Source organism: Hetaerina americana, unplaced genomic scaffold (genome assembly GCF_022747635.1).
Source record: "Hetaerina americana unplaced genomic scaffold, ioHetAmer1.1.p SCAF_2, whole genome shotgun sequence".
Taxonomy (NCBI): Eukaryota; Metazoa; Arthropoda; class Insecta; order Odonata; family Calopterygidae; genus Hetaerina; species Hetaerina americana.
Window position 1 is genome coordinate 33,693,712 of NW_027286763.1, and position 288,358 is coordinate 33,982,069.

At 39.4% G+C, this 288,358-nt stretch overlaps 3 protein-coding genes and 2 non-coding genes across 5 annotated transcripts; 3 read left to right on the top strand and 2 right to left on the bottom strand.

The window, feature by feature from the left end:
- Positions 1-53,851: 53,851 nt before the first annotated feature.
- LOC139688066 (homeobox protein EMX1-like) lies at positions 53,852-198,350 on the bottom strand. The gene is made up of 4 exons (XM_071585487.1): positions 198,230-198,350; positions 197,546-198,154; positions 113,802-113,974; positions 53,852-54,576 (listed from the first exon to the last, which is right to left on the bottom strand). The coding sequence occupies exons 1-4, from the start codon at positions 198,348-198,350 to the stop codon at positions 54,265-54,267; spliced, it is 1,215 nt and encodes a 404-aa protein (XP_071441588.1). The 3' UTR covers positions 53,852-54,264.
- Positions 115,903-116,014, bottom strand: LOC139688455 (U5 spliceosomal RNA). The gene has a single exon (XR_011700758.1). It is a non-coding gene; the product is annotated as a U5 spliceosomal RNA (small nuclear RNA).
- Positions 198,351-222,847: 24,497 nt separating the features above from the next.
- LOC139687962 (endoplasmic reticulum metallopeptidase 1-like) lies at positions 222,848-255,982 on the top strand. The gene is made up of 16 exons (XM_071585337.1): positions 222,848-223,070; positions 226,600-226,815; positions 228,967-229,140; positions 229,706-229,886; positions 231,709-231,839; positions 233,349-233,480; positions 234,422-234,542; positions 238,617-238,943; positions 240,288-240,523; positions 243,927-244,107; positions 245,579-245,763; positions 246,188-246,343; positions 250,365-250,564; positions 250,647-250,765; positions 253,827-254,002; positions 255,260-255,982. Exons 1-16 carry the CDS (start codon positions 223,047-223,049, stop codon positions 255,431-255,433), a joined length of 2,733 nt encoding a protein of 910 aa, XP_071441438.1. The 5' UTR covers positions 222,848-223,046; the 3' UTR covers positions 255,434-255,982.
- A 2,760-nt stretch (positions 255,983-258,742) lies between these two features.
- Positions 258,743-276,226, top strand: LOC139687823 (G-patch domain and KOW motifs-containing protein-like). Its single transcript, XM_071585136.1, has 8 exons — positions 258,743-259,035; positions 260,219-260,409; positions 262,750-262,832; positions 265,237-265,340; positions 267,028-267,214; positions 271,785-271,917; positions 272,316-272,510; positions 275,936-276,226. The coding sequence occupies exons 1-7, from the start codon at positions 258,905-258,907 to the stop codon at positions 272,456-272,458; spliced, it is 972 nt and encodes a 323-aa protein (XP_071441237.1). The 5' UTR covers positions 258,743-258,904; the 3' UTR covers positions 272,459-272,510; positions 275,936-276,226.
- Positions 276,227-288,119: 11,893 nt separating this feature from the next.
- On the top strand, positions 288,120-288,201 carry TRNAL-AAG (transfer RNA leucine (anticodon AAG)). Its single transcript has one exon. It is a non-coding gene; the product is annotated as a tRNA-Leu (tRNA).
- The last annotated feature ends 157 nt before the right edge of the window (positions 288,202-288,358 follow it).

Sequence of the window (288,358 nt, forward strand, 5' to 3'; positions counted from 1 at the left end):
GAGGAGATCCAAGCAGCCGTGACGAAGACTTTGCGGAGTTCCCCGAAGACTCCTGCCAGAGCATGTACCGGCCATGGCAGAATCGATGGAAGAAATTTTTAGAGGCTCAAGGAGAGTACTTTGAAGAATGTTAAGTGTTTGTGCAAATCAATTCAATAAATTCCTGAAAAAATAATTGTGTTACTTTCGGAGCGCACCGTTTTTACTGGTATGTAAGCAAATGAGTGTTGCATATAATGAAATATTTATAAAAGTGTATTATGAACTATTATTTCTGTATGTATGGCACGTGATCTAACAACCCCTGTCACACGCCCTTTCCCACTTCTGTTTCTAAGGACAACTTGGTTGGATTTCAACGGCTTCTAAATGCGTGATCACGACAAATTATTTTATGCGCTTAGTTCAATATTTTCTGTTAATGTAGTTACTGGACACGATTGATTTTTTTATTTATCGCAACAGAGGGTGTAAACCAGGCTTTATAGGACACAAACACATTCGTGTGAGCCAATCAAGTAGTATAAATTAGGGTTTAAGTATGATTTTTCGTCGGCGATTTGAGTGACGTATGGATTTAGGCTTATAAATATTTTAATGGCTGCAAACTAGTCTACTTGGTTCAAAAACTATTTCCTTGGCAACTTCAATGGAAAAAATTTAGCTTCCTTATTATTCGATGGAAAATGCATATCTAAAACCAGTATGCTCTACAATGCATTCTTCTAATCATATTTTCACGATATCTAATGAAGAACTTGGTACGCCGGGGGCAATAATGCATATTAAATCATCCTCATTAAAGGGGCTTATTCCTAATTTTTGTAAAAAATTTAAAACCAAATTTAAAATACTGCCTGTGCTTTCAAACTAATGAGCAATTTTCAATATTGTCATTTTAATAATCTACATACGCTAATAAGCTTATCATGGCATCCTTTCAAAAATCTAACTCCTCTTCACTGCACACGATCTAATTCTGAAATGTACCCGATAATGTGAGAGTTCCATGCACCAACAGCATATTTTTAGCATGAGGCCCAACAACTAACATGGCCTAATGAAAGATAACATCGCTTTGATATTCATCGCTTCACATTTTTAACGTGACCATATATTCTCATTTATGCCTCCTTTAAAGAAGGTTCGACTAAGACGAACACCGAAGTATTGTTAGACCCTAATTTACTCTTTTAATCTCTTTGTTTTAGTGCGTGATTCGAGCGGTCTCTTAATCCAAAAATCTAGGCGTGCACTTTTACAATTTTAATTCCAAGTTCCAACACCAGCTTTGCGTTTTATTATAGGCATATGGTTGTACTCTTATCTTCGGGACTAAACCAGTTTTTTGTCAGGAAATAATCGTAATGTATTCAAACCACTCTATTCATGCCAGAATTATCAAATAGTAAAAGAAAGGGCAAAAAGCACTTCATAGGGGAATACCTAAATTGGTTTGATTTGCATCATCGCTTGGCTGACTGACAAACTAAAGCTTGATCATCAGCAAACCTAACTGATTTTACGAATTTCTTGCCCACTTTCATTCCTACCTCCAGTTCTTTCCATGCGTCTTTAATAATTTCGTCTGCATACAGGTTGAACAGCAACGGTGATAATAGGCAACTCTGCCTTACACCTCTTCCTAACACTACCCAACCGGACTCCCCGTTTCCCACTCGTACCTGAACAGTCTGAGACATATACAGGTTGCCGATTAGCCTCCTTTCCCTCCAATCTATTCCTTTTTCCTGCAATATACTCATTAGTTTTTCCCAATTCACTCTATCAAACGCTTTTTCGAAATCTACGAAACAGTCAAATACCTCCTGGCTGTGCTCTATATTGCTCTCGATTAATAATCTCATTACTGCAATGGCATCACGCGTACCTCCACCCTTCCTAAACACAAACTGATCATCCCCTAAGTAAATATTTGCCCCACTCTCTATCCTTCTGTTTATGATCCTGAGAACAACTTTAGCATATCAAACTTATCGTCCTGTAGTCCCCACATGATGTAGCCTTTACCTTTTTCGGAATAGGGGCTATAACTGATCTCACAAAGTCTTCCGGCCAGATTCCCTCCTCATAAATACTACGGATCAGCCCATATAGCCTCTTCCTCCCACATTTTCCCAAGCATTTAAAAAGTTCCACGGGAATGTTATCTACCCCCACGGCCTTATTTAGTTTCATCTCCCTTAATGCCCTTTGTATCTCATTGTCTAGTATGCCTGGACCTAAGCTGTCCTCCTCTACGTCATTTTCTTTTTCAATGTCTAACTTTGTTGGTCTGAGTTCTTTACTATACAGTTCTTCTATATACTCCTTCCATCTCTCTTGGATCTTTCCTGCGTCAACTATTACCTTACCCGCCATATCTCTAACTGTCAGCATAGCTCTTCCTTTCTTACTTCCAGATAACGATTTAACTTTGCCGTACAGCGCACTGATTTCACCCTTCCTCTGCAGACTTTCCATATCCTCGCACTGCGTCTTCCACCATGCTTCTTTTGCTTTATTTGTTGCCCGCCTCAATTTATTGTTCAATTCTTTGTACTTCATTTTGCCTAATTCTGTATTTATATTCTTCCATATTCGCCGCTCATCCATCTTTGCAGTCATCTCATCCGTGATCCATGGTTTCCCTGTCCTTTTTGCATTAACGGTTCCATTAGTGTCTTTTGCGGCTTTCGATAACCCTTTCTTGATCATTTCCCATTTTTCTTCGATAGTACTTAGCTCTTTACCATGCTCCATAATTTCCTCTACCGCCTGTTGGTCCTCCTTCTTTTTAAAACCATTCAATGCCTCTACATTCCATTTTCTAACTCGCCGCCCCTGCCTTATCTTTTTGAAACGTACGCTACTTCATAACAACTAAATTGTGGTCTGAGTCCGCATCCGCTCCCGGGAAGCTGTGGGAATTTTTCACACTGTTCCGAAACCTGTGTCTTACCAGGATATATTCTAGCTGATACCTTTCTGAGTCACCTGGCATTTTCCATGTGTACCTGCGTCTTTTGTGGTGTCTAAACCAAGTGTTGGTGATGACTAGCCCCTGTCTCCTGCAGAACTCAACTGCTTTCTCTCCGCGGTCATTCCTCGTGCCTAAACCGTAGTCCCCGACCTCGTCACCATCTCTTCCTTCGCCTACCGCCGCATCCCAATCCCCCATCACTATCAAATGTTTCCCTCCGGGAACACACGCGATTATGTCCACTAATTGATCATATAGCATATCGACCTCTTCCTCTGTATGGTTGCTCGGTGGCATGTATACCTGAACAATAACTAAGTTTGTCGGTTCTGCTTTTATCCCCAGTAGTAGTATTCTATCCGTTACCTACTCTATGTTGACTACACTTATTCCTACCTCTTCATTTAATACTATGGCAACCCCTCGTTGGCTCTCGTCCCCACCGCTGTATATTATTCTATACTTATCACTCCAGTAATCCCCGCTATCTTTCCATCTCACCTCGCATAGACCTAAAATATCTATATTTCCCCTTTCCATCTCTCGCTTAACATTCTCCAATTTCCCTGTCCTCATCATTGTCCTAACATTCCACGTTCCTATTTTAACTAATTTGGTCTACTTCTCCTTCGTCTTCTGTCCTGCTGCTGCTGGTTTTCCCTTGCAAGGGTTTCGTTGGATGACGACCGCGGAATCCTTGCCTCCTCCGTTGCCGGGCACGACACACGGCCGATTGGGCCGAGCCTCCTAGTTTGCAGAATTTAGACCTCTTTATTGACCATCATATTTATCTTGGGAATGATATATGAGGTGGTTTCTCATTGCCTTCCTCAACACTGTTTTTAACGTGACACCATGACTTATTGGCTGTCTCTCTGGGGGCAGACACCATTGCAGGCGCCTCACTGAGGAACAGACACTTCGAGGACTACCTTTCGTCTGGCTCCTAACCTTTGACCTATCTGACATGGGTGACCCTACCAGGAGCAATTTTTATTACTCCCGCCGGCACAGCTCTAGGGGTCATCGGAACGCACAAGCCCTTCCACCACGTCAAGGTTGTAGTCCGGGGAGTGGCATCAAATATATGAAACAAAATATACCAAAGGCATTTCTTGCCATGTTATCCCAAGAAAACATCCAAATTATTTTTACTGCTTTACAGATGGCACCAAATCTTTCTCCTAGATTACGAAATTATGCATACAGGCGTGTAAGTGGATAGAAGTTTTAATAATATAATAGAGTGTATTTGTATATATATATATATATATATATATATATATATATATATATATATATATATATATAAATATATAAAAAACACAGATGTAGATTTTTAGAATATAGAGACACAAAGAAAGGACACTCACAATTTGTTATTTTACGTTTCGACAGCACGGCTGTCGTCTTCAGAATCAAGCTTCTGAAGACGACAGCCGTGCTGTCGAAACGTAAAATAACAAATTGTGAGTGTCCTTTCTTTGTGTCTCTATATTCTAAAAATCTACATCTGTGTTTTTTATATATTTGTGTGTCGCCGAAGAGCGTTCCATTTCGAAGATATTTTATATATATATATATATATATATATATATATATATATATATATATATATATATATATATATATATATATATATATTTCTGTATATATGAGTATTTATTCACCGTTTGGCGGGATTTCGTGTTTGAATGTATATATATATATATATATATATATATATATATATATATATATATATATATATATATATATATATATATATATATATTTATTTATTTATTTATATATATATCATCTACCATATATATATATATATATATATATATACATCTACCATCACCTACTAAACCGACCTTCGGGTTGATGTGGGATACTGTGTTTATGGTTAGAACTAGTGCATATATGGCCATGGCGGGTGCTGGTGTCCATACCAGCCCCCGTCACCCGGCATGCGGGGTATTGTGCATCCTTTATGAACACCTTTACGAACCTTTATATTCGTAGTGTATTATTTCAAGCTGTATCAAAGATAACACACTTCGTAGGTGAGTCGTTAAAGAGGTACTATATTGGCACCTTTTGAGAGAGAAGAAAAATCTTTCAGATGGTAATTTTCTCGAGAAAAATAAAATAAAGAAATAACTGCGAACCAACTCAGCAAGGAATAAAATGGTCATTAGGTAGTTATCATCACCCCTGGCCACCCTCTCTGATTTCGAACTCTGCGTGTGCACCTCTCACGCGGACGAGAAAGGGGCGCACAGCCCAGCACGCCCTCCGAAACACAACGAACGACGATGGGCAGTTTTCCCTCCCGCGCCCTGAACGCGGGCAGACCGAATCCCAGGGGTCGTTTTTCAAGACCGCGCGCGCCTCAGCCGCGGCGCGACTCACGGGGATTCATCGTTCGGGCCGATTATAATGAGGCGTTTAATACAAGCGAGTCTCGCTCTCTCTTAGACCTTTCGGAAGGGCGTCCGTCCAAACGTCCCCAGCCCTTCCCTCCCCTCTCGCCCCATTCCTCCTCCATCTCATCCTTTTAAATCCTTCACCCCCGTCCCGCCTCCCCCACTCCCTCCTCGATGCCCCCGCACAACAACCAACAAAGGAAGCACATATTTTAAATATAGGCAATATCGCCAACATCACTATAATTACCTCGTTCCCCGTATAACATACAGCGACTTGAAATGTGATTAATTTATCTGCGTGGTATGGAGAGGGAGGCGTTTTTATGGCCGTGTGAACTTTAAATTAGCCCCGGCCACTTATGACCGTGCCTCGATGTATATCTTGGGACTCCATCCCTTCCAACCAATTAGGGGGGTGGGAGGGAGGATTTTCTGTGCCCATTCTCCGTTCAAACCCTCCCCCCTCCCGCTCCTTCCCACTCCTCCCCTCTTCCCCTCTCCTCCCCTCAACCTCTCCCACCCCCCCCACCACCACCCTCGTCCGTGGAGCGAACAGCCCACGGCCAGGCAATCATTCTTCCCCTCTCACTCAAACCGTCGGTTATGGCCAATGTATAATCTCCACTCCCTCCTCCCCCCCTCCCAAATGGAGATAGAGGGGTGGTTAGAAGGGGTTGGGGGGTCATGTGGAGGGGCGAAGGGGAAGGTGAAGGGGTGAACGGGTTGGAGGGAGAGGGTGGGGAGAAACACGCTTGGCTTCCGATCGATTCTCGCCCCGGGCGATGTTATTCCTACCTGCACCTGCTGGCATCGATACTACGCCTCTCAATCTCTTCTTCCTCCATCCCCCCTCCCTCATTATCCCTCTACCTCCTTCCCCCACCACACGCTCTCGAATATATACACTAAAACAGACGCATACTATGCATATCCCATCACGTGCGTGCTCGTGTAGGCCTCGCGTTCTTCCATTCCTCCCTCCCCTTCATTCCCCTCTCCCGCCCCCGCTGCCACTTCGCGCCCCCACTTTCCATTCCAACCGCCCATTTACTCTCCTTCTCAAATAAAATCTCTCCAACCAACCCAACCCCCTACCCTCGCCCTTCTCACTATTCTCAATCCCTCCCATCCCACAATCCTCGCAGCCTCATAATCCACTATATTTTAACGCGAGTCAAAGAATCAAAACACGATTTAAGAGGCTAAAGCAATCGATGGTGCTCATTTATTTTGTTTGGCTCTCTCTGCTTCTTTACGGCCGAGACAAAAGCCTCATTATGTATTCAGTTCCTATCACTTTTGAGGCGGTAAGGGAGCCTAGTGCGTTGGATTTTCGGTTCCTTGTTCCTAAGCTCTGGTTTCTACAAAGATAGATTCATCTTCCTCTCCCAGTAAATTCAACCTGTAATACCAGAAACCTGAATTTTCTGGGAAAACGCTTTGATTCTAGGAAAGTGCAGTTACAAGTTAAAAATAAAATGGAAGTAAAAAGAGTATGCTAAATTTGTTAATTAAAACCCCCAGGGGGTTATCAGGTGTAATCTACGTAGCCTACGACACCGATAGGTTTGATGCTTTCATTTTCTTCTCCCAGACGTTGATGCATTAAGTTACTTTCCCAAAAGTCACATAATAAACCATACTTCGGATAGTAAAGAATATTAATATGCTAAAAAATAAGTAAATAATACAACACACCCAAGGACATATGGGCCATGGTCTCATCTCTAGTCAGAATAAAATGGCTGACCGTTATTTGATTATTATTCGAAACAGGATTTTTAGACATGCTATCCAAAAAAATAGTAACTTATTTAAATAAACAGCTGTAAATAAGTAACAATAAAATGACTATGAATTTCACTTTATCCTTGCTCCTATAATGACAAGAAGTCGGACAATAATTAGTAGAATAAACAATATTGCAAAAATAATCAGGAGTTCCACAGCATTAGTGGTGGAATAGCTTCTAGGTAGATGAATTCGCATAGTACCCTGCAAATTACCTCTAGGGTTTGTGGCAGTGTGATGGCGCACCAGGAATTAAATATCAAAGTTAAATGGTCCAAATGTGTTAGTTACCATAATATATGTTAAATAATTCATTTGGTATACATAGTTTTTGCAACAGTTTATACGAAATGCGGTATTTAAGTATAAAATACTTCTATACCCCCGCAAGGCGAGATCCAATTAAGGAAAAATAATTAAAGATTAAGACCACACACGAAACTACTCATCATTTAGTGATTATTTGCTCAGCCCCGTCCCTGTAAGTAGGAAACATTACAATTTAAAACCAGCTGATTCCACAGTTTATCTCTTTAAATCTTATGTTCATGATCTCTTTTACCGTAGCACTGTATTCACAGTGTATGTGTGTGAATATATATATATATATATATATATATATATATATATATATATATATATATACACTATATACACATTCAAACACGAAATCCCGCCAAACGGCCAATAAATACTCATATATACAGAAACACATATAAGGAAAAGGTTAAGAGCATCCGCCCGGCAAGTGGAAAGATCCGGTGTACGAGTCCCGGTTGAGGAGATGTTTTTACTCTTGTGATCCGTTCGATTCCGCCTTCCCCACCTCTATTGTGTTCGTCCTTTATACGTGTTCCTATCCCTTTTCCTTATATGTGTTTCTGTATATATGAGTATTTATTCGCCGTTTGGCGGGATTTCGTGATTGAATGTGTATTTGGCCAATGTGGCTCATATCTTTCTTCTGGCTATGCGTGCCACGAAACGCACTGTTCTTTTCCTGTATGATGTTGTATGAATTCTAACCAATATCCTTTCCTCTTGTGTATTGTCTATTTCTCCTTTGGTGGGTGAAACAGCCCCCTGACGCCATCTCTTGGCTAAAGAATCGGGGCGCTTGGCGACATATAAGACCCACGGATCTCAGGGTAAATTACATATCCTCGATAGCTCAAGTGGTCAAGAGCATCCGCCCGGCAAGTGGAAAGATCCGGTGTTCGAGTCCCGGTTGAGGAGATGTTTTTACTCTTGTGATCCGTTCGATTCCGCCTTCCCCACCTCTATTGTGTTCGTCCTTTATACGTGTTCCTATCCCTTTTCCTTATATGTGTTTCTGTATATATATATAGTATATATATACACACATTTACTTGGAAATACATATAAGGAAAAGGGAACACAAATCTAGGGTCGCACCCAAAAGTGGTAGGACTGATTTTCTCTGGCGCAAACGGAGCGGTGGATGGGGGTCTGCCTGGCAGGGTAAGGTGGAGGGGGCTCTTAGCAACATACCAACACCAACCTCAGTCACCTGCGGGCTGTCGTTGAGTGAGGACACCGTTTTTAGTGAAGCAAGTTTTTTGTCCGCGTCGAAAAACAAAATGAATCTGAATTTAGAGCAACGTTATTCCGTGAGGTTTTGTGCGAAACTCGGGAAGACGGCAACTGAGACCCTCGATATGATCAAGCAGGCTTATGGGGACACTGCCTTAAGCCGTTATACAGTATTTGAGTGACACAAGCTGTTTAAAGAGGGTAGGGAGCTCGTTGAAGACGACCATCGCTCCGGACGGCCGTCGACGGCAAGAACCGACACGAATGTGGACAGAGTGAGGACACTGCTGAACACAGACCGACGCTTAACCAGTGAAGAAATTGCAGACCAGTTGGGTCTGTCTGCATCCAACGTCCAACGCATTATTTCACAGGATTTGGCCATGCGTAAGATGTGCGCCAAGATGATGCCGAATATTCTGCCATGGCGCGCTCGTCGACAGACAGCTCCTGGCCAAATACGGCGTTGCCACGTTGCCGCACCCGCCCTATTCTCCCGATCTGGCACCACCGGACTTCTTCTTCTTCCCCCTGATGAAAAGACAGCTCAAGGGACGACGTTTTGACTCGATAAAGGCCGTTCAAGAGGTTTCGACGAGGGTAATCAACGGCATCCCCAAAGAAAATTTCCAGCGGCCGTACGGGGAATGGGAGCAACGTTATACTAAGTGTGTAGCAGCTCAAGGAGCATACTTTGAAGATTATTAAGTCGATGTAAGTATATCGTCAATAAAATTCTTGTAAAAAATTCAGTCCTACCACTTTTGGGTGCGATCCTGTAAACCTATCCTTTTTCCTCATATCTATTTCCATGTGAATGAGTATGTGTTCGCTGTTTGGCGGGATTTCGTGTTTGAATGTGTACTTGGCCAATGTGGCTCGTCTCTTCTTCTGGCTATGCGTGCCACGAAACGCACTGTTTTTATCCTTTACGATGTTGTATGATTGCTAACCTACTAAATATTCCTCTTGTGTGTTGTCTATTTCTCCTTTGGTGGGTGAAACTGCTCCCTAACGAGGAAAGGGTTTTTCCAAGTTCATCTACATAATCACTGTCAATTCACAGCTTCCATCAAGGAGGTCAGAATCAGCTACATAGCATCTGTTTAACTTTTTATGAAATTTAGAGGAATATTGTAAGAAAATCAATAGCACATTTAATGTCACCATAGGGGCATGTATTAGCAAACTTATGAGGTGGAAATTACGTTTATACTTGTACGTAGTCTGAACAATGGTCCTCTGAGTGAATCCTGGCTCATTCATAACTGAAAGAAGAGGTCCGCCGTAAAATGACGCGAGGAAATTAATCTTAATGTTGATGCTTGATAAATCAGTTAAGCAGCCATATTACTAATCTTTAGTTTTTATTTGTTTATTATTCACAAGTTCAACCTAACTTGTCTTATCTATAACCAGCACATTTTAATTATCATTAAAGTAATCAAATTTAAAGCAAAATAACTGACATTTTTAAAATTATTTTGGTAGCATTAGTTTGAATAAATCTTGATTAGTTCACATATTCTCCAAATCTGTTTTCTCCAAGAGGAACCTTGACAAAAAGGATAATACAGGGTTTATAATAATTGCTACATCGAGTTAAAATAAGGCTGTCTGTAGCAATTTCAGAGTTAAATTCAATCTTTAATTTATGCTTTACACTTGGTCTAAGAAAAACCATGCTTAAGCACCTAACTGGCTGCAACCTTAGAGCCTTAATTCCATCTGTAATTCAATTTACCAGCGCACGAAATTTACTCTAAATAACGTTAGATGAGGCTGACGTCCCAATACTCCGTATCATACCAACGAGGTGGTCCGCGGGGTGCGGCAAACTTACATATATATATATATATATATATATATATATATATATATATATATATATATATATATATATATGATATTTGTCTATTACAACCTTGTAAAACTAATGTCGTGATAATTTCGTAGCAAAAAAAATATTCTTTATTCAAATATATATTACTATTAATTTTATAAATTTAGTTCCAATTTCCAAATATCACAACAAGCCTGAATCGTATTGAGTTCGTTTTCCAACGGAGCCCTACCTTCTTGGCAGCATCATCAACGTATCCCAGGAGACAAGATATTTGCCAGAAAATTGGTAGTGAATACCCCTTAGCTATGGTAATGCAATCGTTACTTTAAGAACGGAGTTAGAGGTTACACTTCCTTGTGGATAGCCTGTGTAATACGTAATTTTTAATCGTTTATATGTTGGTGTAAGTATCACCCTCGGCCAAGAGTTACCCTAATAGTGCCTTTGCAGGATTGTATGCTGGGTGGTCTTTTCATGCTTTCGTATCTAATAACGTTAGCCCAATATGTTTTATTCCCTTCAAAAGATTTATTCCATAAAATAGCTTGATATGAGAGTTCATATTTACGAAATAAATGGCCAGCTGAATTCCATTAAGTAACTTGCGCATATACAAATCATGCTAGAGAAAAAAATAGTTATCTCACAAAAACGAGGTGACGCCATACTCAATATTTGCGACTAATTTTCCAAAGGTTATTAAAAGTGTGAACATAACTGACTGCATTAGTGATCAATATTCTTTATTTGTGGAAATGAAATCTAAGTTCGTAAAAGTGATTGAGGAAAAGCGTAAATAAAACATATTCAATAAAGGGGATTTTGATGGGATTTGGGAGAAGTTAAAACTAAAACTGCATTTATTCAGCTTGTGAATTGAAATTGCTGGCATAAATCACACATGAAAAAAGTCATACCTGTTATACACACAGAAGTTACTATAACAGTTAACTATATTTATGATATCGTTGTATTTTATCGTTGTATTGTATCGTCGTATATTTATCATTGTTTATACCATTCCCCTCTTGTCTATTATAAATTTGTTCTACTTGTGGTTTTCTGCAAACCAAAGAGTATTTAGCCTAACTCTTTTGTGTTCTTGTGTTTTTCTTGGACGAATTATTAACCTTTCACATACTCCTTTTTACCCCGAAAATTATTAGAGTAATCTTTATTATTAACAGATTTGAAACGTTTCATGGCATTGGCATGAAATATTTCATGGGGTAAACACATCAGATATATACTTGTATGTGGGCTAGCCTCAAAGAAGCTACGTTGGTTTCATTAGGCTGATTGTAGTCAAATCTATTAAAGGGGTTTTAGGCTAGGAAAGGCTAATATTAACATTAAAATAGGAGGGCAAAAACTAGGGCTGATCCTGGCAGCTTAAGTTTCTCGAAAGTGTTTTGGACCAACATGGTTACAATTATAGGGACGTAAACAGAAATATTGCTCTAGTCAATGAAGCTTTTAAAAAGAATTGCGTTCTATTTTACGGATGCTGTCCTAGCGCCCCCTTGCTTGGCGGCTTTCGAGGTATTGTGTGGTTTTTTATGTAGTTCTAGTAAATATTACGACAGTTTCTTCACTGATATAACTTATCCGAAATTTTTCACCAGTGATGTTGCTCAAAGATGAATATTTCATCAATTAGATATCAGGGTAAAGTATTTTTCAAATTTATCAAGGCAAAGTATGAAATGTTTCCAGAATAGATTATGAACGTACAAGAGTATTATAGTTTTAATGACACTTCTATTTTTCTATAAATTATAGGCAATTGGTCATCAACGTATCCGTTTTCAATTGAATACCGGTCTTATTCAAAATATTACACAAAATAGATAGGCAGTCTTTATTTTGGGGCAAGATTGAAGCAATAGAGTTGCTTCTACCAACTTACCCCTAAAGGTTTAATGTATAAGATATACATTTTAAAAATTTTATTTTTTGCCTTAAATGTGATTTAAAATTTTCAGAAATCCCACACATTTATGCACTCATATTAACATAGAACATTAAGTCAACAAGTAGTTCAAAATGTTGGAATTAAATTTATTTCTCACTAAATTATTTATATTGAACGGCTCAATAATCATATGTCAGTATGATATAACGAAAACCTTTTAACATTCTAACGAAAACCGAACACCCGCCATTACACACAGTCCGCTAAAAGCTAGATGGTAGCTTTTAACGTATCGCTACTGCCATCGCTGCGGTAGGAGCACTGTATAGTGACAACTCAAGAGGCGCACGTAGTTGTCGGGTTGTCTTTGTTGGTGCGCGGACTGGTTTTTGTGGCGGGTGCTCGGTTTTCCTTTGACTGCCCCTCATATATCTAGCCTCACATATCAAGTAACATTTTGAAGAGTTATTATTTGGTAGTGGATTCTCTCCCCTGTCGACCAATGAATTTCATTTATTGGGCTGCGTCATTTATTGTTCTTTCTATTTTAATCCTCTGAAAATCTTTCTTCTTAATTATGAAATACATCCTTATTTTTAGTGAAAAGTTGTTGTTTGATATGAAATACCGTGGAGACTAAGTTCATTAAGAACCGTTAAAAACACCTGCAGACATATATTTTGACTGTTAATCATAATATTTCGATTGTAAATTTTATTTCTGTACCCAATAATCAGCTTAGAAATTGGCCGTGGAATTTGTAATATTGTACGGAAGCAACAAAGGCAACCAAAAGTAATGGTGGATACGACCCAGGGATTACGTCAAAGAATATACATGAATGAGTGATTATGGCATATTTGTTCGGAATAAGATTGAACATCGAAATTGAATGGAGATAAAAGATATTCAAGTGTTGGATAGTTATTTAAAATTAATTAACCCACAGTAATTAAATGGAAGCCGAAAAATTATGTTCATATAATGATAAGATGCCGCTGGATATAAAGTTTATGCGGAAGCTAACGATATGCTTAATCATGTATGTCAAGTAAGTAGCTAGTTTTTTTGAATTTGGAAGAACATTTAATACATTTAAAGCCATAACTTACAGCTGGCATTACATGAATAGTGTGATCATTGCAATCCAAGTGCAAAGTATGTAATGTTGTTTGTAAGTTACTTCCATTGCTTGAAGTGCCAAGTATGTAAAGTTGTTTGTAAGTTACTATCATTGCTTGAATAATGTAACTTCTCTACAAACTCCTAAGCTTCTATCATTTTATATATTATGGCTTTGCGCATGTCTGGTGTTTATCCTATCAGTCGTGTCACAATGCCAGTAGTTTCAGTATGTCGTGTATCTATATGTAGGTAACCAGAGACTGGAGAATCAAAAATAAAAAGATCATTCGACGCCCTCATAGAGGCAGCGCAGTTATTTGGATTGGGAGCAGTGAACAGCGGCTTGAGGCTCGGCTGGTTATTTGGTGTCAGGTAGTTGATTCCAGCTTCATCGCCGCCACTTGTGTAGATATGTGCTCGCCCAACCCTTGAATTGCTGAGCGGACAGTTGTAACACCTGTGTGGTGCCCGCGTCCTCGTCTGCCGGAGCGAACGCACGCGGCGGGCGGAGGGGTCCCGTCCCTTTCGGGAGGAAGGACCGCCGACCGTTCCCCTTCCTCCCTCCTTCCTTCCCATTCCCATATTCACCCATCCCTCGGAAACCCTCCCTCCATCGCCGGAATCTCCCATCCACCTCCTTCCACCAGAGCGGCCAGGGAGGGGCGGAGCGTGAGAGGAGGCTGTGAAATCCTCCTCCACGGATGCAGGAAAGGGGTGGTGGCATTCATTCCTTCCATTCCCCCCCACCCAGCTGCCCTCGCCCTCACAACCCTTTCCGGCCCCATCCTCCCCACTTACCTTCCTCACTCTCTTCCCCTCCTTCCCTCCCCTTCCTCCCGCCTCTCCATCCCTCTTACTCTATTTGTCTCTCTCTCCCTCTTTCTCTCCCCTGTTCCCCGTATACCTGCCTCGCTCGCTCCGCTGAAAATGAAGGGCGCCCCGGGCGTTTAGGCGATCAAAAAACCGTTTATAAATTCACCTCTACAATCGTATACATTAGCATAAAATACCCCAACGCCTTCTCAATTATTTGAATTGTTTGCTGTCATGTGACTAATGATATACCTTTCCACACAATTTTTATTCATCCGTTAAGTAAAAAAAATACGTCATTTGTGTGGGGTTTACAAAGCATTGAAAATGTATGGAATCATTTAGTCTCTCCACCATGAGCCGTGACTTCTGTTTATTTAAAAAAATAAAATTCGTGTTCTTAAGGCATTAATTTTCTAGCTAACTATTGGTTGTTTTTTTATCCTAAAGCTCTAAAGTTGACTCCATTCCCTATTTGTGCCGAGCGTTTGTTCACGGAGGGATCCGACGCACATGGCGCTGGTACTTGGTCGTGATGGCATCGGGTGGTCGTAGTTAGAGAAACGAAACGTCGGCCAATTCTTCGGGGTTCACTCCGGGGCCCGTGATGGATTCACTCTTTAAGAACGACTTCATTCTTTTTATACTGCTCATCGTTTGGTGAGTTAAGCTCTTCGAAGAAAACGCATTTCGAATTTGAATGAAAAAACTGACGAAAGAGCAAATAATTTACGTTGGAAGAGCTTACTGGGACCACAATTGGAAGAAAGACGTGCGGTGACGTCTCAATTAAAATTTATTTTCCCATTCATACAAAATTTTCCCTTTTTTGTCCACTTTTTTATTTGGGAATCTTTTAAGTTCGTGCTTCCTCCGGAGAGGTATTTCTTCCTCAAGATTATACGCTCAGCGACTCCTAAGGTTTACTTCTCACGCATTGTAGCCCTCACGCACACGATTTCGTTCATCTCTCCCCATCAAATACCTTTCACGTCACACCCCTCCCCCGACGCCATGATGGAAGTTATGACCACGGCTTTATCACACGTGCTACCAAAAACATCCGATCGTATTGTCCACTCGTACAGCGGTGGTCTGTTACGGAGACGGTTTAACATGCTCAAAATACTTGTCTGCCCATTTCAAAAATACTCATCGTAGGTTTAAGTTCGCACTGCTATGTCCTAATAAAACTCAATGTGGACAATTGCGAATGATCTCTAGTCCAATGTTTGTAGGAATAAGTTTTTGAACGTCGTCATTAAAGTGATTTTTCTTCAGGCTATTTATGCGCGTAACTTTAAAGGCCATGTCACAAGAGCCACGTGTTCATATAACTCGATTCAAGTGATACTCGTGGATTGTGTTGAATCCTTGTAAAGATCTCTCGATAAATAGCTCATGGTATTCCTCGGTAATTCACTGATGTTCAATGCACACGCATACTCGTATATATAGTTAAAAAGCTGTTTTAAAAAAGATAAATAACAATTAAAATAGCTCACTTTTCATCATATATGCGTGCATATACCTCCTAATTTCCTCGTCTGTTTTAATTTGCCCATCCAATGTACCCGTGATTTCTTCGAAGTCATATCTTGTGAGTAGGTACGAAACAAGATAAGTTGTAAACAAGATGGATCGGTCGAATTCTTGGATAACATATTGTACAGAAGAATTTGCTCATGTGCCAAGGCCTCTATTTTACATTCATCAATATAAAAGTAAATCAATCAAGAAATCACAGGTGTTGACCTAACACCTCCCGCGTCACACCCTTGCGGCGGCTTGCGGGATATTATTTAGATAAAGAAGAAAGAAATGCACGAAAATGCTATGTAGACCAAATAATTAACCTTGAATGAAATTTGAAATTTTCCTTTTTTTGGCAGGGTTACTTTTCGTATAACCAGCTTCACTTTTTCTCGAGGAATGCAGAAGCTGCTTGATTAAAAGCTAGCAAAACGTAGATAGATAGATATATTGAATATTTATTTATGAAATCACATTTAATGAACTAAATAATATTACACCAGAGTAACAAAAAACAATTTTCGTTCCATTTAATTTACTTTTGTATTAATTGAGGAAAATCTGTGGATTTATGGTGTTATCTCAATTGGAGGGAAGGATAACATTTGGAACTATATAATCATAATTCTATTTATTATAGGTAATCTACCGGTTAAGGTAGGTTTTGGATGGACAAAACTACCAATTAAATATTTTGTGATTCCTAACAAAGGACAATCTAACATCCTACTCTACAAGTCCCTCTTCATCTCCGTGAAGTTTCTTCCTCCATTCACGCCAGCCAACATCCCTATCCTATCCATGTCCTTTCCGCGTTTGCCTAACAGTCTTACCCATTCACAATCTTTGACATCCCACTGCCGATCAATACGCCCTTCAACCATTTTTTCTGTCTCTTTATGATTTTTCCCTTCAATCCCCTATCCTCGCCCACCATACTGTTTTCCTTTCGGTCCATTTCACGTTCTCCACCCTTCTCCGCACCCACATTACGAAAGCTTAAAATATACTTCTATCATCCTGTTTCGGTGAACATTTTTCCGCGCCGCACATAACCACGCTCCATATCAGAGTTTCGACTAGGCTTTTCTTAACATCCTTACTCAACGTTCCTGTCATCAACTCCTTCCTCCATTTAAAAGCCCCTCTGTCTATTGCAATTATTCTACTTACGCCCCTACTACTTTGACCATGTTGGTCCAAAACACTTCCGAGAAACGTAAACTGTTCCACTTGCTCTGGCTTTATCCATCCTATTTTAGCATTTAGCGTTGCCATTTTCTTTTTGGAAAATCGCATAACCTTTCATACATATTGAACCCCTTGGCTGGCTGGAAAAGTAAAACTTTACTCATTAGTTTTTCCCAATTCAATCTATGAAACGCCTTTGCGAAATCTACGAAACAAGCAAATGCGTCCTGATTTTATTCCATATTCCTCTGGATTAGTGATCTCATTACTGCAATGTTATTGCTCGTGCCTATCCGCTCTCTAAACCCAACCTGATGATCCCCTAAGTAATTATTTGACCTACTCTCCATCCTTTCGTTGGTGATCCTGAGAACAACCTTAGCGGCGTGGGATGTCAAACTTGTTGTTCTGCAGTCCTCACATTATGTAGAATTTACTTTATTCGGAATAGGAACTAAAACTCATCCCACAAAGTCTTCCGGCCAGATTCCTTCCTCATAGATACTACGAATTAATCCATAAAGACTCTTCCTCCCACATCTTTCTGAACCTTTTAGTAGTTCCCCATAAATGTTGTCAACCCCCACGGCCTTTATTGATTTCATTTTCCTTAATGCCCTTTCAATCTCATCGTCGAGTAAGCCTGGGCCTAACCTATATTCCTCTTTGTCATATTCTCTTTCTATGACTCACTTTGTTGACCTAAGTTCTTTACCATACAGTTCTTCTATATATTCCTTCCGTGTCTCTTGGATCTTTTCTGTATCAACTATTATCTTTCCCGACTTACCTCTGACTGTTGTCACAGATCTTCCCTTTTTACTTTCCGATGGTGTTTTAGCCTTTGTTTATAGCGCACCAATTTTACCCTCCCACAGCAAACACTCCATATCCTCGCATAGCGTCTTCCACCATGCTACGTTTGCTTTATTTGTTACCTGTCTCAATTTATTATGTATCTCTTTGTACTTCTTTTTGCCCAACTCTGTGTTTGCATTCTTCCATTTTCTTCTCTCATCCATCTCTTTAATCATCTCATTTGTGATCCATTGTTTCCTTGTCCTTTTCCCATGAACAGTTCCCATAGTTTCTTTTGCGGATTTCGAAATCCCTTTTTTGATATATTTTTATTTTTCCTCAATAGTACTCAGCTTCTTTCCCCCACTCATTATTCCTTATGACATTTTTTACCCCATTTGTACCATAATAACTAATAGCTATATGAAAATTTTTAGTTTATAGATTTTTCTCAAATTCCCAAAGCGGGAATGTTTACTATGAATCGGTAGGCATAAATTGTTGCCCGTATATTCTGCCGCCAGCCAAATACTGAGTTTACGTAAATTCAAAATCTTATTTTTATATAAGTATATCGTTGTAGTAGTAGTTAAGATCGACAGCTAAAGTCATTTGCGCCAGTGGGGATAAGTGGGTAATTTGTTAGATTTCGGATTTTCTTTTGAGAATAGTGGAAGAATGGAGATCAAACCGAAGGCGGCATTAGCCTACTCCAAACAAAAGGCGTTCAAGATCACAATATTCCACTTCCCAATCTGACGGAGGGCTCACTTTTCATTAATTCATCTCCACAAAGCACCTAATTAAGAATCTGCATACCGCTGAACTTTTCTACCACCGCGGTATTTGAAACCGTCGTGGGATATCAGTGCACTAGCCACCGCACCGACGCATAACTCTCTAAATATATCGATTATAGTATTAGGAATGTGATGTGGAACGTTTTTCTTGCTTTCTCGCTCAATCTAGCGCTTATTTTTATTCTGACTGTACTACTAATAGGCTACGAAGGGATTTATTTCAGCAATATGCGTTTTAATTCCGTTAGGAAGAGTTGTAATGGGCATAATCGTTTTGTATGAAATTTCTGAAGGTGTAATTTAAAGCCAATAGGAGTAGTTCCGTGATTTCCTTCAGGCACTCATCTCTATTCGCATCCCGAAGACTTCAATGTCGTCGAAAGTTTTGCCCTTCGTCTGCCAACTCCGACGGCCGAACGTTTGCCCGAGGAATGCCCTATCTCGAGGGAATGGTTATGGCAAGGTGTCGATTTGGGAGCAGGCAAGTGGGGTCGTGGGGGGGCGCAAATGAGATTTGGGAGGGATGGACGGGAGGGAGGGGAGAGAGGGCGGGTGCGGCGGAGGTAGGGATGAGAAGTGGATGAAGTGGGTGCGATGGGGATCTCCCCGCCACCTGCTTCCAGTCCGTTATTTATGGAGTGACGTCACTTTTCATTCCGAGCGCAATCCGCCCGGACGGCCACCAATCCCCCCTTCCAATCCCCCGCAAACCCCTCACCCCCCTGTCATCCCTCTCTCCTCTCCCTCACCCCAACCCCCTCATGCCATCGCCCATCACAATCCTCGTCCAATTAGGGCTCGCCTCTATTTGAACGATACACATTTCGATCGCTATCACAACAAATGCCTATCTCTCCCCCTCCCACACTCATTCTCGGCTTCCCATCTTCCCGAGGGAGCACCGTCCACATCCTTCGCCGTCCGTTCGCCAGGGTGCAGCTCATTAGAATGTGGGTTTTTTATTGGATAATAAGTGGCCGTCGTTTGATTTCCATCCGTTTTACCTCCTCCTCTTCTCGTCCTATCTCGGCCATCTCCCAAAAACGTTCCCCCTTCTCCCAGATGCCTCAAAAACCGCGGTTCCGGCCGGGACGCCATTGTTGCCCTCTGCTCAGCATCATCCCCCTCCTTTTCCTCCCTCCCCCTCCACTCCCTCCTCATCTTCACTAACCACCACCCACGATCGACGCGAGGGGTCGCACGGGACGACGGCTCCCGAGTTTGATGCAGTGAGCCATTTATCCCGGTGCCTTGGTTCGCCAGATGCGAAGGAGGCAAATTAAGGCAACATCTGCAGGTATAGGCATCCGTAAGACACATAGATTTGCTCCTGATTCCCGTTCCGACAGACTTAATTTCCCTGTCACCTGCAGATGCTAGGAGTATCCGTGTCGAAACGTCTTCATGCACTTATTGCAATTGATGAACTGATGACATGTATTGCGCATTAAGAGATCGTGTTGTCACCTAAAAGTTTTCTGTAAAATAGCAGAAAATTTGATTTATGTTCGTAATTGCTCTGGTTGTAATAAGGAGAGACGACCGATAGTAGAGGTCATTTGCTCAAGAAGGAATAGGTGGGTAATTTGGTATGGGTAGGAAATTCAGGGAATGGAGGGACGGAGGAGAGAATCCCGGCGTCAGCGTTACCCTACTCTTAACGGAAGGCGCCAAGGGGTCCACAATTTAATATCCCATCCAACGGACTGCGTATTCACTTAAAGTGCTGTCCACATAGCACCTCAAATACGGATGGACCGCTGAAAAATCCTGCCCACACAGGGATTCGAACCCTGGCCCTCGGGGTGGGAAGCCAGTACACTAGTCACCGCATCTTTCAAATCCTCTATCGGCGAAATTTCCAAGTTTTTTAGAAATATAGATATCGCCTGTGTTTAATAAATATGGAGGTAGAAAATGCTGAGTGAAAGGACCGTGTCCTGATTTTCTCTTAAATGCGCATCATTGTGCCTTAAAATGAAGAATACCCCGAATTTCACTTTCTATGTTTTTCACCTTTAGATTTATTATTTTGTGTATGATATTTTAATGGCTAGATTTAAGGGTTTACCGATTTTTGGCGTGTTGGAGGGATTGATTTTTCGAAAAGGACAGCCTAAGATGAAATTGCGAGAACAAGCATGTAAACAAATTATCCGTTTAACCATTGCAAAATCCTAGTTTCAATGCGAAACATGACGGCAAAGATCATTTGAGAACAAAATATATTTAAGACTAAAACAGTGCCTGTTAGGCTGTCATCGCCATTTTCTTGGTTTAGACAACACGAAAGGTGTAGGTATACTACCTTGATCAAAAATTTCCCGGAATTTATTCAGAAAATTAAAAATACAAGTTTATTCATCTAAATCTATATTGTCCCCTTCAAAGTAATCCCCATCGACTGCAACACACTTATGCCAGCGCTTGATCCAATCCTCGAAACATTTTTTATATTCGGTTTTCGGTATGTCCATCAGTGCTTCCTGCGATTTTTCCATTACTTCCTCTCGGCTGCTAAAACGCGTACCCCGTAATGGTTTTTTAACTCGATTGAACAGAAAGAAGTCACAGGGAGCCAAATCAGGTGAATTCGGTGGCTGTTGGATGGTATTTGTTGCATTTTTCGTCAAAAAATTACGAATAATGATAGCACTGTGCGACGGTGCGTTATCATGGTGCAAAATCCACGAGTTTTCTGCCCACAGTTCTGGTCTCTTTCGACGAATTGCTTCACGCAAACGTCTCATAACGCCCAAATAATACTCTTTGTTTACTGTCTGGCCTTCTGGCAAAAATTCATGATGCACTACACCGTTGTAATCCATGAAAACCGTCAGCATTGCCTTCTTTTTTGACTGAAAACGACGTGGTTTTTTTGGTCTCGGCTCATTTGGTGAACGCCATTCACTTGCCGGATGTCTGGATTGCGTGTCGTACTCATAAACCCACGTCTCGTCTCCAGTAATGATCCTTTTGATGAATGTGGGATCGGATTCAGCCTCGCAAATCATGTCTTTTGCGACGTCAACACGGTCTCTTTTTTGCATGAAATTGAGGTCTTTTGGCACCAACTTTGCTGCTACACGACGGAAACCCAAATCATTGACCACAATGTCTTGGGCGGATCCATATGCAATGTTCAAGTCCTCCGCTATTTCTCTGATGGTTAATTTGCGGTTATTGACCAACATTTCTTTTACTTTATCAATTTTTTCACCGACTTTCGATGTCGATGGTCTGCCACTGCGTTCATCATCTTCGATTGACTCACGACCACTTCTGAACCGCTCGTGCCACTGGTAAACGACCGTTTTTTTTAGAGAATCGTTGCCGAAACACTTTTCCAACATTTCCAACGTCCGTGCGCCACTAAATCCGTTTTTTACGCAAAATTTAATACAAGTTCGTTGTTGCAAATTTAAATCCATTTCTGAAATTGTAAAAAATCGCCAACACACACAGAGATAGATGTACTCTTGGCTACGTAACTTTTGCAAATGTCAAGTTATGACACTAAGATTTAAAGGGAATATCAACAACAGATGTACCAATTTAACAAAAAAACAGAACTCAAATCTGAACGATGGGAGCGCCACACGGTGGTTATTCCGGGAACTTTTTGATCAAGGTAGTACATGGCAAATGCCTGGTGACTCAGAAAGGTATCAGTCAGATGATACGCGTATTATGGTTGGGCACCGATTATGAAACAGTGTGATCAATTCGAACAGCTTCTCAGGGGCGGATGCTGACGTTGATCAAAATTTTGTTGTTATGAACTGTAGCGTCCGTTTGAAAAATATAAGGTAGGTTATAAAATGGATTGTAGAAGTATTCACTAGATTTGTAAGGAAGGAATACGAGCAGGTTGTAGAGAAATTGATGAATGAGAGAAAACAACTGAATGCCATCGAGGAAAAATGTAAATATATATAGGGTCCGGATAAGCAGTGTTAGAAAGAGGTGCAAGGCAGGGTTGTCCATTAACACATATGCTGTTAAACGTATATGTGGATGAAATGATTAAAGAGGCATGGATATAACTGAAGTTTGGAATGGAATTCGGTGGACAATTTTCAAAATCAGTTAGGTTTGCTGATGATCAAGCGTTACTATGCCAGCCAGTCAAGGGGTTGCAATAATTTCTGAATGAATTGAAAATTCAGTGCGATAAATATTGGAAGAGAATCAATATGTACAGAGGGTTATGCAATTTTCCAGAAAGAAAAAGGCTACGCTAAATTCTAAAATAGGAGGGCAGAAACTAGAGCAGGTGGAACATTTTAAGTTTCTCGGACCAACATGGTTACAGTGTTTTGTGTTAAGTGTTTTGGACCAACATGGTTACAATTTTAGGGAAGTAAGGAGAAGAATTGCGCTAGGCAGAGAGGTTTTTAAAAGGAGAAGGGAGTTGATCACCGGGGCGTTGAGTAAGGATGTTAAGAAAAGACTCGTAAAAACTTTGATATGGAGCGTAGCTATGTACGGCGCGGAAACGTGGTCATTGAAGCAGGAGGATAGACGTAGATTGGAGGCTTTTGAAATGTGGGTGTGGAAAAGGATAGAGAAGGCCGATATTTGTAGAAACCCTATTGTAACGCACGAAGAAAGAATAAAAGACTTTGCGTTTACACAGGAAACTGTTTTCCTATGGAAACGGAGTCTTTGATTTTTTCTGGCGTTTCGTGCGTTACAAAGGAAGGGTGTTTAAAGGGTTAGGAAATGGGAAAAAAATTCACTAAAAATCTCAATGCAAATGCAAATCCGTATACATGCTAGCGGAAAACTTAATTCCATTAAACAGCTCACTCACTCACATTACTTTTGGTATATATTTTTTTTTCTAAATATTTATTAAACGACCATCTCTGAATTTCATGTATTCCTTGCCTCGTGCTTCATCTTCAACTTAGTTCAGCCTTTAATATTCTCCGTGGTCCTTCTCTTCTGTTTCAGCTACTAGTATACCTCAGGCTACTTCGGTACCAACCTTCCTAAGAAACCACTTCACTATTCTGTCATTGCTAAATATTGATACATATCAAATAACTTACGTACCAGGCAAGCCAAAAATCAGTAAAATGCCATCTAAAATTCTAAAGTCATAACTTTAATAATTCTAAAACTAATGAATATCTTCTAAACTATTATCTAATTAAATAAGGATTTTGGATTGAAATGCTGCCCATTAAATTCAAATATGAAAAACAAGCGTCACTTTTCGTCTAGTAGTAACTAATTTTCTTCTGCCTATCGTAATTGAAAGTTATTATAAAATAAAGTTGGTAAATATTTTTATAATTTATATCAGCTTTGAAAAGATAGTGAAAGCAGAAAGTAAACCATTATTCCGAGATAGATAAAAATTATCTTGCGATATTCCGAATTCCTATACAATTTGCTAATCAATTATTAATCTTGATTGGATTACTCTTTTACTCGCACGTTTATCATTTAGAATTCAGGAGAGTTTTCAACTATTAACGATTTTTTAATTAAATATCAGTTTATCAGATATTTATATGCATCAATTATGTTAAATGTTTGCTCTTCCAGCGTAATTTAGCCTGCTTTCAGCTTCAGCATTATTTATTATAGCTTCCGTCGCCGTGCCTAGGATAGCTGGAAATCAGCCAAGTGTAAAAACCGTACGGATGGTTACCTAACTTAGAAGTAAAATTCATGCTTGGCTATATTTAATTTAAACTCTTAAATTACTAGGCGACCAGAGCAATTGTCGTGAATTATATTTCACAACAGTGATTAACGGTAAATGTTAATCACTGACACTCTAAGAATATAATCTGTTAAGTACACAGGGGGTGTTATCAATGTATTTGAACATTATCCGCGGCGGTGAACCTATATGTGAACATGCTTCTTTAGCATTGCGGATTACTATCTTTATTTGCAATTATTTCTTGAATATTTTCTCGTTTTTTTAATATAATATTAGGTATTATTTTTAAATGTAGAAAAATACGGTAGTACTTGATAATTCATTGAGTCAACCCCTGCTATTTTAATACAGAGTAGAGGAGAAGAACTATTATACTACTAGAGGACTTTACTATCCAATAAGGATCCATAGGTTTTATAACCATTGCTCATCACTTCGCAACCTGATAAACAAAGTTATCATTCTCTGCATCTGAGAATGTTGTGCTTTTTTTATTGGAATTTTGCAGTTAAATAAACTGATATACTTGAATATTATTCTGAAAATAACCGAATTTTGCAGTCGTCAACTGTCGTACTGAACGGGAATGAATTAACCAAGTGTTAGAAAATACCGTCATTTTGGTTAACCTAACCAACAAGTCTGTTTCTTAATCACCGTTTTATGATGTGCTGCGAGAAATGGGTATTCCCAAGACATAAAATGCAGCTATGAGGAAGTATGTAAACGCTTGAAACGAATCAATTACTTTTGAAATAATAAAATACCGAACGATTGGCATTCGCCCGTACGGGAGACGGTCGTAAATGTTAGCCTCGTTAATGCGAAGCAGTGTGGATGTGGGGAAGAACATGGTTTAAAGATATTTTTATGGGTCTAAGAAGAAATATGATCCTAGAGAATATATTATTTTTCAAATATAACAGGTGTGATTTTCTTGAACACCTTGTTTATTTATTGGTAACATAATTTATACCTGTTCCAATTTTATGAGGAAATCAGAAATACGATATATGACGAATTTTTCGGAAAACGAAGGTGTGGTTTTGCTGATTATTTTTTTATTAATAAACAGCATTAGATATTTTCAGTCATACTAACTACATGCTGCCGATTTCTAACTCCCCAACCGAAAGATGCACATACTCATCGCGAGCGTCTCCAGGCCGCATACAAATTAGTAGTCATGCCATTTAATCCAGGAAAGCAGTTTAGTTCATTATAACTAAAAGATCTATTAGTTTTGGAACCAATTTTTCCTGTTAGGCGTGAAAATTAAGAAAATAAACCTACATAGTTTCTCTTGAACCTAACGTGTGTCTTGAAAATGGCTTCTGTAATTTATTAACATTATTATTCACCTTATTTTATTTATTTTCAATGACGTTGAGCAAGTGAAGTGTGCGATGAAGCGAAAGGCTTTGGAGGGAATAAAGGCAATGAACGACAAAATTCTTCATATTATAAGAGCATAACTATGCCGCATTAAAAAAATATGTACATGTATATCCTTCGTAGACATGTGTATATGGAGGAGGAAGGAGAGGCAAAGAGGGAGGTAATCGGTGGTGAGGAGAGGAGATGGGAGGAGTGAGTGTGTTAGGGCTTAAGGGGATGGATGTTGGGAGTGGAGGTGGGGTTGGTGACGTGGAGGGTGGTAAGCATTAAATGGGAAGGACATTAGGGAAGAAAAAAGGAATCCCCTTGAAAGTAATGAAAGGATAAGCGTTTGCGGAAGGGGGTTTTTTTTCTCCTTTAGTTGTCTCATCTTCTTTTCGTCTCGCTCTCTCTCTCTTTTCTCTCTACCTTCCTCCTCCGCCAGAAGATGGGAGGACATAGGGGGGGATTGGGTGGGCGTTCCGGGAAGGGGGGGAGGACATCAGCGCGAGATACACAAACCGAGGGGGCATCTCCGGGCATGCGCATTACCGCGACATTGAAAATGAATGAGAGCATCTCCTCCCATTGCTTCGGCGTGGGCACATAAAAACCCCCCCCGGACTCTCCCATTCCGCCCGCGCCGTCTCCCACCCCGAGCTCGTCCCTTCTCACTATGCAGCCATTCCGCCGAGCCCATTTTTTGTTACAATTTCCTCCCGCTAGATGGAACCTCTCGGCGCCATTAATGACCGCGATGATGATGTGATTTCGTGCGGGCTTCGAGGGGAGTGGGTTGTGTCGGATCGGGGTAGGGCGGTTTGGGGGTGTGGGTGAATTGGAGGGAGATTGGAGTGGGTGAATTGAGGGCGGAGGGAAGGGTTATGAGCGAGAGGGGGGATGTGAGAGGGTGGGAGGTAGTGGGGAGTAAGGGTTTATTTGAGATGGCAGAGGGGAATGGGGGGATTTGCCCGGGAGGGGATGGAGAATCAGAGGTGGGCGGGCGGGCGGGCGGGCGGGCGGGCGGGGACTCACGATCTACCAACTCGCCCCTCCCGAATCCCTACCCTAGCCCTCCCGCATGATTTTTTCCCGAGGAGTTTGGGGCGGATGGGAGGAGAGGCCGATAGGGACAATTTCCCCCTCCCCCTCCTCCGCCCCGCGGACCCGAGTGTTTGCTCAGGAGAGGCGCTGGAGAAGTGAAGTGGGGGACCGTGCTTCTCCTCCGGGCTCCCGGAAATGGAGGGCGGAGTGGGGGAGTATAAGAGGAGTAAAGGGGATTGGGAGGAGGGATGGCTTCCAATACAGGGTGGCACTCATCCACGTACCTAAAGGGCTCAGTATTATAAGGGATCATTATAAATGCTCTAATTCCTATACGGTTGAACAACACTCTGCAAACATCCGGTAACGTCATTTTTTGAGTTCTTAGTTCAATTTTACATTTGCACACATCTACATTATACCCCGCAATCTTCCGAAAGGGCGTGTGGAGGGGGGTGTTAAGACACCAGCCCTGCATGCGCAATCATATATATTACACCTCTACACGAATATCAGTTCGATCATGCACTCGAAAAAATTTAATCATAATGTAGAAGGCATTCCACTTTTATTTCATCAGCAAGGGAAATAGAAAGATTTATTATCAATTGTTTTGGCTCCAATAATGACAGTGTGGTAGGTATTTTAAACTGCTCTATTTCAAGGTTTTTATCTAACACGCTATCCAATTTTTAAAACATTATTATAATTAAGGATATTTTATCCAAATATTTACTTATTAGCATTTACTCATTAGCCAATTTGACCGATGTACACATAAAAGTATATCGTATGCAATGTAAAGGGCACATTTTTATGATTGATTTTTATGCCATTTTTACTTTAGATGAGCGTCGTATCTCGAATGATTTCATGAACTGGGCGCTCGCTTCGAGAAACCTGTCTTTGGACAGTTTTCTTTCCTTGTATAGGAAGTAACTACACAAGTACATGTTTTCACATTGGTAAAGAATTTTTAGGACATTTTTGTTTGATTTTAATAGCCTTTCCTTTAGCTTTTATGTTTCGAACCGAAACAATGTAGAAATAATAGCACATGGTTGTTCTTCTTCAATTCCCAGATATTACGACTGATGAGCTTGGAATTATTCTTTGTATTGGTAAATGGTTCCTCCTCTAAATTTCACTAGTATACTGGTCAGGAGTTAGTTTTCCTAAGTGATACTTTCAAATATATGATGCCTCTGTAACGGGTGCTAGGTACCCTGAGTTCAGTTGTAACCTTTTCTTTATTGAATCTGTTGTTCAAATTAAAAAACGATATAGTAGGGCAAATGTGTTTGGCCATACACTATTAAGACTTGGTCAAATTAGGAAAATGAATTACGCCCATCAGACAAATGTGAAAGTGGAATCAAATACCGCCCTGGGGTTGGCCTTAGCGAATGTGATTTACGTGTTAGACGTTGAGGAATAATGAGAGGTGAGGTCTATCGGTTCTCCAAAATGGAAGAAGCTGCGGATGAACCAAATTGAGGCCTTGTGTCTCGGCCGTAAATAAGTGCCACTTGATATTTTGTCTTCTGCCATTACGGCCAATACGTCTTCGATTCGAGCGTGTTTAGAGGTGTAAATGAATTCATCCCTCTCGGGTGTATCCACGCAGCCCGGTCTCCGCCCCGTGGAACCCACGGGCCCGCAGATTCCAATCGACCCCCATCCCTCGCCACATCGTTATTATTTAATGCAATAAAAAGGGGGGAGAAGCCGAGAGGTCGGAGGCGGCGGCTTCAGCGACGGAGACGTCGGCGTCCACATGTAATTTATGAAGACGGCGGACCGGGTGGATTAATGCGTGAGCTTTGTTTTGACGTTGGGTGATTACTCGCCCGGATCAACAGTGGTTTTTTGGGGGAGGGGGGGCACGGGGAGTGGGAGGGTGAAGGAGGGGAAGGGATAGCGCCCCTCTCGAATGCGAGGGCCGTCCGGCTAGTCAAGTCAACTCGACGAGAAGAGAGAGAAGAGATGGGCGAGGCAGATAGCGAGGGAAAGCGACACCGGAAACTTTTGTTCTGGCGTGTTCTTTTTCCATAAAAAGCGGCTGATTAGCGAGCATTCCTCTTCCCTTACAGAACACTACACGCTTACAATCATTAGTCCTCTTTTGGACACGCCTTGTTAAACTCATTGACACAGTGCGCGGCCCCCAGGGACGGAGATAAGTCCAATCCCCCCCACGCGTGATGCGTCGCTTTCCCGCTCTCCTCGGCCGCATAACCGCACCATCCTCCCTCCACCCTGCCTTGTACTCCCACATGTCACCCAACTATTAGCGCCCATTCCTCTTCCGCTGCGTTATCATCCACGGTTGTCAAGGCGGACCTTCGATGATCGATGACCCGGTCTTCGCCAGTCCCTCCTCCAGTTCTCCCTCCGCCTTCTGCCCTCCGCCCCCCTCCTTGCTACCTTCGATATTCCCGCCGGACCCCCCCCTCCCTTCTCCTCCCCCCGTTGGCATCCGAGATCTCCCCGGCGAGATGGGACGAGCAGCCCGGGCAGACACCCAGGGGGTGGGCGGTGTTGGGTTGGGGGAGGGGGCGGCGAGGGGTCCCGGGGGCGAGGGGTTGTCCCCGTCGGAGGAGGTGGGCACAATGAGTGAGGGAGAGGGGGAAAGGAGTGTGTGGGATGGGAGGATGGGGTCGAGCCGAAGAGAGAGAAGACCATTGTTCCTATCTCCAAGTCATCAATCACCCTCGAGGATTGAGGGGAGTAGAGGTAGTCGGGGAAGGGGTTTGTCCTGCGAAATGGAGACGGGAGAGGGTTGTCGGAGAGGGGGTGGGAGTGGGGAATGAGGGGAGGGGCGCGGGGAAGGGGGGTCGCGTCCGTCAAGGGGGGGGATGCGACAGACAGAGACGTTTCACTCGCTCCCTGGCAATCACCTCTAAATTAATAGGCGTTTAAAAAAATCCCCCAGAACAAATTACGGCTGTCCAGATTAATTCGCTGCTTTTGCTCCGGGTGATGGGCGAGGGTGAGAGAGGAAGGGAGGGAATCTAGCTTTCATTCCGCGCTTATTCCACCGCTTGGAAACAATTTAGCACGCCCAACACCCATCGCCTGACTCGCTTTAATGCGTTTAATGATGGTGTGTCTAAGATTCTATGGCATATTAGAGGGCAAAGTATGCTAACTGAAGTTTCCGTCCACTTTGATCTCATATGACCACACCAGTTGAATCTAGGAAGTATGTATGAGACCTGAGTCTCCCCGAGTTCTTAGGAACCATGTCGGTAATTTCTTAATAAGAGAGGCACAAAATATTCCCGAATATTTTTCTAATTCTAATTCTAATTTCCACGCGTTTTGGTGGCAGTGTTTGTTTAATTACATTTTTGTTTATTATTATTACTTATTCTCAGCTAAAGTTCATGTCATATTGTCAAAACTGATAATAGCTCGTCTTCCATGAGTAGAATATTTGACACTTATGAAGTGATGCTCATAAAACGGTATCTACCTTAATCACCTACATCTTTAGGATATAATGTTTTCTAACTATTTCTTAACCTTTTTATATGTGTGGCATAGGAAGTAAGGGTTGATTAATTCTAATTGAATAGAGACTAAAAGTTTGGTTTCAAAATATTTGTGGCCAATCCATCTTATATTGTGCATTTTTTTCCTAGTGATTTCCTTCCACAATATTCTTACTTCATGTAATAATATTCTTATAAAATACGTGTATGTTTCTAAATGTCATTGAGAATATAGATTAAACTAGGGACATTAAGGTAGGGTTTCTTTGCATTGGATGAAAGGCATATAATTTCATTAAAACCAATTCAATTTAAAATAAATAACCTCACTTGTGGGCCTCATTTACATGTTGCGTACAAGTATCAGCGTGACGTTTTTGGGTGTAGTTTCAAGTACGGCGAAGTTATTTTCGCCAAATGAGAAACATCTCTGTCACGCGACATGAGCATGAATAATTAAAAAAAAATATTGTATTATATAACATTAATATTGTCTATTACTTAACCTGAGCAATTTTTCTTTTTTCAACCCATTAAGTTGTTTCGGTAAAATGCATATATTAACACCATAAACCCCTGCACCGTTTACTTTCCTATAACTTGAATATACTTCATGCATACAAATGTATAAGATCATATAAATTAGGTAAGATCGCTTGTGATATGTTTTCTAATTTAACATTTTTGCGTAGTCATAATGTTTATTATCACTATATAATTCGCTGCACTCGCGTGACAACTGCAAATTTGGGGCATTATACATGTACAAAATGGGATTCATCCTGTGGCTAACTTACTTGATTCTTTGAATAATTTTATCATATATCTTGTTTTAAAAATGCTGCCATGTTCATAACGTTTTTTTAATTATTTTTACTTTTTCTTTTGCATTAATTTTCTAATTTTATTGTTTTTTCTATGGTGCAGCGTTGATGTGCGTGTGGTGTTTTATACATATGTATGTACTCATATATAACCATATAGACAGTAATCACCCCGAATGTCGGTTTGGTAGGTGATGGTAGAGTTCACCCAGTACTAAGTACGGCGCATGAATATTCACACATCAGGGTAGGGGGGCCAGGTCCTTTCCTTGGGTCAGGTATGGTTTCCCAGTAAGATCTGGCACCCGAAAAGTTACACAGCTTGGGTTGAGCTGGAGCTTTGGGTCCCGAGAGAGGGATGCTCGGGCCTCGAACCCGATCCCTCCGGTCGGCAGTGCAGCTGTCAGTTGTCAGTCAAGGACCTACCTTTGGACTACCGCACATACACACACTCTCACACACACACACACATATATATATAATGTATATACATATATATATATATATATATATATATATATATATATATATATATATGTAATATATATATATGTAATATATATATATGTATATATATATATATATGTGTGTGTGTATATATATATATATACCCTTATATATTTTCTTTATATATATATATATATATATATATATATATATATATATATATAAAGAAAAGAAGGAAAGAGAAAGTCATTACAGCAATTTTACTTTCGTCCAGAAGCTAAATCCCCTTATTCAAATCCCCGTAGAAATTTTCGTAGCCTCTGTGTTCATTCCTATGTTTTTCTTTGCCCTATACCCAATAAATGCATGCATATTTAAGAATATATATGAGTATACATATATATATATATATATATATATATATATATATATATATGTGTGTGTGTGTGTGTGTGTGTGTGTGTGTGTGTGTGTGTATGCTTTCACAAACAATGTTCATTAAGATGAATATAAGGTTACTCAAAAGCATGACGATTGTTATTTGACTTTTAAACACAAAATAAAGAAACACTCACAGTTTTGTTTTTTTTAATATTTCGATGGCCCAACCACCTTGCTCAGCGGAAGGAAAAAAGAAAGTTATCTTTCTCCCCTACGTCATATGATTTCACTTGGTTCACATTATCGTCTGTGCAATTACTCGACGTAAAATCGCGCACAATGCATTGATTACCATTCCATAGGGTGATCCTTTCAACATGATTTAACCGAAAACATATATATTTGACTCTAGGAGCTAACCTGTTTCATATATTTTGATTCCCCGAATTCAAACTTGCCCTGGTCCCGGTTCAGGGTTCCGCTCCCCGTGCCATAGAATGGACGCAAAATATTTCCTCCAAGGGTCAGAGGGACCAGAGGCATGTCATAGCGAAGGGAGACCAATCTCACTCTCTGTGTCGATTAATAAAGCGGCAGCTGATAGCAACTTGGTATTTGTGGTCCCCTCCGTCAATCACGCCGGAGATTCCATCTTCCCAACAGTCACCCGTCTCTCCATTGTTGTCTCCCTGCGTGTTGAATGCCATACAGATAGAACATCATTCCACATGGTCTGTCTGTAAGGCCGTCGAATATTTTAAACCTATGCCCTGTCCCATCCGTTAGTGAAGCTTAACGACTGCTTATACACAATTGGAAATCGAAGGCAAGGAATCATTACAGAGGGAAAAGACGATTGGTTTTCGTCGTGGTGATTTGTTATATGATTATGAGTGCGACTTCTTTCGTGGAACGTTGGCATCAGTACGAGACAATTTCATGTGACAATATTCGACCGGCACACTACCAAGCTACTTCTCACCCTTAGGTCGACCAATTGAACGAACCCCATTCCCCACGCACCCACTCCAAAGCCTCGAACTTCACTTCGCGACATCCCACTCCGTTATTACCTTTAGCCCACTCGAATACGATGTTTCATTTTGCATCTGAATCAATAATGATATCTATAAGTCAAATTTGAATGGTGCGTTGGGGAATTAAGTATCTATATACACTAGCACGCACCTCCCAAAATGCATGTTAAAATGATGAAGCTAGCGAGAGTTGCATGAATTTTAACATATTTAGCAGTTTTTAGAACTGAAAATTATGCAAATCCATCGCATTAATATAATTTTATCAGAGGAAAATAGAAAATATTTGTCATTCATTACGTTAAAGCTCCACCATATTGCGTCTAGATACAAAATGGACTACGTGACATAAAAAATATCCCATAGGTGAACTCTTTATTGGTGACAATAATTTTTTATTGCCTAAAAAATACCTCTCTGGCCTTATTTTTGACATTTTTATCTCACATGTATGGCCCAATTTGCCGAAGAATGATGGGCTTTGTAATATGTTCACCACATATTTGGAAAAAATTGCATCATCAAATTTGCGTGAGAAATTTCAAGGGTGTGTCTCCAAGAGATGCCAACTTAATTCATCCAAAAACTTTAACACAACTAAATTAATTCTACTATTTCTTCCAATTAGAATGCCTCTTCACTGCTGTGTTCAATTTCGTACAGATAGCAGAGCTCCCTAGCAAGGATCCAATTTAGTATTTACATATTCTATGGTGGCCTCAAATTGAGACATGACATCCTTATTTTACATGTTCACCACATTGACCACATTAGAGATTATGGAAGAATTGATTTTTAAAGTTCCTCCGAAAGACATCTTATATAATTTTTAAGTTACAGATCATTTCATCACTATTTTTTGTATTAAACTGTATTTGAAAAAACTCGTACTTGATCCACTGCCATAAGAGCATGCATAAAGCCTTAGATTTTTTATCAAATTTTTATTCCTAAACTAGGACGATAAGATCCTCTTTTGTCATCGTCAATCGACAGAGTGCACTTGCGGCTTTAAATGTAGAATATTTTATCAAAATGATGTAGGTATAACATGTCGGTGTAAAATATGTGACAACATTCTAATTAGCATATGGACTAAAAATTTCACCACTTCAAATCCAACCTATGTTTATGCTTAGACACAAAAGTTAATTAAAATATAAATCTTTACATGCACTGTTAGAATAAAGCTTCTTTAGTTGAAATAATAACGCCTCTAGTTTTCAATGATAAAAATATTTACACTACATTATTCATTTCCCATTATTCTTTTTGAATAACTTAGAATCTTTAAAAAAAAACGCTCGATAATTTTATTTACGAGTGCATTCCCAGAAGTAGCCGACCCAACAAAAAAACACAAATATTTTGGAAAAAAATGCATCTGTTTGTCAACATAATCTCCTTTCAGCTCTATACACTTTTCCCAGCGGTGTTCAATAAGTTCGATACCCTTTTCATAATAAGGGCCGTGTAGCTCCTCAAAATAGCCATTAACTGCCGGTATCCATTCTTCACGGTGGGAAAATCTTTGACCACCATTTTTTGAAGTTTGCGAACAGAAAATAGTCCGAGGGGACTAAATCTGGTAGCAATGGGGTAGCAATCATTAGGTAGCAATTAACTTTAATTCATGGATTTTGGCCGTTGCAATAACAGATTCGTGAGGTGGTGAATTGTCTTGAGGATACAACAATTTCTTTTTAGCCAAATGTGGCCGCTTTTGCTTGATTTATTAGCTCAAACGTTACAATAAGTTCGCATAGTACTCGCCGTTGATAGCTTTTCGTTTTTCAAGATAGTCAATGAAAGTTATCCCACACGCACACTAAAAAACCGACGCCATGACCTTGCCAAAAGATGAAACGGTCTTCGCCTTCTTTGGAGCCGGTTCTCCATTTTGAATCCATTGTTATGATTGTTCTTTTATCTCGAGTGTGAAGCCCATGTTTCATCCATGGTTATGAAACTGCGCAAAAATTCTACTTTGTTGCCGTGAAACTTTGCTAAATACTCAATTGAAACATCTGCACGATAATGCTTTTGTTCGAGTGTGAGTAAACGCGTCACCCATCTTACACACAGCTTTCGCAAGTCCAAATTTTCAGTTAATATGCAATGTACCGCACTTTGTGACATGCCTACTATGTCTCCTAGCTTGCAAACTCTCAGTCGGACGATCATCAAGTATCACTTCATGAATTTTCTTTACCGTTTCCAGATTCGTCACCTCATTTGGTCGACCAATGCTATGCTTGTCTTGACAGCTCGTATAGCCTCGTTAAAATTCTCCCACCCAATATTTTACTGTTGTAAACGGAGGAGCAGACTCACCCAGAGTAGAATCAAGGTTAGCGTTTATATTGGTTGGGCTGAGGCCTTTAAATTAAAAGTATTGTGTCACATAACGATGACCAATTTTCTCCATTTTCACAAATTCACTGAAAATGTTCATTATTGATGGCTGCCAAGCAAATACGAAACAACGTGGCGCCTTCAAACTTGAAACATATGCTTTATAGATTGCGTACTTTCTTACACAGTGATATTTTTTTAAACAACTACCGCCATCTCTAGGTTAGGCCGGGACTTCTCTGACCCCCCTCGCATTATTTTCTAAAAAATTAACTTGACAACCTATACCATTGAATTACGTTGCATATTCATATATTAATGGAATTGAGAGAGGTATTTGAAAAATAATGCTGGGAAAATGTTTCTGATAACCGATCCTTTCTCCCCATAATTACTTATCACAAGAAATGAAAAAGTTTTGGATTGGTACCTTCATATGATTTGAAAAATTTCACAATTTTTTGATTAAGTTTTTAACAACAGTTATTCCTTACTCTTTCTTCGTGAGTTTTATTGAACGCATTTAATTTTTTCCTTTTCTAAATATATTCAGATTTAGTTACATTACCATCTATGCTATGATCGGTATGCTTGGTTCAGTATTGTTATTCTGTCGATTACTCCGGCAAAACAACTTGGTGATACTTTTCAGACAATACGTTAATGAAGAAATATTTTGATAAACACTATAATAGGTATGTTATTTTTCACTGAAAAAATCGAATTTTTTTGTATTTTCTTCCTGACTTTTGACAGACAGGAATGAACCACTTCATCATTTACCGAGTGAACAGTTTATCAATTGATGTTTCCCATCTTTTATTATTTTTTACGAGCCCTACTTTTCCATACATTCATAATAATTGAGAACCAGTAGTCACGATTAAGGCATGTTCCTCACCGGAATCGATGGTGTTAAAGGCTTTCTTTGTGCCACGCTCTCAGGCAACTGCTACACTGTGGACGAAATAGGTGGGAATCGATTCCTCCTCACACCTCTACTCTCCGTCGAACAATCTCTATCCAGGCGCTTCTACATTTCTGATTTCTTTTGGCTTAGAATATCCCTTCCTCTGCCTCACTTTGTTTATCTGTGCGTCTTCATATCAACCATCCACCTGGAAATCAAAAGTAGCCGTGTGATTTGGATAAAATTCGTTTCAAAAAAGTCTTTTTATTTTGTTTCTCTGAAAATAATACTTGAAAATTTTAAAAATATTTGTAATCACAGAATTTTTTAGATTAGAACTCACATTAAAAATATCAACGTTTCTAAGTTTTGTCTTTCGCGAAGTCTAAAAATATGAACCCAGTTTATTCAAAAATATCAATTAGTTATTAAATTTCTGAGTCTGTGGCAACCGCTCTTTTGATACTAAACGTAAATAAGCATTTAAAATAAAGAACTGGAAGATTCAATATATTTTAATTTCCGCATCGTCAGTGTCGATGATTCCCAGGGTACAATTAAAAGGTCGCAATGAAAGCATATCAACTCTAGGAATAGGTCAAAGTACCTCTTCGCTTTTTCCCGCATTCAGGCAACCTTCTCACGTCTTAACCACTTTCACCTCTGTCCACATATGCTTGCTACCTGACTCTCATTCGTGATCTCATTATAGTCCAATCTTTGACTTTCCATCTTATCCCTTCCTATACCATTGCCGGAGGGTATCTATAGGGTTGTTTCCTCCAAATGTTTACCTTTATGAAGAGTTATCTAATTTCGAAACACTAATTGTGCTACAAGTAGATCCTGCGTATTGCATAATGGCCGGATGATATACGTAACTCTGATAATCATGGTGCTCATTTCATCTAACATTGGTGATTCCTTATCCCAAATTATAACACTCTTATACATCTCTTACCTTTTTCTAAAAACTTAGTATTTTATTTTAGCTTTTTTTGGGGACTACAATATGTGGACGCAGACAAGAAAACAATAGTTACTTATATTCATAAAAGTAACTTTTACTGATCTTTTAGGAACACAGCATAATAAACGAACACAATTTTCAGAGGACAGAGTGATTAAAAGAGAAGTAAACGCACTGGGAAAATTGCGGACTACTCTCTAGCAGTTTAGACCAGATAACGGAGCAGTGTAAGGAGCGGAAGTTAGAATAGGTAGTTATATTTGGTATCGAGGAGGTCTATGATACGTATTCGTATCTATGGTTGTTATTCATTTTTATCTCTCAATTTTCGTATACAAAGGAACCTGTTTAGAGGATGAAATTAACACTTGTTTGAAATTAAGTTTTCAGACATCATTTATATGGATTTGCACTTTTTTTGGGAATATTTTCACTCTTTTCCTAACCACTTAAACACCTCTGCTCTCCCTTGAACCTTACTCATCCCACCTGTTCTTTGAATCCTCTGCCACACACCTTTTTGGTGGGTTGCGGAGTATTTATGCAGCTGAAGAATTAATTTTAAGGTAATGTACATCACTGAACTTTTGGAATAAAATACAAGGAAATAAGGAAATGTATTATAAATAGATGGAACTAAACAAACCATTTCATAATAGATCAGTTGCAGTCACGAATTCTCCGAAATAGTGTAGATGTACATCAATCATCAAATGCTGGTTTTGTCACATTTTCAAGCGTTTAATTGGGCAGCAATCTCAATTTTTGTCATCATATTCCACGTTGGTAACGCCGCCACCTCACTTCCTTGATTTTAGTATTTGAACTCCCTTAACTGTGCCACACACCTTTTTGGTGGCTTGCAGGGTGTTGATGTAGTTGTAGATGAACTGTATTTCAGCGTACTTTCCACTTGAACTACTACTCTCCGCTACCGTGGAACACTGTTCCTCGTCCTCGGAATCCCGACCGCCTGTCACCCCGATCCCCCATTTTGACCGCCGCTCTCTTGCGCGGTACACATACCCTTCGATTGGGCAGGCTGGGGCCAGGCGACCATCCTTTTAAAGTCTAAATTCCCTTTTAATCAATCCTCACGTATAAGAATATGGTAGTTTCATTCCAAGGTACTGTTTCCGAAGCAGATGCAATGGATCGTGTTGCATAACGAGCAGTCTCTCAGGGAGGCAAAAATAGGTCTATTCGAAAAGCATTGAAAACAGTGTATCCTCTACCGATATATTGCATGCACTTTTCAAACCGATATACAAGCTTGTAGGTATCTTTTCATAAAAGGGTAACGTGAGATCATACGAGGACATTCATTTACACCCACATCCACGCAATGCCCCGCAAGCAAACAGTGTGTAATGGGTTATTTATCATTTTTATTCTTTCTAAAAGTCGGCACATGTGGATAAATTTATATATCATGCAATAATAAGTATGCAAGAGTAAAGTTTTCAATTTTCTATGTGATTAAAAAATGAGGGAGTGTTTGGATTTCATTATGTTGCGACAGTTGCTCGGGGAAGAACGAGTTAGTTAATCTGTCAGTGGTGTTGTAACAAGGATGTTAAAGTGTTATGTCTTTCCAATGGTATTTGTCTAGGTTGGTTTCTTCAGGTCCAAATATTATCCCATCAAATTCTTCCAGCGTACCCACCCGTCGCACTCAAGTAATGTATCCTCTTGAGCTATTTTTAACAAAATTAGTGGACTTTCTTTTCCAATTCTTTAATGGATTCTTTTTCCAAAAAATTTCAAACACTTTACGCAAATTCCAAATATGGCCGCACTAAAGCAAATTGAACATATACGAGTAGCTCTCTTTCACATTTTTATCACATTATTTAGTAATAATTCTGACAAAACCTAATATCCTAAGGGGTTACCCCATAATTTTTTATGCGGTTGCCCTTTAATATGTTCTTCATAAGCTTAACATCAAAGTATATGATCTGTTATTAGATGCTGAATCAGAGAAGGGGCTTTAAATGAAAAATATTTCAGAAAGTCTTAGGAAAAAAATTTTTCAAGCGATCATAATGAGAAGAAACATGCAGAGATTTTAGAGAGGAAGTGAAGGAAGAAGTATCAAAGCAAAATAGACCATGTGAAAGCAATTAATTATGAATGAACAAAAGATTGCCATTTAAGAGAGTAGCTTATATTAAGACAGATTTTTACAACCAATTCTGAGATTCAAAACTATACTATATCTACAAAAAATATCCCGCAATCACCTATAAAGATATGTAGTAGGAAGTGCAAGCAATAAGCGTGAAGGATAAGGGATAAGGGAGCGAAAGGGTTTTGAAGAATAAGGAAAAAAGAAAAAAACATTCACTCAAAACCCCTTAAAAGTTGTGCATGGTGATGCAAACCCATGTTTATGTTCGTGGAAAACTTAGTTGTAAGCAATATATTCTGGCCTATTTATGTATATAAAAAATGTTTAAAAATTGAGAGCCCATTTGGTCAACCTTGAAAAAAATTCGAAGTTGTTATTCTAGTCGTTCTAAAAACTCAGTATATTATTCAAAATTTTATTTCACCTCCCCCCCTTAACTCGGCCCATCTTGTTTTTATGTCTAATGGAAGTATAGCCACTTTGAAATAAACAGCCACAATTTGGGGTACATGAGGAAATTGGCACGTTACAACTAATAAAGTACTTAATTCAAGATGGCGATACTGCGAAATTGTTCAGACGAATACCATTAATAAAAATAACTAGAATAAAGAAATTACTCACTGTTCTAAAAAGTAAGCTGAACTCAATAAATACGAATTTGTGTTGTTTTTATATCTCATAGTAATTCATGAAGATGCGAATATTAAATGCGTTAGAATTAAATTATCGGCTTATCATGACGTTTACCATGACGTGCTTCAGGTGGTCTTGACCTCTTGACTCAAATCAGCCTCTTGAACTAACGGCAAGGACAAAGGTTCCATATAATTTCAGAGACAATCTTAGCAATAAAGACTAATATTTATTGCATGCATTAGTAGAATATTTTAATTTCAATCAATAATTATTGACGCATGACACTGGTAAGGCATTTGAATTATATTACTGGGATGTAGTAAACCCAAAGTTTGTCGAATTTATATCCTTTACCCTAAGCATGTGCTCGTTAAAGTGATCTTTAAGTTACCCAAGGGATTTGACAAGCAAAGAACGCAAGCCTTGTCACCAGCTTCACTTTATTTATCACGGTAAGAGGATTATATTCAATTGGATTAGAACCGCACTTGATTATTTTCCTTACTCCGCTCCATCATGCTTCAAGATTACAGCGTCCAGCGTAAATTTTTATTGAAAAGTGCCTGACAGCAACAGCCGTCCTTATCCTGGTTATAATCATTTTAGTCATCATCCGCGCCTATATAAGTGAAATGTTTATGCTCATTCGTCAACAGAATTGGCATACGTTTTCAAGGGAGGAACTCGGACTGTGGTGTGAATGCACCTCGGATGTGAATGTATATAAATTAAAGGTAATTTATTATTATTATTAAGTAGGGGTAACTGCAGCGTTGGTGCGGGCCTTTCTGCCTGAGATCGAGGCAAGCGGCCAAAGCTTGCTGAAAATCCACTCTCCTTCAAAATACTCGTTTTTCACCTTTATTTCAAATAAAAAATATCCAATATTTAACCGATTTCCCGTAGATATATTTCAATTTGTCTCTTGCTGGGAACAATGGCTCTCTCATCATTATTACAATTATTTCCCTTTTTTGCTGTAAACTACTTGTAACTTACGCTTTAATATCCAGATAGGGATAAATAGATATTCACATTCTGTCATATAATACTAGTACATCCATATTCGATCTGCCGTTGAAGACGGTTTTCCGATCGCCTGATAGATGTCAACAGAGCCCCTGAATCATGTTTCATCTAAAAGAAATCCTTATGCAACGAATAACTTCCTATACTTAAGTCATTGGCATTGATATTTCCACTCCTCCAAGCGTCTTCCAAGTTTTTCTCCCTGAAAATTGCATGAAACACTAATATTATTACTGGAATGAGGTTCGTTTATCTAAGAGTTAAAAAATCATTATACAGGGTTCGTCCGGAAAATAAGTGTACTGAGCTCAGGAAAAAAATATTATTACACTTTTACATATCTTAAGCTAATATTCCTCAAAATAGGATCCTTGTGAGTCGATACACTTGTTCCAGCGGCGTTCCCATTCCTGGAACGCTCCCGCGAAGGCATCATCGGCAACCTCTCGAAGACACGTCGTCACGGCCTCTTTGACGGCGTCCAAAGTCCCGTATCGCGTTCCTTTCAAACTCCTCTTTATCTTCGGTAACAACAACGTTCTCTAAAAAATGTGGATCATTTTTGCAGTGATCCGCAAGTTGTGTCGCGATTTCCAAACGATTGAGTCTTTGATCATCACTGAGCACTTTCGGCACCAACTTTGCACAAATTTTTCGCATCTGTAATTGCTCCCTAATAATCTCGTGCACTATTGTTTTTGGCACATTACACTGCTCTGCTATCATCCGAACACTAAGACGACGATCAGAGTTCAGTACATCGCGAACTTTTCGCACATTTTCGTCGGTGAGTGTCGTTGATGGGCGTCCAGGCCGTGGTTCGTCGTCGACCTCTTCTCTGCCCTCCACGAACATCTTGTGCCACCGAAAGATCATGGCAACTTAAACTGATGTGAACTGTAATATCGGAGTAAAATAATATATCTCAGAATATCTCAGAATATTAACCTAAAATTTGTGCATAGTTTGCTCATACTGATACCTTAAGGAGAAAATTCTATCGTTTTAATTAAATACTTAATTTCGCACCCACGGTTGCCACACTAGACATGTAAATACTTTCAAAGAAACCCGAATTTATGTCATCAAATTTAATTTTGTTACTCTCTAACGTTATTATGGAGAGACTGGTGCGCTTACATGCTACATTTAATATTTAATATAATTAATATAACAATTTAAAAGCACGCGGGAAGTCATGTTTTATGAGCGAGCGTGTTGAGATGCTGTCAGTAAGGTTCGATTTCGGCAGGTCTTAGGTGATGCAGTCCGTCACTCCCAAAGTGATTCTCTTCCCTCTCGTCCTTCCCATACTCCCTCCCCCCCGCCCTGGAATAATCGCCACCTGGGGGTGGAAGAGGTTGCCCCGGCGAGACTTCCCGAGTTCGAGTCGTGTGTGCGCTTGCGAACTGGCGAGCCCTTAAACCTCCCTCTCCAACCACGTTATAACTGGTGTTTACGAGTCACGGGGCGTTAATGGTTTTCTGGCGTGGGTTTGACCTCGTCGTAATCTCACGAATGGATTGCGTGCCGCAGGGTCGAACTGCTACGTTGAGGAAAGGGAGGCCATGCACGCGTGAACCCATTAAATAGGTGCTAAATAGGCCGTTTATCTCTTGATACCCGTTGCATGTCTCCTCTCGCCGTGACTGAAACGTTTTGTTATTTGATGCTGCGCTGGTTTTACCACATATTTTTTAATGTGTAACTCGCCGACAGTACGTGGAGTCGAAGTGTAGACACGCTTACCCGTCCCGGCTGCGTCGCGCTGAAGCTTATGCACCAGTTCATTATTTGACTTCGCATCCCTTCATATGCAACATAAAGAAGGGGCACCGCGAAACGGCATATAAACTGGTGAAGAGATAATTCGAAGAAAGAAAAAGATTTTTCCCACAACGTCCAAGATGCTAATAGCAAGATACTAATAGAAGATGAAGACATTGGGATGAGAAAGAGGGTATTTATTGAAGAACTCTACCCAGGATCTAAACAGCTTAAAAGTCACTTAGTGAAAGAATGAATCGTGAGAGAAGAGGAACGGGGCCCGGAAATAGTGACTAGCGAATTCCACAGAGCTTCGACATTAGCACCCGGAGTTGACAAAATAATACCTTTGCCAACTGGAGGCTGCACCATGACAATGTACCGTTCGAAACCACCTTCTTCGAGAACGAGTACATGGCCAAGCGCACAGTGGCAACGCTGCCCCAGACGCCCTATAGCCCCGATGTGGCACTGTCGGACTTATTTTTCCCCAAGAATAAAAAGGAGCTTGAAAGGTAGTCTTTTTGGAACGCTGGATAACGTCGAAGAGGCCATGGTGAGGTGCCTGAACGGGGATCCCGTCGACGCCTTCCAAGAAGCGTACCGCCACTGTCAGAGGCTCTGGCATCAGTGTATCTGTGCACAAGGATGCTTTGTTAAAGAATCTTAGTAACATGTACTTAGATCTGCTATGCATTTCTCCCCGGATTCATTTTACTTATTTTTGGGATAGACACTGTAACTGAGGAACGAGTAAATACATAGAAGAGCAGAAGAGAAAATGACCACATGGAGAACTGTTATGCGTAGAAGATTGGAAACTCCTTGAGGCACAATGGATTAGTTGAAAACGTAATAGAAGATCAAATAAATGAGTAAATACTGCTAGGAAGACCAACAGGTACGAGTAAGTTGATTGAGCAAATTAAGAACGGAGAAGCTATCAAGTAGTGAGGGAATTAACAATGAATACAGACGGACGGCGGGCTGAGGTGAATCAAACAAAGATTTAAATAATGGCAATGACGATTCTTTCATATCAGATCCTGAAAAATATATTAGAGGCGTCTTCTGAAATGGATAATTCTGAAGGCGAGGAGCAATCTGTTTCCTTGACAGTACGCGTGAATATTTGTAATCACAGAGCATATAATTCATATTTTAAAAAATGGAAGTTTGATTGTTAATAGGATTGTTTTAATTCTTAGTTTTGGTGAAAATATTTCTTCCTATTTTTATGTGTAAGAGCCCGCTAGTGAGAATGGTCGCCATTAGAGGTTCCACTGCATGCGGTATTAAAAGACATCTCTATAGTTCATTATTATTTCATGTATCAACTATTCATTTCCTCAGAGATACATTTTATTACAATAACCGTTGCAAACATAACATTTTCGTTTTTATTCTTAAGTGAGACATTGCTATGTTTCCCTAATAAGTGCTATGTCAAACCTGTTTGTGCAATAAATAATTTAAAGAGCGCCAATTCTGCTGAAAATATTTATATTTTATTGTGTACCGCCTCTAGAAATGCGCTTTTGACGTAATTTCCCACTACAGCTCCTCGAAGAAACACAAAAAAGCTAAAAGAACAAATATAGCGAAAAGCTTCAACGATACCAATACAAATAAGAATGCATGAGAGAGTACAGGGTGATGCAAACTTAATAGTACGGCCCCACAGGAGCGGCCTTTCGAGAATCCCCAAAGATATATACTCTGCCTACATCTGCTGCTTCTATTATCATTATGTGACCCAGGTTTTCGTCTCCCACGCTTGATATACGATGGCATCGACGTAGAAATCGTAGAAAATTCAAATGGGGGATATTTATTCCTCGTGGTAGGAGGATCGGTGCTCCCGGCACGGCGGCACTTAGTGTGGGGTTGTGGGAAGATAACCTCACGATCGCCCGAAACAGTTGTTGTGTATCCTCGTAATATGTACCCTCGGATTGCGTTCCCGCTAGGGTGGAGCTTAAGCAGCAGCGCCACCTACGTATTTAGCTTCCCCCGCTAATATTCGCTTAAAGGAAGAATAATAGAGAGGAAGGGGGATGGGAAGGGATTTGCAGTCTCACGAGCGTGAGATGGGGTGTGGGTGGGTAGGGGAGAGCAGATTGGTTGGCGGGTCGATGGTGGAGAAGGGCAATGAAAACGGAGAAAGTGAGCGTTCAAATCGGATTCCAGAGTCGTGAGGGCATTATGCCCACCACCTCCGTGCCCGGCAGTGGCGGGCATCCATGCGGCAAACCCCCTCATTCTGGAGGAGGTTCATAGATGGCATTAAGCGCGCCGCTCTCCCGATATTCCGGTGCCTTGTGGAAAGGGGTATGTGATAGCAAGGCAGGGGGGAGCGGTGAAGAGCAGGGGGGGAGGAGGAGTTAATAACAAGAGCACGCGGGGCAGCTTGGGGATGCTCTCCTCCCAACCCCATCCCTCAATCCCCCACGCCGCATTAGATTCCTTTCACCTCCCGGACCAAATGATACGCTGTCTCTCTCCTCCGCATGTTCGGGATCGGCCGCCGGGATCACGAAGCAAGGAGACCACCAATTTCCACGTCTTTTCCTCTCCCTCCCTCCCCGGTGATATGATAGAAGCGCGGAGGCGGCCGGACGGGAGAGTTGCTCGCCGGTCACACCCACTACCGCCCCTACCCCACCGCCGCCGACCCGCGTCAATGCTTCCTCCACGCTTTTAAGTATCCATTTGTTTTTTCACATAGCACAGGCAAATTCGTATGTGTACACGAGAATTCGATCCACGGCCAGCGTGTGAGCCGTGCAGCTTAAATAGTCGCCCGCGGCTCCGACTTTCCTCTCCTCCTTCCCTTTGTCCATTGCGACGTGTGCAAAAATCTCCCCAGACGCGCTCGCCATTATGTTATTTTCGTTGCTTGCGGACAATTAAGCTCTGGCCAAAAAATTCCAATCGTATATTCATGTACGTCAACAAAAAAATAAATGAAGCTTTCTTTGAACTGAAGTCGTAGAGTGCTGAATTTAGCCCATAAATTAAGCGCGAAGTGTACGCAGATGAATACATATAGGTAGCCTGGACCATGACATTATGATCTTTAACATCAGTGAGTACATTGCTTCTTATGTTGCATCGATGAATTTTATTACTTTTCTTAAACTAAAGAAATGAATATTTTTAATATTTTTATTTCCGGCGGTAAAAGGTTTTGTTGCACATCTGGAAATATAAGAGAAAGAAGTGTTACTTTACTTTAGTTAGGCCATATTAAGAATGCGCGGTAATTACTTGGGATCCATGGGAGAAAATATTACGAAGGTTTAAAGAAAAACCGCTTGGTTTTTTTTTAAACTTGCTGAGAAAAGAGGGAGCGTTACGGGCATTCTGGAGAGATTAAACTGGAGCCTCTTGATTGTCGAATACAGAAGGTAAGAGTTTGAGAAAGGTACAGGGTACCAGGGTTTTATTGCGACAGAGAAAGAATTATTATAGAACCAAATAATATTGGTATATTCGAACTCCAGCATAAAATAAGAGAAAGATAAGACTCCATCACCGGCAAGTTCGAGGACTTGTCCTTCCATCGCAAGATAAGCAATCATAACAAAGTAGAACCCAAAAGACCAAAAAAATAACTTAGGAAGCACAACTTAATTATTTAGTCAAGTGCAACCACTAGCACATGATTTACATAGGCATATATGTCCAAAAATTATTTTGTGTATGAGCTGACATGCATTAAAATTAATGTAAAAACTAACAATTCTGCTTGCATACTTGATGCCCTAACACCCCCGTCCCCCTAACACTTCATGTCCCCCGTCACACCCCCCTTGAGTCGGTTTGCAATGTATTATGTAGATGTAAATTTGTACTGAAGATGAACTGAGAAATCCTGAGTATGGATCTTGAAGATGTCTCTGGAATAACAAGCAAAGATTTTGTCTTTCTGGTACCAAAATGCTATCGCGAGTAACAGAAAGCACAGGCTGTCTCCGCTGAAATGAGGGATGCACAATTAGAATATATTGTAGACAATGAAGATTTTCAAAAAGTTGGATAACATATGAGTTTGCTTGATATATCTAGGGTATTATTTAGGCGCCAAATTAATATGATAGATTAGGTCGTTGGTTATAAAAAGACGCACCGCCACTGACAAATTCAAGTGCTCGTGTTTTTCTTGCACGACACGAAATCATAAAATCTCACCCAAGTATAAGATGCATATAAGTATGGTAGTATATTATATACAGCATGTAATCTAGAGTGTATCTGCAATATATATTATGTAATATACTCAATGGGGACGTGGTAGTCTAGGAATAGGGCGTTGGAATATTGACCGCAGCGCCCAGATTCGACCCCCGGGTACGCCCCTCTGAGAACCCTCAGCTTCATCCGAGCTGTGTGATATTTTGAATACCAGAACTACCTCGCAGACCATAGCTGGCTAAGGACTGCAGAGGGCAAGCAACTGCCCCCCTCCCTGACACGTGAGTTTCAGTTTGGGTTTTTCGTACATTGGGTGAAGTCCACCATTGCCTATCAAACCGACCTTAGGGTTAATGGATTAGGTTCCGCTCGGGAGAGAAGGAACTCCTAGATGGTTTAGCCACCGAAAATTTGGAATACGCGTGATATTCATGAGTATATGATTCGCTTTTGTTCGCTAGCGCTGTCTCGTTCCTCCGTTTAAATTATCATTCACATCAGTGACACTTTCCTTCAACACACACACACACATGTGTATATATATATATATATATATAAACACATATATAACTTATGCTGTCACACCCTGTATTTATACATATGTAACATACACACAAACATAATCCTTTGCGACGGTTTGTGGGATATTTGTGGATGTAGTTCAGTACCAAGTGAGTTCTTCCCTCACTTGCCAGCACGACCTTGTGTTTCAAGACTCTTGGTGTCAAATTTTGATCTGCAATAAATTTTCAGAAACAAGCATGAAATTATTCGGATAACCTGAGTGCATATAAATTAATGAAAGATCGTTTAAATGAACTGGCACTCATTCTATTATCACTAACTGTTTAGTTTAACATATATTTTTATGATTATGAAACCATCTGGTTTGAAATAATTTCATATTATTTCCTAATATTATGGATTTAAATATTCTTCGATTAATTCTAGCCTCTTATAGGGTCGCTTTTTTCAAATGAAAGTTTGGACTAATTTCGATTCTATGAGTTATATGAACACTTATTTACGAATTCTAATTGTGTATTTTTTCTCCCAGGGTCAGTTTTGAAGTTAACCCCAGAGTGAATACTAACATTTCTTCCATTAGCCTAGGGAAAAATCTTTGTTAACTCTCAACCAAACGATCTTATGTACTTGGCTGAGAAATATAATTGCATGTTATGGAAGGCAGTGTACTGAAAAGGAATAATTAAAAAAGGCCTATTTAATTTTACTTAGTACGGCTATAGGAGTATTAAATTCCATTCCATTTAAGAATATAGAGATATAACTATAACCATACTATGAAATTTACTATCATGTTATGTTATGTTATGTCCTGAACCTTTGCGTACCAAAAACCATTTTATTCCATTCTAATACCTACATAAAAATATTTTTCAATGCAACTGCAGCCATCGTTCAGTGAAATACTTAGATCTCTCGAGAATCAATCATGAAACTCAGTAAGTATATCATATCTCAAATCCTAGGAGCGATATGTTTTCCTTTATGTAATGTTTGTCTGGAGTTCGCGGGAGTGTTGCACATGTTTGTTATGTGAGGGCAGCAGTTCTGCTGAGAGCCAGGTGCGACGAAATGTCTCCCATCTCCTACTCCCTTACCCGACTTCCCACAACGCCCCTCCAGATCCCTCGCTCCTATTTACTTTCAATCATCGCCGTGAATGCAGCCTTTCTCCTTTATTCTGACCTGTCCCTTCTCCATCCTTTTTGCCATCATTCCCCAAGACTCCGTACTCTCCTCCCGCCGCTCTCTCCCTCGCCGTTCTAACGGATTGGTAACATCCAATGTTTTGGCGGCATCAGGTCCACAGCGACCAGCGTACATCACGCGGAATAGTTTTTTCAGCTGTCTCGCTATTTCTTGTTATATAATACGTATCTGAAAAGAAGCTATGATCAACTTATTCTCAATTCTAGCCACTTCAAAAATCTTGTAGCATGGATCATTTAAAAACAGCTAGCCCGTTCTTAAACATTTTTACCCCGTTTGAGAGATAGCTGAGGTAGATACTTAATGGAAATTCATTGCAATGCAAGAAGGAAGAATCAAACGCCAAGTCTTTTTGATTCTTTCTTTCTACATATTTGCACCATTTATTCGAACCACATCGAGAGTTATATGTGAAACGCACGTGGAAGGTGAAATGCTGGTGGATGCTAATAGAAAAATGAATTGCCGTGAGTGGCTTGAATGTTTGTTTCTTCAAAATATAAGAAGGCTACTTTTAACCTGATCAACGCCGATTAAGTTCATGCCTCCTCTAGATCTGTAATGGTCTTCATCTCTCATATTTTGCCTTGAATATCGTATTTACAAAATTAATTTGAATCTACAAGAATTCAACCGATGTCGTAAGAAGCATCCTACACTGTTCTAAAAGTTTGAGTTTTGCCTGTTATATCTTTGAAATAAGGATATGGCATTGCGCATTAACTTTATCGTTTTTACTAACATGCTAATATTTTCTACATTGAAGCATTGGTTTGAATTATTTTGATGGATTCTTGAAAGTAAATTTTTATTTGTCTTTATCCTCCGATTCTTCTTTTGCACCATCTGGACTCGTTATTATCGCGTGTCCTTCTGTATGAAACAACTCCTCTTTGATGTCTTGTTTAGTATTTAAAGCCTTTTACGAGTTCACTCTGTATCAGCGCTATAAATATTCATCCTAAAAATAATTACAGTACACATTCTAATATCTCCCGAATCCTATAAAAGTATTTTAATTAAACTTATATTTTTTAAGCTTTTCTTTACTTCATTTCGCAAATTTTACTTTCCTAAAAATATATCTATCCCATTGTAATTATCGTCATAAAAATCAATATTTTTTATAATCTTTGGCTTACTAGTTGCAAATTTTGATTTTGCAGACATCTTGTTTGGCAAATTAACGGCTTATTCTTACGAGAATGCTAATCACAATCTAAGTTTTTGACATAAATTGAGATTATTTTTTCCTGATAAATAGCTTACGGCAGGTGAAACTCACGGGAAACTGCAAGTAAAGCATTAGTATGCTTAGTAAAGAGTACCAAAATTTGGTAATAGAGCTTAGATGGAACATCTGGGTTGAATTCAGAGCTCCTGTAGAATGAACATATAAATAAACTTGTGGGATTATTACCATTCAGGTCACACCAAATTAATATCGTCACATTCATGACGATAGCTACTGAGTTATAAGTTAACTGAGATAAATATTCCTTCACAAGATCTATTATTTCTGTAGATAATTCAACCTTCATAAAACCTCTCCGCTTGATTTATATTTTGCGAAAGGCAACTTTTCGTTTCTGTGGAGATATCTGACTTTATAATTTCAACGATGCGTTCTATATCCGATCTTTTATGTATCAGGTAGACCGAGAGTGGGGTGAAAATCGGATGAAAATCTATTTGGAATGATATTGAACATTGGAGGGCAAAACAGTATCATTCAATCAATAGGTTTTTAACACCCTATATCTCACATTTATATACCATTTCTCTTTCTATCTCTCTCTATACGTATGTGCGTACATATATATATATATATATATATATATATATATATATATATATATATATATATATATATATATATATACATATATATATATATATATACATATATACATATATTTATATATATGTATATATACATATATTTATATATATGTATATATATACATATATTTATATATATGCATATATATATATATATATTATAAAAGGTCGCGGTAGCCCAGTGGGTAGGGCGTTTGACTGCTGACCGGAGGGTCCCGGGTTCGATTCGGCAAGGCACTCTGGGCACCTGCAGCTCCACCCAAGCTATGTGATTTTTTGGGGACCAGATGTTCCTGGGAAACATAACCGGCACAGGGAAAGGAACTGGCCTCCCTACCCTGATGTGTGAATTTCACACGCTGTCGGGCTTAGTACTTGGTGAACTCTACCATCACCTACCAAACCGACCTTCGGGTTAATTACTGTATATATATATATATATATATATATATATATATATATATATATATATATATATATATAATGTACAACACTGAAAGAGACCAGAAGATGCTCGTGGAAATGGTAAAGATACATTTGGAATAACATCTAGATCATCTAGATAGCGAACTCAGAGTCCATCAAAATTATACCTGAATGAATAATGTTTCAAACGTCGAACATTCCACGACTTTACTTTCAGGTTTTGGCTGACTTTCCGAAACCAATTCTTTGATCTCCTTGAAAACTTGCTCAACAACAATTTCTTCTGTAGTTCTACTCTGACTCAGATGTTTTATTAGAGTTCAGAAAAACTTAGGGAGCCTGTAAATCTATTCAATTAATTTATCATAGCCTCAAAAACAGAAGAAGTATATTTATTCAGATTAAACCGTATACTCAAATGGATAACGAGTCAGCGCCCTTTCCAGTGGTCATAAAAATGCAAATTTTACCAGCCCCCATTTCTGACCCTCTAGTTTTCACACAAGTAGAAAGATATAAGTTTATTGGGACATAATTTTTGTTATATTTGGGAATATGACGAAACTTTTATAGCTTTAGAAACTATTTTGAGCTTGCTGGATTTTTCTCTCATAGGTAATTCAAACATTTTTCTTTAGTCAAATATTTCTTGTTTTATATACCCCTACGTAGCAAATTGAAAGCGTATTATTTAGTTTGAAACACAGGTAGTGCCTGTGTCGTGTCTACATGGCTATAATAAGAAGACGTCGACATAGTTTATGAAATATCATCGCACATTTGAGGGAAGAAGAACTTATAGAAGTTTGTTATTCTTATAAAATTCAGGCGTCCAGATTCAGTATCTATTTATTGGTAGCTTATGTGATAGTCTTAATATAGAAAAGGTATAACTTACTCTGCAGCAAGCAAGGTCGACCCATCGCTGGTTGCTTCTTAATAGACATTTAATGGGAATAAGAAAACAATTAATCTAAAAAAAATTTAAACATTGATAAAAGTTAGATTGAACGTCCAATTTGTGCGTATTATTTTATACTATACCAAATAATTGTGAGAACGTAATGCTTGGGGTATCCATGATCTAAGAGGTAAGTGACAAATTAATGAAGTTAAATTAAAAACTAAATAAGTTTAGAGCAGCTGCACACATATCTTGGTATTGTTAGAACAGGATGATGGCCTGAAAAGGGTAAAATAAATTGATAAATAAATTAGGAAAAATCGTATATAAATCCTAGGTCATTGATCTGCTATATATATTTGACAAAAATAAACTAGGTGGCTCACTAATTTTAGAAGTCCACGAAGAGAAGCTTAATAGAAGTTTAAAAGTATGCTATGACTGAATAAAAGTTAGCTAATCACTTAAGCTCTTATCAATAGTAATTCTAATTAATAAGATCTGAATAACTAAGCTACTATTTCTATGCAAGTAAAACTTCGCATGAATTCAATAAAAACGCGTTAATTTTCAAGATAGACAAGAATTCACTTGCCTCTGAACAGTTAATTTGGTCTTCTAAATGCCATAAGAATTGACTAAAAATACCCACGAAATATTTATAACGAGAAATAGGTCTTTATCAAACTTAAATTTTTATTGTGTCATTATCTCGAGAAGCAAAAAGAGCGCTTCTTCTCCTTATGGAGCCTTGTTAGCCTAATTATTTGTCTCAAATACGCACTTTTCGTCCAGTTTTACATTTCTATATTTCTAAAGATACTCATAATCCTTATTCATCAGTGTATACATAAACAATTAACAATACATAGCCCGCTTTTGCCATCGTCAATGAGGACTCTTCAGTCTCTTTTATTAAAAAATAGAGCAAATGGTTGATTTATAAGCAAATTTCAGTTTCACCTGACGGTATGATAACTTTATTGAATGATTTTTAATATATCAAACATAAAATATCAAAAAATTGCGTTGAATAAAAGCCATTGAAATTCCTATAAAAATATTTAGAAGGAGCTCAACTCGATTTTGTATGAAGTAAGTCATAGCATTCCGATTCTTAACCAGGTAAAAAATCTTCATCGTTGCTCCATAGATAGACTCAATTTAGGAGAGGGCACTTAAATTCGAGTCTCGGAAAGCGGAATGATACTGTGTAGAAAATTTTTCTGGGCTTTAAAATAACCTGGTTAAATTTAATTGACTCATCATTCTGAAAAGTGCTTCCTAGAAAAGCAAGAAGACTTGCATGCGTCTTCGTTGAACAAATACTGACACTTTTAGTCACCTCTTTATTACTATATATGTTTTTAATAGTGTCTCTAACATTAACTCTGTACTGTCACTGCTAAACGATTCCTTCCTCTCAGAAAGAGTGCATATTTGTGCTTTTTAGTGCATAAGAATTTATTTTTACATTCCCTGTGTAGTTTTAAATTCATTTAACATTTTTTGGCGCTTTTTCCAACATTATGCTGATAAATTGTGGTACTTTTGATCATACGCGTGGGATCATATAATTGGGTTTGAACGTCTATTAATAAATAGTCATCATTTTTATGGCGGCACTTCTTGAATCATAAAGCTTGCATCCCAATATGTTATTCAGAAGTAGCCGAGACAAACTTGACCAATTAATTGCTATTTTTCTGTTGTGTAATATTTGTCATCGTCCAAGTTCTTGATAGTGTGAAATGAAAAAGATAAATATTAAGATTGACTCATAAATTAGTATTCCACTGGATACAATCATATATACATGTAATTAAACATTCGAAATGTATGCCGAAATTCACAATTTGACACAGATAAGAAAAATCTTGTCCACTTTAGAAATTCGTTCGGGCTCACTGGAAAATTCATTGATGTTTATCAACCCGTTAATTTTTATACTTCACTTCGGTCTGTCGCCCGTCTTACGAAAATTTCCGACTCACAACACATCACACACATTGTACTTAACGTATTGCTTTCACATAAGGAATCCTTACATACTGTGGAAAAACTTCAAACTATTAGCACAGTTTTGATTGGAGACTTAAGTCCACTCCCAGAGTCTTACTCATCGGTCGGTGAAATCTCCAGTACTGAATTCGGCCGTTGAAATCTCCGCGTGAGTTGTTCGGCCAAGCATGCAATTCACGCGAATATTCTACTCCTGCGTTCATTTGCACGCATTGGAGGGGATAGGGTCAGGCTGTTCGTTGCGAGCCGGTCGGTACAGCCAGAAAAAGGGTCTCTTCACACGTCCGAACCCGAGGAGCAGCTTGCGTCGTCGTCGTCGTCGTCCTCTGGCGCAGATTCCGGCATCAAACGGCCGCCGCCTCCTGAGTCCACGGACCGCCTTGTCCCGACATCGCCTTCGCTTGCTCCTCCATGAGCTCCCGTCTCCTGCTTCCATTTGGCCACGTGGTGGGACTTACTTCCTTGGTTGCCGCTGCCGTTGGCCGCCGACGAGGACGAGGCAGCCGCGGCCGCCGCCGCTGCCTTGGCCTCCTCCTCCTGTTGCATCCTCTTGTGCTTCGTTCGACGGTTTTGGAACCAGACTTTGACCTAAAACATAAATTAAAGGTATTTTTAATCAAGTGGAAGATTACAGGTCAAATCGCATCTTTTCATAAAATACTTGAAATGGATTATTTCATTGATAAAACGATAAGGCGATGAAATATACTCTCCCTGAAAGTATGTAAGATACTCTCCATTTAACATTTCACTTTAACTTTATATCTTTATTAGTTGATATTTAGGGATATTACAATGTACGAGACTCGAGAGTCGCATTTTAGACGCTTAACCCCTTATTTTGATACAAAATTTATTCCACTTAATATGATATCAAGAACGTATTTGCATGGTATATGGGGATTTGTGCGCCAACTGGCGCTGTTTATCTGTATCTGATTATATCGCTAAGTAATACACGTAATTACGCGTATTTAGTTGCTTTATATATTTGCTATCTTATATTCGCTATCTCATTGAAATGCTTTTAAATTGATCTTTAAGGTAATTCAAATATGATTGTTTACAATTTCAATATCTTTCATTTCTAATACATTAATTTAGCGTAGAAAATTTTTCTTTAAAAGTTTTTTTATTTGAAGTATTTTTTTTATTATATTTGATTACAAAGCTTGAAATAGCAGCTGTAAATTACATGGGAAAAGTATGCTAAGTTATTTTATTTCCAGCATATCAATTACCTACAAATATTTTATTCGACTCATTTTTTTCATTAGAGTTAGCTTACAGAATGGCATGATACAGCAATGAGCTAAGACACGGGACTTTAACCTTCATTTCATCCATATCTTTCTCTGCATTCTCTCAAGCAGTATGCACCTTATTTATCCAGGAAAAGTTACTGCTACAATAGGTTGATTATTTTTGATTTGTAACATTAATACGTCACTACAAATATGATCTTTTCAAAGTAAGGCATATATTTAACGTTTCCTTTCGTGATCCATGCTTCCTTTTAGCTACAGAAATCTAGTTGCAATATATTACGAAAGGAAAATCAACGATAAATATCCGAATCTTTATTTCGAAGGTCAATTACAAAAAAACCGCCGCAAAAAAATGCAGTCACGCCGGTAATTCCCATTGGTCCAACACTTGCAAATCGGAAGATCTGTGGGGGATCCTTATTTGTAAATCATTTCCCTACCTAGATATAACAGCTCATTGTATGCAGCTCGTCAACATTTCCACCACATCGAGTGTATTTACAAATACTCTCGCAAACGTACTAATCCCATTGTAAAAGTCCATTCTCTTTTTAAGGAAGTCAGGGGAAACCGTAATGTGAGAGAAAATGCTTTGAAGATAATAACTGAGATATTATGAAATGCTAATACTCATAGAATTTTGTTCAACATACCTAAAACAGAGTGACCTTTCAATTACTGGTATACCAAAAATTTAGAAAATCCTATTAAGTTAATGTAAAATTGAAAATTAAATGGTGAAGAAGAATAAGGATACATTTGATCGAGATCAATTTACGAGAAGTTGGAATTTCAAGTATTGTGTGGCATTGCAGTAACTTTGTTTCGCCATGGTCAGCCACATTTCGCATACGTAAACACTTATTTGAAAATAATTTAATAGTTTTAAATGAACGGAATGAGAAATTTTATAAGAAAACCTGGCAAAATTAAAGTCTTAACTCCATATGGGGCTGTATTAGTTTCAGAGGGAGCTCAATCTAAGCTTAGAGAATCTACTGACAACATAACCGTAGCTCCTCTATTCTCTCGTCGGAATACGATACCATGAATTGCATTTAGTGGATATTTTATACTAGACATTTCTAACTTGAAAAATTATGCAAGTGTCATTCGTTTGAATCCATCTTGTTCGCCTCTATCTCCATCAGCACTCGGCCCCTATTTGGTAATTTTCGTCAGATGTCGCTTCAATCGCATGGAATACCGACTCGGAGGAAGACATGACGGTGGTTACCGTTCATCGAAGAACTCGACTGTGGGTTGGGAGATCGAAATGGACAAAGAGGGCGATTCAAGCAGTCCACGGTTGAAAGATCTTTTGCATCGATCACGGGGCGGAACGAGAATCTCTCTCACTTAACATACCCTCTTTCCCTCCCCGAACATCTCAAAGAGTTTCATCCGCTCGTGCGTGACTGCGGAGCTGCTCACCGTTGGGAGCGGTCCCGGGCAACAAAAGCATGCTTCCAATCTCTCCTTCCCCCAAGTTCCTTTCCACCTTCCCAATGTCCATTTGCTTACTCTGAAAGCATCCCCTTCCAATGGTTCATGGTTCCCGACTAAGCGACTATCCGCTGCGTCGCCAATCTCCGAGTTTCTGTTCGCACACCGTAAGCATTGGGACTTAAGGTAAAAATAAAACATTTCCCGTGTATTTCCTCACCTCCCTTGCCCGTAGTATCTCGCCAAACCGAACGCACTTGGAAAACCACTCGCATGTGCACGGATTCGAGCATGGTGCACCATCGACCACGATGAGTGCGTGGGATGGAAACATGGAACGCACTTCATCCCCTTTCGCCATGCGGCCGCCTAGGACATGCCTCATAAGACTTAATGGCACTCGACAGGAAGGCTAGCCATTGTTGTCGCCCATATTCGGCATCTCCTCCATTTTGCGTGCCCTGGAGTGCTCATACCCCCTTTATTCCGCCACTTTATAAACCCTCTAGAGACCAACGTCCAATAGCAGAAAGATTCCCCCCGTAGAAAGTAAAAGATGAAAAGCATGAAAAAAATTTCCCTACGGAGGGTTCTAGAGCTAATGTTAAGATTAAAGCATCGTATTATTCCCATCCATTATATGCGAGTTTCCCTCGATGAAGCGACGGCCAATTTGCACTCGCATCCGCCCCTGACGGCCCGACCCCCGAATGATTTACTCCCGACCCCGAGAAGGGAGCTGCCCAACGCGTCGGCTCTCTCTCCCTCCACCTTGGGCGCCCGCCCATTCCACTCCTTCCTCCGTCCTCCCTCTCTCCTCTTCCTCGGCCCCAACCCCTTGCGCAAAACCTACAATCCTCCATCCCTCTCCCCGCCCACCCCTTCCCCCCTATAACCCCTCTTCCCCCTCTTTCGATCAAATCATAAGCGGAACCCGTTCAATTTACAAACCATTTAGCGCTGAAATCATGGAGTGAGGAGAGAGATTCAAACCTCTCTCCTCTCCCCCTCAGTGAGAATGGGAGTGTATGATATAGTCCAAGGCGAGGGGAGAGGGAGGTGAGGGATAAAATGGTGAGTTTGTGTGGGATAAGAGTGGGGATGGGTCGTAATCCACTTCTCCCTTCCGTCGCCACCCGCATTTCCACGCCACCCAAGCCCCCACGTTCCCCCTGTTTTTAACCAAGCGGGGAAGAGGAGGGATGATGCGAAGAAGGCATTGAGCGGTGATGAGGCGTGCCGTCGTAGTTGTTAGGCAGGGACCGTCGCTCCAAAGGAAGGAGCTTTTTATATACCCCAACCTCCCCTTTTCCCCCTCCCCCCGCACAATCTACACCCCTTCCCTCAATCCCCTCCCTTCCACTCGGAAGAGCGCGAGGCTCCGCGTCGGAAACATAACATTTCGTGGATGCAACTGAATTATCCAGTTGTTGGGAGCGGCGGCACCAGCGCCGCCGTGGCCGTGTTCCCCAAGTGTCGAGGACGAGCCCTCCCTTCCCCCTCGGAAGATTAAAACGTCGCCGAATGGGATTTCCGTTGACGCTGGAAATAAATGTATGGGGGGACGCCCGAACGCCGAGAGATTTTTAGCTGCCTTTAAAGCCCTTCGGAGAGTGGACATAAATGCGTACTCCGTTTCGTTTAGCATCAGACCTTAATCCGAAGAGATGAATTGGGTTCACGCAGTCGCGTGCCTTTCAATTGAATGCGATGGAAACTGGTATTGTTTTGGGTATTTGTGATCAGTGCTTAACGGTCCGTAACAGCTCACAATCCGTCAAGGCTCAGTGAAGAAAATAATTCCCATCCCTGTGGCTTCGCAAAAAATACAAGTATGAATGCCGTCTGAAAAATCGAGTGAGATTACTCCTGGTGTAAAAATTAAATCTTCTAAGCGGTTTCATTTGATTCATTTTTATCCCGCCCACGTCGCCCGATTAGCATTTGGTCAGATGTTGGAGAAACAGAACTCCCTCTCCCTTCATCCCCGTGGATTTCAAAATTGTCCAAAAAAGGTCTCGATAAGGTAGTGAAGCCGTGAATGCGCCTTATTTTAACGTATCATATTAGTTCAGTTTTATTCTTCTAATGCGCTATAAGGACACCTTGGTTATTTTCATTTTAAAGGTAACTCTTTCTCAAGTAAAATGTAATTGGGGGTTCTTCTTCATAGCAATGTCAATAACTTTTTAATAAGTGAAGGTCATTATGGCACATTACTTAACGTTAACCACGGTAGCGGTAAACGCCGTCGCTAGAGACTCATTCCTGCACATTTGCACATGGCAATCGAACGCAGCCGATTGCTTAAGGGACTTAACATCCCTTACTATGGCAATTATATTTGCGCATTTCGTTTAAAAAGAGCATTAATCAAATGGGTAACATATCCAACAACATCTCAAGAAGAGAAACAGAAGTGACCGTGCCATCACCAATGCCGCCACATTTTAAAACCAGTCGACGTGTTTTCCTTTTGCCGGGAGGGGTGTAAACCTGTTTGCAAAGGATAAGGTTATGGATCAGAAAATATTTAGTAGTCTGTAGTAGCTGGTCATTCCTTCTGTAATCAGAAAAAAGGAGCGGTGTTTACCTCGGCTAAATCAGTCACTCAGGCTTACCAAGAGGCCAGTTTACGAAGGTGGTACGATGAGCACCAAATCTATTATTTTTACATAGATTTCGATTTAAATTGAAGACATTTCTTAAACTTATGCACTTATATACTTCAAAAATCACCTTTTTTCGATTTTAATAGGGAAATGTTCAAAATTTTGCTTCATCAAACTGCTCCTAAAATGCGCGTGCAAAAATCATAAAACAAGTATTTCGAAGGTCGGTTTGGGAGGTGATGGTAGAGTTCACCCAGTACGAAGCCCGACGGTATGTGAAATTCACACATCAGGGTAGGGGGGCCAGTTCCTTTCCCTGTGCCGGTTATGGTTTCCCAGGAAGATCTGGTACCCGAACAATAACAGAGCCTGGGTGGAGCTGAGGGTGCCCAGAGAGGCTTGCCCGGGAATCGAACCCGGGCCTTCCGGTCATTAGCCCAATGCTCTACCCAAACCTCTACTGGACTGCCGCGACCTTATACACACACACTCACACACACACATACATACAAACACACACATATATATATATATATATATATATATATATATATATATATATATAATTATATATATATATATAATGGGCTGACACAATATAACACAAATAGAATAGAATAGCAACATTTAAAAGGACTGTCACACGGATAATGGTTCGAGCTTTCGGCCCTCTCAGAGGCCTTGAGTCTCTCTTGAAGAAGGCCTCTGAGAGGGCCGAAAGCTCGAACCATTATCCGTGTGAGTGTCCTTTTAAATGTTGCTATTCTATTCTATTTGTGTTATATTCTGTCAGTCCATTATTGTGCCGCTCGTGTGAGTTTTTCCGTACAATCGTTATACATATATATATATATATATATATATATATATATATATATATATATATATATATATATATATATATATATATATACACACACACGCACACATATTCATAGCAAATATCTATTTCAGAGGCTTTATCGACATGCAGTAGCCATTGGGTCGAAGGGAAATCATATTTGAAATGACTCATTCAAATGAATAAGTGAAATTTTGTTAAACATAAATGGCTACTTACTACAATTAAAATACAAAATTACTGGTTATAGGCTGTTTTTAAATGTCCTAATGAAAGACGCACCTAATTAATGGTATTCATCGATTTTTAAACCAAGCTGCTATTGGTTAAAATTTATGAAACATCAAATCAAAATTATGCCACAAAACAAAATTCCATTGATATTTAACAAATATTTATGAATGGAACAGGAAAGACTAGTGCCATCAACCGGAGATAAACATACCCACTTTCATCAAATTCACTCACAGTCAGCCGTCGCATGCGCGGGCATGTATTTAGGAGTGTTGACCATTGAGTTTCACTTCACGTATTCTTCTACGTTTCCTTATATGCCCCAATGATATTTAACAATTAGCAAGTTGATTGCAAATACCTTTCAAAAATGGATTGCCATTTTCAAATCTGAGGGAACTATAACCTACACGAGCAGATAAGGTTTGTGCAAGTTTCTTGTAATGAACACTTTTATTTAACAGTTTCCCCACGAGCATCTTGATATGGGCTCCAGATTGTGTGCAGGGTAGGGACCATTCACTTACTAAAAGTTCATCCCTTACCCAAATTTTAGATACGGCATGGTTATTTCTAGCCAAGATACTTCAATATTTCGACGGCATATTCTGGAAGAGATTGAGATTTTTAAAAGGATTTGGTATAGATAGAGAAGGTAATGGAGGAGGTAAAAAATCGGGAAGCTTGATTAAACTTCCCCACTGCATTTTAATCTTGCAATAAACGTCGAAGTTGAATACGGGAATTGAACCTAAATCAGTTTGTAATTTATTATTTTTATAAAAGTTTACGCAATTTTCAAATATCTTATGCTTGAATTTAATACGATAGGAAAACTCATCCTCGTAGAAGCCCTCTATGGACCAATTATTCAGATATTATTTAACCATTGTTATTATATTGATAATTATAATTGGTAGCGTATCTATTTGACATTATCCTGCATGTTTCTTCCAATTTGTTATTCTTTTTATTTAAAAGAACCATATTTTCAACAGTTCTACTGCAAGATTTAAATAAACTTATTGTTATTGAATATTGTTGCATGTGAGAGCTTTCTTTCGGATTTGCAGAGTATTACTTAGATGTACATGAACTTGTGCAATAGAACCGATTACAGTGACTTTATAATTGATTATTTTTCATTTCTTCATTCTAACTATTAGTTTTACAAAGTTGTATTTATTCATCAATATTAATGCTATTTATTATTATGTAGCAATTTCGACTAATTCCGACCGCCATTAGGTCAAAATATTATTTTTATCTTGAAATGCTTCAGTTTCAAAATAAATGGCATTTAAGGTATGCATCTGTATTATTATAAATTACATTTTAACGCTAGTTGTCACCTATCTTGAGATGACAGCATATTTATCAATTCGAATCCTGATTCTCGTTCTTTGTCCTTAGATTTGTAGAATCAACAAATACCACTCTAAAACACGTTCATTGACTGCAGAATAAAGTACCTACTCGCTTACGACATCTTGTTTTCACTAAACATCATTGCAGTTCTTTCATGCAATGCAGTCTTTAGCCAATATCACTACTTTCGTTAATATTCTGCGAACTCTTCTTCAGGAGTGAAAATGACAGGAATTCACTTACAGCCTACGTGAGCAGATCACAAATGTTCCTTAATTCTGGCGCACTATTGAAAACCTCTGATTTACACCTCAATGGTGGCTGGCAGGGTAATATTTAGCTCTAGCCATTTGAAAGACTCTGAAGCCATTCTCAAAGTCGATTGCGTGAATTCGAATGAAAATGGCGGACGCCCTAAAATGCCGTCGTTGGTTTCTCCTTGGTGCAGTTGGTGTTTCGCGAGGCACGGGTCTATCGCCTGGCGGCCTTGGCGGAAGAAGACGGCTCGCCAGCCGGGAGCTCTCGATCTCGCTAACGGACGACTCGCTCGCACTGTAAATACTTTCTCATTCCAGCGCTGAATCTTGTCCGCAAGCAGCTATTCTGTGAGCGACATCTTCATCCAATGGAAACCTATATCCGACGCTAAGAGACAACATCAGGTTAAATGTGTGTATGTATATGTATATATATATATATATATATATATATATATATATATATATATATATATATATATCATTTTAGTAAAAATGTTTATTAAAAATATGAAATACTTATTTCAAATTTCATTATTCCCTGTGTGTACATAATTGTGCAAGTACGCTCGATTCGGTTTAATTATGTCTTTTGTAGTATATGGTACTGGGAAGTTTTTGATGAATACGCGGCTCCGATTAATGAAATCGTGATACAAAATTGACTTCTCTACATTATATCGTTCTTTAATATGTGATATTTCCTGAATATTAAATATCTACAGCCAGTTTAGATCTCAAAATCCACAAATTTTGCTATTTTTACCACGCATTGCAGAACTCTACTAACTACCATTTTTTAATGAAAGAGTGTCATTGCCCCTAACGCTGTCTTGCGACAAATGTATTGAAAAATGAATACGTTATTCATGCTTATTTTTTTATTTTTCAATTATATGTTGGCAAAAACATTGGTCAGTATTAGCACATTTCACGAACGTGAAATTGAAACTGAGAATATATGTATGATGGGAAAACTCGCCAACCGAATATGTCATAGCTAATAAGTGGCATTTTGTAACCAACCATGCATATTTATATCGCTTTGATTAGTTTTCAATCAATTCAATTACAATAAAATATTGCGAAAATAGGGGACATCGAATTGCGGCTAATGCATTCGTTCATCCAAAGTTCAGATTGTCAGTTTCACTTCGTATGCTGGCTAAATATTCGGTTGAGTAAGCAGGTGATTCCTCTACTTCAAGTTGAAGCTGTGAAGGAATTGACACCGCACGCCAAACTCCTTGGCAGAAAGGTGCAGCTGGAAACGCTAGAGATTGATTTCGCAGTGGAAGTTAAGAAGAAAGAAAACAGATGTTAATCTCTCTTCCCCGGGTATTTCTGCCACACCCCTAATTTCCCGATCAGAGTGACGGGAATAAATCTCGCGCCACCTTGAAGAGCCTAATTTAGGTAATATCCAATATCATCGCCTTAGTATCTGTCGAATCGAACCATTTGAATTATTTCAACAATATATGCGATATCTAGCACGCTACCGAGGCCCTTACCCCACTTGATCACTTGATCAGCGTTCTGTGTATCAAAAGGTTTATACATTTCACTCAAATAACTCATGGCCTGGTGATGTGAGTGCTTTGTAAAGGAAGAAAACTGCTGAAACGATAGTTTTCGCGACTGCATTGAAATTGTGTATACATGTACTCGTTGATTTTGACCGCCGCAAATGCCAGGTCGCGCGGAGATCTGCCAATCAACTCATGAATATATCCCTCAAATTCATGCTCATATCTCATATAACGGATTACAGCGCTTGTTGTTCCATAAAGCGGTTCTCATATGATAATTCACATCTAATTGATGGGTACTTATGAAGCACGATGAAACTGAAAACGTCGCTGGGGAATGTGTAAATTATATCGCTCAGCGTTTAACCCCATTTGACGAGGAAATTAACAAAGGTTGTTTTCTCAAGGAAAGCACGCGAAGGATTTGAAAGGGGGCTCGCTTTCACTTCTGGCCTAATCGACTCTAATTTGAATCGCTCCCCCCTCGCCTCCCCCTGGGGGTGTCCGGCGTAAATTGGCCAGATCAACTGGCACTCAAACCTCCTTCACTTCCTCCGGGGCCACGGGGAGTGATTACGCCTCCCAAGGGTTGGATACGACGCTAATGCTGTTCATATTCCTTAAAGGAATTAAAAGCGGAGATCGAGCATCGATAATTTTAGCTCCCAGCTTGAATTATAGTGGAATAGATGCATATTAAGTATCTTTTAATTTCAAAAGTCGTCGTATAGGTGCCCTTTCCATGAACTCAACTCCGAGTTAAGTGATGATTGGCCTAATCACAATATTATTATATATCAGTTTATCTTATGGCTGTCCCAATTAGAGAGACTTTTATTGGACGTTTTTAATGAATTCTGAAACTAATATTCCATCCTCCGGTTCATACATTCCCTAGATGTTACTTTGTTACTTTCTGTAATTTTTACGCAAAATCAGGACCCAAATTAAGGCAATGAATGACTACCATTAAACGCTTCACCGAGTTTAGTAGGAAGCGTTTCAACTCTAACTTTTTGTTACAGACAAAAGCGCGAATTAATTCACCATGCAAGAAATTTACAAGTGAAATTATTTGATACATTTCAATAAAATAACTTCCTTAATGCAGGATTTATACGAAGTTATTGATGGAAACACTTCACCTCCGGGAACGATTCTTCTTTCAAGCATTCGATTTGTGTGACTTGATGCATAGAATTATCCTTAGAATAAGCATTTTTACTTTATTATTTTAAGGAAAGTATCCATATTTTCTATTCGAGAAGAAATTTCCCTAGAGCACTGTTTTCCGAAGATAACATCAAAGTGATACCTATTCTTAATGGAGAAACTGAGCATTCTCTTTGGTCAGTTGGATTACAGTAGGAGGATTAAGGATTCCGTTTTTCGCGCCATATGCAGTGGGCCGGAAACCATTGGTAATTCCACTGGAGGAGGTTGGAAACTGGAATCAAAATTGGAGCAATGGACCCAGATACAAATTATGTAAATGCCACCGTAGGTATATTTTTGCATGTATGTGTTGATTTTGCATGTGGTTTTTTTTCCTTTTTACGGGCGGTGACCTAACAGCCCCTGCCATACGCCCTTGCTGCGGCTTGCGGGGTATTATGTAGATGTAGATACACACATGCAGGTGAACTCTACCGACGATTTGTGCTTGGCATTTTGAATTACAGAAAATATAACCTTATTAAAATAAAGTGTAAAAACCAATGAAAAAAGTGGAAAAATAGTGATGTGAAATGGGTTGTCCAATTAGGAGATGAAATTGTTTTAGTATTAATTGAAGGTAATTACCAACTGGGTCGACGGTATGAACTTACTATTATCAGGGAATCGATTTTGAGATTATTTTTACCATCTTGAACATTCTGAGTGAAAAAATACAATAACCGTATTCGCATTATGATTATTTTCGACTTATTGAACCGTCGAAGGCTATCAATAATCCTACCATCTCTACTCCTTTAGGCGATATAAATATTCGGAGATTGGGGCCGTCCAATTAGATACGGAAAGAATTGGTTTCCCTATCTGACGCCTTGTTTCGTACCTCAGCTGAACCGATCAGTGACGTGATACGCGATGATTGTTTAGCCGTAATTTTTTTTTACTTCCGAATACGATGCCGTGCCTCACAATCGAGATCGGAGGAAATGAAATGTCTCCAGCGGCGCTAGAAGTTGCATATCCAAATGCCTCCTGGTGGCAAGGCAGATTCAATTGGTCTCCATCGCTTTCCCTTTTTTATCAGCCGATCAAAATTCACCTGGTAAATTAAAGGCGTAAATTTCACACCTCCGCGCATTAGACCCCTTTATTTTCCTGACCATTTGCTCCGTATTTTAATGGCTGGCTACACTATATTTATTCGCATACATCAAATATTGTCAAGATTTCTGGAAGGAATGGTTTTCCTGAATGACCGCTATAAAATTGACTCAATCAAGCTGAATACCAAATACTGCTTTGATGATTAGAATTCTCTCAAAGAAGACTCATGATACTAATATATCCAATGTTGTTTTCCAGAGTATTTCCAATCCGTTCTGATCATCATAGCACCATCATAACTCTTTCAACTGCAGCCTTCGAGCTCTTTAACCTCCTTTTGATCATTAACAACTTTTTTTACCATTATATTGGTAAATTATTTGCCAACGTCCTAATTAGTTATTTTATAAATCACACAAAGCTTAAAAGAAATGCTTTCATGGAAAATGCAATACAATGATTTCATACTAATGGGTATGTCAACACAATAGTTTCTATGAGGTCATGAGGTGAGCTCAGTCGTGTTAGTTCAAGGGTTGTTAGCACTAATTTTCCTCTGTAGTCGCCCTACACGTCCTCATTAAATCTTTTGCTATTTAATCATAATATTTTTCGTCTCTCATTCACTCATAAGCAGAGAGGAATACAAAGAAAAGCACTTTTCCACAGTTTTTCAACTCACAGAGTCATCATCAGGTACAAGACGATGACTCTGTGAGTTGAAACGCGTCGTACGTCAAATAAACTGTGGAAAAGTGCAAATTGTCCTTATTTCATTATGATGAACTTCCACGACCTCAAGCCTGAATATGTTGAACTTAACAAAGAAAAGCAATGACTATTGCATTTTCACATGATGTGTGACCTACCACCATCACCGATTTATCAATATATATCGATTTCCTCACGGAGGAAAGAAAAGAAGAAAAATTCCTGAGACAGAACTCTTAAAGAGGTTGCAATTTATTGAATGGGTATGCATTATATCAATGTTTTGATACTATTTTGTAATCCTGTAATTAGCTAAAAGTGTCATAGGCAGTATTATGCTGGATTTCTGGGGAAATACCTATACAATATGTGAACTACCGTAATTGTATCGTTGATGGCGATGATGTTTCCTCAGCCGACCTAAATTTTGGGTCGAGATTGAAGACCGCGTCGAAATATAAATGCGAATCTGAAGTGTTAACATGGGAATGTTGACAACGACATCACCGTGTCAAGACCAAAAGCCCAATGCCAGGTTTCACAGGAGCCGATTTGTCGGCTGTCGCGTATGAGAGTGGAATACAAGAAACGGCGAAGCAAGCCAACCTCGACGCAATCGTTTGAGCGACCGTTGTGGCGCCAGCAACTGGACCGCACCGGATCTTGGAAGGAGGATGCTCCATCCATCCTCCGGTGCTTCCCTCTTCCGCCCCACCCCCTGTATTTTCCATCTCCTCCGATTCCCCCCCTAAACCCCATCGATCCTCCCACTCCCACCTCAAACCAACTCACTCCGCTTATCACGCACGCACGGGGACCATATCACGCAAATCCCCGTCCATCGCCGTCGTCTTAAACCGATCCAATTTACAACTCATTATCCTCCTTCGGCGCATATGTATAGGCATAAGTATACACGAAACATCGATTCCTAAAGGTCCCGGTACACGCATATGTGCCCATATCATCTTCCCTTGTTGAGTAAAAGATTTTGGACACCCCACCTCTGGAGCCCATTCAAAACGAGGTCCGCTTTATTTAAATTAAGCAATGTCTATTCAAATTAGCTCCTCAGGAACTAAAGCTCCCGGAGGTGGGAGGGGCGAGAGGAAGGGAGTGTAGAGTGGGAGAGAGGTCGGCTTCGATTCAAGTGCTAATCATCGGGTGGAGGGAAGGATTTCACTGAACGACTTTGAGGAAGGTTTCTTAATCTTTAGAGGAAATCAATGAATTTGCATCGCCTGTTAGAAGGGACGGTGGTTAAGGCAGTTGAGGTGGGGGTCGAGGAATTCTTTTAAGGACCACGGCTAGCTTTCTTGTGTACACAAGGAGGGCTTAGGGTAAGAGAGGGAAGAGGGAAGTCGAGGGGGGAGTTTAAGGGAGGGGGAGAGTCGGGAGGAGGCGATCGGCGAGGGTCCGAGGGCATCCGGTTCCCATCCGGCGAATGCAATGACTGGTGCGGGGGTCGTTTGTAAGGAAAATGAATGAGAAGACGTGGAGGGTGAGGGAGGAAAGGAAGGAGGGGTGAGCGGGGGGAGTGGGTGGGGAAACGGGGTGGCATTTGGGATTCGATTTAAACGGGTGAGAGAGAGGGGGAATCGGGTGCAAGGAGGGGACTTAGAGGAATGGTGAGGGGAGGACCGGAGGTTGGAAATGGAAGGAGGGGGATTGGAATGGGATTGGTGGTGATTGGTGGGTGAGAGACGGGGTTGAATGGGGTGGTGTCGAAAACTAAGTGAGTGGTGGTGGTAGTGGTGTGGAGGTAATGATGGAGGGTCTGATGGGATTTAGGTTGCTGTGGGAACGAAAGAGGGGCGAGGAGGATTGAGGTCGGGGGAGGGGAAGCGGAGGGATAATTGTGACCCCTTATGGCTTCCCTTCTTTTGCCTCATGATCGGCCAATGATCCCCCGTAGCAGATAAGGCGATTGCTTTCGCTTCGGATCGCCATAAAAACGCTCGACTGACGACGAGCGTGTATTTGAGCAGATCTTGCCTGGGCGTCCCGTTGGGGGCAATTTCCCTCCCTGCTTCCCCTCCCCCCCTCTTTCCCTCCCTCTCCACCCTCCAAGGGGTGTGCATCGGGGGCGGGGTGAACAGGGGATGGGGGACGAGCTGGTTAGTTTGCAGAGAGTGTGGAGAGACGAGAGGCCCAAGGGGCGAGGGAGAGAAGAAATAACAGCCAATAGAGTGCTCGGCGTGGACGCTTTTTAATGGCCAATTGCCCCCGCGTCCCTCATGCGCCTGCCTCACCCTGCTTCGCGCCCTTGTTAATCCCCCCCCACCCTCCTCTTCCCCGAGGGGCGGAAGGGTTAACACCTCCCCCCTGCACCCGCCATCAACCCCTGACAACACCCCTTTCAGCCAACCAAACTTACTTCCTAGCCACCCGCGCCCTCGCACAATCTTCCCCCCCCCGTACCTCCGCCGCCCTCCTCACCTTTATCGTCCCCGCCTCTCGCCCACCCACCCACGCCCGGAAGGAGAACCCCTCTCCCATGAAGGTTGAATGGGAGAGGGAGGAATTTGCCGCAACGTTGCCAACTCAGTCAGTTATAATTGGCGTTAGACGTGCCCTCAATGGGCGCCATAAACCAGCTAAATATCACATAAGTGGGGACAAATTTGGCGTCGTAAAAGGGAAAGCTTTAGTGCTTGTGGGGAAATGATGAAAGAATTTTTCCCACTCTTGCGTAGGTGTGAGTCGCCCTTTTAACCAGCGGATTGTCGCTTTCCGAAGAGTTTATTCCGGAGAAAGTTTTCGTTTAGTTAATACACTCGCCCATATCCAACTACTTCCTGTCCGTTCGGATTTCGAGTAAAATGAGATGCGAATAAAATAAGAAATGGTTCATTTCAAGGCTAACCTAAACTCAATAATTTTAAAATGAGTTAAAATATTCTCCCACCTGTGATTATGAATCTCGACTGAAAGATATATATATATATATATATATATATATATATATATATATATATATATATATATATATATATATATATATATATATATATATATATAGAGTATAGCGCGACAAACGTTATTGGCGAAACCCTGGTCCCCTTTTTCCTAAGGAGTATGGTCGGGGCTTTCCGTCTCTCACTGTCATATCGGCAGCCAGGAATATGGATGGTTTTTATCCACCCCAACCGTGGCAACCCGCCACTATCCTCCCTTCCTTTCCTCGATGAGCCAGGTACCCTCAACCTTATCCACCCCGTGTTCTCGAACCCACCCACGCCACATTGTCGAAGAGCGCGCATATGTCAGAGATGTGAAACTCCCTTTTGTCGAGCCCCTCAGCCCACGGAATGAACCAGACGCTGAGCAACGGTTCCGAAGGAAGGGTCCGGCGGTGAACACCTTGTAGTGCCCTTTTTTTATTGTTCAAATCGAGAGACCACAGCCTATTGTACCCTTGAAGAGACGAATCAGTGCCTACCGTTTTCCTTCCCTTCGAGCCTACATTAGAAGTCATCCGCATGTTCTATTTGATCTGTTAATCATTAACTAGCTCCAAAAGCGATCGTCATAATTTGAGTTATCCCTTAAAAGCCATGGGCCTCACAGGAGTTTTCGTCGCGGTAAGCGGAAGGAGCTGTCGCATTTTGCTGTAAAATTGAGAAATTATTTGTTAAGTGTATTACCTGATTTTCTATAAGATACTAACGGGGAAATATGATTGTTCTTTGAATAAATTTTTAAAATGCCTCTTATACAAGTACAATCAGAAATTCTATTTCAATGCTAGAATTTAGCCAAATAATGGAATTTATGATGCTTTAACGTAATGCGAAATCCTCTCGATGGCAAAAAAGGGAATAGCTTGAACTTAAAGGTTCCAAACTAAGGGATGTACTCTTCGGTAAATGTTTGATGAATGTGACAGTAATATATAGGTTTTCCTGATTTTGAAAAAGACGCTAATAGCAACATTTGGTAAAACAATAGAACCTATTACAATTCTCTCAGAGAAAAGCAGAGGTAAATAGGCAATAAATATTTGACGCATAAAGAGCTTATGACGACAAATAAATTGACCTAATCCATGTATGTATATATATATATATATATATATTATATACATATACATACATATATATATACATAAATAAAAACACACATATCAATACATTCAAGGCGAATGAGTTTGACACTGAAATTATTGCATTTAAATGCATATTAGCGGATGACTCCATTAATTATCTTTGGGATTTATACACACACACAACTATACATGTATATATATATATATATATATATATATATATATATATATATATGAATTCATTAGTATTAGATTTTACTCCTATCCACCATGTACTCGAAGATATTTTCAAACTCCAAAATCTGTGGGAGATGACACAACAGTAATTTTTAACTGAGTAATTCGCTAATATGAATTTCAATGCAAAAATTTCAGACTATACAAATCTCAGAGTTCAAGAGGACGAGTCGATAGCTTGACTGGCTATAGCAATCGGCCGGACATTGAGGGATCCGGGTTCGAACCCCGGTCAAGGCGAATGATTTTTACCCTCTGAAATGTTTACATTGATATTTTCAAACATTAGCGTATTATCCTACGTAACTTATTTTCTACTAAGCCTAAAATATTATTGCTTTTCTCGTATTTCTCATGTCTTAGTTCTAATTTCTAAAGGCTTATCTAAGGCTTATTCGCGCATTTTATCTTTTGTTTCTTGGATAAGATATTCGACAATATTAACCCTTCAAGTAATTCAGAAGTTAAATTAACAAGTATTTGAATGTTGATGACGTAACTACCCTTAATTTATTTATATTAAAAGGCCAAGAAAAGTTTATATTAAAATTGGAAAAGTTATATTTCAAAAGGAAATATTTCAACGCCTGCATACTTTTTAAGAATGCGCAAAGCATTCATTTTGCAATAACTATGGAATATTATTTCGACAAATTAAGGTAGAATGTCATACGAGTGTAAGTAATTATACATGTCAATTTTTTTCTTCTTGTGCAATTGTCGTTCCATAATCGGTGTAAATTAAATGGCACTAAAATGAAAATCAGTTTCAATAGTATATAAAGTTAAGAACTTGTCATTCGGAGTAGATTAAGACAGAATATATCGAATGTATTTGTGTTTGTAAAACGTATTTCATGGTTTATAGACAGAGATATTTATCCAAACCAATTCGAAAAAATAATACTTTACCACATTTATCAACCCGAAGTTTAGTTTGTTAGAAGGCGGTAGAATTCATCTAATACTAAGCCCAACGGCGGTGCTTGTTGGGTGGAAGGGCGGCGGAGGGATAAAGGGGAGAGGGAGGTGTGAGAGGTCTATGTGTCGTTGGGATGGAGAGCGTTTATTGCGCCCCCCCTCCCGCCCCTCTCTCGCCTCAGGGTGAGGGAGAGGTGCGTGCCAAGCGTTATTCTCACACCCTATCCAACACTCTCAATATAATACTTGGCAGGCTCTCTTACTTAAGAGAGAGGCCCCGAGTTTTATCAATATTATTTTTCAATCTCCCAGAGTAAGCAACGCAGGCGATCAACTGGAACGGCGGCTGACGGAGGGGTGTGGGGTCGCGCGGCAAGGGAGAGGTAAGAGGAGGGTGAGGAAGGCGACGGCCGTGCGTCTAAAGGGTGGCGTATTTGTGAAGAAGCGACGGTTTTTCGGCCTGTAGGGGGGAGGGGACAAACTGCGAGGAGGGGCTTTGCGAGGGTACGATCCTGGATGGGGGGAGGAGGGAAGATAGGGCGCCGGAAAGGAAAGCGGACCCCATAGCCCTACGTTTTTGAACCCTCTCCTCTCGCTGATCCCTTCGCAAAGCCTCGCCAAAGCAGCGAATGGCACGGACGCCATCAAAACTCTCCACATCTCCCACCGCCCCCCAAAACCTCCGCAACGCACCCCCATATCTCCAATTCCTTCCTCCGCCATTCCCGTTCCTGAGCAAGCCCCCTGCGACCCCACCGCCTCACGAGCAAACAAGGACGACCCACCGCTGGCCCCTCGCACCGCCGAGCGCTCGGCTGGTAAAAGAGGGAGGAAGTTTCATTTGTCGCGATTCCCGCGAATATATTTATCCGGAGGCACTGCAGGAATACGTGGGGGAGGACCTCCCTGGACCCGCGGTGGCGCCTCCCCTTCGCGTGGGCCCGGCGTCGGATTCGTTACCTTCGCAAACAGGGAAGCGATCCCACTGATTAGGGTCCTGTTGTTTGGATCCTTTCCCCAATTTAAAATGCACGAGCGGTGGGGATCGGGAGCGATCGATGGAGGCGTGGTACTGCTCAAAGAATGATGGGATCAAATGGGTGGATCAAGAAACTAATGGAGTATTTTGGAGGAAAGGAGATGAGGAGGGATAACTGTTGAAGGAAGCACTGATGAGAAAGAATGTTTTAAATCCAGCGCATGCACTTAGTGGAATGGAGTAACTGTTAATGGAGATCCTAGAGAATTTTTATGCGAAAGAAAAGAGATAACCATTGGTACTATTGAGTGTGGATAAAATACGTCAGGCTTTTACGAAAATGAAAGTTAGTTCCACAATAACAAATTAGTTAAATCATAGCCTTTGATATTTCATATTTAAATTAAATAAAAAACCTAATTCCAAAATCCTGAAGCGTTTTAGATACAGAATTTGTATATAGGTATGTTATAATAATGAACAATTGATAGCAATTTACCTCTATAGATTGATTTATTACGCGACTGTTTGTTTACTAGATATTGATTTACTACACGAGCACTACCGTTATTATTTGTTCATTATTATTTTGGAATTCCATCATATGGGGCCTGAAACTACGCAAATAGGTATGTTATATTATATTTGTACCTCGTTGAAAATAAAAATTCTATTAATTATTTATATCCCCAGAGAAGTGAATCCTTCGTTGACTACGGATTTAACAGTGATATCCTAGATGTGAGCATGGAATTATAAGAAGATAAATTCTTGATGTTCTAGATTTAGAAACCTTAATTGAATTATATAGGATGTTCATTATTGTCAGTATTCAGATAATTACCGGATTTCCGTCCATTCTCATCAGTATTTCATACATATTTTCTTTCCTACCTTTTAAGCGGCTTCAATTTATCCTAAAAATTAATGCTTTCCATGTTACTTTATCTCCTTCAGTGCTGTTTTTTCCGAAGCTTTCGAAACTATCCAAACAGTGATTTAAAAGTGATAGCGTGTACTAAGCTCTTCCCCGATAGTCTTCATGCTCATACAATTACCAAAGTAGTAGTACTATTTCCAAATAATATAACTCAAGACTGGACTTTTGACTTCGGAAATTAATATTTTTTATTTGCAAGTGTATATTTCTCCGGTTACCAGGTTTTGAGTTAATTTTCTGGCATAAAATAGCCTTATGCGACGGTTCACTTAGTACTTGCGGCAACTTTTCCCATGCATATTATACCCTCCTGGCTGCCGGAGAGCGTGGCGGGGGTTAATAGGGCATCAATCTTCATTATGTAATTACGTTCGTATAAGATTTGTTCGAAAAAAGACTGACTGATCCCAATAAGGTTTCTCGGCTGTGACTGTGGAGGGAGTTTTTTTGCGATGCCGAGTAGTGCAAGAAATAAAGGTTATATTAATCTGTTAGTGTTGGATATTCAATACTTTTGCTTTTTATGAATGAATTTCATTTACTGGCAGAGTACTCTATTCTTAAAAGAGTACTCTTAGGTGTTTCTTGTCAATGTATGTGCGTGTCATTACATTCTCTTATAGTTGAATTAATTGAAATCGCAAATTAATTTAGAAATCAGGAATCTCATGTGAATATTAAGAATGTGTATAATGGTGGAGAATCAAGGAGAAAAACTGGAATGTATCTCATGCATTTCAGAGCATCTGTACTCTCCCAATTACTATTGCTGTTGATAAACCGGCGTCTGTTTCAAAGTCACGAAGAATATTTGAACATAAGATTCAATGTAACATCTTAGCAATATTTTTCGTCGTTCCTAATGCCTACATGGTAGTTGTGTCTTACAATAAATAAAACGTGAACGCTGATATCTTGAACTTTAAATTACGTGTATATCCTTATTACGAGCGTAACATTTTAGACTAACTGATACTAATAAGGTTTCTCGGCTGTGGCTGTGGATGGAGGGTTTTTTGTAACCCCGATTAGTGCAAAAAATAAAGATTATATTAAGCCTTCTCTCCTCCCGCTCTCATTCAACATCTGAGGAGTTAATCATTTCAGTTTTAAGTCGAGCAATTTCACCGCCCTCATAGTCCATCTATTAATGATAACATTAACACGGCATGGACAAATAAGTAATATTCTTAGTGATAAAAATGGCACCTTCTTTACAACACTAGACTATTTAAATATTTGGATGTCTATGAATATCGATTGAATAATATTCAAGATGCTCATACATATATTCGCGAAGTTGTGAACATGAATGGTGTTCGCTTTAAAATTCACTTTTAATAATGTTTCTTTGGCAATGTTCTTTTTTTAGTCAATGTAGCTTTTTATATAAATTAATTTCTTTTCTAAAGTTTATCACTTAAATAACCTCCCGGTAAAAGTTAAATTTTAGATGATCCCTCTAAACGCCATACCACAAATAGGCGTATCCTATTGCATTTCTGCATTACCTGAAAGCCCTCAGAGCCCATTATTATTTCCCCTTCAATTAATCTTACGCTCAGATTTTTCATGTAATTCAAATCTAAAAGATAGCAATAAATAAGAAAGTAAAAGGTATTACCTTACTTATCACTAATGCTAAGGGACAAGATGGCCCCCGTGCGATGACGCCGTTTAGCGAGTGATCGCCCTCTCTCTCTCTCTCTGTCGCCTCATCTCACTGCGCAGGATCAAAAAACGCATCCTTCCTCTCTCCCGCTCTGTCTCTTCCTTCTCTCCCACTCTCTCACGCTCTCCGCACCCCATTTCCTCCCTTACTTACTCCTGGTCACCCTTGCGATCGCATGCCGAGAGGGGGAGCGGTGTGTCCTTCCAAACCTAGTTACATATCCTCACCCCATCACACTCCCCTCCCTTTTACTCTTCCCATCCATCCCACTCCATTCCCTTTTTCACTCCGGAACACACCCCCTGGGGAACTTCCTCGTCACCATCGAGCTCATCTGTCCTACCCACCCCGTAAACTCACCCCACACCCTAACCCACCAGATTAATCCTCACCTGAGAGTGTTTCCATTACGCCTCGTGATTGGTGGATTGCCTTCGGGTGGGCTAATCGTGAGGGGAAGGGATCCCCTCCCCCTTACTCATCCCCTCTCCTCGCTCCCGTTCGCACGCAGAGCATCCCCCCACCCTTTATCCCTTAGGGGTGGTGTGGGAGATGAATAGATATGCCTCTCTTCAGCGTGGTGTGCGTGGGAAATGGGGAAGGGAACGGGATGAGGAGGAGGAGGGCAGGAGTGGCATCGAACCCCCCTCTCAACGTTCCACCCTGACGACGCCGATCCCCCTTCCCGCGTTCGCAGCCTCCATTTCCAGGGCTCTTTCTGGCTCCATTACGACGCCGTGGCACGGGGTGGTGGATGAGGTATTGGGGGTGTGGGGGATGGGGAAAAGGGCGAGGGGAAGGTGGGGTCTTTCGACGCCAAACCATTACGTTCCGGGGACGCCTCCCCCTCCAGCCCCTTGCGCTCATCCCTCCTCAAACTCCTGTTACCGCCATTTTCGTTACATCGACCGCTCCCCCCGTCGCTCCCCCTCCATCATCCCCCAGTTAAATAAGCTCCTCTTCCCTCTTGCCCTCTCAGCATCCCATGATCACTGTTGCCAACCCCCGCGGAAGTGATTGCTCCCCTTGTCTCAGAAGAGATGCCCAAAAATGGAGTAAATGAAACATATGCGTTCTGTCAGTTGCTGATTGAGCTCGAACTCATCAAAAGCTCTTCGTGCAGCAAAAGACGTGTATTTTCGAATGCAAGCAGGCGTGGAAGGAGATAGAATACCAATATTTTGGTAAAACAACGGTGTCGTCCTCAAGGAGATATACAATGCAGGTTGCCATGTGAACAGGACAACGCAGAAACAGTGCACATTTTCACGTGAATAGCACTTGACACCAGACTATACGTTACAGTTAATTAATTTTTATGTATAATTGATACCAACCTTTTGTCTTATTTCAGATAATATTAGGTCTAAAATTTTACGCAAATTGTGTTTATATGATAATGCAGAGTTCACAAGCCATCCTATAGTTAGTTTACAGAAGTGTTATTGAATAAATTACTTTAACATTTCTTTTATCAAGGGCACATTATCAATGGAAGAAGGCACCATTTGGTCTCAACTTCACCCAAATAAAGACCTCCATCTATCTATCTATCATAAATAATAATTTTACTCTTTTACCATTATATTGTGTTAGTCATTAGCTTTTCACTTCTTAATTAAACAATCATTTGGCCTAAAGGTTAGTAAATATTTATCCTGCCATGGTATACTTTTTCAGCTCATTGTGGTTGACTGCAGATCAATAATTGATAAGTTTCTTTGTCATGCTATTTTGTCATAATTCGTCTATTTTAGTTTTATAGCACATACGGGGTGGGCATATTAATAAGAGTTAATTGAAATTGGAACATTTTAATGTAGGTAAATTGATAAGAAGGCTTGAAATCGTCCAAAAATATTTTTAAATCATTATTAAGACCTAAAATAGCCGTCGGGGAGGGTAATTTTTGAGAGCATAGCATTATTATGTGTATCTTCAAAGAACTCCGAAAAACGTAAACGTGAAATTCACGGGGGGTATCATTCGCCGTGACTGGGATTTTTATCTAAATTCGAACGGATGATGCTTATGCTTTAAAATTCTAGAATTTTTATTCTTATTTTCAGTGTTATCGAACGATTAAAATGATTTTATTCACCTATAATTTGAAACATATCCAAAGTGCACTTTGTCATGGAAAAAAGTTGAGAATTTTAACACACTTCAATGCTAATTTAAGCTATAAAAACTCGTAAATAGAATGTAGAAAGTAGAATGGCTGGTGTCCTACCACCTCCTGCCACTCGTCCTCCCGACAGCTTGCGGGGTATTGTGTAGACGTCGATGTAAATCGGTACATCCCAAATCATTTGAAAAATTGAAGTGTTTATAATTAAGTGATATCTGTTTGAAGATTCCTTGTAAGTTATTTAGGCTTATTGTTCATCAACAAACCTCCACAACAAAGCTCATAGTTTCACAGTTAGCAAACTTTGGGCGTAGGCCTCCGTCAACTCTCAAAAGTTGGCAGCAGTGGTTGCACTTCCCCTCACTCTCAGGGAGCGTTTTGCAGGAGATCTGCGACGACACTCAAAAAGCAAAGCCCACGCTTTCCCCGCCCCCCGCCGCCTCTCCTCTCCCCATTCCCCCTCCCCCCTACTCTTCCCCTTCCACTCTTTCGCCCTAACGACACACGGCGGAGGGTGGGAGCATTTAATTTGACGGCCGATTCTCCCCTTAAATCTGCCCCCTCCCCTCACCAGATCCCGAAACCCTCCCCCCCCTCCCCCCCTCCCACCCTCCTCCTCGCCTCCCCACTCTTCCTCTCCCGAGAGGCATGACGAGAAAGGAGCAAGCGTGGAGGGAGGGAAAGGGGGAGGCGCGACGAAGGGGGCTCGTAAAGGGTTGGCGGCCATTTTGTCGCAGGGATGCTCTTTTGTCCTCGAGAAGAGGAAGAGAGATAGGGCGAATTGCCATCTGCACTGGTGCGAGGGGCTCCGAAGCCGCGACGTCTCGCCTACACGCGAGGCACATAAAAAGGGAAAACCATACATTTTTTCTTATATAAATCTACTTATTTGCTTTATACCTGTATATGATTAGAACAGAGAATTACGCAAATTATTCAAGTAGCATCCGCTGGGTGAATATGCATACTTAGGCGTTTCGACGAGAGGGAATCGGAAAAAATTGCGAGCAAATAGTTTTTGATGAGCTCATCATTATTTTTCATTAAGTAATGTATATTTCTCGTATTTTTATTTTCATAAAGGCACATATTCTTTTTTCTTAATTTTTTCGTGTTTTGTTTCTTGTCATGGATTCGCCTGTTTTCTCACCTCCCATTAAATCGGGAGTAGTCTTCAGCCGTAAATGTTTCCTCCAGTCACAGGTGGAAAGTAATATTACACATGATGGATCTAGTTTCTCAATCTCAATCAAAGTCTAATTAACTCAAAATAATTAATTTTCATCTCATTCTCTGGTAATCAAATTGAAATTCTTAAATTTGAACACATGTTCAATTATATGGCACATAGAGAACAATGAAAGGAGGTACATGCTCCAAAATGAACGATGTTTTCATTAAACTTCGTAAACCATATTTACGAAGCTTAATTTTTTCTCCAGAATATACTATATATTTACTCAAAAAAATTAGCATACAAGTATTTTCTCATCAACAATATCTTTAAATGATCACGGTAACATTTTCCGTTTGCAAACATTGAAAAATATTCGTTTGGTGTTTAATCAGAAGTCTGTGATTTCATTTTGTCACTGAAATCGGCACTTAATAGTACAAAGTGATACTTTAAAAATGCATGATGTCTTTATTTACTTAACCATCAAGAATTTTTCCCTATTGGATTCATCAAAGTGTGCCTACTCATCTCAGTCAAGCATTTTTTTAATATGACTTATGGCTAGATGCGATGAATTAAATGTGAAAGCAGTCTCACCTTTCAAGAATGTATGAAATTCGTTGGCTTATGTAAGAGGAATTGGAAATAGCAACGCGGAAAACTGAAGTTCACTTCGTACTCGAAGTCAATGGTGAAGCATTGGTGATGGTGATTTGTCGACCGGACTGCCAATCCGAATTACGGAGATTTTAACCCTTGAATAGTTGAGAAGTAATGTGTTGCCATCTGCAGTGAATAAATTCTTAATTACATATATTTGCCAATAAGGAAAAGTTGAAATATTCGCAACGTGGTCACTTTGTATTTAAAAATGCATTTATTAGCACAAAGCATGAAGACAAGAGCGTAGATTTGTTGATTTGACCATGGCATTGCGTGTTACTTAGCCCTTGCTTGGAGTTAATTAATGACATCGAAGATACTTCGATGATTTTTCCTCTAATCAGTCACGCGCGATCTTGTTCTGAGAAGGGATAACCAATGAATTGGGAATAATAATCAATGGAAACAATAGATACCCTTTAGAATACGACTAAATATACACGTATTTGACTCAGCTTCCTTCAGCATTTGTTTGATTCTTTCACATTAAGGATCGAACGTGTACGGAAATGGTGATGGATGGGACAGCGATAGTTGAAGGACTCTTTCTGAATTACCAAGTGGTGATTTCAAAGGTGATAGCGTGGAATCCAAGAAACGCATATTTTTAGCATTCATTATTTTTTAACCTTTGCCGAAATCTTATGACTGTAGGAGTGAATCGTACATTTCCCCTTCATACTGTATGTGCCTGCATTATAAGTAAAGACGTATGGAGACTGTAAACCAAGTTCGTCTTGAATGAAAACATGACCGTCACAGTTGCAATATCTCGCAATCAGTGCAAATCTCCGATTTTCTGTAAATGAACTCGTACGAGAGCATGGAAATGGGTAAAATTGACGTTGTAATTATTGTCAATTTTTTCACAGATCGGTTTCAACCACTAGTTTTTGAGATATCTAAAAATTAAATTACTATTGTTGTTGGTTTTAACAAAACATTTCGTCAAACAACATGTATGATTTTGAACTAGTTTTGGGATCCGGGATTTGCAGGGGAATAATGTGACAACCCTGAAGATTCACTATTCATTTTCTTATACGTTGGTGAATTGCTCACACGGTCGCCATAGACTCACGTCTCTTCGGGAGGCAGTCGGAAGATAATCCAAGGCAATCAGCAGCGCGTAGAGCGTGCCTCATTTATGCTGTGAGAGTCCTTTATTGATGTCGCCACGCACTTACAAATAAGGGATAGTCATTGTTACACTGCATGTGATGGGATTGTGATGGTGTGGCCAATTAGAAGTTCCATCCGTTTGCTAAATGTGTACACATTTTAAACAGGAGGTTAGAATCAAACTCACCTTAAGTGTATGTCAGTAGGAAATGGATCAGTTGATTAATTTTGTGTTTAATCAGGAATCTAAATAGCACAGCCCCTGGCACACCGTGCATTGGTCTCGGTCTGCTCATTGCCTCTTTTGTGAGACTCGCGAACGGTTAAATAACTGCCTAAAGCATAAGAAAATATTATTCTTCGGACATTTTTACCTGAAGATGTGATAGTATAACAAGACAAATTCTGATCTTTAATGAAATAGACTTAGAGACGGTGGAGTGTCAACCTTCAAAACGTCGATGCTCGACTTTTCGCACCCGATGGAGATCTGAGAGCTAATCTAAACAATGCGTCATAAAAACTCAGATGATGAAGCACTGTTTCTGAGTACCCATCATGCATGTATCAAAATGTTTTGAACCAGGGGAAAAAGCCAAAATGTTACCAATTTGAATGGCATTTGACTTCACAAGCAATGAGGTTGGGTTTTGCGAAATAGGCTTCTCCGGTATTCTCTCACACCAGTTTTTCCTTTTCAAAATGCCCATATTTTGGCAGCAGTTTCCCCTGCTGTGTCTCTACCCGAACCTAGAGTTGGGATAGCCACCACTGCCTTGAGTGCCCATGCAACTCAGGGAACCTATGGTACTGGGTTGCCCTTCTTCCTCCCTCGCCATCCATCCTTCGGTGAAACCGTGCTCTCCCGGCCCTCCCTTCGCCACAGCATCGCCTTCCCCCCCCCCCACACGGAGCACGGAAACTCACCGAGGCGTCGCATCATCCCCCTTTCTTCATCGCCTCCCCATATCATCCGCCGTAAACCGATTTGTGAGAGGGTCCCCCTTATAAATAAACGCCCCGATCTCTTTCGCGCCGGCACAGCGGGGAGCGAGTGGGAGCCAGTCAGGGGAGAGGGTTGAGTGAGCGGAGGTGACGCGGGAGCCAACCGAGGCGGGTGATAGTGGTGAGGGGATGCTTTTGTGGGGTGGGGAGGGGCCGAAGTCGCCCAATTGCCGGTCCACAATGGATTGGCGGGGGGGGGGGCAAGGGGTCGGCTCGCAGGAAGAGGGTCTCCCCCGTAGTGAATCCCAGGGGCCGTTTCCACTCTCCCCTCGAGTACCCTCCTTCCGGAAGAGGGGCTACCCGGTCTCTATTTTGTTCGCTGCGGGGGGCCAAGGGGTCACGAGAATATCTCATCGCCTCCCCCGGCCCCATTTGAATATTTGAATTCCTCCGGGATGGGCCGGCTTCGATGGTTGACGGCTTCATTCCTTAATGGAAGCTCTATCATTAAAGGTAAACGTTAAATTATCAAGCGATTAGTAGAGAATGATCGCAAGCCACAAACACCCTGGCTAAAACTATCAAGGAGAATGTCAGTGCTTAAAATTACCGCGGATGGCATATGACTCGAAAATTGTTAGTCTTGTCTTTAGAAATTTTTAAACCACCGCCCTTATGTTAGAAAATGAAATTATTGCAGGTCTATTACGGATGCCAGAATTTGAAATGAGAATAAAAATTTTCGAACGGTTTTCGATTCAACCAAAAATACGTGCATATTCCGTGGTATATCTCCTTAACTTCAGCTGTTGTAGTTCCTGAAATAATTTCCTCTTTAAATGTGTAAATTCTGCCTTACATCGAGAGGAATATTATTATATTCAACGGAAATCATACGTGATTGGAAGATTATTTGAACTAATCCATATAATATTGAAAGGCAGGAAATTATTAGCTATCAACCGAAAAGTAGGTTGCCATGACGTATCTTAAGAGGTCTGGAATTATGTCATTTTTTTAAATTCTGACCTCAACTCAGGATAGCTTTTTGTGAAACAATCAAAATTCCATGCAGCTTCTAAATAAAGATCTCGTTCCCCCAAGAGCCTCGATCGTAAACGGGACAATAGGATTTTCAATCCCGCACACACGGCCCTGAGAAACTTTCAGGTGCGCGTGTAGGGTAAGCTGGAATTTGTGGAATTTTAACATAATTGAATATTTAGATTGAAAAAAGAATAGATACTTTCGCTAGAAAAAACTTTTATCCTTTCAAAACATTGATCTGTTTGTACTTCCCGTCCCGTCCTCTTTCTCTTTGCTTGAGAATTGAACTTGAACAGGAATCAGCTACTGTTCCCTCAAAAAATAAAGCTTGAAATGCCAGTCAATAATCGTTCTATTGCAATTAAATACTGATTATTGAATTAAATTATTAGCTTTGAGCTTAGTGAGGCATTGGAGCTGTTAAAAGAATGGGACGAAATTTATTGGATTCATAAAAGTTAATATTTACGTGCTGAAAGTACTCACGTTAAATTAGTCTTAAATTTATTTTTTCCAGGGTGGAACAAAACCTTATTGGTGTCAAACACATCCCAGCGCTTTGATACCTCTTTTGTTTATGATTTAAAATTTTTGAAGCAATTCATATGAAAAACTTCAACCTTACGGGAAATATTAAAGGGGAATTTTTTCACCTTTTCATAAAAATTATTAATTTATCAATTTATACCAATGTAAAGATTTGTGGAAAAAATGTATACACCAAATATTAAAAATATATATTTCGATTTCTTCTTTCCATTTCTGTAATTCAGGTTTGTGATTATCGCATAAATAATGGGGAATATTCAGCCATGAGGCCCTGTTTTCTACCACGCCGGTATACAAAATTTAGTGGAGGAGATGTGTTTGCGGCGATTTGTTTCAATGGTCGATCTAAGTCGCATTTAGGAAACATGGGACAATATACATTTTTCAGTCAAGAATTGGCACTGGTATGAGAATGCTCCGCGGTTGAAGTTTGCCCATTACGCTGAAATATCACCCTCCGCCCCTGGCAGTCACGCTCGGAGACGCTTCACTAAGGCTTCCCTCGTCATCAGCGTGCCATCGCCAGTCGTGATTCAGCGTTTTTCGCGAGGACTGTTGAAAGAATGAAAAACTTGGGCATGATTGCCTATAATAACAATTTTTAGTAAAGGCAGTATTATATATAATACGCGGTCCCAATGGCTTATCTCTCCAATTGTCGAATGCCCACCCCTCACGCTGTTGCCACATGCCCTCTTGAGTGAGCGAGGCGAAGTCCGTAAAACGTTCGACCATAGTCCCACGCAGCCACACATCGTTCTCTTCTGATTCCTTCGCTCGTGTGATATTGGACGGGATTGTGGCAGGAGTAATGCTAATAATAGGATAGAAGGGGTTAATTTTCTAAGTGGGTCTAAGGTAGATACATACTTAACGGAAAATTGTGCCCAAAGAAGGAATTTCCTTTATTTTGGTCCTTTGTGCACAAAAATATTAAATTTTATAGAAAAAAATGAAATAGCAGAACACAAAACATATATTCCATCGATAATCACTTTATGGTTGATAGAAATAAAAGAGTACGATATACAAATAAAAGGATAACGTATTAATTCATATATATCACATAACTTACACCTACATGTTAGCAAAGTGAAATAATTAATAATGAATAAGTAATAGTTAATACTTTTTAGCATATCAATTACGATATATCATATACTAAAATTTTCAATGCAAATCTCTACACTTAAATATTTATATCTATATTTAATCCTAAAATCTGCCACAGGACTACAACAGCGGGTCGTTAGGTAACCAACCATTTGAGTAATCAATGATTGGTGGTCAATTGCATTCAGCAAATTCTAATTTTTGTACGTTATGTTTCCTACTCTTCTGATAACGAATTATGAAACCCCGTAACTGTTAGCAATAATGTAACAAGTCTTGGCGAGTTATAGTAGATTTAGCACACAAAGATATGTTTTAGGTATTTCCTCCGCGTAGGTGCACACCTCAATCGTTATATAGCTTCAGAAATTCAAACCGAGTCATAAATTAGTTTTGGCAGAGAAATTGAACGATATTAACACATCTGTCGTTAGAAAATCACCCCAATTTCGTTACTTGAGTTTAATTTAGTATATTTGTGTGTTCATCAGCTGAACGGGTAACCACTATCCTAATTTAAAGATCACGAATAACAAAGGTAACCTCACCATTTATTAACACTCCTTTCATTAACTCACTATTTCTCTTTCTGCGCCGATATGTTTGGAAAAGGGAAGACCACCGTCCTCAAACTCTTTCTCAGCAGGATGGACTAGAAACACGATATACAGACAATCGCTTTCGGTCGCTTTCCAATTTGCTTTATGCCTAAATGGGGGTGAATAGAACGCAAATGGGGTGAGAGACGGAGGAAAGAGCGGCGTCGTTTGAAGGGCTAGGGTACGTGTGTGCGGCGGGAAGGGAGCGAGAGAGCTCTGCTACTGGTTGTGCGCGGCGGAGGGGGATGGGAGGGTTAGATCTAGGAGGGGGCAAGGAGGCTGGGAGCAGGTACGGGGAGGGGCGGGAGCTGGTGCATCATCGGGTTTGATGAGGTCCTCTTTAGGGCCTCCCAATTTCCCGGGACCCTGTGCTCGAAAGGGGGACAAGGATATGGGGTGGGGAGCAAAGGGAAAGGGGGTTAAGTTCTTCACTTCTCCTAACCCCCCCCCAATGACACCCTTATGGACGCCACCCCACTGAACCCCTGGCGGATGAATGCTTCATTAAAGGCCCCGACCCTCCCTTCCACCCGCCATCCCACCCTCCCGCTCCTCAGGAAAGCGCCCTCGGAGGGGTCGGCGGCGGTTGTGCAGCCGCCCCTTTGCGTGTGGGAGAGCGCGGAAGGGAGACGGGGGTTGACGCGGGGCGGAGGGGAGGCAGGGTGAGTACTCTCGGTAACATCCCTTCCTTCCTTCCCCTCCTCCATTCTTCCCTGCCTCCATCCTCCTTCCCTCGCCCCGCTAGCAATCACAGCCAATGGGAGGGCGTCTCCTATTTCGATCGACCGCTGCCATTGGAGAGCAACCCCATGACGACTATATCGGGGCGAGAGAGCGGGCGACTTGAAGAGACCAGGGGGGCGGCGGTGGTTGAAGGGGGAGAAGTGCGTTTGTGTGGAGACGCTCGACACCCCCGAGTCCACTCCTCTCCCCTCGCGCCAACGGGACGGGTCGGGGCGGAGGGGGGGGAAGTAGCGTGGGAGGCAGAGGTAGTCGTGGAGCAGTCGCCATGGCGACGGAGGCATTAAGTAAGCGAGAGATCACCCCTAAGGAAAGAGATGAGCAACTCATAGATACAGAGGTGATTGTAATAGAATCACGAGTACTTACTCGGTTCTGATAAATATCTTAACCATTATAGGTAAGCAGTGCTAATCGCGTGCTAATTGGAAAATTTCAAGTGCAATTAATAAGTGTTATGAGCTAGGAGGAAGGAAGGATGCCATGTCGAGAGTAGGAATGCCATTTCAATCGGCTAGAATCCGAATAAGATTGATTCGGGTCGAACTGAGGCCGATAGAATGAGGTGTTATAAATTAAAAATAATTGAAAATCATGCTAAAGTAGGTGCCACAACTTTAAGGGAGGACGTCTCGTTTCGGACCCGTCACCATTTCGGGGAAGTTGGACGGGACACCAACTGAGACTGAGAGAAGTGTGTGGTGGGGAAGGGAGGATGGAGTTGGGGGGGACGGAATTGGTCGATGGGGGCGGGCTGCTCTTTGCGAAGAGACAGCTTCCAATCCTGATGCATCCGTCTTATCATGGAGACTCCGCAAATAAATAATGTGTAAAAATATCTTGGCTATTTCAAGCCCGCAACTGACACCGCCTGGGTTTTAACTTGGAATGATAAATTCCACTCGTGTGCACTCATTTTCCCACCATTATATCTCATTAAGGGTATTAGTCATGGAATCGCAAAGAGTGAGCTATTTTTTAATAAAGTATAATTTACTTTAGTAATTACAACAAAAGCGTAAAATATTTGGAGATATAAACTTAAAAAAGAAAGATTAAAGAACTTGTAAGTAAAACAATCAGGGTTTTAAGCATGGTTATAACTTAGTGGTCTATCTTATTTTTAGAGACCTCACCTCCTCAGAAATTAGGCATATATTTTAACAGGGGAAAGTAATAGTTATAAGAGCAATTTGTTTAACAAGGTACATTATGAATTCACCAGCTTTATCATAAAGTCAACATATGTTGGGTAATTTTGTGTTCATATACTTGTATTCATTGTGGGGCATTTATTATCAACGGTATTCCAGCTATATTCATTCAAGATTGACTTCTTCTATTGTTTTCATAAATATATATTACACTCGCTTAACTTATAAAACTAGGTTCTTTTGGGAACGATCATGTATTTTAGCATTAAACATTTAATAGTACATTAGCATCTCCATAATTCCGTTTTCTTTTCTAGAATTCTCTCGCGAGCAAATAGTTATTGCGGATACAAGGTTATTCAAGAGCATATTTAATTGTACATTAAGGATATACGTTGAAAAGAGAAGAGAGAATAAAAAAGATATTATGCAATGATATTGAAAGGTAATTTTTATTAAAGAAACGAAAAGCGAGTTGCGCTTAGTGTTAAAAATAAAGTTCATTGAATGAAAGCACTCACGTTATGGAGAAAGCATTTATGAAACTAATTCAAATGGAGATTCTGAAAAATAAAATAAAAAATGGAAGGTGTAAACAATTTACTGAACGTGACTGAATGTTTGCAAAAAGCTTATAGCGCGCAGTGTGAGAACCTTATCCAAATCTACACAATACCTACCAAACCGCCGCAAAAGCGTGTGGTGGATTTTTCGGCAAGACGGAGATTCCAGTTGTTAATAGATTGTACAAATTCTAATTTTCTGGCGTACTGAATGTTAAACGGGAAATGTACAAGAGCGAGGAGATAGTATCTCAAAGTTCGTGAGTTCAATCCAAGCCTAGGGAGTGAATATTGTGTAAATTTTTGCCCGGAGGTACCTGGAAAAACAGATGGTTAATCACAACTGCCGTCTCGTATTCTCTTGGTTCATGGGTCAGGAGTAACACATTCAAGGAGATAGTTTTGGCTAGCTACATGCTGATTTTTTTCATTAAAGATAAAATGAAGTAATTTGGTGAGCTCTACCCAAATGTTTCAGCAAAATGTTAGTCATGAAGTTAAAAAGCCCTGAAGATTTTTACCATTAAATTTGAGCATATTATAATATATGTAGACTTTGGCAAAGAAACAGATAGATATTACGAATTTGGGGTGCGGACCTATTTTTTTAAGTAACCGTTCTTAGTAAAATCCCTGTTTTAAGATCTATGTTGAGTGGAGTACCGCGAGAGTATTAGTCAATTCAATGAGGATTAGTGAGTAGCACCACCGCTTGAGGCGTGGAGTGAATTTACTCAACCTACGGTGCACCGAGCCCCATCCCTCCCGGCTTGATCGTTGGCAGGCGTGCCAAACATTCCCTATAAACGTCTTAAAGGACAGTCCATTCCCGCGACAGCACAATAGAGCTCCAGTTGCAATTAGCGAGTAATTGGAAGGAACTTTCCCATCGCGGAGACTGCTACTGGGAGTTATGGCTACTCGGAGCCACTAGTGCCGGGTAACAATCACCGATTCCTCATCGGGGAAACGAGGACTCGCATTAAATTTGAGTAGAACGTTGCAACGCAAAGTTGAGCCTTGAGTAGTAGATCCTTGAGTAATGAGAAATATTATATGATAGTTAAGTCTCTCGTGTAATTTTTGCTCTTAGATGCAACCGAACGTTATACGACTACTAAGTCACGACATTTCCTGAACAAACACGACAGGACTCATGGAGCACAAATATGGAAAACACGGCATTGTGTTACACGCAGCCGATAGATGGCCGGAGGCCCCTTATTCGATTCCGGTTGAAGCCTAGTACCCTCTGATTCACCCAAGCTGAGTAATTTTTCGGGCACCAGGTCTTACTGGCAAACCACAGGCGACTTAGGTAACGAGATGAACTCTCCTCCCTGTTGTAAGAAATTCACGCGTCTTTGTGTTTAGCATTAGGTAAAATGTACTCTGATCTATCAAACCGACTTTTGTTCAATTACTGTAGTTGTCCATCATATGGTCAATAATCATCATTGTCCAGTAAACCTTGGCGAAATTTAATTATTTCAAATGTTATCACTTTTTCCTTGACGGAATTCATTAAGATAATGGGATCGTGCCTCTATATCTTGAGAATTTTATTATACATTTACCGGAAAATTATAAATTTCTCTGAGATCTAACTAGTACTAAGAAGTGCATATATTATAGCGCTATAAAGGTGTCTACACATCAGAGGAAAGAAATTACGAGAGACGTAACCCACTTAATCCCAGGAAATTGTTCATAATCCCTCGAATTAGGAAGTCGCTATTTAATTAATGAAAGAAATGACCATCAAAACCTGATTTACATGTCTATTTAGTTGATCCTGCGTAAGTTTTTTTTTGTTTTGTTTCATTTTACAGAGCATTTGAAATTTGTATCATGACAACAAAATACGAGTATACTTAATTATATAGACAAATACCCAGTACTTATTTACTTATGACTCCGTGTTTGACGAGATATCCGGATTATATACCATTATATCGCTCCTTAACCTCTCTTTTCCTGATATGGAAATATCACGCAACAAAAACTACTTTGAGTCCCTGCGAGTGTTCAATAAACCCATTAGCATTGATTTGATCGACAGAAATGGTTATTTCGTGCCGCAAACGGAGCGGAAATGTTAGTTTGAAATCTGACCGAATCGTCTTTTTTATGGATCTCTGTGTGCGCTGACGTTCCAAAAGGTGGCAATTACCATTATGATATGGGACGCACTAATTAGAACTCTTGCAGAAGGTATTCTCCGAACGTAATTATCGCTTCTGGCAGAACGGAGTTTCGTTCAAAGGCGACGTTTGTTATCGGTTATTATCTGCGCACGTCTATGCGTTCTTCGCCCCTCAATTGGTGTCCACGATTCTTGGAATGCCGAGACGGTTCAGCTGGGATTGGAGAAGTAAAGTCACGATCAGTGAAGCCCACTTCTCATTTCAAGCTCCTTTTCTGTACTTTTTATAATTCCACGGCATTCTGCATGTACAACTGTACATCAACAAGCAAACCCTTGCAAGGACGTGTAGCAGCGGGTGTTAGGTCACCAGACATACTACATATATTCCTATGCTTGAACAAACACGTGGCACATTGCCATCTACTCAAAGGGATTGAAAATATACCATTTATGTTAAGGGGTTTACATTTTTTTACTACTTAATACTATTGCCATTATAACGAACCACCTATTATTTAATATTCCCATTTTACAATTTGTGATAGTTTTTAGAAATGTATCGAATATTGACCTCTCCAGACTCCCTATAGTTAATACAATGAAACGCGGACCGCAATTTGACGGGCTTTACATTGGTATTGTAATAGCTACTGTGACAGATCTAGATTAGTACACACCTAAGTTTCGTTTTAACATGTAACCCAATACTGTGGGAAATTGGGAAACCATACCGTGCAATCCTTTCATGATCTGCCCTCTCCACCATTCCATAAAATTTAAACTATTTTTATCAATCCTAAAACTAGGCCCTAACATCTCAGAGCCAGTTCTCAGACAATCCAGATGTGCCATCCCCGTGCTATAATTTCGCTTATTAAGTATATCACTCAATGAATATCACTGCAACCTCTCATTTAGTCATTAGAACTACAAGAAATAATTTAAAACTTTTGGTTTTTTTCTTTTCCATCGCTGGTAAGTTAATATTATAAATATAATTTTTCAATTATATCACTTTAATACAGATCTGTATTATTAAAACCGATTATTGAAGGTCATTTTGATGGCATACGATGAATATGGGTCCTCGCCGTGAGCACCTATTTTTCATTAAAAGCCAGTGGAAACAGAGTCATATATAAAAAAGAGAAATATTGAAACATGTCTCGCAGCTGCACATCGTATCTACTAACTCACTAATTGCATGCAGGAATCTTGGACGCTTCAAATATTTTCATATTCACCCTCTTAGAATTCACAGGAATTAAAATTGGCTGAAAGGTGGAAAGATGTTTAATGGAATCAAGCATAGGCGCTGGAGCATGGTGATATTCATTCATGATGATTGAAAAATACTAAATAAAAATGCTGTATTTTTAAAAATACTTTACCAGTTTCGACGTTTTCACATCAATATCAAAAGTACGATCACCATTTTACTTTTGGCACCTACGTACCTAATGCCCCTACTTTTGTTGATAATGTGAAAACGTCGGAACCGATTACTTATTAAAATAAATACTAAATTAAGGGAAATAATCAAGTATTTTGCAATAAACAGATATACGAGGTTCATCCTGAAAGTAGTACCCGTTCGTGCCGCATGAAGTGCTGACGACGCGAGTAGCCGCTGGACGAGGTCAGATAGCTTCAGTGGCTTGTCTGCCTTCTCTGAGCCAAGTTGCGTGACGCTAGCATTGCCTGTGTTGTTTCTGTGATTGTTTACAATGTTTAAAAAAATTGAGAACGCCGCCAGTTGTGAAGTGAGGGCAGTGATTAAATTCCTCAATGCAAGAAACGTTCGCCCATGTGATATTCATCGCCAATTAAAGGAGGTGTATGGAGACAATGTAATGGACGAGTCGTCTGTTCGACGGTGGTGTCGCAACTTCAACATGGGGAGGGGGAACACACACGACGATGAGCGTTCGGAGAGACCGTCTGTCATTACAGACCAACTGGTGAGCTCAGTTGACGAATTCGTGAGGAACGATCGGCGCGTCACAATTGATGACATCTGTGAGCATTTTCCCAATGTTTCTCGAACAATTGTTCATGAAATTGTTAAACACCATCTGCATTATGCAAAAATTTGTGCAAGATGGGTCCCTCGCGTATCTCAATGAGCTGGCGGCGAAGGACTATGCAGCAGGAATACAGAAACTTGTCACACGTTATGACAAATGCCTTAATTTGCTTGGAGATTATGTTGAGAAGTAGTTTAAAGTATCCTCTTTCAAATAAAATTTTTTATGTTTGTTAATATTTACTTTTGTGTCTTTATTTCACGAACGGGTACTACTTTCCGGATGACCCTCGTATAATTAAAAGACACGGCTTTACTCGCCTGGCCTGGCTAGAAATTAACTTCAATTCCAACTAAGGTTCCACATCTATACAACGAACCGAAGAGAAATTGAATAAATACAGTACCTGTAAACCCTTTTCGCTTCAGCCTACGAGATACAATCACGATTATAAATGCCAAATGTTACATTTCAGATTATCTGTTTCGCATACTACACATCGAAAATAAACCTCAAATTTATTCCTTTTGGTGTATTGCCTTTGTATATCTTTTGACGCATGGTCTTCTCTCCACGGTGTACATCCTTATCGCGGGGAGGAGAGCAACTTCGAAAGGAGTGTGCTCCGAAGGGCATTCATCCACACTCGGGAGGGATTCTCTTGTGTGAGCGATTTTTGCCGATGAAAAGTGGGAAATCGTTGGTGGGCGGGGTCCTTCGGGATCGAGCGCGTGATCTCGAGTTTCCCGAGCGTGATTCGTGCTTAGGGGTCTGTAATTAATTCATCGATGTGACTTCGCGTGTTCCAGGGCTGTGCAGGCTCGCGGACGTGGGGGGGAGGGGGGGATGGCCGCTTAAGAGTCACCCTATCGCTCTCAAAATCCCGTTTACGGGCCTAGTGGGCGTGGCAGTGATTTTTGCCCAGGAAGCGCATATTACCTCACGCGGAAGCGATAAAGAATACTTATTTACCTGTCACTTCACTCCGGTCCGCATCGGAAGGCAACCTCGGGCATGAATGGAAAGCTTTAACGGTACTTGACCCATGCCTAATTTCAAGCGTGCGGTCAGCATGAAGAGGATCGCTCATGAAACGTTCTGAGTGCCCAACCCTTGACTTGAGTTTTCACCCGATGACCGCGTAATTTAATTGTATCAATTTCTATGGCATGCGAAGTGATGCCGTCTCCAGTAAACTGTTGATATAATTACTCAGTCTTGGATTTCTTCAGTACCACGGCTTACAATTGTTAATACTCCGCCAATATCGTGTAAAAGAGCATAAAGTGGTGCTTAAAAATGGTAGACCAAAACCTTTTTATCCCCTATTTGTTTTGCTCTTTTAGGGAATTTACTTTATTCATGAAACTGTTTATTGTATTCAATGGTACATTGAGGAATAGATCAGCCAAGTATGATCCGATAACTACTCTCGTCCCAAGAGATGGTGTCGAATGACCGTCAATTCTCGCGATGTTTCAGCACAAATGTTGAAATACCTTTATTTCTGGCGTGGCTCCTCAAAAGAACCTCTTAGCCCCAACGCCACGCACGTCAAAAAATATTAACAATCCCTACCAAAAATGAAGTTTTCAAGAAAAATATTCAACTAAATTTCAGTTTTCAACTATTTTTATATAAATTTCGAGTGATTAAATGGGCTTTATTGCAATCAAGTTTTTATTGTATAACTATGCAATTTTAATGAAACATTCCTTCCTCTAATATATATATATATATATATATATATATATATATATATATATATATATGTATATATATACATATATATATATTTATATATATATATATATACATATATATATATATAACATTATTTACTATATATATGTAACACTATTTATTTATTATGAATAACTCAATTAATAATAATGTGAATAAATATGCACCTTATTCTCCCTCAAACTTTATCAATTAAAACATGATGGAAAACTTCGCTTAAAGACAGATAGATGGTTTCATGCACCCAACTCTTCATTTGGCTTCTGCCATCTCCTTCCTTATAGCTGCAATTTTCTTTCCGCCACCCGTCAGTAGATCCATTCGTTGTGAGATCGACAGCGAATGATAAGAGTGATTGAACAAGTTAGATTTACTCGCATGGTGGCTAGCGCATTCGCTGGAAAACTCGAGGGTCGAAAGTTACAATTGCATATATCCTGGTCACTGAATTTGCGCTAACCTCTGGAGAAGCTAATGTGTGTAAAAGTAAGAGTTGTGGCTATAACGACTTTATCATTAAATTTCTGCCAAATAGGAACGAATTGTTCTCTTATATCCTCTAGAATTTTATAAATAAAGATAATCTATGCTAAAAGTTTGTACACAAATAGGTCTTCATGCTGTTGAGAACACTCCAGGTTAAAGCCGCAATCAACGCCAGAGAATTACAGGTTAGGGACGTTGGGCGCCGGAATATCTGAGAAACTTTCAGATAACCGAGTCCATTAAGCGAGCGGTCTAAGAGAGCGGCGAGGAGAGGCGCGGAAACTCCCGGAGGAGACGAGCACGGTCGTTGGAATCGAAGGACGCCTGCTAACGCGGAATCGTTCGTCCATTGAAGAGGTGTCGCGCGGCCCCTGAGTGATCCTAGGGTAGAGAATTCGGGCAGCGGCCCACGCCGAACCCCCACTCCCCTCCCTCCCACTCCGTACCCCTTCCCCACACATCGCATTCACTTCCGGTACGCCTCGTGCGGGGTTAAATGTAAACGCCACCGAGGGGCGCATATCCCTGTGGTCAGGAGGGACGAACAATCGGCTTAATTTGCTAGAAACGGAGCAGGGATGTCCCTGCATTGTTAAAGAGATTTTGTATGCGGAGTGGTTTGTTGTTAAGGAGGGTAACTGCAGTCCGGATGACAGGGGAATGGTCCACGTCTCATCTGTGTACGTGGTCTCGTAGGAGGGGGTGGGATGCCGAGTGGTTTGCGGATGAAGGAAGTGTGGTGAGAGTGGGGGAAGGTTTCGCTTGGCGAGCTTCGAATCGCAACACCACGGGATATGGCCGTTGAGAGTGCTGTTTTGAAAAGCCGTTAACCACGCTTCTAACTGAATAATTCTTTGCAAATTTAGTTTAATTGAGCTTAAAGATTTTTTAAGGCAGATTCAGATTGATGGAATTCATGAATAAAAATACCTATTTCAACGTAATGTGAACAAGTAGCTTACGGAAGTCCTTGATAGTATGACACTTTTTCATTTTTATGGTACATTTAGTTGCCGATTTCGTCATTGGTTTGAAGAAACACAACATTATACATACAATATACAGCTCAATATCATTTGCATAGGTAAATATGTAATTAATAGTCCATATTTCGATTTCCAATTTGAGAATATTTTTTATGATCGAAATAAGCAGCCTTCCATCATATCACCCATCTCTTTGTCAATTAAAATACTTCACTTGGTCATATTTCATTTTTTATTTTATTTCTTTCTATAACTCGGCCGTTTTCAGTCATTAGACATTACTTTTTAAGAGGTTATAAACCTAATTGTCTCTTCATTTCCCTCTCTTCCTTTTCCAATGAAAACCCTTGAAAAAATGTGTTATATAGCTTCTTCAATATTACGTACATTTACATGATTCCAGTTCCCGCAGTTAAGTAAAACAATGGCCTATCAAACACATAAATATGCATATGCTCATTTGAATCGACGTAAGTATTTTAAATTGTCGTACCATTCAGCCAAATCTAAAAACATATGTGAGCTCAAGACAATTGTACAGGGCAGAAACCGATTTAGGAGGGAAGTTTTTCACCATCGCTCTTCATTTAACTGCCTAAAACGAAGGCATATAATGTATTGTATAGCACAGTCACCTGCAGCATGAATTCATTGAACGGCGTTTCGATATCCAAGACATTACCATGTTTATACAAGTATTAATAGCATAATACGGCAATTATTGCAGGATGGTGTAGTGTTCCCGTTGGTAAAATGAATAGCGTGTACCAACAGCTGCGTTATTGCCTTTATTAACTCTAGAATCAATCCTGGAGTTGAAGAAACGAGGAGTTAGCACTTGAATCATTTATCACGTGCGTGACCTCTTCCGACTTTTGTACTGAAAAATCGATTGGAGTGGCCAGAAACACAAACATGGATATGTGCAAATAATATTCTATGGTGATTAATGGAACATGTTTTCCAATCACGTACGTACCTGGAGACACGCTTCTCGAAGAAAAAAGTTGAGTTGTCTGAGTGATAGATTTTTCCAGTAGAAACATCAATTTTCCGGAATCCAGGCTTCATTCCCCGCAGATCCAACCTTTTTCTCCTGCCTACGTAAGTGATTGGAGCGATTTTTAATTGATGACTGCTCGTGGCGCTTCTTCAGTCATTCATTTTATTCCGTTGTCATTTCCAAAGATGAATCAGGGAACCTGGCGGAGATTTCCGCAGTTTGATTAAAGGAGTTAACCAGATAATATGCTTTGAATCCAAAAATGTTTTTTTTTTACCGTTTGTCAGGCTTAGTTGATGGTTAGGCTTAGTTACTTACCGCAAATTCTCTCTCGGAAAGAGCTTTTCAAAATCCTCATTTCATTCTCACCGTTAATAACTAATGAACCTCCGTAGTAATTAGCAATATCATTAAGATTTAATCATCTGAGCGAATTTCAGTGATACCTATTCTGCTTTTCCCAATGAACCCAGTCCCTCAACGAATGAGGTTTGAGCGTTTACTGTGAATATAATTATTTAGAGATTCGTGAAAGTGTAATTTTTTCTCTTTGACTATTTCACAAGAATTAAAAGCATATAATTTTGGCAGAATAAAACTCGTGGCTGTTATCAGACGATCGGTTCTGACCTGACTGAGTAGCAAGAAGCTCACAGAGTCATGCTCAGAAGAGAATGTTTTCTCCAGTTTTCCTTCATCCAAACATTTTGGTAGTTGCATAGCAGAAACAAAAGGGTTTTATTTCCTGGTGATCGCTGGCAGAGGGGAAATTATCTGAAGTCAGTTTAGGAAAGTGACGTTTTTCACAAACAGATGAATCAAATGATGAAGTGGGTGTTCAAGTTTTTTATCCAGCTTCTGAAATGTGGACAAGACAATTGATGTGGTCCTCATTCACCCCACTCGGCAACGATCGAGGGTAAGGTTTGTCCCAACCGCATCCCCCCTCTCCCTTTCCCCTACCAGAACAAAGCGCTCCCTTTGTTAGATTAGCCCGCGATAGCCACGGTGTAATTGGCGCGCACGTAGATTTTGAGGACCCCGAGATCCCCTTGTTAGCAGCTTTATTAGCAGCGATGTCACGCTTACGTGGCCGCCCTATTTCCCGGAAAGATATCTAAATGAGTCAATCTGAGCCTCACCCGGCCCGTCCCTACACCCTCGTCGTCCGGCGCAAATGGGGCGCGATTATCCCCCTTGAGATCCACAATCGGACACGCGCGAACAATTTCGGACGGAACCGCTGTCGCCGCCGTGGGAATTCCTTTGCGGATAGATGGAACTAAGGAGGGAGGCTGGCGAGGTGGGGGGAGGCTTCCATTATTCCCTCCGAAGGGAGTGGTGGAACCGCCGGGAATCCATTTTTTGTAATCCCATCGACTTCCCTCCCCCTCATTGTCGCATCCTTCCTCGCAACGATTATTTATATGCTCATCCCTCGACTGCCGGGTACGCCATTGTGCTCTAACGCGGTGGTTAGGGGATCGGCCACCCCATTCCCCCGCCGGACCCCCCTCCATTATTTTCCTCCCCGGCTTTCTCTCCCATCCACTTCCCAACTTGCATCTGCCACCGAACTGGTAACCAACGATGCGCCCTCTTCCCCGCCCAACCAGTGCCTCCCGATCTACAAACGATGTTCTTCGGCCTATCCTGGAGGAAATCTCTCAGGGATCTTTAATAATTTCGAAATAAAGGGTTTTTCATTCATCAGATATGATACCCCTGTAAAAGTGATGCTAAAATGCCCACATTAATTAAGTTCCTACTCCTCTTTCTTGTAGCTGTTTTAGAGAAAAAGTGCGTGCAAGATCGGATATAAAGAGCCTATGATGGCCATTAACGGTCCACGCCATTCCTAGGTACCGTTCAATGCATATTCCTCTCGAATGTCCTTTCAGCTAAAGAGTCTTCTCATATCTTCATTTTCACATCTTCCGTCTGATTCTGGCACTTATACGTTGACAAAATATAACATAATGTAACGTTTGCCAAAATTCAAATTTTTTGGAATTGAAATGTCAGTACATTTGCGACTATTATCTGCAAAATAGCAGGTAGACATCTAGGTACTGCAAAATCACGAAAGTGCACTCATTTCATTAGGCTCAGCAGGTAAGTTTCTGATAGTTGCCACTCGTTTATGGACGTGGACCCGTCGGTCTTCCGGAGAAGCAGTGACCATTCCGTGCCCATTCCAAGTGGGACGTCGTCCCCTCAGTGATGGGGTACGGCCCTTCCCCGTTTCCTTTTCTTTCTGCTCTGGGTCGTGGCGTCGCTCGTTTCGCGCACGAGGAACACAGCGCGCCGGTCGTCGCACCTAGCATACTCGCGGATACCCACGACGGGAGTTCGCCGACCTCCCGGCGACCTCCCGCCTTCCCAAGAGCGGGCCTCTGGCGAGTCGCCGATTTGCGCGCGACCCTAACGGACACTTGCTCGGCCTTCCGCGGGGGGTGCGAGCAGTAAAGCCGCGCTCTCGCCCACGCATGTTCGTGCTCGACTTATTGCCATTGAGACGGGTGGTGGCGGTCACTCCGAGGCGATGCCACCATTGCACCCTGGATACGTGGGAGACGCTCGGTAGAGCGAGTTCGCATGCCGCCACTAGAGTGACCCCAACTCTCGAAACACACTGATTCGTGGAAAATAGAATGGTTTCCTCGAGGCAATGATCCATTTACAATTTGTTGAGTCTTCAATCGAAATTTATTACTTGACCGACATTCAAGTAAGGAAGTCATTCCTGTAAGAATTTATCTCATGTAATCGCTGGCATGTCATTATTGAAATAAATTCATCATTAAACTCAATACTTGGATTTAAGATATCGACTAACTCTGAAGGTACTGGGCGCATTATTATGAAGTTCCTGGCCACAAAACTAATTTTTATCATTTCCTTTATTCTTTGTTTCTATGATTACAGAATTGTAATATTCTACCTCATTACGAACGGATTGAATGCTACTCTCTACTTAATCTTCCTTCGGACATGAATGAGCCAATGTAGTTTGCTGTTTCTTCATCCAATGAAGGAAATATGACCGGAAAACAAAGTCGCATATCACAGGATTATTTTACCTAGATGATATTTTAACCAGGTGCATAAAAAACTATACGGTATTATTGAGACGCTGATCCCTCTTTTGGAGTCTTCAACGTGATTAAATTCAAAAAGATTCAAAGAATTCTACTCCCCGCTAATTTCTTTTCATACTAGAGGAGCGTGATTGAATATTTCTTTTTGGGTTATTGCTAAATTGTTTGAAAAGGATAGCTTTTTCATGTGCTCGTATGTCCTCTTGCCGTTTCAGATGGCTAACTTGCTACGTCGTTCGTCAAAGAAACCTTTAACAATGCTGGGCACGCCGGAGTCGCAACTGTTTTCCTTTCTCTACCGCCACTCTTACCTTGACATTTTTCTTCATAACCGCGATACGGAAATTAATTCATGGCGCTATGCTCACATTACCCTATTCTTTTGATCTACCTTCACGGATCTCCTCCCGTATTACACGGCCTCCTTGGCCAACCGCCATGCTAAACTTCGCCCTTCTTGCACCAAGCAACCTTTACCAAGCCCATCACTTCTTCTCAATTCGTATTAGCGTAATCTGTGAACCTTCAGAGCATAGCTCACTACCGATTTCACTTTATCTCCACCGCTCTCTCCCTCTGGCGTCACTTTTCCATTTCCTTCAATCCTGTATCTTGAGTTGAATTGTTTCACCGTTACCGTCAGACTATTTTCAATGAGCGCCAAGAATAATCTGTCGGGTATTTATTCATCGGTGGCAGAAGCTTAAAGAACGCGTAGAACCACTCCCCCTTTTACCTCCTCCCTTTCCCTTCACATTCGAACTTCCCTCCCGCTGTTTCCCTCGCGACGACTCCCCGTCGCAGTACACCTTTCCCCGTGGGGCGATCTCACCCCGCCGCCTTCCCTCCCGGAGGGGCGCGCCTGCCGAGGTGAGCCCACCGCATCACACTACTCGCACCCATTCGATCGCGGCCAAGGACATCCCAAACGAAATAGAAGGAAATTGAAATATTCCTCACCACCGCACTGCCGGCGGTAACATCAATGAGCGGCCATCGACATCGGAGAATTGCCGTTGATAGAAAAAGTCTCCCACGATAGTAAACATGTTTTGGTAGTCTCGTGTTTCCATTGCATAAGTGGATGCGAACTGATTGTTTCCATTTTTTATAACCATTAGTTCATAATTAGAATTGAAATGATTTTACATTGACCTCTTTCAGTTGTGCATTTATTATCATCCTTTTAATATAAATAAACTCTTTTACTTTGAGATGAAATCAATTCAACATAGGTTTTAACTTCTCATAATTTCTTGAATCATTGAAGCTTTTTTAATATTCCTTTGTATATGAAGATATATTTGAGGGTAATATCATCAAAATATTTCATCGAAATATTTAAAGAATAGATTAATTCTTTGCATTACAATAAACTTTAATCAGGACTGTTTGCAGTTCGTATTGTAGTGCAATGCGAATTAACGAGGATGAATGCTGCCTAGATTTATCATTTCTAAATTCTACTTCTATTCATGCCAGGCAAAATTTGTTTCTCCTCATCTAGCCCGTTCAGCTGAGTTCTCTTTCAACTTGTTGGTATATCTATCTTCTCACGTTGCCATGATACCTCTTCCACTCACTTTCTCTGTTTCTCCCTTCCGAATTTCCCCAGAACAACTTCTTCATCCCTTCCCCCGGCAAGGAAAAACCTACTCTGCTGCTTTTCCTCTCTCCTGAATATTTCTTCCAGCATATTCAGTTTTCACATCCATTGTTATAATAATTTACAGACACTTTCTTTCTTTGAATGGTTAAATTTTAAACCATGCAGCAATATGTTTGACATCAAAGTCTTTTAATTCTTTTCTTTACACTGTTAATACGTAAGTACATGCATGTATTTCCCAATCTGTTCATTTCTGTCCAAAGTACTACAAAAATAGGTTAACTGTTTAATCATCTATAATTCTTGCTCTCATGTTTTTTGTTATTTTATCTGAACCTTCTTTCACTTTGATAATTTTCATCATTTTCCCCAATCCGTGATTTTTCGATGCTAAACATTTATCCCATTTATTCTCTATAAGATGCTCAACAAGGATGTTCAATTCTTTATCTCGCAGAGTAACTAATCATCTATCATTCTCAAATTAAAATATTTTTTCTCCTACATCCTTGCGTACCGACTCTTAATCAATGCCTTGTATCTCAAATTCCCTCCTTAGCATATGCGTGCTAAAGTGAGTGCGAAAGTGTACACTCCCTTCTTCCTTGTTCGACACTTCACTATTCTCTTACTCCGTTATCCCTGAATGTTTTCATACTTAACAGAAAATCCAAAAACAAGACAAGTGGTTCTTTACGCTGGACCCCCATGATCTCCGGAATAGCGTCCCATTACCCTACGATGGCGGGGCGGCGAAGCACTGTCTCTGAGACCTGAAATTATCATTCCGATTCATGATGATGCTTTTAAAGTATCAATTATCCCTTTTGTCAACACATTTTCCTTATTTTAGTACAGTGTACTAAAATTAGGAAAAATAATAGCGAGCCTTTCTTGGTATTCTTAACCTTAAAATAATTTCATTTATATGATACGAATTTTCTGCGCAAAAATATGACCATAATTACAATGGTATCTCTATTTCATAACTATAGCTCATTGGACAGGTATGTCATAGTTTACCGTTCCAACCAACTTATTTCTAATGACAGTGTCACAATTTATGTAATGTAAATAGCGATCGCCATATAATATGAATTGAAATGTAATATTATATTTAGTTCCTTGTAATCGGAAGTCGACGTAGGTGGTAATATCGATACGATTGGCCATCGATGCTCATCCTCCTGTGGAATGCTCGATCATTCGGGCATCGAGAGCGCGACGGCTCACGGAACCTTCGTAGTGTGACACGCGAGAGCAGCGCACACGGCTCTTCGCGGCACTAGTCACCACTCGCTTTTCCCTGTACTGGGGGTCGCCGCCGACCGAAGATGGAGTGAGGTTGGCGGGTTACGAAGGGACAGGGGAAGCGGGGGAGTAGACTCCTCGGGGGGGAGATGGGTAATCGCGATAATTACGCGTTGGGCTCGGCAGCGCGTCCACGTCGGCGAATCCAACTCGCGTCGACGCGCCAAGACGACGGCGCTTCGACGAGCGAGTGTGCGCTCTTTGAAGAGCGGATGCGGAGAAAGGTCATGCATTGTCTGAATCGCTTGCACATGTTGAGGGGGGATTATGTGGAAGAAGAAGTTTGCTTAAATTATCAAAATGCTTAGCTTCTCACCAATATATGATCGCTTATTATATTTTAAGAACTCTCACTCCCCCACCTATCCATCATAATCGTTCCTCTCTCACCTTTAGCCCGCCGCCGCAAATTCTTATAAACTACTCATCCCACTCTTCGACTCGCTGCTTTTCAAATGTCTGTATTTATGTAAACACCTATCTGATAATGGCCCATCACGTTGAAACCGGTTAATATTCCAAATTGAATTTATGGTCAGGATCAGTTAAGCGTGCACAATGAACTTTTCCATTCCTCTGTAAATATTGTGCTTGTTAAGATAATTTAAATGAAAACTGCCAGAAGTAGCTGTCAATCGAGATTGTTCATTTTTTATCCTTCTTTTTCAAGTCACATTTTTTTAAAGATTTAGTGTCGCGTAGGAAAAATGAAACACAATTGTACAATGAATATTAATCTTGGATTTCCTATGTTTCATTCGGATTGCACGATGAAAAAAATTCTCCAAGTAGTGGTGAAAACAGTTTACTAGAATTAAAGTTTATTTAAATGCTATTGATCTACATTAATCTAGGTACTACTAAAAATATACAGCAAAGACATTTTCATCATGCAATGAGTAAATATTCCCTAAAATGTGGAATGAAAACATTAATTATGTCGATACTCTCAGATTTTACGGTTGGTGGCGAGCACCAGCCTCGCCCGTCTAACGTTTTCGTAATACCTCAAGCGCTCGCCGTGCGATCAGGGGTACGTGTGCGCCCCCTCCTCCCACCGGGCACCCGCGGAGAGCGGTACATTGTCCACGTCTTCATATTCCGACTCCTCCTAACCCGAATGAAGCTATTTGTCCCCCAAGGAGTCCGCCGCGACCGCTCCGACCCACGAGTTTACGAGGAGGCCGAGGGATGGAAGGATATTCACGCAACCCATCCATACCCAAGAGAGCATCCCAAGGGCAAAGTTTACGCGCGCTCCCCTCTCCCCCGCCTGAACATTGCGGGGAAGGCAAAGTAGTCGGACGGACGATGTGATGCCATCTCGAATATTGCTCATACAAGCCCTCGCCTTCCCCCTCTCCCCGCCAACCGACCCAACCCTCCCGCTGCGGCAGTGTGGGGGAGGCCCACGGGGAGAGGGTTTGCATGCCCCCCGAGGATGATGCGTGGGACGGGGGAATGAGAAGGGAGGGGAGGGAGGTTGGGGTCGGGACTTGGGTTTTGTGGAGACGTTATGTTGGAGCAAAATCCCAGCCAAAGTTATGTCTCCCTCAATTCCCCGTCCGCACCTTTCTTCCCCTTGCGGGACCGAAAGGGGAGAGAAGGGTTTGGTGGAAGGAGACAGAGGTGAGGGGGTGGCAGGATTTCCTCTCCACGGGAGACCAAAATCTTCTGTTTCCTCAACGCGTCGCCCTAAGCCCATCCCAATCCAAATTTTATGATGCGGGTGGCGGATCCGTATTTGTCAGAGGCAGGATCGGATTTCCTCCGAGAGAAACAGAGCGGGGGTCATCGATAGACGAGTGAATGAATGAAAGAGACAAAATAACCCCCGAGGCACTCTTGTGGGCACAAAGCAAAAAAGACAGCGAGAGAAAAGAAATCTAAAAAGACAGTAAATCACTTGCCTAACTCCTTTTGCAATGATTTCATCGATGAATAAATATTGCGATAATAAATCGCATGATTCATGCACCATTCTATGGGGTAAAAAATGCTTATTTTATTTTATCTTAAGAATACGTAAATTGCTCTATTGGGCGTCTAAAATTTTATTATTTTTTCAATTTAATTTTTACTCCCCTTTTCTATACCTAGCTGAGAAACATTTAATGGACAACGGTGTTTGAGGCTCTGGTTAGGAATAAATACGTATCCTTCTTGCAATTAATAAAGACAAACTTCCAAATCATATTAATAATTGGAAAGTCCAATTTTTTTACGTGGTATGTTTACGTTTCTAACATTCCGATATTCTGTAAAGGGAGCAATATTGTATGCTCTGCATATAAACTCATCTTTTTCTGCAGGTAAACTCGTCAGATTTAAAAAATGCAACCTGCGTATTTCATCTAGTTAATAGAAATCGAATTCACGTGTTCGCTCTCTTTGTAAACCACAGAGAGTGCGCTGTCAGTCTATCAAGACCTTTGGATTTCGACCTTTCAGGTAAGACAATTTTCTCAACCACAACCTCGTCACGGACCCCGGATCAGTTAGCGATACGACTCCTCCGATGGTACTTTCAGATGTGCGGATAGGTAAGGTGAAAACTCTGTTCTTTCCCTTAATCATATTTCAACGGCCAGTGACCGATTTCCTCCACGTTTTGCATTCCACATCAAGGAAGGTTTCTTAGAGCTGACAAAATGAATGGTTTTGTGTGTAACAGGTCAAGAGAAGTTCAAGATAACATCCCAGGAAGCCAAAGAGAATCGAAATCCGGGCTGCGTGAGCCAACCAACGCAAGCGTTTAACCAAAACGCCTTGCCGGTGGAATTGTGAAAAAAACGCGTTTTCATAATGTGCCAGAAGCGGCGCTGACGTTTTCAACTCGACTCGCTGCAATCCAACGCGTCATAAATATTCTCCCTTCATGTTCACGCCATAGTGGAAAACAGCGCCATTATTAAGTGGCGACGGCGTACGCATAACACGTGCCTCTGTCCCCGAGGGGGAGAGGAGGGTGGAAGACCTCCGTCTCCCCCGTCCAGAGCCCAACCCTTCCGCTGAGCTCCAAATAGGAAGAGCCGGCAAAGACCAGCTAACAGAGGTCGGGAGAGGGTGGAGGAGAGACAGATAGGGTTTCCAGGAGGTGTAAATGGGGGGGGGGGGTTGAGTGGGCGTACGTCTTACTTTGGGAGAAGAGGAAATCGCTCGGGGGACGCGGTTACCTGTGAGAATAGGAACGAGGGATATATACCGTCGATAGAAATATATCGAATTGATAGCTGCATGGCAGTGCGAGTTATGTAGGTTTATGGTGCAAAACTACGTTACAGATTAAATGTACGGGATCATATGGAGTAACTCGGAACATATCGGGCACTTAGAAGTCATTAATAACCAACCTATTATATGGCCCTGTTAGCAGAAGAATATGGGCGTCCACCATAAAGAAACGCCTAATTAGGCAGGTGGCGATGAAATTTAATGAACAATAAATTAGAGGCCTTATATTGAGGAGGAAATTCCGCATTTGGAATCTGCGAAAAGAATTCAAGATCTATTCAGGCAAGTTGTTAATCATGGATTTAGGGAAAGGAAATTCATAGGATTTCAGAAAAATTGTTACGAGTAGAAAGTAAGTAAGATTGACGAGCGTAGGCTTTGCTTAGAGTTTTATAAACGCACAGTGCACACGAGTGTACCTCTTAAACCGTAGTATTTCTAATCACTATATCTACAGCTTATTCCTGCCGCATAAAAATATTGATAAACTGCGTAAGTCTATTTAAACACTCGTTTTTCCCTCACGCAATCTGAGATGACTTCATAACCACTCAGGTACGCGAATTTCCCGTGAAGACTTTTTTGTCATATTCTATTCCTCTTTAGTACCCTTCATCGTGAATACTATTCACGTAATTGAATACTTGCGCCGTAAGTTCACTTTCACGTGTGCTAGTGGCCGCTCTGGGTGAGTATTCTCATGATGCAGGTGGTAGAAGTTAAATGCGAAGTAGGAATATCTCCAGTTTGGTATATACATTATGATTGCAAACCTATGTATCGGCATCAATTTTCCCGTTACCATGAGTTTAAATGAAATTACTTGCAGCGCACAATTTTCCTATAGTGGAGAGAAACGGAGCTATTTACTTCAAACAGTAGTTCAAGAGATTGAAGGAAAATTAGACAGTCTATTGAAAAAGGACAGTGAAAAGTGGAGGCATTATTTAACTTACTATTTCAGATGGAGCACGATTTGAGTGAATAACTTTCGAAAATTTTGCATTAAACTTTAAGTTTTGCATTTTCTGAGTAGGTGTGTGTATATATATATATATATATATATATATATATATATATATATATATATATATATATATATATATATATATAGTATTTTATTAAAGAAAATGTATGTATGTGTAGTAACTGTATGCATAGTAAATGAATAAAAAGTAGGTAATGGGCTAAAAATTAATTTTTTTTAATGCAGGAAATCCACACATGAAAGGGTTTTGAAAAATTTAGAAAGATTTTTGTTGATAAAACCAAACCCATCTATCATTGTTACAGCCAATAATAATGGCATTTTTATCTCCGTGGATGCTCTCCTCTCGGGATTATCTCCTAATAATATGAATACTTAATCATAAATGGTATAAACGCTAGAGTGTGCCCACAACCTCATGTTGTTACGTATAAGCATTGGGTCAACACAATAGATTCTTTTAATATCGTCTACTTCTGTTTGCAGACATTTATTCAAGTTGGGTGATAACGTATATAATACCCGTGACGGATTTGGACAGTTGTATGCGAAAAATATTTCAGGGAAGGTAAAAAAAAGTCTTTAATAACAATGAAAGAAAGAGAAAAAGACATCCGCTTCAGATGACGACTTATGAAATATATATTGTTAAGGGCTGATTGAAATCAGTTTGTGCGTGGAGTTCGCTTACATTCTCGGTAAAGTAGTTGAATTGTAAATAAAGTCGTCGGAGGCCTCAGTCGCATCCCTAACCCCCGTTTCCAAGGCAACCATCAGGGGGGGGGGGTATGACCCCCACCCTGATCTGCCATCTCCCACGGGAGGGAAAAGGCACCAGACCGCACCCCCTCGGCGCGAAGGGAGCCACAAACCTCTCCCGCACCCCCCTGCCCCGCCCGCCCACTTCCCCCGCGACGGCGCACTCGGTCGATGCCGCCGCTCGTGGCGGGCATTCCCTCACGTCGACCCGCGTCGCCAGTTGAGGCCACGCCCTCTTCCTAGAAGGGCACGCCCCCATGGACCACTAGCCACGCCCACGCGAGGTGGGAGGAATGACAGGAGGAGTGTGAGGTGCCGGCTATCATACGCCTTAATCGTCGTCCTTGCGCATCCTCTGTCATCCCTCCACCTAATGATAATCTTGCAAATCGACCATTTCTGGAGTTAAGTTCTCAATCCATGAATTTGACGGAGTAAATGTTGATTGCCTCCTGCTACGCAAGGTCGGGATCGATTGACACGGATGTCAGTGTTTGATTCGACCCAATATACTTCATTCTTGCAGTGCTCACTGCACACGGAATAGGCCTTATTAAAAAACATTTATGCACGGTAGTAACTTTCGAAAGTCAGAGGATGCCACAATTCTCTATGGTGTGCTGTAAATTCTTGATAGACTACTTAAATCATAAGCTTTAATTGATAATCAGGCAACACTTGGTTTGAGAAAACCTCCGTACGTACTCGACTGCTGTATCATACCGTTAGAATTTTTCGCCGGATTTGCACGTTTAAAGGTGAATTTAATTAAATGTTTCAACGCAATGTTCGCAATATTCTATCACGTTCGCTGCATCAGGAGATGGTGACATGAGAAGAGGGTTGGGAGGAATGATTCAGGAGTGGGGTCGGTGAAGGGCCGGTGGGGAGTGTAGGGGGGAAAACAATGGTGATACCCCGGTGATTGGTGCATGGCGGTAGCGCAGCTCCGGCGACCGGAGGTTAATAAGTGGCCGCCGGTGTATTATACCTGCGAAGCGAGGAGGGGTTGGGTGGTGTCGGAGGATGAAGTGATGTGGGGACAGGGGAGAGAAACAATAAATATGGGGAGGAGAGAGCTGAGAGAAGTGCATACGTGATATTACCTACTCGTTATTACTTCCATTTTTTATTAAAATGTATTCTATCTTGCTGCGGCTAGCGAATTAGGGAAATTAGAAAGGCATCATCGGTATTCACACCCAAAGAACTATCGTACATCCTTCAAGACTTTGGAAATGTTTATGAATATATTAAAATACCATGTGCTTTGAATCATTCCCAGCATAACATACCTAATCATCCCACTTGCTACCTTCCAATTCGTTTCCCAACTTCTCTCCAATCACGCGGCTAATCATGCTTACATCGCATCCCACTACACCTCAATAAATATTTTTTTAAACCCTACATTCAGTTTTTCTAACCTGCCCCAATTTGTTGTGCCAAATGCTTATTCTCTTCTTTACCCACACAATTTGAAGTAGGCTGTCATTAAATACCTTACCTTCCGGAAAGTAAATGAACGTTTAAGTAAATATAAGCAGGCATTTTTACGTAAAAACCCACACGATTCATTTAAAAAATAGAAATAGAGATTACTTCATTCAAGCCATCGTTATGGTGTGTGGTAGAGGGTGATGAAGATACCAGGCATGCAACATCAAAATTGAATGTTCCTCTAATGCTTGTCGACATTACAAATTACATATAATTATAATAATACGCATAACTTTTACAACAGCTGCATGGAAATTATTTGTAACAAAGTGCAAAGATTTTCTGTAAGCATGGGGGCTAACAATCAGCAACAAAATAAATACAATAAAATAATAGATGATAAAATAATGACAGTATACTAGCCTACGGAGAATGTTTCCCTAGCCTGTTCGTTTACGATTATTCTCATCAATTACCGTTCGTGGGAAAACAACATCTGAAGTTCGTTTATTCTACAGTTGGTCTTGTTTTTCTAATTTTTATAATCTCTCCCGCCGTAATATGACGAGACTAATCATGTTACTTTTTAAGCACGTCGCTACTTTTTTTTCTCTCCTTTTAAGTAATAGACGTTTGTTTTTGTCATACCTAAAATACTTAAAATACTGAATTTTTTTTAGGCTGCTAAATTTATTGTTTACATGATTTTTCAAAACAACCATGGTACCTTCTTCAATAATTTAAAACTCGTTTTTTTTCATCACGTTATATGAGAAAGATGTTTGTAACGACAAATATTTCAATTGCACTATGTGACCACAGTTCTTCGCGTATTTTTAATGTTTGGAGTGGATGCACACATCTCCTGCCACACGCCTTACCAGTGGAAAACGGGATATCATGTAGATGCAAATTTGCTCGAAGAAATGTATTATTTGATTCCAGATACATGCTTAAAAAAAGGTATTCCAATCAAGGCCACACGCCATGGGTCCTCATCATCGTGATCGGGCTCCATTCCGGCAAACAAACATGTTCGATGAGTCGGCGACGCAATGCAAGTGTTCCAAATAAACATACTAAGGTTTGATCGATGCACATGACAGGAACTGCGCCCTGAGCCGTGAGTTACTTTCTCCTCTTGGCGATGTAAGTCAGCCGGCCTCAGTTCACTAGTAGCCGGATCGCCATCATCTCGCCGTCGTGGAAGCTGCGCCATTTTTTTTAATGAGAAACCAGTTCCTCAGTATTTCGTATGCGAGGACGTTCTTGCGCTTCCCTACTTGAGTGCTCGTAAGCCTAAGATTGACATTGACGAGTGTCACGCGTCATGAGGCACACTAGAGGTGCTTACGGGGTTCAGGGTTGCATGGTGGTGCAGGGAATGATGGACGTGGGAAATTGGTTTGCTTAAATTATGGCTCAAGATATGTTAGTTATACCCTGCCAGGCCATTTCAGTCGCCATTACGGCGTGAGGAAAGGCGTTAAGATATGTACATTAATTGTGTAAATGTAAGAATTATTAATTTCGAGCAAAGAGATCGTGCATTTCTTTAATCTATCCATTTTTAAATGAACATACTGAGAAAGTGAGCGCACGCAAATGGGATTACCTATACTGGAATATAGCAATTTACTCTTCTCGATTGATAGGTGAACTTGCTCTCACCGAAGTAGATGTACTTAGGGAAGTCATTTGTGAGACTCAGGTGACCGCTGAGCACCTTAGAATACAAAGAATATAATAATAGTGCGGCTGTATGTAGAAGTGAAGTTGGGCGCTGGGAGAAGATGAGGTCAAGGGAGGGAGGAGCTCGAAACCCGGTGATGGCATTAGCCTGCTCTTGAGGAATTCCAGCCGTGGGCAACGGCTGAAAATACATCATCACGGTGAGACCTTACGGTACTCACTCAATAGCAGCGTACCGCATTAATTTCTAACAGTCGCCCAGTTTAGAGCGACCAAATCCAATGTGCCCTTCGTCCGAATGATTCAAATTATGAGCGATATATTGATAAATGCAAAAGCTCGGATAGCCCGGATAGCTCCGGACATGTTGATTATGTATACATGGGAGGGTTATAAAAATAGAACAAAAGTTAGCGGTGTGACAAGGCACTGGCATCTTATTTGCTTTAATTGTGTGTTTCTTGGTAAATAGCACCTTAGTTTTGATTATTTCAATGACTGAGAATCTCATGTCAGTAGAATGTGGATTTTTTTGTGATAGAGGTATTGTGTTTAGATGTTTATTGTTTGTACATTCTTCTGCCTAAATTGATTGTTTTTTCCTGATAGAGATTGTACTTGTGATATTCATTTTATTGTTTAAATGTTGGTTGTGATTCCAAAGAAACTGCGGGAGATGCCGCAACAGTAACTTTTAACGGAGTCATCCGCTAATGTGCATTTTAATGCAACAATAGGTCAGCAGGAATAGTATAGGTCAGCAGAAATATTAAATCAATGATTGGATCCTAAAAGATATACACTAGAGCAAAGTTGATTTCGCTAAATGAGTAAACTGAAAAGTTTATGGACTCAGTCCGAATATTCTCACTTGTAGGACTGACTGCTCCTTATTCTTCAAAGTTGTGGTTTATGAAGCTTGGAATCTCGGACAGAGAAAAAAGTAACACACCATAATATCACTCAAAGTAAATGCGTGCCGCATTCTTTTCCCTATTCTCTTCAAGCTGCCGAACTACATGGTGAGAAATGAAATGAATTAATTTATGTGATATAATTGAATTATGCTGCTCGATTGTATCATTGATTATTGCTAGTCCCAAAGAGCAACTTCGGAAACAGCAGAAGCTATCTCCAGTGACCTCACGATTTCTCATTCGGTGGCGATTTGTCTTACTTGAGTGGGCTTGTGCAATCCGTTATCGTATTGAACGTCCGGCAATAACGCAATTAATAGTTGCTGTAAAATACGATAGTATAATTTGGTCATCATACATTACTGCCTGCCAGCATAAAATAATTGACGTCACACTGTCGTAAACTCCACTGATATTCTTATAATCTCTCTCCCTCACATGGGGAAGCTCAGCCATAAGAAAAAAGAATTATCGCCCCTAAACGCTGCGGTGAAAAGGGTATTAAAACCGTTTTATGGGCCATAATTTACATGCCCTAATAACATACGACCCTTGCGCTCGAAATTGCCCCGTTTGCCCACTCTGACCCCGTGGTCAAGAAGACACAAGTTCTCTCCTCGATTGGGGGAGATGTGGTCTCCTCCCTCCATTGCCACCCATGCGCACTTTGCAATCCCCCATCCTCATTCCGCCGCCCGCACCCCCACCCTACCCTCGCCCGCTGCCCTCTTTCGCCCGCCACCCCCACATGCAAGCCCTCCGAAAAACACTGCTTGCCCTCTGCTACTCTCTGGCGACAGAGGGCCACTTGCACGAAAAATTTTCCAAGTGCCGCAGCATACGAGAAATACGATATGAGGTCGTTGTTAGGCACTTGCGAGAGTTATTGTTATTGCCGAGGCTTTGTCACCTGATCGTAGCACCTTATGATGGTCCTATGGCTCATGTCGTTCGGCGCGTTGCATAATTAGTTATGTTCAAGGCTAGTTTCTCATCGAATGGACGAAGTGGATGGTTTCCCGCGAGTCTAACTCTCAAGGAGTGAGGAGAGTAAGGGCCGGTGACTTCCAAAGCTTGTGGCTTCAATCTAAAGTCAACACAATTTAAACGTGCCTCATTGATAAGCCCATGGTAGTACCCATTCGTTCATTTCTCTAAGAATGTGGGGGCACCGATTCAGTATTTCCTAAGGATTAAAACACTCCATAAGCCCCTTCCCACGGGCTTCAGGACTCTAAAGGGTCAAAACGGAACCTGGGATAGATAGCATGCGAAAACTATGTATATATATATATATATATGTATATATATATATATATATATATATATATAATGGTCGCGGTAGTCCAGGTGTATAGCGTTGTGGACTACTGACGGAGAATCCGGGTTCGAGTCCCGGGGAAGTTTCTCTGGGCGCCCTTAGCTCCACCCCAGCTTTGTGATTTTTCGGGTACAAGGCCTTCCTAGGAAATCATAGCCGGCTGAGGAAAAGGTCTTGCCCCCCCCCTACCAGGATGTGTGAATGTCACAAGCCGTTGGGCTTAGTACTGGGTGAACTCTACGATCATCTATCAAACCGACCTTAGGGTTGATTACTGTGTTTATGGTTATATACTCGTGTGTGTATATACATATGTGTATGTATATAAAAAAAATATATATATACATATTTGTATGTATATATATATGTATATATATATATATATATATATATATATATATATATATATATATACATACACACACATATGTATATACATATATATGTGTGTACATAAAATATATATACACATATATATGTATATATACATAATTATTTAAATATATAATTAAATGGGTGGTCTGAAAAGTTTCCGACCTAACAAAGATACAAGACATTTTTTTCGGACACTTCCGAGGAGAACAGATATTTGTCGGAAACTCTTCAGACCTCCCTCGTACAGGTCGTAACGACGGTTAATCATTTGTGTCAGATTATAAATAATCCACCAAATATTTTATCAAAACCAGACATTGAGATCAATTATTTATGGGAAAATCACTGCTGGCTACACGTTTGTAATTAACCCCGAGTGAATCCCACAGAGGATTTTTTGCACTGTTGATTCGTCCTGAACGGACTCGTTGAAATGAGGCGATTTATATAATTACCCATGGGTATCATTTAACGAGGTTAATAAAACAGCTATTCATGTATAATATTAAATTTTGTGCAATTCCTTTGTAGATGAAATGGAAAAGAAAAATTCGTGAGTTGGTCGAAAGTCATGCAGTGGTTTGTCACCGGCTCCTGAGGGAGCGCTAGAGGCTCCCATCCACAAAGGGTGCGGGCACCACCACGGGTATGACGCATCGTACATTTGAATCATTAGTGACGCCTAAGCCTAGCAATAAACGTCAAGGCTATAAGCACTGCTCCTTTCCTGCAAAGCCAGCCAATATTCTTCCATTTCTTTCCATATATGTTCATTTTTCGTACCACGGAACAAGCTAAGTGTAGGGATTACACTATTCGTCAACTATTGATTATTGGTCTACATTCCCCGAAGCTATACAATCAAACGTATTTTTGTGGATTATTTGCCTATTTTTTGTCAATCGCGTTTTCATGGTTTATATAAAGCTGGGATCATACATTTAGGTTAAACGCGCATAGATACTGCGGATGGGGTAGACTAGTTAATATAGATTAGTGTATAATGGGATTAGGGTAGCGTTTTCAAAATTAAAACTGCAATTTACCGCTGTTTCCTACACTGTGGGCTGTGATTTATGGATGGTGGATATGATAAACAGCATATAAACCCTTAAATAAAAATCTCTATTAACTATTGAATTAATTATTATCTTTTCTCTTCTGTTTCTTTATTAACTTGCCGTCTGTTTTTCACTTTAAAGAATTTTTTATACACATTGCCCGTTATTTAATTTTCATGGACAAAAGCGTAAATAAATTGCAGGTAAGTTTCCTCCGCTATTTCTTTTTTTTTTAATTTCTATTTATTACGCTTCTTAGAAATAGAGGTGGCGTGTCTTGACCATTCGTGAGCAGTGAGATGCTAACGAGTTATCCATTGCATCAGCTAATTGATAATGGAGGGTTTTGCTTAAAATGCGCTAAAAGCGACAAAGAGATGTTGGCATAATCTGGCCATTTTGTGTCTACCGCGATCCAAAGACACCCAGGAGAGTGGCTACAATGTCAAGGACGTGCTCACCTGCGTCTCCGTGAGGCTGAGTGACTGCGCCAGTTGCTTCCTCTCTGCTCCGACCACGTAGTGGTTCTTCTCGAAGGCGTGCTCCAGCTTGAGCAGTTGGCTCGGGCTGAACGCGGTCCGGATCCTCTTGGGCTTCCGGAAGGGCTGCAGGAGGAAACCCGGAATGTCCGGCCCTGGTGAATGGACGGACGATTAGAGAGCAATCATAGTGTATGAATAAAATATTATCTAATCTATACCCAATATAACCACACACACATATGCATGTATATTTATCTATAAATCTATGTGTGTATATGTATATATATATATATATATATATATATATATATATATATATATATATATATATATGATGGCATATAATATGAATTTTTACATCTGTTATTCACGGTATCATTCTTGTTTTGTATTAAAAATAATTAAATGGAACTCCGAGTAAAATATTTTCCTTATTCGAATAACAAATAAAATAATATAAAATAAAGATCTTTCTTTGTATTATAGGGGTGATACTTTCTCTCAAGCTGAAGTTATTAAGCTGAACGCATTAGTCCGATTTTAGCTTTGGCATGAAGAACACGACCGGGCTCTATGACTCCCTCCGTTAAATGAATTGTCACTTTAGGGTAATTATTTATTTATCAGACTTTCCTGGGACAGCTCAAGTTTATTAATGACCGCCTAAAATCCTATACGCAGTGTTATCTTATTCAAGACCGCAATTAGTTATTTCCTGAAGGGAAATAACCAAGTGCGGTCTTGAATATTCCACTGATAAGTCTTGAATTTCTTTCACTGATAAGTCTTAAAGGTCTTGAATATTCCACTGATAATTTTCCGCTGATAGTATAAAAGTGGTCTGATTGACTTACACTTTAAAATATACCATTAGTCAGTAAAAAAAACCTCAAGCATAACATTTCATCTCATTATTACAGACAAGACGAGTTTCGTTTCCAGACGTTCGTTCGTAAATGTATTTAAGGAATTTTGCCCGTATATGTGAGTCGTGAGGTTACACCTCTTTAATCGAGTTTAGGAAAATACAAGGTTAATTGCCGACAATGATTAAAGTAAAATAGACGGCAAACAATAATACGGCACCGTGGATCATATCGAGTTATATAGTGATTATTTTCAGAATTTTATAAATTTCGCAATTTCGGCTCTCGTGTTGGTAAGTGAAATCTAAATCATGTAATTCATTTGTTCAATTACGGATTCAATTATATTAGGTATTATCTTAAGGTATCGTTCATGTTCCGGGAATATTCTCTAGTTGAATGTCATCGTGCTCGGAAGATACTGCGGAAGAGGTACGGCTGAATTCCGCAATGCACCTTTTATGCACGACATTCAAGAGCGGAGCTCATGGAAGTCGATGCCCGTTTGGAGTCGAGTAAATCGCTTGGCCCTCAATTCAGTCCCCAGGGCTCTCGTTGGAATATGTCACAAGTGTCAATTGCGAAATCCACCTCGCCTATTCGCTTTACACGTTCCTGGCGGGGTAGCGCATCCACTCGTTGTATCATAATTGTATTTGTAAGTGATGGGATGAGCACTTGCGCCTTAAAATTGGGCTTGGCTAATTTTTGGCATCATCGTTTTTTTAATGTTGTCAAAACGTTGTGTTTGTAATGATGGATGAATGTAGATTAGTGTACGTCACTGCAACTTTGCGGTAGGGTCATCCGTCTTTGTACTACCAAATTTATTTACTGCATAGTACACAATTTTATTAAAACTAAAATTGAAAACTGAAAATATTAAAGCTTTCGGTAAAAATCGGTAAAACTTTATAATTAGTATGGCATATTTCGATTAACTTGCATCATTATCAAGTTTTCACACTAAAGATCACTTTTCAAATTGTGGAAACACGTCTAGAATCCATTCAAGTTTTATTGTAATAAGTTTTGAATTTAACACGAATGAATAGGTCATCAATACCTAACTTTAAACTAAATTATGCGTACAGTTTATAAAGATAATACCGTACACGTTGGAAAAATTAAGTACTTGGAAAAATTCTATATAATACATTTATTGAATCACTAAGTTCTTAATCTTTCTTCGTTGTTTGTTAATTTTTTTAATGACGCCTATATTGAGACATTGCAAATGTCATAATATTGAGACGTAATGAACCCCTCCTCCGAAATCTTTAGTGAAAGGTGAAAGATTCTTTCGATATAAGGTATTCCTTTCGGTGATAATAACCATAATAGCACATATTTTGCAACACAATCTATATTGTTCATAATGCCTCATTTATGTAATTAATTCAATACATTATATCTTATTTTGATATGCTTCGTTTATTTCTGAGCAATTGATCACTTCTGTTGTTCATTTAAAATTTAAACGTATTATTTTATACGCCCATACCGCTGCTTCGAAGGATTTCACATTGAGTGAGGAAATAAAATATCCTCAATTAGGAAATTAAGTAAAGTACAACGGAATAATATTGAAAGTGAACTCTATGGTTGTTATTGAACCTCTTTGTTGTTAAGTGAAATAATTTTAGATTGTATTGGCATTCGTCAGATACGATTAATAGCACTATCATAAATATTGGCTTACTGTTATGGGAACTTTTAATAAAGTGGTACACGCAATGAAAAGGCTGAAAAGAGTGAAATCGAATAAATTCAATCTTGTTGTCGCTGAAAACATAAATTATGAACATGCGATCGGCATACGGAGGTTGTTTGTCGCCTGATTTCTCATTAATTTTGAAGGATGTTCTCTAATTCGTACATGTTTTTGTCTTACTGATTTTGCCAAAGAAGAGGCCAAGAAGGGGTGATGAGGAGGAATTGGGTGAAAGTAAAATTAATAATTTGACAGCATAATTCTCTGCTAAATCATGCTCGACACACCATTCTTTAAAAGCCTCGTTTCACAGTTTAACCATGCGGAAACTGGTAGGTGGATAATTGTTTTAAATTTTTCAGTACTTTACATGTGCATCATCGTGATTGATGAGTAATTCACATTATTACAATGCATATACTCTCGTAAATGGCTAACAAATATACAAAATACGAAATTCATTATGGTATATGGTTTTCTTTAAGTCCAAATGAAAAAAATTGTGGACAAAGCGCGTGATTCGATAGCCATAATCGCCTCCGAAAAAAATTAAGACCACCAATGCAGAGTAGTAACACCGATAAAGATTTCATTTACTGAGAGAATATGTCGTAAAATTATATATATAATAGAAATGTTTATGTGAATAAAACGAATTGAAAATTTTAAATGTCGCAGAGTGAATGCCCGAGGAGGGGATCTACCAGTTCAGTGGGGGTTGGTGAAGAGGATGGCGATTGGCGGGGGCGGGAGACATTGAAATTCACGCGTTTGTTTTTTCTCCATTTGCAATCGGCGAATGCGCATTGCGTAAGACAGCCAATTGTGGGAGTAGAGAGATCTTCGATGACGTTGGTATCAAGGGAAGTAGGAGAGCACCAACGATGTGTAAAAAATATATATCTTTCCCTCTTGGGAGTCCATAAAACGCGATGATTGAGGCGAATAAAAATCTCATAATGGGATAAATGTTTTTCACGGCTGCCCGATCGACTTATTTTATAGTCTCCTCGTAACGACTTGTCCCTTATCGCAGCTCATTATTGAGAGGTTTATTCACAGATCAGTATAAATGTCGCGTCTGGAGGTCACTTGCGTTCGTCCTAACACCCATGTGGGTGACCTTGCAAACAGCTCCTGAATTATGGCCAAATTATTAAATAAAATGTGATTCTTTGATGGACAATTAAAAAAAATATTCTTTAATAATTTGGATTAGGACTTCATTTCATTTATCAGGAACATATGACGGCGTAGTTAACAATTTTAACATAGTAACCATTATTCGTTCAATAGTACCGATTAGAAGAATGAATACATCATATATTATATAATATTTAAATTCATAAGTGTAGTAAAGAAAGGTCGTAAGTGTTGCATGTATTTCCTCGAATGGAATGGAAATTTCATGATAGTAAATCGTTATGCTTTTTATTTACTTCTGTTTATTATATTTAGGTGTTTTAGTAAAAGTTACGATGCATTTTATTGCGAAACGAGGAATTCGTAATTCATTAATATTAACAGAATATTTTGAAAGTCCTTACAGGATTGGGGCATGAGGAGAGCGACGCCAGCCAGTCAGTTGAAGCGTGTTCATAAAGAAGAAAGTTGATAGTAATTAAGGAGTCTATTGTAGATTATATTTTACCAATGATTAATAGATATGTATAATTAGAAAAAATGCTGTCAGGCAGATAAATCATATTTTTCATCTGACTCCTAATTTTTCTGCACGTTATTATCAAGAGAAATGATTATATTGAATACATCTGCCTTTCGGGTGGCAACCTTCAAATTTTTCGTTTCCAACACTTAATGACACAGTGTGTTATTTTCTTGAATGCCACTGAGTACGAAATAAGACTAAACTAGATGTTTTTATAAATCTTTTCGTATCCAACTTCGGCGCAAAAACACTATCACGACTGATGCTAAGACCTAAATATTTCATAAGAAATTTTATTGCCATCATGAAAATACACTTAAATTGTTACGTTTTAGGACCAATGAATTTTATGTCTCGAGCCGATAACCTTCAACGCATTAAATAAACACATTTTAAGTAGATTGCTGGAATTCATTTATCACGTTAAATGAAAAAAACTATTTTAGCAGAATATTTTTATCTATCATTAACGCATGTTTATGGTCACATTTTCGGTGGCTTTAATATTTCAGTTTCTTGTGAAATTTTGTAGATTAGAAGACATATTTTTATATTTCATACCAGAGTGCAAGAGCTCAAAAGAAAATCAAATCCACGATATTGATGAAAGTTTCATCTATAAAAGCTTAACGCCAACGAATCTATCTATGTAATTTTGCGCTATAATCTTTTTGTGAGTTTACATTTCAGTCAGCACATATATTTTCAACAATGTGAGTCAAATATGTCTCTGTGCATTATTTGTATGCATAAATACATTTGCTGAGCAGCAAAGCTTGTCCTTAAATTTAAGCTAAAATAAACGACGCTAAAGCCTACCGGAAAACCCAAAAAATCGATTTTTATTGTTGTTTCATATCTATTTTGATATTTTTCCTTAGTTTATATACGATTAACTATAGTTAACGGATGTGTAGCGAGAAAGGTTTTGAGTGCATTCTTTTTTTTAAAAAAAGAGAATCATTCATATTTCACTATTATAAAACCTATAGTCAGCAGTATCTGGAGGTTTCTAGTCTCAATCCTATGGTTGTCTTCATGCCGAGAATTGAGTTCCTTATTCTGAGATGGGTGACCGTTCAAAAGAAATCTGTCTCTTCTATATACGTAGAACCAGTAGAACACTTCTATTAGAAAGGACATCTTTTCTATGATGCATAAACATATATGTTATTAGAACCAATTCTTGTTGCATGGCATCATCCGTCAACTGGGTCTTACATCATTAATTTCAATACTATACCATGAGCAAACAGTTTCAATGCTGAAGGATCTCAGGTTTTCCCGGCGTATGGTATTCAAGAAGTTCTCTCGGGTTTTCCACCGAGTCAGGTTGCAGTACACCGACGTTTCGAAGGCCGACTCTGCCACCCGAAGACGATGACAGAGTTAGCCTTCGAAACGTCGGTGTACTGCAACCTGACCCGGTGGGAAACCCGAGAGAACTTCTTGAGTTTCAATGCTTTCACGCCACCCCCAATCCTCTCTTTTTTCTGATTCCCCGAGTATTCACCAATATGAAATAAAGTCATTGGCCTCCAAAAGAGCTCTCACATGGATGCAAAAATGATGATATTAATTGAAATGGTATGGGTAATGCAAATCCGTGTGATCCAGGGAAGAGGAGAGAGAGTGACACCTGTAGTGGTACCTACGAACGAACACATCTGTATGCGGGCGGTCGCCATGTTTGTCCCCGCGGCCGAAAATCCTTCTCCTTCAATACCTCCCTCTTCAATCGACAGTTTGGGTGCAAGTGGTGAGGACCCGGGCGTCATGCCGATTGCCATAGGGCTCGAGGGGAATGAGTAGGCGGCGGCGCAAGGGTGAGGTGAGGCCAGGAGGCGGAGAATACTAATCATGAGAAGAGCCACGAGTGAGGGAACATTTTTCATCAGCAAGCTCACCTCAGATATGCCGCCGGGTAAGACTTCTGGGGTCGAGTGATGTCTTATACTGGTTATCTAATCTAACTCATTGTTATCATCGAGGTACTTGGCATTCTCAGGGTCCATTTTTGTGCATTGAAGGTCCCAAACTAAATGTCGTTTAAACAGCGACAAAAACTATGTAGCAATCGAGCTTTGGTAGAAAAACTCGTCGTATTTTTCCAATTTCCCGGCATCAGTGCAAGGGTAAGCTCTCCGCCCAACCCCAGCAACACCAAACTGATATAATTTTAGCACCAGCACTGCGTGTGAAACTGCAAGTGAGAAACTGGCTCCTCCAATATTACTACGTGAATTCGAACTCGGGAGTATCGTACGGCGAAATATCTACACTCCCATGTCATGCTAAGCATTGAATCAATAACTGAGGTAGTAAGCAGGGACAATATTTATTTTAAAGTCAATGACTACCTTGTGAAAGACATCACTTCGGTAGGGATAAAACTTGCAAGAGCTTTTGGTCCTCCTGAATGCGATTTTTTACGGTCGCTACAGTTATTGCGATATCTTCGTAGGCGAGACCACTTCTAAAAGACAAGGATGGGAACTCAGACAAAAGTTTTAATGCACCGCAAAGAGTGGGAGATAAAAGAGGGTGTAATGCCGGCACAGTGCAGGGAGACGCATTGAGTGCCGATGTGGCGGAGGGGTGAGGTAAGTCGCCGGCAACAATGGGCACGTCGAGACAGTGGGGACACTAAAATGGCGCCACCGAACAAAGCCCCTTTCCTCCATTTCCCCCGGCCCCTCCACCCTCTCCTAGTCAGCCAACCAGCCGGCTCCCGCACCCTTTACGTCACGAACTCCCTAGTTCCCCCCTACATCACCCGCCCTCCCCTCAAAAACCACCACTTTCATAATATGTCCTCCCATCGCCCTTCGCCGCGGGCCGCAACGCGGGGCGCATTTCAAACGCGGATTTTGGGAGAGCTAGGGATCCCTCCTTCGATGGCGATACCCATCCCCCAGTTCCCCTCGGCGGTGCCTCCCACCCCTCTTACTCCCTCCCTCCGTCGAGTAGGAGGCCTATCGCCTAGGATAACACGAATGGCGCGTTGAATGACGGGGAGTTAGTTGTTTCCGAATGCGCCCCCTGAATATTACACGCGTCGAGGACAATGGGTCATTAAATGGCCATTTGGGCGCCGCTTTAATGATTGATCGGCCACCGTCCCCTGAATGTTCAAATAGATTGCGCGGGAGCGGGGCAAGGGAGGGGGGAGGCGTGGATGTTTGTTTGATATGCCTACCAGCCGCGAAAGGTTCTCTCCTGATCATTACTCCTTATTAGGATTCCAATTAAAGTATTGGATCAGAGAGGGAATTGTGAGAATCTAAATCTGGGAATGGCATGGATCGTATATTACGAGGGCCCGTATACGCGCGAATCGTATGACCAATGTGCCGTTCATCCACTAGACATTTAAGCTGTATATGACGGATGGTATGAGAAGTAATAGGACCCTATTGTGTACCGTTGTAATTGTTATCCGTGATTATGCTGCATAATCTTCGTAATGCGCCTTAGAATAGATAAATTTAGACAGTCTTTTGAGAGATGATTTCGATGCTATGTTTAATCGATTAAAATGAGAATAAATTTATATTTTAGGTGATAAAGAATGATATTTAAATGAAAAATAATACTTTTTACTATCAATAAAAAAGGAATGATATAAAAATTATCATTTACTTTAGCATTCCATTCTTCAGTTTGTAGAACTAAAAAATCCGTCTTGTCAGATCGAACTCGATATTTTGAATTCCAGGAAATCCGCATCAACTATTTTGTTCGAAGTGATTTCCGTCCCGATGGAATTGTCTAAGAAAGGCTATCACCTAATTAGCGCTACACGTCGATTAGCGGGATTTTTTTATTTTTCTTAAACTTGTGTTCCTGTCTTCACTGTAATACCTTCCTAAGTTGGTCACTTCCGGTACTTTTTACGGTTTAGATTTTCATAAGCATCCGCTTAAGGTATTCTACCCCACCTCTTCTCCTTTTCGTCTTAAAAAATCAGTTCAAGACTGATCACACAGTTTAGTAATTTCTCCACCGAGCGACCTCGTCAAACAAAACCCCTTTCTTCCGTCGCTTGCAACTCATTGCTATTCCTATGCGATGCGCTCCCTCGAATGGCTACGCAACACGTGTTCCCTGAAGAAGTGAAACGTGAATTCTTATTAAAGAGCTTTAGTTTATGTCATAATAAAATATCCATTCTTGTCTTTATGTTTGATCGTCTGAATTTCATGATGAAATTTGATGTTGACTGTCATATTGACTCTCCCCTGATTTCGAAGTTGTTGATTCATTGAACTTCCCAAATTACAATTCTTCTACCTTTGGATAGAAGCCTTCGATTTTGATCGCCATTGACAGGCTGAAATTCAGTCACTATTTTTGTATACTGCCGGCCTAATTTTGGTTTGGAAAGCTGCTTTGGTGTTCGTACCAAGTGGCGGAAATCATTTTCTGATTTCTCCCAGTCAGCAAGAGAACTTGAGATTATGTGAAAATAAAACACTTGAAAATCAGCCATCGCGTATATGACGAGTTCATTACATATGACAATCCCACTTTTGGAGTCTGTCAGGGTATTTTAAGATTATTCAAGGTAGCAATCTATATTTAGAGCCGTCAACTCCTATTCTAGAGTTTGCAATCACCTATGAAGATATTCCGTGACCTTTTTTTGGAAGAAAAGTTCGAAATTCGAAAACCTCGAAAGTAGGGACATTTTAAAACAGGAGGGGAAATAAGGTGTGAGAAAAGAAGCTCAGAAGAGAGATTAAATATATCAGTTCATTAAATTCCGATAAAACTTCCTTATATTGAAATAATTTTTCAACGTTCCGAAAAATTCATTTTTAATCGTATTTTAGAAACAAACCTTGCGCCTCACATCACTGAAAATATGTGTTTCACTCCAGTTCTCTTTTGTGTTGATTCAAAGGCATCTTTGGAACACACTTTCCAATGATTGTCGATTAGTAGGTGACTTCCCTACGCTACGCATCCTTCTTCACGTCCTCATCATACCTGTGAATGGCTTCCCGTCTTGAATCCGGGGACGCAGATGGAGTTCGGAGGAGAGGTTGTGGTGGGAGAGGGTGTACCCACTCCAGGATCACCCCTCACTCATCCGGGATTCTCACGGCTGAGTACAAAGTATAGGTTGCCTAACGTTTCCATTGCCTCAACAAATGTTATTCTCTACACACATCCACACTCGGAGATAATAATGGAGTAATGAGCGTCGTTGCTTTGGCTGTAATGACAATTTTATTCAATCGCGTTTGCAAGTCGATTGACGTGATTGAACGCATTGAAAGGTGAGGGCACTAAGGAGGGAATAAATAGATTATAAATACACAAGAGGTGTTCGTACTGAATGAAAATTAGTATGATCTTGCAATACAGCAAATAAATCTCAAATGTCCTCTTTCGCAATCATCCGTTTGGGGAATTAGTTTGTATTCATGAAGAAAGTTGCATTCGAAAGCAATGTAAAGGAAAAATAGTCAAAGTAAATGTCTAAGTGTGCTACATATTTTAAAAATCCACAATGAGGTCAAGAATATGAAACTGTAATACCCCGTTGAGTAGATGCGGTAAATTGACATACGTGAAATAAATATTAATTAGTAAATAAATCTAGAATAAGTGATTAATTAAAAATAGCAATTTTCCACAAAAATAATGCGACCGGTTTCAATGTTACTACATCATCATCAGGCAATGTAGTAACATTGAAACCGGTCGCATTAAACTTTATTTTTGTGGAAAATTGCTATTTTTAATTAATCATGATATTCCACCATATCACGCCTGAAACGTCTCTTTTTACTAGAATAAGTGGTTCCCCTGTTCCTAGATGATGTCGTCATCATCATTCGCCCATTGGTGCAATCATTTCTTACTCAACCTACATGCAGATGTGAGTAATATTGCAAGATTTCAGATGCAAAAACATTAGAATGGCAATTTTTTCTCTATGCTATTTAACATACGTTCATGGTGGCTAATATAATTTCCATGCCCGTAGAGTTCAACTTCGATCTGTTTCTGTGCAACTGGAGATGAAAGGAAATAATTCAAGGGACAGGTTACGGTTAAACACGTCATCTTCTCCGTCAGAAGTTTCTTCGATGACTGTTAAAATTCCAACTCACATCTAATTAAAAGATTATGGTTTTTTGCGACTAATTTTCTTGTCTATCTCTTACAACGTCTGAGTGATTTATGTTGCAAAAAATGTTAAACGTAAAATGCAATGCAAAATTTCATGGGCCGTCCGTAAGTTGATAGTTTTATCAACTCAATTACAGACCAATCTCTAATCCTGAGAGCCTATATACATCATTCACTGCAAACAGTTGTAAATAGTTTATTTTTTTATGGCATCCCAAATCACTCGTCCGATTTTGTCTAGAGAATAATACTTTTTTTAAAAGTATCGGGAGTCTTAATGTATGGTTATCAATGAGAATTAATGCAATTATATTATGATGGGATGAATGGAAACATTTTTATGAAGTGGAAAAAGAACCAAAACATTTTTTGTAGACTTGATCAACTAGCGTTTAGCGAAGCGGCGATCATCTAGCGTTATAAATATAATTCACGACCCATGAATATTCCGTTTAATGCTGGAATCAGCAATGCTATGTTAATATAAAATAATACATTCTACCCTGTCTAAATTCTATTTCTATTTTGCAGTTCTTATCAATGAGCCAAATCTAACGCTTTGCTCAAAATAGAAATTTGAAAATATACTCCTACCGATAAAAGGTATTAATTACCTTGATCAACAAATTTTGGAGATTAGAACTGAATATAAAAATTTACTTCGAACTGTTTGTGAAAGTGAATAAAGCTGTGGATATGATTAGGACGTAAATAAAAGATTCCGTCAAATAAATACCCGCCAAATTTGTGCACCCGAATCAGCACCAGATGTTAGAAAATATATACAAAATGTTTCAATATTTCCCCGAAATGGAATCTTATTACCATTATCTAGGTAGAAAATGCATTTCTTTGAAGAACCAAACAATGGCGTTTTCAATCTCAAATTCTCATGCTTGTCTTTAAACCGGCAATGAACGAACGCTGTTCTGGTGAAGGTCGTTCCAAAAGAAGAGTCGAAGGATTCAGTTCTCCTGTTAACTTATTTCCTGGCCGTGCGGTTACGGACGATAGCAAACGTTATGAATGGGAGGGGTATACTGGGATCGGAGAAGACGTGACGAGATTAACGACGCGTGGGAGACTCATACTCCACAGGCATATCACATCGAGTATATACATATACGGGAAACATTCGGTGTTCGAAAATGCCTTACAATATCTATTTACTATTTACTCCTATATTACTGGTGAGTATCTAAAATTAATATCAGCAAAGGGGTCAGGGGACGCGGGAAACTTATATCTAACACTTCATTTTCTTCACAGGAAATATTTTGATCGATGCCCGTGATGTCATCTACGTTTGTATGACCAGAGCATTTTAATTGCTCTCCTTCAGAGCATTATCAGTTCATAACCTACTAATATGGTTATATTTCCTAAATGTGACTTCCCAAATATAACGCAATTTAACGTAAACATTAAAACAAACCAATTTCACCAAACATTTATGTTAAGTTTAAAAAAAACAGAAACACAGTTAAGAATCCGAAAGCCGGTTTCTCAGGCGATGATAGAGTTCACCTAACATTAAGCCGAATGGCGTGTGATTTTTACATCTCAGGGTAGGGGGGCCGAATCTTTTCTTGGTAAATAAGAGACACGTTCGTACGACTCGTGCATGTAAACGATAAGTCTTGAGTTGATCTTGGTCTTTACGTGGCACCTAACGTTTACTCTATACCACTTCTCACCTACTCAACTATTTGATTGATAAATATCATCAATTCTGGAATTTTGTTGGTCATCCCTTATATACACTGATAGGATGGATTTCGGCAAGTAGGAAGTCGCATTTTCAATAAATAGCTGCTCATAGTTGAGCACACATAAATACGGTTATTGCAGTACATTTTGTGCGGTAGTGCGGATTCAACATCGTTATTGATTTTAAGCACGCAGCATCATGAAAATATCATTCGGTACAACGTTAGTACCGCCCAGCCCTGCCGTTGACTCACGGTTCGCAAATCTCTGGCGGGGGGGGATGAGGTGCTTGGAGATAAGAGGGGAGGTTGTCAGAGGAGGGGGGGCCCTCTGCAGTCCTCCCCCTCCGAACGACGGCGGGCCGGGAGGAGGGTGGGGGATGCTGCCCCCGAATGCTATCCGCCCCTCGCCCCACCGCCTTCCCCGACCCACCACGGGGGAGGTGGGTCGGGGGAGGCGCCGAAGGCGAGGGCAGAAGCGCAGACTCCGGGGAAACGAAGAGAGAGCAAGGGGGATAGGGCGACTGTAGAGGTTTGAAGTATGGTTCGGGGCAGTGGGCGGAGATGCAGGAAGAGGAAGAAGGGACGTCGAGAAAGGGTCAACGGGGATCCTGATATTGGTTGATGCAAAGCTTTAAAAGACCCTAAACTGACGCTGTGGTCCAAATGGACAAATACTTTCATCGACTATCACCGATGAAATTCCAAAACCTTCCATTAACCTCATTGCTACGACTTGCATGTGATCACAAAGTTTCACCATGATGTACAAAATGCGTAAACAAAACGCCATACTTATCATATTAAGAAATTAACTTTTGAAAAATCATACAGAGAGAGGACCGCACTCTTTACGTTGGTGGCCATAAATTTGCGGTTAAATTGCTATTTCTGATAGCCTCATTCAATTCCAAAGCATTCGAAAAGAAATTATGAATTTTATTTCCGCATTTAGTGAAGTGGTTTCGATTATTTCTTTTAATAGCAAATGAAGCTGTTTTTGCCGTTAATTGGTGGAATTTGCACATCTTACGAAGAAAACGAAACGCCGCAATTCCACAGTAAAGTGTGGCCTTACTGTATTTCATTTTGTCTCTACGTTTTAAATGGCAAATCATGCAAATGCTTAAAAATAAGTTCTCCACGAATAATGAACCAATATTTATGAATGCAACTAATAGCTGCTCGCCGTATTCGGTGTCGTATGGAGTATCCCAAAGGATCGTAGTTAAGCAGGAGAGCATCGTACTATTGGATTTGATGGAAATGGGCTGAAATAGCGGGAAGGTGCAATAGGAATCAGAATAGACTCTACAATTGCGAACGGCCTATTTACGTGTTCATTCACTAATGGTGTATTTTAAATTATATCGCTGACGTGTTTCACAGCAGAAAAAAAGTTGACTTTTCGTGGAGTAGTAAGTTAATTTCTGAGAGTTATTATTTTTTATACCTTCAGTAAAAATCGGAAAGCAATCGCACATGCAAATATCGAACGGATTTCGGCAAGTTTTTAATGCTTGATGTGTTGCACGTTGGAATAAAATGACATCTTTCGCCCCTCTAACGCCATTTCAAAAGAAGGGAAGAATTGTTCCGCTCCGCCCAGGAGAGGGAAACAAAATGTAGTGGAAAGGGGAGGGGGTTGTAGACGGATGTTTGGCATATCAACGTGGCATACCCACACTCCCTTCCTCCAACCCTTTCCCTCCCCTCCCCCGTAGCCACTCCCCCCTCCCTCGCCACCCTCGTCCAATCCGGGCGCATCTTCGCCCCTTATAGCCCCTCGATCCGTCACGCGTCTGTCACCGCTGCTCCGCGAACACCCATTGGTCGATACACATTGGCAACGTTCTCTCTCGCCCACCCACGCCGACGCATAGCCGCGACACCCCACGGCACCCATCCACGCACCATTCCCACCAACCTCTTCCCAATCTCCTCACCCTCTTGACTCTCTTCCTCACTCTCCTCCACCCTATTTCGGCAACGTTGCCAATTTTTTCGTTTTCGGAGCATTTGTTTTACGTCTCCTGCCCTCCACCCTGATCGAGTTCCTTTTGCAGCGTACCTTCCCTTCTCCCGTCGAGTAGTCCCACTTGCACAGGACAAATTATCACTCTCCTCACACCCTCGTGATTTATCACCCGGCACCCTCCTGAATGGAAGTTTACCCAGTCGAAATGTTAAAACATTCTCGCTCGACCAGGTCACCACATAATTTAATTAAAAACACTAGGAACCGCTCCTCCGATGTAAGCAAAATCGGTAAAAGTGGAAAAAATATTTGCTCACCAATCAGCCACGGAGCATTACAACGACTAACGTTTCTCTAATGATTCTAGCCAACCAGCTAAAAAGATAATAAATAAATGTTTAGAATCTCGCTTTATTGAGTCTAACAAACAAAGGATTCTATTTTTATGAACGATTCTCGTTGGAATTAATTCCATGAAAACAGAACACTCGGGACTCATTAGTTTCAGATTATTGAAATATACGAGTGATTGATGAGACCGAGTTATTATGTCCCCTCTACCAATTTCTTAAACTTAAACCCTTCACCAAACCGCTTGCGAGTCAGCCATGCCATGGTTCCAAATCAGATTTGGCAACCTTGACTTCGCACGTTACGGGGGAAGGCATCTTCCCATCAAGTAAACAGAAACTCCCTTACCAACTCACTCCTCCGCCTCCAAATCAACCCCTTCCCTCGCCGCCTCCACCCCCTTACTTTGTCTTTTCCCCCACCCTCAACCCATCCCGTCCCCAATCAGTAAACGGGAATCTCCACCATCCACTTGTGAATAAGCCAGCATGCATCACATGTTTGGTAAGCGTTCCCACAATAGCATCATGTGGGAACCATACACAGAATGCTAATCAATGAGAAGGTTTATAATAATTCACGTCAGTTTTATTGCTGACTGAAACAGGTGCTGCATAAATTAATAAGGGAAATTTTAACTGTGATATTGTAGGATTACCGTGAATCAATTTGAGGAAAACGATGTAGTTAGGTAAGGAAAAAAATTCGGGACAGTTCTGGGAAGTCAGGATTTTTCAAGCCCGAAAAACTTATTTTTCGCGTACTCATCAGTGACATTTCATTGGTGGTAAATTATAAGCAATATCTTTTTTGAGGAGCTACGAGTATATTGAAAGAATAGGAAATTTTGCTTACCATTTGACCACTATGGCAGTGCGATTGACGGCTCACCTGAGAGTCATAATCCCAAAGTGTTTTACATTGGCGTGATGAGCTATCCCGGATTCAGTTCACGTTTCCATGAAGTCATTCATCAGAGACATTCATGGAGTAAACGCTTCCATCATTCCATGTACTCTGAATGGATCGTAGAGACTCCTGAACTTCCACGCATTTTTGGGTGAAATTTATTTAATCAACGGGAAACTGGAAATTTTTCGATAAACTTCTACTTAAACCGGGATCTATGAATGATCTGTGAATGATTTGTGTGTTCATTCTGTGATGTATTGTTAACTACCAGATATGTTCTCCAACACCAAGACTTTTACTCTGTGCTCATTATCGAAATCATATTGATGAAATTTTAAGGCACTTAAAATATTTCATCATCAGCATTTTTTTCTATGCCTTAATGTGCTCGCTCATGCAGAGAAAATTAAAATACCGAAAAGTTTCCGCCTCCTATTGTATGGGCGGGTAGTGGCGTTGCTGTTGCGCCCGAGAGGAAAAAGCTGGTCTCTGGTGCAGCACGGATTTCTCAGAAAATTTAAATCGTCTCTGTTCGGTTGATACTGGTATTGGATCCTCAAAACATTTGCAGATACATTCGAAAGGATTTTTTGTATCGAAACCGCCAGAGAATAACATCTGTGTAAAAGCTTTTCTCTAAAAACAAAAATATTGAGGCCCTTCCACCTTGGACAAATACTTTACAAATAAATGTCGGTCTCATTCCATATTAGGAAATTGAGAGTGGGCAAAGTACGCAAATGAAATGGAAAAGAGGGACAAATTTCATTTCGAATAGGAACTAACCCGATTCATTGGGTAGTGCATAACATCCCACGAGAATCTATAGGCGCGATATCTGAAGTCATATCGCCGTCCACTAAGTGACGCACGACAAATTACCGGTGACGGTCATTGGGAGGAGTTTTCGTCTGACGTAATTGGGTTACGGTCGTATCTATTCCTCTTTAAATATATGGGTTTGGCGAGTCGATATTTCTCCGTCTCTGACTTGGTATATATAGGCGACGGGTCAAATGACAGAAATATACGATTCTTATTATATTCCAAACTCTAACAAAAATGTCAAAAAATGTTGCGAATGAGCCGATTTGGTTGGCATCACCAGCTTAATACGCCGACGCTTAGCAAACTCTCTTCCCTTGGGAATCGAGCTGAATTCGAAGACAAGAGACGACTAATTTATGCCACGAATCAACGGGCGGGTGGAGAGTTTCTTAGTTCGAACGTCGTCGAAAGGGGAGGCGCTGTCGTGCTCGGGGGAGGTGGGCGTCCTCCGAGGGACAGGGGTTGACACTTCGTCTCCTCCTCCCTCCCGCCCTTCACCCCTCCGCCACCCCCAGACACCAAAGCCCTCCCTCCTCCCCCCCCCGTCCGACCGTCTTGGAGCGGAATCACGTCTCGCCGAGTTGGGTGCTAAAGGCAGTGCTTTCGCCCACTCACGACTGGTCGACTCGTCTCATTTTGCAATTACAGTCACACACATATGCCTATAGCTTAGTCTCTTCCTCTTTTATTACACCGACTGCTTTAAAGCAAATGACTTCAAAGGCGGAGATTAGTGACTTATTTTAGAATAAAATAATCAATTCGATTTCTTTATTTTATAATTTGAATCGGGGCCTTTAATGAACCCTGGATATAATGATAATGAAATATGTCAGTTAGATCAGTACAGGATACTGTAATTGGATACTTTTGGGTCGGTATTCGATCATGTAATAATGGAGTAAGTCAATCATATTCTTGATCATATTCGCATACTGATATCGAGCCATCAGCCATTTGAACCGGGGTCGGCTGAATGAGCCAGTTAAAATTAGAAAAATTAATATTAATATCTATCACGAAATAAGTTGAAGCTTACATAAATGGCACAATTGCATTATGGAGCTAATATCTACAGGTCTAAGTTGCGATTTGTTGATACAGTCATTTCGGTGTAAATCGAAGCCCTGAGCATCCTACTAATTGAAATAGGAGGACGTATTACGGAAGGGTGAAAGGAGTAGGTTAATACGTAGCCAGAGTTCTGTAATATACGAGAAAATTCGCCAATCAATCCGTCGTCAGAAGTTTATTCTTCACTGCGGAGCCACTGAAAACCGTGGCAAATCCATGGAAAACCAGACACCTTCAGCTGGAAGCAGATTTCCTTATGTCAAAAAGCTTTATGGTAAGGTTGCTCCGACGGAAGAGATTTGATACTAGTTCTCCGTTTTTCAATCACGTGGAAATCACGTCCGTCCACATCCAGGATCTAGATAGATGCCCGTAAATCAGCGACCGGGGCCGACCGGGGTTGAAAGCCGATTCGCCCGGAGATGCTTCCGAGGATTGAGGATAAAGAGCCTTCGGGCATCTTTCACAAAATAGCCACCGTTCAACTTCTCGTGTACCTTTTCTGTGTCTCATTAATATATTCCAGTCAATAATTTATAAATCGATCGACTTCCTCGGAAAATTATGAGAGATTACGGGATGCATTTAGCCGATTGCTTCGACCAGCTTCACTCTCAGTCGTCACTTGATCTGAAGGGAGGTTGAGTGTCGTGGGGATGGAGAGCCCTTCGTCGTAGTCATGGAGACGCACGGCGCCGCCCAGGAGCGGTCGTTCGCCTCCAGTCCGCAGCACAAACGACTGGCGCTGCCTCCTCCGCCAAACCTTCCCCCCTGCCCCTCCGCAACCTCAACCACCGCCGGGTCGGAGCTTGGCCTCCCGCTGCTGCTTCTTCGGCCACTGCCGCCTCTGCCGACTACCGTGTGCCGATCTGCGACACTCGACGGCGTATTGCCTATTATATATAAGTTCCACGCACAGGCACGCGAGGGCACGCTCAAACTGTCCCGTGTGTCCACCCACGAATTCATTTCCCCGGCACGCAACGCGGCCGCGCCTCCCCAGCCGAGGGGCGAGGAGAGGGCGGAAGAGCACTGAGTGGCGGAGGAATGGGGTGCGTAGGGGAAAGAGAGAGGGATTTCCTCATTTGTCAACAAGAGCATATAGTGACGTGCGGCAAAATGGTTGTGTTGTCAAGCACCTCATTGAATGGGTCGGTAATTTTATTTTTCGTGGGCCGGAGAGAGAACGCCGGGGTGTTGGCAGAGCACCTACCCCTGCAATAAGTCTTCCGCGATTAAATAAGCATCCTAAAACCAAGGGCTCAAAAGGTTATGGCCCAATATTCTGCTGGCCTGATTCATACTAAAGTCGTGTTTCTTGCCATAATTACAAATCGAATGTTTACAGTTCGTGTTAACCAACAATATTTGGTTCAAAATTTTGCGCACAATAGACATCAAAATATTACGATTTTTTTTAGTTATTACTTTTATTTTTTTTTTAATCTACATAGCATATATATTAAATGCTTAATTTAATAAGTATTTCAAAGTATTAACAATTATTATTCTCAAGTTTGCTCAAGTCAGTATTAACCAGGGAAACCTTTCACTATTGTAAATTGAAGCATCCATAAAATTTGATAAGCCAAAAATATTTCACTGCTGTCATTTAGATCATGAGTCAAATTAACATCCTAATGTTTTCCGCTAAACCGCTAATGCTTTCCTAATTATCATATATGTAGACAATGCTAATCGGTCTCCTAAAATTACTTTGAGTGGCAGATTGGGCCCGTGATTTAATCGAATTCGCCATGTGAGCCGCAGTCTCAGACATGTACTTCAACGTACACAAAAATATCTGCACTTGTTATGAAAAAACACGAAATTCACGAAAATTAACGTGGAATCATCTAAATTGCTCGTATAAAAGACACCTCCTTTTTATTATAACCACTATATGTATAGCTTTCTTCGTCATTACTTAAAACACAACCGGCTATGTTTATCTGCAAGGATATTTATGACCTTATCATCAGCAAGCATCATGTTCATTTAGCCGCAAAAGTTTAAGCTGGAATCTTCCACTCTTCTTTCCATAGGTTTACCTATGTTTTGAAGCATTATAGGGTCAAATACGTTTTCGCTTAGTCTAATACACATGCGAACAAGATAATATATAGGAATTCACAATGCAAACGTCCCACAATCTGTGGCCCAAGTTCTTGAAGGCCGTAGGATGCCGACAGTTGACGAATGAAAACGAACGCTTATGGCAAAAAAAATCCACATTAAACGATACCACGCGAAACAGGGAACCCAGATTTTAAAATAAACCCCGCTTCTCAACCACCTGAATACTAATGTTTAGAAAGATCGTCCTTTCCCCTCTCATTGAGCCGGTCTTGATCAATTCCCCGGACTTCACTCTAACGCCTTCCCTTAATTATCACCCTTCAACCCGAACCGTAACTATAGAATACTATCTTCTTTACCATTGACAAAGTATTTAATATCACCCTTCAAGTCCGACTCCACACTTTTATTCCCTTGATGACGAATTGGTGACGTAAATCCATAGCTACGTCACCTAATGCCTACCTGTTGGGCCGGATGGCCGTTCAAATAAAATAACCGGTCGAACGTATTTGTGCATTATCTATCCTGCATGAATAGAATGCTACCCGGTATTTAGTGACTGCGCTGCTATTGTTCCCACCATGTTTATTGGGTTACCTCATTTGCCTTCTTAGTATAATCAATGGAGTATTTACTATGAGTATAATAATCGTAAAGTGTACGACAGATGTGGCTAGTATTCGGTTTCCCCTTTCCACGTGCCCTTTCGGTTTTACCATATGAATGCGGAAGTATGATGTAGTAGTGGTGATCTAAAAACTCCTGCCGCACATCCTTGAGACGGCTTGCGGGGTAGTGTAAAGATGTAGATGTACCCCTGCAGAGAAGCGACGAACATGGTGACACACGAGATAATGCAGCACTCAGTAATATTTCTCCAATATTTTCCCGTGTTTCAAATTCCTGCACCTATCTTATCTATTGGTAACTACGTACTTCATTTTTTTCCGGGAATGGAATTATTTTCCTTTGCCGCTACTTTTATTGTGATGAATAATGGAACATTAGGAATGAAAACCATCTAACAAAAATGTTTAATTGACTTTCCACGAATGGATTCAAAGTATATACTGCTGCTTCCTTCCCCTTAGGATTTTCTAAAGCCACCTCTTAATCAATTGCATAATTCATGAAGAGAATTTTTTATAGTTAGGACAGTCGTCATTATTCCTCGTGTTGCATTTTTTTGATTGCTAATCAATGTTAAATGCGGCCCTCGGATACACGACGAGCAAATGGAAATGAACGAAAATATCCCTGCACATGCTCTCACATTTGAATTTAGAAATACTTAAACAGCATTTCTAGTGTAGCATCATAGCGTACATTTAAAAAGAAGTGAAACAGATTTGGCTTTTAACACTCATCTAATTCACGGCGTGTGGGTATTGAACGAAGCAGCAAGTTTTGAAGTCACAAATCACGAGTATTGAAGCAGCTCGAGAATGAGTCACGTTCACGGAACTTCTGGCCGCGACCACGGAAATGCAGTGCGCAGGCCCAGAGTTTTGTCGTGATACTCTGTCGTGACTTGATGGCATTGTCTCCAGTCAAAAATCAATGGAGGGGAATGCATCTCCTGCTATTTTCGGAAATGCACAAACCCACGTAATTTTCAGATGTCTGGTTCGGATAATAATACATTTCTTCTTAAACTCTAAATTAGCGAAATCTTGTAATTATTGTTTTAATTAAATATCCGAATTGCCCATTGCATTCGAATGCTGAGCCTAAAGCGCATGCGACTTAGCGATTTCCGAGGCGGACTACGCGTGTAGTAGGCAGTATAGTTCGGCAGTGTTGGGTGGGCGGCGCCAGGGCCACCCACTCGGGAGGAGAGCCATGCTCGGCGCTCCGCTCACTCACGGCACTCTGTCCTAAACGGTTCCGGTCAACAAATGACGACCACCGTGCTCGAAATATCTACAACTTGAATTCCAATTCGAAGTACGTACACGTGCCAAAATATTGTGAAACGTGTTTGAAATTCTTCCCATGAATCCGTTGGGCACAAGCTTCTCCCGCTCAGTTGCCATTACTACTTGGGCAACCTTATGAAATTTTAATGTAATAACGTTCTTTGACTATGCTCCGAATTCTCCCTGTAATTTCAACTTTTTAAAAAAAGAGTGATTCGATAAATCCAGTGGTAGTCATTGAATTTTTTTAGAAAATTTCGTAATGAGAACTCCCTTCATTGAGACTTCGGTGTGAAAAGAATCGTTAACAAATCTTCCGTTCATGCGTGAGGTACCAGATGAATTATTAAGCTAAGTTGCATACTCGATCCACAGTTCTCGCTATCGAGTCACTATGCATAACATCCATCCGTTATGCAAACCGATATCCATTTATGATGCCCTTCAAGCCGACGCTAGGATGTGTTGCTGAGGTGATCGCCAAACAGGGCATACAACATTGGAATTGTATCTATAACTAAAAGTTTAGAATGTTACTGTAAAGATAATTCAAACTACGAAAATATTTGGGGTTAAAAAAGTTTTACCTGTTGTACTTTAATTCAATATTAGGTATAAAAAGCATGCGAAAAGAGTGACTAGCAAATCTTGGCCAATAAATTTTCTTGATTTGATATGATTATAAGTTATTCTGGAAGGTTCATAAATGAAGACGTTTCTCCATGAACAGTTGAAAGGAGTTGAGGATTGGAAGCATGAACAAAGAGAATTAATCAATCAACGGGAAGTTTCTGAGAGTGGAATACAGACTAGATTCTATGACAGAGGTGTATGTGGAAGTGAACTGGGACGACATTAGGACGACCTTTCCTCTGCCCAGATACTATCCATCGATTTTCACTTTCAACTGTGACTCTAAATAATTAGCATTTATAGCTTCCAAAGGATTTTCGTCTTTCCATCCACCCAGCAACGTCCTTCCTCTTCAGGAATAGGGATCTCGCAAGATATCTATTCATATGCAGCACATCGATAAACTTTGATTCGACTTAAAAGCGAGCAGGAGGAGGCATCCGAATAGCCATACATTTGGGAGCGAATTCGTATTAGAATTTATGCAAGGAGAGAGATATATACTATATAATATACAAGTATGCATGTTAACTAATAAGAGTAGATTAAAATCCATTAAATTTATCTAATTCAAAGATGGTATATTTCTAACTTGGGAGTTCCCTAAATAGCAATAGCCACAAGATTACGCGAAATCACACACACTTCGGCTGATTGCCGGCATCAGCAATCAGAAAAACGCTTATGAAAGTAATGAAAATGAAATGGGGAGACCAACTGAGTGAACAAAATATCAGTTCTTAAAATAATGGGTGGAAAGATATCAACGGAAGTCACAATAAAGTGAGAAAAACTAATCGGACACATTCTGAGGAACAATGGTATTGCCTAAGGGTCGTAATGGAAGGAACAATAGAAGGGAAACTCTTGAGGAAGACCAAGGATGAATAACGAGAAGGAATCGATTGCAGATGTCAGCATAAGGGGCTGTGCAGGAATTAAGAGATTGACAGGATAGCTTAGATGTCTGCGGCAAACCAGGATTGATAATCCATTATGGTGGTGATGATAGGACAACCCATGAAGAAGTGTGTACCTGTGACGAATAGGAGCTCATCCACGGCTCTTTAACCAGTGGAGTCGACTGCTTTCGGGACAAGTGTGAAGGAGTTCAATATCAGACTCCGAGCGACCTTTATCATCGCTCACCTTTGTTTCAGTCCCCCAATCAACGGTGATGGATCCTCGCCCTCGTGGCTGCATGCGCCGCCTCTCCGAGCGGGGGAAACCCGCGCGTCTAAAAATAAGGCCGCGGCCCCCCGCGGGACGTGATCACGTTCCGAATGCAAGAGCGGAATCGCTCGCGAATATTTTTTCCGGCGAGTGGTAATTGACTGATTTACGCGGCGGCTAATGGGCTGACTGCCTATGGGAGGGAGAGAGGTAGCAGAGGGAAGGGGTGGCGAGGGGGCGAGGACGAGAGGCACGCGGTCGATGTGGCGAGAGGTTTTAATCGAGCCTCCTCTGCCGGCGGAGGGCGGGTGGAAGGGAGAAGAGGCCGGGAGATTTCCGGTGGCGTTGGACCATAAAAGGGGGAGGGTTGGGGGGGGGCAGGGGAGTGGCCGGGTCGGGGACGGCAGGGGGGCGCAGCGGACGTGTCGCGCGAGGGGCGATTTGTATTCCGCGGAGTGTCAGGACGATCAAGCGCTCCTTGTCACTTCGTGGAAAACGTGGGGGCCGAAGTCTTCCATCCCTGCCCCTCTTTCGCCCACCCTCGCCCCACCCGCCGCCCTCCGTGCACCCCCCACCCGCCACCTCGTGACGTGCCCCTCGTTGCCACCCGCCTGCCTCTCCCGTACTCGTGCATACACCGAGCGCATGCACGTACACGCCCTGCACCCACTCGACTTCTCCCGAGAAGATCTTCTCCTTGTGTATTCCAAGCGGGACTTGGATTGCTGAGGTGAGTCGGGTGTGCTGCTGACTCTTCACGTTCCGCTTTCACATCAAGTCTCTGTAACGTAAACTACGACATGTGCCGAAGTCATTGTCGATGCACAATGAGCTTAAATTCATGAGATAAGTATCATATTCCTAGGCACGATTCATTAATTGCTGATATTGCAAACTTTTAGGTGATTTACTTTAAAATAATGATGTGATCGTGATTGATGGCAAAACGAGCTTTTGTTCGTGAGAAGTTGCCACAACATGGTAAGGTATCAGGGAAGAGGTCATTGGTCGCGAGCGCATTTGACTATTATGCGTTTTTTTCATAAGTAGGATCCAATGTCATTATTAATGTTTCTGAAGTTTCTCTAATTTTCCTTCTTATGCTGAATCAAATCCTTGTCTTTCACATTAAATGAGATTGTAATTTTCCACAGACTTATGCGGAAAATTACAAACTCAACTCAAACTCATTAAATACAGGTATCAAATAATTCCACGAAGTGAAGCCTGAAAATGTAAAGTATAAATCCTTGTCATCGATTCAAATTGATTTAGCTTTAAAAAATAAACTAGTGCCAAATTTTAGAATTGTAAGTCATAATCACACTATTTAATGGTAATTATTTCCCATTACTTGTCGATTAGTGATTAACAGATTTTATTTTTTCCCATTCATACAGGGTGAAGCAGAATGGACTTCCTAGTTTCAAATAATCATAATATAATATTTTTAATGATAATCTTCAAAACCTAATGAAAATAAAATGACATTGGCCATAGTTGTCAGAAATAAAAATCTTTTTTTTTATCTTGGTTGGTTTTTTTACAATTCACCCATAAAATCAGGGAGTCCATTCTGCTCCACCCTGTATTTTTAAGTAATAAGTTAACTTACTCATCTTTGAGAAATAGATTTGCTTGAGTTTATTTTTTAAACTTTTGAACAGGTTAAAAATAAATTTGAGAAAACTCTAGAACGCGAAAAAACTCTAAAAATATTAGAATAAAAACAAAGAAGTAATTAAGATATTTGATAAAAAAAGGTAACGGTTCTGAACTTTATTACATTTGTAATCAATGGAAGTTCAGATTTCAAGCGTCGGAATAGATTTCGTGCTCAGTTCTGAACCGCTTTTGTTTTAACAGTTGGGCGTAAATTAATGTTCCAAGTTGTGATTAAATAAAGAGATGCATATCCTTATCATTTATTTAAGTAGCCAATATTTTGTGAACTCATTGTTTACATCTTTATACCCTGTAATTGGCAGGTGGAAAAGCTGGTATCCTAAGTTCCAAGGCTTACTACCGCGTTTTAAAGCAGTAAAACTTGGTTCTTGTGCTTGGTTGATATTTGGTTCTTCTGTCAAATTATCTCTTTGGAGACGAGGCAGTCATGTGGGTAGACCACTTGGCTGCTAAATTTAGGGTCCGGTCACGATTCCGGGTGATGCCTCAGGGTACCTTCTGCATCACCCATAATGTGAGAATTTTCGGGTATTCGATCTTCCTGGGAAATTAGGCGGTACAAAATAACTGGCCCCCTTTCTACATTAAAGCGTTAACTTCATACGCCGTTGAGCTTAAAACTAGATGAGCTCTATACGTACCTATCAAACCAACCTTCGGGTTGATTACTGTAGTGATATTATCTCTTTCCTTCTTCGAAGAAGGAGGTAATCGATTTCTCATGCAAGCCAAGGTAACCCAGAGAGACCAAGCATCCTTAACTGATTATGTAAATTAATTCCAGCAACCATAGACGTGGGAATAAACAATATAATTCTTTATCCCTTCCATTTTTGAGTGTATATCAACGGAATAATAGGCGATAGAAGTAAATATGTAAGGATAAATGCAGAAGGGAGAACTATTGTGCCATTTGCGGAGCCCAATAATCACCATTAGAAAAATAGGGCTGGATGAAGGGGTGGTTGGAAATGATTAACCTCAAGATAAACCATTTTAAAACTGAAAAGAATGATAAGATTAAGAATAAACCGTATACTACAGATATAGTCCATCAAGTTGGTCGATATAAGAAGTATATAGGAGACAAATGACTTAGTTGAAATATAAAGTAGACACATTCTGAGCAATAAGAGTATGCTGAAGTCGTCATGGAGGGAGCCATAGATGGCAAGAGCTGCAGAGGAAATCCAAGGATGGATTACGAGAAGGAGGCATTGGAAGACTAAACCAAGCAACTATGGAGGGACGATGGAATATTCAGGCAGCAGAATGGTTCGAAGCAGTGCTAGAGCCGATAGCCCTCCATGATCTAGAGAGTTCTTATCCCTGAGGAAATTTTTTTATTAAACAATCAGAGATGGTGTTTACAGTTGAGCCGCGAAGGGTTTGAGGGGCATCTATTGGGGCGAGGGGTGAGGAAGAGTGGAGGTCAAAAGAGAAGGGGGAGATGGGACTCTCGTCGCCGTGGTCGCAGCAGCAAGTCGTCTCGATTCCGCCCACGCCTCCTCATCCATCACTCCTCTCTTCCCCCCTCTCTCTTCCACTCCCGCATTCTGTCTCCTCGCCTCACCTCCCTCTCTCCCACAACTCCCTTCCACAACACCCCTCGACAATATTTATCGCGGCGGCCATAAAGCACCTCCGGCGACAATATCCGACGAGGCAGTTGCTCCAGTCCTAACACCAACATGTCGTCCGTTATTCTCATCATTATTTTCTCAATCGAGCAGCAGAACTTCCATCAAGATGCTCCCATTGAGGGAGGCCTTAAAAAGAAGTAATCCCAGCACAGCTCTGCCCGAGGAACGCGAAGGATGAGAGTGGCACGAGGGGGGTGAAAGTGAGGCGACTGCTCTGATGTTTCCGCAACATCACCATTTTGTTAGCGAATGAATACACGCGCAAGCGACACACCTGCCATGGCATGAGTGGTTTCGAGCCGACGATCTTCGGTTCGGAGCGTGAAGGCGCCTAACCGATTGAGCTAACTCAAGCGGCGAGCGAGCACCAGTGTTCGCCCCGAAGACACCCTCTGCGGATTATTTAATGTGTATATTATGCATTTATCAGTTGATGACGAACATTATTAGCACTTTATAGATAAACACTTCATTTTGCAATGAATGGTTTTATTCAACAATCACGTATACTGTATATACTTGCTGGAATGACTGCAGGCTCTGATATTCAACTAAAAGCTGCTTATTCATATCTGAAAATATCTATGAATTGCATCCCTTTGTTTGATGACATTGCTAATCGACATCGACATAAATATCCCGCGATCCACCAAAAATGTACGTGGCAGGGAGTGCAAGTACCAGGTAGGAAGGGTAAGTAATAAGGGAGGATATGGAGGAGGAAGGGAAAAGGGAAAAATATTCAGTAAAAAACTTTCAAATAACGTGCGCATTTGCATACACGCTGAAAGAAGACTTAATTGAAAACAAGGGTTAATTCACCAAATAAATTAGTTATTTGCTATGGGAAAAAGGGAATATAAATAAATCACAACTATTTATATGACATGCCTCCACCATAACAAGACAGGTCATACAGAATTAAAAACTAAGAGGGGGAAGTTCTGCTATTTCATGGGCATGCAACTAAGGGTCCCCGCCCCTGTTGTGACTACAGGTTGGGAATGTGACCCACCGCCATAGGCAGTGGACGGCGTGAGACATCCCCTCACAAAGAAAGAAGAGGGATGGCCGGGGAATCTTGAAAACAACGAATAAGTTAGGTAATATCTCGAGCTCTTATGAGAACATAATTTCTGATTGTAAATATTAAAATCTCTTCTTATTTATTAGGCTTATATGTCAGAATATAAGAGTAAAGTCTTTACGTTTTCACCGTATGTGTGTGTCTATTTTAAACCTTTACCCTTTACCATATTTACATATTTTATGTCATAAGATAGTGCTGCATGAATATAATTGTATATTCTACATTCATATGTGATTGTCAGTAGGAATTCGGAGGGAATGAGCTTTATTTCATTCTCAATCCATCCGTAACATAAAAAAATGTATTATGATCACATTTAGTGGGATATACGAGTATTCCGACTCCAAACTTATGCAACGATACTTTTTGTTGCGCATCAACGTAATATTTTGCTCATCTATGAGCTTGTGAAATCATGCAATTCTTCCAGGAATTTAAAAACAGAACTTAGGGTCATGATATACTAAAATTACCTAATAATATACACATTTCCTGGTCATCAGCGTGGTATTGAACACCGCCCTAGCGAAACACGAGGATGAGTGAGAAACGCCTAATTAGATGTGCCTCTTGTGAATCATGCGTCCCTTAACGACAAACTTGTGCTTCACCCCCAAACACACCTCCCGACATGCAATACATCCTTCAGACTGCATGCTTATGAGTTTTCATAGTCACTGATCAGGTTTCTTGATAGTCCAAAGCTATTTGCAGGCATACATTTTATATCTCAAGTGAAGTATTGTTTGAACTCCTAGAATTACAGAGAAAGGGATAGCCATGGGATAACCTTGTTGTCGTACAATGTTTCTCCTTTTGGTCATAGCAAAATAAGTCATTTCGCACAGGTATCAGAGTGTAAGGATTCCACGTGAAAGTATTCAAATCCGATTTCTTCTCTGAGCCCGCGAGAGTGCCAATCAATTGGGTCGGCTCATCTAAACCGAATTTGCCTGTTAAGGGAGGATTGAGTCATGACGCGCCCCTCGACGACGAAGCGCATCACGCAATCCATTCCGTCGGTTAGGGGGCCTGGGGACTAGAGCCGAAAGAAGGAAAGAAAAGAGGTGGGAGGGTGGAGCGGAAGAGTATAGGAGGGGTGCCATCTTCCTCCCTCTCTCGCTAATGTCCCTCGCCCCTCTCCAGCCGTCTCCAGGAAACCGCCAGCTCCACCGAAATGCATCCGCCCAACCCTTTCTCCAACCCTTCCTCGGTAATTTGCCCCCCGTTCCCTCCTCCCGCCCACTCTCCCCCCCCCCCCTTCTCTTCTCTTCCGCGAGAGACGAGATTCAAAGCCATTAAGGAGACCGGAGGAACGTAATGTAGTCGCAATTAAAGTCACATTAGCCCGCCCCCTCGCGGGGGAAAAAATATTTGGGAGGGCCGGAGGCGAGGAGGGTGGCTTCGAAGGGCGGAAGCTGTCCTCGGCTCGATTCATCCTCGGAGGGAATTGGGGGTGGAAGGGGGAGAGCGGATTTTTGATAACCGCTTTTCACTTGTTTTTCCGCCTCACTTTTCCTTCTGTCCTAAAAGACTTGTGTCCGCGGAACTAAAGCGCATTAAAAGACGGTAAAGGAGGAACTCATGAGAACCGAGAAGGTTCTACAAAGCGCTGCTTAGCTTTTAGAGTTGTTGCAATACTTTTTTAGGAAAAACTGCGAGATCAAATTACGTTTCCCGTAACTTGCTATTAAATTGGCAAAATTGTCGAATGGATGTCACGTACCTAACAGTAGAAAATTTCATCAGTGGTGGATATCCTTTGAATAGTACCAAGAAGAAATAATATACCTTGTTAAATAAGCCTGACATCCCATCGCGCATTTCAATTTTTTTATCGAAACTATATCCTGAGTCATAGCTTAGTTTTAGTAATATAAACCCATCATTTTGAATTACATCAAAGTAATCGTATTTAAATGGCTTAATGTGACTTGAGTTAATCCATATCGCCTTAATGAAAAATTAATTAAAGCTACGAAATCTCACCATTTAATTTTGCTACGCTGGGTTGTACTTGGTGCATATTCATCGTCTGCGGCTCTTCACTCCTATGTCCAGATGACTACTTCATAGCCCCTCTATTTCACAACTACCATTACCCACCTGTCTCCTCCTATCTACCATCCATGCATTATTTTTTCCAGCGGACCTTTGCATGGGGCCTTGAATAATGTACCAAATGATTTTGTTCCTTCCTCCTCTTCTTAAACCCAAGTCGTGCTTTTGCCTATCTGATTACGTCTCCCTCCCATTCCGCGCGGGGCTTCTTCATTGGTGACTCGATCCATCTATTACATCTTTACACCTCTCAGCAGCGCAGAGTACGCAGCGACGGGTTACCGTTCATTTGAGTGAAGGCGAAACACGAGCCACGGTCCGAATTAAGGAGACACTGCGAAAGAGATACTGGGAGATAACATAAGACCATAAAGTCCAATCACGGTCCGCAATGAAGGCGAATCAAGATTTAAGAGTCAGGCGACTGAATTATCCGCCGAAGAGCGGACCGTGGGGAGTTGTAGGTTTGCAATCAAAGTTAAGTCTTCTCCTCTTGCGAAGGACATCATCTTCCAGATTGGGTCTGATTCTCAGAAGAGAGGAGTTAGTTGACGGCTTAGCTCACCTTGCTAATTTCTTCCTCCTCCACCCAACGAGGAAGCTGGCGAAATTCCCTGACGCTTATGGCCTTCCCTCATCTCTTCCTAACGATATAGGGAAGATATTTTATAGAGCCCCGGTAGGGTTTCATAAACTTCCCCAGGGTTTTCTGAAGGGCTCTTAGGAAGTTATAATTTTTCGTTTAAATTTATAGCCAAGGAAAGGGCTTCCTCTCCGAATACGGGAATCCTGCTTCCAATAGATGTGACATCTCCAGGATTATTCGAGGAATTAGGCTTTTCTACCATCAATGGTAATCTCGATGATTTTTATTTATATCGCACTATCTTTGCAGTAGAAAACTACAGTTGCTAGATTATTTTCCCCGCTAATTTTATGGAAGTTACACCTTTTCAAAGAAAAATTTTTCAGAAGCAAACAAAGTACATTCCTAGCAGTGCAATGTAAATAATAGTACCAGAACATGTCACTGGATTTGAGCACTAAAAAGACATAATTGCGGAACGTCAATCCTAGACAACTGCCCATCTCAAATGATGATACAGAAAACTTCTCTTCTGCATACGATCTCGTTGCGACGGACATTAAAATAGTTACGAAGCGTATTTTGGAATATTGTATTCTACGCTTAATTCAGAACAAACTATACTTTTATTATCGTCCTGATTGAAATCCGGTGGATCAATTTTTAATAGTAGAAACCTGGCGATGGAGACGTAGTAAACGTACGAACACATTATTTTTTTGGAATATGTATTTCCATTTATGAACATTTGACTTCTGTTAATCTTTCCACCAACGTGAAAAGCAATAAAATGCAATTTTTGAGCTTGATTTTTGTAAAAATATAATCAATATCTAAATTGACGCTTATTCCTTCATGGGAGTGATTGAAGCTATTAGAGATAAACTCTTCAATAGCTTTGAGGTATCTTTAGGAGAATTCCGTGCCAGGAATAACCGCACGGTCTCTTCAAAGCTGATTGTCTAACAGTAGATAATGTTGTTACATTTCAATGTTATATAGAAATTTAATTTAATCTCAATTTCACTTTCAACGCAATCTTCAGCCATTATATAAGTTGAAATTAATTATTGAAACATAAGTTGTTCTCAATATCTCTTCTATTTTAGTCCAGCAATAGCTGTGGGTTCTGTTGACGTCTGGCATGAAGATTTTCAAACTATTGAACGTGGAAACTTCACGATGGACTTGGGGAGTGGGGCTGAAGGGAAATTCGTGACTTGCTTCTCTATCTTTCTTCAAACAGCCGCTAAAATTCTTTCTTCGGAAGGTGATGAAAATACTTCAATTTTATGTGGACGTCCTACCATATAGTGGTTGGGAAGGGAAAAGGTGAGCATTTCAGCAGTAAATTTCGATTCATTACTTGGAATCAGGAAATTTAAGACAGGTCTTCTGAGTCAAGCTACACGAATCAACCGCCATATTATACTTCCTTTTCTTAAATCTAAATCTCGATAGTCTTCAGTCTTTCCCCAAAATCCATCTCTCGTGCCCCCGAAATATTAGCCCCCCCGCAAATTACCACAAAATTGGTTGACTAATCTGGGAAAATATTTTTTACATTTCTAAAAGTACACCCAATGGATGAAAGAATGAATTTTCGCCGATTTTTTCTCATGGGGTTTTCTCTATCAATCTGCATCATGGATAACCAAATAAATTCCTTAAGCGTGGAATCATACCAACTAGATATCACCCAATCAATTTGAAGGCATATCAAACACTTTTTTCTTTCTTCGATGCATTAAATTTCACTCAGTGATGTGGATATGTAAGTCAAATTTACGAAAGAAATTGGTTCACTGCTAAATACTGCATGTCTTGGAAATTTTTAGATTTAGATCCAAATTCAAGAACCATGCTTATGAAGGTCAGCCCTCAGCTAAGGCAGCAATCAGCAAAGAAGACTTGTACATTAGAACCTTATGGTGATGCTTCATATTTTTTCTAATATCATTTGTAAAGCCCTACCCCTAAATACGCATAATATTATCCAACTTTACCATTTTGACAGTCTTATTGTAGATTTGATAAAGTCCTCCCTGGGTAATCTACAGGCCATTAGTTCTGTCATCCCCAAGGTGAAATTTTCTTATCTCAAGGCTTCGATGTTTTTTGCTCTTTGTCATTTCTTGTTTCAAACGTGTTAAGGTGAACTTAGATGTTTTGAACAAATATTTCATTAAAATAAATGTTTACAAACCATCCAAAAATATTGTTTCACAAATATTAAGTCAAATTTTTAATCAAAAGAAGAAAAATTTCATCTTTTACCGATTCCAAGTAAAAATGTTACATTAAAGTTTGAAAATAAACCGAATGAAATAATCAAACAGACTCCCTTTCAATCTTCGCTGCCGTAGGCCGCGAGGATATTGCAAATCACACTGAATAACAAAGGCGTTTACTGAGTGGTATAGAGCAGAGTAAATTTCCGGACCTCAGTGAGCATAATAGGGCCGAGTACTTGCCATTAGCTTGGTCGTGCGGACGAAGGATCATTTCAATGATCACCAGTGGTCTGCGATATTTTCCAGGCACGCGACGATGGCGGTCAACAGTTCAATTCCCCAGAAGGAAGAGAGTAGTAAGAAGTAAGGTGCATGTCGAATGCATATGCATTGACCGGAGAAACACAGTCAAAGTATCCCTAATTATTTTCCAATATTATTTTTCTCCCCATGATTATCCTCCTTTGAGTGAATTTAATTGCAAAAACTGTAATTATTCGTTTCCATGTGATTTACTCAGCTATCGCTCACCGAGGCTGTAACGGTACATTTGAACGATTTATTTGATGAGGAGATAGCAAAGAGGTCAATCTATGCTCTTTCTTTACAGCTAAAATTAAGCCCAAGAAAAATTCGAGAATGTAGTAACGTTTGCACACCCTGCTAAAAATCTTTCTGCTTCATCCATCAGATTGAACTTTATTTCCTTTCTAATGAATAATTGTCTTTCTTTCTCTAAAACCTGCATCTTTTGCACATGAAACACGATGCTTACAATTTTGACTGAAAGGTAACAACCAAATTGTAACTGAGAGATAATGACGAATATTTCGCGAGGGCCACTTTAAATGAGCCATACACCTAATTGATCTATTCATGAGTCAGAGCTCATTCCAAAATATTCTTCCAAAATCTATTTTCCCAATGGTTAGTTCTTTGAATTATCTTTTGATGTTTGACGACATGTAGCACCAACTGTAGCTCATCACAAAAATATATCTTCAATTAAGTTATCCGGTGATTGATTGTTTTTATTCTTTTAATTAATCCAGATGTAGCTGTAGACTCATAAACTGATAAAAAACAACACCGGATTCCGTAGAGCTTGTCCCTGAACAATGATTTTGTATCATACGCTGTCGTGAATTTAACTTAGGCTGTTAGAAGACCTTCCAGATTTTGTTTAAAAAGTTATCCCCTTTCATCTAGTTCACTTGATAGTCAATAAATCGTCATAACAAAATATAATAAGACAGATGAGTCCATAAAGGGTTTTAGGGAACTATTTCTAAAAATTATTGGCTAGTAGAATTTCTTTATGCAGAGTATAATTCTAATTTTTCATCCCATGGTACACTTTAATTGATCTCTGATCCGGCCGGAGTAATGCAATAAGTCGAGGAGAATATTCACCGATGTGGCTCGACCATGACATGGGTATAAGCCGGTGATTGTCACATTCGCTGCTTATGAAATTTCTTTGGTTCTCGACAATGAGCGGTCCCCTATTTTGGAATAAAGTCGGGCACCCTATGCACCCTTCTGATATCTACACAGGGAAACGAAACAAATCGCACCCGTCGACAACCGTTCGGAGTCAGGAACATTTAAGTAACAACATGCTTTAAGTAACAACATGCTTAACCTCACTTTGATACTGTAGTGCATTTACCTGCAGTCATATTGATCTACATCATTGGTATTATTTTACATATTGTAATTAAATATTAAGAAAAAAATTAATTTTTCTATGGTGCAAGCCTGGTGCTGGATCGATCCCTGCGAAAAACCCAAGCAGCAGTCTGCAGGAAATAAGAAGAAATAGAAGTAACATAATGAAATCTTAATATGATGTTACAATACAGCAGAGGAGGTAATCATCATTCTTATTACATGCTTATATACACTATAGTGTTACGTTTCAGCAAAAGATTATTATGCTACCGTCCTGAATAAATGCGAAACACTACTTGCTGTGGAGGACAATAACGTATCCAGATTCTTCAATAAAGTTTCTTCAACCTGCTATCATCCCACTTCAAAGGGCGCCAAGCACGCCTCTGGAGGCCATGATCGACTGAGGAGGATCCGATTAGTACCGTGGCTATTGTAGATACACTGGCTGTCCACGCAGTGAGGGCCCATAAGTATTTCAAGTCCAACGGTGATATATTTTTTAGTGATAATTCGTTCTCTCTCCGGGTGCCGTGCAGAGAGCGCTTCAAGGACAGGTCTCCATCGTCTATCGGCTGGAACGTAAAACTGCCTGACCCCTGAGCACCTTTCGCTAACTGTAGTCTATCCCGACTATGGTTTATTCTCCTCGTTTCCCTCCACTCCCTAAAATCCAAACTACCCCCCAATTACCAACCTATCCTTATTGGTGCAAATTACCTCGGCTGTCGGTTCCTTCCCCAAAACCACTACCACTCTGTATACCTTTGCCTTGCCCTTCCGCCCCATTCCTCCCATTTTCGAGAAGAAATTCGAGGGTATAGGGGGGATAGGCAGAGAGAGAGAGAGAGAGTGGAAATAATAGCGGAAAAGAAAGAAATAAGTTGGCACGAATATTCGTGTTTCGCGCGATTGGAATCGCGGGGAAGTGGAGGGGAAGAAGGGGTAAGGAGGGTTCGTTGGGAGTCGTCGAATGGGAAGGGTGGGTTTAAGAGCGCACTCACACCACGGGCGGCGTAAATTTGCACTAATGGCCACTGCCGTTTCTTTTTAACTGCACGGAAGTGGAGAGTGGGAGAGTGGCGGTAAGGGGGGAGAGGGGGGATATTGCGGAAGGAGGGGGAGTGGACGGGCCTAGGGGCGGATTGGGTTGCTTTTTTCAAGCTCGCACGTGTGCCCACCCGTATCAAGTGACAGCGTATACTTGATTATTCACATGAATGCACGTATTCATTGGTATATTTTGTAGCGCGGCATGGCAACCTAGTGTGTAGAGCATTCAATTTAATTTTAGAGGGTCCTTTAATCAAAAACTGTTTAGGCCTCCGAGCGCACGTGCTATACTCAAGTTTAGTGCCATTATGACCTCAAATTTTCAATTCTTAGCTTCAAGTTTTATACCATTCTGGGACAAAAACGCAATGTAAAATCATAGAAATCAGAGAGGGCATCGTGAATGTGATAATCCCACACCCTTGGGAGTTCGCTTAAAATCAGTAAAAGGTAATATCAAGGAAACCAACCTTTGGATTAAAACATGCATGTTGTAGTTGCTAATAGAATTTTGACAGATGTGGTAGAATATAAAAATGCTCGGGGTAAAATGTGCAGAGATACAAATTCACTCTTCATAATAATTTTTTCGCTTAACTTTTCTTGGTATCCTAACTTAACGTCCCTGTGATTTACTCCTTCCTTCTTGGGAAAGCTTCGTCGTCTAAGGCCATTATTTTTCTTACAGTCCTTCTTTGGTATCCTGAAATCGGGGGAAAGGAATACCAAAGTGGATACTGCATTTATAGATTTTAAGGAAGCCTTCGACAAGGTCCCTCTTGAGAAATGGATAAAACAACTAAGATATTATAGTCTTAACGAGAAAGTGACTAACTGGTTTAGGGAATTTTCATCTAACCATAAACAAATAGTAATCGTGGACGGGTTAAGTTAATTAAAGGTAGCCGTAGCTAAGGTAGGGTCGCAGAGAAGTGATATAGGGCCCCTAATCATCTTGTTATACATTAACGACTTGAGCTCCAAAGTTGAAAGTAATTATTTGATTAGATTATTCCCAAACAAAATTGATTGATACGAAAACTAAAACAACGGCAGATTTCGTGCCTTTTCCTAATGATTTAGACTAGATATCGGGTTTGATTGATTATGGGGGGTTTAGATTTAATTTTTTAAATATGTTTCCCTGACGTTTTGGAGTAAAATAAAAACTAAAATGGAAGATATGAATATAAAGTAAAAGGGATCGAACTAAGCAATTCTGCTGTTCATTCCGAACTCTTGAGTGCTGTGCCAGTGAAAAAAAAATCATGAGCAGGCATTAGAATAATATGCAGTTGAGCCTTAAAGAAGTATATTTCATTAGACAGATTGCAGGACAATGTAATGAAAAATTGAGAGAGGTATATTTGCTTTAGTTAGACCACATTTGGAATACGCGGTAAATATCTGAGATCCATGGGGAAACCGGAAAACCGTTAATCAAAGAGTTAAATAAGTTTAAGAGAAAATTTACTTGGTTTATTCAAAAAGTTCTAAAAGAAGCGAGTAGGCGTCACAAGTATGCCGGAGAAGAGAAGGCTGGGAGTTGTTTTTGCTTCTGAAAGAGAGCAGACAAGGCAGAATCTAAGCTAGATACAATACAAGGCACCTGAGTTATTATGGTACCACAATATATTGACATATTCGAACACCGGAATAAAATAAGAGAGTTAAGGCACCAGCATAGGTTCAAGCACTAGTTCTTGCCTCACACGCTACGCACTCAGAATCAAAGAGAACAATTTTTATTTAACTTGAGTACCGAGATTTGATCAATAGGTAAAACCGACTAATTATTGCAAAATGATAATAGGCATGTATGTTCACGAGAGTTATATTTGGGTTAATGTAAATTAAATTATCAGCACTAATAATTCTGAATATTTGACTGGTGCCGTAACACTCCCCACCTCACTCCCTCGCGGTGGCTTACGGGGTATTATATAAATATATATGTAATCAGTTATGCCTGGGCCTAAGCTATTCCCACCTACGTTATAATCTTTTTCTATATCCAGACTTGTTATCTTGACGTCTATATAGATCTTTACGTATTATTTTAATGAATACTGAATGTTTCTTGGTTCACTTAATACATTTCCTGACCTATCTGTAAACCATTCCTCCGGCATTACTCTATTGCTTTCTCCCCGCTGTCATTCCTTTTTCCTGAACCCCAATCTCACCACCATATCTCCCTTTGCCTATCGTTGCGTTCCATTCCCCCACCACTAACAAATACTTCCTTCCAGGAGCATCTGAAATAATTACCTCTAATTGATGGTGTACCCTGACCATTTCTTCCTCCCTATTATAGCTTGGTGGCATGTAGATGTGAACGATGGCACAGTTCTTTGGTTCAGCTTATAGTACTACTAACAATAATCACTCGCTTGGTCTATGTTTATCTTCCAACCTTTTATTTTTTACTTCTTCCTACCTTTTTAATCTATACTACTGCCACCTTTCTATGGCTTCCTTCCTCTCCGCTGCATATTATTCTATAACTATCGCTCCAGTAATGCCCCCCTCCAACCATTTCACTTTTCACAAACCTAAAATGTATATTTTTCCTTTTCTTAAATATCCCCATCGCCCACCTTATATTTACTAACTTCCCAGCTCTCAACATCGTCCTAACATTCCAAGTTCATGCCTTGGCTCTCTTTTGTGCCTTACGTACTACTGCTGTCGATTTTCCTGGCATTTATAAACATTAAAGACATGAAAAGACCAAGTTGTCAGATATCTCTAAACACCTCTGAAAAAATTAATCATAACAGGAATTGTTAATTGAACGACGTCTATCGAAATGTGCAGTTGGGAGCGCGATTTTATTCGTGTTCTCCGTGTGTCATGCATCTCATTTGAAAGAATTAGGAGTAGGTGCTACTAAATTATATGTCATCAATTACCGCCACGCATTGGAGCTTATTTTTCTCCAATGCAGGTATATGAATACATCCAAGAAACCATCCGCATCTCTCACCAATCCTACTGAGTTTTCATGAATATATTATCAAATATATCAAAATCGCTGACTTACCCAGCGATTTTGACATATGCAACCAGAAAATGGCTGCGAACAGAGTCAACCTTTGACACAACCACAGCACGTAGAGCTCATATATTTTTCAGCTTCGAATATGATTTTCTGGCAGTTAGGCGTATGGAATGAAAATCTATATTGAGCAATGAGAAAGGTTCTGCATAAATATGAGTCCCCGAACACTACCTTTTATTTATTTAGCAACCCTGCAAGCCACCGCTAGGGTGTGCGGAAGGGGGTGAATACACACCAGAATACCTTTGAGGGGTGGAAACAATTAAATTATTTGGGGAAATTTGGAGAGAGAGAATCTTGTATTGAAAGTCAATCTTAATCATATCTAATCCCGGATCTGGAGTCTGTTTACTAAAAGACTTTTTCTTGGCCAATCGAATTTTAGTCGACATTTTTATCATAAGATATGTATCAAATGTATCATATGAGTGAACCGAAGAGGAATAAGTAGAACGTTCCCCTTCTTAATTTCCAGTTTTGCATGACCTGTCTTGGTATGTATAAAGTAGTTCTGGTTCATTTTTATTCCCTCATTTTCCGCTTACAAACAAAACTCTTATAGTGGGTGAAACTAACTTTTGTTTGGAGCTAAATTTTCCGCTAGCGTGCAAATGGATTTACACATCTTATCCGGAATTTTAGTGAATGTTTTCCTTTTATCTAACCATTCAAATACCCTTCCTCTCCTTTATCCATTATCCCTTACCCATCCCAACCGGTGCTTGCACCCACTGCCACATACCTTTTGGTGGATCGCGGGGTTTTTATGTGGATGCAGCCGTAGAAGAGTTGTAAATAGAGAAGGATAATGTATGCCAACTATAAAATGAGCAATATAAGGCAACAGAATAAACTGAATCTCAGTTCTCTCCCAACAACCCAATACGTAGGAGTAGCGGGGATGCGTGAGCCCACGCTGAGTGCCCCGGACTGACCAGAGGTGCTGGGGGTTTGGGGGGAAGGGGAGAGAGGCGCGGGAAGTTGAGTGGGTGTGGGTGCAGAGAGAGATAACGGGGAGGATGGGGCAGAGGGAGGGAGTGCCGCTAATTACCACTCGTCAGCCATTCGAGGCCCCTAAATCCACCCACTCGCCGCCGACCCCTTCGGATACCCCATCCGCCCCCCCCCCCCCGCCTCACGCACGTAATTGAGAACTCACAGTTTGCCTGCCTAATTGGACCGACCAAGCCGCTACAACACCCGAACCACCCCCACCTCTCTCCAACCTCTTTTATTCCTCGCACCCCCCTCCCCTCCCCCATGAAAACTCTCCTTTTGGCAGACCTCCTCCGGCTGGAACACGCAACACATATTTCGCTCAGAACTCGGCCCCTCACTCCCTCCACCATTCTCCCCACCCCATCCACTAACGCGGCTTTCTCTCCCCTCCTTACCCTCCCCCACCACCTCCAGTTTAACCCCTAAACTCTTTTCCCATTCCTCCTGCCCCTCCCGAAAGAAAACCGTCGCGGCGCGCTGCCCGACGGGCGAGTGCCCAGCGGACCCTCCCCGCCGTCCCATTCTCCCCCTCCTCGCCCTCCTCGTCTCTCCTCTTCCTCCCGCCCTACACTTTTTCCGACCGGAGACATTCATTAGCCTTTCAACCGAACACAACCCAGCTCACCCCACTTACACCCCTTCTCCCTCCCCAGGGTTCTCGCCCCTCCCTCTCTCACTCTCGCCTCTACGTGCACACTTGTCATCGGTGATAGTTTTTACAAATTTTCGCAGCTACGAAAATACTGGCATGTTATGAATTTATTCCTCAGAGTTATCTTTGTTGAATTTTCGTATTAGTGCCTCTTGAGGCACTTATTATTTGACTTGATATTCCATGTTCCATATGTTGGACCTACAGCCCAGGATCGATTCCGGATGAGGCTTCTAAACACCCACAACTTCACCCAAGTTTTTATGGTATCACATAGATCCTCCTGGCCAGGCTGGGCAGGGAAAGGAAATGTTATGTGTGAATTTCACGAGCCATTTGGATGGCAATTATTTAGTATTGAACCATATAGTTTCAGGCTTAACTTAGTGGAAACTTTCCATATTGGAGAGAAACCAGTATTTACAATTTTGATATCCACTTTACCCCTGATGATATGAAGTCTTGATACCCGGACCGTTTAAATTAAAATAGTAAAGTGGAAATCATAATTGTTAATTATAATTTTTCAACAATATTTACTATTGGTTGAGCTCTAGTTTCAAACCAAACCTTCAGGTTGATTCCCGTGTCATTGTGTGTTGTTGCCTTTGATAGAACATATCATTGGCCTTTTTCATTAGTACAATTTTTATCGCTGCATCTGTAGGTAGATATTTAATTTTTTGGATTCCATTGTAAATTGCACTTTTTTCTTTCTTATTTAAATAGTTTTCCCTTTTCTGTAGCAGACTTAAATATCAAATGTATTTGACTGCTGTTCCCGTATTAATTGAATCTAAAGCTTTATCATGGTCAGGTTTCTTAAATTTAATACTCTCCGGAGATGTTTCCTGCTTGGTTTCTCAATTTTTTACTTTCAGCCACTCACTCCCTAAAACTAAATGTGGCCCCAGGTGTTAGCATCTTTCTTATGGTATTTTGCTTGGTTTTCGTGTAATGAATACACTCGTGGGGAAGTGTGCTCGTGTTGATGAATGCAAGTGGCTGTGTCTGTTTTCCTCTCTCTATCTTTCTCAAGCCCACCGTCTTTGGTGAGAGGACAGGAACCCCTTCTGGGTGATTTCGTAGTGGTGATAAGCCCGCTTTCTACGCCAATCCGTCTTTTGGTTTCTTTTTATTTCGCAGAAGTATGAAAATGCATATATACTCATAGCTCCTTTTCGCAAAAAGTTCGAGTGAACGCAAAAATCAGGGGTGCCCATAGTGGATACTTGCTCGTTGATATCATTGGATATGGCAAAAGCATCACCAGTAAAACTTTTCCAACTATTATTAATTTATGTTAACAAATTCGCAGGCAGCGTGTTAGCCACATGGCTAGAGCCATTTGGTTACGGTTTCGGATTCAAATGATTCAGCGGGTCGTCTATAAGATGTGTAATTTTCTCTCTATTGAAATCCTCAGGAGGTGGTTGGGAAAAGCACAGTTGCCCCCTTATCTAAAATGGGTGATTTTTATTTTCCGTTGTGTAAAGTGTCAGATGAACTCTGCCATCACCAATCGCACCGTCAGTCGGCTTGAATCCTGAGAACAAGAGCGTCCTCGATGTATCGGTATTACCTGTAAGCATTGGCCGTGTATGCGGTTTACTTTTGCTGCCCGAGAACTGAGCGGCTATAAGGTTTTGAAGCAATAGGGTAAAAAAAAGGATGCCTTTTTGTCTTTGAGGCGACATTGTACGGGGGAATGGATGTGGGGCATGACACTTTCGAGAGCGCGCTCGCCCGAGCGTAAAGGAGAAGAAGGTAGAAATGGTGCCTCGCTCGGGTGCGTGTTAATGTGTTTGTGTGCGTGCGTGTTTACTGAGATAGTTTGCCCGTACGGACACGACAGTCGAGGAGGTATCGGACCGGAATTGATGGATTGGCGAGTTTATGTTAGAGTTCGTCAAACTATGGCGCTGTTAGAGCCGTCCTGTTCCATTAAATACACATTATTATTTTGACTCCGAGTGCTTCGGTGACGGGCAACCTTTTTTTTAACTTTTCAGTTATTTATTAATTTTTTCACGGATGTTTCAGATAGTTGGGCGAAGAAGGGTTCGGGTTGTTAGTCAACTCAGCACAGGAGTTCGACATTCCTGCGCTCAGCAGTACAGGCAATGCATTGCAAATCGGAAGGGTCTTCGAGCAGAATACTACTTTATAAGCTGGAAAAATAACTGTTAAACACAGCCTTGACCGGTTATTGAAACGTTTATCCATCGATGTATGAGCAACAGCATTTCATATAGGCCACCTTCATTAAGTCTTTCTAGGAGTATTCTTTTGATTCCCCCTTTCCTTTGGCCCGTGTAAGAGCGGCGAATGCTGAAACCCACTGATAATATTTTCTAATGAATTGTCGTAGTGAGACGGTCCAATGGATAGCTGTATCCCCGCTTTCACATATGCAAACCTATACAATGACTACTATTGCTTCATCAACTAATAAAAAGCCATTTTTGGCTCGTGATACTTGGATTATACTCTTTAAGAGTCTGTCAACTTACCTTCTTAAGTAGAATACCTTGATTTTGATAAAAAAAAGGCGGATATATCGTTATGAAAGCTCAATATCTTTACTTTTGTGTTGGAATTCTCTACTTTTTATCATGACTTTCTTTTCGTCGAAAAAAATTCAAATGCTATATATATTTGCACATACCTAAGAAGGTTTTTCCTTTTGATAGTCTTGGAGTATTTTAAAAGTGAATTCCTCCACAATTGAGCATTATTTCCCAAAGACGACCCCGCAGACCATCAGCAATGTTGATGTTATTGTTTTGCTCTCTCCGGGCACATTTGGTGGCTCCTCTGACCGTGGGATCTTGATGAACCCCTTTCCATTTGCCTTTAGCTTTGTCAGGGACCGAAACACCAGAGCAAGTCCCTTAGCAACTTCTAATTCGGATACGCATTTCATATTTACAAGCGTCTCAGTCCCTGGTCTTTGGGAACTTCAGTTTGTATTTATCAAGGAAATATTCCTGTTCGTCCTCCGCATTTATTTGTGATAGCTACTGCGCAATGCCAAATTATACCCAAAAAGAGGGAATATTCAGCCAAATGACTGCCGGGATCTGTTGGCGCATTATCAAGTTGGCAACAACGATACCATCCCTCCACTCAGGTCACTAACCACCTCTCCCCTCAACCCTCGCTTCCTTCTCTGCACATGCGCGCAGAAACCCCGTCACTTGTTCACTTCCCGCCTCCTCTTCCTCCACAGCTCGCTAACCCACGAGGTCGTTCCAACCCTTTAGCACAGAAGCGATGGTACGCACGGTAGCGTGCGGACGAATGTTAAAAGAGCCAAAACTTCTTTTTATCTCCCTCAGCTGTTCTTCCGCACTCCTTCCGTACGTCTTCGCACGCAACAATAAGAAATAGTCAATAAGCCCTAACTTTTCCTCGGGCTCCGCGCCAATCCGGGCCCCAGAATACGATCCACTTGAACGTTTGACGACGGTGAAGGAAGGTGGTATATCTACTTCCACGTCATCCCTATGAGCCGGCAGAGAGAAGTGTAAGAAAAGATGCGGTGACACCAGCCTTTTAACGGGGGTAATTAGGATGTTTTTAACAAAATTGACTCACGAAAGTAACTTCTACTTCTACTTAATACCCCGCCAGCCGCCGCAAGGGCGTGTGGCGGGGGGTGTTAGGACGCCACCCGTAATTAAGGAAGAATAAAAACAGCATGCAAAAGCCACAAATTTATACCATCCACAAACAAAACATAGCATACATTTATGCAAGAACAATTACACCCCACACACATGAAAACACTCAAACTACCAACTTAAATACACATGCACCTACATACCCCTAATGTCTTTGCAATGTTTCATTTTGTTTGGACTTGTAAATTCAAGGTTTTTAATATTTCTAAAGTGACTTCGGTTTCTTACCATTATGATTTTCGATTGTTCGGGGAAGGAGTGAATATTTATATCTGTCTATCCTGGAATATATCTCCCAGTTACCTAACTATTTCGATATGTACCTAACTGTTTCGATTAAAATTAATCGTGTTTTTTGTGATCTTGAATTGAGCCAAGAAAGAAAGATATAAAGCCATGGTTGTTAGAGTCGATTCCTCTTATTTTAAGTGTATAGTACGTCCATAAACTTGGGTATCAAAGTGCCATACGTAATCCCCTCGTAAGTATATTTTACGTCCCGTCCCTTTCTCGGAGTCTAAGGTTTGCTCACTCCTTGTCTAATTGGATCATCTTCGTAGTTTCTACAGTACCCATCATGCCATTTAAGTAATTTATTCTCATGGAAACGTTTTTCTTTCATCCAGTAGATTTTAATAGAATCGACTAGTATTTTAAATCGACATCTCTCGAGGATAGTTCCTCAATAGGTAAATGCTACAGAAAGTTTAGTACATCTCCATTTACTATTTTCTCGTCACAAAATTCTATACTGAATCCAATTACTGAACGTCCACACCATGCCCCATTTGGCGTCGAGGAGAGAGAATTCGCCACAAGACACGGAAATACAACATCCTCGCCCGAGGCGGGATTCAACTTCCTTGACACTCAAATTAACCTGCGAGGGCACAACTCGGGTAAAGTGAGCATCTATCCAGGTTGGCTTGAGCCAGAGATTCATATCAAAGTTCCTTCCACGCGATTCCCGATTTCGAACAGCGGCGGCGGAGAGAAAAAATATCTAGACGAGGGGTTCATACGCATAGCATAACTCACTGTATTCATTCTCTTGAAAAATAGCTTGCAAATTTTTTAGCACCGACTGCTCCAACAAAACCCCCATAAATTAGCATTTTCTTCATCATTATAATTTTCTAGTCAAGTTAAAAAATAAATTTCAGCGTCTTTATGCATAAATAATACCATGTACTGTAAGATGTCTTTCATTATTCCACGAATCAAAAATTGTGTCTTGAGTTTCAAAGTTCGTGAGTAAATCACCATGTATCATTATAATTTTCCATAATGTATTATTCTTTCCAGAAGCTCGCTCTGTTGAACGAGGGGTACTGATTTGAGCTTTTGAACAAATTAATAAACATGCAGGAAGTTTCTTGTACACCTTGTTTCTAACCCCTATTTTTCGGGTTTACCCTCAATTCGAGTCCTCAGAGCAGTTGAGTCACCGTCCAACGATATTAATTAATATTGGCGTGAACCAAAAATAATAAAGCCATTTTCACGTTTCCTCGGAGGCTATTATAGCAAATTTATTTTTGTTGATATATATATATATTATATATATATATATATATATATATATATATATATATATATATATATACATATATATATACATATATATATATATATATGTATATATTTATTTATTTATATACATAGAAAATAATCATTTTACTTTAAACAAACTTGAGGATGCTGAATGGCTTTCACATAAGGCAGAACACCTTATTACCTCCAAGGCCAACACATCCATCTTATCATGCGGTGAAATGAACATAAAATATACAAAATACTAAAGAGTACGCTCCTGCATGTAATATGAGACTTTAACTTTTAATTAAAACTCATTGGAATGTAAATTTCATTGCTTTTTAGATGTACATACTGCCAAGTTGCTCTGATTGCGATATGTGTTCAAATTAAATAAAAATATCGTGTTGTCTTTCAGCCGATCGCAATGTTGCAAAGATACACATATTTCATATCTGAGTTAAAGAAAAGTAAGCCTCAGCCAGGCTCTTGGCCACCGAAGGTGATGGAAAACATCAGCTCACGACGCGAGATTTCCGGAAGAACCTCTTTGTAACCCGAGCCCAGGTCGGCTTATAAATACGATACGCATTCTCCAAGGTTGACTTTCGGAAGTCAGCGCGGATCTCGCGTCAATGAGATGCGTCATCTTGTCTCCCGGCTCACGCTTCCACGCTCCGAGGCCCGCGACTTCCCTCTCTCCTTCCTCTGCCGCTAGCCTCGGCCACCGAGGGGCGTGGGGGCTCACTTTCCGAGCTGCGCCTCCGCCGGGATGCCGTGACTGAATCCTTTCTCCCGCGGCCAGAGGGGGACGAGGAAGAATTGATGCTTGGGGTCGACCCGCTCCCCGCCGCGCTACCTGGCAGGAGTGGCGGAGGATCCTCGAAGGCCTTGCAGCACCGAGAGGGGCGAGTTATTCCTCCGGTCGCACCTCCGACCCCTTCGATCGAATTGGTCCAGTGATGGTGATCCTAGTGGAACTCGTAGCATGCCAAAGTGTCTCTTAGCACGCCACCGGAAGCAAGGCTATCGCTCACCCGCCTCTTTATCTCGAATATACTAGGACAAATTGAAATTATATGGTTCAGGGATTGCCAATGCGATGGGGTCACATTTGGCGATTTATCGAAGTAGGTAATGATCCACTTAAGCTTTATGTGCGCCCGTGTGATATAGTTTTTGTTTTAGCATAAAGGTTTTCAAAAATTTCTGCACGCGAGCGGATTTTCATAAACTTATACACTTTTAATATTAGCGCAAAATACGAAATATTTTATCGTGTTACTTTGGACTCCCAGGTGCTTAGCTCCAGGCATAAACCGTATCTGTAATAGTAATTTAAGGGCTTTGGGACAACATTGGCAATAAAATCTATAACAGGATAATGATCGGAGCACCATTATTGACTTGTCACAACATTGTGTTAAAGAGTTGGATGTGAATATTTATAGTGTCTTGGTATAGACGATTGTTCTTCTATTAGGCACCCATTTTCCCTTCATCAATAAAAACTGACTGAAAAGTTACGTGTGAGAGACGAGCAGTAAGTACTGATTTAATTGAAAATATTAAACCGAGGACGCTTGATCTTTTACAGATTCGAGCTTGAATTAATTCGTGCAATAAACTAAGAAGAAATGAAATTTGGTTTTCTGCATTAAATGGATCATTGCAGACTGACAGGGAGCTTAGCGGAGTGTATTAACTATTAGATATGATATATCCCAGCATTTAATACAATGTAGCGCTAATTAAATAAATGCATAAGGTGAAATAACTAACCGAGCATTCTAAGAAAAATAATCAAAATATACCCGTAAAACATGCCCGTTTGTTCATTCGGATTTCTTACAGCAAATTTATTTTACTATTAACACATTATAAATGTATATTTTTTAATATTTTAACTTTTAAACTATTGACACACGCCTGCAGTTATGGCAATGACACTGGGAGGAAGGGAGGCTGGAAACACGGCAGAACTCTGCGAAAGAAGAACTGGCAATGAAGCACAAACAGTGGAGAGAAGGAAGAGGTCATAAAATCGTTTATAACCAAAGAAAATGGTATTAAACGTATTCTGGGGTTCATAGCGGATGAGCTTAATATTTAATGCAAAATTGGCACCCCCAGTAGGAAGGGAAATTCCAGGACGGGCGTGCGAAATGGCATGGAACGCTTCAGGTATGGGAGGTGAGTGCAAGGAAGCATGAAAAAAATAAAAGATTCACGTAGAACGGGATAAACCCTGAAGAATTTCTGCTATGACTGACTTCTTTATCTTACTATCAGGTCCATGGGCGGCACAGCTATTCATGAGAATACTCATAATCTCCATTTAAATTTTACTCATCTCGACCGAAATACTTGTATTATATCCATTCTTAAACGTATTTTATGAGTTTAAGTACAAAATTAAAGTCTTAAAATTTCATTTTAATAATTTTAGGTTTTTGCAACATTTAACTAAACACATGAAATGCGAATACTTGTGCATATGGTTGAATATTTCTATTGCGTTGCCCACTAGTCGATTTATCGTTTTTACAATCAACTTTCAATGCAGTTTCCCTTGATTTTTAAACTTATATTCGCTCTTTTCTTGCAAATTCCCCATCTTTAAACCCCAGTTTCTGTGTGCAGATAGCATTTAGAAGTGCTTATGAAGCACCTCAGTGCACAATCACCCGGGCATTCTTGCAATCGAGCATACTTAATTTCGCAGTTTGACAGTTTCAATATTCGCCCTCCACACGCCCATATTTTTCTTCACTATCCGCACCTTCAGGCCTCCACCCTTCCTCCAAGTCGGCCTCATTTTGTTGCGACGGCGGAATTAATTAACGAGTCCCCGTGAAACCTGCCCCTCTCTTGATCCCTGTAATGGCCCCCCTTCTATCTCTCCTTTACTTCCTATCGCGTAGAATGTAAACTTTCACCTCGACACGGTATTTACTTCATATTTTGTTTGTTACCTAAGTTAGTAGTTTTCTCCTCTGTATAAACATTGTTTCTATGCTCACTAGGTATGGCTTGGTGATCAGAGTGGCATATCAGTCACCATTCTAGCAGTACTAATTCAATACGACGAGAGATCCTTAATTAGAAGATAGTGCTACAGCTTTCCAAGGTTAAATCCGGTTTATATTCTCTCGAAAACATTTTAAAATTAAATATTCCAGTTCTTGCCCAGTGAAATAATAACGCATCAAAACGGATGAAATATATCTACTATCAACTTTTAATTTTTAAATTATGACCCCTTGACAACTAGGAAATGCGATTTTCCCTTATAAGTCGCGGAAAAAACATTCGATCCATTTGGAATCACAAATTAAGAATAGCGTAGATCGATTGTGAAGGCCTTTATTGTCGTCAATTTTAACACGACTTCCTGCCATTCGAGGGCGTAAGAGAGTTGACATCAGAAGGGGAAGAGTGAAGGGTTTGCAGTCGGTCAGTCTTCGGTTTGAAATACGGTTGATGAGAATCCAGTTGTTGAATTATCATGTTCGTTGTTACAAGAAAGTGTCAGCTCATAAGTGGGTTCTTTCCATTTTAAAGACTACCGGTATTTCATACGTTGACTACTAATTTGTACTAGGAGGAAAATACCTTTTAGCTTAAAAATCGACGCCCTGTGAGGTAGAGAAGAGAATCTCCTTAAACAGCCGCAAACTCTCTTCTAAAGTCTAAAAGCTAAACACTCTTCACATCGTAAAAACTAGTTCACTAAATCCTAGTGAAAAAAACTAGTATGAATCAGCCAATTCAATAAAACCTGCGTCGATAATATGAATACACCCATTCAAATCAAGTACCTGCCAACTGCTTGAAAGTTTGGTTGACGTAATTCTCGGGAATTTTCACTTAAGTTACTTTGTATCCTAAGTTATCGTTCAAGTAACATTAATTTGAGGTAATTCGACTATTATTAAGCAAGGACAGGCGCACGCCTCTTCTTTGAATGAGTTTCCATAGTAGATTCAGACACTAATAATTATCGAAACTCAAACTCGATAGTCACGGAGAAAGTGCAATCTACGACTAATGGAAATGCAGTTGTAATCATTAAGTATAGGTGCAATCAAGGCTCCCATTAATTTTCCATTTCAAGTCCAGAGAGTCCTCTTTAGAGTTATCAAAATTTTCGAGAGAACCGGCTTTCATGTTCTCCATTTTTCACACAGACTTTAAATAACACTTCTTCGGCAAGATAGTCAGTAAGTGGTTGGTACCGTACTTCTAATGATATTTTGGGTGAGATGCGATAATGACGCCGTCGCTCGCTATCCAACTTGGACGCAATCGCGTATTCCACTTAAGCCGCTTGCATTGTGAATTGTATGCGGGCATGTGGCACTTCATGTTAGAATTATAGAAGTGAACTGTGTGTGCTGTTAGATACGCGACGGCAACAAAATTTATCATCCAGCGGCTACTTTAAACTTTAAATTTGAAACTCTCGGAATTCATAACTTAGTCGCGGCTATATGGCACTAAAATGTTCACTATGGGTACTCGAGGAAAGATCGACGAGATGTGGTAATATTTATGTGTACACGTATATTTATATAAATGAATACCGCGGGTGATATCGGTTGAAAGCTGACATCATTAGCATATATAAATTATGGCCCCAATGTGTGCGCATGCGTGTACGTGTGAGCACGTTCTCGGAGGCGTCCTTGGGAGGCGTCATGGAATGATTCACAGCTAGTGCTCCCGTCGTCAGTTGAGAATCGTAGAAATAGATTCCACACCTTATGATAAAAGCTTCTTTCGCCGCACCGGTCCCGTTTTTGTCCCTCCGTGAATTTAGGGAATCGCACGCTTACGTGAGCTCTGCAACTCGGAACTCCAAATCCGTAGTCGGAGAAAGTACGACAATCGGGAGAAAATATTTTGTCTCTGGTGCACTTCGGACCCTACGCACATCAATGCGCTGTTTTGAAACCGCTGCCTGAATGTTGGCGAATGCGCAGCAGGAGTCTTCCTTCGCTGTCTCGCCGTGTGATGCAAGAAACTAGCGTCCGGGTGTTTCGCCTAATCGCCCATTTCCAGGAAGCCGCTATTTTGCTCATCACATTCGGCAGGTGAACTTCCCGTAATTTGTATTTTTCAACTAGGCCACTAAGGGGCTTGTAGGGGCTGTCGGTACTCACGAAGCGCCCACTTGACACCTGAGCATACAAGACCAGGGTACAAATTCGTATCCGGTCTCTAGACAAGAGCCGGATTCATGATATTCTGGGCATAAGAGATAAGAGATACCTAAAGTCAGCGGAGACAATGTTTTAAGAACATATAAGGTTAAGAATAAGAATTCGGCGGGAACGCCACTCTTAAGGAACAATTCCAGCCTCCGGCGGATTATTTTCATGCTATTTATCAGGGCACGTTGTAGCCCAGGGATAGAGCGTTGAACTACTGATCAGAGGGTCCGGCTTCGATTCACGGACACGCCTCTCTAGGCACTCTCATCTTCGCCCGAGCTGTGCGATTTTTCGAGTACCAGATCTCCCTGGGAAACCGTACGCGGCACAGGAACTGACTTTCCTTCGCTGATGTGTTCATTTCACACGCCATTGGACTTAGCATTGGGTGAACTCTAGCGTCACCTTCCAAAACTGCAATCGGGTTTATTTCTGTGTTGTTTATTATTGAGAATAAAATTGCATACATTTTCCCTTGATTAGGAGTTTGAAAACCTATCCGACTAAACAATTGTTGGATAAACATCTATAAAATAAAACGTAATCTATATATTATCCTTTGCAATTTTAACAAAAGATCTCGATTTATTGCATGTATCAACCGGGAAACATGGGGATCCAGTAATTAAAAATATATAAGTAGGCATTCGCGGATTGTTGGCAATTATGTTCCAGTTTCAACATATCAACCCCGTAAATATGTAACTTGATCATTTAATTTTGTGGCAATATATTTAGTCGGTGTGTTTGACTGAGAAATTCCCAAAATAAATGGTACCCATCAAAAGTGGTACATAATGAGAATAAATCAATCAGAGCGGAGGGCGAAATAAAATTAATAAAATGCTGTTCTGTAGGATTATAACCCCATAGCAGACATAGATAAGGGGATAAATTTGGCATGCCGTCATTACAGTGGTGTAAAGGGTTTTTAAAAATTCAATGACTGTACAGGTATTTTTCATCTATCCACTTGCGTTTACATCGAATTTCTTAAGGTCCATTCGGCCAACATAATTTTTTAGCGCCTGAGAAGTGGTTGCCGTTTCTTCGTGCTTCGCCTCTTTCCCTTCGGCTCTCGATTGTCCACTTGCCGAGAAAGATCGTTAGGCACGCGACTCATGCCAAATGGAGGCGGGCATCAACGGCGAAGAGGTGTTTCGCTGGCACCCATAACCGTTTCAGTTTGCATGTGACTGCATGCAAAAATTCATGGAAGATCCGTTAAATCAGCCCTCAGATAATCTGCTCGATGAAAGAAACCGTGCATATCCTATGGCCAGCATTTCCTTTATTCTCTTCACAAGTGATTTGTAGCAAATAATAATGCACTATTCCATTATTAATGAAATATATTTCGACCTACATTTTGAAGTTGATTAGTCATCCTCAGGTATATGTTGTTGCTATGTGCAAGCTTATATAGTCTCCTGTAAGACAGCATGAGGCGGAGAGTTATGGGCCTTTTGAAGGGAGCAGGATAAATGGAAATGGAAGGAATAAGGTAAAGGTTTGACAAAAATTGAACAATAATATATTACTATACTGTCATATTTTTGTGAAATTTTCGTCAAACCTTATTTTCTTCCTTCATTTTACATTTACCCCGCTCCTCTCCAAATACCTCTAATCTCCACCCCACTTGCTGCCTTTAGAGGAAACTATATAAGCTTGCACCTACCAAAATAATGTACCTGGAGATGACATAGTGAAGTATCGAAACCTAGGTCAAAATATATTTTATCAACAGAGGCATAATGCACTATTATTTCCTACGAATCTATCATGTTAGTCTGAATCTACGAATCTGTCTTTTCATATCCTGTAACTTTGTATGAGTCAACTCAATGAACAATTAGAGCAAAAACCTCTCAGTATTCAGAAATAAGAATAAAGTAGTCTTTTGCTCCTTCCCAAAAGCTCTTGTTTTCATTAGAATTTCACATTTTAAATGTCGCCAGCCAGCCGAAACATTCTCCTAATTAATTTTCCAAAACTTCACACCATGCGTCGCTGTCTGAGCCAAAGTTAGCCTTAGGCTGATCTATGTTCCCTAGGTGTCCTACATGGGAAATGTGATCTGCATAATGAGCAATCATGAAAATTAATAGCTTATGATATTTATATCAAACAATCGTTCGAAGTCACCTATTGGGACAGCGTTGATAATACTATTGAGAGAGTGAGAGCATCAAATAGAGATTGGTATGACGGAAGAGTAATGGATTGCCTTCCTACGTAGAGGTTCAGAGTTCGACAACCGTTTGTTGTGAAACTTTTGGAATATTTTAATCTCTTTTTAAGGGTTGTGATGAGAATGTTTCAAATGCATGGCCGCTTCGTAGAATGTGACGATAAATCACCCCTCGCGCTTCCATTAAATGTATTTCGATATGTTCACGTTCACCTTCACGGCTAGTGTTCATAAAGCTATTTCAGTTTTTATGACTAAGGTTTACACTTCATCATGCGTTAATTTTAGCGATGCTTCTGGTAAAGTGACCTGTTAATGTTTTAAAAAAGGCACTGCGCAGAGCAATAAATCATCCAATCTTTGTTTTCCCTTTGATAGGAAGTTCCTCTGATTTTTGTCGTCGACTCTTACGCTCGTGTTGAAGCGATAACTTTAATTGCCTAATTTTCATACGAAACTCTAAACACTGCATTTATCACTTCGAGTATATTTTTAACAACCGAGCGCACTATTGATAATCACTTTAAGTATTTTTGTCCCAAGTGAATCGTAAATACTTCTCTTGAGTCCATGGCTAACGCTTATGAAAATATAGCCTTTTTAAGTACGATTTTCTGTACAAGAGAGAAAATTATTTAGGCTTCTATTGTAGAGGTCAGTATCCGTAAGTTACACTTCGAAGACATTTGATGTTGTCTAATGATTTATTCTAATAATAACGATTACTCACTGGACTTGAATATTAATCACTGGGTGTTTTTGAAGGTGTCAAAGCATCTTTAAAAAGAATATATGGTAAAAAATTCTCGTCAGAGGTGAAATATTAGTATTGGCCATCCATGAATTGATAGCATTTGCAACATGCACAATTTCAGGTCAAATGAAGCCAAAATTCGACCCCATTACCAGAAAATGTCCACTGAAATGCAGATATTCCAAGGCAGATGTGTATAACGCTTCGTAGAATGTGATTATAATCCATCCGTCTTAGAAATACATTGGTACAAAATATCTCAAAAGAACATTCATTTTAGGTCGGAACCATAGATTTTTAAATCTATTTACCTAGTGAAGTCCACCAAAGTATGTGCCATACTATTAGATGATTCACTGTGTAGTGCGAGAAAAGAAAACAAATATACATGGCGTGTTCTTAAATGGCATTTTCATTGAATATTAAAAGAGAGAGAGGTAAAGGACTTTCACACAAGTAAGTTCGCAATGTTTGGGGAAATGGTCAGCGTCCAATATTTTTGAGAGGCTTTAAATTTCAAAATTTTACATTGACTATGATTCTAAAAGCAGTGTGAAGCCGCATCCCTCTTTACTATTCGAAAATTTCTTATTCAGAAGGAAATATTTCGAAGGTGTGGATTCTTTGGTACTCATATTCCCTATAGAAAACAAATAGAATTTCAGGACATCCATAGTTACACGTTAGCTATCTATGCAGTTGCTAAGTTATGAGTCAAAGTATTTATCAAAGAACTTCTCAAAGCAAAAGTAACGCATTTAATTTCGCATTTCTATGATGAAACAATCATTTGGAAGTTAATGTTCATGGAATCATGGTATACTATCCCCTTGGATACATTTTTAATTTTTCACAAAATTTCAATTCTATCCACAACTTCTTCCCTCTGAGGAATTAGACCTTCCACAGACCAAGAAATATTCTCGTTTCATTAGTAACTACTGATAGTAAAAGGATCTCTAATTCCTCCGAAAAGCTGCTGTTCACTGGGTGTCTTTTAATGTCAACGCTACCTTTTGGTGACTCACCTCATTTCAACATGTTCAGTAGTCGTTGACTTAATGTTGCCATTTTTTGCAGTCTTGTTACGAAGAAGAATCCACTTTAATTTATCTTTCACCGGTAATGCCCAAGAAAAAGCTTCCGGCCATGAACTCAAATCACTTAGGCTGTTCTACCCGCCAATTCACTATTGTATGTACATTCAGTCATTTTTGAGCACATTACGATTATCAAAAGTTGTAAACCTTGCCTTTTTCCACCCATGATACTAATGAGGCCTTGAAAAATTACAAACAAGTTTAAGTAAGGATATCTCTTAAGGGTAATGACAGAAAATTTGCAATTATGGACTAAAAAAATTGCTGAAAGGGGAGTAACGCGCAAGACTTTTCGTTTCCACAGAATAGCTTTTTTGTTGCCGAATAGTTTCTCCACAATATGGCATTATGGGGACTAGAGCCGATGGTGCTACTGTGTAGCAGTGGAACTAGTCAAAAATCATAATTTATTCTGTCGAGGTGCAAGTGCACTCTGATGTGTTACCTCCGTTTCATTAAAGTGAAATTCCACAAAGTGTCGGCCTCAACTATTTCTCAAATTAAAACAAATAATGTGGCATATAATCGTTTTATTCAGAATATACTTACAAAATAAGGCTTAAAGTAAGTGTATTTTTTAGAGACATTAACAGCTTCCAACATTAATAAAGTTTACTTAATCTACAAAAGAAAAATCTATATAATTACTCTGAGCTTTCGAGTTATATTGGAGTAGAAATGGAGTGGGAAGTTTAAACGGGAAGTCTGTTCTAAAAATAACGAAACTGTAATATCTAATGTTTCAGGATTTGGCATTGGATTAAAAATGCAGCACCCCGCACTGGCAATACACGTGTCGCTCATGGGTATAACATGACAAAGTTCTCATTTTTTCATTAATTAATTCCATCATGAGTGACGCAAGAATCGTCATTTTATCAGTACAAATAGTTCCCTTGTTTGCGGCGAGACTCAATTTCCACGTGAATCCGGAGAGTAGGTGCCAATATTGCTGGTGGGGTTATTCTTTTTCGACGTACGGCTGAGTACTAACCCGTCTTCATGTTTCTCCTGAATAACTCACCCGGCCGGTGGGCATCTAGTGTAGCGAAGGCACGCACTTCAGCAGAGGGAGCCGACGTGATGACGTGAACAAGCCTGCGCCCCCGAAGGTCCGGACAATTACTGAGCCCCCTAAATCACTCGGGAGCAACCGTCACACCTGTTTGGGAACGGCGAACTCTATCTATCCCTTGTTTAAGCGGCGACGTTATTAATCAAGCTTCGAATTTCCCCATTAACTTCGTGGGTGTGGCGGGTCGAAAGAGACGGGGTGGGGGAGAGGAGGGCTTTGTGCAGACTGGTGGGGAGGGGGGAAGGGGCTGTTAAGGAAACGACGCTCTTGGAAATCTTCCCTCGCAAGACGGAAGTTCCATGCTTTCCAGCCGACTTTCCGGGATATCGCTCTTCCCCACAACCCCGACGCTAATTACTGACCAGCGTGGCTCTCCTTTAATTCTCCCAGCAATTGGGGAAGTAAAAGTGAGTTCCATGTCCGGACGGGCCGGGCCGTAGGTTAGTCGAAGCTAGAAGGTGGAGTCGGTTGGTTTATGTGGGCGTGGCAGCATATTGGCGCGAGCATATTTTTATTTTGCTGTGAAAACAGATTAACGTCGCCGGGTTTAGTGGGTTTACATTTTATGCTTTTCCCTTTATTGATGAGTTTGATAGCTAAATTTTAATATCTAATATAACTAATTCGGTAGTAATTGTCCATGATAAGCGCACCTGATAACGACTAAGCACAAACTCTAGCTAAAAATAATTTTTTAAAAGTGTTCTCGTGAAATATTCAGCCTGACGAAAGGTATTCTAAGCATGTGTCAATGGACAATTGGTCAAGCTGCATTCAGTTTTATGCATATTTTTAAATTCTAAGCCGTTCACGTTTCATGAATAAAAATAGCAGTACATGGCAGTGAGGACCGTAAGTGCTTGGTGTGATTCCACATTCACTAGAAAAATTAAAGACTAATGTATTCCTTTCGGAAAAATAAATAAATTAATTAAAATACTCGTAATGTTATTGTATATATTAGAAGATGGAAGTGTAGAAAATCCGATTTTAGTCTTCGATTTTTCTATTTTTCTGAGAAGGTCTATAAAATATTTCGGAAAACAAGCAATATTTTGAGCTTAATCCCCAAACATATTTTTGCAGTTATCCTCTTCTGCGAGCTCCAAAAACGTCGTCAGACTTAGAAGGTAAGAGTCACCTGTTATTGCGGGGGAGATATGAGAGCACTTTCGAAGCAGAAATAATAGCCTCCTATATATGATATGCCTTAAGCTACTTAGGAAGCAATTAAAGAAGTAAAACAGAATAACAAAGTGCTAAACGAAAGGCTGGTAAAAATAATTATGCCTTATTTAATACCTTAAATAAAAATTCTGCGACGTGAACTTTAGAATTTATACTGTAAATGTGGTAAGGAAATAAATAAATCAACTTTTTAGGAACTCTATGAACATTAAACTAATAGAATGAGAATGTGTGATTTTTTAAGAACTCTCGCGTAAAGCGGTGACCATCTCCTTTATAATGCTTTAGCGCTTTCTCATCCATTACTTCGGGACCTTTCGATAAATGTTTTGGCTTCATTACGCTTTTAAATTTTCAAAGTATTTTGCAACTAATTTGAGTGAACAAAGAGACTTCAATCATTTTCAACGTGTAATATACAATTTTATTTCACTCCAGTAATCGCTAATTTTCTCCGATAATTGTGCGGTTGTTTTGAACTTCCCTGATAAGAACCTAGTTCGCATCGTGTATTTCGAAAGAAGTTGCTCATAAATTCTTTTTTCCCGATATTTTATCATTCTTCATAAATTTTCCCTCCATATGCCGTCAAAATTTCTAATCTATTCTTCGACGTCCCCAAATTACCGGCTAACATTTAATTCCATTCCGTCGCAACTTACAATACTTCACCACATTACGAAATCTTCTTCATCCACTGTTTCGGCGGCGTCTAACCTTGTGAGCATTTCTGTACTCACTTGATGTTCAATTTTCTTTCATCGAACGATTATAATTATAATTTACTGTTAGTAATAATTATAATAATCCGTAAATTTCCACGGGGACAATGACAAAAAGGGCAACAAACGTACTGGAGGTTAATCAGGATAAAATGACCACCCTGTAGCTCACATTTCAAAGTACTATCATTCTTATTAGGAGAAATTTGTAGACTGATGTTCTTGAGGTAATCTTTCATGTGAGGCGGGCACATTTTTCGGAAAGGAATGCATATGAAAATATGTGGTTCAATGATTCTACTGAGACGATAAGTAGATAATGGAATATTGGACATCAGGGAATTAATTGTCAAAGTCGGTTTAGAAATAAGTATCTTAACCTTTATACACGCTTTAGATATGCCATTTTGTTTTTCCTCATCGTTATTCATGTATTATAGCTGAAAGAAGTAGTCTCACGCTTTGATCTACTCATTTCTATTAATTAGAAAATCATGACAAATATGAGAAACTGAAACTTATTAAATTTGTTCTAACGATCAAATACTTTGGTTTTCGAGAGTTATTTTTGTCACTTTTACGATTATATTTTTTTTCCACTGGTATGAGACGGCACTGAAGAAAAATAAAAGCTGAGATTAAAGCATTTGGCATCAATGAATTTATTGTTTCAAAATACAGGGCGCGACAACATAACTTCCTTTTTTCAAACGCCAAAGCAGTTAAAAAAGGAAGTTATGTTGTCGTACCCTGTATTTTGAAGCAATACATTCATAATTCGTTTATATTCAAATGATATTTGAGTAATGATTTGGTCAGTCATAAGTAATTAAGAAATAAATATATCTTTCGCCAGAGGCTAATTTTTTTAGTATGCCCGGTTAGTTTACCACGATTTATTTTTCATGTGTACGGTTGGTCTACATACACTAATGTTTTAAGCTCTCTGAGAAGAGGTTACCAGGAAATGAAAGACTAAAATGTAATTACGTAAATAAACATAATTATAAAATTGCAACCACAGTCTGAATGAAGTATCAGTATAAACTGACGAATCAAATTCTGAATAAGAAACGTCCACACTGAAGAAGATACTTTTGCCGGCACATAACTTTCTAGGTAATCACATTTTCCATGAAAAAGCAGCAGTTAAGTATTAAGTATCGCGTCAACTAGACATTGTGGTGATACCTTCTCTCTCTACATAAGAACAATCGCTCCACTAGTATTTTAAGCATTACCAGAGAGACATGACCCAGAAAAGCTAAAAATTGAGGTTCCCGTTACCTGCGAAAATATGAATTTGCATATGATACCTAGTGTGAGGAGCCACGAGAGTCCCACAATATTTATCTTTTGACGGAATATTGCTTTGATCCCTGTGAATTTTCACAGCCTTCCTGGTGCTAATTTCACTCTTTTAATCAACTTCGCCAGTCGAGTTCGGGGCAATTAGAAAACGGTTCACTCCCAGATATTTCCGGCCGGGTCGAAATAAAAGTTGAAGGGAGGAGGAATGGGCGGGTATGTTTTCGGGCGCAGGGAGGGGAGAGATATCCGAATTGTTGGCATATCTCCGCCACCGGGGAAGGGCGGCATTTCACGGTATTCCGGACCCCGTCTCCCCTTTCCCTTTTCCCCATCCCTCCGATCCGATCACCGAAGACCACACGCTCCGGTCCGCCTCAAAATTGAAATGTTTCCTCGCTAACTTAAAACCTTTTTGAATCATTTTTGAAGCATAGTGTATTTCAAATTGTAGCTTAAACTCACGAATATAATAAAGTGATAACTTTCTTCAGCACTATCTTTAACAAAAATATGTTTTTGACGGCATATTTTAAATCGTAGTGAGGGAAGAAGGCCTGACGATGATAGCAGAAGTTCATGTGGAGGAGAGTAGGAAAAACTTCATCCTAAAGACTAAAACAATATAAATTGAGGGTAATTACCTATGATGGAATAAAAAAAAGTTACTAAATGATAATTATATTTGAGAAGAATTTAAGCAGTGAAAGTATTTTTATATTCATGCGGGATGATTCCCAGCGACGGAAGACGCAAAAGGAAGCTAGTATGCAGCAGTTTGCAAGCAAAGAAGGATTTTTCAGAAGAGTAATTAACTATCTATCACGGTAAATGGCACTATACCTGAATTCAAGGAAATGAATCATGGAAACTTTGATTTGGACCATCCCAAGGCTGTGAGATATAAGCGGCGAGTAACAGCATGGAGCAGGAGAACGAAAGTGAAGCAAAAATGAACATGCGATACTATTACGAATAGTGATTCATTAAGATACAATAATAATTATAAAATTTAAATGAGTAATGATAGTAAAATTCCCGTGTAATTCATGAAGAGATACTTCAAAGAGTCGGCGAGGAATCCATAGAAGGCTCAAGAAAAGGGGGTGGGGTATACTTTTAAACAATACTTGAAATTAAGACCATAATCAGTATTTCAATCGAACAGACTGCAGGCATCCAATCTTCCCTTCCCATTAACTACTTCATGCGCTGTTGGATATTTTGTCAAACGTCTCTCTCTATTGGCCTACGCACATAACCTCTTTCTCGTGATGTATTTCCGTCAATTCAGTTCCTTGCAATTTCACTGTGCCAATTATGCCCGATCCAACTGGTTATTCCTTCTTTTATAAGGACTTGATTCTAGTATGAATTTGTCCACTAATGGAGACCGCAATGAAAAGATTTATAGAATGAGACAACTACTCAGGATATGAATTACGAGACTCTATGGGTGACAACTTCATCGCCCTTAATTACGCATGTTGGAACGATGAGGCTGCAAGTTACATAATGGGATTTTCTTTCCATTACTGAAATAATAGGAAAACTGATTACAAAAGTTGATACTTTTAGCATATGGGAGATCAGCCCTTTCATTATTCAGTATAAGAGAGGTAGGAAATATGGAATCAGTTTTTATTATATATGTAATCACGAAATTGGCCTTGAGACTTAGTGGTTGACTAATAAAAACTATGTAAAATGTTAACACGAAAACATTCTCAGTTTAAAGGCCATCGTTACTTGGAAGGTATTAATGTTGATCACTAGGTAGAAAAATTGTTTTCCACACGTATTTGGTAGCAAATTTTTTATTGAATCAGGCATGTTGATCACAAGTATGGGCATAATTCATTTATTAAGTACTTTTCCTTTGCTTCGGTGGAATTCGGCAATTTTGCTGTCAGGCATACTAGTATCCAAAGCGTGGATCGGGATAAAAACCGAATTAATTAGCTCAGTAGTGTTTTTATATGAAAATGATAAATAAAATATGCAATAAATTGTATATAATAATGTAAAGGGGTTGATTGCTAACTATTAATGAGACGGATTAGAGCAGTTTATTACCTATTATTTAAAGAGGAGGAAAATGCATGCTTGAGGGTAAGCACCTACTTTTTATTTTTTTGGCATAGGGGTGATGATTTTGTTAATATAGGAGTACAATAGAAAGGGGACATTATTCGCAGCATCTATCTTCAATTTGGAATATATCGGCTTAATATCATCCTCAGAATTTATCTCTAAGTATGTACAATGTATCACAATAGTCATATACTCTTTGACACGCCGCCAAATGAGCATTGTAAATATCCAGTAAAATAAAAAACTATCAATTCTTAATACTTTCGCAACCTTATTAACACCAATACGAAGAGAATTATATTTTTAACAGATATTTTAAAAATATATTCATCTTTTTAATAGAGGTACCTATCAAAATATAATTCGAGATAAAGTATCAATTTGAATGCGATTTAAGAGAGTAAAGTAAGAGTATAAGAATAAAACATTTATCTTATTTCAACATATAGCATACAGCACTGCTTCCATAGTAATAATGGTCTCTCTTCGACCCTCTTAAACATCCCTGTTTTTCTCTTAGAGGGTACGCGGTTCCATTAGGTAAAGCTTTGGACTACTAACATAAAGGTCCGGGTTCGATTTCCTGGCACTCCCTGCTTCATCCGAACTGTGTGATCTTGCGCCACCCATGGTTTCCCAGGAAATTCTGGTACGCGAAAAAAATTGAATTCTTTTTCGCGTACCAGAATTTCCTGGGAAACCATGGGTGGCGCAAGGAAAGGATCTGCCCCCCCACCTTCCCTGCTCATTATTGAATTTCACTCGCCGTTCGGCTTAGTATTGGGTGAACTCTACCATCACCTATCAAAGCGGCCTTTGGGTTGACAACTGTGGTTTACTTTATCTAAAACTCTTTATAGTGTGTAATATCCTCGTATAGGAATCAACCATTCCCAGTTTGACTTTTTAAGAGGAACTACACGAGAGAAGTAGGAAACATATAGGGCTGAAAACATCAAAAATTCGATTCTGCAAAAAGATATTTGATTGTTCATCTATGGTTCTAGTTATGAACATGAGTCTATAACTGTTATTTGCATGTGATGTTCGATCAATTCATAAAGTAATGCATTGATTATAGAAGTTTGAACAAATAGTAATGGGGATGATTGCAGAGATTTTAGGCAAAGATAGGAAGAAAATATAGTGAAAATATGAAACTTAGTTTTCTACTGTTCGCACATAGGGACAACTACGGATCGGTGGTCGTTTCGACAATAAGAGTAATGAAGATTATACAATTTTGAAGCATGGAAATAGAGAATAATTTAAAAAGTAAAATGGAAAGTAAGGAAAACAAAAGAAAAATTATTAGGCATGGTTGAGGAAAAGAGAAATCGAAGAGGAGACGTAAAATTGATTCAGGGCATATATTAGACAGTGAATTGACAGAAGTATTATCGAGGGGAGAATTTTGGCTAAGCGACGTAGACTCAAGCAAAGGACAAGCAAATTGGGCGGAATGAAGGGAGGAAGTAAGTTTGAAACTTAAAATAAAAAACTTTCTTATTACAATATAGTGTTAGTGCCGCGTTAGGGAAGGCTCATAAATTTAGCAGTGCGTGTTCTCTGTGTCCATGGAGTACAAATCTCAACAGATGGATTAATTTAAGAAATATTTTACAACAAAGAGTACATTTTACACATACTATATTTGTATAAAAAGTATCGGGAACATTTTTCTCTTGCATTGCTATAGCGTCGCGGCGCTCTTGCGGAGGTTCGGTGGTGGGGGGTCTGGCCTTCAACACGCGTCAAGTGCCAATCGCCTGCGACCTATCTCTCAGGCCGTATCGTGTTTTTTGTGGACCCCTGTCGAGCGACTCGGTCCAAGCGCAAAATTCAGTGGACGATCGTATAGCGGTATGCCATCAAATTTTGTTTTGCAGTGAGGGAATTGGATACGGAGACTTTAGGCATGATTCGCCAAGTGTTCAAGGATGAAGTTATGTCACAAATTGCAGTTTTAACGAGTCACAAGCTCTGCAACGATAGCTGAGAGAATGTGGAGAACGAGCCCCACACTGGACAGCCGTCGACATCAAGACCTGACGACAACGCGCGACTTATGCGTGAAGTGATGAATTCAGACCTCGTTTAAGTGGCGCATGATTACAGTTCATTTGGGCATTGATTAGATAACAGAGAACACCATTATCCCTGAAACTTTGGTGATGCGAAAGATCTGCGCTAAACTCTGTGCTAAAACTAAACACGACCAAAAGCAGAGTCAAATGTCAACTCGCGAAAACCCACAACGCGACACGATGATTCTCCAACCTCCTTACAACTTGGCTTAATACTGGGCACCAGCAGACTATTTTCTGTTCCCAAAAGTGAAACCCTCCCTCAAAGGGCACCACCATGGGGCCCTGAGTGCCTCAAAGAAGTTTGCACACGAACGCTTAAGGGCCTTCGGGGATCCACCTACAAGGGAGCCTTTAAGTTAAGGAAAAGCCGCTGGCAAAAGTTTTTCGACGCTCAAGAGATGTACTCCGAAGAATTTTGAGTCATTGTAGCAATATCAGAAAGAAATCTATTTTTACGAAACTTTTCCCTCTACTATTTATACAAATCGTGTATTCAACACATTTCCTTGAATATTTTTTACATTACCGTAATTAAACTTTTCACTCAATTTTTTATTATGCAATGTTTGAATTCTAAACAGGGAGTAAATTGAATTCTATTAGTACACTAAATTTCCTGAATAAAACATTATAATTGAACCTATAAAGATCCATTTACGATTCAATAAATTGAAAAACTAACAGATAACAATCGTTGTAATTATCTACCCTAATTAACATAAACTATTAGTAGCGTAAGATACTGAAAGTTGAAAGGCGCCGCTCTAAAATACTCGATATCAATACATATGTAGTTGGAATATAAGATACCAAACTTTTGGGCTGGAAATGTAATTCTCGTGGAGAAATTATTAGTAAGTCTTATAAGCATCAGTATGCAATCAACAAACACGACACGATAAATTCATTAAAAGACCACAAGCACTTATTTGTCCATATTGGCTATCAGCCATGCTACGAGGTAACACAAAGGTAACGGAAATAAGTTATGATCATGTGCAAAGTGTTGAGAAAGGTATATGATATCCCTGTCTGCCTTTTAGAACGAGCCAATCGGTGTTAATCTTAAAGATCAAATATTTTCAGCAGTGGATTTCAATATATGAACAATCTATTTAAACCATCACCATGAATCACATGAAATAATGATATTTATAAAAGTTCATGATTCCTAATTTTATAACTTTTTTCTCCTATACCTTATTAAACTCTGAAAATTGATTATTAAACAGGAAAATAACATATCATTGAGCTACTTAGACCTTTAGGAGTAAATTGCAGTCGTCTAATTTATCGTGTATGTTTTAATACGTAAGTGGTTCACTTGATTTATAGACCTCTAAAGAATCAAACCTTGAATAAATTAAGATGAGGTTTAGGCTTCTACATTTTTATGTTAATTACGTTGAATGGAAAGTTTTAAAAAAAATCGATTTTTAATCGCTTCCTGTGTGAATAATTCCCCTAATATTTAGAGAAAGCGTCGCAGAAATGGGACGACTTAAATTAGAGCAGCGACTGATGTTCTGGAAAATTATTCATTGGGATCGATGGAGTAAAATGATCAAGTGTTAGGCTATTCTCACTAATCAGAGATAACGTGAGATATACATGCTTCATAAGCACTACAAAAGTCTTAGGAACAGATTTGCTGGATAAATATTTATAAAAAGAAGTAAACAGTCTCCAAAGCTGTTAAAATTTTGATCAGAGCAATGAAGATGAGTTGATCGATAAAATCAAAAGGTCGATCTCATAGTGATTCAATTTTGTTGATATCAGGCACAGAAATTCCTATCATTGGTCGGTAACCATAGCATCAAGCTTGGTTATGGTGCTCTGTGTCCGAGCACCACCTGAAAAATATATCTTGTGCCGAAATACTGAGTTCATCGATTGAATTTTACTTTCTGTGTAGAGCGTATACTCTGGGATTCCAAATCATATAAATCAAAAATTAAAAGGAGGAAGCGACAGAATATTATCTCGAATCAATTTGATTGTTGCTCATGAAACGCGGGAACTTTGAGCACTTCGGCTTCTGGGGACAAAGGACTCATCTACGCTGACGAAAGGTTTGGTGGTTGCAAGGGCCTACTGCTCTAAATGTCTGCTTTCCACCTTTCACCACCACCATCCCATTTGCATATTTGCACCATTTTCCTAATATTACCCTTCTTCTGTGCTCCCAAATCCCCTATTTCGAGGAGAGGAGTTCGATTGAGAGGCGCCTGATTATACGAATTTCTCTTGTACCGAGCGATGGAAATGCGGAAAAGTATTGCATATGGTGAGACTCGAGGGTCCAATCTCCCGTGGGCCAAGATTACTATTCACTTCCAATCACACACATCGGGCTATGAGTAGGGATTTGAAAAATGCTCTGATGTCAATCGTCATGCGATGACTCTAGCGGAAGGAATTTAAAGTGAAACACATATGAACCGGATAGAGGAAGGTCCGACTTAGACAAAAGAGAGGGCATCGCTGAGCTTGACTCCGAAGTCACTGTCACTTGCGCTATTTGTCTAAGGAGATTCGAGGAAATCGAAAAATGATGAGAAATTTAATTTATTTTAAATAATTAAATTATGCAAATTCGGCTAAGTTTAAAAGAAGCCTTTCCAGATTCGATTATTTGATTTATTATAACTGATGTTCACCGAAACCCAAAATTATCTTCTCACTTAAACTGATTTTTTCTAATTTAGTGTAACAATCAATTGACCCAAAAACAAACGGATTACTTAAGCGAGCGCCAAGTTCCAAGTTTTAGCTGACCATTTCAATCGATTTGTTGCTTAACATGTTCCAAATAGTTCTGTATTGTTCCAAAAAGCTTTGTAATGGCTCTATACTGTAAGTTGCACCATGAGAAAATTACTTTTCAACTTTCCCCCTGATGAAACTTAACCATATATTAATTTTATTCTACAAAAATAAACTATTTCATAACATAACTGATATCAATGGAAGAAAAAACATTGTTACAAATAAAATGTTACCTCAGCGAGATAGTGCGCTAAAATTTGGAATTTTCTTGATATATAGGTATGGGATGAGAATCAATATTAATAAAACAAAGGTTATGCGATTTTCTAGAAAGAAAAAGGCTAAGCTAAACATTAAAATAGGAGGGCAAAAACTAGAGCAGGGAGAACAGTTTACGTTTCTCGGAAGTGTTTTGGACCAACTCGGTCAAAGTAGTAGGGACGTAAGGAGAAGAATTGCGCTAGGCAAAGAGGCTTTCACAAGGAGGAGGGAGTTGATGACAGGGACGTTGAGTAAGGATGTTAAGAAAAGACTCGTCAAAACTTTGATATGGAGCGTTGCTATGTACGGCGCGGAAACGTGGTCATTGAAGCAGGAGGATAGACGTAGATTGGAGGCTTTTGAAATGTGGGCGTGGTGAAGAATGGAGAAGGTGAAATGGACCGAGAAGAAAACAAATGAGGAAGTGCTTGGTATGGTGGGCGAAGAGAGGGGTTTGTTGGGAGAAATCCTATGGAGGCAGGAAAAGTGGATGAAGGGGGTAGTGGCCGGCAGTGGGATGTTGAAGACTGTGTTAGGGGGAGAATGTTGGGAAAACGAGGAAAGGGAAGGAACAGGATAGGGATGTTGGACGGGATGAAGGGAGGAAGAAGGTACTCAGGATTAAGAGGGACCTGATATAGAGTACGATGCTGGATGTCGTGTTTTCCTAGGAGTCACAAAATATTTATTTAGGAGTTGTGTCCATCCAAAAACCTACCCTAACCGTACCTACCCTAATTAGACATATAGTATATGCACATATATATATATATATATATATATATATATATATATATATATATATATACGAGTATATATATATATATATATTTATATATTTATTTATTTATATGAACACGTGTGTGTAGTGTGTGTATATATATATACTCACACGCTACACTACACTGAATATATATATATACACACATACATGAATTATTACCATAATTACTACTTGAAATGGAAAACGAATTTAGCCTTGGCCCGAAAACATCGAAATCTTGTCGAAACTTTGAGCCCAAACTGGGGAGTTTTATGAGCACATACCTATATATCGGAGTTTATCACGCGTGCTCTGAAAATTCGTGCACTATATGTCGCCTGCACTGCGCCGATGCTGTCAATCGCTTACACAGTGTGTGCGTGTCACGTGAACGAGAGACTGGCGTCCCGCAAGCGGAGGAGATTCGGGCGCGGCGTCGGAGGGTACGTCAGATTAATGAAGCCGTCGCGGCTGAATGATGCCGCCCTGCCCGGTGCTCCGACGGTGGATGCGATAAGGACAGCCGGGGCCCGGCTCTCACATGCCGGGGCGAAAGCAGCCTCGCGGCTCCGGCGCTATCAGATGAAGCGCCTGACCACGAGGGAGGAGGCCATTGGCGGCGGCCGTCGTCGACCCGTGGGACGAGCGGGCCGCCCATTGACCGCCCCCGTAGCTCGCCTGCCTAGCGCGTGTGCCACACACGGCACGGCGCGAATTCTGGGAATCCTGCGGGCGCGATGCCTCGAGTCGCCGCGGCGGGGGATCTGAGCTAGTGGGGAGGAAGGATTGAGGCACGCCGGGGGGAACTGCCGAAAAATGAGGTGCTGGGCGAGTGGAAATCTTGATCTTACAAGCGGGGGGGAGTTCTTATTGGTGCGGCGGCTATCGCTGCAGCTTCTCCCGCCTGCGGCATTCCGATCTTCTCATTGTAGGCGTCGGGACGTTTTCATTAGAAATTTTGGCTTGTTGTCTGGGAACTGGTCAAGAGATCTAAATTCTCCTTAAATATGCCGGTGAGTCACTGTCCAGTGCATACGTGCATATACCCAATGGAATATTCACCTTTCAATTTCCATTCTTCACTCCCATTTAACGCAGCAATAAATGCACGGGATTTATCTCCACGACCCCCAATTCCGAATTATTTTTGGTGGCACTAGAATTTTGCTGTTTGCACATTATTTGCCATTTATTGAACTGATCAGCTCCTAATGTTACACTCCATAAAGCTGATTGACGCTGAATATTTAAACTTTCAATTCTGTCGCCAAAGTACATTCGATCTGCCACTTTTTTTTGAGGCTGACAGGTAGGTTTGAGGAAAGCATTTGATGTTTCACGCTAGTATTTTTACATTTTTGCTTTTAAGGATCAGTGTAATACAGTTATGGAAAATTCACGTAGGAATAGCAGTAAGTATCAGGAGAGGCGAGTGACAGCTGGGTTAATTTGCACCATTACTGGAGGGCAATTTGGTTTATGTAGAATTTTCAGGGAATGGGGGAGGGTGAAAAGAAACCGAACGCCATCATTAGGATATTATTAACTCCAGGACGCCAAGGGATCTACGATTCAATGTTATCTTGGACGATGGACTAAGTCCTCCACTTTTAGTGCTCTTACGACCCCCGAAATTTGGTAGGATGAAGTATTCCATTTTCAAAAGTCGAATTTGTTCGTCGGATGTGACGAATAAAAATATTTGCTTGGATGCAAGGGAACCCCATCATCTTAAATTGTCGATATCTCTAAAAACTAGTCGATCCATAAGTCTTCTTCAACTGCACCGGAGGGTGCATAGATAGGGATTCTCAGTCAAAGGTTCGTAAAGAGGGTATCGGGCATATTCGTGGGACGAAGCAGCGAAAGATTCGCCTTGGACTGTTTCCCGATTTTTTTTAATATTCGCCGACGTGGTTGGGTGAAATGGTCCGTGGACCGTGATTGGTCGGAGCCTCGCGTGGCCAGCGGAACGAAACTCAGAGCGGTGAACTGGCGAGCCGCGTGTTATCACCGAGACCTCCACCGCAGCTTAGACGGGAGGCAAGGATATCAAGGGGCGGACAGGGAAAGGGCCAGGATATGCGTCAGCATCAAATACCAGGGGCGGGTGGCTCCACGGGGGTAATGCTATTTTTATTCCAAATTCAAACTGCTTCTCGAACGTGGTTTGTGTCATCCTCCCAGAAAACAGTTTGCATCCTTTTCCATTTTGATAGCAGCCGCGTATTTACGGCTATAATTAGTTGAGCGTTTAGAGTTAATAATTTACTTAAACATGCTGATGCTCAGCAAAAATTGATAGAAACATTTTCATACTAATATAAATTCGACATTTATAAGAAATTAAATAATATTCCAACATGCGGAATTCCATATGGCAGAATATACGGAGTATTAAAACCATGCCACTCCAATAACAGCAGATGGAAGAGTTATCAGAATAAACGATAATTTCTTCGGAAAGATCGGTGGGAAGACCTTGAACAATGTTTGGATGCGGCCGAGCGGTGAAGAGAAAAAACGAGAAACTCTCCAGCAATGCAAAAAATTATTGTATAATGAATAAATTCTTTTTGTGATTAATTCTGAATTATTTCCTACAGTGAAACAACCTCATGTTATTTTCTTCCTTGGACTGTCAAATGCAGTAAGGAGTTATTACTTGTGTTTTTATTAATCGGCTTTCCCGAGCAATAAATTGACCATTAATTTAAGGGAAATAATGAAAATGGAAGTGGATAATTCGGATATCGAATTTGACAACGCCAAGGGATTTTAACGTTCTTCTCTGAATATGCCGATGAATTGTTCGCTTGTTTACTCATTGTAACCCAGATGGAAACCTGGAAATGGAAAGATTTTGTTGAGCAATTTTTGATCTTCAGAATTCGAGTCGTCAACCATTGCTTTCAGGACAGCATACCCATTGCCTGATGTACGTACCATTTTATCTACGAAAAACGTTTGAAATATTATTTACTTTAACCGAAAGATGTTTCATGAGCATAAGTTATGCTATTTTCAAGTTTTCAAGTACTAATTTTTGCAGAAAAATTCAACATTTTTAAATCTCTTTTTATGCGAATTATTTTTTGATATTGTTTAATATATGAGTCGTTACTACTTTGGTAGGTGTTATATTGATCGTTAATTCAATATTCCTCGAAGATTGCGAATCAAAAGCACGGTTATCATAAAAACGGCACTTCAAAATAAAAACTAAGCCTCATGTTACCTTCTACAAGTAATGTATTTTCTTTTTAGTTTGAACATTAGTATATTTTCTGTAATTACCATGGGTGTCAGGAGTCCAGAAACATTATGTGATAATTGTAAATATTTATTCGGCATTTCAGATATTCCGGATTTCCCAAGCAGGCAAGCGACTCTAATTTGGCGGTACTCGGTCGTAGAATCTTCATTCGTAGAGTATTCAATGATAGCCCCTGACGGTGCAGTCGTCACTTGAGGGATTTTCGGCGAGTTGACGATTAATCAGACGTCAGCGGAGGAGGAGGTAAAGGGACGGCCCGGGGAATGGTACAAAATGGAACAAGAGTATAATCGTTGAAATTCAATTTTCCTTTTTTATATGCTGCTACTAAATGAAAATGAAGCTACCTTAAAGCTTTTTTAAAACGCCACCAGATCATCTCTAATTAAGAACAACCAACTCAAAACTCCAGAGAAGAGATATACAAATGGAGGTGTTGCAAAGAAATTAGGGATTCTAATGCAAGGTAACGTGCATCAGATGAATATATTTCCTGAGAAAGGAGACGAAGGGGATAATTCTGCGATATGGTAACCACTAGGTGCTGCGAATCAATAATACATTTCAGAGCGTTCCGCGTGAAAAAGCTCCGATTATGGTCGAGTTTCGCGCCTCAAAATTGTTACTGGAGTTTACATCAGTTTTACTGTGAATTGCCACCGCAATAAACAACATTTCAGCCACAACCTTCAATAGAAGGTGGTGGCTTTGGGAGGAATTCATGTATTTGGGGATGAAACCCGGGAGTTTGAGCGATATGAATTAATAATATATTTTTTCCAATTATCTACGAATTATGAAAAACTTTATTAGTAATAAACTTAAACTAAACGCTAGGCACTAGCTTACATATACTGGCGCGAGTGGGGCATTTAGCAACTCTACTACGGCACTGCAATCCTGTTTGCAGCAAATTTTGGAGTCCACACCTCCTCGTGCATTCCGTGCGTTGTGTTCGTCAAGGGCGGAGTGAACGGAGCGCATTGCGCATTGCGGCCACGTGGAGTGCGACGATGCTCGCGTCCCCACCATGCTCGGGTGTCGCTGAAAGTGGTGCGCACCCCAGGTAGGTGGTCGGGCGCTTGCGAACGATGCATGGTGCGAAATTAGTGTCCATTAAAGCAATGAAAGTGGTGTGAACGAAGCTCATAAATACACACACCAATTTGGAAACATTAATTACTCTTCTCATCAAAGGGGTTAAATTTAATAAAGGGCCACGGGAAACTTTTGCACGGTGGTAGTAAATTTCTATGACATCTTTTCTCAGCTATTCCCATATACTATTTTTTTCTTGAACTCCTCAAGCATTTCCCCCCTCCAGCAATGGGTCTTTCTTCCTATTTTCCCTGTCCCTCTTTTGATGACCATTTTTTAACCTATCACATCACGAATATCCCATTTCTGGTCAATGTATTCTTTTTTCGGTTTCTGTCATCAAATTTTTCCAAATTACATCCATAACCATCAGTAAGGCATTTTTATTTGTCCTTTTCCTCTATCCAGTTTATTTTATCCACAAACATATCAGTCTACTTTCACATTCCTTCCCAAGAATCCAAGATTTTACACAAAATATTTTACCAATTTTAATTATTTCTAATTCTACCAAAAGCCCTAGTTCTCTATTAATATGGTTATTTTTCAAACACAATCCTTCCCTTAATACCCCTGTACCTTTGTCTTTCATCCAAAATACCTACTACCCCAATCGGTGAACCAGCTCAAATTTGCTCCCTCAAAATTGCACCAGCTCAAATTTGCTCCCTCATACTTCAGGTTAAACATTATCTTCCTACTTCTTGAAATCTTGTAATCTTATGACTTTCTACTTGTTATGAGCAAAACATATCTTCAAACCTAGGCACAAAAATAGCAAAATAGTAAAATATATTTCAATGAATCAGAAATTCACATTGTAATGCTATAAGGAAACACCATATAAAATCGGCATCAAAAACGTTCTTTCCTATCCTGGTCATATATTGTGCGAAGCCTTCTCCACTAACTGCAATGTATCTCAAGTATCCTCCTACCCAGACGATTCATTTACACTGCCCAGTAATCAGGTTTACTTCTCGTGGGTCTCAGGTTTGTCAGGAATACAACCATCATTTTGACTTAGTACGGAACATTGTTCGCGTTGAAGTACAACACTTTCATAGTATAAAACGGAACATTGTGAGAAAGTATTGACAACTTTTAAATGCTCTAAAGAAATCAGTAGTCACAAAAAATAGCACAAGTAGCGTATTCTGCTCATGGACTCATACCAGTTTGGAATTCTGTTGAACTTCGTCATGAACTGTATTGGAAGAAATTGGACACCACTACAATCCAACGGATCTCTACTCTCATTAAAATCTCATCTGATCAGGAAGTAAGGTCAAAATAATTTTTCTCTCAAGTATCTGAGTGGCATTCGGCGAATAAACGATTTCCTGCAAGCTCTTAATTCTTGTCTTCGTCTTTGCACTGAATGATCGCTCTTTCAATGAACACCTCAGTTTTTCACACGCTTCCATCTTCCACCTAATGACCCGTCAGAATTTCACAGTCGATGCAGCTTCCATCCACACCTCCTTCCTTGACCGGTAGTCACCGCTGAGTGTTTTTTAGTTATTACCATGTATCTGCCTGTTTCATGGGTGAAGGAGTTAATGTATCCCACCAAGTACCGCACTCCCACCAGAATTATAATTACCACTTAATATATGCTTTTCGTGGTTTTCCTAGGTGTAAAATTTAAAATGCTTCAACATCAATTTTTAATAATGGATAGAACAATTTTTTCATATTAACCTCTTTATTCTAAACAAATTCTAAGCGGAAGTTCATTTATCTTTCCACAATAATTTCTATGGGAAAATAGTGATTTTTCCAATCAATGAATTATAATAGTCTTTCCCTTATTCTGTTGGATCAGAAGACCAGTGACAATAACTCGTACTGCGGAAGGACCTATTAAGCAGAGAAAGTTTGATTATTTGGCCGTGGTAAATGTTCATTTTTCCTGAGAAAGGGACTGGTAATAGGATATTTCATTTCTACTGGGAATGGTTTTGATACTCCAAATAACAGTAAATCCATGCGTCGTTTATAAAAGACCGTCTAAGAGCACCTCGGAATATGCAATGATCATGCGTCTTACATAGAGTCAGTCGCCAACCTATAACAGGCATGGTTATAAAGCCAATGAAAATATTTAAACCTGCAGTTTAGAGCACAATAGCAAGTGCTTTTTAAAAGAAATATCTTTCGTGATTATAACTCTGTAGAAGGGCATCCCGTAACCGGTTTCCGCATGGCCGGGGCTGCATCCGCGATCACAGCGTTCCGGGAACGAGTTGCGTATGTCGTATTCACGGATGCGGAGCGGCATATTTCTGTGATGGTTATTATGTCACCCTGTCGACAAGACAGTACACAGTGACCTAAGCGTGAAGTATTTTCGGTGATACAAGCCACTTTTCTCAAGGAAGGAAAAAAATATACATATATATTTATATACATATATTTATTTATTTATATTCTCTCAGTGACCACGGCCTGAATTCTTTGAGCTGACTATGAGACAAAGCGGGTTGAATATATTTTTCACTAGCGTCGAGCCAAACTGAGTTCGCTATTTTTTTAGCAATGAAATGCAAATAATTGAATGGAGATGGGATGGTTGGAGGTGTCACTTTAGAGATGATGTGTTAAAAACTGTCATTGGGAGGATAACGTTAAGCAAGTGAGGTGAGAGAAGGAAAAGGATATTCGTGCCGAACGGAATAAGGAACTACACAGAGTTGAAGAGGGGTTTATTGTAATGTCGAATGTGAGGTTGTGTGTCAACAGAAGAGGCAGGGAAATGTATCGTTGTTCAGGCTGTATCCATCGAAAACTTATCTCAAATGGTAGAAGGCCAATAATAATTACAATGCAAGTAATATAATTTCAGATGCACGCGAATGGAAGGTAGTAAAGAAAATATCTATTGCTTAAATTTCAAAAAGATGCATTTGTTAAAATTCGGTCCCCAATGCATCCATAGCGTTTGGCGACAAATTGTGAATCTTTATATAACGCTAACGCTCCCTGATTGAATTTATGTGTTTTTTCCATTTCACCAAGAAGAAGTATACTACCTTGGCATAGGTGATAGTGCCAATTGACTAGCCTGAGATCTTGCTCCCCAAAGTGATGACGTTCCGGCGCTTACATAACCCTTTTCGGCACTAATCACGGTTATGGAGACGTAACATAGGCAGAGGACGAGCTATGCTTTGCCATCTCTAGCAAATAACTACTATACCACATTAACCCAAGAGGATGGTGGTCAATCCACTGGGAGTGAAGGAACCTGAAGGACCAAAACAGGGATTTAAGCATGAGATGAGAAAATGGCATAGAAATTCGCAGGATTGTTAGGGTTTCAAAAAGTCTTTCAAAGATGTCCCCGAATGTGTAGTTTGTAGAAAGTGACTTCTAAATTCTTAGAATTGCGCGAAAAATAAGTTTTCAAAGGCATCACTTACGTGTTTTATAGTGCCTCATTTCTATCTTTGACCTTAATCAATTTGGTGGCTGGGATAGCTGGAATAAACACTCTTCAGGTAGTAAAAAATGCTGGATTCAAGGGTAGAAAATGGAAAACCTATCGAAAATATCTTCCAAGCCAAAATCACGCACTCATTTTACTCTAGAATAATCCTTCGTTGTAATTTACGGTATATCTTTTAATTATTTAAGGGATGAATGTTGGAGGACGAATTCATTAATTTTCTCCATTTTACTTTTATTAAGAAATATTCTTTGTGATAAATGATATCTAGCTCAAAATTATTGGGCATCAACGTATTTACAAGCAGAAGTTCAATGGTTTCTGTAAATTATTTAATAAATCATTCGATCCCGTAGATGCCATTTTTAATCGTATAAAAATATAATTATCTTTTTGCGTTTCTTTTATTTTGGTTTTTATTAATTTTATGCTTAGTTTAATCAACCGTAAATTAGGAAGTTAGACGTTGGGGGTTATTTGTAGCAATCATCGAAGACGCTTGGAATGATAGGGAAATATCCTCATAGGAAGTTGATCTACCTAAACAGAGGTTTTATCCGATTCTCCTTAATTTCCCGCAAACGATCCATAAGCGTCTCAAAATTATTGAAATCTTCAGTTAAGAGTTACTCGAAACGCGAAAATAGGTTGCAGTATTTAGGCATTGGGAAAGATTGCAGTACTTCTAGTAGGCTTCTAACGACGAATACACATAAGCCTTGCATTAGAAGGTGTAACCATATTGATGGCATAAAATGCAAAAGAAGATCACAATTACGCTTATTTCAATCCGCAATAACTACGGAATGGTAAATTAGTGGTAAGTATATCGCTTTCATACTGCCAACTTCAGTAATGAATGATTTCACGTCACCACTTGAGACCAACCAATGTGTTGGCATGCAGCGTAGTATGTAGATTTCCAATTCATTTGTATTCATTATCAGGCGCGCCTTCGATTTCAAATCAACGCGTTTACCTCTGCTCTCTCAGTCACCCGTGTCCATGGCGAGCACCGAACTCGCGGCGGGGGCACCAGTCTCGCTCATGGAAAAGTCCATGCACCCCAATCTCCCGCAACACCTCCGTCAGCAGGCTCGTCATTTCAGGCGAACCATAATGCAATAAAATCACTCATGCCGTGATGACGCTCATGTTCCACAGAGCTTTTCCAGCCAAAAATTAAGTTTTTACTGACCGACTGCGTCAATTAATTTCCATCCGGACCAATTTAACTTGAAGCGCATTTCCCTCCCAAGTGATCGTTTCCGTTTTCCAATCTCACGCTAAACATTTTATCATACATCGCATTCCCTTCCCGAGTCCAACCAGACCTAGCCACTGCAGTGGTCTTCGTTTTAGTCATTACGTAGATTAAGATATACATTCCCAACAAAATTACAAATGACAATGCATTCAATCGAGTTTCTGGATACCCTGTTCCATAGAGATAGAATGTGATTTTCTTCTCTATCATCTTCATTTTTTCCGAATGCGATTTTAGAAAGTAAACAAGTATGTCGTTTATGAATTGTTTATTCATTCTTTACCTGCCACGCCCCGACTGCCATTTTCTTCATGATTTTTAGAAAAGTGAAGGCATTGAAAATATGAATTATATCACTCCATCCACAGGGTATGAAATTCATCGGGGAGCACTTAAGTCATGACGGCGGTCGTTCTCGGCTCGCGTCCACCACCGTGCGCGCATTTGAGGGCCGGGACATCTTTCCGCTTCCGTGGGCAGCAACTGGGATTAGAGTAGAGCCCACGATAAGCGATCGTGTTCAATCAGGTATGGCTATTTTAAGGCTGAGAATCCATCGTTCACGAATCTGTTGGTTGCACGTACTTGAACTAAACGCTATGGTATGCTTCGCTGAGGAAAGCGTGCGAACGAAATGAGAGTTTTTTGCGTTGGTGGAATTAGAGGAAGCGACAAGGATTACTTTTAGGTTCTCGACGTTATACTTCACTCTCGGCGTAATACTTCAGTCCCGTGTTCGATTCCTGGAGCTGGACGCACCAGTTTTCATCGGTTGCTTTCGTTCTAAAATCTCTCAAGTGCCTCCTTTCATAAGATCTTGTTTTTCATACTTGTCTGCTCGTTTTTTTCAGTACCTCCGCTGGTTTAGTTAGCTCTCTATCCTATACTGTTATACTGGTCCCGATTTGTGGAATATTCGATGGTCAATCTTGGAGTGCGGTATGATTTTTGGCAAGTAAAAATGCAGAATGGAATTAGCAATTGGCTGAATGGCAATTGACTTCTCTAATTGCCGTTGAAGATGGGATGAATTAATTATGCGTGTAGTTTTGTAAAATTTGCTGGTAAATATACCCATTTATTTTAAGTTGTGTCTTGAAGATATGGACATCTGGTTATTTCAAAATTGAATGTCACCTGTGTTGTTGTGATGGACCCCTAAGCGGCCGATTGACCGGAGAGGGAACATGTGGATGTTCTTAAGCGGCAAAGAATGGTACGAATATCAAACAACTGAGCGCTAAATCGTGAGTTCTGTACCAATGTATAGTAAGCACATTTTTTTCGCCTTATCCTGTTATCCCAGTGATTATTTTTATGATGTTTAATAAAATAGAATCCACGCAATTACCATCCTTAGGAGATACCCTTAGAGTCAACTAATTTTCATAAGGCATCGGTCTTGCACAAAATACTTAATCTCAAATCAAAGAGGCTAAGTTGTTATGACCGAAAGCAAATATATCTCAATTTATTTCTTTAAAATATTGTGATTATTTCTAATTTTTTCATTTATGCTCAATTAAGTCATGTTATTCTTCTTTTTAGCTTACCATCAACTCCTGTCAATTATAAGCAAGATCTAGAAACGCGAGAAAGTTAGCATATGCGGAAAATGAATGGCGGTCAGGAATCGCCTGTCCCATCCCCACGAGCCGCTCCTAGAGGCTGATTTAATGAGACACTTGGTGAAGAGAAACGATTTAAGAAGTGTTACTAATGGATGAATACAAACTCTTGACTTATTTCGCTATCATTACAACGGCCAGCCAACTGTCATAACGACCGCGCTGTTGTTTTAAACGTTTGTTTTTGTTGAAACAGTGAGTGAGGAACGAGTTTGGAAACTTATCACTTCTACAGTCTCATTTCTCTTGTTTTATCTTGAAGTTTCAACGCTCCGATACATTGAGAAAGTGAGGTTTAAAAATTCTACTGATATCTGTTTTAACTTCTTGTTTTTTTTAGAAATTATTGCGAGTCAACTTTTCTTTTTAATTGTACATTTGTATTAAGAACAGCATTTCTCTCGAAAGCCCAGTCGTAGCGTTATCTCTACTTAACTAGAATACCCGGGCGAAGTAGACGTCATTTGTGCCCTCCTTCACCCAACTATGCGAACTCAAGGTTTACCTTGCACTCTTTCCCTTTCCACACGTGTCCCTGTTGTGCCATGGCATGTGATACTGTTTTGTCATAAGAGAAACGCTGGGGTCTAACTGGGGGCAACTAATCTCCTTGGGTTTGAATCCTATTAGGTAGTGATGTACTAATGCTTGTAGTAGTTCACATGCACATGGTATAATGTAAACATGTAGTTCAATTTCATGTACATGAGGAGAGGTGAACGTGGCCGTAAAATCACTTCTGACACGTCAAGGCGTTCGACTTCTTTGGTCTTTTGATTTAGTTTTGCGACCATTCACCTCAATTTTCCAGAGACAAATCTAATTTATCACATTCAAGAAATTTTTTGCTAGAATAAACAATTATTGCAGTTCTAGTGCCATCATATCCTGGGTATTTTTCGAAAGAATACACGTCTCAATGAACTTTCAGGAATCCTTTTGCATTTGCTGAGCAAGATGGAATCAACATATTTTGAGAAATAGTCGAGAAAATATTGCGGTGAAGTTTTCGTTATAGTTTGCCAATTGAACTATAAGCTCCACATTTCATCTATTGTTAGTGAATGACAAAGCAACAAACAGGTGATCACTTCAGGTAGCCGTTCAAATTTTCACTCAGCGTCACTTGGCCCTCATCTCAAGTCAATCCGAAAAGAGTCATTTTGTCTTCTTTTTCGTTGATAATCCCCTTTCCTGCTTCTTTTAGGCGGCTTGAAAGTTATATAACATAATTAACTAGGCGTATGTATCAAAATTAAATATGTAGTTTCACATTTTTGACTTCACTTGGTGTACAAGCGAGTACATTTTTTATAAACATTTTGCTTGGTTTTTTCTGAAAAAATTGTGTGCTAGCGAAGCTCACAATTTTTTTATGCATAATATTAAAATTTTATTTTTTGCATCGACCTTCTTCAAACTCTTGTTGGACATTAGAAAAAAAGATTTAGGATGCTTGAATGTTTCGGGGAAAATAAATCTCATTTTTAGAATGTAAAGTTAACCTATTAGCCTATGTTTCATCGTGACTGTCAGCGATATCTATCGGAGTTGTCATTCGCTAGTTTCTATTTTTATCTTAACCATATATTTCTGGCTATTTCTCCGATGCTTTATTATATCCATAATTTATTGATACGAAATGACACCATCCTTTCATATCCCGGCGATATTCTGTGAATATGAAACAAGAGCCCTTTCCAAACAAGACTGGTTGGATAATCATTTAGATAGCAAAGAGACCAGCCAATACCACAGAGAACCTTGAAGTTCCTCCTGGAAGGCTTGAAGGCCATTGTTTTATATTATAATCGGAGAGGAAGACTGTTGAAAGGCTCTGAAGGTACCTTAAAATCCTTTTCTTGTTGAAATATCGTTAATATTTAATCACCGCTAGATAATAGTGTCGGGCTGAAGCAATTTTTTACTCCTCATATCATGTCCCTTTCAAATTTTATCTTTCATTACTGTTATTATCTTTTACTACCCTCCTCTGTGGGCACAAAATACTTTTTCCATTTTTTCTTGACCTCCACAATATTTTCCCCATTTGCCCAACTCCTCAATGAATTACCAAGGCATAAATTTCAGTCAAACTCCCTGACATCTCTTCATTTAACAAACTAAGTTCTACCATCATCCACGAAACTTTATACACATATTCCTTGTATGTTCATCATCTTTTCGCCTCTATTTATAAATGGGGAAATATGTTAGTGTGGACGTGTTCATTGAGACTAGTGAGTTAATAATCTAAAAAGAGGGTGCATGGAGCGCTTCATTAATTTTGCGATAAATGGTACCAAAAGTCCTCAGTATGGAAGTTATTTCACACACTCTGTCGCTGCATATGCATAAATAAATCTATTTTAGGCATATGCCAGGGTGTTAATACCGAACTCAAGCAGGTTTAGGGGAATGGTTTTTCAAATGAATGTAAATATTTCTGTGAAATACTGTGGACAAACAGTTCTTCCCCATGGCAAAATGGAGAATTTAGTAATTGATATCATTTTTCCGATTGCTAAAACCTTCTTGTACGGGCATTTTCAATTAAATGTAAAATTTCAACTCAATAAGAGCATCAAAGCTCGTATCGCTATGAGAGGAATATCCTGGAATCTATTTTTTATACGAGGTGTGTACACAATGACTGTCGCAGCCCAATTTCGGAGATCTAAGTGATTAAATGAATGGAAAATCAAGTTCCTAGCTTCTGGTAGGAACAAATCCCAGAAACACATACTGCTTTAATACACAATCTAGGGAGTCAAATTTGTTCACTTTAATAAGCAGATGCAATTCGTAATCCTACCATTAATTAAGCACCGCATAATATTTAGATAAAATAAGTTTTGATGAACGCAAAAAACAAGACAAATTCATACCGCCATATCATTCAATTAGACGCAAATTGAAAAACTTAAAAGCACATGACCTTAGTAAAAATTTCACTTTACGACAAGCTAAAAACATTGGATGGGGAAATAATAGATTAATATATTTGGTGGCGAGGTCCCCTTAATAAATACAGACTTATTCTAAAATAGTTATATATATATATATATATATATATATATATATATATATATATATATATTATAGGTAATCTACCGGTTAAGGTAGGTTTTTGGATGGACATAACTACCAAACAAACATTTTATTGCTCCCAACAAAACACAACATCCATCATCCTACTCTATATCAGGTCCCTCTTCATCTCTGAGTACTTTCTGCCTCCCTTCATCCCGTCCAACATCCCTATCCTGTTCCTTCCCTTTCCTCTTTTGCCCAACGTTCTCCCCTCTATCACAGTCTTCAACATCCCACTGCCCGTCATTACCCCCTTCATCCAATTTTCCTGCCTCCATAGGATTTCTCCCAACAAACCCCTCTCTTCGCCCACCATACCAAGTACTTCCTCATTTGTTTTCTTCTGGGTCCATTTCACCTTCTCCACACCCACATTTCAAAAGCCCCCAATCTACGTCTATCCTCCTGCTTCAATGACCACGTTTCCGCGCCGTACATAGCTACGCTCCATATCAAAGTTTTTACGAGTCTTCTCTTTCATATATATATATATATATATATATATAACACTTAGCACTAGTGGACACAGACAAAAACGCAGAAACACACCTGTCTGTGTCCACTAGTGCTAAGTGTTATACATTATTATTCACGTCCGTGAGACTTTCAAAAAGTGTTATATAAATATATATATATATATAATTATTGTTAATACGTACGTACATGCAGCATGTGTTTATAGTTATAAATGTATTATTCGTGACACTCGAATATTTTTTTGAACGCCAGGTAGCAGTTTGAATTTTGTTTTAGTATGAATAACTAATTTTCCACCAAAGTTTAATTTCTGGAAGACGTTGAAGCAACAGCCTAGTTACAGCGTATGTTATCTTAAGTATATTTTACGTGTGGGGCAAACAAAATTAGATTGAATATTTCTAATTCAATTCCAATCGTTCACAGAGCAATAAGAGAGTAGTTTCAGTTTAGAATATTTATCGATGATACGATTTATGGGTATTGCATAAGCCATATCTGTATATATGATGCAAACCTGGAACGATGAGGTGAAATAGTTTAATGAGGAATATATTTTTCATAATTGAATCCAAATCCATTTATCGTCGTTTAAATCATCATGCTTACAGATTTTTGAGTAACAACTTCATATCCAATCCGCCGGTGTGCCTCTATTGCGTGAAGCGCGCATAATTAGATATATTTCCTCGCTTATCTGTCATTTGTCTCATTTTATTCCATTATCTCCTCTTAACTGGCAAAGAAAATGAGATCTACGATCTCGTACACCTGCGAACCGGAGAACATATTCATCTTATGCAACAACACATAATTTTTTTAAAAAATACAAATTTCAACATATATGTGCATAGTTTTAATAATGCTAAGTCAGCATTGGAATGACTAATGGGTTTTTTCTGCAGTAAAAATACCCCATTTCATTTGATAATCCATGGGAAACATTTCATTTAAATCCCCCCAATATATAGATAATGGACCGAATTAGCGTTTTTATTCTAATAAAGGGTGACTGTTTTAATTAAAACCAGAATAATATGAGAAGGAGAGAGAGAAATAGAGAGGAAATCTTATCAAGTTGTCATGTATCGCAGGAAATGTGAGGGTTTAGGAGTTCATAAAAGATTCTTTCGTGAAGTAGACCGGTGTATAGAGCCTCGCGGGCTGAAATCAAGTTCTCGACGGACTGTGCCTGGAGCACGCGCTCCAACATAGAACCCATTCCCTCATTCCACCATCCCCACAATATTTTCAATCCCCAGGTTTCCTTCCCAAGGTTCCTGCGAATGATCAACGAACTTTTTCTCTTTTATTTTTTTTCTTTTCCAGCATAACGTAACATTTTGAATTAATTCATGAAATCCATGAGTTTGGATAACAATCGAGCTGATTCAATTGCTATAATTTTCATAATATTTTCTTTTGCGAAGTAAAGAAGTCAATAAATATCTGGAGATAACTTAAATCGACAAAACCATGGTAATGTAAAAATATAAGAAATTGTGAAAGTATATAAGGCACGAAGTTTTATTCTAAATGAATAGGCCAGTATCCTCTTTAGGTATATTTATATCTATTGATTAGTTAGTAATACAATACACATTGTCATAGATTTGTCTAAAATATAAGAGTACATTTCATCACGACTTAAAAAATCATTGCTATGTTTTCCGTTATGTTAAGTAAGCCTATTGAATGAAACTTGAAATGTGAGCGAAGTGCTAAGAACTCCATATTCCTCACCGTTTGTATGCAATGGAATTTTCCTCGGAATGACCGATTTTGCTCCCTTAATAACAATTTGGACCCCCTAAAAATGATATCCCTTCAGTATGTTTTGGAGGTATCTCTCGTATCCATTAAATTGTAATTTATATCTATTTTTTAAATCTTGATTGAATTTACCACCCTTCATTGTACATTTTAGACCGCCACTTTTCAGATGCGAAATGAAGCTCGTATATTTCCCTCAGAAATTTTTGAAGTAGGCTGATGCTAAAGTTCCCTTATCATCCCAAGCACCTCTCTCTCATTTCCAGTAGGATAAATTTTCAATGATTTCTCCGACAGTTTTTTTAGCCATATTAATTGTGTCCTTACAGTGATTACAATCACCACTAGTACTTAAGATGCTAATTTGTAAATTCGCCGACAATTTATTATCTAACATCTCGCTCGTCACATGACAATAACAGAAGACTTCCTTCTTCGCTAGACGCCTACAAACTTAATTCATCCGCCTTTCGGCCCTTGGAAGCCAACGACAATGGATCTACCATCCCCCTGCAAACAGCCACGAGTGGTCGTAGAAGCGGGTGTATAGTTAGTTATCAACCATTTAAGCAATTATTCATTGGTAATCACTAGTGTTCAGGGAGTTCGTTTTTAGTAAGTTATGCTATCTACTTTTGTGGCCTGCAAATGTGCGAGAGAAAAATTCTTATTTCGAGCAGTTCCGGAGTCAGTTTCCCTTAATTTCTCACTGTGGTCTCGCCTATCAATGTAATGCGGGAATAGGATTATCCTTTCCGAGTCAGTATTAAAATCAATTGATTTTATTTTTCCAAAATTATAAGTAGAGAAAGGAATCTTCGTGCTTCCAGTGCCTCCCAACCCAGACTATCTAATTAAAATGTGTGGATTTCGGTTAGTTCATGATGGTTCTCCACGAAACGAACAGCTTTTCTTTCTAACCTCTGATTCTGAATTTAATTCATCCTCACGACGCGTGCGATGCAAGACATTATGTTCATTCCCTGGCACTCACGCGAGCCGCACGCATGCACGCAGGGAGTATCACTAACCAAACATGGGTCCGGGTTCGAGGCACGGGGTCGAGAGGCACTTGAATACCCCCGCGTCCCACTTCAGGCACTCACCTGCGGGGAAGCGATGCGGGAATATCCGTCCGTGACGGGAGAGCAGCCACGGGTACAGGGGGTAGGTGTCCCTCGGGGGCATGGCGTGGGGGTGGTGAGCCACGGGGTGGTGCCCCGGGTGGTGGTGGTGACCGGGATGGTGCGGGGGGCCGCCCTGCAGGAACACTGGCGGGGGGGGAGGTGGGGGCCCGGGGGGGCCCGAGGGGTGTCCGGCGGCCGCCGCTGCCGCCGCCGCCGCCACGGCCTGCTGGTGCTGCTGGTGTTGGTGGTGCTGCGCCGCGATGGCCGCCGCCACCGTCGCCAGATTGGACTGGAAGAGGTGGTGGCCCGGGTGGTGGCCAGGGTGGTGGTGGTGGTGCGCCTGCGGGTGCGCCTCGGCCGCGTAGAGGCCCTTGAGGGCCTCGATGGAGTAGGCGCCACCGGGGAAGCCAGCGGAAGCCCCCGGGTGGGAGAGCGCCGAGGGCCTCACGAGGGGCGGTGGGGCGGCAGGAGAGCGGCGCTCAGGGGGCGGGGGGGGTGACGGCGAGGAAGTCCCGGGGGACGGTGGTCCCTGGGGGGCACCCGGAGGCGGCGGATGGTGGGGCGGAGGGGGACTGGGGCTGCCCACGGCTAGGGGTTTGTCGGAGGAGGACGAGGAGGAATGCGAGGAGGCGGGCGGGAGGGGGCTGGGGGACCGGGAGGGGCCCCGCGGAGGGCTCCGGGCAGTCGCATCGCTCGTCGCCACGCCCACGATCGAGTCGATCGAGAATCCGATCTTGGGCTTGGAGGGCACGGGGGCGATGGGCGTTGGGGCCAGCGGCATCATGATATATATCCTCGGCTCCGACCCGGGTCACCTGGCGGCGGGCTTCTTCCTCCGCGGACACTCGCTCGCTCCCGCCAACGACACTCTTGTCCCCACTCACAGGGCCTGGGGGGGCGTGCGCATCGCCACTCGCCCCAGCAGAGGGCCCAACTACCGCCACTGATCGGCCGGCAGACGAAGCATTGCAAAGCACTGACTTGAATAACGGCGCACGGATTGTATTCTCGTTGGACTGTGTTTTTTCCGAGTTACCTCAAATCCTTAAAATATTGACACTCTTTTCGGCGTGTTATATTCTCCTGCAGGCGCAAAGAATATAGTTCTATCTTTTATTCAATCTTCTTTTACAGTCTCGTAGGGGGTTGTTCGTGTACCGCACCCTTGTTTATGGGGATCGCGGTCGTCCTTCTTTCCCGGCAGGGGCCTAGCCCTCACGCCGGCAGCCCCGCCTGCGATCTTCCCGCACTTAGCCGCCCTCCGCCATCGCCCTGATGCCGGCCGTTGCGCCTGTAATCGCCGCTTCGCACCTTTGTCCTTTTCCCCCGCTCTGCAAAGCCTAGCGAGTCTGCCGGTGAGCAGCTTGGGTGCACTGCGTTGGGCGTCCTTGGCGGTGTCTGTCCTCGAGGCGTCGACGGGCGTCAAAGATACGCGTCTGCGATCTGGCACACTCTTTTCGCCCCGCGCACGTTAGATAGCACGCTAATCCAAGCAACGCGGCCGGAAAGAGCCCTTCCTCGATGCCAGATGTAAAACCAAGCCGTTCTCGGGCGAACACAACTCACTCTTCTGCTTCTCGTAGGACGAACAAGCACTCGCCTCCGACGTCACCAGTACGGAAGAATATCGTTCAGATCTCTACCGTGCACTGTGAAATGATCAACAACAACAACAAGGACGTGCAACACGAGCAACAAAGAAACAACGCGCACCTCGCCTCGGTCGTCTTGACCATCCGGCTTTGCTGAGGGCCCGGGGCGCGAGTGGGGCCTCGTCTATCCCGAACCGGGAACGGAGACTGGAGTGTGAGTGGGGGAATGGAGGGGGAGTAAAATTGGGCGGGGTCACTTGGGACCACGCCTCCTGTTTCCCTCACACCCCCTCGCAAGGGAACGCTCTCCTGCCCCCAACCGCGAAGGGGAGGATGATCGAGGGGTGGTCGCTGAAGGAGGCTGGCACTTCGAGAGCACCCACCTCCCGCTGCGGATGGACATTTGATTCGCCGTTGGGAAGTAGGCGGGGCCTCCTACCATCGCCCCGGAACAAGCCCCTTCATTGGTCGGCCCCCGGATGGTGCGGCTGCTGTTCTCGCTATTGATGATGATGAAGCCGCCTTCGCGCCACGACAGTAAAAAAATCCCTCTCCCGGTCGATTCATCTCCCACGGTCCGCTCGACACCCTTCCCGCCCAACTCCTTCGAACCCTCTCCCCTCCCATTTCTTCCTGCCCTCCCCCTCGCAACACCCCCTGTGCATCTTTCGCCATCCTCTCCACGTCTTGCCATTCCCCCAATCGGCCAATTCTTCGGTGGTGAAGCGTTCCGGGTAATTTATCTGCAGAAGGCGACCCTGAAGAGTTTTAGAGAATGGAAGGAGATGTAACATTTCCGCCGTATCCCGCTACCAGCGCTATTCGGAATTCTTGCTTACTCTTAAATGCTCTTTGTCTGCAGTAGAATTTAGAATATGCTATCGTTTCTCATACAAGAAATTGGGCTCTTTATTGGTCTTACACGTCATACTAACCTAACAGAAACAAGCCGATTGTTTTCCTGATAAATGAGAGGTGCCTTAATTTAAAGCGAAACATGTAACATAATGACAAAACCAACAATAGGAACATCAACGTACCAGGCAAACTACCGATGAAAGGTAGAGTTTGAACGGTCCCTAACTACTTTTACACATCGCGTGGAGTTACTTCTTCCTTCCTCTATACATAATATGTCCTTCGTCAGTTCTACCTCCTACCTACCTTCATACTCGCACAGAGCGGAAAGGAGATTATGTTGAAAAATAAATGCATTTTTTCCAAAATTTTTGTGTTTTCTTTGTTGGGTCAGGTACTTCTGGGATTACCCTGGTATCTTCCAAAAAGAAAGTTTTGTTCTCTTCCTCCGATAAACCTTCTTTCGACACCTTCTATTACGACCTTCGAAATTCCACTACTTCTCAACATCTCCTTTATACACTTCTTCTTCCATCTTCGTATTTCACCCGACGACTTCCTCTCTTCCTCACCATGTGTCAAGCAACACCGTTGGTCCAATAAGTAATTATTCTTCATGCCCACTTCTCAAAAGCTTCTCATTTACGATAATTCTCTAGCTTGAAAGACTAATTTCTTCATGCAAACTTATGGACCTCTCCATTTTAAAGTCTTCACTATTATTTTTTTAAATTTTTTATGGCGTACCTATCCTAAATTTCCTTCATGAAAATGATTCTTTCTCCAACGCAATTCTTTTCCTAATTCCTATGCTACGTTCATTTGCCCCAAAATACAGCCCAAAGACGAAAAGTAGTTTCCGTAGGTACCTATTCAAATGTATACGCTCCTACGAACATCTTTAAATTTACCATCTATCTTACTTCTTGAGTCTCAGTAATAATTGATTCCATAGGATATAAGGTGAGTATGTTTGACAGTTATATTTTCGATGTAGATGTATATTAATATTTCTCAAAAATACCTATGAAAGAATTAAAATGTAATATACTAGTATGTCTTTAATTGATTCCCGTTGAAAATGAAATTTTAATTTTGAATAGATTTCGATACAAAAAAATCCAAAAACTTTTTGCTTAGATTTAAAAACATGTTTTCTGCAATTTTCCATTAATTGCAGAGGAGAAATTTCAATTGCAAGATAAAATTTAAGGCAACACGTAATATTTCACTAAGTGAGCCGCGCTGTCTTGCCTCTATCGTCAACCTTCATTAAAGTTTCTATTGTTCTGCATGCGGTATGATTGAAATCGGTAATGAACCCACCGCATTGTCCATGCCCCGAATGATATTGATTCTTGATTGATTGATATTGATGTCTTTGTTAGAATGAATAATATTCTCAGCATCCAACAGAGATTGATAAATATAGTGGTCGGTAGTAGGTGTTTCTCATATAATATTAATTATATAGAGAGCTTTAAGAGACAAGGGCGTGCAATGTACTTGACGATGAAAGGACTCCCAAAGAATATTAGATTAGGAAGGCATTCACAATATCAGAGATACGAGTAAGAATCAGGCAAGTTTTGACTTAGAATATTTTATGTCGACGATGATGTTAGTGGTAGTTTTCAGGGGAGGCGACCCACTGCTGAGGTCATTTGCGCCATAGGGGATGGACAGGAAAGAATGACGGGTGGAGAGAAACCCAGCGTCGGCATTAGCCTCCTCTTTACGAAAGGCGCCAAGGCGCATTTGAACCCGCGCCCTCTGGGTGGGAAGCCAGTACATTAGCCCCCGCACCATCTCGACCCCCACGATGATGTTATAACGAGGTCGAAATATATTTGACTTGTATAAGAGACTACATTGAAGAAGGTAGAAATTCATCGAATGGATGAATTTATGTCTTGTCTTCACCATTTCACCGTCGATGACGCCACAGTTGCGGAAAGAGGATAGAGGATCAGCATTAGCAGTGACAAGAAGGGATTGAATACAGGGTGGCCCCTTATCGCTCGTAATTGTAAACTTACAAGTATGTGCTGGAGAAACGGTAAGAGAGGAATGGGAAATGTATTCTCCATGACCACTGGTCTAGTGGTTTCCAAAATTCGTGCCCTTCCGCAAAGAACGTTGGACGGGAGCTGACCTAAGGTAGCCTTAAAACAGGGCTCGAAACTGCCAAGAAATCTTGTCCCGGGGCATATTTCGGGATAAATGTTAAACCTAGGATTCTAATCATGGAAAATCCCAAGATTCTGCAACAATATCCCAGGAATTTGCCATGGAACATTTTCCTATTTAACTGTTTGAAATATTACTAGTTGAATCACCTGGCTTCGTTCTTTAGAGAAGAGACATCCCGAGGGTTAAGGGTGCATAACGATTAGAGTTTTGGGGAGTATAGAACAAAAGACGCAACCGCTCAACACCATGTACGCATATAGCTAGTTTTAAATATCAATAAATTTGAGCGGCTATTTTAATAAAGTTCAAGGATTAACCCGTATGCAGTAATTTCACTTTGAGCTCTCAAAGCTCTCATTAATCTCACTCTCAAGCTGCAGGCCGAAGGTAGTTGGCTCCCAGCCTTTGCGGAGAGTGGATCGTTCGTTAGCGAAAACTCTACGACGTGACCTCGTTATGAACTTACGCTCCCTCATGTACTGGTTATTGGAACAGTGCTACGCCATCAAATTTTGAATTCTGGCATAACGTTTTTTTTTAATCAACTCAATCCTACTACTTTTTGGACAAACCTGATTTAGTATTATGAATGCATACATATATGTACAGCAGTATAAATAATTGTATTTTAATTTTTATTCATATATTGTAAGACTATGTCCACCAAGGTAGGGTAGGTTTTTGATGAACACCGACACGGGAACCCTAACTAACATTTCAAAAAAACCTCTATTCCTGCTCTTCATCCCGTTTACTCCTGCATTCATTTTTTCCGCCTTCGAATTTTTATCAACAACCATTTCTCTTCCACTATTATTCCTAGACCATCATCTGTTTTCCGTTTCGTCTATTTGGTATCCTCCGTTCTCCTCCGCAACCACGTCTTAAAAGATTGCAATCTATGCTTATCCTCTTGCCTCAACGACCACGTTCCCGAACCATATGAATCTACACTCCATGAGTGTTTTTCACGAGATTTTCTGTATTTACGAGGGTGGCCCCAGAAGTACCCGGCCTGACCTAGATATGGCCGTAGATTTTTGAAAAATATCACTTTATTAGAAAGTACGCAATCTATAAAGCATATGAGTCAATTTTGAAAACGCTACGTTGTTTAGTAATTGTTTGGCAGCCATCAATAGTGAACGTTTTTAGTGAATTAGTGAAAATGGAGAAAATTGGCCATCGTTATGTGATACAATACCTTCATTTGTAAGGCCTCAGCCCAACCAATATAAAAGCTGAACTGGATTCTACTCTGGGTGAGTCTGCTCTTTTGCATACAACAGTAAAATATTGGGTAGCAGAGTTTAAACAAGGCCGCACGAGCTGTCAGGACGAGCATCGCATTGGTCGACCAAATGAGGTGACGACTCCAGAAACAGTTAAAAAATTCACAAAGTGATGCTGGATGATCGTCGACTGAAAGCTACGCAGACGTGCGGTAGAAAAGCGACGAGCTAGCAGACATAGTGGGTAGTTCAAAAAGTGCGGTACATCACATATAAACAGAAAATGTGGATATGCGAAAGCTGTATGCAAGATGCGTGCCGCGTTTGCTCACACTCGAGTATAAGCAGTGTCGTGAAGATGTTTCGATTCATGTGTTTAGCAAAGTTTCACAGCAACAAAGAAGACTTTTTGCGCCGTTTCATAAGCATGGATGAAACATGGGTTCATAGCTTCACACCCGAGACAAAAGAACATCCAAAACAATGGATTCAAAAGGGAGAAACACCTCCAAAGAAGGCGAAGACCGTTTCATCTACAGGCGAGGTCATGGCGTCGGTTTTTTGGGATGTGTGCGTGATAATTTTCATTGACTGTCTTAAAAAAGGAAAAACTATCAACGGTGAGTATTATGCAAACTTATTGCAACGTTTGAGCGCAGAAGACCGAAGAAATCAAGCAAAAGCGGCCGAATTTGGCTAAGAAGAAAGTGTTATTTCATCAGGGCAATGCACCAGCTCACAAATACGTTATTGCAATGGCCAAAATTCGTGAATTAAAGTTTGAATTGCTACCTCATGCACCCTATTCGCCAGATTTAACTTCCTCGGATTATTTTATGTTCTCAAACTCGAAAAAATGGCTCGGTGGTCAAAGATTTTTCAACCATGAAGAAGTGATGTCGGCCGGTAATGGCTATTTTGAGGAGCAAGGCAGTTCTTAATATAAAAAGGGTATCGAAGTTATTAAACATCTCTGGGAAAAGTGTATAGAGCTAAAAAGAGATTATGTTGAAAAGTAAATACATTTTTTACCAAAATTTATGTGTTTTCATTGTTGGGTTAGATACTTCTGGGAGTACCCTCGTATTTATGTATGGTGCCAGTCATCGATTTCCACCTTTGTGTAAAAGGTTCTCTGTCGGTCGCCATTCTTCTTTTAACGTTTTTACCTTTGCCCAACTACTTTCATTTGATACTTCCTAAACAAGGTATGTGAACCTTTCTCTCTTCTTTAGTTTATCTACCCTAAATTTAATCTCTATCCCACTTCTTGAGAATCTAATTACCATCGTTTTATTAAGATTAAATAATTCTCTCGCAGTTCCTACCTTACTGACTCTGCCATGTGCTAAGTAATGATTGTGATCATTTGGCTGAATGGCCAACTACGAGTTCTGTCCAGAAAGTATCCAGCCGTACAATTTTTTAAGAAACATGGCCTACCTAAAACAATGAAGCCTTAGTTCCCTTTGAAGTGATCCCCGTGGAACCTTACACACATCTCCCATTATCTCTTCCACCTTTCAAATCAATCGGCAAAGTTCTTTTCCGGAATGGTCATTAGTTGCCTCGTCACATTCTTTTTTAACTCGCCAACATCAAGAATTTCGCGCTGCAGTTACATGGACTTGCTCCAAGCCGTAAACGATGACCCAGGTTTTCTAAAACGTCATAACTAGAGGTGAGTCGTAGGTATACGGTAATGACCCTGAAAAAAAAGCCCAGTCTTCCGAATCGTCGGTTGATGAAATAAAGTAAAGAGTGAATGTCTCTGAATATATATAGAGTGACGCTTATGCACATTTCATGAAATTTTACTTCACTTGCTCCATTGTTTTTCTATGATTCACGCATGTTTTTGTTAATATGAAAGTATTATAGGTGTAATTATTCAGTTATTTGGATTAATTGGTATTATTTTTGTTTTCATATAATTTGATGTGCTATGCTTGCGTGTAATTGGGTATTAGTTGATTCATCCATAATGTTCGAGTCGTTTTTAACGTTAATGCCGTCATACAATTCACAATATAAAGAGTGATCGCTGAATTGTGAATTTTTTAATTCACAATTCAGCTTTGCTTTGTTCAAATATCTGAGTAATTTAAGCACATTTTTCACCACATACATATAAGGCTGCGGGTATTATTTAAGTTATATTCCCTTTTTAGCGTTACAAACTCAAAAATATCGTTTACTTTATATTCATTTTAAAGACTGTTACTTTTTATTTACGTGTCAGTATATGATCAATGTAATTATAGTCTATCCTTGTTGAAAATAAAAGTTTTCCTTTTTATAATATTCATGTTTTCTTATTATCTTTCCCATTTTTTTGAATCTTTCAAGGAGTTAGCCGTGCCACTTTTGGATATCTACACGCTTTTATTTGTCTTCTATTGTCGCCAGGATGGAAGCAGATTCGAGTTATTAGGTGGATTTGTTATTCTCCCTTTTGTCGTTCTATTATCATCGAAGTTCCTAATGCTAATCACACCTAGCACTACTCTCTTCTCTCCCTAGGTTACCGATCTCCGCTCATTTTTACCCTATATTATGGAACTGCCCTCTTGTTACCCACCCTTTGGGCTGAGGGAAAAGAGTACCCCTTTTAATTATGTTTATGAACGCGTGATTCAGAAGGAACCTTAAGATTTATATAACACTATTTCAGCCATTTTTTGTGAGGAAAGTGATTTAACAATTCTTCATGACTGAAGAATCGAGCCAATGTACCAGCAGGAAGGAACAAGCAAGAAGAAGGTAGCAAAATTTGGATTGGAAAGAGTGGAGTGAAGGGTTTGTGTCAACCAACACATATTTTTTCTTATTTGAATCAGAAAAACATTAGCATTCTCTCCCAAGAACAGGTGATACGTATTTTGATGATTTGACACCAGCAAATTTTTGTTGTGCTCAAACTTCAGTAGGTATCACATTCATATATAATGGCATATCTAATATTTTAAATAAATATATTTATTGAATTTCGTATTCATTTCAAAGCATGTTTTACTGCACATGGTATTCCTGTAGCTACACTTCTTTTTTGAAACCACTGCAATAGATATTCTCAAAATAATTTATTTTTAAATCATCAATTCGAAATGATTCTCGGACATTGTTTTTGTTATTTAATTTCTGCCATTTAATCTCAAATGTTGAGGGTATAACGTATAACCACTAATTTAGAAAGTGTTATTGATAAAGAAGGGAAACATAGTAAAAATGCATATAAAGGTTCCACAGAATTAATTATGTTGAATTACTCTTGTATTATCTGTGTAAATTATGCGTGCGGTGAAGTAAACAACTCGTATTTACGTGATACGAGGGGCATCTCCCGCAGTTTCTTTGGAATTTGTCAAAGTAAAACACCATAAGTGTTTAAAGTTGGCTTTAACCTCGTGGACTGTGGCGCCTCGCGCACGACTACGAATGCCTGTGACATTGTATGTACGGTATTTCGTCACAACATCTTGTTCCTTTAAAAGCCCCAAAATTTCAGAGTTTAAAAGGACGCCTCGGTAGCTTAAGTGGCTAAAGCACTCGACCGGATATTGAGGGATCTGGGTTCGAATCCCAGTCAAGGCGAATGATTTTTACACTCTGAAATTGTTGCATTGAAATGCACATTAGCGGATGACTCCGTTAAAAGTTACTGTTGCGGCATCTCCCGCAGTTTCTTTGGAATAATATTTTGCAGTTATTTTATCTCACGACCAGAATATTAAATGTTGTACGGATCATTAATTCATGATCTGCATCATATTACATGTCAAAGCTATAATAGTAGTAGTACTTGTTTCCCTACAAGCAATTTATATTTCCTCTTTTTCTACCTCGGCACCACAGCCCAGGGTGGGCTTTGATCTCCTTGTAGAGCCAATTCAATTTTCCCTATCCCGCACCGCCTCCCATTATGTTACAACCCGAACTGAGGTAGGGAACAGATTTTTTGAAAGCGATATTTCTGTGCATAAAGTGTGAATTTTTTCCTGCAGGTAAAGTAGGTGAATAATACGGAGGAAGAGGATTTGAGTTGGGCAACGAATTTGGAGAGTGCATTGAGGCCGAGTATTCAGGTTAAAAATATGTCATAATTAAAGCGGACGAACGAAAATTTGATTGAGCGTCTGCAAGGAGAGGAAGTCATCCTACAGATGGCCCAAATTAAATTTGGCAAGCAAGAGAGCCATTCTTGTACCCATATCCGCAGAGCCTTTTATCGACAGGAATAATTTGTCCCTGAAGAAGAAGGCGTTTTCTTATCACTCCCATGACAAGAGAATTAGTCAACGGGTGGGTGGATTTTAAGATAATTTTAAAGTGCACAAATCATGTGAAGGACACTCACGAGCGTTGAAGGAAGTGGAAGGGGGTGGTTGTACTCTTTTTTTAATGGGATATAAATTTAGCATTATTTCTTCCTGCAATTCCCCAACGGAACGATCCCCATATTTGTTTACTACCACCTCCAAACCCTACTGTCATGCATTAAAGGCACCATTTCCTAGAAAAAATTAATCCAATCTCCTTTCCTCAATACACAGACGTAATTATGGCTGCTATTGATGTGACCTCCCTCTTTACAAATCAAGAAAGACTTCATCAAATTAGGAGATACTTAAAACTGAGAGCCTATCAGGGGGTAAGGGAATTGGCGCTGAATAGAGAAGAATTTTCGGCGGCAGTTAACCAGTCTTAGGACAGAAATACTGATGATGAGTACATAGTGATTAATAATCCATTAAAAAAGATAATGCAACCACCTCCCTCCTCTCCCTCCAATACCCCAAGGTATCCTAAAAATAGTCGGCAAGCCTCAAAATCAACTTCAAATCTACCAACCCAATTAGAGGTTCTTGTCACCTTCCTCATGAGAGTTGTTAATAAAATGCCTTATCCTTCAGAAACAAATTATTCCTGAAGATATGTGCACGAGAATAGCTCAATCATTTGCTAACTTGTTTATGAGCCTCATAGAGGAAGACTGATTTCCATTACAGACCCCCAAACCATTTTTTTTTGGTTCTACTTAAATAGTGACATAATCTGGATTCACGGCCATAACCCCCTCTTTGAATTCGTTACTCAATTTAATTTCTCTTTCTCCGTCTCACGCATATACTTTGCCTGCAGCGGCAATATCACTCTGTAGACACCGAAATAACCGAAAGGACGTACCGTTGGTTTTTACCCATTTTTATTTTTGAAGAGCTCATAATCTATGTGCATATGTCAACTACACTGACTGTAATTATTTCAACAAAGCCATCCTCTAATAAATAACTGCCACGAATGGAACCGGAAAAATGGTACATATATTCCCCATCAGATTTCGAAAAAGCGTTCGATAGAGTGAATTGGGAAAAACTAATGAGTATTCTGCAGAAAATAGGAATAGATTGGAGGGAAAGGAGGCTAACCGCAACCTGTACATGTCTCAGACTGCTCAGGTGCGACAAGGAGAACGGGGAGTCCGGTTGGGCAGTGTTACGAAGAGGTGTAAGGGAGGGTTGCCTATTATCACCGTTGCTGTTCAACCTGTATGCAGAGGAAATGATTAAAGAGGCATGGGAAGAACTGGAGGTAGGAATGAAAGTTGGCGGGGAATTCGTAAAATCAGTTAGGTTTGCTGATGGCCAAGCTTTAGTTTGTCAGTCAGCCAAGGGGCTGCAAGCATTGCTAAGTGAATTGGAAATTCAGTGCGACAAGTATGGGATGAAAATCAATATTAATAAAGCAAAGTTATGCGATTTTCTAGAAAGAAAAAGGCCAAGCTTAACATTAAAATAGGAGGGCAAAAACTAGAGCAGGTAGAACAGTTTACGTATCTCGGTAGTGTTTTGGACCAGCACAGTCAAAGTAGTAGGGACGTAAGGAGAAGAATTGCGCTAGGCAAAGAGGCTTTCACAAGGAGGAAGGAGTTAATGACGGGGACTTTGAGTAAGGATGTTAAGAAAAGACTCGTAAAAACTTTAATTTGGAGCGTAGCTATGTACGGCGCGGAAACGAGGTCATTGAAGCAGGAGGATAGACGTAGACTGGAGGCTTTTGAAATGTGGGTGTGGAGAAGAATGGAGAAGGTGAAATGGACAGAGAAGAAAACAAACGAGGAAGTACCTGGTATGGTGGGCGAAGAGAGGGGTTTGTTGGGAGCAATCCTATGGAGGCAGGAAAAGTGGCTGAAGGGGGTATTGACCGGCAGCGGGATGTTGAAGACTGTAGTTGAGGGGAGAATGTTAGGCAAACGAGGAAAGGGAAGGAACAGGATAGGGATGTTGGACGGGATGAAGGGAGGAAGAAAGTACTCAGAGCTGAAGAGGGACCTGATGTAAAGTAGGATGATGTGTTTTGCTAGGGGTCACAAATTATTTAATTAGTAATTATGTCCATCCAAAAACCTACCTTAACCGGTAGATTACCTAATAATAATAATAATTCCCCATCACTCCCATAGTGTATCAATGCCATCGTAGCGGCTCTGGCATCTCGCGCACACATTCCCTTTCTAAACTATAGGTTATAATCATTTGAATATTTATGTTTCCTCTCCAATTATTTGGTTGCTATCAAGACCTACCTTCGCTACATGAAAAATCAAATACTAATTCCTAAAACAATGCTGCTTTTTGCCTTTTTTACCCTAGGGAAAATTGAAAAAAGATAATAATTCTAGATGTAAATGAAGCAATTCTTCATTAACCGGTGGATTTTCTTTAATAATAATAATAAATGTATTGCAGAAAATAGGAATAGATTGGTAGAACAGGAGACTTAACCTCAATCTGTACATGCCAAAGGCTGCGCAGGGTGAGGGGAGGGTGAACAGTGATGCTAGTGTTAGGAAGAGGAGTAAGGTAGTGGTGTCAATTATCACCTGGTCTTTTCAACGAGCATGGTAATCGTAGGAAATGGTGGAAGAGGCATGGGAAGAACAGGAGGTAGGAATAAAAATCAGTGGGGAATACATTAATTCAGGTTAGTGTATGATCAAGCCTTAGTTTATCAGTTAGCCAAACGGTTGCAAACTCCGCTGGGTGCATTAGAAGGTCAGAGCGATAGATGTATTATGAGAATAAATTTAAGCCAAGAAAAGGTTATTCGATTTTCTTGAAAAAGAATAGCTAGATTAAATATAAAATTAGGAGTTCTTAAAATATAACAGGTGGAACAGTTTGTCCATCTCGAGAGTTGTTTGGACCAAAATGGTTAAAATAGAAGGAACATGAGGAGAATAATTGCGTTTTACAAAGTTTTCACATGGAGGAAGAATTTCATGACAGGGATGTTGAGTTAAAATGCTAAGAAAAGCAAAGTTAAAACTTAGAGCGTAGTTATATACGGTTCGTAAACATGGTCATTCAAGCAGGATAATACTAGGCATAGATTCGGAGTCTTTTGAGATGTGGTTGTAGAGATGAATAAAAAAAGTGAAGTGGACCGAAAGCAAAGTAAGTAAGTATAGTAAAGCAAGTCAGAGCTAGGCATGGTGGGGGAGGATAATGGATTGTTGGGAGAAATCAAAAGAAGACAGGTAAGATGAATTAAGAGCGTTTGGATTAGCAATGGGATGTTGAAGACTTCGATAGAGTAGAGAACGCTGGACAAACGAGGAAGAGGGAGGAATAGGATAAGCATATTGAATAGAATGAAGGGAGGTAAGAAGTATTCGGGATTGAAGAGTACTATAGTTCCCGATTTCAGGTTGTATTGTTGGTTAGGAAGAATTTTATAGGCTGTTCCTATCCAAAAGCCACCTAAATCGATACATTACCAAGAAAAAGTCTTTTTTCATTTCATCCTTAAAACATTCTCTCCGTCAGCGGGATTAATCTTCCAAAAGCATTAGGTGAATTAGAACTATGAAAAATATTCATTGACTGTGAAAAATGTCAAATAAAATAAAAGAAATTTGGCTGCATATCATTTAAATTAAGATATAAGTAATTTTTGCAGAATTGTAATCATTATTTTAACCTAAAGTTATTCGTGTTCAAATTGATCTCTCAGATTTTCTCATGTCCAAGGTTGCTTACATAATATATAACAAAATACTTTCTAATTGCCAACATCACTGTTAATGTGTGGTGAAATTTATTGTTGCCAATGTATTCAAAAGCATCATTCAGCATTCAATTCATAGAGAATACTTGTCATGAGATCCAAATGAACTTCACCCAGAAGAATGGGTGAATACAAGACAATGGGGCACCCTCGCCCTCTTGGAAATATTTTGACATTTCTCATAAAATTCAAAATAAATGGTTCTCAAATGCTCGAAACTACCTCTTGTCCCCGGATTGTTCCCTGAGCATATAGTTACCTATCGCAGATGAGTTGCTGTCTCTAAAATAGTTCTATTAGTTCCGACTTTACTGTGGCCATCAAAAGCCTTTGAACAGACTAAATTTGGAGACTAAGACTTTGGAGGCAAAATTAATATTATATTTAATGAGAGCAACGAATTATATTGTAGTTATCACGACCACAAGTATTTTCTGACAATATCCTGGGTTCAGGTCTCCCGAATATCGTGCGCACTGCACATTACAATTCACATTTAAATTTAATATTTAATTAATTAACTTAAAATAATGAAGTAAAATAACAACTTAAGTGGTAACGATTGCGGAAATTTCCAAGTTTCACCGCGCTATGAAATTGAAAGCGCTAGAGTTGATGCTAAGAATAAGAATTACGTTGCTTTAACATTAAAAATCGCATTATTATTCTCATCAAAATATTTAGAATAATTTAATAATAGAGAGGATAGAATAAGAATAATAGAATATTATATTTATAAAAGTAAAAAAAAACTTTGGGCAAATGCGATTAAGTACAGTACGAGTACCTTTAAAGAGTTCCCTCACAGTCCGTAAAAGGTGCTTTTACATTTAATCTTTGTTCGTAAAATAAACTCCGGTTTTATGAAATAGAGATAGCTTCCATATAATCCTGGAGATAGGAAATACTGAAAAATGCCTTCTTAAAAGGGAGAGTTGTGGTGAGAGAGTGAGTCGTTCATGTGTCAAAAAGGAACAATAAAATAATCTGATACTCTATAATGCATTTGCTTGCTCCGTGGATTTCGAGAATGCTTGTTTGAGATAAATCGGAAGCGACTAATGGGCAGACTTCAAGATAGGAGTATACCGCGGCGACTTATCAGAAACCTGTACTCTTCTCAGACTATATTAATGTGTATTACGGATGAAGAATGAGTATGGGTAGTAAAAAAATAACAAATTAAAGGAAAACTTCCATAGCCGCAATAAGTTAGCAACACTCGTCCCGCAAAGAAAATTCGTTGTCAGGGTTTGGGGAAAAGAAAAAGAAATTTTACGACAGTGAGCAACCGCAACTTTTCAACCAGAGTCCCTTTTGTAGTAGTTTACGGTAATGTTACTACCTCGCCAATGACCAACTGCACACATAGGCACTCGAACCCAAATGGTATCCTTCACAGGGTTAAAGGGACTCCGTTAAGGATACTTGGATATATAGCTAGCTTTGGATTCTACAATATTGGAAGTGCCATGCTGATAACATCCAGCAGTTGGTGCAAAGTAATTTTAACTTTAATATTTTAACACAGACGGCATCCAAGAGCAAAGAGTTCATTATGCTCAAAATTTTGATTTGCTCCCATAGGAAACATTTCACTTTGTTGCAAATGCAAGTATATAGTTTCCATTCATGCCGTTTCATTTCGGAGTTTGCGTCGTCAATGCAATCCCTATTTTAGATTATGGATTAAAAGATAATCCTAGTTACTAATTTCCACACCATATCTCTTCTTTTGGCTCTGTTTCATTCATAATCGTAATTTCACTATTTTCCCCTTATTACTCAGCGTTTTCCTTCCTTATAAATTGAGCCATGTTAATTTTACATAGTCGTTGTTGTAATTCGAAGGCATTTACATCGACGTTCGATGCCATTGAAATATTTATCAAACGGTCAAAGTAACATTTATGTGGGGACATTATCGGATATATTGATCAATGCAGTCAATTTTGTAATTTTCTTCGATTGTTTTCTTTAACGAGAATGTTGTTCATATCGTGAATACCGCATGTCGTCTATTTCCTTTCGTAGAGTTCAAACCTGAGGACCCGAGTTCGAATCCCATGTGGCAAGGTATTTTAGTGGTACCTCGATTCTTATGTGGTGTGTACATGGAGAGTACTACATTCGGAGTACGCTGTCCGTTGGATAGGACGTTAAACTGTGGATCCCTTGGCGCCTTTCGCAACGAGTATACTAATGCCGACTCCGAGCTTCTCTCCACTAACTCTTCATTTCCTGAATATCTTGCCCCAATCAAACTATCCGCCTATCCCTAATGGCACAAATGACATTGACTGTCAGACGTCTCCCCCGAATAACTACTACCAGATTAGAAAAGGTACCTCGTAGATAGCGCTTGACGTCTCCCGAAGTAGCAACAATACCTGTACCTCTGTCAAAGAGTAACAATGCCATGTGACCTTCGACCATGTTTTTTTACAGTCCAGTTATAAAAAGAGTGTTGCCAACTCCGATAAATATTTAGTTCACTAATACGAGGGTAGGGCGTGCTGTTTGCGCGAGTGGGTATTCTTTTTTGTGATGAGAACAAGCTTGTGCTGACTGCTATATTTTGCTAAAATACAAAACCCATTAAATTTTAATTTTTGCATGCTGCTAATCTCGTGCATTATTTATTACTCATTATGCTTTAAAACTTCATAAGAAGTATTTTAACGGCTTGAAGGCTCATTTGAGAACAGGAAGAAGGTACGTGGAGATAACTTTGAACTAAAGGGAAAATAAGAAACTCGTTTCACATTGATCGTGACCCCCACTTCTGACCGACGACTCGTGTGCGATTATTCTGAGACATATCTATTATGTGTGGTACCCAATGAAAGTTTTATTTTTTCTGAAATGCTATAACCATTATTCGACGATCATCTCTCACAATGGCAACAACAGTGTTAACGTTTAGTTGCATAACAGTAGTGCCCGGAACTCTGAGTCCACCTTCCTTTGAAATTGATTGTATCCCATCTTTGAACATTTTAAACAAACTTCTAGCTGTACTATAAATAAAATAATAGACTCCCCCTAAACTGTAGTATTATATAGACCTCGGCTGATGATTCGTCCAAGAGAATGAACATTTTCAATATCGCTTCGCGTGTTACCTCCATCGTTACCACGGGCGAACTGAATGTTGTCAACTTTCAACGGCTTCCACTAATGCAATACAGAAGTCAAATTAATTCACCTTGTATCGCATATGCATTATGTATTAAGCTAATATATTAGGAAATCTACTGGTTAAGGTAGGCTTTAGATGGACACAGCCATCGAATAAATATTTTGTTTCTACATAATTACTAATTAAATAATGTGTGACCCCCAGCAAAACACAAAATCCTACTCTACCTCAGGTCCCTCTTCAGCTCTGAGTACTTTCTTCCTCCCTTCATCCCGTCCAACATCCCTATCCTGTTCTTTCCCTTTCCTCGTCTGCCCAGAATTCTCCCCTCTATTAGTCTTCAACATCCCACTGTCGATCAATACGCCCTTCGTCCATTTGTCCTGCCTCCTAATGATTTCTCCCAACAATCCCCTCTTCTCGCCCACCATTTCTCTCGATTAGTTACCTCATTACTGCAATGGCGCACGCCTCTCCACTTTCTCATTTGTTTTCCTTTTGGTCCACTTCACTTTCTCCATCCTTTTCCACACCCACATTTCGAAATCCTCCAATCCACGGATTTCCTCCTTCTTTAATGACCATATTTCCGCGCCGTACATAACTACGTTCCAACTCAGAGTTTTGACGAGCCTTTTCTTATTATCCTTACTCGACAATCCTGTCACCAACTCCCTCCTCCCTAGGAAGACTCTTTACCTCATGCAATTCTTCTCCTTACGTTCCTACTACTTTGACAATGTTGGTCCGAAACACTTCCGGGATACGTTAACTGTTCTACCAGTTCTAGTTTCTGCCCTCCTATTTTAATTTTAAGTTTAGCCTTTGTTTTTCTGGAAAATCGCATAGCCTTGTATCATTGGTATTGATTTTCATCCTAAATCTATCGCACTTAATTACCAATTCACTCGACATGCTTGCAACCCCTTGGCTGACCGACAAACTAGAGCTTGGTCATCAGCGAACCTAACTGATTTTACAAATTCCCCGCCGACTTTCATTCCTATATTCAGTTCCTCGCATGCCTCTTAAATCATTTCCTCCAAATATACGTTGAACACCACCGGTGATAATGGACAACACTGCCCATCCGGACTCCCCGTTCCTTACTGGCACCTGAGCAGCCCGAGACATGTACAGGTTGCGGATTAGCGTCCTGTCCCTCCAATCTATTCCTATTTTCTGCAATACACTCATTAGTTTTTCCCAATTCACTCTATCAAACGCTTTTTCGAAATCTAAGAAACAGGCAAATACTACCTGATTGTATTCCAAATTCCTCTCGATTTGTGATCTCATTACTGCGATGGCATCACGCGTGCCTCTCCCCTTCCTAAAGACAAACTGATCATCCCCTAAATCATCATTTGCCCTGCTTTCTATCATTTTGCTGATGATCCTGAGAACAGCTTTAGCCCAGTGGGAAATCAAACTTATTGTTCTGTAGTCCTCCAATGATGTAGCCTCTACCTCTTTCGGAATAGGAACTAACACTGACCTCACATGGTCTTCCAACCAGATTCCTTCCTCATAGATGCTACGAAATAGTCCATATAGACTCTTCCTCCCACTATTTCCAAACTTTTCAGTAGTTCCGCAGGAATTTTGTCTAACCCCACGGCCTTATTTGATTTCGTCACCTTTAAGGCCCTTTCTATCTCATTGTCGAGTATGCCTGGACCTAAGCTATCTTCATCTACTTAATATCCTCTTTCTATGTCTAAGCTTGTTGACCTAAGTTCTTTACTAAACAGTTCTTCTATTAATTCCTTCCATCTCTCTTGGATCTTTTCTGTTTCCACTATTATCTTACCCAACTGGTCTCTAACTGGTAATATAGATCTTCCCTTCTTCCTTCTTGATAGTGCTTTAACCTTCTTGTATAGCGTACCAATATCACCCTTACTCTGCAAACTTTCCATATCTTTGCACTGTGTTTCCACCATGCTACTTTTGCTTTATTTGTTACCCGTCTGAATATAATTATATTACTCTTTGTACATCCTTCTGCCCCTGTGTTCACACTCTTCCATTTCTTTCTGTCACATATCTATCTAATCATCTCATCTGTGATCCATGGTTTCCTTATCCTTTCATCATTAACTGTTCCTATAGTTTCTTTTACAGCTTTCTTGATACATTTCGATTTTTCCTCATTGGTACTCAGCTCTTTTCTTTTATTAATGATTTTCTCTACAGCCCACTGTTACTTTTTTCTTGACAATTCAGTTAATGCTTTTACATTCTGCATTGAATTAAAGAATTGTGCCAATAATATAACATAATATTTCAGTTTTTTCACAATCAATGCAGATATAGCAATTAAATCCTCCCTAATTGAACATAATTCGAACATAACAATATGCGTATATTCCAATCTTTGCCGAGCCCTATTTGACGCAAAATTTGATGGCGTATCACTGTTCCAATAACCAGTTCATGAGGGAGCGTTACGAGGTCACGTCATTCAGTTTTCGCTGGCGGATAATCCGCACTCCGCAAAGCTGGGAGCCAATTACCTTCGGCCTTCAGCCTTTACTGCGACTCCCCTCCCACCAACCCAGCCAGAGAAACCGCCGCTCTTCCCTTCGTCTATTCGGGACAAAATGAGTCATACAACTTTTGGGACAGACCTTATGCATTCTAGCACCACAATGCACGTTTATTTGTAACATGTTCATAGCTCACAGCATTGTATAACATTTATTAGCTTGTATTTATTATACCAGCATTGATAAGTTTACATGTAGTACAAGAAGGCTGGTGTTGTGCATTCAAATTTTAGTATGACTCTATTGTAGCTGCTCCAAGAATGACTTTGATATTATTTTCAATCTTCGTTATAACAGATTATAAAATCATAAAAGCCTCAGTTAGCCAAAATTCAAGGGGTTTTGCTCACTTCTGAGTGTGTTATAAAATCAACGCAATGTGCATTTTATGAAGATCATCGTAAACAAAACGAAGGTTATGAGGTTTTCGAGAAGGAAGAAGGCTCTGCTATTACTGCTGGCCCTGGATCCCGGAACCCCCGACCGTCATTAGAATTTCAAAACAAATCTCGTGTCGGGTTTTTCCTCGGCATATACTACATATTTTAGGCCACCTACGGCAACTTGGCTGCGGCGTACATACATATACCTGTATATGTAGGTCAAGGCACGGCCCGAGAGGGCTCGTCGGCGAGGGAATTTCCGTAGGGATCCAGTGCAGGTCACTGAATATGACTAATCTGATCTTCTTTTATAAAAAGTTATAAACAAGTCAATTAGCATCGGATTTAGCCTAAATACAAGCCTTCTTCCTTTGGACAAAAAGACATTAAGGGCTCAGCATGGGACAAAACATTTAAGGTTTATAGAGCATATGCATATTTAAAAAAAATTTCTCGATCGTACAGAAGCTCATATTCTATTTCTAAAGTTTTGAGGGCTGCAAATGTCTCTGCTGCACTTATGGATGTTAGTGGTGGACTTGGAAAACGGCCGCTGCGGGTCCCAAACTGGGTTGCTACTCCTCAGATAGATGCGGTGGGGTATGTGAAGAGGATGAGCTCTTCTCGGATGTATCAGTATGGACGCCCAAGTGTTGCTTTAGCTCAGTGGCGACTAATACAGGCTTATTCATATTCACTTGCACTCCTAAGATCTCTTCTATCTATGCCGCAATGATATATCCATGCGTTTGAATTGATATTAAATAAAAGTAACCGCACAGCCAATCGTCTTAATCACATACGACCTGAATTTAAAAGTTATTTTGCAATATTTGAGCGCAATCCTCCTCCCATCGCAGGAGAATTACATGGCTGAGCGGGTGTCCCAATTGCAACCGTCTGAACGGGTAGTACTGCCCGTCCATAGAATCGCCAAGGGTTCCTATGCGTCTGTAGTTGGTAGACATGGCATCTACACTTTAATATTGTCATTGCCGGCTACATATCCGATATCCGTGATGAACTGGCCAATCAGGTTCAAATGGCGGAACTTCCGAAGAGAGGACTTGTCACGCTTCTTGGAGAAGACATAGATAAGGGGCCTGTGGTCCTTAAAAATGTTGAAGAACAGTCTACATCTACCCTGCACCCTGCGAGCCACCAAAAAGGTGTATGGCAGGGGGTGCAGCACCAGGAGGAAAGGGTAAGAGATGAGGGGGTTAGGGTTTTTCAAATGGAAGGGGAAAGGTTGGGGGAACCTGCAAAAAATTAATAAATATACTAGTATAACCATGCGCAGTCACTACCTTGTATGTTAATACTTATTATGTCGAGGCGACTAGTGGGGGATTTCGACTACAAGTATTCTGGTCTCTTATTGTTCTTGTAAAAAATGACCTCTGTCATGAAACTATCTCTCTAATCTTATATTCGTGATCCCTCCCGCCCGTAATACGTTGGGGTTCGTATTATGTTCTTGATGTCATCGGAAAAGGACCCATCTTTAAATGTTTTTAATAAGTTCAATCTATATTGTAAACGACGCTGTGTAAGGGAATCCCTGCCTAAATTTTCTAGCAAAGTAGTTACGCTACTGCGTTGGTCATAACAATTTTTGGCAAATCTAGCCCCCCTCCGCTGAACTCGATCTAATTCCGAAATCAAATTTATCTCTTGAGGATCCCATATACTGGCAGCATACTCTAGGTGGGGCCTGACTAGGGCAATAAAATATCGTTCCTTCACTTTTTCGTCACATTTACCCAGCACTCTTTTTACAAATCCCAATTTTTATTAGCACGACCGCATATTTCTCGTGTGTGCTTTCCCCAGGACAGATCATGAGTAATTGTTATACCCAAGTATTTAAAGGAATCTACCCTCACGATTTCTGTTTGTTTCACTTTGTAACTAAATGGGAGGGAATTACTCCTTTCCCAAAAATGTATTACTACGCATTTTTTCAAATTTAATTCCGATTGCCATGTATTGCACCAAGTCTAAATTGCATTTAGGTCGTTAGCTAATGCGACTCTGTCTTCGCGACTTCGAATATCCCGTCCTTCCACTATATGTTGGAACTTGAGGACCGGCTTGTAAGCCGATGAAAGCTCCTTCCCGTAGGCTCCTTCCTGCCTCGCTCAACTTCTTGGTCCAGAGTCCGAAAGGCTGCTATCCATCTGAGGTGTTTTGTAGGAGGGCTGCATCAATGGCGACACCTGGGGCAAAAGTAAAAAGCCCAAGAGGGAGGGAAACATCAGCATACTATACAGCAACTGACAGAATGCTTTCTTGCAGGCTTGGAAACAACACACTTAATGCTGGAGTCCACTGAATGGTGTCCTCGCTACTCATATTCACAGCCAGGAGGCGACGGAGGGGAGATTGAAGCTTGGCGACTTGAGGAATGAAACGACGATAAAAGTTCACCATTGCCAAAAATTGCCTCAATTATTGTATTGCGGGTGGAAGGGACAAGTGTGGCACAGTTTCCACTTTTTCGATGCGGAGTCTCCTGGAAATTATTCTATCGGAAACGGAAAATGCGAATTGCATTTTCTAAGCACCTGAAACACACTTGGCTATATTTATGACGATTCTGCACTACAGGTAAAATAACAGCACCGTTACTTGTTTCATGTGCTATTTTTTCCGATAGTGCGACAAGTATATCATCATTGTAACCAAATGTAAATCATAGGCGTTTAAGCACTTGATCAAAGAACATTTTAAAGGTTTGCAGCGCGTTTTGGAGACCAAATGTCATGAATAAAAATGCAAACACTCCAAAAAGAGTTATCATGACTATCTTCGGGATATGGGCAGGGTGAATAGGGGTTTAGTAGCAATCGCGAAATAAATGTCGTCATTATGTAGATGAATGTGTTCTGAAGCACATAGTTTTTTGTCAAATACGGCGACAGAATTCTTAAACGTGGAGCACAGGGTAATGATAAGGCACCATTCTGGCAATCAAAGCATGTTAGTCTCCACACGGGCGTCACCCTGTACCTTTCTTTGGCACCAAGTAGAGGGATGACCAGTAACTATCAGATCTCGGTGCATTTCCTACCTTCACTTTATTTATTTATTTATTTTATTACCCTGCAAGCCACCACTAGGGTGTGTTGCAGGGAGTGAATACACACCAGACTAATTTTGACCCGAATATGACCTTATCGTAATCGTATAATGTAAATTCTGATCCACAGCAGCTTTGTCAGATGACCTTAATGCTATACAAACGCTGGTGCGACACTTGGCAATTTGAATTAAATTTTAAAAAGTGTGCAGTATTAAAGTTTTGGAAAAAGAGAAATTCCCTCTCGAACGCTAACTGCATCGGGAACGCCGGAATGGAATGTGTAGAGTCATTTAAATACTTGGGCGTTATCCTCACCCGCGACCTCTCCTAGGTGAAACATATGTGGAAAATTGGGTTAAGCTAACAAAAAATTAGGAATTATTAGAAGAGAACTGGATAAATGTGATAAAAAGGTCAAAGAGAAATGTTATATGTTGTTGGTTAGGCCTTATTTAGAATATGCTGCAAGTATATGGAATCCTCACGAAGTTGGATTAATTGCCGAAGAAGATCGCGTGCAGCGTAGAGGAGCTAGATTTTTAAAACGTTGTTATGATAAACTTAGTAGCGTATCCAAAATATTAGAGCAACTAGGCTGAGAATCACTCACGGAGCGAAGGTTAAATTACAGATTGAAACTTACATAAATTGGAAGGTCTCTTCAGCAGTGTTGTTGAAAATGTATTATTACCCCCATCGTGCTACGGTAGGAGAGATCATGCAAATAAAATTAGAGAGATTAATTGTAGAACAGACAGATACCATTAGATGGCATAAGATGCCATTTTTTCTATTAACAATAAGGGATCAGAATAATATTGTCCGACCGCGGTAGGGTCATATTCGGGTCAAAAATAGTCTGTTGTGTTTGCACCCCATGCCACGCACCCTAGCGGTGGCTTGCAGGGTACTGATAAATATTGCAACAAAAAGTGCAAGCTGTCTCTCACATGATCTGACCTTTCGGAAACCATGTTGGGTTTTCGTCGATAACTTCACCTTCGAGGTGTCTCATTATCAAACTAACAATTATATGTTCCAATTTCAACAAAATGCGTGTTTATATTTATTTATTTTATAAGGTAAAACATATGGCAAATTTTCATCGTTCCAGTACAAGCACAAGTCACATTCTCAGTTTTGACAGTTAATTCTCTCAAACTATCACCGATTATATGATCAATGGGAGGCACAGTTAATCATTGTGTTTAGTATGAATATACAAGTATAAGTCCTCGTCGGCGGTGGTGATGTAACTATCTTCCACTAATTTACTTGCTTGTAATGTTTGAAGTAAATTTTGCCTCTCGGCATTCGTGATCTACGGGTTCAATATGATTGTAAAATTGTCACTATATACTAACATCGTACTACGATTTCTTTTAAGCGAAGTGGCGTGGCTCACCCTTGCCATAAACTCCCATTTCTGCCACGCCCGTAACACTTCTGTTGCCTTCATTTCCTTCCAACCTCCGTGCATCTTCCTTGTTTCCTCTTTATTTTCCCATCTTGTTTCTTCCTTACATACCTCTTTCTCTTTACTAGCTACCCTTACCTTCTAAGGACGTACTTTCTTTGAGGCACTTATTCTTGACAGATTGCGTTTATCGCGCTTCGGACCGTACGGCGAATCGTCCGATACTCCCCAGATGGGCGTCCCTACTTGAGCATCCTTGTCTCTTCGTTTTCTAATTCGACGGGCGACCCTGCCTTTAAATATTCTAGTATATTTAGTGACATAAACTATTATTTTACTTTGAATGTAGGCCCAACTGCACTTCCAAGCACAAAAAAGAGGAAAATGGATAGGCGAAATGAAGACCTTTACTTTTGTTATTTAAAGATGTAGGTAGCATAAAAATTAAGAATGAGGATCACAAATGAAATAATAATTAATGTTGAATGTCATTCCTATGATGTAACATGACTTTGAACATTCACCAAGGCAAAATATCTTCAGTATTATCTAATCAATACTTTTTGGATCACGTTTTTCATTAAATCAATAGAAATAAGAAATTTCTCCTTGAAATTTCATGAATGATAAGGATATCAATGATACCTTTGAGAGTTACGAGATATCGTGTAGGTTATCGTATTACGCCCTGTCAAACTTACCGCGTATTATCATTTGAAAACAGACGACAACGTTCTTCCGAAAGTTGCATTCAAAATCTCAATCAATGGCATTATCACTAAGTGCCGGCGTTGCAAGACTTTCTTAAGGGAAAAATAGCATTGAAAAAGTGCAGTGAGGTGGCAAGTACAAGAGCTTAAGCTGATTTTTCCAGTGTTGTCCTGGCGATAGATCCAGGACAAAGAAAGCATCTTGAATGGTGTTGAATATACTTAAACAAAAATAGCTTGATAACCATGAATACGCGCACTGGAAAAGAGGTGAGCAAAATTGTTTCATTGTGATTTAAAATTGAAGACAGTATCGTTATGAAATGAATTTCTGAGAACAGCTCTTCCTTATGTCTATGCTTATTGCCTATCTTTGTACAAACTTATGCCTCTATACTCGGTATCTCTCTACCGAGTATAGTAAGTTTCCATCTCCTACTTCTCGTCTGGAAGTTGGTTTTCAATTAGAGATCATTTGGGTGTCTTTCCTTTATATTCCCGTGTACAAGGCTCATCGTTGTTAAAACTTCCAAATTTTAAACATTGAATGACGATGATGGCGGAAAAAATACATAATTTTGTGACGGGTAGGAATAGGAATGCCGCTATGCTTGCACAATGGTGAGATACGCGGAAAAACGCCAATCAATTCTCATAGAGTCACATATGTCATTTAGGCGTTTGATACGAGTTAATACTGATATTGTTCTAAATTTTTCTCATCTATCGATGTTTTTCGCAAAAGAGGTCATGGTAGCCAATTGGGAAGAGTGCTGGGCTACCGAAGCGTCATATTATTTATTATCTATTGAACATATATGAACAATATCTAGGTATAGTATGGAAATTAAATACATACATCATGCCAACAAGCTCTACGAAAGCACAACAATGTTTACAAAATATTATTTGGCTATGTAGATAGTTACACTTTATGGGCTATCAAAAATTCATTAATAGTGTAATAACGTTTAAAGGTTAACTTCTTTCATGACTCAGTAACATGGAAAGACCAGCTACCCCTGTAATTAAAAGGCACCTCCTGGCATTCAGCAAGCAAAAAAGCTATTGAATTATTGTTATAAGAAATAATTTGCATTTGAATTGCTTAAACAAGGGTAATCTAGTTTTATCATAATTTAGTTCAAATTATTGTTGCGCCAGTTCCAAATATTGTCCAATAATTTCTGAGACTGACAAAAAGGGAGAAACTCGAGAATTTTTTTGAAATAATGAAATTGTAGTACCATTGAAGAAGTTCTTTGATTTCATAAATTCATATGCTAGCTTTCGTGACTGGTGACGGGAAAATTTGAGAAATGCAAATACACCTATGAAAAATAAATTGCATTGTGACGATAATTAACTTAGGTAGTAGAGGAAGATGTACTAAATCAAGGGTTGGTGGAAATGCTTTCGACATGGTTTTGCATTTTATTGTTTTGCAATTTTAATTTCCTGTGTTGAAAGAGAAGCATGATTTAATTAATAAAATACATGCTCTTTGGCATATGGGATAAAATTTTACAGGTCTCAGTCAGCCCCTCTACTAACCATCCCACTCGCGAAAAATATTTTTAGTCTTGAATATTTAATTTTCAATGCATTCATTTTTAAATACTATATTTCTATATTTATCATAACTGGTTGGTGGCGCCTTTTAAAATAATCTTCCTTGAAAAATGAGCTTCAGTTCAAAATTACTAAGCATTTTTCTCTTTAGTATAGCCGAGTGCTTCTGTAGAGAAAAAGTCTTTCACATTAGACTCATTAAGCAGATGTAATTCAAAGTTCCATACAACAGATTTCCTCTTATCTGGCCCCTTATCTGCCAATGATAGCATCCTTATCTTTTTCTCAAGCCTAAAATGGTGTTATGCAAAGAGGATGGAGAGACAGTGAAATACAATGATCACAGGAATTAAATGACCTGGTACTTGAATTAAAAAATTGGGATAATTAACTCCTTATAGAAAGATCAACTCAATTCAACCAACTTTATATATCCTTGTACTTAATTAAACTCTGTACTCAATAGCAGGCTAACCTGTAATCCACATATTCTTGTCGTATCGAAGAAAATTTCTAAGTCCCTTTATATGTCAAGGAAACTGTTATCAATTTTCACTTTGTTTTCATCATATTTGCTTATTCAAATAAGTCCGTTAAGTCATTATGGCTGTATTGAAATAACTTGACAATGCAAGCAGTATGATAACTTATGGATCATTATTTCTGACCCTAACTAATAATTGATAATCTCATTCTGTACAATAAAATATCATGCTATATGGCTTTTATCTCAAGCCTCAGCCATCAACCTTCCTTGCCCTAGCCATATCTGTTATTGAGGAGTGATTCTACAGCGGGTATGCTATTTTTGATGGCTAGACCTCACATTAATTATAGTATGAGCACCTGAGATCCATCTCAGAAAAACAGTGGTTAAAGATTTGAACAAAGTACAGTGAAAGATTTGAGGTACCATACTTACCAAACAGACAATGCAATAGAATGTATCAGGTTCTATTTTTTTATAGTACCTGCAGGTAATAATAAACTGTACTCAGCTACCATTCAATTTTCTTTGCAGAAACTGATACCAGTATTAGGGGGGTATGCTTGTAAAAATTATACATTGTACTTGCATGGTATCAAGTTCCCAGTCATATGTAGTGATACAGTTGTGGTAATGATAGTTAATGTGGGCAGATATTTGTAAAAATGAAACTCTTAACTGAATTAAATTTGGTATGTTACCTGAAACAGTTACATTGTCATAATACCGTGCATTCTCGCACATTTCCACATGAGTATTAATCCTAAATTATAGAATGGAAAGTAGTATTAATGGAATGTTTCTTATTTCTTTTAAGAAATAAGTTGTCATATAATTTTTGCGTGGAATTTGTATTTCATGAAATTACCTCCGACAAACCCATGAACACTTAATAGGATAACATTTTTTTTCAAAGAAAGTATAGCAGGATTCGTTTCTGTGCAATGCACCCATTTAACCGTGTCTCTGTAAACTGTCCATATCCTTTCATTGCTCCTTCCACCAAGTTTCACTTGCCTTAACAGTTTTTCGCCTGGTTTTTTTCAGCTATTTGTGCTTTCTTTTCCCTAGTGCTCTGTTAATATTCTTCTCTTCTTTCAGCCATCTTTCTAATTATATCTTGTATAAGCCATGGCTTCCTAACTTTTTTTTTATTTATTATTCTTATTTTTTTGTTGGCTGATTTCTTTATTCCCTGTTTGAGGTATCCCAATATTTCTTCTACAGCACCAATCCCCTTATTGGTGTTCAGTAATTTTATCAGCTGCTAGCTGTCATACCTTTTTTGCACCAGTTAAGGCTTTTATATTTCATTTTTAATATTTCTTCTCTTTTTCCATCTCTTTAATTAAACATGGGGGTTATTGAGTGCTAAACTGTGATCCAAATCCAGCCCCCCATCATTAGCAAGTGTTTTCATTCTCGTATATTTGCGATCATTTTGTTTCACTGATGATAAGCAGCATCTACTTATTCCTCCCTATGACTATTATGCACCTGGCTTTCCACTAGATTGACCAGGTGTGCTCTTTACTATTTTTATAAAGGTTTTATGCTTGTGTTATCAATTAGGCAAGTATAAATGCTCCATTATGATCATCTTTGAAATGAAAAATGCATCTTTATACATCATATAAAGCACCAAACTATTTGTAAGCCACGCCTCTAATTCTTTATAATCAAGTTCTGCTTCAGTTTATAAAAATTTGTCACTCTCTAAACTTCTGTTTTTACTTTTAGGGATTAAATGTCCGTCACAGGACTGTCACTTGGGAGGATTCGTCTGTTATATATGCCGGCACAGTAGAAGAAAAAGGGCAGAGAAAGGAAAGATCAAAAAAAGTGAATCCATGGTTTATTCCATTGCTGTATCCAGTTTGTATTTTGTTTGTAGTGTACCAGCTTGTCCTTTACTTTGATGGCCGTCTCCCTAAGGGTGTCACCATTCCTGAGGCAGTAAGTAGGACTTACCTCAAATGATGAGGTGAATTAACAATTTCTAACTAAATGCTATAATGCTAAGTAATATATCATGAGCATTTTTGAACAAAAAGACTGTATTTATCGATGTGCTCTGCAATTAAATCTTTGAATTTTATGGAGTTGTTATCACTGTGTTACTGGTATGTAGTTCAGGGTGACTGTTAGGTCAGGAAAACAGGAAAAAGTATATATTTGGTCAGTTTTTTCAAAATTTCTGGGTAAAAAGGGTCAAAATATTTTGAGAAATTTGGAAATCTGACCCAAATCAGGAATGTGATATAGAAATAGGTGATTCTTGCTGAGAAAAATCTTCCCTTTAGTGGTGAGATTAGTTTGTGTTTGCTGTTGGTCATCGCACCATCAGGACCTATCAAAATTTGATACTATAATGTCAGACCAACTTCCATGATAACAGTGGTATGCAAAGTGGCAAGAGATGAATCACATAACAAAAGACTCATCAGATACTAAACATTATGGATAAAAATGGAAGAAGGATGGCGTGTTTGTCTTGGAAATGTATTGAATGGGAGACCATGAATACATGGTTACTCTCTAATACTACTGAATTTCATTTTATGAATTATAACAAAGGACGAATGCCTCTAGTTCCTCTACAAACTCATAAGACATTTTTCTTCGTGCAGATAATGGAATAAAACTAGTACGTACATGGTTCATATAAAAAGTATCAAGAAAATTTCCATAAAAATAGATTTTTTCAGATATTGCTACAATGCTTTAAAATTCTTCAGTGTGCATCCCTTGAGAATCAACATACTTGTGCCAGTGGCTTTTCTATTACTCAAAGACTCTCTGGTTGGTGGATCCAGGGAGGTCCTTAAGGGTATGCGTGCAAGCTTCTTTGAGGGCACTTAGGGTCCCATGGTGGTGTCCATTGAGGGAGGGTCTCACTTTTGGGAATAGAAAATAGTCTGCTGGTGCCAAGTTGGGATTGTAAGGGGGTAGGGGAATCATCTTGATGCTGTTGCAGAAGGTCCTTGCAAGTAGACACTCAACTCTGATTTTGGTCATCTGTCAAGACCTTCGTTACGAGTTAATTACAAATATTTCACGTTGCCAAATTTTCAGTAATAATGGTGTTCTCTGTCATCTTATCAATGCCAATGTGATCTGCGATCATATGCACACTTAATCAAGGTCTGAATTTAGCACTTCACCCACACGTGAGGAAAAAACTGTTACCGATACTTTTTATACAAACCATGTACAAATAAGCACAATATTGCCTAAAATGTGTATCTATTGTTCAACATGAAGTTTTTTAGATTAACTTTCAAATACCACAATCTCAGCTACCTTCACTAACATGGGAACATTTATTTTGATACTTTCAGGATCACGTGCTATAATGGCATTTAGCAATGTTTTGAATTTAATCCTTTTTCATTTGCCATAGAATCAGTTGCAAATTTTCCCTGGAATTACACAAGTGATTTCACTATCTTAATCAGTTTATCAATTCTGTCCATTTTGTCGCTGACCATGTATCTAAGTTCCTTTAAAATACCATTCCATATTAATAATTAAACTATCAATAATTTGGGAGGATTTTTGAATTGAAGCCGCAAATATATATTCATCATTGACTATTATGTTTTATTTTAAAAACTCTCCCCTTGAACATATTTACCACCAAACATTTCAATGCATTTGGGCTGTGCCAATGAAGGGTGAAATGAAATATTAACATTTGCCTAATTTTATGTCATATTATTAGTTAAATCTGTAGCATATGTGTGGTTGAGGCTGATTTCCAATTTTTCATTAAAAGAGGATTTTTCTTTCATGCTCAAGACACCAAAAAAGATAGTTTTTTATCGATATCATAACTATAGTTGTAGTCCAATTGGAACTTCTTCTAGATTAATTTTCAGACTTCTGAAAATGTAAAAATCAGTATGCACAGAGCTCAAAGTTGTAGGGAAAAATGTAAAAATTTATTTTGATGTTCTCGAATATGGTGCTATTTCTGCTCAAACATTCAGAAGCAGCAAAAATGGTGTGCCTTCAATTTTACAAAAATTTGATGATTTCACCTGGTGTATTAATTGAGTTGAACCTTTTCTTCCTCTAATTTACAATTGTATTCTTATTGATTAGGTTAGTAGAAAGGGCAGTCCTGTGTTCTCAGCAGAGAGAGCAATGGGCCATTTATCATTGTTGACTAGCATAGGCCCCAGGGTTGTTGGATCACATGAAAATGAAGTCCTTGCTGTGGATTTCCTCTTACGAGAAATCAATTGGGCTACTGCAGCATTAGCAGCCAAGGAAAAGGTATGTTCTACGTTTTTCCATTGATTATTAATTCTTGTGTGCTTAGTGTATAACAGGTAATTGGTACTGGAAGGCTGAAAACTGTGATTGAGGGGAGAAATTTAGTAAAGTGAAATAGGGAATGTAAGAGAATGGGCATAATAGTTGGACATGATGAAGGGATGCAGAAAGTATGCAGAATTGAAGAAGGATTTGTTGTCATATAGGATGTCTTACTACGTCATGTTAGGTAGTAGTAGTAGTAGTTTTTAAGGGAGGCGACCGACATCTAAGGTCATTTGCGCCATAGGAAGGTAGAATTGGTTAGTCATAAGTGTCCCACTAAAACATGGCTAAACCAGTGGAGTGCCATTAGTTATAATTATTATTATTTGGAATCAACTCAGATTTATCTCCTTATTTAGTGTTTATCTATGCCTTTGCTTTTAATATCCCATGCCAAACACCTAGTATCTTTACGATGATCATATTCTGGAGATGAAATTTAATGCGACTCCTGATTTTTATTTTTTACTAGAAATTCTGTCTTCTCATTCTTGCCTGAATTAAATTTCTCTGATTATAGCACAGAGTTACCATAAGTAAACAGCAGGCCATGGGGTGGTACTACTTGGCTTTCAAACCTCATGGAGTAATGAATACTTATGAAGGCATTCAAAATATAGTTGTGAGACTTGCATCAAAAGAGCCTTCAACCACCAGTCTCATGATTAACTGCCACTATGATAGTGTCCCAACCAGCCCAGGTAAGTCTGTAGCAAGTATTTTCATTACCTCAACTTAACTTGAATCTCTCAAAGCTCACATTATGCCCATGGTAATAAATTTATATTCCATTACTGATAATGGATTTATTTTTTAGAATGTATGATTGATTTCAGCTGGGATGTAGCAATGAGTTGCAATAGCAGAAAGTATCAAAAAGTATTTTCTGATGAAAATATACATAGAGAGTAACCGATAATACCAGATGGTGATGGTCGGTTTGGTTCTCTGTTCCTGTAGTTCTTCAGACTAAATCCAGAACTGGAATCTAAATGAAAAACATCAGCTCCTGAACTGATATGTATCCTGAGGTTCTTTTCACACTCTAGTACCTCACATAACATTATATTATCCATTATACGGTTGATATAGCCAGTTTTAAAGTGGCAGTTGGAACTGTTTTGCCAAAGAACTGTTATTAGAAAGTTAGCTGTAGTAGTTTTAGGGGAGGCGACCAATAGCTAAGGTCATTTGCGCTATTAGGGATGGATGGGAAAGGAGGGGTGGAGAGAGATCTTGGTGTTGGCACTAGCCTAGTCTTATCGAAAGGTGCCAAGGGGTCCAGAGTTTAACGTCCCATCTGACGGGCGTCATACTCACTCCAAGTGCTCTCCACGAAGCACCCCAAGTAGGGATCAGGATACCACTGAAAATAATCTGCCGCCTCTGGGATTCAAACCCACGCCCTCATGGTGAGAAGCCTGTATGTTAGTCACCGCACCATCCCACAGAAAATTATATGTATGCATATATATATATATATATATATATATATATATATATATATATATATATATATATATATATATATATATATATCTATCTATCTTCGAAATGGAACGCTCTTCGGCGACGCACAAATATACACGGATGTAGTTTTGTAGAATATAGAGACACATAGAGAGGACACTCACAATATGTTATTTGACGTTTCGAAAGCACGGCTGTCGTCTTCAGAATGGTGTTCTCGGGGAAGAGCGGAGAGGATGCGCGGGGGAGAGGTAGGGGAAGGAGAGGTAAAGGGACCAATAGGAAATGAACAAGGGAGTGGGGGAGATATGTAGGCAGCCATATGATGCATTCTGTGTCTGTGATGTGTCTCTATATTCTACAAATTATACTCGTGTGTATAAAATAGCCAAGCATTTAATTCTGTTTGCAGCTTCCAGTGCTTGAATAAATATTAATATCTTAGCCATCCTTCTTACAATCCATGCATTTTTTTCATTGGTGAAATAAATATTAGTATGTTCCCTGATGAAATGTCTAATGAAAAGCTTCTATAACTAATTTGTATGCGCATTTAGTGTGGTTTGTAGTTGAATGAATATTCAGGCATCATGATGTTATGATCCCATATATTTCTACAAATATATGGAATTGTAAAATATTGGCATTTGCAATTTTTTTAATAGCCCATGAAAATGATTTTTTATTATTTTTTACCCTTCTGCTTAGAAATAACACAGTTATAGTGGTATGTACTAGAATTGTGTCAATCATTTTGGATTGATTAACTTTGGTACCATGTAGTGCGAAATTACTTCATGCTTATCTAGCATGTTAGTTAATAGGCAAAAGAGGAGTTATTCAATAGAAAACCATTATTCCAAAAATTTCTATTTAATACTGTACCCAAGTACTATAATAGCCATTAGAGGTTGCATTACATAGGTGTCACGTAAACTAGGTAAAACTGGCCCGGTGAAGCTGGTAGTTACTATCCACTTAATCATTGTTAGTGAGTGTAATTCTGAAAAATAAATTGAGGCAAAAATTGAAAACCTTGTTGCTTATTTTCAGGAGCTAATGATGATGGGTTTCACTGTGCAGTTATGTTGGAACTTCTCCGAGTTCTTAGTGAACCAGGTGCCCCATCACTACCTCACAATCTCATATTTCTCTTCAATGGTGCTGAGGAGAACCCTTTGCAGGTATGAAAATCTTTCCAAAACACAGCAAGATGATCCATTCCATATCATCTACTGCTTAATCTGATGTAGGTGCTAAACTTGAACGATTGATGGTCAGGGTATCCATGAGTCGTTAAAAATTAGGAAATTTTGTCAATATGGAAAAATCAGAAAATTTACTGGATATCTTGAAAAAATTAGTATTTGATACATTTTTAGGAGGAAATTTCTACCTGTTAATTTGGAATGCATTCGGGAAATGCTACTAATTCATGCCTAGGCATCCAATAAATAGAAAGACCAAAAATTAATCTTGAGGGCAGTTACCTGAGTGGAAGGGTTCACAACAAAATGACGATGTATGCACTGTACACTAGGTCAAAAAAATTAATTCTATGGTAGAGGCAAAAGTTGCCCATTGGTGTCTACATCATCAACACAAAATACATATAAGGAAACAGTTAATCCCAACTCCTTATCCATGAAGTTTGAAATATTTGGAAAATTCAGGAGAAGTTTACCATAAACTCATATAGAAGAGGTATATTTTGGGAACCAAAGTATTTAATGTACTAACAGATAACTTTAGTCTTCTCTACCAATTCACAAAAATCTATGATGATTCAGTACCTATTTCTGTCTTTCTGACATCAGAGAAATTTGCGCAAATATTGAGGATATGCCAAACTTACAACTGCTGCCTGTCCTACAATAACATATCATTCCCAAATCAAATTTACCATGTACTATAATTGGTTAATGTATTTTATGTTACCTTTTTGTTGCATGTGAGTGTGCAAAGCAGATAGTAAAATTTGTTTTTCTTAGTTTTCTAATCAATTGTTGCACATAAATTACTGTTGTGTCAGTTTTACCACAAAGTTGGCATGTTTACTTGTCTGGAAATAGCATCTAACATTGGCAATTATTCCAAAAAATACCAAGGAAATAAAGTGTTACCCTAAAGTCTTTCTGTGGGTGTTTATTATGTTCCATAGTCCATGGTCCTCTAGTAATAAGTAGAAGTTACCTGTAGAGTCCTTAATTTAATGAAATTCCATCTTAATGTAAGCAGACCTTTATTACGGCTACATTAAGGGATAAGTTCATTTATATATTAAATACTTTATTACCAAGGAAAAATTATAAAGATTCAATAAATTGTCTTTGATTCACTAAACAGCATTATCTGTGAACAAAATAAAATTGTGGAACCACTAATCCCTGCCTACCAACCAAAATTATATAAAAATACAAAAAGAGTGATTCGAGGGTCACACAAGTGGCACACACAACAGGCTTAATGATGTCTGGCACCCATTGTGGGAATTTATCAATGATGGACGTAAATATATGAACTTTTATTCCATGAAAAATGTTTAACATTTATGACTCAGGCCATGGATGTTAAAGAATTTGTTTTGTGGAATTAGAAATTTCTTCATTCATTTCTATCGTAGTGAGTAGAGATAAATTTTTTTTGGGTTTCTATTTATTCTCATTCGATTTCCTCAACACGATCTATTATAGGCATCGCATGCATTCATATCACAACATGAGTGGGCAAAGGAAGTACGGGCCTTCATCAATCTTGAGGCAGGTGGTGCTGGAGGCAAGGAGATCCTTTTCCAAGCTGGTCCTGGCAATGCATGGCTCGTACAGGTAAGTTTTGGAAATTCATGCATCAAAAAATTTCTTTGGTTGCCCACATGGAATGGGCATAGGTTTTTGTTTTAACTCAATTTCTATTGTATTCATCACGTAATCTTGCCTACATAAACCTATGATAATAAAGTTATTATATTTATACGGTACCATATTTTCCCTTTGATCCTGAATTTCTCTAAAAAACATTCCTGTGTTTCATGAATTTCTCCGTGTAACATTCCTGTGCTTCTGTGAGTACTTAGAGTATGAAACTCATTTAGACTTAAACTTGATGTAATGAAATGCAAATATATATATAATCAACATTTCACCCAGATAAAAAATTTTTTTAAAGTATTAAATCATCATTGAGAGAGGAGTGATATAATACTTTAAGACCTTGGTTCAAATGAGAATTATTTTAACCTGTGAAACATTGTATTTCTTGGTTATTGATTTACTCTACAATTGACAAGTATGTTTCACTTTTCTGGAGTCTGCTATCGTTAATGTTTGCTTTATAGTTATTGCAGAAAAATAGTAAATCTATTGCAGTTTATTTAAATACATTAGGCGGGGGGGGACAAAACCAAATACATACATATATGGAGGGTTGATTGTGAAGATTAAATTCAAACAGTTTATTTTATAAACAGTTTATTTTTAAATTAACAGGTCATTTTATAATTTTCAGTATTTAACTAATCATTATGCATTGACCTAATATAATTAGCTGTGGTTCTGATTAAAAACCACTTAATAATTACTAAAATAAAAAGTATGCATTAATAGTTGTGATACCATTCTAATTGTAATTAGCGAAACATGTCCTTTAATTTTAGTGAAATAATGGTTATATCAGTATGGTAGACATATCAGAATGAAAATCATGAAATCAGAATTTTAAAAAAATGAAATCCCTTATTAATGCTAATGCTATTTGCTTTTTTTTCCAGGCTTATGCTAAATCTGTTCCATATCCTCATGCAAATGCCATTGGAGAAGAAATCTTCCAGAGTGGCCTGATACCTTCAGATACAGACTTCAGAGTTTTCCGTGACTTTGGAAATATTCCAGGTGATTTTATTGTTAACTAATAATTTTATCCTTTGTGAGTATCTCAAGTTGTTTGAAGGCCCCATGAAACGTTATTAGTCAATATTGTCTAGTTATTAGTAGAGGGTGTGAAAACGTCTGCAAATCTCCATCAACTCTTTAATTATCAGCAGAAAGGATTTCTTTTTCAAAATGCTTCCCTTCAAGTGGACCTTAGTTATTTGCAGTTGAAAAATTAAGTGATAACAATATGAACTCATGAATACTAGACGCACGAGACCAGTCATATTAGCAGTTTTGAAAATGCCAATCAAATTATCGTTCAACTTCTCTCCCAAGCCAGTTTGTATAAATCTTTGATATTTTATACCTTTTGATGAATTTTGAACCACATTTAGATCCATATTTAAAACTATTTTTTCATTATTAGTGCACAAAATATGCTGAAATATGTGTCCAAGTGTCAGAGCATTCATTTTGACCACTGTCATTAAATTTTACCAAACAATTTAATATATACATTGTTTATATTAAGAGTATCAGAAAAAGTTTCAGAAAAATAGATTTGTTTTCGATATTGCTACAATGCATCAAAATTCTTCAGCGTACATCCCTTGAGGGTCAACGCACTTTTGCCAGTGGCTTTTCCTCAACTCAAAGGCTCTCTAGTAGATGATTCCAGAAGGTCCTTAAGTGTACGTGTTTAAGCTTCTTTGATTGCACTTAGGGTCCAATGGTGGTGTCCTTTGAGGGAGGGTTTCACTTTTGGGAATAGTAAATAGTCTGCGGGTGCCAAGTTGGGATTGTAAGGATGTTGTGGAATTGTTATGTTGCGTTGCAGAAGGTTTTCGCTAGCAAACACTTAACTCTGCTTTTGGTCATTCGTCAAAACCTTTGGGGTAAGTTTAGCACAGATCATCCCCAAATTTTCAGTGATAATGGTGTGCTTTGCCATCTAATCAATGGCAATATGATCTGCGACTTAACTTCACCACTTATTAGCCACTAAAATGATGGTCTGCATTCCAAACTTCACGCACACTTCAGAGAAAATGTTGACTGATGTTTTTTACATAAACCTTGTATATAAAGTAAGTGTACTGTGGCCTTCATGGGTTGTGGTTTTCTGTTTTTTGAGGGCTGGCAACTGGGTGGTATCACAGAGTGAGTATCACAGGAACACAGTAGTACGCAAACTGATGTTGCAAAAATCCATTGCATGAAAGATGTCGGTAAGAAATCCCATCAAGTGCGAGCCACGTGCTGTGATCCACTTCTTACTCATAGAAGGAATAACACCTAAGGAAATTTTTCCGGGAATCAAAATGGCTTACGGAGAAGGTGTTATGAACAGGACGAGTCTTGCTTAGTGGAGGCATAACAAATGTTCGAGACAAACAGAAGATGGAAGACCTTCCATTTTGCCCGATGGGTTTGTACAAAAAATTGAGGAAACTGTTTGTTAAGACAGTGGATGAAATTTATGCATTGTTTCCACAACTCTCTTGCACGAGACATTCACAGATACACTGGGATACTAGAAACTGTGGGCAAGATGGCTCCCAAAACAGCTTGAATAAGAAGGTAAGGATTTTCTTAGCTCTGTGGTGACTGGAGACAAAATGTGGGTGGCTCATTACATGCCTGAGACAAAAAATGGGTCATCACACCAATTTCTCATCTACCAAAAAATTCAAAACCACAATATCGGGCTAAGAAATGATGGCTTCAATGTTTTGAAACCAAAAAGGCATAATTTAATCGAATTTCTGCCTTAGGGGGAGGCCATCAATACACAGTGCTACTGTGAGACCCTAAAAAAAACTCTAGAAGTAGCTTTCAAAACAAATGGAGGGAAATGCTGATGAGAGTAATGTGCTTGTTGCATGTCAACGTCCATCCTCACGTAATCTTGGGTGCTCTTTAACTCATTTGATAGGGATGTTTTGAACCAACCCCTGTAATCCCCTGACATGCACCTTCAGATTATTATCTTTTCATCTTCCTGAAAGAACCCTTGGGTGGAATTATATTTTCAACCAATGAGCATTTGCAGAAAGAGGTTCTGAAGTGGGGAAGAAGCTGGCAGGAGAGTTCTTTGAGGAGGGCATAAAGAAGCTTTTGCAATGGCTCATTCCATGCATTGAACCAGATTTTGATTATGTGGAAAAATAGTCAACAAGTGTGCCAACAATATCCTGTAATTTTTTTCAAGTACATTTTTTCTAATAAAATACAATAATTGAGTGCACTGAACATGCCTCGTATTTAGTTTTTTTAGTAATATTTTGAATGAACAAAGTTCCCAAATTTTTTGTTAAAAATTATAATTTTTTTATTTTTACTCTAAACTATATTCCATGGCTATTTTGAGAATTTATCACACTGATCTCAATAAACTTAATTAACTGCACATAACATATTTTAGGCATCAAATTATGGAATTCTTCCATTATTGAATAAATATTAAACACTTAGTGATTCATCCTGAAAATAAAGCAAATTTTTTATTGAAGGAACAATATTTCAATAGATTTGATCTCTCTTACTTCCCATCTCCCTGGTTATGAAAACACAGTTATCTACCCAAAGGTCAGTTGTGTAGGTGATGGTAGAGTTCACCCAATACAAAGTCCAACGGCATGTGAAATTCACACATCAGTGTAAGGAAGTCAGATCCTTTCCCTTTGGTGTCTGAGGGTTCCCAGAAAGTGTTGGTATCTAAAAACTTACACATTTCGGGTGAAGCTGAGGGTGTCCAAAGATGCATGCGTAGGAATTGAACATGGGCCCTCCAGTCATTAGTCCAATGCTCACCCTACTCTCTCCCTTGTTATACTCACCCTCTTTTTACAGTAAATTGAAATTCATTATCACCATTAGGTGTTGCCGTTGATAACATGCATTAAAAATAATGTTAGTCAATAGAAATTTTTCACGTGGATTTTAAAGTGTTTACTTTTTTATTCAAGTATCAAAAAATCTGCCAAATGGGTATCAGTTAAATAGATGAGAGCACTAATTCATGCTGCAGTATTTAATGAGCAGCTCTCTCAAATCAAAGCTGCGTGTAAATTCACATGCTGTATGGCTAATAAAGCAGACAATTTTATATGAAATTCTAAATGCTGCATGTTTTCTAGACTCATGCGTTTGTAGTTGATTTTTATATCTGGGGTATGATAAGTTGTGCCTGCCCATTAAAAGTCTCCCAGAAAATGCTATTTTGCAATTCTTAACTTCAGGTTGAAAAGTCATCACAGATTCTAATTTCATGTCCGGCCAATGGAAAAAAAATTTAAAAGAAACATTTTCACAATCAGCTATTGAACTAGAAATAAAATTCCCAAATTAACTTAGAGTAAAAAATTACTCCCTGAAGAATAAGTCGTATAATGTTACGTACGAGGAGGATTGAAAATGTAATATAGTAAAACAAGCAAGAATAAATTTTTGGGTGGAAATAGATAATATTGAAGAAATTTCATGGTCAGTAGTTTCTGCCCCCACAAAATATGATTCAGATATGTTGAGCTGAATGGCTGGTATGCACAACTGCATGTTCTCTCACCAGTGGGCAGAGTAATTTTTCACTTAAAATGAATATTAATTAAACAGCAAGTGGATAGCTATTATTATCATTATGAGTTCCGTATGAAAATATGTATATTTTGCATCAGTAGTGTATTTCTACTTGTGATAGAGTAATCAAAATATTATTTTCTTTGCTTTCAAATATGATATCTTCCACCTATTAAATATGTGAATGTAAAGTGAATGCACTTTGTAAATAAAGTGCATTCACTAATGATATGTTCTCAAATTTCTTCCAAAAGCTTTGACCTTTGAGGTGACAGGAAATCAAACAATTTTGCTTTTATATTTTCAGTTATTGGTAGTTATATGTAGAGGACTAAAGTCAGCCTTATTTTCGTGTTTGTTGCCATAAACTCTGTATTTTTTTGATTCCTGTAAAGTGCATAGATACTTCTCTTTTATCAAATTTTATTGTTGTTGTTTCAAGTCTGTTTTTTATTAATTCAGTCTATTTTGATTATATTTGGGTTTTATTATAACATTTTTTATTGCATTCAGGCTTAGATATGGCTCATGCCAAGAATGGATATGTTTATCACACAAAGTATGATGACATCTCTCGAACATCATTGGGATCAATGCAGCACACTGGCGACAACCTCATGGCTCTTATCCCCAGTGTGATGTCTGCTCCAGAGTTTGTACTTCCTCAGAATGCTTCAAAGTTGTCAGCCGAGTCAATGGAGAATAAATCAATATTCTTTGATGTAATGGGGATCTACATGGTGGAATATTCAGAAGGATTTGGGACAATCCTTAACCTCACAACAGTTTTGCTGTCTATGGTTGTCATTTTTGGAAAGAAATTTGGAGGTCTGTCAGGCAGTGAGTATTAAGGGTTTTTAGAATACTTATTTCTTCTGCAACAATGGAATTGTATTTTATTGCTACAATATTTTGGCTTTAATCTCAGTTTTTGGTGTGTGAAGCATGAATATTTTTATTCCTCGACATTGTTGCTTTTTAAGAACAGAACATTTATTTTTCCACAGTGTTTTTGCTGTTTGAGAATAAATATAGCATAGCATAATTATTTCCATTTTGCTTCTCTGTTTTGCTATTATTGCCATTTGTGTCAGTTGATTTTTTTTATTGGTCCATAGAATGGTATTGTTTGTCCCTAGCACTTACATGATAGCACAAGACTCTATAACAAGACCCTGATGGATCAATATGGGTATACAAACATCAATGGAGGAAAATATTATCATGTACATTCAAAGGTTAATAGACAACATAATATCCATATCCATTTATTTATCAATTTATTTTTGACGTAAAGCACATCATTTCTTATTACTTATTATCTATATTTTTGTAGAATTGGTGCATAGTGTAATGCAATATTACTAATACTGTTGGAATTACTACTGCTTCAGGCTGTCCTGCACAAAACATTATTTACCTGGTCATGGGACTTTGTAATTAAAGTTAAAATGAGATCAATTGGTTAAGACATGTCACTAAAAACTTTTATTACTATTTTTTCTGTCGTATGTAGATGTGCAAGGTTATCACCTTGCTTGAGTCTGGATAAATTAAAGATGGCATAGGAAATGGGATGTGGGATAATCCTTCTCTTTATTCTCTAGCTCCACCAAGTCTCTTATGATGGGCTATTCACATTTCATTATTCATTTTTGTTTGCCTTTCTGGTAATAGTTGTTTTGTGGTCAGATGCCAAATGGCTAAGGTGAAGTTATTTAGAAAGGTAGATGCTCCCTGTGTCCAAAGAGTTTGGTATTGTTCCAAAATATAACAAGAAGGCTCACTCTCTAACTTGGTAACAGTTCAGGGACACTCTGTATAACTTCAGAATCATCAACGTGAGCAAATGCATTGAGAAAAATTTAGCCTTCTGTGGAAATATATGATTGAGATGACCATGGGCAGATATTTGACTGATTTTAAAAGCAACCTAGAGGATATATGTGTCATATTGAGAATATTTATGCAGCCTTCAAAGAAATTTGGTTTTGTCTACTGCAATTGCATTATCACCATGTACACTATGTATTCTCTTGCACTGAATGCCTAATGTGCAAACAAGGTGTGAGTTTATGTTTATGTAAAGACAGTTCTACATGAAACTGGGGTCGCAATTTTTATGCATAGACTACAGTGCAAATCGAGCTATTTTTATTTGTATTCATCTCTATTAAACCCTAGGAAATGAAAAAAGTTGGAGAATCATTCTTTGCAGTGCCATTGTGTTATCTGGCTGGGTGATGGCAGCATTGCTTGTAATTGGTACTGCTGTGATATTGGACACCCTAGGCTGTCACATGTCTTGGTTTACCCGTCCAGCTCTGATATTTCCACTCTTCTACTGCCCAGCAATTGCTGGTTGCTTGGTACCTTATGCATTCTCATCATCTCATTCATCATCTCATCAGAAAGAAAAGGTAAGTCCTCCTTTATGCGTTTTATTTTGCATAAAATTTTTGTCTTGTCTTCCATTACAGAGGAGTTTACCTGTATATCATGCATAAAAATTTTATGCCAATGGCATTTATTTTTTTATTGATATTAATTGAAAATAGCCCTTTTTGCCCCGGATAGGACGTTTGACAATGTTATGTACAACAAAAGACACAATTATAAGCACCCAAGTCCTAGGTGTAGGAAAACCCACCTAGGTAGAACTGAACCCTCAACCTCTGGATTGGCAAGTGAAGATATTACCCTGCCACCATTGGGACCGTTAAATGTATCCGTAAAAAGTCTCCTTAACATATTGCATACCGGGATATTTAAGTGGGTTTTAATGTTCCATTCCGGTGGATTTTTAAAGTGTAGTTTTTGAACATGCATTGCTTCATTAAAATCATCATTCATTACTTTAAAATTGAAAATTTTAAATGGAACTTAGAATGTAATACTCACAAGCAATTTTAGTATTTCTTCTTTGTGCGTTAATTCACGAAATATTTTCCTTGTGCAGTGGAATATCACATGAAGAGCACACATAACTCGTCTCCTTCCTAATTTTTCTTGCAGTACAAACTTTACATCTTCTTTTGTGATATTTTTTCTACCCCGTACCCAAAATGAAAGCGAGATGTTGTTAACTGAGGTCTCTCGAGAGACCATGTGGATGATCCCTTGAAGGAACATGCTGTGTCAACTCATCATCGCTAACATTTTCTGAAAATGACTCATCTGGCTCCTCTCTATTCGTTGCCCACTCTTTGGTGGCATAGAGCAGAAAGCCTTTGAATCAAATGCTATTTGATTCATTTAATGTTTTATAAACTCTGAAAGCATTAAAAAGAGCACAATTAATAAACCACAGCACTACTTTCTTATACCATTTTATTGTTTTTCTCATGATTGTATAATAAAATACATATCTGCCCTGTCTAAGCCTTTCATGAACTTATTGTATTTTAAAATGGAAGCTTATATTATCAAAATTACTTAACTAAATCAAAAATTTAGTTATTGCTGTTCTTATTTAATAACAAAAGGCAAATGAAAACTTACATCCATACATGTAAATAATGTTAATTAAAAGTTTAAATGATGTTTTGAAATGACGAGAATTCTTGTCATCCATCTGAAACGGTTGGAATTTAAATGACAAGAATTCTCGGCATCTGTATGCAGTGTGTTAGTAAACAAAATGTATTTGAAGTTCAAATTACTCAAAAATTCTAAGTTGGATGGATAATGAACAGAGTATAATGTAGAGTATGTATACATAATGAGTTCAGTTACACCTTCTATTATAACACCCAACTTATTTGCATGCATACAAGCAAATGAAATACAAAACAGTTGTACATGGAATAAGTTTTTTGTGACTCTAACCAATGGTGTAATATTATCATATGTGTGTTTTAATAACATTGAAAATACTTAGATGTAATTTTTGTAATGTATCTTGAAGAAAAGTGCAATTAATCAATTTGTCACTACCATTTCAATTAGTATTCTGTGCTTTATAGTACTCTTCTTTATATAAGAGCATGAAAGACAGTGAGTGTAGGGTCTCCAGTGTTCTTCATGCTGTAACATGTTCATAGAAAGCATTTTGAAGATAAATGAAGTGATTGCATGCAAAGATTAGTTTGGTTTCATATCCTGGAGGCTATTTTCACATTGATATGCACTGTATTAAGAGGCATCAGACTTGTTCAAACCTCTAGTTTCAAATGGTGCTTATGCAAAGAAATTATTAAACTGCAAGTGGTTAATCAATTCGAAAGCCAAAAAAGTCTTTGAGTGTATCAGAAAGTTTTCTTAAATGGCCCTTACAAACTACATAGATAATGATGCTTAACTTAAGTTCAAGGGTATGACTGGAGAGACTGTTCCTTGAACCACAATCAGACAAAGTCATTGGGAAAAGGATGTTGAGAGTAGAGGTTGGGAACACTGAAGCAAAGGTAAACAAGCAGCAAATATGAAGCCATTATATTCTATTGTTTCAGGCTTCACTTCGTGGAAGTATTAATATCCATTATTAAAATAGAAAGAAAGACTCGTACTTTTCCACAGATTTTATTATACGGCACAACGCGTTTCACCGACTTGCGGCATCATCAGGTACAAATTTGCAAAACAGACAGAGCAAGCATATATACCCTCAGGACAGAGTGGGGGCGGGGAGGGTTGGAAGGATTTGAGGGGGGTGGGGGCTCGCAGGTGCGTTGATGGATTGTTTTGACCATTTCCAGGCTAATTTCTCGGAGAGGAGTGGGGAGGGGTATGGGAATAATTGCTCATTACAAAGTGTCGTGTTGGGGTTCACCAAGTGCCTTCTAATCTCTAATTGCTCGAGAGCGTCCATTTTTAATCCTTTTGGGAGTGTGTGTAATATCTCTGGGACAAAGTCACTGCTGTGGTTGAATTCTAGTAAATGCTTGGCGAAGAGAGAGTTGTTATTCTGATTTTTGTGACACCTAGCGTGTTCCTTGACTCGTAACTTGATATTTCTGCCGGTCTGACCGACATAAACGCTGTTGCAATCCTCGCATTTCAGTTTATAAATGCCTGATTTGAGAAGGCTATCCTGGGTGTCTTTTCCATTGGCTAGAAGTTTGGAGAGGGTTATGGGTGGGTAGAAGGCTGCTTTGAGTGAGGTGGGTAGGCAGTTGGAAATCCTATATGAAAGATCTCCCAGAAACGGGATCGAGCACCACTTAAAATCTTTAGATACTGCGGGCTGAGATACGAAAATGCTTTTTATGGCCATTGCTTTTTGTTTTTTCCGTAGTAATGTGTTAACTAGTTTGGGGTTGAAATCATTGTTGGTAGCTATATTAGTGATATTCACGAGTTCAATTTTGAAGTTTTTGGGGGAAAGGGGGATGTGTAGGAGGCGGTGGATCATGGAGTGGAGGGCTGCGTGTTTGTGAGAAAAGTGGTGTGCGGAATCATTAGAAATTATATGTGGGTTTCCTATAAATTGCAAATTCGTGTCTATTATCCCTAATTGTGATTGTCAAGTCGAGGACTCGATATACACATCTTGCAAATAATGTGCATCTGACAAATTCTATCTATCATCAGCAGTAGTTGCTGTTACTCTGGCAAAAACTTGGGAACTGTCAGGTGAAATTTCCCGTCAAAAATTTCCTTCTTGTTACTGGTCTGTGTCTTCATCACAGATTGCTTATTAACATGCCATAAAAACTAGGTAGAGTTTGAGACCAAATTTTTCTATATATTTAATGCCATGTTACAAGTAGCATGGGCAAGCAGAAATCCTTTGATTCCTCTATGTTAATTTACCAAAATTATTGTGAGCTATTGATAATGTATTTCCAATAGGGGCTAATAAGGTGATGTTTTTTTTTCTAGGCTGACTGGTGGGATAAAGTCTATTTGGATAGCCTAGGGGTACAGCTCGTGTGGACTTTCATCATTGCGGTTGGCACTGCTTTAGGAATTCGGTCTACCTTCATTTTCACTCTAATGGTGCTCTTCCCCACAACAGCTCATTTGCTTGTGGCTTTATGCTATAGATTCAGATTTTATCCAGGTATTTTTTAGTAATATATGCTTTATTATCATTGTTTGTGTTATTTCATGTTCACATTTTGGATTCAGTTGTAGCAAAGTGTAATTTTATTGCATTTGTAGTTGATTAAAAGTATACCAAAAGCATGAAGGTGGGGGGGGAGTTGTGTATTGGTCATTGATGAATGTACAAATGTTGTGTTATTTTGATGCAAATTTTTTTTTTCAGTGAAGAATAATAGTTTGCATTTAGGCTTAGATCCATGGTGGATAGTAATATTTTAGACTCCCTTGTCATAGGGACTGAACGTCTTTGCACTCCCAATGGTTCCCTCTCTTGTAATAGTGGAGTCAAATCAGTAAAGCTTGTATTGAATATGCAAAACACATTTTCATAATCATTACATGACATAAAACATAGCTTTAAGAGGTAGAGAAAATAAATTCTTAAATATTCTAATAAATTCTGATAACTTATAACTTGGTGAGTTAATTCTGGTAGATAATATTGCTACCTGCAAAAACTGAATTCTTGGTTAGCCATGATTCCCATAAACCCACATCTGATTTTTTTAAGTTGACTGGATTTATTTTTTATAGCTGGAGGAATTAAAAACTCAGGACTGAAGTAATTGTTTTTATACAGTTTTTAATACATACAAGGTAACACCACTTTTTCCTGCTCAAAAACCTACTTTTTTTTAGATTTACATGTTTTAAATATATTCTTCCATTACGTATTATCTTGAGTTTTTGATATTGTTAATTTATGTAGTAGATACAAAGTAGAAATGTATTCTAGCTTCAGTTCTTAGTATGTCAATTTTTTTTAATGTGTCAGACAAGTTCGTGCAGTATTTATCTCTGCTTTTTGCTTGTTTTTTTCAATAAATAACCATTGCTAAAATATTCTGGAATCAGGTTTATAATATGTGTAATAGTGTATTTTCCAATTTAATATCTCTGAGAGTGCTCTGCCAGATGCATGGTAGAACTCATTAGGTTTCCAATTTGCATATTAAAATTCCAGGAAACCTAGCATTTGAGAATTCCATATATTGTGTGCTAATGGAAATTTGAAATTTTCATTAATTTGAAAGTATGTTCGATTTCTTAGGTCACCTTCTTTTAAATATGCAATACTTAATTTAACAAATATTATTTTTTTCAACCATCCGTACTTTATAGTTGATCACTTTCATAATAACTCAGTAGTTTCATTTATCATTTACTCTTGCTTAAAAATCTAATATTATAATCTATACCATGGTGGTTGTAATTGAGAGTGTGTTTGATGGCCTTGTAGTTCAAAGTTGCTTTTATTGAATTCGCCTTTAGGGTTTCCCTTGAGAAATCAGATTATTTAATGGCTGTGCCTATATTTTCATAAATTATACTTTCAAAATTTTTATCTGAAAGTTGAGTTTGTATTTAAAAGTATATCTGAACAAGATGGATATTTAATGGCATGTTGGTTTCCCATTTCCTTTTAGCAAAAACGTGGTTGATCTCGCGTCACGTCTTCAGCTTAGTTCCACTAATGATAGTGTTTTACTTTGGACACTGGTTCTTCTCTCTGTTTGTGCCCATTTCCGCAAGAATTGGTTCCAAGATGAATCCAGATCTTCTCATTGGCATAATAGCAGCTCTGCTGTGCATCATGGCTTTTTCACATATTGTAAGATTTTAAGTATTTAGACTTGTAATATTTTAATTGGCATTAAAATATAAATGTTCATAAACTAGCCCTGCCTTTGCGCAAATATCTCATGGAGTGGATCCAGGTTAATTTATAGGTAACTGAATTTGTGAGTTTATAAGAATTGTTTTGTCTGAAGACTTCAGGAGGATGGGCAGTTACTGAACATGAAACATGAGCTGTATGTAGTTGACCATTTTATGGTCATAGTCAACAACATATAATTCATATTTTCTATGAAGAACAAAAATACCCATGTATTGAGACATTCCAGTAAATTATTCATGGTCCTAGCCTGGTCACTCTACATAGTTGGGATTTTGTTCTTTGTGTTAGAAAAGGGACTAACCTCTAACAAAAATGAAATTTCACATTTTACTCAGTGAATTCTGTTCCGTTGCAGATTCCATTGATCCATGTGGTATCATCTCCTAGAAACATCTTGGCTAGTCTTCTAGTTATTCATTCTGTGGCAGTCTTAGCTGTTGTCCTCACTCCAATTGGCTTTCCCTATGGAAGTAAACCAACTGAACCCACACCTCAACGAGTCCAAGTTTTGGTAAGAATGCTTTTTTTGTTTAAAAAGGAACTTTTTAGTATTTCCGTCAGTTTCTAATCAAAGTTGCATAATCTATTAGGAAATATTATTCTAGCTTATTGTTTGTTAAATTAAATATTTTATTTTCTTCATGAGAAAGAATCAAGAATTTACACTTGTAATGTAAAGATGAATCGTAGCTGAAACTTTGATGGATAGGAACTAAAATGTAAGTTCAAAGTCTTGTCAGGTCATCCCTAAGTAAGGTTAGGATGGGATCTCTCAAAAATATAACTTTTGTAAAATGGCTTTTTTATAACTGAGTGTAGATAGATTTTAGTCCATTGAAGGTCATTCGGTCGAACTTAATATTGACCAATCTACGATAAGTTCTTATGTCCATCATTTGAACTAGAGTTTCCATTTTGGACAGATTTATCTAGGTACTGCACAGGTTTTTTTGACCTTTTTTTGAAATGTCTAAAGTTATCAACTAGATAAATATTACTAATGATTTATCACATTTTTTGTTGTTTTCATGATGGTTATGGCATTAATTGTCATATGGAAATAATATTAATAATTTTATCTTGATCATTGTTGAGTGTACAAATTTGATGTCAATAGCCCATTGTTGGCTCAAATTGAAGCATTATGTCTTTAAATGGGTTGAGAATGTATTATATTTATTGTAAGACTAAAAAATTTAGAATAGTTTTCATGATAAGTATGTGCTAATTAAAAAATATCTTTGGTATGATGGAAACTTACGTGTTATCTTTGCGACCATGTATACAGGGTGCAGCGGTTATCTCCAGGCAAATTTCAATTTGAATTTGCCGCCATATCGTAGTTCCATCGGAGGTCGCAATTCGCGTTCTTGAAAGCTATAGGCATCTAGTAAACAGTCATAACCTCAAAATGGCCGAAATGTTATGCACAAGTGCGGAGTATAATCATAGATCTGCTATTATCAAGGGTGTCTGCCCAGTGAAATAGTTCATTTCTTCGAGTACCCCAGGTCAACTGCTTACGCTATTGCGGCTAAGTATAATGCTTTGGAGAAGTCTGGGGTAGGCTAACCAGGCAAGGAAACCCCTTTGGAGGAAATGCTTAGGTGTGGATTTCAGAAGAATTTTGCATTATTTTATTTTTGCAAAATGCAAACTTTGAAGAATTTCGTGAAGCCATGGATGGTAACTGTGGCATCTGGAAGAAAATATGTCTTTAAACAGGATGGTGCACCAGCTCATACGAGTCACCAAAACTGGCTTTCAGATAATATTGACGTGTTCTGGTCAAAGGAGTTTTGGCCCCGAATAGCCCGAACTTGAACCCCCTCGACTATTATGTTTGCAGCATAGTCGAAAGAGTTGCCAATAAGATGAGGCACCCTAATATCGCATCTTTACGCACTGCTATCATAGTAGCATTCCCCAATATGGACAGCACTGTTTTAAAGAGTGAGTGCGATCGAATCAGGACAAGCTTGGAGGCGGTCATTGCAGCTGAAGGGGGTTACATTAAGTAATGTTACTCATGACAGATACAACTACGTGTATGTAAAAGGATTTTCATTTTCATTTGTATATTTTTTAACACATTTGCTTTTAAATTAAAGTTTTGTTTGTTCAGATTTAACTGCCATACCCTGCACATGATTGGTTTTAGTATTTTCTTGGTCAATAATTTTTACCTGGAAACACGCAATTCTGAAAATAATTTTGAAAATTGAAAGGCTGTATGAAGGAGACTGCCAACCTGCACAACATTCTATGTCCTCATCAACCTCCTCATACAATTCTCTCCCTGAAAATTCTTGGTCCAGTCCATGTTTCAGGTGACAATACAATACATTTCCTTTAATCGTCTCCCTTTCCATATTCAATGACCTTAATAGTCCCACCCCATTTTCAATTTCATCATACAGTAACTGCACTTCAAAAAAGGATTGGATACGTACGTACTACAGTATAGTAGAGTCCCTCTTTGATCTAGGGGAAACTTCCGCCTCCTCTCCATTAGCATTAACAATCACATAGCATTTTCCTTGCAATTTCTGGTACCATAATATAAACAAACACATAGCCTTAGTTTGAAAAACGTTTTCTCCTTTAACATCTGCAAATGACGTCATTTGTCCAGTTGCTAAAAAATTTAAATTATCCTAGTCCTTCACTATCCTCATTTCCATTGTGTCAAGTACTCAGCTGAAAAACGGAATAATCAATAATTTGGTTATTAAGGCCATTAGGAAATTGACAAGGAAATTGTAGCTTACAGCCATAATGATTAGAAAGCTGAAAGAGAGAAGAAAATAGAAAAATATGAGTAGAGAGTTGGGTAGAAGGAAGTATAAATAATTCAATAATTAACTGAAACATGGAACAAATACGGCAAAAGGAGCATGGTGGAAGATGGACTGCAATGATAAGGGGAGAAATGACTGGGAAAGGGTGAAATTGGTGTGCTGTATAGGAAGGTCAAAATGCTGTCAGGAAGTAAAAGAGGGAAATGATTGCAAGCAATCCAAGATAAGTCTGGAAAAGTATTATTTGAACAAGAAGATACAAGAGATATGGAAGGAATATATAGGGCAACTAAGTGTATATGGTGAAGACATTAGGCCAGTTAGACATAAATAGAGAAAATGACATACAGGTACATGAAGATAGCTTAGGCCCAAGCTTACACAATGGCAAGATAGAAAGGGCATTAAAGAAATTGAAATAAGACCATTGGGGATGCAACATTCACACGTAACTACTTAAAGGTGAGAGGAAGAGTGTTTATTAACTAATTTGTAACATTTATAAGGAAGGGATTTAGCTGGAATACTTTGTCAGATCATTATAGTTCCTGTCCCAGAAGAGGAAAAAGGCAGGATTATGTGAGGAATGTATAACAAGCTTGATTCCACACACGTCTAAAACAGTCATCAGGATCATCAATAAGAGGATGAAGAGCAAGGTAAATGATTACTTTGGGGATGATCACTTTCAATTCAGGAAGAGGGAAGGCACACATGATTGCAGTAATGGGGTCACTAATAGATAGGAACTTTGAACATACTCTGGATTTATATGTCTGTTATGTAGATTTCAAGGAAGCATTTCATAGAGTGAATTGGGTGGAATTAATAAATAGATTAGCTAGAGGAGTAAGACAGGATTGTCCATTATCACCTGTGCTGTTCAACGTTAATGTGGAAGAAATCGTGAAAGAGGCCTGTGAAGAACTGTAGATAGGAATGAAATTCGGTGGGGAATTCAAAAAATCAGTTAGGTTTTTGGATCATACTAGTTTATCAATCAGCCAAGGAGTTGGAAGCATTGGTGAGAATATTGGAAAGCAATGGATGAGAATAATTTTTTTTTAAATGAAGGTTATGCAGTTTTCAATGGGAGAAAAGAAGGAAAAGGTAAGTGAAATAGTAATAGAGGATGCAACAATTTAAAAGTGTAAAAAGCATTCTCCTTGACCGGGATTCAAACCTGGATCTCTTAATCTCTGGCTAAGTGCATTAGCAAGTTAAGCTATCAAAGCATTCTCTTAAACTCTGAAATTTTAGGGGCTTTAAAGGGACAAGATGTTGTGATGAAATATTGTGCATATAATTTCTCAAGTATTTGTAGTTGTATTCTCTACGCCACAGTCTATAAGGTTAAAGCCAATTTTTAAGCACTGAGGTGTTTACCTTAAATGAATTCAAAGAACTGCTGGAGATACTGAGACAGTAACTTTTAATGGAGTCATCCTCTGATGCACATTGCTATGCAACAATTTCAAGGTGTAAAAATCATTTGCCTTGACTGGTATTCAAACTCACATCCCTGGTTATCTGGCTGAGTACTTTGATCAGTTAAGCTACTAAGGCATCATCTAATACTCTGAAATTTTAAAGCTGGGTCTTAAGAGCCCCTTAAATTTCATTTAGTGGAGGGAACATTTGTCTGTGATGTACGTATATATACACATTTTTATTTATTTATGGAGAGACACAATGCAGATATTTGAAACATTAAATGTACTTTTCTTTCAGCATGTAAGAAGTAGAGTGCACTCTAATGATAAAGTGGATCAAAGGAATTTGTTTTGGATGGTCGACTTGGACCGCAATGGAGCACATTTTTCATTGCCTAAAGCTGTTGACAGTGGGTGCCAAATGATTTCATCTCAAACCTGTGAAGAAATACTTCTCTGTGGTATACCTGTCTATGGTTCTAGATTGCTTGGCCTCTTGTGAGTATTCATAAAAATATATTTTCGTCATTATAATTAAGAAATTTTCTTGAGCAGCATTCAAGAAAATTCTACATTTTAGGCAAGAAACCCACATAGTTCCTGCTCCTGAACCTGTCATTCATGAGCCTGCTGTTCTGAAGTTGGTATCCCAAAAAGCAATGTCAACCCAAGTAAGAAGATTGACCTTCAGTGTGACTGGTAAGTATTGTTAACTTGCTTTAAAAATATTAAATCATACTGCAAATTATTTTTCTTGAATGAAATGAAATTTTTTATTGTGCCTTTGAACTTAGGTTTTTTCTAGGTATTGTGTATATGAGGGAGACCAGAAAGTAACTTACATTTGTGTGTAGGGAGCGAAGTATGGCGGGGAGCTGAATATTTGCTGTATTGACTCGCACACTAGGATAGTACACTTAGAACTGCAGTGGAAGGCTGCACTGCTTGTCTTTTGTTTACAGTAGCAAGTCAAAATGAACAATACAGTTGGCAATCCCGCCAAATGTAAAATCCATTGATTGGTAAGGTTTTTACTGGCAATAAGCTGGCAAAGCTGCTGACATTCATCGGGAAATTTGTGCTGCACACCAAGTGATGAGTAACAGTGTTATGCATCAGTGATGTTGTTAGTGTAAGATTGAATGGACAAATGTCAATGATGTCCAAGAACTGGTCATCCGTCACAAGGCTAGGCCGACCAATGCAATCCTTGTCATGAACATTGGTGTGGCCATTTTTAAACTGAATGCACCGCTGCCCTACTCTGCCTTCACTCATTATTCCATCTCTGTACACTTCACAAAGTTGCCTATGAATTTTAATTGGCCTGTGGTTTTTTGCCAGTAAAAATCTAATCACAAATTACACTTCACAACTTGCATGATTTGCTAATACAGCACACATTTTAACAGTTTGCAGTGAGCAAACTAGAAGAATTACAGTGTGCAAACTCCCACAGCAGGATGCGTACGGGATGTTTAGACACCAAGATGGTGGCTCTAGTCTTACCCACTGTCACTCGATGCCGAAACGTTAGTTAATTTATTGACAGCCCTCATATTTGTATTATCAGAATCAAAATTTGCCAGAACCAGTGGCGGCAGGGTAACATCCTCATCTACTAACCCAGAGGTCATGGGTTCGATTCCAGCCTAGATGATTTTTCCTCCACCTAGTGCTTGGGTGTATGTAATTTTCAAATTGTTATATCAATGTTTAAAGTCCGATGTAAAGGTCGAAGTGCTGTTTTTGGAGTAATTCAAAATAAAGAAATAAAAGTTTTGTGTGGTGTATATTTTTGAGATTTTTAGAACAAAAGGTGTTTTAGAGCCCTGGTGGGTACAGCATTAGGCCGCTGAATGGATGTCCAATCCAAATACACATAATGTCTTTAGAAATGCCCGGCCCGACCCAAACTATGATTATTTTGTTGCCAGTTTTCTTGGGAAACATGGTGGTACAGGGAAAGGAGCTGGCCCCAGTACCCTCATGTTTTGTAACACATATCGCTGGGTTTGGAATGAGGTGTCATCCATTAAGCCAACCTTTGATTCAAGTACTGTGATGGTTTGAAGAGTCAAAATTATACTGATTATTATTTTGGCAATCGGTAGAATGTTAGGTAAGTGAGTAAGAGGCTTAGGAAAAGAATAGGCATTTTAAATGAAATGAACAGGCAGGAGGTATGTCCCTTTTAAGAATGACGTATTTCAATGTAGATATTAGAACATTTTTTTAGGGCAGTGTTAAGTGAGGTCTAGCAATGCTATAGACTCTACGTTTTGGAAACACCAAAACCCATTTTGACTGGTAGATTTCTTTAAAACATAAGAGGTACAACAAAGTGTTAAAATTGGAGCAGTTCCAAGTTACGAGAGAGAAAAGACAAGCCCGAAGTAGTAAAAAGAGTAAAGAAAGAAACAGCCAAAAGATGAAAAGATTTGGTGTTTGGTAGTGTACCTTTAAAGGTTGATTTTGCATGGACATACCTGGAGACTGTACACTCCTACATTTGTTAACTTAGCCTAAGAAGGTAAAACCTGACACCCAACACTACAATAAACTGTTATTCAATTCTTCATTAATTCTATCTGCCTTCATTTCATGCAACATCCCTATCGTTTTATAATCCCCTACCTTGCTTCCCCATTACTGTTTTCAGCATTCCAATACCAATCAAAATGGTCAATATTCACATTTCATGTGTTTTTGGATTTCTTCCAACAACACTCTCCTCCCTCGACATACTAAGTGCACAAGAAAGAATCAAAAAACTTAGCATTGCCACAGGATAGAATTTATTGCTGTCAACTAGTTCTGCTACACTGTTGCATCGTTTGGACTGAAGGTACGAGGAAATACACATAAATATGTCCAGCTGATTACTTTCACGAAAGAGGTGGGTGGCAAATGGTGAAGTTCCAGCTTTCTGCAGGAACCTTTTCCTGGCTTTGTCAAAAATTCCTTTCCTGTGCCCATTCACCTTCTTCCTCCAAGTCATTCAACCAAAATTTGCTAGTTGACGTCACCTAATGCCCTGAGATGACTGTCAGTTACATTTTTCACCAGATCACAGGTCAAGGGAACCCGCAGACTGTCATATTATTCAGTGCCCAGAATGGGATCTGATCATGTCCAGCCCAGTTTACTTCTACAGGAAGACCTTCAATAGTGATGATAAATATACACATTCATGCATGAAAACTAACAAATTTAGGAAAACTAATTCATACAGATAAATGTAAAAGGAAAATGCATAGGAACACATAAAAAGGGCAAACACAAGGCCAATGGGGAAGATAGAGGTATGTGGATTCCAAGTAGGATAATGTTTCCTTGACTTGGACTTGAACCTTGGATCTTCAACTTGCTGGGCTGACGCTCTTTCAATTAAGATATCAAGGAAATGTAATTATCGCTGAAATCCATGGAGGGTTTATTCAAATAAGTTCACCTATTCTTTGGCCAAGAGATAGCACTTGGGAGCTATTTCACCCGCTGCCGGGGATATGGACTAGCATGCAAAAGGGAGAATAACATTGAAAGCTGTCATACAATGCCAGAAAGAGTAGGTCCATATGTTTTTTTTCATAAAACATTTCATATTTGCAAAAATGCATGTTTGAGTTCTGCTTTGATTGTGTACAATGAAATACCATGAACTCTGGATATGTTTTATCCCACAGCATGATCCATCACTTAAAAGAGTTATGCATTTCCTTGGAATGTTATTTTCTAACTTTTGACTTGATCGTTATAGGACCTCATCATGTGTCCCTGTTTTTAAGTCCTGTGAGAGGAGTATCATTAAAGGACTGGACTTTTGGTGAAGTGCCAAATGCCACCTACTTCTGGCAGAACAGGCCTACATACCACATTTACCATGCCATTGGAGTGAAGTTTTCCCAGCCATGGGAATGCTGGTTGGACATAGAGGTAAGATTGCAATGAAGTTATTGTAGTCACAAGAACGGTTTTATAGCCTTCTTCATTTTTTCAACACCACTGGGTTACATTTGATTAGTGATCACTCTGAATCATGAGTTACAGTTAGATCTTACCTCACAGGGCTTTTTGATATTGTTAAGTTCCAGGTCACCGAATTAATTTCTTTATCGGGAGCATATTTGGTGTTATCAATTAATAAAACTACGAATTGTTGGTTGCTGATTCATGAATGCCACTTAATTAGATGATATGTATGCCTTTTGCTCCCAGGGATATAGAAATCTATTATATTTATATTTGAGTCTTTGGCATATGGGAAGCATAATGTACTTTCACAATATTTGATCCTCACACCAAACACTCCATCCCATAGGCTTACAGGCCTGTAAATCCAATCTCTTACATTTCATGATTGATGAAGTGTAAGAGATTCATGATTTTTTTCTTTTCCATGGGTAATTTTCTTGAGAAAATTTTAAATTACAAAAGCTTAACTCAATTCAGGTTTGAAACAATCACCATTTAGGTGGAACTTTCATAGAACTTGGAGGGTGTCTAGAAGAACTGAGCGCCAATACTAACAAAGTGAAGTAAAACAAACAAAATGAGAAAATTCTATTTCATTCACTCTTATTTTTTATATTTGATTTGCTGCGGGTTACTTTATATAGCAAACAGAAGGGCGCACCAACCTAAGTCTCATTTTGACTTATGAATCATAGCCAAAAAGCAATAAGGCGGCATATTTTGTTGGCTTGTAAATATTGTTTATTTTTTTATCCTTCTGTTGTTTGGAATTAATTTCAATCACCTGGCTCTAATCTTCTGTATACCTATGGTAGACATAGCCACAGGCAATTATGATTTCAATTATGCATTGGTTGTTTAAATCTATTAGTGTATGGATATATGTACGTATTTTTACACACAATATATATAATTTTTACATGCATTTATAATATGTATGTGCATATATATGTATATACAGGTGCGTGGCATCTGTACACATTCAAGATAACTTTGAAGCTCTGGGCACACGGTATCTATAGGAATTCATGATAGCTACAAAGTTCTAGGTGCACATTATACATCAGGTGCATGTTATCGATGGAAAAATATGGTTCTCCATATCAAGGCAAAAGAGTGCTATTTCTGTCTTCTTTTTCATATTATCCACTTTCTGAAAAGTGAAATATGACACTTCTATTTTAGCAGTAATGAGATTATTTTGAATATCTATTATAGGTTCCTCAGGGATGGAATGAGAAGTGGGTTATTGATGTTGCCCTGGTGGCTCATTATACCCATAGTGATCCTGCAGCTCGTGCTACCAAAATTGTGAACGACACCTTGGGTCCAGTTGCAACATGGGCTCATCTCATAGCTTGGACTGCCACATATGACTCCTGGAAATTTTGATAATAGGCATTTCATTTCTATGTACAATTTAGTATTTTAAATTGCCCCATTGCTTTTGAATCCAAGCGCTAATCCAAAGAATTAGTGAATAATATATGCGTTGTTTAATGGGCATTAAAGGTTTATTGACCATAAGAAGAGTATCTTTTTTTATATTGGAAAAAGTAAATGTTAACAAGTATTTTTCTACTTCATGACTTTTGTCACTAAAGATACATAACGATGTCCTATTTTTGCTAAAATGGTAACCATTAAAAATTTGAAGGTTTTTCAATTAGACATAAGATAGTAATTGTCCATTTTCAAACTTGCTTTGAAATTTTGTTTAAATGAAATACTCTTGCTTTAAAAATGTATGCATATGCCATTAATGATCCAATGTTTGTAGAAATCATTTATAAATGAATATGCTTATGATGGGGGCAGCTAAAATGGTCAAGAGTAATGTAATGTGTGAATTTTTGAATACTTTTATTTCATTAGACATAAAAATTGTAATAGTTGTTTGTTTAGACAGCTTAATTAAAGTGCCTTAAAATTTTACTATTATATATCCCCTTTATTCTGTACAATTATTTAAACTCAAAGAATTGATTTCAATGATTAAACTGTACATGGCATCCTTAAAAATAGTATTTATCAGTGAAATATTCAAAATAATGTCAGTTTTTTATTGTTAAGGTCCTGCAATATTGCTATTACTTAAATTTCACAATAAAAACCTAATAGTATGTTAGCCATTGTTTTTTGGTTTGTTGGAATGGGGAAGAGATCTTTGAGAATATGTATGGGGGACTGAATTCCTGGGAAACATGTTGTGTATATGGAGAGGGTGTGGGAGTTGGTGTTTTGGGAAGGTTTGGGCAGGTGAAAGTGTTGGAGGATTTTTGTATTGAGAAGGGACTCAGGGTAACTTCAGTGGAGGAGAGAGTTACGTAAATTGTGGAGGAATATGTTAGGTGAGTTTCAGTTATTGCAGATACAGTGACCATGGGTGGAGAGAAAGTACAGAACAGAGTGTTTAGTGTGCAATGGGTAACAACTGGTTTAGTGGGGATATTGTTGTTTGTCAGAAAGATAGAGGTTAAGGAGAGAGAAGAGAAAGTATTGAGGGAGGAAATGAATTTTTCAAGAGTATGCATGCTATGTGGACATAAATGGAATCTATCATTTATATGAGTGGCCCATGTAAGAGGTTGAAGGGGATAACCAGAAAGGAAGTTACTTTCAAGGAGGCCAAGGTGGGGGTTTCCATGTGAGGGGCTGAATCTACTGCCCATCACACAGCCTTTTACTTGAAGGTAGTGTTTATTGTGAAAGGAGAAGGAATTGTGGGTTAGGATGAGAAGCTCAGTGTTGGGAATATGTGGTGTTGTGCATTTGGATAAATAGTGACGGAGAGATGAGAGACCTTGAGATTGAAGGAATGGGGTGAATAGGGATGCAATGTTATTGTGGCCCTGATGATTTGGGTGTCTGGAGGGAGAGATGAATGGAGATTGTTGAGAAAATGATAAGTATCTTAATCATGCAATAGTAATGAACCAGCGGTTGGAAGTAGTGGTCTACAAAGGTGAAGATTCGCTCTGTGTCAGCAAGGTTTGGGAAGAAACAATTGGTTGGCCTGGAATGTCAGGTTTGCAAGATAAAACACAAAACACAGTAATCAGCCCAAAGGTCGGTTTGGTAGGTGATGATAGAGTTCACCTGGTACTAAGCCCGACGGTGTGTGAAATTCACACATTAGGTTAGGGGGGCCAGTTCCTCCCCCTGTGATGCCTATGGTTTCCCAGGAAGATCTGGTACCCAAAAAATCACATAACTTGGGTGGAACTTAAGAGTGCCCTGAGGACCTTGCCCAGGAATCAAACTTGGGCCCTCTGGTCAATAGGTCTACGCTCTACCTTTGTACTATTGTGACATGCAGTTTTTCTTTTACATTCACGGGTACTTAGACAAATAAAGTATATTTATGTATAATATTAGGTTTATATATAGTATATAATTATTAGGTTGTTATTCTCATTAGTAATAACATAATTGCAACATTGTCTTATCAATATGAACTATTATGCCTGTAATTTCTCATATTACCTTAATAGACCTTAAAATTAAAGTATTGCATTAAACTTGAGAATAATTCTCTTCCTCAAAACTGAAACAAAAGAATACCTCTGGATTTGCCAAACCGATAAGCAAAAAATATTTAACATTTTTTAAGAAATAGTTTAGTTATAATTGTAAGAGAACCAACTATGCATAAAACTTAATGCCATATGCATCAATTTGTTATCCTGGAAATGTGTTAATTTACTTTAAGTTATTAATATGAGTAACATTTAGAACATCAATTTCCCTGAATTATATATAATTATAACATCAGTAATACACTTCTCAATGGATCTATAATGAATGATAATACACCGTAGGAATAGCATCTCTGCTTTTATTAACTCCAGGGAAAATATTCATCTGATACCCAAAAGAGCTTATATAACCTTGATTTCATGTCAATATTTACGAATAGTTCATGCTCAGTCTGCCTACCAAAACTGGATTAGTTCTTTTCCCCACTAAATAGATGTGAACTTACTACATAATCATTTGTTCTTCAATGCTCTTTTGACTTTTTAATTATGGTATTAATGGTATTTTGAATGTGTGTTCTGATTAACTCACTTCAAATATCTGGCCAGCCCCCCCTGTATTTTGTCGGAAATGAGAGACAGTTGACCAGTCAACAGTAGTAAACTTTTGGGTAAATAGCATGTTTATTTGTAGTGAATAACGTTCTCCTTTCTGGAAAATGTAAAAAAATATTACAACAGGCAGACACCCTACACTGCAGCCAAGATATTTACTAGGATTTAAAGGAGTATATTGGATTACAAATCTCTGAAGTAGGATTATTTTGTTAATTCATTCATTTTTAAGGAAAATATTCTCAGTAATTTCTTAAAAATACCTTTTTTTCAACTTTCTTTTTCCATTTAACTAACATTTCATTGCGTAACTGTATCGATCCCATTTGATACAGTCCAGTGGATTGCTTTGTCTTCTGAATGTTTGTTATTTAACAAAAAAATCTGCTGCTAATTTCGCGTCAGAAAAGTAACGATTATGATACATCTAGTAATATATTGATTGGTTTAAGAAGAAATGTATTTTCTTGCATCTACGAATAACCCGCTTTTACTAAGGGCGACATCTTTGTTTGGAAAACAAGTGATGCGATATTACGGATATTGCAATTACATTGTTTCCCGCCGGTTAATGTTGTTTACGGTTTTAACAAAATTTATCATAATGGTGATTGACGGCATATTTTAGTCCAATTTTTATGATGTGTTTTTGAGTTCGTTGTCCAATGCTGTTGTCATTTTATCGTGTGAAGGTTAAATCTTCAAGTTTCGCTTGATCGTATGTGGGATAAACATATATTACCAAGTTTTTCCATACATTTATGAAAATATGGATGGGAAATTTAAAGTATCATTTGGAATAAAAACATCAAAGCAAGGCTCTCAACCTAAAAAAACACCCTCCGTTAGTAATGATGTTGAGTACATCAAGAGTTTTGACAATACTTGCAAGCCATTAAGGTAAATTACTTATTTCGTAACTTTTCCCGAACCATTACCTATGTTCACCTCTATTGGTGTGTTACTTTTTATTTTCATCTATCCTGAGTAATGAAAATTGTTTTCAGATCAATGCATGTCACTTCAACTGTGCTATAAAAATCACCCGATTTCTATGAACATCCTATTAAGTGCTGAAATTGTCAAGTTTCAGTTTTCTAAATTGGATCATTTCTGAATTACAGGTGTTTAGATTTTTAATATAACCCCATAGGCACCGCACAGGGCGACCCCGGGTGACTATCAAATAACCGGAGGCTTACTATTGGTCTACCTTTAACTTTCAAGCCAACCTTACAGTTGATGACAGTGGTTTGGTTGATGTTTGACTTGAATTAACATAATTTCATTTACAAACACTGATTTTAATTATTTTCCGTTTTAGCAGAAAATCATATCATTTATTATGTATTTCCTTGTTGTTTTTTTTGTAAAACATTCTTGTGTAAAATGAAGGATCATTTTATAATCATGTTAAAAGGTTTATAATTATGTAACACTATGATGACCATTTTCATGTAATAATAACTTCAGCAGGAAGGGACACTAAATGTCTATTTTGCAGAAGCTGATTTCCCTGTTTTGTTCTTTGTCAATCGTGGCTCTTTCCATCATGTTATTATCACAGAACAAACCAGGTATTACTCTGTAGTTTTTTTCGTACATTGTTCTGTTAATTATGGTGTTTTGTAAATTATTATACCTCGGAATTTGCCAATCATTTACTTCATAGTAACATTCTCTGTACGATTTTTCTAACCTTTAGTATATGATCATCAGAAACTCACCCGAATTTCATCATTATTAGGCATTAAAATTTTTCTTCGCTCTTTTTGCCAAATCTTTCTCTCTTATTTCATATTTTTGGCTAAACTGAACAAATTAGATGTTTAACTATTTAGATGATTGCCCATGCCGTTAATATATATGTACTTTTCTTTAGGTAGGTGTGAAAGAAATAATTGGAACATTTCAAAATTTGAATGTGTCGTTTACTTATTTAGGCGATGATCAGATAAACTGTACTGGTAAAATTTAATTTCTCCCCAAGTATAGTTATCTTTTTCTGGAAAAATTAAAGATGTCACTAAGTCCAAGTTAAATTAAAGCCCACTAATTCCAAGTTTACAATTTTTTTCTGTAGTTCGGATGAGGCACGCAAGGCAGATGAGCTGGTTATCCCGTTTCGTGGAAACCAGATGAAGGGGCAACTTGAGCAGATCAGCAGGGAAGGGGTAGTAGAGGAGAAGGGTGGAGGGACCACAGAAGAAGGAATTCTCAAGCCCCTCACTTCCATGAGCCTAGATCAACTGGCAGCACAGGAACTTTTGAAAGGTGCCTCCACAACTTGAAATATGTTTTTCTGCCGCATGAATTCAAGTACCAGTATACACTTGGATGGCAGTTTTTAAAGGATAACATTACTTCAATTGTGAATGAACCAATCCGCCTCTAGATTTTGTCCAAAATTTCACCTTCTCCTCAATGGAATCTAAAATAGAATAATTAACCATTTAGTTTCAAAATGAGTTATTCTCAAAAAATGTTTCTTTTTACATACATACATGTATGTATTTGTATGCATATAAACCTTAAACACAGTAATCAACCTGAAGGTCGGTTTGGTAGGTTTGGGGGCCAGTTCCTTTCCCTGTTCCAGTTATGGTTTCCCAGGAAAAATTGGTACCTGAAAAATCAAGTAGCTTGGGTGAATCATACCTGGGCCCTCCAGTCAGCAGTCTAATGCTCTAACCCTGGACTACCGATATGCATATACATATATATGTATGCTAGGTATTAGTTCCTTCGATGGTTTGTTCTGTAGTGCTATCTCCCTACTTCGTTTACGTTGTCATCCATATCTCTGATACTTTTCTTCAAGATATATCCACATATGCGCAGTGCATATGTTAAGATATGTACATACTACCTTGATCAAAAAGTTCCCGGAATAACCACCGTGTGGCGCTCCCATCGTTCCGATTTGAGTTCTGTTTTTTTGTTAAATTGGTACATCTGTTGTTGATATTCCCTTTAAATCTTAGTGTCATAACTTGACATTTGCAAAAGTTACGTAGCCAAGAGTACATCTATCTCTGTGTGTGTTGGCGATTTTTTACAATTTCAGAAATGGATTTAAATTTGCAACAACGAACTTGTATTAAATTTTGCGTAAAAAACGGATTTAGTGGCGCACGGACGTTGGAAATGTTGGAAAAGTGTTTCGGCAACGATTCTCTAAAAAAAACGGTCGTTTACCAGTGTCACGAGCGGTTCAGAAGTGGTCGTGAGTCAATCGAAGATGATGAACGCAGTGGCAGACCATCGACATCGAAAGTCGGTGAAAAAATTGATAAAGTAAAAGAAATGTTGGTCAATAACCGCAAATTAACCATCAGAGAAATAGCGGAGGACTTGAACATTGCCTATGGATCCGCCCAAGACATTGTGGTTAATGATTTGGGTTTCCGTCGTGTAGCAGCAAAGTTGGTGCCAAAAGACCTCAATTTCATGCAAAAAAGAGACCGTGTTGACGTCGCAAAAGACATGATTTGCGAGGCTGAATCCGATCCCACATTCATCAAAAGGATCATTACTGGAGACGAGACGTGGGTTTATGAGTACGACACGCAATCCAGACATCAGGCAAGTGAATGGCGTTCACCAAATGAGCCGAGACCAAAAAAACCACGTCGTTTTCAGTCAAAAAAGAAGGCAATGCTGACGGTTTTCATGGATTACAACGGTGTAGTGCATCATGAATTTTTGCCAGAAGGCCAGACAGTAAACAAAGAGTATTATTTGGGCGTTATGAGACGTTTGCGTGAAGCAATTCGCCGAAAGAGACCAGAAATGTGGGCAGAAAACTCGTGGATTTTGCACCATGATAACGCACCGTCGCACAGTGCTATCATTATTCGTAATTTTTTGACGAAAAATGCAACAAATACCATCCAACAGCCACCGAATTCACCTGATTTGGCTCCCTGTGACTTCTTTCTGTTCAATCGAGTTAAAAAACCATTACGGGGAACGCGTTTTAGCAGCCGAGAGGAAGTAATGGAAAAATCGCAGGAAGCACTGATGGACATACCGAAAACCGACCGTAACTTTTGCAAATGTCAAGTTATGACACTAAGATTTAAAGGGAATATCAACAACAGATGTACCAATTTAACAAAAAAAAACAGAACTCAAATCGGAACGATGGGAGCGCCACACGGTGGTTATTCCGGGAACTTTTTGATCAAGGTAGTATGTGCAGAAAATTTTACTTATGGTCGACTTCCATAGTAATTGCAAACTTGGTGTATCATGTATGTTCCTATGTTAAATAGTACTCTAGTGATAGTACTGTGATCCATGTGCCCCATAGTGATAGATGACATGAAAAATTATTTACCTGAATTTGCTGTTGCAATGAATTTCACCAGGGAATATGGGAATTCCCATGAAGTCTGAAAATTTCAAAAGATCTTTTCATTGGTTTTAATGTGATATTAGGTGTGAACAGACTGCCTAGCCATTTCTTAGTGTATGTACATTTAATAGGAGTTTATCAAGTTTTAAAATGTTGTGTTCCAGCTCTAACTCTGGCATTGCCTCATGACTAAATGGCCAATAATACAAATTATGTGGTCAAGGTTTCTTATTTTCTTCTCATTTGTGTTTTAGCTGCCCAAGGTGCTACCATTTTTGGCAACAAGCCAGTGGATGTTGTGCCACTGCCTGAAGACCAACAGAATGATGCTGTGGAGGTGAGTGACAAGCTTAATATATCCTCTTTTCAGTTGCCTTTTCCCTGAATATGAACTATGGATTAGGAAACTAAGCCATAGGAACAGGCTCCTAGGAGAATGAGTTAATCCAGAAAGTAGGCGTTGCTTCAGAGGATATCTATTGAAATTCTTTGCACATATTGTTGTAATGCACTTGCATCTAGGTCAATTACTACACGCTGTTAGCTTTTGCTTTGTTTTTCGGTAGTCCTGTTATTTAATCTAGGTAGCAGTGATGTGACACTGTACTGTATACTCAAATGTGACTTGAAAGAAAAAGCAGTTAGGTTAAACATGTGAGCGGAAAAAGATTGCATAATTCTTCCTTCTTTACAAAATATCCAAGCAAATTCATTTCATGCTGCCGTAACTTTGAATCATTGCTAATAAGGCCTAAAATATCATTTAACTCCATGCTACAAATTACAACAGATAGGTCTGAAGCGGTACTACGGTAGTTTTATCTCCTCAATTCCATCCAAAATGTCTGCTGGTCTGGAAAAACCTGGAAAAGTCATGAAAAAAATTTTGTTAAATGACCTGAAAAATCCTTAAACTGGGTAGAAAATAATTTATATGTGTCTCCTATAAAGAAACACTGAAAAATTAGTGAAACAAATTCAAAATAATTTCAGTGATCTTGTCAATTTTTTCTAAGAACTCAAATTTCTCCTTAGAATGCAGCAATGTCAGAGTGTAAAAATCATTTGCCTTGACCAGGATTCAAGCCCGGATCCCTCAATGTCTGGTCACGTGCTTTAGCCAGTTAAGATATCGAGGCGCCTTTTTAAATTCTGAAATTTTTGGGGCTTTTAAGGAGGAAGATTTTGTGACGAAATAGCATGCATACAATGTCACAGGCATCTGTAGTAATGCACGACGTAGTGGATGACTCCATTAAAAGTTACTGTTGCAGCATCTTCTGCAGTTTCTTTGGAATTTGTCAAGGTATAAATAGCCTAAGTGTTTAAAAGTTGGCTTTAACCTCGTGGACTGTTGCCCATCGTGCGCAACTACCAATGTCTGTTACATTGTATGTACCATATTTCGTCACAACATCTTGTTCCTTTAAAGCCCCCAAAATTTTAGAGTTTAAGAGGATGCCTCAAGAGCTTAACTGGCTAAAGCACTTGACCAGACAATGAGGGATCCAGGTTTGAATCCCGGTCAAGGCGAATGATTTTTACAGTCTGAAATTAGTGCATTGAAATGCACATTAGCGGATCGACGGTAAATGTCATTGAATCTTGTTGATAAAATATTGTGTTGCAATTAAAGGTATTTAGCCTTAAGCTGATGATTGGAGACCTATGGCATTTTTAGTTATAGATATTTGGTTTAGAAAGTTAAATGTTTTTGAGTTGGATAAGAAAAATCCTGAGTTGGTTTGAGCAATTTGTCACGGTTACAAACATACTTGTGCAAGTGCATTGAGTGTCCTAGTCCTCTTTTAGTACCAAATACTCTCACATTACCATACAACCTGCTTTTCTAGTATTCATAAAAGCCTAGGTCAGAGTAAGTAGTAGTATTTAGGGGAGGCGACCGACAGCTGAGGTCATTTGCACCATAGGGGATGGACAGGAAAGGATGAAGGGTGGAGAGAAACCCGGCATCGGCATTAGCCTACTCTTTACGAAAGGCGCCAAGGGGTCCGCAGCTTAACGTTCCATCCGATGGATGGCGTACTCATTCAAAGTGCCCTCCACAAAGCACCTCAAGTAGGGATCGAGATACCTCTGAAAAATATTCAACACCCCGGGATTTGAACTCGGGCCCTCAGGGTGGGAAGCCAGTACGTTAGCCCCCGCACCATCTCGATCCCCAGGTCAAAGTAATCAGGTCAGGAAAGGTAATCAAGAAAAATTGATCTCAGAAAAATGTTCACAGTGATCGAATTCTGAGCATCCAAGCATTTTCTAACAAACTCAAAATTTTTCATTATCATGAAATGCAATTATTTTGGTAAATAATGAATTGAATTTTATGGTTCCCAGAAAAGAATAGATAGTTCCCAAGTGTGTACTTAATTAATGACATAAAGTCACACGAAATACTGAATCCCAATTTCTTGTTTTGTTATTATTATCAGATATTTTAACTTTTTCAGTGAATTTGCAATTTGCAAAACTCTCATCTTTCTGTTAATGAGGAAGGAATATAAGGAGGGCTTCCAATCCCTCTTCAGATTATTTTCATCTGACTTACAGCCAGTGATGTAATATTGCTCTATTGAAGTGTTCCATGGTGCCCTATAGTGGAGGAAGCTGGAGGAAAATGAAGGAGGAGAAAGATGTTCTTGCTTGAATCACTTTGTTATTGAGGATCAAGAAAAGTCATTGATTTTGACGAACAGAATCATTGTGTGTCATTGCCATTTCAGGCAACTCTGGAGGATTATGAGAGTGTTCCTGTGGAAGACTTTGGCAAGGCCATGCTGCGAGGGATGGGCTGGGAGCCAGGAAAAGGCATTGGAAAGAATCAGAGGTGAGTAAGAGTGTCTCTCATAACCCCTGTGAACTCTATCCATTGATATAGGGGGACAGTATTACTTAATCTGGGGAAAAAATTAACTTTCTGCCAAAGAGATTTTTTGGGTCTGATGGTCTATTTCCAGGGTAAGGAGAGAAATGTTTTTGAATACTGATTAGGGATTTGGGACTGAAAGGTCTCACATTCAAACCTGGGCACCCCCAGGTAAAAAGATAGTAATGCAGCAATTTCACAGTGTAAAAATCATTCGTCTTGACTGGGATTTTTACACTCAGACATTGTTTCATTGTAATGCATATTATCAGATGACTCTGTCAAAAGTTACTCCTGCGATATCTCTTGAATTTTCTTGGAATTTTTAAAAAAGATAATGGTTCCTCTTCTGTATAAAAAACAATACTTGGTATGTACCTGGCACAACTTTATAAAAATTCAATACTTGCATGTTTTACATCAAAATGCCTAATTAGAATGAAGAAAGAGAAGGGTAGAGTGGTAAAGAGCACTTACTTGGGTGAAATTATATAAAATTTTAATGTAAGCCGACAATTTTGTTGCTATTTTGCTAACCTTAATTCAACTGTCATCCAGTGCCATTTCTTTCAATGTTATTGCTGGTTGTCACAGTTTTAGGTCATTCCAAATATTCATCATCAGCCTAGTTTGTATGGCCACATTAAAATTCAATGGCTCAAAATTTCCTGGTCACAAATAATGCTGCAAAGTCTCCATTCACAGCATCCAACTCGTCTTTGATTTGCGTAATTGAATTGATTTTCAAAAACAGTGAATGGGAGCTCTATGCTCAAGTTTTTCCATTTTACCAAAATCCCCTCAACAACTCACTCAAATGATTGTCAAGCAACAATGGCGAGTCCAAAATGACTAAAATTCAATTACTAACTTTCAATGCATGTGCGAAAACATTCCCCAACTTTGGTTGAAAACTGCTGTCATCTTCATGTTGAGGTTGGAAAGTTTTAGGATCATCGACTAATTTTGTTTTTGCTGGTATTCCTATCTTTTTGCTCTGGTTAAGTATTCAAGATTCCACTTTGAACTCTCCTACTCCATATTCCATGTGTGTCTACACCTATAATTATTTTTGAACTATTTTTAGTGATTATCAAACTATCTTCTGCAGAATTTGACTGCTTTCTCCCTTTGATCATTTCAATTCCTAATATTTGCTGTCCTACTTTCTCCCATCCTTCCCTTTGCCCACATCTGCAGCCATTCCCTCATTACCATTAGGTGCTTCCTTCCTGTTAGAAGTTATACTTCAAAGTTTTAATTTGATTTCTTAAGTATTTGTTGTAATTATATCTGTTTGCATGAAGAATTTGATGATGTGTATATTCATCAATTCTTTTAAATCCTATGATATCTATGAATTTGTGATACATAAAACAAAGGTAAGCTCACAAAAATTTGCCCCCATGAGTAAAAAATATTTTACAAGTTTCTCTTTTACATATTTTTCCACAAGACCGATAAATTCATACATTTGAGACATTACGTTATTGACTTTCATGAGTCTTGATTGAATTTTTGGATTTCTCATGATTAGGGAAAATTGGGTAAACTCCAAAACTTCTGAATATTAGTGGTAAATTTGCATGGCCATCTTACAAACCACCTCTCTCTCACTTCTGATTCTTTTTTAACGTCTCACTCACAGGGTAGTGCCCCCATCAGCTCCGCAGCTGAGACCAAAAGGCCTGGGTCTCGGGGCAGACAGAGCGACCCCTTCAGCCAATAAACCCCTTGGCTCAGGTCGACAAGGAGCGGAGGGGGAAGAAGCAAACCTCACCATTGGCTGTGGAGTGCAGATTGTGGCCGGAGGACATGGTGGGCTCTACGGGAAGGTGGGTGTGTCTCCAAATGCCATAAGAACAGATCATTCCTATGTCCCAAGAATTGCATTTTTGAAATTCAGTGTCAACTTTTATAGCCTTTTTAGGACGGACCTTATTACAATCACTCCCAGAGTTGCATTCTTGAAATGCATCACCAAATCCCTCATAATTTGAGCTATGATATTGGTCATATTCCTAATATTCTGAATGAGCCTAAGATATATTTTGCTGTACTGGTAAAATCTCAGTCTCAGAGACATCAAGTCTGCTGATGGGGTACGTAGTCTAGCTCTCTCAATGACCTACACAGCTCTGGATACATTGCAAACTGGCAGGATAGTGAAGGTGCTGATAGTTTTTAGTTTCCAAGCATGTGCAAGCATGTTTGTGCAGCAAAAGTAGCATCAAGATTGGTAATGATCCACTGGTAACACTGTTGCAATAACCTACCAATAGATGACCTGCTCATGGCCTTTCCAAAACAGTAAAAAATTAAATTGCTTTTAGTTACTGATCATCATTTGCATGCAGATCAAATCCATGTACCTCTGCATATTCATTTTTTGGCAGTAAAATTCACAAATTGTAAAAATATTGTGTGAAGTGAGATTTTCTAAGTAAATTTTAACTTTTGCCTCCAACAAATGATATGTGTCAATAATCATTTGGCTGCCTTCTGGGACAAATAAAGCCACTATTATATATTTCCACCCCTTCCATGGACTACAACCTTGATGTTATGGAAGGGCTTGTGCATTCTGATGACCCCTATATCTGTGCTGGCGGAAGCAATGATAATTGTTCCTGGTAGGGTCACCCATGCCAGTTTGGCCAAAGGCTAAGAGCCAGGCGAAAGGTAGTCTGTTCAGCGTCTGTTCCTCAGTAAGGTGGCTACAAAATTGTGTGTGACCCCAGTGGGGTAGCCATTGAGTGATGGTGTTACGTTAAAAAAAGTATGGAGGAAGACAATGGGAAACCACTTAAATAATTATTCCAAGAACTTTATGATATACAGTATAGAGAATATGAGTCCAGGCAACTATGAGGCCCAATCGATCGTGTGTCGTGCCCGGCTGCAGGGGAGGCCAGGCTTCCGTGGTCGACATCCCACGAAACCATTGTGAAGGAAAACCAACAGCAGGAGGACAGAAGACACAGGAGAAAAAGACAAATTCAGTTAGAATAGGAACTTGGAATGTCAGAACAATGTTGAGGACAGAAAAATTAGAAAATATGAAGTAAGAGATAGAAAGAAAAATTTTAGATATTTTACGTCTATGTGAGATGAAATGGAAGGATAGCGGGAATTATTGGAGTGATAGTTATGGAGTAATGTACAGTGGAGGGGACGAGAGCCAACTTATTATGATTTATTAAAGTTGCCATAATATTGAATAAAAAGGTAGTAAGAAGATTAGTCAACATAGAGCAAACAACAGATAGAATATTAGCAGTAGAGATAAATGCAGAACCAACGAACTTGGTCGTAGTTCAGGCATACATGCCACCAAGCAATCGTTAGGAGTAATAAATCGATAGGATATAGAATCAGTGAGAGGACATAATGGCATGTGTTCCTGCAGGGAAATATTTGGTAGTAATGGGGATTGGAATGCGACAGTAGACAAAGAAAGAGATGGTGATGGGGTGGGGGACTACTGTTTAGGTACGAGGAATGACCACAAGGAGAAAGCAATTGAATTCCCTTGGAATACTGTTGCCACCAGGAAAATCACCTAATTGCAACGTAATTCTTTAATAAATAATAAATAAATCCGGAGACAGGGGTTAGTCATTACTAGCACTTGGTTCAGACACCACAAAAGCCATAGGTATACATGAAAAATGCCAGGTGATTCAGAAAGGTATCAGTTGGATTATATTATGGTTAGGAACAATTTTAGAAACAGAATGATCAATTTTCACAGCTTCCTGGGAGCGGATGCGGACTCTGACCACAATTTGGTTGTTATGAAGTGTAACATCTGTTTCAAATAGATAAGGCAGAGGCGGCGGGTTAGGAAATTGAATATAGAAGCATTAACTGGATTGACGAGGAAGGAGTATCAGCTGGCTGTAGAGAAAATCACGAATGAGGGAAAAGAGCTGAGTAATATCGAGGAAAGGGGAAAAATTTCAAAAAAGGGATATTGAAAGCCGCAAAAGAAACTTAAGAACTTTAATGGGAAAAGGTCAAGGAAACCATGGATCATCATGGTAGTTGTTTCCATCCAAAATCTACCTTAATCAGTAGATTGCCTATTAATAACGTATTTTCAAACACTTACAATTATTGGGTAATCTACTGGTTAAGGTAGGTTTTGGATGGACTACAAAATAAATATCTCCTAACAAACCCCAACCCAGCATGCTACTCTACAACAAGTCCTTTATCTCTGTTTACTTTCTCCATCCCTTCATCTCGTCCAACATCCCTATCCTATTCCTAGCCTCTCCTAGTTTGCCTAATATTCTGCCCTTTATTACAGTCTTCAACATCCCATTGCCAATCAATATACCCTTCATCAAGTTTTCCTGCCTCTGTAAGATTTCTCCCAACAATCCCATATCCTCCCCCAACATACGTAGCACTTTCTTGTCTGTTTTCCTTTTGGTCCATTTAACCTTCTCCATATGAGACATATGCCCATATTTTAAAACTCCAATCGACGTCTATCCTCCGCTTCAGTGACCATGCTTTTGCACAGTACGTAGCAATGTTCTGTATCAAAGTTTTAACCAGCCTTTTCTTAACATCCTTACTCAACGTCCCTGTTATCAGCTCGTTCCTTCTTGTGAAAGCCTCTTTGCCTAGTGAGTTCTTCTCCTTACGTTCCTTACGTCCCTACTACTTTGACCATTTTGGTCTAAGTAGTAGGGATGTACGTAAACTGTTCTACCTCCTCTAGTTTTTGCCCTCCTATTTTAATGTTAAGTTTAGCCTTTTCTTTCTGGAAAATCTCATAGCATTTGTTTTATTTATATTGATTCTCATCCCAAATCTATTGCACTGAATTGCCAATTCACTCAGCAATGCTTGCAACCCCATGGCTAACTGACAAACTAGTGCTTGGTCATTGGTAAACTTAACTGATTTTACGAATTCCCCTCCAACTTTCATATCTATCTTTAGTTCCTCCCATGCCGCTTAATCATTTCCTCCACACATACATTGAACAGCACCGGTGATAATGGGCAACCCTGCCTTACGCCTCTTCCTAAACACTGCCCTTCCAGACTTTCCGTTCCCCATTCACAGCTGAGCAGTCTGAGACATGTACAGGTTGTGGATTAGCCTCCTGTCCCTCCAATCTATTACTATTTTTTGCAATGTACTCATTTGTTTTTCCCAATTCACTCAATTGCCAAGTCAAATGCCTTTTCTAAATCTGCAAAACAGGCAAATATGCTCTGAGTGTATTTAAATTCCTCTAGATTAGTGATCTCATTACTGCAATAGCATCATGCATGCCTCTCCCCTTCCTAAACCCAAACTGATCATCCCCTAAGTAATCATTTACCTTACTCTCCAATCATTTGTTGATGATCCTGGTAACAACTTTTGCTGTGTGGGAAATTATGCTTAAAATTATCAACTTTTGAAAAAGACTAGCCTAAAATCACTTTAAATCAGAAATCACAAATTAAGATGACAAAAAGTAACAAAGTAATGTGTATCTGTGAAGCAAAAGTTGTTTCTTATTTCCTGAAAGGTGCTCAATGTTAATTTGCTAGCCTTACAGACCTGTTCCTTGGTGATCTTATTTTTAGAATATGAAATGTTTTGTCAGCTGAAGGAAAACAAACAAAGAGGCACAATGGGACCAGAGTGAGGGTTGTTGATATAAATCTAAATGAAGTGGGAAAAGTGGATGCTGGGCATTTTGATTGGCAGTGCAATGCTGAAGACTGCAATAGAGGAAAGAATAGTAGGCATGCTAGATAGAGAGAGGGAAAGAAAAAGTGTGTTGGATGGGCAATGTTCAGACTGTGGCTATCCAAAACCTACTTCAGATGTTAGACTACCAAATAATAGTAATAAGAAATTGCTTGCATGTTGGTGAATTCCCCAATTGTTGTTCTGTATATATTTGATGGCAATGATGTTACTTAGAAAATGGTAGATATGGTTCCAGGAGTACAGTATTGCTCATATTCCTCATCTGATATGCATACTATTTTCTTGCGAGGCATCCAATATAGACTGACCAACCCAGCTGTGTCACAAAGACTGCTTAACCAAACACTGCTATGCTACAAAATAATTGTTACTCCCTAATTCAAATAATTGTCAACCACAACATGATAAGGCTCTTCTCTCTTCTATTTCACCTTCCACTAAGCACCCAATCTCAAGCCACTTCTGATCTCTTTTGGGAGAAGATCTCTCTATGTATTATGATTTCATTCCACTTGAAAGAGCTCCTAGAGTAAACATGAAGTACTAACAGAAAACAAAAGGAGGTAGTTAATTCTAATTTTTATGGAGGTATCAAATGTGTCATGAACCATATTTCACACTGCTAGGTGTTCCTCCTTTGGATTACATTGCATCACTTTACTGTCTCTCTCTCAATAGGTGGTGAGCCATAATGAGGACACAGGACGCTGCATTGTCAAACTTGAAATTGGAGGATCTTCTGTGTCTGTTAATGAGAACCTTGTGAAGACAGTTGGCAAGGAGGAGTATGCAAACAACTGCAGGGTACTCAGTAAGTAGTGCTTTCTCATGCTGAAAATGTCGTCCATCTTGTAATATTGTCATTTGAATGCATAGTACTTCATAAGCTCATGCACATTCAATTCAATGTATAAAAAATGTTTGAGATAAATGATTCTTTTTCCATGTGCACATACTTAAAGTTTTCTCCGAAAGTTATTCACCTAAGGGGTTACAAAAGGCCCTGTCCCATTTTCAAGGCATCTCTTCAACAGTGGAATGAAGGGGGAACCTCATCTTTGTTGAGTTCTTCAATGCTGCTCAATTTTTCTTGTCACATACTACTCCTGTGAGCTTTAAGTGAAATTTCTTAGTCATTGTTAGTTGGATTTTTAAGAGAGTACACCCCTTCAAGTCTAGATTGTATGGTTTCGACCTCTTTTATGATAGATGCAGCCAAGTATCAGAGGTACAAAGAATCATCAGATGAAAGACTCCAGGGTATGAGAGATGATGCTGCCAAGGAAGAGGAGCTCCGGCAGTCATCAAGTGAGAGGAGACGGAGGCATAGGTCACGTTCTCCACACAAGTAGGATCTCTAAGGCAGGGACCAAATCCTTTGGAGAATTACCATGGACATCTCAGGTAATTCAAGTTCACTTGCAAGATTTGGAGTTGGGTTTTTTTGAACATTTATGTACATTTACTCACTGATTTTTAAGGGGCTGTCCTTCAATTAGGTAATGCTTTTTGGGACAAAGGGGAGTGTTCCATTTCATGATGTTTCCTTAAATGGGGAGTAGGGAGTTCAGGAAGACTCTTACCAGAGGTCTAGCATTGCATTATGTCAATCACCAAATATAAAGAAAGAATTTGAAGTATTCTCTATCTCTGAAGAACACATGGTGCAAATACTCACTGATGGAACTCTTACTTCAGAATTGTCTATGCATTTGTCGATCTAGTAAAAAAGTTTGTTTCTTTCATTTCTCTGTATGAATTCAAACACCACTGATATTAAAAAAGTTGCCTTTCAAGGTAATGTAATTTTTAATTGGGACTTGTTTTTGAATAGGATGTGGTAGTCCAGTGGGTAAAGCACTGGACTACTGACTGGAGGTCACTCATAACTTCACCTGGGGTGGAGTTTTTGTCAGGTGCTAGAACTTCCTGGAAAAATACAGGTGGCACAGGGAAAGGTCCTGGCTCCCTTGCCCTGATGTGTTAATTTCACACATGGTTAGGCTTAGTACTAGGTGAGCCTTGGAAACCTTTCAAACCAAAAATTGGGGTGATAGATGTACGGTTATTGAACTGATCAGTAATCTTTGAGAAAAGCCCTTTCCTCAAACGTAAATGCTTCTGTATTATTGATGGTGCTGATAATTTTGTAAGTGGTGGGGGGAGGATAAAGAAGTTGAAAATGGCCTTGAAAAATTTAAGGACCACCTCTAATTATCTATATTTGTGAAATTTTTGCCGTCAGTTTTACATGTTATAAATCAATAGTAAAAATATGTTTGGGCCATTTTTATAATGGTCTATCTAAGGTATTTGGACTTATATATTTATGATAAATTTCTTCCATATTCTTTCCACTTACCCTGAATCTCTGTTGATTGCATTGATAATGTTCCGCCCTCATTTTATATGATTGGTGTAACCTGCTGATGATTCTCTGGCCTTCCTATGTACGACAATCGTACTATATCGTACAGGCTCAAAGCCGTACACCTTCTCCCTTTCCTGAAGAATTTCAATTTCCTCTTGACTGTTCTTACCAATACATTATCTAGTGCAAATTGTTTTTCAACTGAGTTCATTACTTAGTTCCCCTCATATTCATCCCTTCTTTCTCTCTGCTGTTCTTGTATTCTTCTCTCCTCTGATCGCGATTACAAGATTACCCACCTTTCCTCTACAATTACCATCCTTTTACTCTCACTTGAGTTTTTATCAAGTGCCTCTTGGTAATTCTTCCTTTCCTTGATAGCTTCTGATTTCCAGTTTCATATCCATCACCTTCTTATCTGTGTGAATGTTAAATTATGTTAAGCCAGTAGAGGATTTGAGTCTGCATCCCTCCGAGGGAAGCAGTGGTCATTGGTTAGTACTGTCCAAACTGTTTCCTCCCTCTATCACATGAACACTTAGCAGTATGTCTGTTTGAATGTTTTTGTGACATGCGACAGTTGTTATCCTTTTCTGTAGTAAACCTCAATTATTTTTGTTCTGCACTCATTTCTTTTTCTTTTACCATACCCTCATAACTCCTTCCCATCTCTTCCTTGGCCCATCACTGCAATACCAGGCTTCCCATGGCTCTTAATCTGGTGTTTTCTTCCACTTTCGTTCCCAATCATGTCTTCTGTTTATAGAGTTGAAAAACAATTAAACTTTTCTTTATTACTATCTCTATCCCTTGAAGGGATATTGTTTTCAGTTCTCTAATGGAGTCAAGATATGATTTCTTTATGAATATAAGTGCAGAAGGTAATCAGTTCTGAAAATGCATTTTAGAATTTAATTTTTGGCTGATGATATTTATGTTAATTTATTTGGGTGATTTTAAATTCACTCAAGTCCATACATAATTTGATTATATACATGGGCCATTCTATAAGTCCTTAGGAAAAGGAACATTATTTTGGGTAATTTTATATTTCAACATAATTTCCTTTTAGCATGATATACTTCTCCCAGTATTTCTCCTACTTTTTTAAGCTGTCCAAATGTAGGATTTTGATAGGTCCTCAAAATTAAGCATTTGTGTTGGCAATGACCTCATTCAAAATAAATTGTTTTCCACCAAGTCATTTTTTCAAGTTTGGAGATTAAAAAAGTCACAGGGGAAAATATGGTGGATGTTGTAATAATTGGAACCCAAATTCCATAATTGTTACCATCAAAACTGCACAGGTATGAACCTCTTCATTGTCTCAATTAAAGAGAGTTTTTTCTTTGCTAAATTAGGAAATTTTTCTCTATTTATTTGCTCAAATATTGAATAATGATGCATAATGCTCTCCATTTATCCTTCGTCCTCTGTGCAAGTCATCAATTTAGATGATTTCATGTAAATCCCAAAAAACCATCACCTTGTTGGCTGATTTCACGGTATTTGTCTTCTTCAGAGTCAAATTGTCTGTAGCAACCCACTATTTCAACTCTTCCTTTGTCTCTGGAGTGTAGTAATGTATCCATGCTTCATCCACAGTTATGTATTGACATAGAAACTTGTCAGAAAAGTAACAGAAATGCATCCAACTAGCCTTCAAATCAACCTTAATTTTGTTTACTCTCTACTGTGAGCAAACCCATATTGCCAAGGTTTTTTCACCCCTAATTTTTCATGCAAAATTGGAAATACTGTACCTTGTGATGTACAGGTATATGCCAGTGCCCTCTACTATTTTGCAAACTTAGTTTCTTCGATCACCAAAAACCATGGATGAATTTTGTCAATCTTTTCTGAGGAAGTAATTTCCACTGCACCTTTTAAACGATGTGATTACTGGATGGACTGAATGTATGGCTATTTTTAAACTCATTTACCCTGTTGTGAACAGGCATAAAAAGGAGTAGAGATATTCCATGAAATTCATCCAACTTGGCTTTGATCTCTTTTAGTGTTAAGCCTTTCAAATAGGAGTGTTTAACCACCAACAATGATCTCCAGATTCGGGAGGAGCATGTTCATCTTTCCAAAGATGTAGAAATAAGTGAGGACATCAAAAGCTATTATATGTACTACATTAATCTTATAAAGTATTTTTATCTCTTCTTTTCTGTGTACTAAGTGCAAACAATTGAGTATCAAAGTTAAATTAACATGTTTTTTTGAAGTTATTGTATCATGAAGTCCTGAAAGGGAAAAAAACCACTTATACTCATGCAAATATGATTTATATTTTAAAGTGCACATACATGGATGTTCTTCTTTTTGTCATAATTTTATTCCAAAAAAGTTCATATGCATATTTATGTGCATGATATTCATGATAATATATTTAAAATGTGCTTTCATATTAAAATGGTACAATTTTCAGGTGTACAATTTTTTATTTCAGGTGTGTATCATATTGAGAGGCTGTACCTGATACAAGGGCGATTGGCAGGGATTCTGACTTTGTGTACCAATGCCTTTTCCTTTGTTAATGCCTCCTCTGTGTCTCAGTTGGAAAATGGGATTTTAAATGAAGAGGAGATGATTTGGGAAGAGCAGTAGTGCCAACCTGAATTATGCAATGACATGAGGCAAAAGTAAAGAGCAAAAGCTTATTACTTATTGCTTTTTGAGTAAAATATATACCTCATGTTTCATGCAATGAATCTTTGTTGTGTATTTAATAAAAGATATTTAGAAAGTGTAAAACCCTATTTTATTTCAGTCATAATTTTTTAAATGTCCATGTACAAATATGATCCATTATGGAGTGTCTAAAATGCATCCTGTAGATACATTTTAATCACTGCTTCTCTAATATGTGAAGCATCATTTCCTCCAAAAGCATCATGGACTGGTGATAGCAGTATTCTGGGATCTCTTCTGCATCAATACATTACCTGTTCATTTTTCATTCAATTCATAGGTTAAATTGAAGAAGGTACTGCCACAGTCCCAATCTCGTCTTAATAAAGCCAAATTATGATTAATATTACCTTAAACATTAGTTTCTCATCATACAGTCAGTGAGAATGATAATACGAGAGTGGTCCCAGAAGTATCTGACCCAACAAAGAAAACAAAAATTTTGGAAAAAAATGTATTTACTTATCAACATAATCTCCGTTTAGCTCTATACACTTTTCCCAGTGATCCAAGAGAGATGATAGAAATATGGTAAAGAACTTAGGCCAGCAAGTTTAGATATAGAAATAGAACATGACGAAGAGGAAGATAGCTTAGGTCCAGGTTTACTTGACGATGATATAGAAAGGGCATTAAGGGAAATGAAATGGCATGGGGATAGGCAGCACTCCGGCTGAACTATTTATAGCTTTAGGAAAATGTGGGAAGAAGAGTTTTTATGATATAAAACTTAGCATTTGTATGAGAGGCATTTGGCTGGAAGACATTGTCAGATCAGGTTTAGTTCCTATTCCAATAAAGATAAAGTCTACATAATGTGAGGACTACAGAGCAATAGGTTAGATTTCACACGCAGCTAAAGTGATGAAAATGGGATAGCCGAGACCATTAACTTGATTGGCACAAAGTTGAAAGGAGGTGAAGAAAAGAAAAAAACGAAGTTACAAGGAAGGGGTAGGACAGGGAACACACACTAGGTCTATTGGGTGTGTTTAAGAAACAGTGACCTACGTATACCTGAATAACACACTAAATAAATAATAAAAATTAAACCAAACTACAGCCTCTCGATCACAAGGGTGTGTTAAGGAATAACAGCACTCCCGTAAATTGCATTCACACACACACTCAGGGTTTGCAAGGATCTCTACTATGACAGTGACCTACCAGTCACACAGATGCAAGCCAAATTATAAAACAAATGTAGCGAAAACAAGCAATCATTCCAGTGTGCCTAACACACCAGAGTGATTGCTTGTTTTCACTACATTTATTTAATAATTTGGCTTGCATCTGTGTGACTCGGGTACATGCAGGTCACTGTTTCTTAAACACACCCAAGTGACCTAGTGTGTGTTCCCTGTCCCACCCCTTACTTGTAACTTTTTTTTTCCCCACCTCGTTAACTTTGTGCCAATCTAGTTTGTGGTCCCGGCTATCCCGTTTTCATTGCTTCAAGACCGTAGGTACGTTCATTTTATATTTACACAGCTAAAGTGGTTCTCAGGACAATCCACAAAAGGATGGAGAGCAGGGTAAATGATTGCATAGGAGATGATAAGTTTGGGTTCAGGGTTGATGCACGCCTGATGCTATTTTAATAATGAGATCACTTATAGAGAGGAATATAGAATACAAATCAGGATATATTTGCCTGTTTTGCACATTTAAAAAAGTTGTTTGATAGGGTGGACTGGGAAAACCAATGAATATAATGCAGAAAATTGCTACAGCATGTTGGTATCACTGATTTGTGTTTGAAAGGAGACTTGAAGCTAGCAATAGAAAGAGCTAAGTCTCTGATTTCATCATAATCATCCTAAGTGTAGACACATTTCACAAAATACACCATTATGATAAGTTCACTATAATGATAAGTACCATATATTTGCTTCACTATTTAATCAGCAAAGAATTCATTGATTTTTATGCATGTGCATTACAATTGCATTCATCTTTAAAATGACATATAGCATTTAAATGTGCTCTACTCGCACTTTCTCTCAACAGTATATATTGAAATCATGTGAGAACAAAATTATAAAAATGGATATATTCAAAATAAATGCAGCATATTGTCAAAATATATACCCTACCAATATTAATTATCCCCTTAGGATCTGCTATCACATGTATTTTGATCTCTAATCATATAAGGAAAAAAGTACATTTTAATTCCATCTGTTCTAATATGTATCTTCCTGATTTTATGTATCTGCAATATCCTTATTGAGAATCATGATTTACATACTGTGAACCCTTGCTAGGCAAGCACCTCATATAGGAGTAATTTGCAAAACAAGCATCAATATTAAAAAAAAAGTATTCCATGATGAGTGGCTTTTCACATAGGCTGATAAAAAGAGGGAGATTCCTGGAATGATAGCATGCCTGCTGTTTGTTTATGTTTAGCACTCATTCAGTAGCATCTTAGTGTCTAAACCTGTGTTCAGACATGTTATTAGTGATTATTTGTGCAGAAATTAGTAACATTTTGAAAATAGATTTCAAAATGTACCTGAAGAAAAGGGAGCAAGAATGCACCATTTAACAAAAATGAAAATAACCATAGAACAGGAAAGTAAAATAATTTAGAAGCGAGAACAAGGTGTGATCATTGCTGATCCACCATGCACGTACAATTGGTCGACAGCAATTATTTTCACTATCCTCAAGAACAAGGAAAAAATTAAGGAGATATATGCTTCAAAGAAAGATCCAAGAGAGATGGAAGGAGTATATAGAAAAGCTGTATAGTAAAGTACTTAGACCAACAAAGTTAGACATTGATAAAGAATATGACATAGAGGAAGATAGCTTAGGTCCAGGTATACTCGACGATGAGATAGAAAGGGCATTAGGGGAGAAGAAAATAAATAAAGCCGTGGAGGTGGATAACATTCCTTTGGAACTACTGAAATGTTTAGGAAAATGTGGGAGGAAGAGGCTATACGAGTATGGGTTGATTCGTAGTATCTATGAGAAAGTAATCTAGCCGAAAGACTTAGTGAGATCAGTTTTAGTTCCTATTCCGAAAAAGGTAAAGTCTACATCATGTGAGGACTACAGGACAATAAGTTTGATATCAAAGTTGTTCTCATGATCACCAACAAAAGGATAGAGAGTAGGGTAAATGATTACTTAGGGGATGATCAGTTTGGTTTTAGGAAGGGGAGAGGTACTCGTGATGCCATTGCATAAATGAGATCACTTATCAAGAGGAATATAGAATACAATCAGGAGGTATTTTCCTGTTTCGTAGATTTGGAAAAAGCTTTTGATAGAGTAAATTGGGAAAAACTAATGAGTATATTGAAGAAAATAGGAATAGATTGGAGGGACAGGAGGCTAATCCGCAACCTTTGCATGTCTCAGAATGCTCAGGTGCGAGTGGGGAATGGGGAGTCCGACTGGGCAGTGTTAGGAAGAGGTGCAAGGCAGGGTGGACCATTACCACCGTTGCTGTTCAAGGTATACGTGGAGGAAATGATTAAAGAGGCATGGGAAGAACTTGAGGTTGGAATGAAAGTGGGCAGGGAATTAGTAAAATCAGTTAGGTTTGCTGATGACCAAGTTTTAGTTTGTTGGTCGGCCAAGCATTGCTGAGTGAATTGGAAATTCAGTGCAACAGGTATGGGATGAGAATCAATATTAATAAAACAAAGGTTATGCGATTTTCTAGAACGAAAAAGGCTAATCTAAACATTAAAATAAGAGGGCAAAAACTAGAGCAGGTAGAACAGTTTACGTATCTTGGAAGTGTTCTGGACCAACTCGGTCAAAGCAGTAGGGACGTGAGGAGAAGAATTGCGCTAGGCAAAGAGGCTTTCACAAGGAGGAGGGAGTTGATGACAGGGACGTTGAGTAAGGATGTTAAGAAAAGACTCGTAAAAACTTTGATATGGAGCATAGCTATGCACGGCGCGGAAATGTGGTCATTGAAGCAGGAGGATAGATGTAGAATGGAGGCTTTTGAAATGTGGGTGTGGAGAAGAATGGAAAAGGTGAAATGGACAGAGAAGAAAACAAATGAGGAATTACGAGGGTCATCCGGAAAGTAGTACCCGTTCGTGCCGCATGAAGTGCTGACGACGCGAGTAGCCGCTGGACGAGGTCAGATAGCTTCAGTGGCTTGTCTGCCTTCTCTGAGCCAAGTTGCGTGACGCTAGCATTGCCTGTGTTGTTTCTGTGATTGTTTACAATGTTTAAAAAAATTGAGAACGCCGCCAGTTGTGAAGTGAGGGCAGTGATTAAATTCCTCAATGCAAGAAACGTTCGCCCATGTGATATTCATCGCCAATTAAAGGAGGTGTATGGAGACAATGTAATGGACGAGTCGTCTGTTCGGCGGTGGTGTCGCAACTTCAACATGGGGAGGGGGAACACACACGACGATGAGCGTTCGGGGAGACCGTCTGTCATTACAGACCAACTGGTGAGCTCAGTTGACGAATTCGTGAGGAACGATCGGCGCGTCACAATTGATGACATCTGTGAGCATTTTCCCAATGTTTCTCGAACAATTCTTCATGAAATTGTTAAACACCATCTGCATTATGCAAAAATTTGTGCAAGATGGGTCCCTCGCGTATCTCAATGAGCTGGCGGCGAAGGACTATGCAGCAGGAATACAGAAACTTGTCACACGTTATGACAAATGCCTTAATTTGCTTGGAGATTATGTTGAGAAGTAGTTTAAAGTATCCTCTTTCAAATAAAATTTTTTATGTTTGTTAATATTTACTTTTGTGTCTTTATTTCACGAACGGGTACTACTTTCCGGATGACCCTCGTACTTAGTATGGTGGGCCAAGAGAGGGGGTTTTGGGAGAAATCCTATGGAGGCAGGAAAAGTGGATGAAGGGGGTAATGACTGGCAGTGGGATGTGGAAGACTTTAATTGAGGGGAGAATGCTAGGCAAACGAGGAAAGGGAAGGAACAGGATAGGGATGTTGGACGGGATGAAGGGAGGAAGAAAGTACTCAAAGATGAAGAGGGACCTGATTTAGAGTAGGATGTTGTGTTTTGCTAGGAGTAACAAATTATTTAATTGGTAATTATGTCCATCCAAAAACCTACATTAACCGGTAAATTACCTAATAATAATAATATGCTTCAAAGGGAGTGACAAAAATATGTATCTATGCAACAGTTATGTATTCTTAACAATGTGGAAAGGTTGCTTATAAGGAAAAACGAAAAGCAATGCAAGGGATGTCTATAGTTTATTAACAAGAGTATCATTTGTGAGAACGCTAAAGTAATTTTCTCTGACATCATTATGGAGACACCAGGATCATTAACCGTTGAAGATATATTCAAGGGAAGCCGTGTGTGGTTCGTGAAGCTTACCAGTTGTACAAGTATGAAATGTGGATTTTTCTAAAAAAATATCAAAAAAGTGATGAAAAGAGCTTTATTCAAAGTATGCTCCATTGCTAGTTGGACATTTTTCCCATCTTTTGGGTAATTTGTGGATACCATGTAAGTAAAAATCTTTCTCTTTTGGCGCAAACCATTCATCGAGAAATTTTTTCACATCTTCATATGAATAGAATGGTTTGAGGCATCACTTAGTGGAAGCCATTCATATCAGAAAATAAACTACTTTGTTCTTCCTCATATATTTTATGATACATGACCTAGGTTTTGACTTACAAATTCATCATCAGGTAAAGTACAGAGGACACACACCTAAATATAGAAGACAGAGAAGAGAAGGGGGGAGGCGTGTCATTGTATGTAAAAATATTTTGTCTCTTATCTGTTTTTATAGTGCGTGTATGTATGTAATTTTCGTTGTAAGAGTTATCTTTGACCAAACTTGACCATTGCCACCAGGAAAATCGCCTAATTGCAACGTAATTGTAAAATAAATAATAAATAAATAAGTGGGAGGAGGGGAAAGAGAAGGGAAACTGGTGTGTGTGTATGAGGGGAGGGGGAGATGGAGGTTGAGTATGGCATCAGGGTGGTAGAGGGCGGTTGAGTAAAGGCATCAGGGGGGGTAGAGGGGCAGTGGAACAGAGGGAGGTCCAGGAGGGGGAATGAGAGGAATACGTTAGGTCATTGACTAGCAAAACCTTATGATGACTGTTCTTGGAAATTTCCAACCGTTTCAAGGCATCTAATCTTAAGCTTTTATTCTCAAAATGTAGAATTTTTGGAACAAAGTCACTGGCGTGGTTATCGTCTATAAGTGCTGGGCAAACAGGCGCAGTGTTCTTTCAGACGTTCACTGAATTTCCTCCCAGTTTGTCCAATGTTAAAGGCAGAACACTCACAACACAATTTATAAACTCCACTCTTTTCCATGATGGAAGTTTGGTCTTTGCAATTAGGTAAAAGGTTCCCTAAGTTGCCTTTATTATAGAAGGCTGGTTTTATTTTGTTTTCTGCATAGGTTCTTGTCACCTTACGAGATAAATTCCCTAGAAAGAGAATTCTTTTCCATTTTGAAACGTCTTTCTCGGGGATTGATTTGACTGCTATTTTTTCTAATTTTTTCCGATACAATTTTTCGACTAATTGGGAGAGGAAAGTGTTATTTTCAGCTATCATTTTTATTATTTTAAGTTCTTTTTAGCTATTCTGTGGAGATAAAAAAATGCTAATCAAGAAGCTATCAAGTTGTCTTTGTAAACCTACCCATACACAAAATATATTGCCTACATAACCCAGCCAACAGGCTATGTTTTTCACCAAGTTGTTGGAAGAGGAGAACAGAACACTTTCCACCTGGTCCATATATTGTAGATGTTCGCTAGTAGAGGAGGTACAGGGGGATCCCATGGCCAGACCATGGGTTTGTAAGAAGTATTTTCCGTTGAGCTTGAAATAGTTCTGGGATACGCATGTTTTTAAGACCAAACAACTCACTAATCACTGGAAATGGGACCCCTTTCCGAAAAAGGATTTCCTTGTTAATTGGAGGGCTTCTTGGGTGGGAACACTCAGAAAAAGGCTGCAGGTGTCGAAAGAGACGAGGATGCACTTGGGTGGGATAACTAACTCTGCAAGGCGGCTGGGCAGATCGGAGGAGTTTTTGATTCCAAATTTTGGGGTGAACTTGGTGTACTCCTTGAAGATGGTGTTTGCTCTTCTTGCCCGGTGGTGATTAGAGGCCGAAATATTGGAAACCACCGGCCTGATAGGAATATATGGTTTGTGGGTTTTTGGGAGACCAAAACACAGGGTGCTGAGGGATTCATTTGCACAAACCTATGGACTTCGGTTGGTTGGAAAATCACAGAACAGGATTTAATTACTTGTTTGCACTCTTTTTAAAATTTTGTAGCTAGATCACATTGGACTTCGACAATGTTGCTGTCATTCAGGAACACTTCCTAATACAACTGTCTTTTCCAAGAATCACCACTGAATTCCCTTTATCAGCCTTCAGAATCAAGAGGTTTTCAGATGCCATAGACTTTTAAATGGATTTCAGAGCGGTCAATTCCCAACGATTGTCCTTGTGATTGAAGGTTGGCTTTGAATGATACTTTTCAAGTTCTCAAGTGACGAGGTGCTTGGTACCTTTATTCTCTCAAAGGAGGGCCAAAAGACAGTCCAAAGGTTAAATTCTTCAAGTCGTTGACCGTATTTGGGATATATTTAAAACATATCTCCAAAACTGAAAGGTTCTTGGCAGTTTTCAGTGTTCCTTGTCAGCAACATTGAATTCACCACATTTGAAAGACCAAAATCATCGTTTAAACATATCTTGTGATGGAACATGTTCACCATAAGCTACTCAAAGTAATCAGTATGATTCAGCAGCAGTTTTCTTCAAATGAAAACAAAAAATTAATGCTGTCTGCAAATGCTCTGTTTGGTTTAAATTTTGACATATTGAACACAGCAAAACAGCACTTTGCTATACTTTTTCAATTTATCATTCGTGCACATCTGGCAGTTGATGGCACAACAAAATGGCATAAATGTCAAATCTTAATACCACAAACTATATTGTTGCACCATCTGTTGTCTGAAATCCACATACTATCATAGTTGTACACCTGGTAAGAAAAGAACCATCATCCACAGCATTTTCAGGCATGGTGAAGAAGCAAGCTCCTACACAAATCCAGTATGGACCTCCTTTGGTGACTTCAAGAAGCTTGTAGATTCTCAAGTTTATCTGCCACAACAGTTTTGTGACGAGATGGGTCTCTTCTGGAAGAAGTTGCTGAAGTGAAGCTATGTAGTATATGTACATATAAATGTGTACATACATAAGTAATATTTTTGTTGCAACATTTCCAGATAACACATGAATTCTAAGTTTTCACATAAACTGCTACCATGGGTTTTGTGGAAGTAACAGGTAATGTGTGGCCACTACTTCTGATGCTACTGCTTTGTGAAAATTCTATATATGTTATCATGACCTCAAATGGAATTTCCTTTACACTAATTCATTCAGATGGGCATTGGCTATGGCTCTTTCACAAATAATTTTGGGAAATAACTTCTTCCATGCTTCACTACGAGGGTGGTCCCACAAGTACCCGGCCTGACCTAGAGATGGTGGTAGTTGTATGAAAAATATCACCGTATTAGAAAGTGCGTAATCTATACAACATAACTTTCATGTTCAAAGATGTCACATTGTGTAGCAGCCATCAATAGTGAACGTTTTCAGTGAATTTGTGAAAATGCAGAAAATTGGTCATCGTTATGTGATACAAAACTTTTATTTGAAAGGCCTCAGTCCAACCAATATAAAAGCTGAACTGAATTCTACTCTGGGTGGGTTTGCTCCTTTGTTTAAAACAGTAAAATATTGGGTAGCAGAGTTTAAACAAGGCTGCACGAGCTGTCAAGACGAGCATCGCATTGGTCGACCAGTCAAACAAAGAAGAATTTTTGCCCCGTTTCATAACCATGGATGAAGCATGGGTCCATAGCTTCACACCCAAAACAAAAGAGTATCCAAAACAATGGATTCAAAAGGAAGAAATGTCTCCAAGGAAGGCAAAGACCATTTCATCTGCAGGCAAGGCCAATGGTGTTGGTTTTTTGGGATACTTTCCATTGACTATCTGGAAAAAGGAAATACTATCAAGGGCGAGTATTATGCAAACTAGTTGCAACGTTTGAGCGAAGAAATCAAGGAAAAGCTGATGCATTTGGCTAAGAATAAAGTATTGTTTCATCAGGACAATGCACCGGCTCACAAATACATTATTGCAGTGGGCAAAATTCATGAATTAAAGTTTGAATTGCTACCTCATGCACCCTGTTTCAACTATTATTTACATGACTTATCTCCAACTGTTAGCACAGATCTTCCCTGCTTACTTCCCAATAGTGTTTTAGCCTTCTTATATAGCACATCAATTTCACCGTTCCTTTACAGTTTTCATACTTTCACTCTGCATCTTCCACCACTCTTCTTTTGCTCTATTTGTTACCGGTCTCAATCTATAATTTAACTCTTTGCAATTCCTTCTCCCTGACTCTGTACTTACATTCTTACATTTACTTCTCTAATCTATCATTGCAATCATCTCACCCGTAATCCATGGTTTCCTTATCCTTTTCCTGCTAACAGTGTCCATAGTTCCTTTCGCAGCTTTCTTTTTTTGTATATTTCCGTTTTTTCTCGATAGTACTCATCTCCTTTCCCTGGCTCATATTTTCCTCTACAGCCTGGTGATACTCCCTCCTTGTCAATCCAGTTAATTTTTCTGAAATCAATTTTCTAACCCACCTCCCCTGCCTTACTTTTTTAAATTGGATGTGACACTTCATAGTTAAATTGTGATCAGAATCCACATCCGCTCCCTGGAAGCTGTGAAAATTAATCATTCTGTTCCTATATCTGTGCCTAACCATAATATGATCTAACTGATACCTTTTTGAGTCACCTGGCATTTTCTTTGTATACCCTTTAATTTTGTGGAGTCTAAACCGACTGTTGATGGTAATTAAACCCCATCTCCTGCAGAACTCAATTGCTTTCTCCCCTCAGTTCTTCCTTGCCCCTTAACTGTAATCCTCACCTCTTCCTCTATCTATCGTTGCATTCTAATCTCCCATCACTGTCAAATGTTTCCCTGTAGGAACACATGATTATTTCCTCTTATTGATTTTATATCCTATTTATTTCTACCTACATATGATTGCTTGGTGGCAGGTGCCTGAACAATGAACAAGTTCGCCCGTTCTGCGTTTATCTCTACTGCTGATATTCTATTCGTAACTTCCTTTATGTTCACTAAGCTTCTTCCTACTTTTTTATTCAATATTATGGTAACCCCTAGCTGACTCTCGTACCCTCCGCTATATAACACTCTATTACTATAACTCCAGTAATCCCCGCTATCCTTCCGTCTCACCTCGCATAGACCTCATAGGTCTATATTTCCTCTTTCCAACTCTAGCTTTTTAATTTCTAATTTTCCTGTCCACAACATTGTTCTAACAATCCAAGTTCCTATTCTAACCAATTCGGTCTTCTTCTGCGTCTTCTGTCTAATTTGCTTTGCAGAGGTTTCCTGGTGAAGACTGCGGAAGCTTTGAATCTCCCGCGGCTGGGCACGACCGATTGGGCCGCCTCCCGTCGTTTTAAGGTCTCTTTTCTCGATACCGTCCATCATGAAAACCTTGGGTTTAATATCGAGGTGGTTTTTCGTTGCCTTCCTCAATAGTGTTTATAACGCGAAACCATCGCCCAATGGTTTAGTACCGATAATAATAATATTGACCTGTTAATATTCAGCAGCCATTTAAACGCTCGCCGTATTAAACTAACATATACCAAACTGATATTCGACACTGTCCAATTTCTAATTGGGTGGCATTGAATTTTTGTGATCACGCTGATAAAATTAAATTAACATCTGGGACAATTGGTGGAAATTCCTCTGCGATTCATTATATTGGTTTCTTTACAGTGTGTACTATTGGACTAGCAAAGAACTATTGACTGAATTAAGAATCTTTACCGAATTGGGAGACGAACACTCGAGATGCCTCTGACATTTAGTTTCGGTAGGTGTTTTTCAACAGTTAGCACAGAACGAACGTTCGCCTAGTAATTGGATCATTAATCGGGAAAGTTGTTGCCTTCCTATTTACATGGGCTATATATATCGACATAGCGAAGCGGAACAATAATCGATAATTAATATTTACCCAGGATGTAGACAATGTTAGCATTAGCAAGAAAAATATTCATGTATTTCCAATATTTAATCGATTTCTCTTAACTGATTCCTCTGTTTGTCAAATTTTGGCGGTCCGTTGCCAACCAAAGTAAATTTGCATGCAATGGATTGAATTATTACAGTATATAACATCACTGGCACAACAAATACAAAATACAAATTGGACCGTAGTATAGTAGGTAGGGTATAATAAGGTACGTCGTCACAGAATCATTCATGTTCAGTAACACTCCAAGGGGATCGGCATGGTGCGGTGGCTAACTGGCTTCCCAGGCACCATGATTAAACCATGGAGATGACAGATGTTTTTCAGTGCTATTCCGATCTATACTTGGGGAGCTTAAAGGCGATCTAAGCTTGGGGAGCGTACGACGCTCGTCAGACGGGAGGTTAAACTGCAGACCTCTTGGCGACTTTCGTTTTGAGTAGGTTAATGCCGACGCTGGGTTACTCTCCGTCTTTCCAATCCATCCTAATGGCGCAAATCATCTTAGCTCTATCCTTAAACTACCACTATTAGTACTACAAAATATGTCCTGTGACGACGCAATGAAAGGGAAAGTCAAAGTTTTTTTGGTGGCATAGACACATAATTTGACAAATGATAGAAATGTATAATTATGGAATAAATATATGTATAGTGTATATTTGCACGCATACACATATATGTCACATAAATACTAGAAATATTAAATACTTACCTAGGTTGGGATGTAAAGACGCTATATGTGAATAAATAGTTTCATAATGACTTGACAATGCTCAGTGGTAGCGTGGCCGAGCGGTCTAAGGCGCTGGTTTAAGGCACCAGTCTCTTCGGAGGCGTGGGTTCGAATCCCACCGCTGCCAAAATTTTTCGCTTCCACTTTATGTTATTTTTAGCATACGATTTTTTTAACTAGTATTAGATTTTGGTTAATTACTGTTTCCTGTTTTTTTGGCTGTTCATCTAATATCTGAGGGTAAAGTCCTGGTGACGTCCGTGGCACCAAGAGAATTTTGGATG

Bases quoted from the DNA above. Each gene is read 5' to 3' on its own strand.
- LOC139687962 (XM_071585337.1), top strand. From the start codon at position 223,047: ATGAATACGCGCACTGGAAAAGAG. The intron at 234,543-238,616 runs GTGATTTTATTG...TATTGCATTCAG, and splicing joins TGACTTTGGAAATATTCCAG to GCTTAGATATGGCTCATGCC. The intron at 244,108-245,578 runs GTATTTTTTAGT...ATTTCCTTTTAG, and splicing joins TAGATTCAGATTTTATCCAG to CAAAAACGTGGTTGATCTCG.
- LOC139687823 (XM_071585136.1), top strand. From the start codon at position 258,905: ATGGATGGGAAATTTAAAGTATCATTTGGAATAAAAACATCAAAGCAA. The intron at 260,410-262,749 runs GTGCCTCCACAA...TTTGTGTTTTAG, and splicing joins AGCACAGGAACTTTTGAAAG to CTGCCCAAGGTGCTACCATT. The intron at 265,341-267,027 runs GTGAGTAAGAGT...TCTCACTCACAG, and splicing joins GGCATTGGAAAGAATCAGAG to GGTAGTGCCCCCATCAGCTC.
- LOC139688066 (XM_071585487.1), bottom strand. From the start codon at position 198,350: ATGATGCCGCTGGCCCCAACGCCCATCGCCCCCGTGCCCTCCAAGCCC. The intron at 113,975-197,545 runs GTGAGTGCCTGA...TCCATTCACCAG, and splicing joins CCCGCATCGCTTCCCCGCAG to GGCCGGACATTCCGGGTTTC. The intron at 54,577-113,801 runs GTGAGCACGTCC...TTTATGTTTTAG, and splicing joins TCAGCCTCACGGAGACGCAG to GTCAAAGTCTGGTTCCAAAA.